A 288,358-nucleotide genomic window follows, 5' to 3' on the forward strand; every position below is an offset into this window, starting at 1 on the left:
TATTGGACTGAAATTATAGCTCTTTCTCAGGAGGTTGCAATACCCGTTCAGAATAACAATGGCAGAAAGTGTCAAGGAAATGTGCACATACCGGGTGAAATAGGGAGAAACCGACCCAGTTTTGGAGTTCGTTTATTTGGGAGATTGACGTTGTGAGGAGGAAGAAGGTCCGAAGTTAGGGAATGAAACTAGCAAGCGGAGAAAGTGACTTTCGTTGCTCAGACAGCCTTTGAAAGCTCAAGAAATGACATGCCAAGCGGCCCCGCAGTGAGAGTGTGAAGTGGAAGCAGCGAGAGGCCGCAAAACAGTGCTGAAAGATGCTGCCCGGAGCGGCCGCCCTCACTCCCCTCAAGCTCCCCAGGACAGGCGGCCCCGGCCCCAACGTCCCCCGAGGGGAGGGAGCGAGGGGAGGGTGCAGGGGGCCTCTCCCCCCGGAAGAGCAAATCATCGGCAGCTGCTGTGAAACAGAAATACGGGGTGCTGAGGAAATAAGGGCTGAGAGGCAGGAGACAATTCAAAGCAGCAAACAGACGCTTCAGCCTTCAGCACTGCGGCTTTGCAGTTCGTGCTTTCTCTGCACTACAAGCGCAAGGCAAAAAGAGGTACTCCGAACACCAAAGAACTCTAGACTTCAGAGAAGCTCTTTTCCGGGCCCTCCTACGTCTTCGACAGGGGCAGGAGGCAGCTTTATCAGGCACAGCTACAAAACGGAGCTGGTCACCCTGCCCCAATGGCACTGTCATCCAAGGGGAAGAACTGGCCGGGCTTGTCAGGCTTTGAGGTTTTTGTTTAACTAGCAGTGGTGAGGGTTGTTCACAGGCATGACTTTTAGTTCAGGGAAAGGATGATGGAATAGAAGTTGGGTATCTGCTTTATCTCAAAAAATTCACAAATGGTCAATGTATAATGAAACAGAAATACTGCGCAGCTTTTGTGGCAGCAGGGTTGTGAAGCCATCCCAACACCTCCACACTGGGCTAGCCCTCACCACATTTGGCATTTGACACATGCAACACTTGGAGCGGAGGCTTCCCCACCATGCACATGTGCTGCCACCAGACCACTGCAGCTTTACTGATGACAGATTTCTAGTAACTGTGGAGTTATTTCCAGGGGATGGATTGCACTGCCAGCCTTCGCAGCCCTGCAGTCTGCCCTGGGGTGAGCTGGGAGCTAGGGGTGGTGAGGGGGCTGAACAGAGATGGGGTTAAAACACCCCAGAGGCACAGGGACAGAGAGGTACAGCTCATCCTGCACCCTAAGATGGCATCTCTACTCACCAGAGCGAGACTTCCAGCCCTCCAGGAGCAGTGTGTAGCCAGAACTCAGTCTATTTAAAGCCTCTGCTCTTGCTGCAGACTCCAAGCAGAATGTGCCAATCCCCTCGGCTTGGCAACATTATTTTCGGCTGCAGCTCCTTCCCAAATTGTAGGACATACAATAAAATTAAAAGAGAGAGAGAGAGAGAGAACAGAAAAAAAGAAATAAGAAACAAAAAAGAGATGCTAACCAAGTGCTCCTGGCAGGGAAGGGAAAGGAGCCCAAGAGTGTCATGTTTTCCCCATCTTGCTGTTCTGTAGTCACCTCCCCTCCAGCTGTGTCACCTTTGCCTGTCCAGGGTGGGGTGGTAGGTGTGGGGTGAGAGGAGGCAGTATAGCAGTGTAGCTGCACACTGGGACCTTTCCTACTGCAGTTGCTCGCCCTGACTCCCCTGGGCTAAAAGAGAGTGGGCACCACTGTGGTCCAGGTCAAAGTGGCAGTAGCCTGCCCTAGGCCCTGGGACAGCTGCCCAGGATGGGGTTGGGATCACCCTGGTCTGAACCGCAACTTAGGTAAGCCAGTGCTCTGTGGGGGCACTGCTGGATTAAGGATGGTGCTGGGTTCTCTTGGTGTGCTCTGGGTTTAATCTTTATTCTGCCACCAAGAAGAGGTGTCAGGACAAGCTGCAGCTTTGCTGTTGCTGGAGAAGCCTGTTTCTAATATTTTCCATTCCACTATCACAGCTCAGTCTTAAAAAGAGAGTAGCAATGAAAAAAGACATTTAAACAAATCCTACTCCTGAACTGAGGCCATGAAAGTTATAGGCACAATGCATTCCACAAAGAAAGAAACCCATCTTTTCTCAGAGAACTTTACCTGTCAAAATTTCACAGAAAACAAGGAGGATGTGGTTCAATGAGGGAAAGTAAAAGGAAAAAAGTAAAAAAGTAAATGGAAAAATGAAACTCCTCTCATTGGTGCAGAAGAAAACACCAAATAGCATTCCAAAGGAGAAGCCCTGCTTTTTTTTTTTTTTTTTTCTCTAATGTATGTCTATACAGGGAGTATGATGCAGTTATGCAAAATACATTATAGACTGAAATATTGATAGTATTTCTACTTATGGGCTGTAAGTTAATTTTGCCTCTTTGGAGAGACTCAGGTATTACTTTCCTTCACATACTGTGAAGTCTAATAGACCTTTCTTCATGCCCTTTACCCACTTTTCTGCTGCTTCAGGTCCTCCTACTTCCAAATATATTTTCCTTTCTTTGGGTCAGCAAGAAGCAGAAGGAAGACAGGAAAGGGTTACGATAAAAATGGTGGTGTTGAGGGCTAGGAGGATAATGAAAGAGGTAAAAGTTGCTTTGATTTGGTTTTGCTTTATCAATAAGTACCATTCTTGTGACAAAACTTGCTTCCTCATCCCAGTCAAATGCATCCACTCTTGGCCTAGACTGACCTCCTTGCTGCTGGCAGTCACACCTTCTTCTGACTTTCGCTACTTCTGCTACTCAAGAGCACCATGATGCTTTGCTTGCAGTAGTACACATTGTACTGCAAAATACATTACTTCATTAACCAGTTAAGCCAATTAACAAAAATATTAATAGTCTTACCTTATTAACTTGAGTGCATACATCTCTGTATTTGGAGTATTCACAGAACTACTGGGTATGATTAAGCTACAGAGAAGTTCCATTATAGCCTTGTTTTCCATAGGTTCAAAATGTTCTGAAAATGTCACCTTTGGAACTCAAATTTCCTGTGTCTAGTAAAAAATATTAACGTGGCAGGAAGTCTTCCTCTGAACACAAAACCAAGTCTTTCAGAAAGTCACTATATGTTTGAAGTATGAAGCAGGATTTATATTTTAGCTTAAATACTTCCAAGAATTTTTTTTTTTCACTCTGAACTTACATGTACATTAGAGACAGAATTGCTTGTCTGGGTGTTGGTTACAGGCAAGATATGGGTTTCATTCTAAAACTGGCTCTGAGAGGCTCACTATAGTGAGTAGTTCCTGGCAAAGTTCAAAACTGTTATGCCACACTTTGGTAGCTCTTCAGGGTTGCACTGCTCTTCCCTGGGCCTGTATTGTTCTACTCCTCTTCCTTATTGTGGCTTACCTCTAAGCAACACAAATTACCTGTGGTCACTTGTGGCTTATGCGCATGTAATCTCCTGTCATGTAACTCATTCTGTATTTACATCCTTGTCTCACCTTGGACATACTGCCAAGGTTAACCACATCTTGACAACACCAAGCTCATCAAGGGTTACTCTCTGATGTGATCATGGTTTACAGTTTCATTTCAGTAGCTACATGGAAAATAAACAGTTATTGGGGCATATTCAGGGTTGAAGATAGAAAGCTTTGTATGATTTCAGGCTGTGCCATTATAAATCCAGTGCTGCAAAATACAGCAACAACACAACTGTGCACCTGCACAGTTGTGACTATGGTGAACCTGAATAGTCCACATGACTGCCTAAAATACCTACTTTTGAACTAAATACTTTATTTTTTAAAGAAAATTATGAGTTTTCATTTAGCCACTCTGGCTTCTTGTTTCTCCAGACAGGGCTCTCTGTCATTCACATCACAACAGTACAGAGTTATCTCCTGAGACATTGTCTCCAAGTCTAGATCGTAGATCATCAGTGATTGCAAGTCGTAAAAATCTCCACCCAAGACTGTGGAATTTGGCTTCCTTGAGCTTGCCCATTCAGAGCCTCACATTCTATGAGAGAAGGAGAGAATAAGTTTGACAGTCTGGGCTAATCTTCACCTTAGTCTTGTGTCAATCAATGCCTGCTTAAATAGCCCCCCTCTCCCATCCAGGATGCCACTACTTGTCTTTAGCATTTAAAGATTAATATGCCACCATTCAGTAGGCTTCTTGGCTGGAACAATCTTCTGGTAGCTCACCAGGCCTATCTCTACCATGGTGTGCTCTTCACTAAGTGATTTGTTGTGTCAGGTGTAGATTTTTACACATGAGAAACCTGTCTTCTGACTAGTAATCTCTCCTTACAAACATTCTGGAATGATCACCTAGCCCATTTTCCCTGACTTCTCTTTCCAGTGAGTTAAGAAATTTACCTGAAATCCACTCCAAAGTGCACTTATGAACTGGGAACCTGGTTGCTAGCAGATGATATCCGGGCCAAAATGCAGGGATAAAGGAGGAGCTCTGTGGTCTTGCCAGGTCACAGAATATAAAGGACATAGTTTTCTTTTCATTTGAATTGAGGACAAGAGATATGTTCATAATTTTTCCTGAAGAAATCTTTCTCTACTTAGAGTGAGTCAATAAGCAGAGCAGAATCAACAGAGTATAATGAAAGAGCTCATGTGGGAACGAAGTACACATCAACTCTGGACATTAGTTGGATGAACATTTAATTTAAAGCCAGTTAAATGGGGGAGCAATGCCTAACAACAACAACAACAACAACAACAACAACAACAACAACCCCGAAACAAACAAACAAACACCCAAAAAAACCCCCAAACCCCAAAAAACAACAAACCAAGCAAAAAACAACAACAAAAAAACCCCCCAAACAAATTAAAGAAAAAAAAAGAAGAAAAGAAAAAAAATCTAAGGGAAAGGAAGAGGGTAAAGTGACCTCTCTGACTAGGACTAGAAGAGCCCACAGCAAGACAGAAGACAAAAAAGGGAAAGTGACTTGTACTATTGTTTCCAAGGCAAGAATTCCCACTCCTGGAACTTAATCAGCCCAAATACTTCACTGGTGCCCTCTCTTGCACACTGTCTTCTCACACAGCTAGAGCTGTCACCAGGGAGTACAAGATTTTCAGTTTTTCCAGGTCTGGAAGTAGGTGCTGCTCACCATTCACTCTGTTCCCACAGGGTGCACACACTGTGTGGTCAAAGGGAAATAGTATCCTTCAGAAATCATTCTCAACCCCCAGTGTGACTACTGCCAGCACTTACTGGCAATGCAAATTGGCATCTTTAAAAATCGTTATTATAAGCAGCTGGAGTGCCTCTGATGATTCTAAAAGTGCTTACATAACAGATTATCTGTGACACTTTTATTTTAATATTTTAAAAGTTATTCGATATATCAATTAGACAATCTTCTCAGGTATTCCCAGGCTTGTGAACGTGCAGGTGGGAAGAAGAAATTAGGACTACTCTAACATAAGCAGTTTCCTGATAGTCAAAAATGTATGGAAAACATGGAAAACGTATCCATGGGTGTTGGAGAAGAGTGCCTTGTCCCATTTTGTTCCCATAGTATAAAATAATCTCTTGCATATTACAAAGCACAGAAGAGAGTGCTTTCATTTAGTTCTTTTGCTGCTTACTGGGCCGTGCCCCACAGATGACAAGCACACTAGTTGGACACCTATCTCAGGTCTACTGTGCCTTGAAAACTGTTGGAGAGCCTTGGAGGTCCTCTTCCTTAGAGCCATTATGCAGGACACTGTAGAAGGCAGGAGTAGAAATTACACTGGCCATGCTTTTATTTAGAAATTATTCGTAAGATGGACTGCCTTTTCTTTAGCCTGCTGAGTTCATACTTTACCACTCTCCACCAGGTGAGAGTCTTCTGCTGGGTACATGAAGGGCAACAGGTATTTCTTAAAATGAAATTAAGAAATTTCTTATAATTTCTTAAAATACGCATCCTATCAAATATCCATATTCTTGTGAGGAAGTAAGATCCCTGCTGTTCAAACTGGTGAATGTCATCTCTGGGAAAGCAGCATTCTGGTCATCATTCTGTTCTATGGGTGACAGAACAACAGAGACGTGTTGTCTTTCAGGCTGAGATGGTTAGGTGTTCTACGGGATTGGTAAAGTGCCATGTATCCACAGTACTAACACTGTCTGCAGAATGGTTTGTGAAGTCCGTTCTTCTAAACCTCAGCTATTATCTTACGCATACCAGCTAGAGGAAAAAAATCATCAATCATGTAAAAATGTTCTTTACCACAGGATCTTCAGCTGCCTTGATGACACTAAAAGGGCACAGGCCTGTGGAAGTAGGAATGAAAAAGCTACCAGGTGTCAAAACCATTCAGCTTGGACAAAAATATATGCCCTGCTGGGGGGTCCTGGAGATGTGGGCAGGAAAAGTTTGTGGTCAATCCTCATGCATATTTCTTTTTCATGCAGAAGAGTTGAATATCCCAAGACTACATGCAAAGAGAACAGATTTCTTTTGCACAAGTTGTCACGCTGCTGTGCCTACAGGATAACTCACAATGACTGGCACGTGCTAAGTGTCAGTGTCTGCCAGACTGTCATATGAGGATCCATCAGCAGAAATAAGCTCTCCTTCTATTATCCTGGAGACCCTAGTGTAAGGTCAGATGTTTGCAGGAAAATAACTTTAACTGCCTTCCCTAATTCTCCTGCTATGATAACAGTAAAGCAACATTTGGGAGTGGTTGATCGACGTTCAGTCTGATGTAACAGAGAATGACAGAAATGAAAGTGAGAAGCTGGGTTACCAGGCTAAAAGAACATTTGCACAGTTGTTCTTTCTGACTCTTTTGAATCATACTCTCAAGCTGACATGTACTAAAAACCTTGGAAGACATGCTCAGAATTCATAGAATCATATAATGGTTTAGGCTGGAAGGAACCTTAAAGATCATCCCCAGATCATTCCGATCCCCCTGTCATGGGCAGGGAGCTTTCCACTTGACCAGGCTTCTCAGAGCCCCATCCAGTCCACTCCAGGTATGGGGAGTCCACAACTTCTCTGAGCAACACATGCCAGTGCCTCACCACCTTTGTACTAAAGAATTTCTCCCTAATATGTAACCTAGATCTACTCTCCTTCAGCTTAAGGCCATTCACCCCGGTCTTATCACTACTTGTCCTTGTGAAAAGTCCCTCTCCAGCCTTCCTGTGGCCTTGTTTAGGTACTAGAAGGTACTATTAGGTCTCCCTGAAGCCTTAGCTTCACCAGGCTGAACAACTCCAACTCTCAGCCTGTCTTCACAGGACAGATACTGCAATCCAGTGAACAACTTAGTGACTCTAGTCTGTACTCATTCCAACAGATCCATGTCCTTGTTATGCTGACCCCAGGGTTGAATGCAGCACTCTGGGTGGGGTCTGACATGAACAGCAGAGAGGCAGAATCACCTCCCTTGACCTGCTGGCCATGCTGGTTTGGATGCAGCTGAGAATGTGGTTGGTTCCCTGGATTGCAAGCTCAGATTGCTGGATCATGTTGACCTTCCTGTCCATGAACACCCCTGAGTCTTTCTCCCCAGGGATGCTCTTAATCCATTCCCTTCTCAGCTTGTATTTGTACTTGGGATTGCTCCAACTCCAGATTCAGGACCTTGTACTTGGCCTTGCTGAGCTTCATGACGTGTGCACATACTGGCCTCTCAAGCTTGTCAAGGTCCCTATGGATAGCATCCCTGCCTTCCAGCTTGTTGACCTTACCACACAGCTCGGTGTTGTCAGCAAACCTGCTGAGGGATCCCAATGCCAAATCTATTTTAGGGTCAAATCTGATCACTTATGCAACAGCAACACAGAGTCTGCTACAGGAATATGTAACAGACAATTTACAAATGTACCTGTATTTGGTCATCTCAGATAAGCATGCTTGTGCCCAGGGCAATAAATACTGTACCAAGTCACTTTTGGTGCTATGAAACACAGCTCAGAAATAGCAGAGCACGTGAAGTTTAGTCAAAAGAAATCCCCTAATTGGGTACGGAAGGAGATTTGGATCTCGTAGATTGGTTTACAAAAAATAGGAAGCTAAAGTAATTGTCCTTTAAGGGTCTGCCCTGGCTCCATGCAACCATACAATGTTTTGCAATTTTTAAACTTAAAAAAAAAAAAAGAAAAGAAAGCAAACCCAAACAAAACAAACCTGCTACAAAAATATAGCTGCTGCAAAGTTAGTTAATATGCTGTTGGTCTGTTCACATAGCTTGGCTGAAAATGCTGCAAGGCAAAAGTAACAACAAAGATGTGCACCCCTTCTCTTCCTGTTCACCTTAATGAGGTGTGAACTCAAAGGGCTCTGTATGCCATTTAAATGTTACCATTAAGCCACAGCTTTTCTTTTCTTTTCTTTTCTTTTCTTTTCTTTTCTTTTCTTTTCTTTTCTTTTCTTTTCTTTTCTTTTCTTTTCTTTTCTTTTCTTTTCTTTTCTTTTCTTTTCTTTTCTTTTCTTTTCTTTTTTTCCTCTATTAAAAACAATGATGTTACAGTTCCTTAGCAATCCTGTGGATTGAGAGAAACAAGGGTGCGGAGGAAGAAATTACACTTTGCTCTATTATTAAGGAGAGTTGATGAGCTGAAAGGGTCTTGTACAGAACATACACAAGATTTTCTACCTTTCAGTGTTCCACTTATCTTCTAATCTTTTAATTTGTTTTGGTGATGACATGATGATATGATTGAGAGGTGATGCTGTGATAGTGTTTCTGCCATATTTTAATAGAAGAAGAGATCTAAACAAATAAAAGTACATAGTATGAGACTATTAACTAGTCAGGAAGAAATGCTGTGCATCAGGATTCTGCAGCTGCCTTCTTGGACAAGGAAAGGGAGACTTGCTGGTGATTAAAACTGTGTATGCCATATTTCATTTTCAAAAGGAAATTATCCAAAATGAAAAATCTGATCTACTGTAACAACTTTGCTACTTCTTACAGAAGTCACAGAATTTTAGAAATAATTTGATTAAATCTGCTTAAATTCTCTCCTAATATGCCTGAGCAGGGCAGGAAACAACTGGCTCTTGACCCTGCCACAGTGGGCAGGAACTCCAGTCTTTGCTTGGCAACACATGGAATTACTGACATCAGCTTCTGCAAGCCTTCTGACCAGTACTCCCCATCTCTTTTCCCAGTGCATTTCATCCTGGACTGCAGAGTGCTTGCCTGGGGGAAGCAGCAGAAGGAATCATTTCGCCAGTGCCAAAATGAGAGTTATAATTCTCCTAGTTGCTAGGAGACTGTGCAGGAGGCTCAGCAGGACTGGGGTCCTGTAAAGAGCAGCATGGCAAAAGTATGTACTTCCAGAAGTAATGAGCAAGTGTTGTGCACATGTGCAAATCATGGAGTTTCCATGGTGCCCTGCTCAGACAAACCTGAAAGAGTTGTTCAAGGAAGAGGAAGCAGCAACTTTTTACTACAGTGGCCTGTCTGTGAAAAGTGGGAAGCTCCTACTTGAAAGCTGGTGGGGCAGGAGCATGTTTTCACATGTGCAAAATTATGTATTCATCCAAAGCTGTGTGGTTTTCTCAGCTGTCCTGTTATGAATAAGAATGGCTTATGACATTTCACACAGTCAAACTCTACTGGGATCCTGCCTCCTGCATTGTTGCTTAACATGATCCTTGTTTGCTTAGTCTATCCCATGAGTGGACTTCTTCACAGACTGGACTGTTGAACCATTGATAGACCAGGTCCCCTTTCACCTATTTAATTTTTCATGTCCTGTCAGGTAGTAAGCAAACCTTGAAAACATAGAGATTTTAATAAAGAAAATTTACATCAGCATCTCCAAAAATAACATGTCTTGAAACATTTGATATTTCTCACAAATTCTGTTATAAAGACGTCAAAGAATTCTTTGTGTTTTCTTTTAGTGAAAATTCTGCAAGAGAGTCTACCTTCCTTTAGATTGTTATCTACTCATACACAGATGGGTAACTGACTTGGTAAAAATTATCCATGGAAGAAAACTATTTACAGTCTTTTCCTGTTTTATCCATTCTGAATGTTAAAAAGAATCAAGTATATACACATTAAAACCTCAGAAAACCAAAAAAATCCAGAATCAACAGCACGTAAGGTTAGTCTATTACAAAATATATGAGCCTTTGATAACATTTATGGAGAAGAAAGCCATAATCAACACATGTTAGTGCTATGGAACTCAGAAATCCAAAGTAATGGAAATGATACATACCACAATTTTTGAACTTAAAAATATGTTCACAGAAGTTGCTTATGACCATCTAGGTTTAAACTAATCTGATAAAGTATGACAACTTCATGCAATGCAATTTTTCTTTCTAAAGGACTGAAATACTTATTTCTTTCTTGATGTAATTATTTCTTTTGTCATTTGATATAAAATATATATTTATTTAAATATAAATCATATATATAAATACACAAAATGTATTTATATATTTATATAAATATAAATCAATTTAGCAATTGTTTGCTACATCCCATGCAGAGTTAGGCTTAGTAAATATACAGACTCAACAGAAACAACATCAACAAAACAGAGAAAGCTGCAGAGAGTAATGGGATTGTCTACTAGAGATCGAATCTTTGTCAGCAATCACAACAGAGGTTGAATCTTTGTCAGCAATAGCAAAATCAAACATAAGGAGCAGGAAAAAGTGCCTCAAAACCTAAAGGAAACATTGATAAAGTACTTGTAAAAACTCTGTTAAGCACTGATGACTACGACAAATTTTTAACTGTGTGCAACTTTCAAAAATAAAACTTTCATTCTACAAAAAATGGAAATCATTTAAAAAGTAAAAATCAACACCTGCAGATTCTTTTTGCAATGGAGAAAGTTATATATAATACCCACTCGACTGACTGGCTGGTGCAAACTTTTCAAAATCTGCCACACATAGCAGGAACAATCATTTCCCCTGCTCATCGAACATTCATAATTCATTTTGTCTAGGTTTGAGTTCTTTGTAAAAGGACCAGAAAAGTAAAGACAAACTCTGAAAAAATAAAGCAAAACTCTACAGTGATTGGTCTTAAGTCTGAAAGCTTATATTTCATTTTCCCCCCTATTTCATGGCAATATCTGCTTACTTTTAAGAGTAGACTGATTTTTAGATGCTTAAACTGTTCTTCTCAAATCAAACAAAAGAAAATTAACTTCCTGAGAGGTCCCCATACTCCCAGCAATGGCCTCCAAGTAATTATGAAGATTCTTTACAGTTTGTACTTGCCAATTTTTAACAGGAAGGAAATGTATTTGTTACCTGACTGATTAAAACTCTTCACCCACTTTTACCTCATGCAGTCTTATTTATTTCATTGTAATTGCTTTAATTGTGTAGGAAGTTTTAGATGTGAAATCCTTCCTCTGTGAGGCTGCCTTAGTGTAGTCGGGTTTGGACTGGAGAATAATTCCTCTGGAGTGGAGTTAGTCCTACAGGGAGCGAGCCTGTGATAGGTTATCAAAGGCGGTGCCTGAAACCACGAAATTATACAACCTGTGTGCAAAAACCTTTCAGAAAAACACAACAAACAAACAAACAAACACCCCCTCCCCCCCCAAAAGAAAACCCAACAAAAAAAGTGCGAAGAACTGTAGGCGTCAAGCGTGGCCTGAGACGGCTAAACTAAAATATTACTCGTCCCTAACTTGCAAAATCCCGCGGCGACCCTGCTGCGTGCGGCAGCCGCCAGGCGGAAGCGGAGAGCCGCGCTCCCCGCGGGCCGGCGGGGGAGCTCGGGGAGAGATGGAGGATGCGAAGGAGGAGGAGCAGCGGCGGGCAGCCCGTGGCCGGAGCTGGAAGGAGGCTGGGGCGGCCGCTCCGCTCCGCGCTGCCATGCGGGGCGGAAGAGGAACGCGGGCGTGGACGCGCAGGGTGTCCCTGCCGTAGAACTACACATCTATACGTGTGTGGATATGTAAGAATTTAAAATTTGGGCTGTGCACGGGAAGGAATTCTTGGGCCTAGTTCAAGTCAGACGCCACTGAAACGTGCTCTCCAGTCTGGCAGCTCAAAAGAGGAAAGGAGACTGGCAAGAGAGAAGGAGGAGCGCTCTGCCCACAGGCTGTGACTTTAACGCCTTTTCCCTCGCTCACTCCAAGAATTTTCATCCCGTTCGGTGTCAGGCAAAAAGCTGGCAATAAAATAAATCCAAACCAAAGCCAATAGCCAACCTGAATGAATAAGAGAATAGGAATAGGGATAAGAATTCCAACCCCCCCCCCCCCCCCCCCCTTCCCCTAGGGAATCCCCCCGAAACATCCCAAAACAGCAATAGCAAACAAAACAAACCCCGGACGCTCCTTCAGGAAATTAAATGTATATATATATATGTATATATATATATATATATATATATATATATATATATATATATATAAATGAAATGCAAAGAACCACAACAACAGCAGAACAACCAACAAATCAGCCAGCCAAAAAACCAAACCAAATCAAAATAACAAACAAACAAAAAAAAGCAAGCCCACCAAAAATAAAAAAATAAAAAAAATAATAATAAAAAAACCCACAAAAAACCCCCATAAAACACCCCAACAAAACCCAAACACACTAGGTCCTTGAAAAAATTGAGATGCATACTGGGAAACATGAGGTCAAAGGCCAGGTGGTGCGTTGCAGAATTCAAGATCTCATTTATTTAATACACCACAATGGTACATGGTGCTTAAGCGATTTGTATTTTTACACGTACATATACTATTTTTAGCTCAATTGACTTTTGTAATTCCTCCAGGCTGAGATTGTGTCTCTGTGGTTTCAAAGTGGATGTTATACCTTGTTCTTAAATGCTGATACCATTTCTGCTTTACAGGATAAGATAGAAGTGGTGGATTGTTTGTATTTGGCTTTTTTTTTTTTTTTTTTTTTTTTTTTTTTTTTTTTGGCAGCTTTTATATGTGGGTCACAGTTTTAAGCCAGAAATCAGTTGATGGGAGTTTGCATCCAAAAGTGCTTGGCATGTTTCCTGCTTCAAGTTTTTCCCCCTCCCCCCTTTTCTCTGGCAGACAATTATCAGTTAAATGCTGGAAAGACTTGATGCAAATGCTACTTTATTGGTACATAATAGACAGATGTTTCCCTCTCTTGCTGTAGAAATCGCTTCCTTACTCACATTTAATATAATATTTTCTCTCTGGCTGTTTTAACGGTTTTTGTAGTTAATGGACTCCAATTTGAATGTATCTTGTGGAGGAAATAGTATTGCTGCTGTGTATCGTCTGCTCGATAAATTGTCTGGAGGCTTGTGCTGGTCTCTTTCATGCTACATAGCAGGATGCAGTGTTAGGGTGTCATTTCTGACTTGTTTTTTAAAGTTACTCTGGAAGGCTTCTTTCTGTTCCTTCCACTGCCCCGGCCCCGCCCCGCCCCCCCCCCCCCCAATTTTATTTTTTTCACTGCCGTTTTGTTGTAGGACCTGTGTCTGTACTTTAATTCATTCCTTTCTCTTGCGTGTCTGTTTGTATGTGTGTGTGCGTGTGTGTCTGTCTGCTTTCCCTCTTGTCCTCTCTTCCCCTGTGCGTCTGGGCCACATTTTAATGCACAATATCCCATCCATTAAGTTGTGGTTGAATGCGGAGTGTGTGAGGACTTGGCAGCTCTCAGGTTGAAGGGGGCGGGGAAGCCAGTTTCGACTCTGACACAAGATGCCGATGTGGCGTGATCTGAATTATTATTGGTTCTGTGAACATAGCCATCTTCTCCTCCCGCTGCGGTAAAGTGCTGCCATTGAACTTGAGACGGGATAGACAAGATTTCCAGTTTTTTTTTTTTTTTTTTTTTTTTTTTTTTTTTTTTTTTTTTTTTTTTTTTTTTTTTCTAAAGTACAGTAGCTGGCAGGGAAAAGGCGCCAAAACACACAGGATTAACTCGTAACATTCTCTGTTCTCTGAAGCGGTTTTGAGCTGCAACACTTACAATTTTAATGTTGAATCACAAGAAAAAGATCAAGCACTTCTATAAGTCTAATTTAGGCAAACATTTAAATCCAGCTTCTAGGTGCTGCCCCCACCCCCATCCCTATCCCGATATTCTCAAAATCTGGCAAGTGATATATACTGCCAGAAAAGAAAAGTGTTGGAATTTTATTTGTCATGTAACCATTGCTGTTTATGTCCAGGACATTTGAAATCACCACGTGTGAATTTTTAAAGAATTTACTGTATTGGAAAAAGAGGGTTTCATTGTAAGGCTGAGGATGTAACCTGCAGTGAGGACAAAAACTGCACAGTTGTGTAACCCAAAATGCTGTGGTTTACAGCTTTACACTTGAGATTTGATGTTTTTATTTGCTGGTCTGGGAGCTGTGGAAAACTCAAGTGTTACAGTCCCCATCAAACCATATGTGGACAGGGGCCAAGCACACACACTCATCATACATATGTGTCTGTTTAGAGTAAGTAGTTTATTTCTTTCCTTTTGAAGCACACTTTCTATCTGATCATACATATATGTAGTTTATATACAGTATGTGATTCTTCTTATCACCCAAAAACAAGTAAAAAATGCTAGTAATTATTATGATACATAATTTTATTGTTGTGATACTGTACTGGCTTAGAAATTGTACTGTTGTTTACATTTTACGTAAAAAATAACTTAAAATTCAGTCTCATGTGAAACATATCAAGGCCCCATAAACCAATATATTATTAGTTTGCTTATTTAAATATTATGTGCTTTCTTTCCTGAATTTCTGTGCACATACATATGTTTATATATATGTATATGTCTCCATGCATGGACAATATTCCTGCACATAAAAAACTGTCCAAGGCTGTGGTTATGCCAAAGATGCCAAGTTTTACCCTCTAGGTTAATATGTTTGTACATGAAGACTTGCAAGGCACCATGATCACCCATACAGATAGAGTCACCATCAGGATATAATAAATATAATATAATATAATATAATATAATATAATATAATATAATATAATATAATATAATATAATATAATATAATATAATATAATATAATATAATATAATATAATATAATATAATATAATATAATATAATATAATATAATATAATATAATATAATATAATATAATATAGTTTTGATTATTTGTTACTCATAAGTGACATAAACTATACTCTATTTGTGCTACTCATTGTTTATGTATATACTCAAGTAATGGATATGTGTGTTAATGACATTTTCTAACAGAGGGTCAAAAAGGAGTTAATACTATTATTAAACTAGATATAAAAGTTGTGTTTGGGATCATAGAGAACTCTTACACAAGAGTTTTGGTGCTAGTTCTCAGAAATCCCATACTTTATATGAAAAGTCATATGCCAGAATCAGTTCTTTCTGATTTCTATAAGGACACAATTGTAATTTTCATGAAAACTTGATTTCTTAAAAGCTCAGTATGTGTATGTTTAGATACTTGACCAAACTGCCCACATTTATTCTGAGATAATCTTAGGCTTCACACTTCAGCACTAGTGATTCCTTTCTTTTTGTTCCATTAATAATAGACTTGTGCTCCAAAACTTGAAAAATTTGAGCAGTTGTCCTGCCAAAGGACAGCAGCTGAAATTTTGGTCTAGGTGGGATATAAGTGGTCTAAATGGCCTTTCCACTTCTAAATGTTATTGTCTCTGAAGTCTGATGTCAGTGCCACTTTGCAGTATCTGGTGAAATTTGTGAGCATGACTTGTTGAGGGAGAGGGAGAAAACACATGATTTTAGTGCAAGTTTGGCATACCAGGGTCTGCAGTCCCGGCAGAAAACTGCCCTGGGGAACTAGGAAGGGTGGAGGAGAGTGAGCCCATCTGCCCATAGCGTCAAAAACCCTTTGTGATTCTTTCCTGTGAGATGAGCATCTCAGATCATGCAGTGTGGGCAGATGTCCTCCTATCCTAGCCACCCTGCCAGAGTTGAATGGGAGGCAGGGAAAGCATGAGAGCAGCTCCCTAGTCTGGAGAGTGCAGGCTCAGGATGAGGGCAACTCACTCGCAGCTTTGGTATCTGCCACTTACTAATGTGAAAGCTGCTTTTTCTTCTTGAACGTACATTTTTGTCACATGAAGGTTTCTAGCAGCCATGTGCTCATGTCCAGCTGTGTGTGGGTCCAAGCGGTGTTATCAGTTCTCATATTGCATCCCACCTGAGAGCAGGATCTCTTAGGCCAGCCTGGCCCTGTGAAGGTGATGGGTTAGGATTAGTGTTAGAGAACAGCTTTCAGTGCCTCTCACTGGGAAGGTCAGATAGTGACTTTTATTTTCTTAATTGTCCACTTTGAAATGCTAGTTGAACTTCCAGATACAGCATGAGGTTAGCATAGCTCTGGCAGTGAAGACAAAAAGTGAATGTCCTCCAGTCTGGAGCTTCAAGGGTAGAGAACTTGTAGCATTAGCAGGGATTTTAGTATGTCGGGTTGCAGAGAAGGGTCTTCAGGGAGGTGGAGGAATTAATGCAAGCCAGAATTTGAAAGCAATTGAACCACTTCCATACAAGGTCTCCCTGCATGCCGAAGGCCAGCCAGTGTAGCTGGTGTCCTTGCTGCATTTATGCCATATTTCTCCAGCCTAACCCAGTTATCACATACCCTTTTTAACATGCCTCTGTAGCAAAGGGATAGAGACTTACACTTTGCTATGATTTTAATGTAGTTCTTTATCCATTTTGAAAAGAATCTTTAGCTTGCTTTTCTGTGAAAGGAGCCGAGGGGCTGGGGTGGGATGGAGGAGAATGAGGAGCCTAGGCATGTGCACACGTGTGTTTCTGAGGAGGGTTCTCCCAGGACAAAGCCTTCATCCATTTTGGGTTCCCACTGGGATTAACCAGGAGCAACAGAGCCAAAACATGTTTTTGGGTGCCCAGTACAGCCTGCTTTCTGTCATGTACTGGGAGCCTTTGGGTCAAACCCCTGGGTAAACCCATGGCAACCTGTACCATGCCTCCCATGCCCTATGGATCATACAAAGTGCTTCTTGCTGGCTGGGCAGTTCCATCTTGCCTCAGATGCTTTCATATGAGAGGCCTGTTCAATCCTGGCCAGCAGACTGTCACTGAGGGTGGGGGTGTCTGGCTTTGCAGCAGTGCTATTCTGGGGGATACTGGCTGCAGGGCTGTCTGTGCTCATCTCCCACCTTGCGCACTCTGGGTGGAGATGCAAACCCACCCTCAGTCAGCTCTTGTGGGGATGAAAACATAATCTCACACTGAGTCCACATCCCTTGCAGCAGCAAAGCCTGTAGAAAGTGACTGGTTTCACTCTGCCCTTACCTCGCTACATTTGTTTTTTCCTGCTTGCCAGACTACTAGGCAGTTCTTGCTTTTACTGCACAGAAGTAGTGCAACCGCAATCCCTTGGCCAGATCATGAAGGGAGTGGGGCCTTCTGCAAGCCCTGCCTGGGAAGGGGGAGACTTCTCACATATATGCGGCTTACAGGAGCAGCCTTGCTGATGTGGTGTTATGGGTTTGGTTTGGTTGCCCTGATCCTTACGGAGGGATGAGGGTGATAAAGGGGACAGAGGAGAGTTATTGTCGTTTTAAATCAGGTCCGCAATAATGGCTTGTTGTGTAAGGGTTCAAGCACTCAAAGAAGTGTGTTCAAGGACATCAGTACATTTGTGCCAGGAGGAATGTCTTTTATGGTAAATTAACTCCAGTTAAATAGAATACTTATTCGAAGGGAAACTCCATAATTTAAAGCTGGCATTATCAGCCTTTTGTAATGTCTGGGTAGAGGGAAAAATGATAGGATTTGAAGGATATTTTACACCAGATATAAAAATAAGTTTTGCTAATTATGGTTAACCCCGAGTTTGTGCCATTTGTCTCTGTCTAAATGTATGTCCTTAACTTGTCACATATCAGTATAGTCTCTAGAAGAGAAGATGCACAACGGTATTTGAACCCTGCAAATCTGAGGGAACTGGGCAAGAGTAGCCAGCCAGAAACTGAGCTGTGGGGATGCAGCATGGAGTCTGCAAGGCTTACTGCGTTGGCTCTTGCTGTTTTCTTTGACATTACCTGTCTTGTACGGCGTCTCTCCTTCCCCCACTCATCCTTCTGCTTCTTTTGGTTTGTAAATTTATGGGAATTGCAGCTGGTAACCTTGGCAAGCTCCCCTCATTAAGAGCCCTCTTTGAAAATGGGCTGTGTTTGAGCATTTCCTTAATGAGGACAGGACGGGGTTAAAAAGTGACCATTTCATGGTTGACTTGAACCTGCTTACTTTCCTTGATGTGTCGTTGTGAAATGCCTGACGTGAATAAACTCTCACTTTGGGCAAGGAGGAAGTCAGCGGTCGCTCCGGTACGCCGCCGGGGGCTGCGCAAGGGCAGCGGGAGGGAGCGCCGGTGGCGCTCGGCCGCCCCTGCCCGCAGCCGCGGGGCTGGGGGTGGGGGGCCGCACACACCGGACGCCCCCTGAGCTGGGCACAGCATGGCAGCCCGCCTCACGGGAGCAGAAATAAGTTTCGCTCACTCTTTTCCCTCCCCTTTCCCAGCTCCCTTGGTTAAAGGTGCCCCCGGAGAATGAAACCAGACCTCGGCACCCTGTTGCCGCCCGGGAACCGGGACCCCCTTCGCTAACCCCGGCCGCAGCCTGCGAGGGCGGGACATCAGCCACAGGCGGTGCGGGACAGGCTCCCCCCGGTTGGGGAGGGCGGCGGAGGGGGGTTGCCCTTCCCCGTGTCCCCCGCGGAGGTTGGGGGGGAAGCGGGGCGCCTGAGACCCGCCGCAGCTGGCAAAGTGGTACCCCGAAAGAAGAAAAAGAAGCCTCTCGCAGATGGCAACCCCCCACCCCCCCTCCCCTTCTCCCCCGCAACTTTCTCCCACCAGAAGAGCGGGAAAATGAGGGAGGGATGTTTGTGAAACGTGCTCGTTCCTTCTGCAGCGTTCGGTGGTAATGAATGCGAGGGAGGGCAGAGGAAGGGGATCTGGTGGAGAAGGAATGTGTTTGCAGGAGGAGGAGTGTAAGCGGTGATTGTGTAATTAAATAATTAAACAAAAATACTTAAGTCTCATTTTTGGAGAGAGCTGGAATAGGGTCCACAGGGTGTAACCGGTGAATTTTTCAACTTCCAAGTTTTGCCGAGTCAGGGGCGGGGTGTGGGGAGGCACTCACGAACACGTTGAGAGCAAATCGGGTGGGAGCGTCAGGGAGAGATTTATCGTTTGAATTTTCAGGAGATCATTTTCGTTACGGTGGCCGTTTGGAAAGCTGTCTCTCACCATTGCCTGCAGAGCGAGGACGGGCTGGCGAGCAGAGGCTGCCGGAGGAGCCCGCAGGCCGCACCACCCGCTCTGCCCGCCCGAGCGCGCCCCCGCCTCGGCGCGCCACCGCGGCACGGCCCCGACTGCCCGGCGAAGTTTCGCCTGCCATCGTGTCCGGGAGCCTCCTGCTCCGCTCTGAGCTGTAACCTTGAACTTTCGAAAGCGTGGTGACAATGTGGTGTTATTACGGCAGCACTCCCAACTTCTGAAAAGAGAAAAAAACGCCCCCCGCCCCCGCGCCCCCCCCCCCCCAAGAAAAAGGAAAAAGAAAAAAAAAAAAGAAAGAAAAAAGAGAAAAAGGATAAAAAAAAAAAGCCAAACAAAAAAATCCTTCCCCCCCCCCCCCCCCCCCCCCGAGTCCTTCCCCCCTCATCTGCAAAACAACCAGCAGCAGCAGCAGCAAAAGCAAGACTCCTGCGCCGCCGACTACAAGAGGGTTAAAAGTGTAGATTGGATTTCACCCCGGGAAATCTAGCACACGGAGTGAACTTGAATCTTTGGCTATTTAAGGAGGACTGGGGTTTGTTGTGGAGTTGTGGTGATCCAGAGCGGAGCCCCGTCCTGATTGATTTCATCTTCCTTGAGTCTCAAATGACTGTAAAATGAATAGATGAAATTATTCCTTTTTGAGGCTTTTCTTAGGGGCTCTCCGGGCAGCGTGTTCTCAAAACGAAGTCATGATGTATTCTCCAATCTGTCTCACTCAGGTATAGACACTTTTATTTAATTTATTTGTTAATTTACTTATTTTCACGTGTTTGTTGGGATTTTTTTTTTGATTTTTATATGTATGTGGGTTGTTAATGAGTCATTGCTAGTAGTCGTAACGGGTTAAAGCACAGTCGTAACTGCTTGTCAGATCCAAACTCCTCTCTCAGGAGGGAATATTAGAGAATAAACTGTACCACGCCATTGTTTTGGAGAGATCCATTCAAAGTGTCACCCGTAGACAAATACTGTTAATTGTTGGTACATAAGAAGTCAAAGGTTAACAAACTGGGAATGAGCATAATTATGCTAAAAAACGTGTTTGAGAAGTATTGATTTGATTGGAATCAAACGATTTGCACTCTTTTCAGCTCGCCTGTTTACACACAGCCTAATGAAAGGGTTTGAAAGGGAAAGTGCTTTTTTGACAAAACACGACCACTGGCCGGGGCGAAGTAATCCTGTCTTATGCTTAATTAATAATATGCAGGCTGCCAACAATAAGAGAGATGTGAGCGGGGATGACTAAACTGTGCAGGGTTTTCTTGTTCGGTTATACAAGGGCACGGCGTTTTCCCCCTTCCCGCTAAACTGTGGTGCTGGCGGAGGAGCGTGCCCTCTCCCCAGCATGGGGAAAAACCGACCCCTTTTTTTACAACCGCGCTTGCGGCCGCTTTTCGGTCCTGAGCGGCGGCTGTCACCGGGACGGCGGGAGGAGAGCGGCGGTCGGCGCGGTGCGGTGCGGGGCCGCGGAGCGGAGGGCGGGGGGCGACGACGGCGCGGCGAGCCAGGGCAGTCGAAGCGGGGGTCTCCGCCCAACAAAACGCATGTTTTGAAACCCGAGGGGTTTCGGGAGCATGTTTGGGAAGTTCCCTAGGTGCCCCTGGAGCCTCCTCGCCCGGCGTACGGTATCGGCGAGCGGGCGCCGGGGCACTGGAGCCTGTTTCGGACGGTAAACCTGGTCTGCACTGCCCGGGGATAGTTTTCAGCTTTCGTGAAAGTCTGTGTTAGGAGCATGTGATGTACACTGATTAAGCGATAACTGCTTGCTTCCACATTGGCGCAACAAATAGCTAAAGAAGCAGAAAATGTGCGAAAGTAACGTCCGCTGAAGGCTGCTACAGAGGCCAGCGCTGCACTTACAGTTGCACCGTGAATAAATAAGTATGATTTAAGTTATTCCGCAGTTCCAAACCATTGTAATTCGAAAGGACTAAAGTATTCATAAATTGTAATTGAAGATGGAAACAATGATAAGGCTTATTCAGTGATAGGACACAATCCTGGAGTCTTTTGGCTGACACATTTTTTTATTGTTTATATTTTGTTTGGCATCTAAGTGTGATTGACATAGATATGGATATTTTCAGAAAGTGAAGGTGAGCTTCAGTGGAAGAAAGCTGGAAAAAAGTGTCACTGAGACATTTCTTCTTCAAAAGAGAAGCATAGGAAGCATTTTGTGTAACAGATATGCACATGCTTGCAGCTACACACATAGAAATAATTACTTAGCATGGTTAAAAAAAAAAAAAAGGATTCTTTGTAGGCTGTCCAGCATCCAAAATTATTGACAGGCAATAAGACGTCTGCATCAGAACATAAACCCAAGAGTATAACTTAAGAAAGCAGTTTTTGCTTTTGAGACACAGATTTTCACAAACACCTCTTTTACAGTGGTAATTCACTATCTCGTTTCCTGCTCTAATGACTTTTTTTTCCCAATATGTTTTCTTTTTGGACTCATTGATGTAATAGATTACCTCATTCTTTACAAATTTATGTTAAAATATTGCACTCCAGTGTATACAAAAATGCTACATTGTACTTCTACTGCCATTAATCCAAGAAAGCAGTTCCTGGTTTTTATGCATTGATACTTTCTCCATAATATTTTACAATCACACTGTACCATGTGCCATGCAGAGACAGTTCCCATTTGGTGATACATACATGGAACATAGTTGCAGCAAACTGATTTTAGTTTGTAATCTTTTTCTACCTGCTTGGAATGATAAAAGCAGTTTATAAATATTTTTTTTCTCTACATAAATTAAAAACTAAAATGACACCAGCAAGAAGAACCTTGTGTTCTTTATTTGTTTAAGGCAAAAAATTGATTCATCTCACTTTGAGTAGCAACTGCATTAAAGTATTACTGCCAAAATTGTTCTTTTCATTGTCTCTAGGACTCTTGCAATGCACATTAACTGTGATAGTATATGTTCAGATGAAAATATTTTGGTAAAAGTAAACACAGAACACCTGTTTGGACGGAGCTACTTGTGGAAGTGGTAGTTCAGTTTGTGGCGAGACAGCGCTGAACACGTTTTAGAAACAAGTCAAAAATCCAAAGTACAGCTTTAAGACAAACCTTGGCAATTTGAGTGCTACCCATCACACTTACAATAGAAGTTTAGTGGGTGAAAATAACTCCAAAGTTGAAGAAAATTTACCAAATGCAATTTAATTTTGGGGGCTCCCTTCCTCTCTTTCCCATATACCTCTTTCTCTATGTTTTGGAATGAGTGGAAACTGCGTTTATCTGTCTTGCTGAGGCATGAATAGCATGCAGTTGCTGCATGCCTTTTAGTGCTTATTCTCTTGTGATATTTTTGCCATGGTTTATTATTTTACAGTAGTCCAAAATCTCAGAATATGTAGTATTTTCTTTTGCTTCAATATGTTGTTTCACTAGGCATGAGAAAATCCATGCAGGGAAATTGAGTAGATGCTTTCTGTATAAATTTTTAATACTTTTACCCAGTGTATTTATTGTACAGTCCTCACTTTGAACACTCATGGGCTGATACAAAGTTTAAAAGTGAAAGATAGGAGAAGAGCACTGCATATCCTCTTTATCTTTTCAATAAAGAAAACCTGGCCTGTCTATTGTTATTTGATGAGTGCTATATTTTACTTTCTTTACAAGCTACATAGATGTTATGTAGTAACTTCCATTTTAATTTAAATTGCCAATGCACAATGGTTCACCTGAGCTATTTGACATGACATTTGAAAATCTTACCTTATAAATCACTTTGTTGCAAAAGTAATTGTGACACATGAGCAAGTGCCACATAAAAACAAAAAATAATTCACTATTGTCTGTATGAATATTAAGGAGGAAAAATTCTGTAGATATCTTTTTAAGAGATTTGGTGGAGAATATGTGTGATTAATTGCAAATGTCCATTTAAGACCATTTTTATGGGCACTTCCCCATGTCAAGTAGTATTTTCAATTGAAAATACTCCAGGTGCACAATGAATAGCTCCAAAAAAATCTGATAAAATTGCTTTCAAACAGGATCTTCTTTGCTGTGTTTCTCCTCTACACTTTTCATTTGCATTTATATATTTAGGACTTAACAATACCATGAAAGAAAAACCTAAATGCAGTTTCTAAAAGGTTGGAGTTTCTCGTGTGTATGCTTTTGGTGTCTTTATCCCCACTTTTTGAAAAGGAAACATTCAGCTACTATAGGCTGGAATTTAAACAGTGAAATTCTCTCTAAAATTTTCATAGATATAAAATGCTATAGGTTATTATTATTAATACTATATGTGTTATCTCAAGACATAGTCAATCTATGATGCTCTTCTTCAAAATTAAAACTTAATGTGCAGTATTATTCTACTAGTGTAGAATATGTCCATTCTTTTTATTACCATTTTAAGTTATAAATGCTAAAGTCTGTTTACATGTAGGGGAAATCATTGTATTGAGGCAAAAATTAATTTCTCCCAAAGTGCTTTAGCCACCTGCCTACACCCCACCTTTAGCCCCAACTGTTAGAATTTTCAAAATCTTTGGTAAATCTGTTTTATTCAACCTAAAAGGAGTTGTGAGGATTTTACACTTTATGCTTCCATTATTAAAAAAAAAAAAAAAAAGTTTTGGAATACTTCAGTTAAGATAACTTCTGTAGTAGAAAAAAGAAACTTTCTGTAGTAGTTATACCTGAAAGGAAAAAAAAAAAACACCAATATGGCATCAGAAAGCATATGAAGATAGGGAAGTCTTATCACGGGCTGTGGTTGCTCAGAGCGGTACTGCCTTCCCACACAAAGAACAGATTGTGGTTTAACTCTTTCCACGGCCTAGTTTTATGTGCCAGTATAGTACCAGAATTGTTCAAATCTGTGCTGGAAACTACTTATCAGTTTAATTGTTGCCTTTCCAGGTCTTTGTCAAGCCTCATACTGTAATGAAATTGTTTATGTCCTGAAGTATCTTCCTATATTGTCTCTCTACTCTTTTTTTTTCCTTTCCCCCCCCACCCCCCACCCCGCTTTGCCTAATTTTTTTTCCTATGAAGACAACACGATCATAGGTAAACTGCTCGTAACTTTTCAGTTTGATTTAAAGATGTTTTGGGAAGAGAGGTAACTAGATCTAGTGTGTTTTGCAACATTCAGGAAATTTTGAAGTTTGTTTGAAATTCAGAGATTTAAATATGGAATTCTTTGCCTGAAGCTCCTGCAATGGCAGTCTGTACTCTGTAATTGAGACCATTATTTATACTTTCTTCATTTTTACCTAATGGAGTTAATCAGCCTATTGATTAAACATAATTCATTCCTTGTCTAGCAGTGTAACTAAAATAGTAGTTTGTTAATTGTATTCTTGAATATAATTGCATAAAAAAGGTTCAGTTTTAGTTTGATTGCTCTGTGCCACTAAGTATGATGAACAATCTGCGTGATATTTAAAACTAAATATCCCTGCACACAGGAAGAAAGATACCTCCCCTAAGGTCTCCCTTTCAACCCAAAATATAGTAACGTTTGATAAGCAGATTTCAGTGTTTTAAACAGCAGACTTCTTAATGGAACATAAGTTTTTAGGGAAGATCTATTTAGATATTAACATGGATGTGTAGGATGGTACTTTAAGCAGACAAATGAAATTAATTTAATTGTTATAGGATGTGCTTGTAGACAACAACTAAGCATTACCTCCTTAATGCAATCCATACTGCTGCTAGGCAGAACATAAGAACTTGCAGGTGAAGCCAGACAACAGAAAGGGATATTTTGAAACTGTAAATAAATTGCATGGATTTCACAAAAGCAGCATTGGACCAGCGGTGGACTTGTAATGTCTCTTTGCCACAGCATGCAGAAACACAAAGAATGTAAAGTTTGTGCCAAGTTGCCATTTTTCATTGCACACCTCAGATTGATTTTTAAGGGGTTTAGAATAATTGCCACACTCATGTGATCAGTTAACAAATTAACTGACTCTGTGGGGCTTCAACAGTGGAACTGCTAGAAGGACATAAATGTAATTTTTGTTCTCACCATCATAAAGTCTTAATTTTACAGTATTTTGGGGTGGTGGGAGGGAAGCGAGAAGAGCTGAAAGTACAGAAGCTTCTGTTCAGGATTTGTATATGACATATTGTGTCTTTTGCCTGCTTTTCCTTACTGTATACTGGTTTCTCTAGTTACCACCACTGGAATGGTGCTGTGTCAGTGCTGGAATGTTGGACGTTTGATAAGAAAATGGATCAAGTTTAATGGCGCATGCTCTTTGTGCCACCAGCAGTCTCTTGCTGAGAGCATGCTCCAAAAGCGGGAACTGTGTGGCATTACACTGAGCATGTATATGCTTTGTGTTTCTGTGCCACAGAGAAGAGAAATGAACTGTGGCATTTGCCTCAGCTTTCTGAACATTTCTGCTCAGATTTTTAAAACCGTGTAGTGTCCTCTTTGCACAATGGTAGTTTTCTTGATATTAGCTGTTCACTCAAATATTTTAATGTTAGGAAAGAAACATCTTGGTAGCATCTCTTAAATTATGTTGTCTCTGCAGTATTGTGGGATGAAGTGAGGGGAGGAGTACAAAATAAAATTTTCACATGGTTCTTTCAAAGAATGAAACATGGGAAAAATGTGAATCTCTATGCAATTTTTGTCTGTTGCCTGATAACAGTAATAATTCCATAAAAGGTGTTATGCAGAAATTTGCGTGTTAAAGTTTTAAGTATTTATTCTCTTGGTCTCATATTTCACATAAAGATTTTCAGAAATGTTTCTTGATACTGCTTTGGTAATGAGAACTTGCTGACTTGAGCTTTCTTGTTGTCTTCTTCTTTTTTTTCCTTCACTTCTTTCCACAGGATGAATTTCACCCATTCATTGAGGCACTTCTTCCACATGTCCGTGCAATTGCCTATACTTGGTTCAATCTTCAGGCTCGAAAACGCAAGTACTTTAAAAAACATGAGAAACGAATGTCAAAGGATGAGGAAAGAGCAGTCAAGGATGAGCTACTTAGTGAAAAGCCTGAAATTAAACAGAAGTGGGCATCCAGGCTCCTGGCCAAGCTGCGCAAAGATATTCGTCAAGAGTTCCGGGAGGATTTTGTGCTCACAGTTACTGGGAAGAAGCACCCATGCTGTGTATTGTCCAATCCTGACCAGAAGGGCAAGATTAGGAGAATCGATTGCCTGCGACAGGCTGACAAAGTCTGGCGTCTGGATCTAGTCATGGTGATCCTGTTCAAAGGCATTCCCTTGGAAAGTACGGATGGAGAACGTCTCATGAAATCCCCACATTGCACAAATCCAGCACTTTGCGTCCAGCCACATCATATAACAGTATCAGTCAAGGAGCTTGATTTGTTTTTGGCATACTACGTGCAGGAGCAAGGTAGGAAGCAGATTGTCATGTTTCTATGTTAGTATGTCAGACTCTGACTCCAAGTAGCCCTGTTTCCCGTGTAGGCTGGCTTCCAGTGAAACATTGTTCTGTGGTCTATAGATGTAGTGTGGCTACATATCCATTGTAAATCAGCATGTGTACATATGTACTTAAACACACACATGTTCCTGCAGAATGGTGTGACATGCATATTTGACATACATACTTCTTTCAAGAGAGAGACACACACACCAAGGCTGTACTTTCAATGCACCGAAGTTGCTTTTTATTTTTTCTGAAAAAGTGGCAGTACATTACTGTGACTTCAGAAAACATTCTTGTTTTCAAGCTGTGTTTTTAAAGAAAAAAAACAAAACAAAACCCCCCTACCCCAATACTATTAAGAACAGATGCAGGTGTGTGCATTATAAATAATCAAGAAGTAATCCTTAAACTGATGATTCTGCTATCTCCCTGAAGAACAATTGTAGACTTTCCTATTCCCATAAAACAAAGCTTGAAAATACTTTATCACAGCCATATTTCTTGTAAATGCCACTTAGAATCAGAATCGCAGCATACAATATGTAATGTTTTATTAATATTTTACATCAATAGCTCATCTTATCTCTCTGAGATTTAAAGCAAAGATCCAGGTTGTAATATTTTGAGAAGTTTTTATGAAGAGTATATTTTCATAATCACAGTCATATACTTTTACTTGGCAGGTAATTGAAATATGGAAAAGTGTAGGAGCTCTATGGAAAAGCTTCTTAAACTTAGTATCACAGAATGCAAATGAAAACAGGGCTTCTGATAATCATGTGGCAGGTGGAAAACCTACTAGCCATATTTCATATGTTGGATATTCAATAGAAATACCCATAGGCAGGTTCCCTAAAATTGTTAATGGCTATGAGTAGATAAAGGTGGTTTTTGTTTGTTTGTTTGTTTGTTTTCTCTGATAGTAAGGCTTCTGAAATACTTTTTCTCTGTTAGGGTAATTTTGGTTCTTTCTGGTAATGATACCATCTTCTAAGTGTCTTTGTAATGCTAGCTGATCAGCTTTAATAATGCATTTCTTTTTTAGCCACAGATCTCAACTAGGGAAAGTTTGACTATCTGCAGATGGTGGGCCATTTCAGAACTTGGCCTGGTAGTAGAGAGAAATGGCCTGCAGAAGGGCAGATGGCAGGCTGTTATCTGATGCTTGGTAAATAACTATGGGATTTAACTGGGAAACGAATTGATTTTGTTCGTAACAAAAAAGTAAAATTGCATGTCTTCATTTGGTGTATACTCATTCTTTAAAAGGAGAGATACACAATGAAATATTTTTGTTTTAAGTGACTTTTCTTTTAGCATTTACTCATTCAATTGAAGAACTATTTTTGTGAACGTATGTACCAGGTTCTTTTTTGTTGATTATTTGTTATGAAAAACAAATTATCTTTCCCCTCCCCCACCCACTACTATTTTTTGGGGGTTTTTTGTCTCTCCATAGCAGTAGACACAATTAGGTATTTTACAGCGACTTTAGGTAGCTGCGGAGTCCAGTAAAGCTGATCCCAAATAATATAGGAAGAAAGATTTCTCTGATAGCATTAAATAAAATAGCTTACTTACAAATAATTTGTACCTTTAAACTCCTTTTTGGAAAAATATCAAATTATATTTTGAACGCTTTAAACAATATATATAGCATATAGTATATATATATGTAGCATATGGCATATAAATATAAGTCATAGCTTACTGATGAATTCTATGGATTTACCTGTCTCTAAAAGTCAAAACTGCAAAGGGGGGCAAAACAGTAAGTATCTCTTGAGCCAAAGCAACTGGGGTCAGAGTACTCTTAACACACTGTTGGCTTATAAGTTGTTGAAAGGCAGTAACTTGAATGGGGAGAAGGAATTGCACGGCATAACTGATTTTGTTGAATTTGTATTGAGAATATAATTTTATTTACAACACTTTTGTCTAGTTGGAAATGAGGAAGTTAAACATGCTGTAATATTATAACTTTCAAAGTTACACAATGCTACTTTGAGAATATGTTGAAGAGGAAGCTGGTTAATTTCTATATACCAAGTCACTCTTGGAAGACCCTTTTATTTATTGCTAACTGCATGTGTTTTGTACCTGTCTTGCTGCTTTACTGTAAATCTTCCATTAACATCAGTTGTCTCTCTTCTTGAAGAACTCATATTAAGTTGTCTGTGTTAATTTTTTTCCATTTTTTCAAACTTTGATTATCGATACTCATTGAAAACAGGTTGATTGCAGCACTTTGTACTGTGCTTGATTAAGGGTGCTAGGTTTTGTGAAAGATACGCATGAAGTCAACCAAAATGCTGCATTATGCATATGGTGTTTTGCTTTTTATTTATCTTCCAGGACATATAAACATGCCTAGTAGCACCATGTGAAAACTAAGTGGAAACATAGAAACAATTAAATCCCTGAACAAAATATGAAGAAGGAATTAGCACATAAAATGAATAAAGAGGCCAAGTAGTTTGCTTTTTTTGTTCCTTTAAAATAGAAGATTAGGGGAAAAAAAGAGGAGGAAGGATAGTTCGAGTGCCAGTCATGGTTGCCAGTGGCACCAGGATTGGCATCAGACCTTCTTTGTTTAGCCTAGGGTGTCTGTGATTTGTTGGTTGGCATCCGCATTGCAGTGCAGAGTAATGTTACAATATATTGACAATTTCCAGATCTAGAAGTGTCAATAATCTTTTCAGTCTTAACAAAAAGAGCTTCTACTTCCATGTCTGCCTTGAAAGAAGAAATAAGGAATGATCTATGAAGTTCTATCATTGATGAACTTCCTCAGATGCTACTTTTCACTCATCTCAGAATTCAGCATCTTTTTTCCCCTTCTATTCACTTTCTGCTATCCTCTTAAAAAAAAAGAAAAAAAGAGGATTGACATAGGTTGCAATGCTGCTCCTTTGACTGAAATGGAGGAAGAAAATGTGAAGTATACACTGTGATCAATGTTTAACATCAAAATAATTCTTAATCATAACACGCTTCTATGGGGCTCAGCTTGTTGTGTGTATCAGGGGCGTGTGTGTGTCCCACACATATCGTTTATAAAACCCAAACTTGAAAATGGTGTGAAACTGTTTCTATTGACAGAATTGTCCTTTTTCTTTTCTTTTTCTGTCAGCATTAGAGATTGTCTATCATTTGGTATGAAATGCATTTCAGTCCATAAAATCATTTGATGGTCTTTGATTCAGCGCAGTGCTTATGCTGTATTCCCGTTGCTACAAGAACCGCCATTTTGTTTGTCGAGTGCCAGGAGAGGGGAAAAAAAAGGCAGACAATGTGCTTGATGCCAATAATGGTTGCCAGTGGCACCGAGGTTGGCATCAGACCCTCTTTGTCTAGTTGCTGAATGCCTTTGATTCGTTGGTTGGCATCCGCATTGCAGTGGGCACATTGGAAAGTTTTTGACAATCAGAGAATGAAAGCTGCAGTACTTGTTTGCTGCAACGGAACCAAGATAATATAAATTTCTCCTTCAGATAGATGTTTTACTTACTCTTACAGTGAGTAATGAAAAAAAAAAAAGCTAAAAAGTGCCTATTTTCTTTTCTAAAACATGAAGTATCTATAGCAATGTGTCTTGTCTGCAGAATTCTGAATTCCCTCATCACCTCTGCTACTTTTTTTTTTTTTTTTTTTTTTTTTTTTTTTTTTTTTTTTTTTTTTTTTTGTGCAGTATAAATAAAACACAAGCTTGATGTTAGGTAATTCAGCATATCCTGAATGAAACATAGTATATCTTGGGAAATGGTTTAAGAGTTTATAGAACTGAGGCAGAGGTACATGTAAATGTTATTATTTTTAAGTGTTTTTAGTGCATGCGTCACTCAGTACATTTCTCTGATCAGTCATGTTACTGTTTACACTCTCCTTTGTCCTTATGTAAGGGCGATATAATTGGGAGAGCCCATGTTCCCAGCTGTTAATAAACTCTGGAGTCAAAGGAGGAGAGAATCTTTTAAACTATCTAAAGAGCAGGAAAGAAAATATATGCAGATGTCTTTAGTCCCATAGTATTTGGGCACTCTTCATTTTCTAACTTCTTACACCATCAAGATGCTACCACAGCTCCAGCTGTGCGACTTTGTTACCAGGAAATTGGCAAAAAGAATAAATCATTTCTGTTGGAAGTTTCCTAGATAGTTAACATTAATATTGCTTTCCGGTTAACTGCTATTATCTCATTAATTAATAAGAAGGATTAGGAGCTCTACCCAAAGGGCTGCACAGAAGGAAGCCTGGCCTATGTGAGTCCCTGAGTTGCTAGACTGTGTCCTATCTCTTGAGAACTGGAGGGGGGTGCTGGGGCAGGAAAAAAAGGAAAAAAGCAAGAGAAAGATGAGAGAAGAGCGAGGGGCACTGGCTGGCCAAGGGGAGAATTTTGTGTGCAGGAGTCTTGTGCTGGGGAGGTTGGCAGTGCCCGGCCCTGCCACAGGTGCCTTGCCCTGCTGGGGGGGTATGGGAGGGCGCACGGGCACACCCGGTGTGGTGCCCTCACTCCTAAAAAGCACACTTGCAGATAACCTCAGCTGGGATGCAGGCTGCTGCTGCCACATCGAGCTGGAACTCTTTTGCTCTAAGCTTAATGCCAGCAAACTGGCAATCCCCAGCTAAATGGGTATGTTACTTTCCCATTTCAGACAGTCCTGGCAACATGTGTACCTCATCTTACTTGAAAAACGTGCCCTCTTCCAGGAGGAATCGTGATTCTATTTTAAACGTGATATGTCTGGGTTGCAGGAGTGGGTGGGTTTATCAATGGCTTGATCTTTTTTAAAGCTTTTTGAGTTTTGTGAATTTATGTCTAGAGGAAACTCAAATTTTGAAAGAGGTTTGCGTAGTAGTTTTCATATTACATTTTAGTTTTCATTCTGTAAGTAGAGAAAATTTATTGTGCAGTCATTCTGTTCATATTTTAAAATGATAATAAAATTATTTTGGTTAGTTTGCTGTGACTACATGAAATTCCACTTGAAATCACACTCAAAATAATGTTTTAAGCAATTCCTGTACAAGTCATATTATGGTCATATGCCTAAATATCACACCACCCAGATAGGTTTTGCATGAGGGTTTGCATTTTTTGTGTGCACTGATGTTCCCACATGCAATTAATAAAAAAGCAATGGGCTTAGATGAATCAACCATTTGCTGATTGTTTCTACTTCTTTTAACCTTAATGATTTGCTCCTTCTGAATACTTTACCTGAACATGCAGTGAAACATTTTACCCGTTTTGCAGAAGGATATGTCAAAGTGCAAGGTGATTTGTTGGGAGTTTACATAGCAAATTATGAGTTACAGCAGGAGCAGCAGGAAATAGAGCTTATTACTGTCTGTACCTACAGGCTTCTGTATGCTCTAGGACCTTGTTTCTTGCGCAATGAAGTGGCATGAGATCCCCTGCTCTAAATCTCAATTTTGAATCAGAAAGCCAGTACAGAACTAGATGTATGAGTTTATATTTTATCTGCTCTAGTATGAGAAGAGCTTTTGGTAGTTTAAAAAATCTCATAGGGAATAATCAACCTTTTTAAAACTAAATTGATCTTGATAATTTCATTCTGTTCAGGTGTGCAGAAAACACAATTTAAAAAAAAACTGTGGTAACTTAAAAAGACACTGTATTATTTTCTAGTTTTCTAATGTAAAATTTTGTATAACTATTTTGTTTACTGTCTCTATTGCATGGAATATTACAGGCAAGAAAGACATTTGCTATTAGGAAATGAAGGTTAATTTAGTGTATATATGGACATAATAATATTTTTCAATTGATTATTGTAGTTACTTTGTTTATGAAGGTGTGGGATACTGAAACATTCTGAAAGGCTGCTTAGAATTTTTCATTTTTTCAGAAAATTCATTTATATGTGAACTGGACTTCCGATAGTTGGTCTGAAGAATTCAAAATATTTAATTTTTTCTTTTTAATTTAAAATAGCTTTCTTCAGAGCAGGAATGAAGGTCATATGACAGGTTCATGAAAAAGAAAAGGGAATTTTCCATATGCAGTATTGCTGTTAACAGGGATTAAATTTATGTGCATTTCAGGAAGGAGAATTTATCTCATTCTTATTTTTCTTACCTGATACACTAAGAGGAGCAATTTTCACAGGGTTAAATAATATCACTTGTGTTTAAGATAAAAGAAACTTAAGTTTAAATAAATTCTGTTCAACTACTTAAAAACGTAGAGGTCAGTGTTTATTTATTAATGACATTTAGTTCAAAACCAAGAAGCGATAAAGTAAAGAATGGAAAATGAACTAGAAAATTATTGCTTCATGGTAGTTTCAGACACAAATAATACTGTGAACAAAAAGGATGCTTCTAAATTATATAAACAACCACTATTTAATAAAGGAAATACTTCAATTTAAAGCATATTTTTATGTTTTAAATTTCTTAAATTTTCATGCATATTGAGTTCACTGTAACTGTGAAAACTTCATTAAACTAATAAAATGGCTAAATGCCACTGCAGGCTGGATTTTAAAGTTAGTTGCATGAGGTTGTTGTCAAGTCTGCTTCTTTATCTAGCTTTCCCTTCTTTTTCCTGCTTTTCTTCCTTCTCCTCTTCCTTGCTGCTACTGTAGTAGCATAGTCATGTGAAGGACAGGTGGCCCTCTGAAATGGTGGTCCACAATGCCAAACACAGTAATTCAAGAGGTTTCCTGAAGTGTTACTTTGCAGTTACTTTCCAAGATGAAATGTTTCTTTGATGTAATTGCTTGGACTAGGATGATCTTAAAATCAAGTTAAATTGCTATCTTAACTGAATAGGGTTGCTCCTTCTGTTGTGGGGTGAAGAAGGCTCTTTATGAGTACCTACTTTCCAGATACTAAAGGAATGTGAAAAATGAAGAAAGTCTCTATTACTATTCAGTTTGTTTGAGATATGTCAAACAAGATGTCATTCATTATTGTGAGGTTTCATGATTTTAATCTGTATCTCTTTTTTATTTTTGTAATTTTAAACTCTGGTGGAATTTCTTAAAAGTTTTTGCTAAAACCCTGTCTCAGGGCATTGAAACCTGGATTAGAAGAGCTTTAAAAGTCTCAGAAGCTAGTAAAAGGGAAGTAAATCTCAGATTATTAGCTTTGTCTTAGAGAAAGCAGAGTTCATTTTGGAGTGACTTGTAGCTGTCTTGTAGCAGTGAGTTGTGTCTAAACCTGGAAGCATTCTTCTGGCACAGTTGTTTATATTTTCCTCCCACCAGGTTTTTATTGACAAAAAGATTACTTGTGCTCTCCCATCCAGTTCTCCTCTGAGGGGGATTATTTTCTTTTCTGAAATATATTGTACTTCTAAAATTTTAAAGAATTATATTTCTTTGGCTGTTTCTTGGGAACATCAACACTGGAATGTGACTTTTGTTTTAGTCCATCTGTGCACCCCTGTCCCATCCACCTCCAAAAAGAGTGGTGGCAGATGGGCATTTCAGACTTGATGTTTGCGGGGGATTTTGAGAAAGGGCTGAGAAGTCTAAAGTGTCTTTGTCAACAATAGTGTTTTGAATGTTTTTAGATAGCTTGAGGACCAGAGCTTTTGCCTTCATGCCCTGTGACTCTTGTGTGTTACATTCCACTTCATAGAAGATCCCTCTTCAAGTCAGAAAGGTCATTTAAAATTATAGGGACCTTGGAGAAATTTTAAGCTTAATTCGCTCCTAACTGCCCGTGGTGTTTGGAATTTTTAAACTACTAGTATGTTTGTTTGTTTTTGCTCCAAGAAATAGAATTGAAAAACAGAGAAGTTACTGTGATGTGGCGTGGTGTGAAAGCTTAGCAGAATCCTGTTCAATCATTGTGTTCTTTTCTCTCAGTGAAATCTTGCACTTTTTTACTTAAGTAACTGCTTATCCCCAGAGTAGAAGGGACATATTAAGTTTTCCGGTGTCCTTCCATAAAGGCACTTCACTAAAGACATCTCTGTGGCTTTAAGTGGGTGTTTTATTTTTTCCCCGCTGAAAAAAATACATATGGAAATTGATCAAAACAGTTCCCATTTTCTTCTTTAGAAAGTGAACAGGAAAGCCAAATGCAAAAATGAACAGGTAGTGAACTCTGAGAAACTTGGTGTGGCTGTTGAGAAATTAGGAAAAAGTTCGGTGATTGTTTGTTGGAGGCAAATGGTGTGCACAGGTAATCATATTCTATATTGTTTATAATTATGTAACAATTGATAATTTTAAGTATCTATATTTTGAACATGTTGTTTCCATATTTGACTTCCTGATCTCCAAGCAATATTAACTGAGTTAATATGTTCATAATACACATCTTTTCATAAAGGATCAATTTAAACAACTGAAAGATGGTAACCTGTCTTAAACCTAGCATTGTACTTTAATTTCCTGTCAATTACCTTACCATATCCTTCATGAGTTGTCTTCTGAGGTGTCATAAGTTTTACATATTTTTCTTTAAAATAAAACAAAACAATGTGCATGCTTTAGAATTCAGTTATTACAAACTTTATGCCTTTAGAAATTAAATAAAGTTAAAATATTCACAGGGTATATATTTTTTGCTTGTGGATTGCATTGGGCTTATATGCCAAACCATTTTCAGCCTTTTTACTAACAGGGAAATGCTTAGACGATTATTACGGATGTGCACTGTGTCTGAGAGATAGCAAATATACTTACTGCAGTATGAGCTTTCCATTGCCTGAGTAATGCCATTGAAAATGATGTCAGACTTTTTGAAGGGATATCTCCACTCCAGTGTCACTGATTTAAAAATGTGAAAATTTTTCCTAATCAAGACAACTTACCCTGACATCTGCAGTTTCTAGATGGAGTACCTTAAATTTGTTATGCCATGTTAAAAGACGTGTTTTACGAGGCTGGCCTCAGCTCCTGGCCTTAGTGTCAAGAACCCTGCTATGTGATTCAATGCATCTTGTTAGATTTAATTGACCAAAGCTGATTTGTTAAAACAATTCATTTGGGCTGTAACTCATGCCCACACTGAGTTGCTACCTGAATCTCTTGACCTTGGTTTGTTTGGGTCATGAAATGGCTGTGAACTACTTGACCTCTCCATTGTTCAGTGGCCATGCCACTTCCTCCACTTCTTTGTGGTAGTTGCTGACAAGAAGACCTCAGCCCCTAATTTACACTCCAGTGGGTTTTCAGTGTCCTTCCAGGGTGGCTGTATCCTCCTTTGGAAGTGCTCCTGATGTCACCACCTATTGTCTGCTGACAGTGAGGGGGACAGATTGACAGCCCTTCATAGAAGAGGCAGTGAAGGAATTTCTGAGAGCTGGAGGACAACTCCAGCCTCTCTCAGGCTGCCGTGCATTTCTGTTATGTTAGGGTGCAGTTAGGTCACAACTTTTTTCAAGGGCAAACACCATCCATCTTAGTCAATCCCATTTTACTGTGAGCTTTGTTTGGGTGGGATGTGCTGGGAAGAAAGTTCTGCTTTGAAAATATTTTGTGATTAAAATCTAATGAGTATGCACACTATTAATTTTTAGGACACAAGAGTGATTAAAACAATTTTTTGGTGTGAAATAGAGGAGTGTTTCCTGTCAATATCATAAGTGGCTATTTATTTCTTTAATATCAAAACATTGATTTCTAGAGACCTAGCTTGTATTCAAGAGCAGTCATGGCTTCTAAAGAAAAGGTCTTCTAAACAACATGCTTGATGCAGTATCTAAACTTAGTAAAAGAGAGAAAGAACAATCTTTATATGAATTAAAAAAAAAAAAAGAAATGCATTGCTTCTTGTGGAAGCTACTTGTCCTTAAGAATTATTCTTGGTGGGGACAATCACTGGCTCCTTACAGGCTGCCTACTGTGAGTATCTCAGATGCTAATGTCAACTTCTTGATGTAGACTTTATGCTTCCCATAACTACCAACAATTTGACTGTTGGGACAGTTTATTTTATTGAAATGGGTATTACATCTAATCATATGCTGCATTGTGACGCTGTTTTAGGAAGTAGTGCCTTACAAAATCAGTGGCTGGATCTGTCAAAAAGCTGTGGCTAGGTTAAGAAAACGTATAGGGTAGTACTGGTACCATTATAAAACAAGTAAATTTGTATTCCTGTGGTCATCAGATAATTGATATGTTCTTATTTTAAATCCTTAGCATTAGACTTTGCTCACATGAGTGGATTTATTCAGTCAAATTGACATAGTTTAAACTCCATATTCTTTCATAGCACTGTGCACTGACTTTCACAGGGGCATGAGCAGGTTTGTATTTCTGCAGTACACCTGATTTCTTTGTAAACTTATTCTTTTTTGCTTCTTGAAAAAGAAATCAGATGATATGTTTACATACAGCATTCCTGTGGACTTGTATATGATGAAACCTCTTATTTCTGTGTGAAACACTGCAAGCTAGGTGTGATTTCTAATTGCAGTTGCATAGTTCCTCTGAAGGAAGAGGGTGGGAATGCTGTTACAAGGAACTTGAATGCTATCTCTGTGATGACAATGTAAAGTATGACTCAATGTTTAGTTGTAAGGACTTCAAAATCCTTGTCCCTGGTCCCCAGCCCTGCCTGGGTGCCTTGTCTCTCTGGGTGACTGCAGGCAAGTTAATTAATACCCTTCTGTCTCTGGACCTGGGGAGAGAGAGCATCACTTGCTTCAGTGTTGGCCCAGTGAGGGTTGTGATAAATACTGAGATACATACTAGCTAAAAAGTTCCTGTATTCCACTGCAGCAAAACCCATGTGCTGGTGCCCAGCCCCCAGGAAGGCTCTGTATCATAAAGAAATGTTGGACCCAGTTTTCTCATGCCCAGGCAGAAGAAACTTGCCCAAGCAGGGAGGGCCAGCACAAAGCATTCCTTGCCTGTAAGCCCTGCGGTAGTACTGCTCCGTGGGAGAGGGTGTCAGAGCAGAACCACACAGTGGGGCTGGCCTGGCACTGGGGACCAGGGCTGTGGGACCAGCACTTCTCACGTCACCCCTGCTTCATTCAGCAGGAGCTCTGGGCAGGGCTGGCCCTTGGGGATGGGGCATGGCACAGACAGCTCTCTGAGTTTCCCTGCCCTGTGACTGTGAAGCAAAAATATACTCCAGACAGAAAGATAAAAGAAACACTCATTATGGGACAATTGTATGGATGTTCATCAACATTCAACAACAAAGGAGGCATCTGCAGTGCCTGCAGGGGTGGCCTATGAGCTCAGTCTGCTTTCCCATCCTTCTCTCTGCTCTCATCACAGGTTTTCAGTCAAGTCGGCCACTCAAACACTTAAGTTCCTGCACTGTGATCCCATGCTCGGGATGGATGGTCAGAAATTTGGTAAGGTGTGAGATGAAACCCAAGCTAATGTACCTGTGTCTGGAATGTGCTGGCCATCCTGTTTCATCTCCCAGATTGGACAAGTCTGATTTGTGAGGCAGCTGTTGGGCACACCATTGGTCTGTAGGGACTTGGTTCAGAATTGCATCTTAGAGGGCCTAGCTTTGCCTGAAGTCCCAAGTGATTGTAGTGAAACGCTCCTAAATAATTAGTAACCTGTGCTTTTTGAACCCAAAAGTCATCTGCTTTTACTCCAGGCACTGCTTTCCTCATTCCTTCCTTTATGATGATGTTTTAGGGCTGGTAATGAGCTAGCCATATCAAAACCTACAAAATTACTGTGTCTGCTTCTCAGAGTGGGAAATGGCAATAATTTACAAAAATGAAGTGTGTCCATGCATTTTTCCAGCTGACACTAAACAGTGCAGTTTACAGCAAACCAAGGGTTAACATCAAAACTTATTCTCTTGTTTAACTTCCAGTTAAAGAATAACCAGCTTGTGCAGAAAAGAGAATTGAAAAATTGATTGGACTTTTGGATTCAGACATAGAATTTAAAGGACGTCAGTTTGTGATTTTGCCATATATGTATTCATAGCTGAGTTTACAGCCTGCAGTTCAGTTATTTTAGAGGCTTATGTTGTAGGAGCCACAAACTTAGTTGGCTTTATTAAACTCAAGGGAATTTGTTTTAAAGCTTTGTGTAATTACTTTAACTAGCTTAATTGCTGCCATTTTTTTTACTTAAAAAAATATCAAATTGTTATTTAGAGCATAAATTTTTTTTTTGTAATTTATAAGTTAGTATTTTAAAATGCATGCTGATCTTGCTTTGTCATACACAAATACAGTGTGCGTATTTAGTCCTTCTTGGCCTTTCATGTATTTTTTCACTATATTGTGGATATAACTTGAATATTCTGGGACAAGAATTACAGTTGTCCTGTAGTGATTTTGTTCTATTTACAACCTCCAAATAAAGGAAAAGCTGCTTATAGTAAAATGAGGATCACTGGTCTTTCAGTAATTAAATAGACTTGTTATACTGCATTAATCCTTTTTGGAGCATTTGGAATGGCTTCTTAGCACTCACAAACACACCATTAGGGGCAGCAATTAATCTGTTATTTGTCCTTCAGTATTTGTGTGATGCAAAGAATATGCATTCAAAGATGTAATTCAGGTTTGGGATGAGGATCAATAAGTCAAATACTTGTACTGATCATTTAGTAGTGTGGACCAAGTCCTAGAATGAAGTTGCAACAATTGTTGGAAGGACTCACACACTACTAATTGCATTCAACTGAAAGAACTAGTAGTGGTTTTCAATGCTGTCTAGTTTTGGTTGCTCTATGTACATGAAGAAAAAAGTGTGAATTATTTGGAGGTAGCCAGAAACTTTCTTATTTTCTGATTAGCCTTCCTTTTAGGCAGGTCAAGTAAAGACACACCATTTCATCAGTTAGTTAAGAATATGCTCAAGAAAAAATTCACTATCTTTCTAATGATGTGAGGTTTTTAATCAAGGGCAGGTTTAGGGAGCATCTACCAAGATGACATACCTAAATCTGATCTAGCAGAGAAGTGGTTCAGATGATAACTTAATATTCTTTCTAATTTCAGAGTTCAGTGCTGCTAAGGTAGTAGTCAAATTTCTTCCATTTCTGAGCTTTGACTTCACAAACAATAAGCAACTAAAATCACATGAAATTTCTCTCAGATTTTTGCAGTTTTTTAATTGATTTTTGAGACAAAGTCTGCTTAGTTTTTGATCAGAAGGCCATACTAATTCACTTTGCGCTGTGTTAGAGTCTGGTGCTGTTCTGCATTGCTCTGCTGTAATTAACCTGAAGCATGGTACAGAGCATAAGGTTCTGAGGCTAGGTTAAATCAGCAGAAGTGTCTTATGTTCCTGTGGTGTATAGTCTTAGAACACATTATCCTATTGCAGTAAGATAAAAGTGTTTTAAATATAGTCCAGACAGTCTGACCTTGTCAGAATTCAAGTAATATTATTGGTAACTTGGGCTTGCTGACGTCTTTCACAGTAGGATGAGTATTAACACAGAACTCCCTATTCCATCTGGTGAGGAGCCTACAGACAGGGCTATACATAGATTTTTTTCTTAAATTCCGTGTTACAGTATAATAAGATTCTGTCTTCTCTGTGCTCATGACATTTCTCTTCCCGTGGATAGGCACCTTTGTCAAAGACCAAAAAGTGCAGTTGAGACATTATAAAATGTCAGTATTAGCTCATGTGGATGTGACTGCTGGATAGTGATAGTTACGGGTTGTATTTTTGGAAAAAGTGATTAATGACAGCTTTAGCAAATGTTTTATGAAGTCTTTGGTTTTCAGGGTAAATGCCCTGGAAACAGGTGTCAAAATGAACAGAACAGAATTTAGTGATTAATCTACACATGCCAGAAAAGCTGCAAAAAGACTTTACAAATTTTAACTTTGATTCTGCCGAAGTTTGTCTATGTTTTATAACAACACAGTGATAACCAGACACATCATGGTGAGGTCTGAGGAAGCTCATGTGGGTCCTGAAAGCAGCAAAATTGCATTAATATGGCACCTTCATGTGCTGTTATGTAAACTGCTCCTTTGGATTCCCTACAGGATGATGTCAATCTACTCTGGAAAAACTTGCCCATTGGAGTAACTATAACTACAGGATTAACTCGAACTTGTCTCTGTTTCATGTGTGTTTTATTTTCCAATAATAATATATGCATATGACTGTGCCTGTCATGAGGTGTTTGATTCGTGGTTTCCAGTCTGAGTGCATGATGTCTGGTACACATCCTAGTTGTTTTGCATCATATTGACAAAGGTGCCTTTGGTTTTTGTTGCTTGTTTCTCTATCACTAGTAACACATGACTTCTTTTAAAGTGCTACATGGAATCCTAGAGTCACTTAAATTGGGGAAGACCTCTAAAATTATCAGATCCAATCAGTAACCTAGCACCACCAAGTTCACCACAAATCTGAGTGCCACATCTACCCTTCTTGTCTATGCTTCCAGGGATAGCAAGTCAACTGCTTCCCTGGACAGCCTGTTGCAATGCCTGACATCTCTTTTGGTAATCAATCTATTTCCTAATAATCAATATAAACCTCCCCTTGTGCAACTTGGGGCCATTTCCTCTTGCCCTGTGTCCTGTTAGTTGGGAGAAGAGGCTGACAACCACCTGACTACAATCTCCTTTCAGATAGTTACAGAGAGAGCACCAAAGTCTCCTCTCAGCCTCCTTATTACCTTCAGGCTAAAGAATGTCAACTCTGTCAACTGCTCCTCATGGACTTTTTTCTCTAGACCTTTTACAATCTCTTCAGCCCTTTCCCTGGACTTGCTTCAGCACCTGAAAGTATTTCCTGTAGTAGCTCAAAACTGAACATTGGATTCAAGGTGAGGCCCCACCAGTGCCATGCTGACATATTTCTTGTTGCCTGAGGGGCAGACAGCTGAGTGGCAGAGTAGCTGATTCTTTGGACATCATCATTGTTGAATAAATATGCCAGCATTTCCTATCTTCACCGAGTGTTTTCACAGACAGTTCACACATCAGGTTTTTTGGATTCTGTCATTATTTGAGTGCTACGTGGCTCTGGGCTGTTTGTGCCTCCTTGCCAATAAAAACTGCAGCAGTAACCCAACTCCTGCCACAACTTGTGTGGATGTGGGGAATGGGTGAGGTGAGGGGAGAGAAGAGGTTATGGGGCTAAGGTGGAGTGGGCAAGGGCTCTGTAAGGGAACCCAATAGTGTGTGTGAGTAGGGGGTGGTGGAGAATGCCATGTCTATTGCCAATAGGATCAGTTTTGCAACCCCTGCACTATTCAGGTCTGTTGATTTCTGAATAGTAATTTCTCTTCTTCTGTCTCTTTAGTAACCCAAAGTTACTGTATACCTAAGGTTTGTAGCTCTGGATTTTGATGCTGGAAGCAGAAAATATACATACAGAATGTTGTGTTCCATTTAGGAACAATGAAAAAAACAAAGAAAGGAAAAAAGAATCTCTCATGTTTCTTCCTCTCCTTCCCCAGGTTTGTAAATATGAGGGACATTCTTCTTGTATTTTGTAGGTTAATATGGATCTCATCTAATCTCTTTGAATCTCATTTGGCTCAGGAGGGGTCATTTTACAGTAATTCAAAGTTCTAATGCTGAATTCATGTTGAAAGGACTCTGTTGAGATTCATACTTCTTCTGTAAAGGATGTTCTTTAAAGGGCTGTTCAGAGGCTATTCTGGTGTATTGAGTTCCCAGGCAACAAAACTAGAACACAGATGACTGAAGTACTGCAGACACCCTAGACTGTAAACCTAATCCTGCAAATTCCTATTTACATAAATCCCACTGATTTCAAAGGGCCTGCACATGAGAAAGCAGGTTTTACAGGATCAGAACATTCTTCCTAGGGACCAACATCTGTTGCACCAACTGTAATAATCTCATGACTGGTAAAGAAAACTCTGAGGAAATGTTTTATCTGGACTAAAAGAAAACAGCAAAATAGCAAGACTGTTATCTGTTGCTATAAAGCAGACTATTACGAAAAGAAACTCTCATTATGTGCTGTGCCTCTCTTCCCTTCCTGCATATTTTTATTTACTCTAGGGAAAATGCTATATGTAGCTATGTATGGTTGCTGCTGTTCCACACCCATGTTGTATGAAGTTTGTAAACCAGACGGCAGATGTTGAGATATGCTTAGATACTGAAGGAGGCTTTTGGCATACATGTTAAAGACTATCACTGTCTTTCAGAGTTTTGGAAACAGAGAAAGAAATTTCTTCAGTAAAATTTTAAGATATTTTGCATCTTGCAGTTGAAGTCTATGCTGCTTTGGCTGAATTAACTAAAATACTACAGTCAAGGAGTCCACCTGGCATTCACTGTAGAAGCGTGGATGGTCGACTGGAAATATTGCAAGCAACTAAAAAAGAACAGCAGAAACAGATGATGGTTATGTTGGGATGAGCAAAGTCCAGTTCCCTTGCTTTTCTTTAAAAACAGAGGATACTTTAGCTGTGGTAGCACTTGCTGCAGCTAGAGTAGCTTTTTAGTAGCTTTTGTGATGAGTACAAAGAGATCTAGAGAGGGACAATAGACTTCTGTGTTACCTTGGTTGACTCCCAGTTTCTGTAGGTGTGGTTTCATAACACACAGGAGTGTGTGGATTCATAGTGGTGGGGTCATTTGGTGTATTTCCTGTGTGCTTGTCGCATTCCTTGGGCTGTGCAGATGAAGATAGGGACAAAGCACCATTCATTGTTCCTAGGAGCACTGAAGTTATAACAAAATAGCTATAGAAAAGCATAGCAAAAGAGCTGGGCATGTCAGTTCGGCCATTTTGCATTGGGGTTAAAGATCTCTCTGAAGTCCAAAAGCACAAGGAGTCTGTATCAATAATGAAGTGGATGCACAATAGTTCTAGCATTTCATCCATGCTTTGGATTCCCTGCACTTAAAATTTACAGTCAGTCTGTGCATGACAAGGACAATGGCCTGGGATTTCCATGAGCCATGTAATGGACAACAAGCTATGGCTACTCATGTCATCAGATCAATGAGAAAAAAGGAATAAGATTTCAAATATGCCTACAGCACTAAGTTGCTGTCAGCAACTGCAGGATTGGTGGACCAGAGGCATGTTATTCCTCTATATGGTTGCAAGTTCTTGTAAAATTTCCTGCTAATTTGGAATGCTTCTAATGCTTATACTTTCACCTCTGTAAAATTGATAAAATAGTATTCAAAGTCTAATAGGCAAGGCTTGAGGGAACTGTATTTAACAGATATGCAAGAGCTAGAGTATAAATAAAGTTTCTGTGCAGTTACTTGAGAAAGTAACATGTTCAAAGGTGGTGCTTTTATTCACAAGCTGTAAATTTACAGCATCTTTTTGTCTCCCTATATTTTCTGATTATTATGAGTCAAGTTTCCTTCAATATGCAAGATTTATAATTAAGCATACTTTTCATTAGGGGAAAAAATATTTACTATGGGGATTTTTACTGTGTTACCTGTATCTCTGCACTGCAGTTATCACAATTTGTACTTCCCTGTCATAGACCCGTATTTTCCCTCATGTTTTTAGGAAACAATAAGGAATTATACTCTTAATGGTTTTCAATGAGAGTCTAAATGGACCAGTTAGAAGTAATTGCTTTTGAGAAGCAAACAATATGCTTTAGGGAGTATTTTCTAGATTTTATATTGAGCTCTGTGGAAGATCAAACCTATGCTAAATATTCAATATAAATCTATTATGCTATGCTTAAAAAGCAGAATGGAGATGAACATCAACTGAAATTACAAACTGTTCACTGCCAGGGAACAGGTCTTGAAACTGAGAGCAAAATATTTTACACATTTGTTTTCATATATGCTAGTATGAAAGATTTTGGAAAAAAAGACATGCAAAATCTCCAGAAAATTTATTTATATTGAGAAAATATCAAGCAAACACTTGTATTAATTTTCCATAGTGAGATATTTTCATCTTCATTTGCTAGTGGTTATTAGTTCAGTCAGCAATTTTTTTTCTCTTCTTTTTTGGAGCTACGCGGAATTAGTATTTTCAAAATAGCAAGTGTAGGACATCAAGCTTGCTGAAATGTAATTGTGTACACTATTTCATTTGCCTCCCCTGTCTCAACTCCCAAGATGCATAAGTTTTTTAGGGTCTGAATTTGTCTTTTGTTTGTGTAGGTCAAATCTAAATAATGTAACAAACATTTTTGGTTTGTTTAAATTTTACTGGACTTTGTTCTGGTTTGAGATTTTTTCTGATATTTTAAATCAATCCTTGCCAAAATTTTGAAATACATTACAGAAGATTGTGACTTCATGGGACGAAATTATAACTGATTCTGAACAAGAAGGACACCAATCAGTTAGTTTTGAAGAATAGTTCATTGTTTGTTTTGCGATTCCTTGTCTCATTCTCGGTAGTTTTTTATATTTTTCTCTCATATTTCAGGAGAAATAACATTCTTCTTCATCAGAACCAACGTACCTTGTTAAGTTATCAAGATAACAGGATCTCCTGTCATTCTGCTGTGTTATGGGCCTCTTGCTGAATGTGAACACCTTTGGAATGCAAAATGAGTTTTGCAGTATTTCTCTTTTGAAATGTTGTCTCCTGACTATCCAAGTGAAATGACAACTGTTCATATAAACACGTTACCTTTTTCTTGCTGTTTCTAGACATGCTTTACACAGACTTGCAGCTAAGTGTCTGAGTGGAGAAGGATTGCAGATATTTGAGATCCACATCCTTCTGTGCCTCAGTTCAGCACAGCAGGATCTTCAGCCCTATTGAGGTTGTGGTGCACAGTGGTATTTGAAATCCTTAGTATGGAATTCTGTGCTAAAGCAGCACTCACCATGGTGTAGATGCACTCCAACCTGCAGGCTGTGGCTCTTAGCACTTTCGTATTGCTAGATAAAACAAATGATTGGGATTGTTAATTTCTGATACTCTTCATTGTGGTACTGCATTCTGAAATTAAATTCTCTGAATAAGATAATATTTTTTCGCAAGCATAAATAGATAAGTATGTTCTACGTCATGTTCTTTACAACAACTATTGTGTTTGCATATCTTATCTTTGACAATAAAATCTTAAGTGAATGGAGAAATAGTGCTCTCTTGCTTATAAATGCTTAAATTTTTAACTTTTTTTTTTTTTTCAATGATAGTTGTTGAAATGCCTGTCAGTAGAGGAAACTCTGGAAAGCAGCTAAAATTTGGTTTTCGAAAAACAGATTTCAGTTATTTATATTAAAAACATATTTCCTAATCTTTATAGCTGTTAAAAAATTTCAATACACCAAACCAAGTAGGACACATTGCAGATAAACACAGTTATGCTTTAAACATTGCTAAGAAAGAAATGAAATAGCTTTTGATGAAATTTCACTATTTCAAAAGAAAATAAAAAACCTAAAACATATCAAAATATAAAAGATGTGTTCATCTTACTGGATTGTTCTGGGATTGTGTGGTACTTTTTGGGAGTTTACTACCTGATGCTGCTTGTGATACTGTCATTATGACTGATGCAAAAAGGATAATTTATAAAAGTTTTTAACCCTATGAAAGTTCAAGACCGTGGCATATGCTGCTATGATTTCTCTTCGGATCAAGCACTCATTTAAATTTTATTGATAAATTCATAGTGTTTTTCAAAATGACACTATCTCTTTCTCCATTTTTGAACTTCACACTCTTTAGACACAGCTGAATTCTTCGGTTTTGACTGTCAGCATGTTCAAATGCATAGGCTTCAGAAGGAGTGTGTTTCACTCTGTAGTGTACAGATGACCAATTTAAGTAATCTGCATCCTGTCCACAGAGTCATGGTGGCCAGTGTGTTAAATAGCCTTTTAAATTAAATTTTTAATGTCAAAATTTCATTGCAGTTTGTAAGAAATGGTGAAGGTCATTAATATAGTCTTCATTGATAAAAAGTGTTTGCATAGCATGGGAGGTTCTTTTGCAGACTCTCTGTGGAATAAGTGAAAAGAGATTACACAATACAATAGCATATTTCTGTCAGAACACTTGAAAGGTTCATCTTGGAAACCACAAAATTGTGACTCTGGCGTAGCACTCATCCAGATAACAATAGCAAAATAATATGTGTCTTATGGACTTAATGAGTTGAAGAAGTTTATTTTCTATATAAATATTTGAAACTGTGTGGCAAGGTAGTGTTCTCACACGTTTGTTGAAAAGTGAAAAATCTGAGTCATCTAAGCAATTCCAGATTTTTGGGAGGCTTCTGCTTTAAAATATGAATGCATTTGTTCATGTGAATGGAATGAACCTTTGGTCTGCAGCAAATTACTATGTGCCATTAAGTGACCTTGACGTGCTTTCCACCACAGTCTTTATTATTGCTGTCATTTGCTTTCCTTTTGGTGTTCTTCACATTCTTTTTATCCTCTACCTATATTATCAAAACATGATTATTTGTAGGGTGTATGTTCAGTAATAGCAGTTTATCTCTCCATGGTTTACAGAGAGAGTTAGAAGCAAACAATTGTAATTACTACCATGTTCATAGCTTAGCAATAAACCAGGAAAGTGAATTAAGGTATGCCATTGATTCAGTGCATCAAGAAAGAATTACAGGGTGAAGTCATTGCTATACATTCTTTTGGTTTAATGATGACTGCTACTTAAATTTGGTTTTGGGGGATTTACCACCGTCTGTTGTGTTTATGTGACCACATAGAGAGAGTTTAAGTTACCTGTTTTGTGAATATCTTCTTGTTGTACTTATTTGCCACATCTTCCTTTTGGCTCAGCAAAATTGCAAATTCCAGATAATGACTTTCTACAGTAACCTGGCATTGTACTGTGTGGAACCTGTGCAGTTTTTACCCTTAGTGGTGGAAATATGTAAGCAAGGTTAGAACACATACATCAGAGTTCAGCTGTGAAGTGTCATAGCCACTACTCTCTACTGGCTTTCTTACATTTGTTAAACATATTTAAATGAGGCACCTGCCACTAAGGTTGAAATGAGTGTAATTGAGAGTAACATGCAACAGGTATTCTGTAATAATGGAAGTCTTAGCATCTAAGGATACAATTAATTTGCACAGAGGTATTTACATATATATTTTTTATATTTTGGCAGTTAAATTTGAATACTCAGTATGTAGAATATAGCTTATTTGTTGTGGTTCATGTTTTTTTTTCTTTCTGCCATAATCATCCATATATTTAAATACTGTTTTCTTACCGAGGCAAACTTGAATTCAGCGCAAGAAATATTTAATTTCCTGAGCATCACTAGTATCACCATGTGAAAAGATGCAAATCTTTCATAATCTGTATGATGAAAAATGTTTAGCCAAATATGGAACACAAGAGATAGATCTAAGTGACCTGAAACTACTGAAGGGTCTAATTGAATATGACAGGTAGCCAGAGGTCTTAAGTTAATAGAAAGTTTCTTCATTTAGTGCATTAAGCAACTTTGCTTAGGCCAAAGAAAAAATATACGCCAAATTGGAAAAGCAGTTCTAATCTCCAGTTCCAGTCCCTGTGCCCATTCAAACGGTCCACATTACCTTGTTCTCAGCTGTTGAATATTAGGGCTGGTTTCCTACCCACATTTATCAGTATGCTTCCACTTGGTTCCCTGAGAGGCCACTAAACTTCCTCTTGCTTTAGTATTATGTAGTACTATTATATTGGCATCCAGTTTTAGAAGGGAGAGCACAATTGTATTTTTAAGGATATCTCTGGGTGCTGCTGCGAAGCATGAGATAGCAGGACATTTTTGTCACAACCTAACTTTTTCACAGAAAAGTGTGAGCTCACCTTCTAGAAAAGTGCTTTGTACTAAAGTGGCCAGTAGTTAAGAAAACTGAAGCAAGGTTAGGACATACTTATACGGCATTTTGTGAGCAGACCTAACTTTCCCTACACCGTTGAGGCTGCCAGGCACATTGCAGCAACTATATGGCATTCACTTCTGGCCAGCTGGCTCATGGCACAGTCTAGGCTTGCATACCATTGCCTACAAATATATTCCCATACTTGTAATAGCAATGTGAGCAGGGGAGTGGTCCCACTGCCCTCACAAACAGCTCCCTCCTAGCTCAAGTGACAGGGATGAAGGAGGCCATGTGTCCGAGGAGGGGGATGACGAGGCCAGTTGCTTTTCAGATGCAGCTACTGTCTTCTAGAGGTTCCCTTTAAAGTGTTCAGCTGCCACTTAGCAATGTAGCCCACCCTTGTAACCTGACCTGGCACAGCAGCGGTGGGAGTGGCTCCATCTAACTATCTTCCCTCCTTGGAAGGCCTGGTTGCCTATTTGCAGTTTGCGTAGAGGGATGGAGGGATAGGCTTGCTGCAGGCTTTGTTCTCTCTGTTTCCCAGTCGAAGAGCTTCCTCGTTTGTTTCAATCTCTAGTCCCCCAATTTTTTTTGGAGACTGTAGAAAAGCAGAATAATTTCACATTAGTTTCAGAACGCTATTTTGAGTTATGAATGCTTTGGATTTAAAAGGTCCTTGTTTCTGCTGGGAATAACTGCAAGATTACTTTTTTGTTTTGTTTCAAAACAGTCCTTGAAGACTTAGATTTGGAGACCCAGAGGAGAAATTATTAAGATTTAACCTTCAGTTTCCTTCTGTTCCCACCTCTGTGCTCTCGACTTAGTTTTCATGTGATGGAAGGTTGCCTAAAAAAAAGCTTATTATTGTAATAAAATAAGAACAGTCTGAAATAGTTGAATTCCCCAGGAAATAATAGTGATTTTTAAAAAATTAATATTTGTCATAGGATTTAATGTTGTCATTCTTTTTTAAGGACTGAAAGGAGATGCAGATTTAACATGTGTACCTTGTTAACAATGTTTTGGCATAAAGCAGCAGCTGTATAAACTAATCTTCCTGTAGCTTTCACACATGAGACTCAATTAACAATGAGCCACTTTCAGTATCTAATCCTTTCTATCATTTAAAAAAAGTTTCCTGGTTTCTGTACATTTTTTGCATGTTGAACTCTTACCTATAAACTGAGGCAAGTGGCAGACTGTGAATGGACTGACGTTGCACGACATTTTATATGTGATTTATAGAAGACAATGGCACTTGTGTTTATATTCCTGGTAAACTCAGATTAAAGTGAAGATTAAAGCCTGTTATTTGCAGAACGTTGTAATGATTGCAGGATCTAGAAGAAAGCTTTGTTTGAAATTCCAGTGTTTCAAGCTCTGAAGTGTAAAGAATCGAGAAGCATTGCCCCGGGTATGTCATTCAACTTCATTGTGGTAAGTGCTCTGGAAGAAGGAGGAAGGAAGAGCTCTGTGGTTATTAAGCCTGTGAACCCCTGGTATGTATTGTAAGAAAGTCTGTAATTACCTATGGCACGGTCAGGTCACAAGACTGGATAATTGGGCCTTTAACTAATTTCCAGGTGAATCTGTGGCTAGAAATTCAAGTATTAGGTAGTTCTACAGTGATACTTCCGGAAATTTTGAAAGGCTTTAGAATAACAGCAAATTAATGCAAACTCCATCTTAATTACACTTGACATTTTCAACTTTTAACTGAAATTCCTACACTAGAATGATCTAAAGAGGACATTCTGGATTTACAGGGGCTTCTTGTCTTTTGCAAGTGAGCAGGAAGATCCTGAAAGGGTATAAAGGTGGAGCCCAAACATTATGTCATTATTTTTTTTTCTTTTTCTTACCTAGTAAAACTTCAGTAAAGTTTGAATTACTAAATTCAGAATAGGCTATATTGTCACTACTTGCCAAACAGTACATGCTGGTGCATCTGTCTAATCCATATATGAAAGCCACAAACAGAAGCATATAATTTGGCACAACACCAGAAGCATGCCTCGGCACACTTCTGGAGATTCTTCCAAATGACTTACTGATTCAAAAATTCTGTAATGTTTGCCTGTGTGCATGCGCTGGGTTTCTGGAGGAGTTAAGCGTGAGCTCTGCCAGAAAGCTCAGTGTTGCATTTGAATTTGGGATATGATTATTATGTATCTCTACTCATTTACCAGGAGTCCTAGATGCATGGGGAGGAGTTGTTTTTGTTACTGTTGTTTGTCTGTGTGTGTGTGAGAAATGGTGGTGTTTTCACTAAGAGAAAATTCACAGTGGCAATGTACATAAAATAGACAGGTATTGAAGAGTATTTCTTAGTCAGAATTGCTTTTTCCCCCCCCTGGTTACTTTTTTTTCTGCTGTTTCTTCCCTCTCTTTCTGTCAAATTTTTAAAAGTAGGGTATGACCACTGCTTAGAGATTTCAGATTATCTAATCAGGAAATCAGTCTTTTTCCTCCTTTAGTAACCATTGTTCCACATGTTAATCTCTTTAGGCTCTTCTTAGACATGTCTTTTATTTCCCAGTGAAGTGTTTCAAATATTCAGATAAATTTAAGGGTACAATTCCATGAAACAGCTGAGATGACTTTATGGATAATGGCTTTAAAAAAGATGCCATTCCCCTCTGGCCGTCTCCATACAGCCTCCCACAGAAGCCTTCTCTTGCCCTGAAACTGCTGGTTTGTCTCATCTTTTTGCTGATTTCTATTTCATGCTGGCAAGAAGTGTTTAGGTAATCAGAGGATGAATTTAGTCTGGGAACTCATTGGTTTAAAATACTGTATTAACAAAAAGCTGATGCAATGATTTGGTGCTTTAAAATATAATGCAATGGAACACAGCAAAAAAGTAAGCAGCCATTTCATTTTTTGAAGGGGTGTGAGTTTTCCCCTAAGCCTTAAAACGGTAATCTCATTTCTCTCATGTTTCTTTGGCACTCTTGATGGAAAAATACTAAACTTTAAGTAGTGTATTCTACTGGAGCTATTTCACTATAAATCACTGTATTACCTGCAAGTGTATAGAAGTGAAAAAAGGTGTTTTAGAAGACGAAAGGATGTTTTAGTTCCAGGGCAAGTTTTTCAAAGCAGTATTTTATTATGCCAGGATAATAATAATCTGTAATAATCTGTAAATAATCTGGTAAATGTGCTGTTTTGGACCAATCTTTTGTGAACAAACTTTTTTTTTTTTTTTTTTTTTTTTTTTTTTTTTTTTTTTTTTTGATTGCACACTGTATGTGCCAAAAAGTGAGGTAGATGCATCTGTACTCTGGTTCATATTTATGTTCTTCTTTCATCATAACAATGGCTGACATTGTATAAAAAATGAGAGAAATCTGAATATCCTTAGGTTTTAAAACTTTCAGTGTGAAAATATTGTCACCTCACAACTGCAAATGTAAAAATACCATAGTATTTTTTTCTTGATGCCTAGAGAGTGGTGAAAGATAACTTATGTCATAAATTGATGTTCTGGCTTTGTTCTGGGCACTACTTCTAGGAGAGACAGGCATACACAGCATATTCTGTTACAACAAGAAAAGGACAAAGCCTGCTTTATCTTTTTTTACTGTGGTAGATTGACCTTGGCTGGCTGCCAGATGCCCACCCAGCTGCTGTCTCACTCTGCCTGCTCAGCAGAACTGGGGACAAAATGAGGACAGAAATCTGGTGGGTTGAGATAAAGACAGGGAGGTCACTTACAGATTACCCTCATTGGTAAACATACTCAATTTGGGGAAAATTGGTCTAATTTATTGTCAACTAAAATAGAGTTAGATGGTGAGAAACAGAAAAAATGAAACCACCTTCCTCCCACCTCCTGGCTTTTTACAGGATCAGTTTTACACCTTCGTTCCTGACTCTTCTACCACCCTGTCCTGGGCCCTAGTGGTGTAGGAAGGAAGGGAACTGGGGTTCTGGTCAGTTGAGAACAGGTCCTCTCTGCATATCCTTCCTGTTCTTCCTGTTTTTCCAGTGTGCATCTTCTCCATGGAGAACAGTCCTTTAGGAAATATTAACCTGCTCCAATGTGGAGTCCTCCACCAGCTGGGGAAACTTTACTGTGTGGGTGAACAGGTTTCCCAAAAAGGTTGTGGAGTCTCCCTCATGCAGAGATACCCAAAAGCTGACTGGACAAAGGCCATGCATACTCTAGGGGACCCTGCTTGAGCAAGGAGGTTGGACCACATTACCTCCAGTGCTCCCTTCCAAACTTAAGCCTTCTGCAATTCTGGCATGGTCCTTTGCACGGGCTGCAGGGAAATACTTGCTCTACCATGGTCCTGGAGCACATCATCCATATTCTTCTCCTGTGAACTCAGTATTTGTAGGGTTGTTTATCACGCTGTTCTTTTCTCTCAGTCCTCATTGTTTTGCCCTTTCTTACATACCTTTTCCTAGAGGCACCTCCATCTTGGTTGAGGGTCTCAGCTCTGCCCTGTGGTGGCTCTGTTGGAGCCTGCTGGGACCAGGGCATACTCTGTCTCTTGCACAAAGGCCAACCCTGTAGCCCACCCTCAATGCTAACACCTGGATACCTACACTCAGTTCACTCAGCTTTGAAGGATGTTTCCTCTTGGAAGAAGACTCCATTCATTGCGCATGCCATGGTGCATTAGGCCTTTCCTTAATAGGTAACGAAGAAGGAAGTGAGACTTCTATTCTTCCTTCATACTTACTTCAAACTTACTGCACTAAGCTATGCACGTATCAGATATGCAAAGGGATGCACTACATTTTTCAAAGACTTGGTATGAAACAGAAAGACTTCAACAATTGTACTCATTGTTTTAAGGCAGTTTTCAAACACATCTCTACTTGCAAGAAGGATGAAACCTGTTGGCAGTTGTTTCAACTGAGGTCTGGAGTGAGCTTAAATCAGGAGGTATGACGAAATTTTGACTTAGTGTAGGTAAACTGTTTGTCCTGTGTGAGGGAAACTGTGGTTTTGTAGTACAGGACCAATTTATTGATTTCAAAACTTTTGACAAAAAACTTTGCATTTGTCTATTTACTTGTTGTTATTGGAGACTCCAACCTAAATGCCACTATTCTTCATTCTTTTCCACCCTTTTGCCTCCTCCAAGCAATAGAGAAATTTTAGGACAGTAATATGAAATATTAAATATTCTTCAAATGGGTTAAGGGTTTTCTCTCTGTATGGAACGCCTTTTTAAAGTAAGTTAAATAAGCAGAGCTACAAACTCTCTTCTACACTCCAGTGAAAGCTTTGTATCGCTCTTGGTGTGAACATTCTTAGCTTGTGTTGAGTGTTTCTGTGCAGGAAAATTTATTGCATTGGCAGAGTTTAGAAATATGATGGCATTGCTAACTCTGGACAATGCTGAAATGATTGCCCAGTGTAGACAGACTGTTAAATGAAATACATCTTGGAAGCTACCATATTTTCCTGTGCAACTGGTGCGGATGGGCTGCTGAAGAGAGAATTCATCATATAAGTTCATATTTAGAGTTCTTTAAAAGAAGGATGAAAACTGATTTACTTGCCCTTAAAGCCCATTGGTAATGCCAAGATTAAAATTTAGCAATTTTTCTTTTCTTGTAACATTTAATGGACAAAAAATTTCCTGTAGTTACTTCTGTGAGACTAACAATTAATCATCAGTAGAATTGAGATTAAAAGTTTGGGGAAAAAAGCACATGAAAACTAACATGAAAATAAGCATTACAATGAATGCAGTTGTATTCTGTTCTGCAGTTGTAGGAACACAAAAATGCATCCAGTATAATGAATACTATTTTTATATATCCCTGTGTATCCCTAACACTGAACCAGGAAATTAATTTCCTGTAATGCTTCTATTAAAATTATATAGAAGATTAGATCTTGGTTTAACGATTGCTTTCTAGCTGACACGCGTTTTTGGACCTGAAATTTGTCAAAAATTTCAAATATCCATTTTCATTTTGTATGCACTCATTCAGATTGTAAACTGTCTTAGACCCTGTCAGTCAATGGCCAGGAACTTGGATTCTCTGGGAATTTAGATCAGTTTTTTCAGTTTCATTACTGAGCTTCTCCTTGATTCCTGCCTGAATTTAGCTAAAGGCAAAAATCCTTTGGACATTGCTAGTTGCCTCAGCTTCTCAGCTCTTGGACTGAAACTCTTAATATATTTTCTTATTTCCCAGTCATGGTAAGGCTTAATTGTATTTGTAAGACACTTTGAGGCACTTGGATAAAAAGCAGTGCAGTGGTCATCAGTATAAAATCAGTAATTCTCCATAGTTATTGCATTGTGCTGTCTTGGAGACTGCTGTGTTACCATGTTTCTAAAATAGGAAATGACTGTGGTATTTCAGAGGTTGTGGGTTTGGAACTGTCGATAAGTCCTGATAAGGAGTATATATAAGAATCCAAAATCTCTGGACCAGATTTTTGAATGTTCTGTTTTGGCTTGATGTCTGGGGAAAAGTTTTTCAAATTTTACTCTTAAAATATTAATTTTATGCTGATGGAATAAACCCCACCTTTTTTCTTGAAGTCTATAAAATTAAAATGAAAAATTGGGCACTCTAATAGATCCACAAAAGAGATGAAATTGGGTTCTCATATAAAATAATAAAATCTTTATTTTTAGGAGCTTTGTTGTCAAAATATAGGTCCAGTTTTAAAACTTTGGTTTTGTGTCCTCAATTATGTCTAAAATCTCATAAGTACATGGTCAGCTGCAGGGAACTGGGAGGGAAAAAGGCTTCTGTTTTGTCCAAAAATGAGTTTGCATTTCTGAGTAAAGCACTGATGGGCCACTCTGGGAGAACAAAGTCCAGCAACTTTATTGCACAGATAGAGAGGAAGAATGATCCCACAATGGGTGGTACAGTCTAACAGTTGGCAGCAGTGCCACATCTGGCACTGATGAGCATTTTGTTTTGGCAAAATCACAGTGAGCTACAGTGCTTTAAAAAATAATTTTGGCAGCCAGCACCAGAAACATACACTCTGTTGGTATAATCTGTAATTGAGGGTGATTTAGAACAGAAACAGAAAGTGTAGTTGAAGGCAGGACAACACATTTGGTCATTACTTATCTAGTGGTGTTGGAATGGGTTTGCAGTGTCTTCTTGTCTTTGTTAGTGAAGGATGCTGCATCAAAGGAAAAATAATATATGAAAATATGAACAAAAAATCCCCACCAAACACAAATTTCAAAACTCAAGACCCCCAAACTTAGTTTCTTTCCTTTTTAAGTCTATGCTTGTGCTGGATATCCCTTGTCTGCTGTCCTGCAGTTCAGAGGAGGTCTGTGGTAGGGTTGTCTGCTGCTCTACTCTTTCCAGGCACTGCCGTGGTTGGTGCACACACTAGTTGATGATGTTGAACATGGACAAATTTCAATCTGAAAATGGTAAAACTGGGCTCAAGAGACTTGGAATTGCTACTGTGATTAACCAGTAAAAGTTGGGAATAAAAGTGTTGTCAGAAGTGCCTGTTGAAGGATGTGGTCTTATTTGGATAAAAGACTAAAGATTTAGTCTTGTTTCTGGTACACTAGTGACTGTTTTATAAAAAAGCATCATTGAAATGATTGGTGATCTCAGCAGAGAAACCCGAGAATAAATAGGCATGGTTTACTGAGCAATCATTGCTCTCTTTGAGGTGGTTGCTCTAGATAATCATTAAGGCACATTAATAGATCTATGAGAGGAAACCACTGTCCCTGTTTATATGTGATTTTCTCTGTAGTTGGGGGATTTGAACCATTAGCAGGCCAGTTTTATGTGCTACTTTTATTTGTGTTTTATACCCATCCTCTGCCTCCAAACCTGAACAAGTGAAGCACATAGTGCATCCCGCCCTTTTTTACAAAATCAAAACTGTTGTAGGAGCCCTAAAATACTGGAATATCTATATACAAATTCCATGATGAATAGCTGCAGAGAAGCAAAAATTTGCAATGCCATCTTTGGTTCTTCACTTTCAAAGTTACTTACAGTACAGGAGTGAAAAATGGATGCATAAACAAAATAAAGTAATTTAGTATTATCCACACAAGTAGTGTTAGTTACAAAAGGCTGGAGAATTAAGCCTTTCAAGGTAAACCATTTTGCATACCCGAAGTGGCACACTCAGAAAAAATATATCCACATGAAGGAGGAGGAGACCATTTATAAAATTAGGGGAAATAATGCTGAACGCCTTTATCAAGAAAAAATTGAAGACAAAGATGTAATCTGAGGAAGCTTTTCTTAGTTTTGAGCAGATTTGTGCTGCTGTGATTATTTTTTGTGTGTGTGTGTTTTCTGTTGTTTTTGTTTCCTGCTTGTTGCACAAATGTCACTCCTTGTCCATATAAGCACTTTCTTGATCAGACATTTTTGTACATTCAGATGTGATGTGGAATTCCTTGTCTTATCTTGTTAATGCCATTGGAGGTGAAAAAAAGGCTGTTTCCCTCTTACTAATTATGGTGAAGTGACATGTTATGTTGTATCATCGTTAACAACTTCAGGGGCGCCAAGAACCTTTAGTTTTGCCCCTGGGGAGTGTGATTTTTCCTCTTTCACTCAGCTCCAGGAAACTCAAACATTTGTTTTTTTGAGACCACGTACCATTGGGAAGGAAGCAGGGGTGGAGATGTGTGCAGAGATTATGTATATATGAGAAGCAGAATTCTTTGTAAAGATCTATGAACTGCAGAATTTAGAGAAATATGCACTCTAACTGGTCTGTCCTTTGGCATTTTTAGGAGTTCAATGACAATGTTGTTAAATCTAGCAACCTGTCAGAAAATCCCGTGTAGAATTGTTTTTCATATGTGATTATCACTGATCACACTTTTTTGCCTAATGTTCCCTTCATGCACTTTAGCATACATAATGTGTATGCAGTGCGTGTTTCTGTGTGTGGGTGCACAGGCTTTTGTGCTCTAGCTGCATTTTTCTGGAATACATATTTATCATTCATCATGGTAAAGGAATTCTGTAACTGTGGGAACTAGATATGAAAAAATAACTTTAAAAATATTCAGACCAGTTTAGCATAAACTCTTTCCACTTGGATATTGCATTTGCAAACAGTAGTCTGGATTTAAATTTAGACTCATGAATTCGATATCTCTACTTACTTTAATTTCTGATGAGACGATATTTTGGGAAAAACACATAGAGCCTTCAGATGAAATTTAGATTTACTAGGCATTTTGTTGATGGTACCACACAAACTTTGCTCATGTGCATTGTTGTAGATTCAGTCAACAGTGTACCAGCTGAGAAAAATAAATTTCCTTTTCTTTCCTGTTAGAACTCCCTAAACATATTAGCTCAAGGCCAGATTCAGTGTGGTTTATAGCTACATTTAAGTGCTTCTGCAGGGCAACATGTCCTGAAGCACTATATAATTTGTGTGTTCTTACAGTAAGAGTAGAAGCAGTACATTCCTGCAAATTGAGTTACCCATGCTTTTATCAGTGAATAAAAACTGTATATCCTTTTTATTAAATAATCTGTTAAACTAAAGTCAGTGAGAATCCTGAATGCACCACGGTTTTCCTTGCTTTATTTCTTCACTGTTTTCCTGGTGTTTTCTGTGATGTGAAGGAGCAGTATGTGCCTATGGATCAGGCAGGGCAGGAACAGTTTGTGGGGAGGGCACTGCAAACTGTTCTGTGGCAGGGAGTATGAGCAGAGCAGGGAGGAGCACGGTAATTTTTTAGGCCTACAGACCTAATCATACTGTGGAGGAAGCCATAGGCTTCAAAATCAATACGTCAAGTCCCCTTTAAAGAGAATTTGTCCAAAAGTGAAGCTTTTGGGAAGACAGAATATGAGACTCATGCTAGCGGGCATAAAAATCTGTGCCGAACAGCCTGTCTGTGTGATTAATATATTTCCTCTTTCTTCTTTATTCTGGTTCTACAACACTGACACATTCAAGTGATAGTAATTCATTTTCTAGGGTACACAGCAGTCTTATTTGGCAAAAGCAAAGCTGGGACTTCCTCTTTTATATTTACTTTCTTTTTATGTCTCTCAACTTTGGGCTAAATGAAAATGTTGAATAAATCAAACAAAATTTTCCTTCAAGTAGCAAAAATAATTGAAGTAAAACCAAATAAAAAATGAATAGTTAAAATGAGGTTTCGACATGGTTTTCCCAGTAATTTGCATACATGTTTCTTGAAAAATACAAAGCAGCCAGACAACCAGTATCATCTTGTCTGAAAGCTAATTCTACTACATTTTTTCACCAGAAATAATGCTGGAGGTCTTTACTTGCAAAGGGTGGTATTTGCTACTAACAGTGAAAAATATGCACTAATGGGAGAAATGGTGTAGATGAAGATCATCTGAAATAAGTAATTTCCTATCTACTTTTCAGGTTGTGTTCTGTGACTGATTTAGAAATTTTTTTTTTTATTTTTATTTTTTTATTTTTTATTTTTTTTTTTTTTTAATTTCTGTAACTGATTAAAAAGCCCTGCCTGTGATAGAAACATTTCTTGAAGGTATGCTCTTTGTAACAGAGAAGTTACTCAGCAGCTCTGTGTCCTGTTCTGGAGTAGGCACCATTGACAGTGAATCAATTAGGACTAATGCTAAACAAAACACTTTTCCAACATTAATGTATTTACTGCCCGGTGTATTTTTATTCTCTGAACTAAAACACATTATATATGAATGTATTAGTAGTTTGTTTTACATATCACCTGATTTTGATAAGAGTCTGAGAATTATTTAAAATTAATTAGCCATCACTTGCAGTTTGCATTTGAGAGCCACTTTTGAGACTAAAGTACAGGGTGAGGTGCAAGGCTTTCACAGTGAAAAATTGTTATGATTTTCAGAAAAGTGTTACAAAGTACAGGAAATGGATACCTTTTCTCTGAATACTGAAGACATTTAGAAGTGTAGCAAGCAAATATATGGTTACCTCTGTTTGAAAGAAAGGAACTGATTATCTGTGTGAATTGTGGCAAAGTGATCCAACAGCTTCAGTAATCAAATTAATAGGCAACATGTGAATATGAAATGTGACAATGTTTTATCCTTTACAGTCTGAACTAAGTGAAATCTGACTTGCAGATATTTTACCTTTTTATTGTTTTATTTCTTTTGCTATTTTCTAAAAAGTTAAATTTTGGCTGATGTATTAGACTTGCCTCCCTCCCCCCCCCCCCCCCCCCCGAATTTTCCTTACTCTAGTCCTCATTAAGCCTACAAATACCTTTACTTAAGATATGTGTGTTACATTTGGAGTAACTGAATTGGGGTGGAAAAGGTGAGATAAGAATTACCAGGTTACTATGAAATCTTATGGAAAGAAAACTTCTCACAAAACATAGATTTACAATCTTCCTGTGAAGATCAATCTGTTAATATGTTTTTCTTCTTTTTTTGATAAAGCCCACACAGAGGGGTAGAAATGTGTTCTGCAGGAAAGTTCTAGCCACTCCTATCCTTTCTGCTTCAGTTTTTGCCTTTGGGTGGTTAGTAAGGCACATTTTTAATAACTGAATTGTGGAAGGTTAGATTTTTTTATTCCTGGACTATTTCACCACACCCCCCTCCCCCCAGTATATTTCCCTCTTCTAATACAGAGTGTTTTTATTTCTACGTGTGATAAGTCTGCAGTCATGTGTTCTTTCTGAGTTATAATGACTCAGATGTCATAATTAATTTGATGAGCAGGTGGGGGTTATTAGCCTTGTGCTTCACTTGCTAATAGCTGCACAGCTTTTCTAAAGTACTCTTTCAACTAAGGAGGCATTTCTTCACATAGAATAAACAGTGCAGCACAAAAGCCTCAGTTAGATAACTATCCATGGGTTTGAAAAGCTGCCAAGCAGATGTTGTTATTGGAGCGGGCCCAGACGAGATTGGGCAAGGCAGATGCGAGATGGGGGAGGAGGTTACACACAACCCAGGCGCTCTCGCTGTGGTGGCCGCAGAATGGGAGGCTGGGAGGTGTCTTCCCATAAACCAAATCCATTCTTCATTGGCCTCATGCTCATTCCTCAAGACCCACCCTTTAACTGTAAATAAATGAGGAGGAAGCCCCCTCCCCCTGCTTTGTCTTAATATGCATGTGGGAATGAAACTGAATGTTCATCCAGCAGTCAGTGACTTCTGGTTTGCATTAAATCGGCTATGTGCAATTTTTGAAGGGCCTTCAGAGACTTTGCTTCATACCTATCAACATATGTAATGAACATGACTGCACTGACATTTTCCAGAACTCTAAGGTTCTGCTTTATTACTATAAATTAGGGTGTGCAAATTTAAGACAAAATGCTGTTTTGTTTCCTTTCACCTCTTGTTGTTTTTTTTTTCCTAGTGGGATTGTTTTCTTCTTAAAAAATAACAAATATAAAAAATTATTCCATTTTTATTCTTTTAAAAGGAAAAAACAAAAAACCAACTTAGAAAATCCAGAGGATTTGTATGTAAGAGACAAGTAGATTGGGTTGAAGATGGACCTGATCTGTCTTTTACTCTCTCTGGATTTTTTTCTCCCTCTGTGATCCGAGGCTTTTAAAAACACATTTCTCTGTCCCTCTCTCTCGATAAAATTCTATAATCCCATTTTTCATTGACTTGATCTCAATCCAGTGGTCTGGGCTTTTATTGCCAAGGGATAATTTTTAATAATGGGCTATTAAAACACTGCGAGCTTCTATCATGTCTTTCAAATCTGTATATGCATAGATTGTATTTCTGTGGAGAAAGAAAATCCCTTTGTTGGCAGATATCAATAGATTTGTGTAGTATAAATGACTTAAAAGAAACAGAAACTTGTTAAACTAAATGCAGCATAAAAAATATCACAAGATCCAGGTGACTGTACTTGGTAAAAGATGATGTTCTGAGTAATTTGCCTCTATGCTTTATTTGTTATCTGCAATGATAGTTAGTGAGTCTTTTGCAGACTGATATGATACGTACAGGAAAGTTGTTCTACAGTCTCTTTGACCATGGAAATTTACTGGTCCATGACAAGATGTACAAGATATTTGATCTTTCATTGCCATTTAAAATGTAGTTAATATTTATTGGTTTTAAAAGGACAGAGAGCTTAAAGCACATCTTTATATTCTATACAAATATGCACAGTTAAGTGTTTGGTATGTTTGACTTGTAAACTTTGTTAATCCTTTTCAGTAAGTATTGTAAGAGACGTAAAAGCTCAAACTAAGATTTTATTTACCACAATGTTATTTTACTAGCTCACATTTGATTTTTCAGTCTGAATACCGTACATTTACTTGCTTCATAAGACAGCAAAATGGTAGTCAAAAATCAAAGATTCATATTTCTCTCATGAGTGTATGAAACTCCTTGATGCATTGGTCTAAGAATTTTTTTTTCCTTCATTTTAATGGTGTTATTTTCGTGGTCATCCTTCAGCAAGTCCATGGACTCTTGCTGACCTGATGACCTTATCCTTTTAGGATCTCTCTAGGTAGGGTCTTGTACAGTACAATTTTAAAAGAAGAGAACATAATGCAGCGACATTTCAAAACACAAGTAATTAAATTGTTTTAGGGAAGAACAGCAAAGCACAGCTTGTATACATCTTCATATGGTGGACACACTGACCTGGAAATATTTGTTTTCCTACCTTTTCATGTAGCACCAGAAAACTGATGTTGTAGGACTCTCCACACGCTGTTCCCTAACTTCAGGCATTAGTTCCATTTCATCCCTAGTTTTTCTCCCTTGATTGAGCAGTAAACATTAAGATGTTGGCCCTTGATTCTTCTCCAAAATGGCACTATTTTAATATCTCATTCAGCTGCATGGATAGGATTAAGATTTGTCTTCTTAAACAAATGCAGAAAGCACAAACAACCCTCAAAATCATATATCTAGCAATAGGAAAAAAAAAAGAACAAAAAAATTGTAGATCTGCTAGGACACAAAGAACAGCAGCCTGCAAAGGATATATGCTAAAAATTTTGCTGCTAAGAGCTTAATACAATTTCCTTCTGACCTTTTAACCATATTGATAATTTTGGTAATTTTTGATAGTTTTTGTCTGAAAAGAAACCAATTAAAAAAAAAAGACATCAGTTGCTTACTTTGGTTTACTCTTTCTAAAACACTGGATGCTTAACTGAGTGTTTGGAGAATGGTTTCTTGTTTTCCTGATGGTCTTTCAATTTCCCAACTGCACCATATATCATATTCATGGAAAAGAAAAATAGTTAGAAGATGTTTAAGAAACATTAAAATAAGTTTAACAGTCCCTAGGGCACCAATCTAATCTCTCAGTACTCTTGTAAGGAAAAAAAAAAACCCAAGAGAAGTTAAAGTGAATGCAAAATAAGAGGTCCCTTCACATGTAAAAGTCCAACTTCATTAAATGTTATTATATTTATACAAGATGTCTGTAATCATCCCAGTACTAAATGTGAACAATGAAAATATTAGCATATGGAGCTGGTAATCAATGGAGACTCTTCTCTGATGTTAATATATTTTTCCTATGGTGTTTCTGACATATCTCACACAAGCCCCAAAAGTTTCTTCAGTGACAAAAATTGCAGATACATGAGGAAATATGAAATGCCATAGCAAAAAAATCACTGACATTGCAGTCACTACTGTTTAGTTCAAGACTGTCCAAAAACAAAACTTAATAGAGCAAAGAATAATAATCACACAAATATGAGAAACAGAGACTTTAAAGGGTAATGGGTAATATATAATAGAAAATAAGATGAATGTGACAGCAAGTGTGAATCACTTATATGTAAACAGGAAAATCCTAAGAAAATGACTGGTGTAATTTTGGCAGAAGCAGTTACTAATGCTAGGTGCTGCTCTAACATATTACCTTCAAGAAGAACAATTTTTAATGAATGTTTTTTATTAATACTGCTTGAGCTACCGTCTAACAGCTAGTTAAAGCCAACCTTGAATCAAATATATTTTCAAGGAGGTAAAATAATAAACTAGATTTTCACTACCTTTTTTTCTGGAATTATTCTCCAGTTTATGTTTCCATCTGGGATCAGAAATGCTGAAATACAGCAAGTCAGTCAATTTTTGCACTATTTCTGCTCCAGCTGAAGAAAGAAAGTATTGGCTTGATATCATAAGATTTTTAGTCCAATATTTTGTGAAATATTTTCTTATAAGTGAAGGGTCAGATATAAAGCAAAGGCTTCTACCTGTTGAATAATGCTGGCTAGAGACTGTGAGATTTTTCAGTAAAACTGTAGCCTGTGCTCAATTCCGCTGCAGAAATATTTGTGTTGTAGTCATCTGATGTTCTGTGGCATTTCCCTAGGCTAGTAAGTTGGAAAGTTCAGAAAATCGAGTACTTTGTTCCATGATTTTTTTTTTAGCAAAGAAAACTTGATATGCAATCAACTGAATTAATTTCTGCAAAAGAATACAGAATATATTGGGACTGGTACTTTCTGATAGCCAAAAAATATTGTACATTCATAAGTATAATGTATCTGTTTTATTTCAAAGGAGTAAACAGTTAACTTTTTTCAATGTCATTATTATCTACAGGGAAAGCTTTGTGGTTTTGACCTATACATTCACTGCAGAAGCTTTAAGTTACTTTATTTCTCTTTATAATATTACATGGGTATTGAGATTTTAACTTTTTTAGATTCCTAGAATTTGTGAGTTGACAAATAGCTAATATCTAGGCATTTCAAAACACCTAGACTCAATCCTTTCCCAAAATGCTATTCTAGTGGGCATTCCATGCTAACTAACATAACTAAAGGTGAAGATGAATCTTGTGTTTTGCTCTACATAGAGTTGGAAGAGGAGCAAAACCTCCATGGTATCCCATGCCAAGATGAATACAAGAGTATAAGATTCCAGAGTACAAGATTCCAGAAATACAAATTTGTGTCAAATCCCAACATACAAAGTACTAAGTGAAGCTAGAATATCTGAGGTCTTCAGTGTTTCTGAAGAGCAGAATCCCCTGAAGGAGGCTACAATTCCCTTGAAGTCAGACAAATCCCCTAACAGAGGAAGTACTTTGACATTTTAGTATGAATCTATATATTTATGATCTAGGGCTTCAGTGCATGAATTCTTTATTTTATATTTGCTGAAGAGAAAGCTGCTCTTGTGTGCATGTATGTATTGCTGGCTTCTGTGATTTAGTAAGATTTTACTGTACATTGTTCACTTTACACCTATTTTATATCATGTTTATACCATGTAGCTGTCTCCTTACCAGAGTTTGGAAAAGCACATTTACTGAGGCAAATCACCTAAGGAAGGGTCAAGTGTGCTCTCAGTTTCTGAAGACTTGATGGGCAATATGAGAACAAGATTTCTGTGTCGTCTTCTTACTTAGCATGGCAATGGGTAGAGTTTATTGGAGAAAGGTGATTTCCTAATCATAGCAGCGGAAGGAGTCACAAAGGAGCCTGCTTTCTAAAGGGGCAAGGGGGCATTATGAATTTCTCTAATGAAGGACTTTTTACAGTATATCCAAGCTGGGAAGCAAAGCCTCCATTCATCATGGAAATCTTAAAAATCTGACCTTGTCCTTTCCGCATTGTGCATATGGTAGGCAATGTGTCAGATGTAACCATTTGTCAGCTTAGCACTGTTCTGAACCCCAAAAGTTCCTTAGAAACAGTGAATATGCAGTGTCCCATGGGCTAAGAATGGTGACTTAGACTTTTGCTTGAAGCAACTGTATCAACAGAGACTGATAAACACCTTTTGGGCCCAGAATTTTGTTATCCAGAATATTTTCAAAGACAAATCCCTGAATATTACTAAAGGCTGTCACTGTACACCATGAAGGTCCATAATCTGTGGAATATGTAAAGCTTGGCTAGTATTCATTGTCTGTTTGGCAGCAATCTGGAAAGATATTTTCAGTTCTGAAATACAGACTTTTCCTACATTCATGTTATTACAATTCTAAAATGTTTGCATTAGAGGTGCAGTTGGTTACTTTTTCTTGTTTCTTAAAAATTTGTTATTTCTTTTTCTTCTAAATGGGACTGGTAACACTGTTGAGAGTTGAGGTAGCCGGGATCTTCCCATTACGTGGGTGCTTACCAGGGTGCTTACAAGGGTGCTTCCCTTTGTTTATAAATCAGTCAAGCTTCACTTTAAACTTTGAGTTTGCCATGCAGCATGGGGCTGAACTTTATAATAAAGTTTCAGCAAAACTGGGCTAAACATGCCTAAAAATGACATTAACAAAAAATATGTTTGATTATAAGAAATGTATCTTACAGCTGTTTTGTTGACAAGCTTTGACTTCTCCATGCTGTTGAGCAAAGTCCTGAAATTTGACGTAGAGGTCATTGTGGTGTCAGGGTACAACAACTCCTGTTGCTGTTTTTCTGAAAAAAAGAACTGGATGTGGCCAAGTTATAAACTCTTGCAAAGATTCAGTTAGCACATTAGCTTACAGTCACATCGGACTTTGGCAGACAAATCCATTTGGGGTGCTGAGTGCTTTGACCATTACCAGTTTAGGACTGGACTTTCTGCAGCTTTTGCAACTAGCTCTTGAGGTCCTCTTTGGAGTTGTAGAGGAATGTGTTCCCTCTTCTTGTCTCAGTTCTTCACCAAATTGGCAAGCGAGGGGAGAACTCTTGGTTTTTAATATAGGGGGAACAAGGAGTTTCTTCTGTGAAGCAGAAGAATGGTAGAAAGTTAAGATAAAGAAGAACACATTACTAATAAACACTGTACTGTTAAAACATATAATGTAATGATATTTCATTTATTAATGGAAATGACACAGCTTTAGAAAATGTGTCTTTTTTGGCATCTTTTCAAGTAAGGAACAATAATTAATTTTTGGCTTGCTGAAACAGCAGTAGTGAATGGAGGGAATGAACAAACCTCAGCTATTTCTCCTTGCCTCTTTGGCATTATTTATTTCTTCTTGGAAATAGAAATGCTCATGAAACCATGAAGCCACAGAGCTGTGAAGCATTTTTCAGATCGGATACTGGTGTGGTCAGCAACCATTAGTTATCAGTCAGAAGCTGCTGGTTCTTTTTTGTGGCAAGGGTCTTTCAATGGCAAAGATATGAAGAAAAATAAGCTACCTAGTAGCACAAAATCAGACCTAATTTCTTCAAAGTGTTTTGAGCACATCATAGAAGTTGAGTTAGTTTAGGTTTCTTTAGAGGCTTGCTGTGAATGGCAGTGTTAATTTATGTACTGAGACTGATATGACTGTGTGCAGGTACTCTTAATGTTAGTCTGGGAAAGGAGAGTTTTCTGTTTGTGTCTGAGGAACACAGTGTAAATTATCTTTATTTTCCAACCTATCAACTTACAGACTTACCCAGAGTTTATTATAGGTGCATGGGGTTTGTTCCTTCTCATGTAAAAAAAATATTCTAAAGGCCAAATTATCTCCTCAATTGCATTTTTGCCTTGAGTCAATCTGTACAGGTGTTCAACTTTAATAAACAAATTTAGCTCTAATAGAAGGCTAGAATTTATTTCTGAAGCCCTTTTAACTATATAAGCTCTTCAAAAAAGTCTTCTTTAGTTTCCAAAATGAGTAGGTTGACCCTGGATAAACATGTTGGTGATGTTTTAATAATGAACTTACCATTTACAGATTTTCATATTAGTCTTTTCAAACTCTTTCTTTAATTTCTTTCTCTTTTAGCCCTTTTGAAGGTGAATCCCCACTCCAGTGCCCATCACTCTTCAATTAATTTAGTGGAATATTTTTTTAAAGACTAAAAAATTGTGTTCGTATTACTAAATATATGTATTTTCAAAAATTTGACCACATTTTTGCAGTTATTCATATTTCTTCAGATTATCACTCAGAACTTTATATTTGGATTGCACAAGAAAACCCGTCTGGTCAATTTTTGTATCTATACAAGAGAGTACTTATTTTAACACTTTGCATGAAGAATAACAGATTTGGGCCTTTGACCTTTTTGCAGTTAATCATTACGTAGTATGCATAAATCTACAATATTTTATCCCCACAGATATAGTATGTTCTCATAAGATCTTAGTGAGCCACATAATTATTGGTTGAACTACAGTCTGTTTGACTAATCAAGTGTTGTTAGTCAGCAATAGAGGGATGCTGTAGACTACTGCTACATATGTTTTGTGGACTGAATATGAGGATGAAGCTGCTGTGGTGTACATAACTACTTAGTAATGAATACCAAACTCAAACTTTTACATGAAAGATAATCACAATTTTAATCACAGTTACTTCTTTTGTTGTTGTTGTGGGTTTTTGTTTTTGTTTTTGTTTTGTGTTTCTAAAAATGCTAAAAGTTTCTTCCCTAAAAAAATTTGAAGCCTGTGGCAGTAATACCTGCTTGCTGTGCTATGGTGCGTGAAATTACCTGGATAAAAATTGTAATTGATCACTAAAATCAATAAGCTAAAGGAGTTATCGAAAACCAACCTTCCTCTCCTCTCCTCTCCTCTCCTCTCCTCTCCTCTCCTCTCCTCTCCTCTCCTCTCCTCTCCTCTCCTCTCCTCTCCTCTCCTCTCCTCTCCTCTCCTCTCCTCTCCTCTCCTCTCCTCTCCTCTCCTCTCCTCTCCTCTCCTCTCCTCTCCTCTCCTCTCCTCTCCTCTCCTCTCCTCTCCTCTCCTCTCCTCTCCTCTCCTCTCCTCTCCTCTCCTCTCCTCTCCTCTCCTCTCCTCTCCTCTCCTCTCCTCTCCTCTCCTCTCCTCTCCTCTCCTCTCCTCTCCTCTCCTCTCCTCTCCTCTCCTCTCCTCTCCTCTCCTCTCCTCTCCTCTCCTCTCCTCTCCTCTCCTCTCCTCTCCTCTCCTCTCCTCTCCTCTCCTCTCCTCTCCTCTCCTCTCCTCTCCTCTCCTCTCCTCTCCTCTCCTCTCCTCTCCTCTCCTCTCCTCTCCTCTCCTCTTTTCCCTGGCATTAAAACACTACTCTATGCATTACATCTTTCAGAGGAAAACAAAATTCCAGAAAAAAAAAAAAGTAAGAACAACTTTCTTGCTCATCTGGCATTTTGAGTTAGACTCCAGTATGAGTAAGTTGGTGGTACTCGTTAAAAGTGAGACCCAATACACCATGCTTTGGTTTGCACATCATACTTAGGAATTGTTGTGAAAACCTATATCAGCTGGGGAGCCTGAATGTTCAAATATCTTTTTAGGCACCCTGCAATGACCATGTAAAGAAGATGCTTAACAAAAATGAATAAGATATTTCTCCTACATTTTCTTTGAGCACTGAAAAAAAAATTCCAAATAAGCTTCACAGATGTTTAAATAATATAGCCAAATTCCTATGTAGAGTACTGCTGAGGGAACTTGTCAAAAAACTTCACCTGAATCCCTACTGTGTAACAGTTTGAAATTCTTTTTATAGAGACACCTTTAATGGATATTTTGTCTGAGATTTCCACATTGACATTGTAATATCTTTAAAATGCAGTTCTTGGAAATGTCAGACAGCAGTTTTAGGAAGTTTTTCTTTTATACTTTCCCAGAAAGTGACCAGTTAAAGGATATGAGGGTGAAATTACAGCTTCAGAGGTGCTTTTTACTATGCTTGAGGAAATTGACTGATGCCTGTGGCACATAATATGTGAGGGGCTTGCCTTTCCTAACTCTCTGTTGTCTTGGTTTTTCTTGCATGGCAGCATGAGCCTGTTTGCACAGGTTGTGCAGCAGAGTACACGAAAAATGTGTGTGCCTGCACCAAACAGGTATTTTCCCTTTGAGTGTTTGAGGTCATTTTACACTGTGTTATTCTGAGCCTTGATCTTCCCCCAGACCTGTCCTGGCCTCTGTCCTCCACTCTCTCCTTACCATCTTTGATTATGGAAACAAAAGTTCATTCCATAGCTCAGGTCAGACAGAAATGATGCATTGCATCATAGCTGCTTTTATGAAAGTGTTTATTTCATATCTGAAATGTTTTTATATACATTTGCTCTGCTATGACTTGCAGGAGGAAAAAGAAAGCAGTTTTACTGGAGGCAAAACAGCCACCTGTGAAAACTAATTGTGTAGGTTGTGTTGTGCTGATATCTCTGGGAATGATCCATCAGGAAGAAAGTAAATATCCTTAATCTGTTAGGAGATCACTTATATGCCAAAATGATCTCCTTTATCAAAGTGGTGATTGAAATATCCCTTCAGATTTGCAGTGGTATGTGTAATGGGGGGAAGGAAAGGAAGGAAGCATAACTCCTGTAGAGGCAGGTGCCTCATCTCAGCAAAGTGTATAGACAAATGAAAAATTATGAACTTGAGAGGCTCTGACTAAATTGTCTCATTAAAGACTGTAATTTAATATGCTTGGAATCCATTTACTTTCAAAGAAGAATTTCAAGAGACCAGACTGCTCTTCAGCTTTTTTCTTTTTTTTTTTCCCTTCCGTAAGATGAGGCTTGCAATGTCAAATTATGCCCCTCTCCTCACTTCTGCCCAAAAGTTCTGCTCTCCGTCATCTTTCCAAAAAACTCAGAGTAGACTTAAAAAGAAAAATGGGTTAAAAAATGCCGAACTCTAAGGCAGTTCAGCTGCCTGCCACCTCTGGGTGTGTTGTTCATGGAGTCATGTAAAAGCCTGCCACAAAAAATTTAAAGATAAGTTGGGGCATGGGCAGGAAAAACTGCTTTGTTTCTACAACATGCTGTTCTCCTCAGAGGCTGCTGAGAACTTCTGGGCCACTGACTGCAGTGGCTTAGGGACTGTGCCCAAGTGCCCCAGGCTTGGTTTTGTGTCCCTATGTTACAGGACAAGGTGGTGACTGGGCTTGTGTCGGCCTTGTGAGGGTGTGAGGACTTGGACCCAGGATGCTGCTCTACTTACTGAAACACCAAAGGCCACGGTGTTCACTGGGCAGGATTATTTCAGTACAGTCTGCCTGTCTCTTAATTTTATGATAAAATGACCATTTTCCTCTTATTTTTAAACTTTTAGTTTCACTCTACCTTATAGACAGACCAGTTGGAGAAATGACCTTTACTGCTCTGTAAAAGAACAAAAACTTCCTGCTAACTCCATTCCTGTGATTTGTGACCATTGAGCAGAGGTTTCAGACAGCTTTTCCATCCTTATTTTTGGATTTTTGGGCTGTGGGGACTCCACGGTGAAAATGATAATTAACTGCCTTTTTTTGCCTGCTTTTATGAATGGGGTAATTGATTGATACTTCACTACAGCTTAATACTTGTCATATGTTCTCATATATGACAGTAAAATACATTATGACAAATTGTAAGTCTAAAACCATTTTTTAACTCTTTGTTTTAAGCAGAATATGAAATCATGTTTCCCTCACCCTTTCCTTAATCTTAAATTCAATTTAACAAATTTAAGCTTGGGATATGGGAGAAAAAAACCCACCAACTGATAAAGAAAAATGTGAAACAAAGGGCTGGTCTTGTCATGTGACATGCCTCTTACACTTAAAAGTTGAGAATAACAGAGTACTTAGTAAGAGTACGCAGTCTCTGAATGAAATGCCAATCTTGAATACAAGTCTGTTAGGAATGAGTAACTGAAGGAACCAAAACTAGAGCTACCTTGAAATGTGAAATTGATTCCTAGTGTTATGCCTCTAATTAAATAAATTTTATCTTTGAGATCGATAACAGTGGATATAAGTAGTAAGAGGGAGATTTCAAATTGACACATTGTATAATATATTGAGATATTTTGTAGCAAAGGAGACCAAATGAAGTCATAGACCTGGTTGTTAGTGGCAGTGAAGAACGGGTTTCATTAAAAATGCACATTTTTCCAGATGAATTTAACTGCCTTATACGTTTACCAGGCTCATAGGAAGTGAGGCTCACATTGCACAACACTTACCTTAAACAGATTTTGAGAGCATGTTGTAATACTAACGCCAGGTCCTTGCTTTGCATCCTGGATATTCAGATTTTCAGAAGATTTACATGAAGTTCTTTGATTTAATTTGTGAGTCGTGAGTCATGGTTTTACTTAGTTTGTAAGTAGTGTAGCTATTGTCCTGTGCATTTCCCAAGAATAAGTGACATTACTCTGGAAAACATGCACTGTAATTTGATCTCGGGTACTGTGTGGCAGGTGTATCTTTATTCTAGGATTTAGAATAATATACACTACAAGCCTAATTGCCACCAGGTGGACAGGTACCAAACCTGAATGACAAAAAAGATGCCTTTCCTCCAAATTGAACAAACCATGTGTTAGTTTTGTTATTCTGTCTTGAAATTTACATGAGTGGCAGTTTTAGCCTCTCTTGGTTGTTATTGGATCACTGCTCTTCTAACTTCTGTAATTTGACAGATTATTTTGCATTTTATGGCCATAGCTGTTTCTTCAAGTTAATAGAAATGGCTGTCATAGGTGCAACCTTATATCCCTTCTGGTTAGACTAGGGATGAGACAGAAGGGCCACTTGTCAAAAGTCTCAAATGCTGGAGGGGAGGAGGATGTTGCTGATGCCAAAGAAATCTGAGAAATACACACCTGCCGTTATTTCAGAGTGCCATGCTTCTGCTGATAATTGACTGAGGTTTGAAGTTATGTGTGATTTAACTCTAATTCATAATGCTACAACAGATAGACACTAGGGTGAACAAGGACAAGTCAAAAGCTGAGATGTTGGTGACTGCTGAATTGACTTTGGATATTGTCAGTAGTCCTCCAAATTAAAAGGAGTCCCTGCATTTTTGCAAGCAGATACTGGCACACATCTCCAGAGACAGACATTTGAGCCAAAGGGGTTTGGGACTGCATTTCAACCCCATCTGCTTTTGTCACCAGGACATCCTGACATGCTTACTTTGTCAGGGTCTTGGTTTAGATAGACAGGTATCTGCCAGGGAAGGTTGGAGTCTCCCTTAAAATGTAGGCCCCTCCCCCCCTTTTTCAAATTATCATAAATTTGCAATTAATAGGCTGTCAGGCAAAGATTTTGGGAATGGGTATAGCAGTTCTTTACTAGGGATATAAAAATACAGATGTTGTAGTACAGAAGAATAAGCAAACAAATAAACAAACAAGAAATCCTAGAAAAACCCTGACAGAGTCAGAAATACAACCTGACACCCTGTTAGTCGGGGTGTTGGAAGCAGTCCAAAGTAAGCCCTCCTGGAGTGGCAGATGTGGTTCCGTTGGAGTAGAGATGGTCCCGTTGAAGAAAAAGGGTCCAGTAATGGTGAGATGGGTCCGGTCTTCCTCCAGGGATCTGGTGGAAAAACTGGATACCTAGTGGGACTGTGGCTTCTTTTTATCTAGGTTAAGATGGTTTGGCTCCTCCTCCCTGTGTGGAGCAGCTTACAGTAGTGCAGTGTAATGTGTAATGTCATTGATGAGCTCTTAATGGTCCATTAGCAGAAGACATTCCCATGGAAGTAGTGAAACAATGAAGAGAGATAAGTAGCACTCCACCATCTGATAAGTGACACTGACCCATTTGGGCAAAGATAAGCAATTCTGCTCCACCCAGATGGAATAGAATGATATGCTCTTTACAAAAAACCCATGACAGTCAGCTAGAGTTTTTTTGTTCTCAAGTCTGTCTGTGTTGTGAGAATTCCTGACTTCCTCAAGTATTCTGGGCAGCTGTCTTGGGCCTGAGGCTCTAGCTCAGTGTTTAAAGCCAATTTTTCTCCAATACTCACATTGGTTTGTATCTTTCATCACTGCTTCTTTTGGTTTAGACACAAAGCTACTACCTAAAATCAATAGAATTTGACTTTGTGAAAATTACTGTTAACTCCATCACTTTTTTTCTGCTGTAAGGATGCCAGAGATACTCTTCAACATCTCCTTTTCTCATAGTTTCCACTCTCCTTAGTGGTTATTCTCCATGAAGTCCAGAGGACTTTCCTAAAAATAGAACCATAGGTTGGTTTGGTTTGGAAGGGGACCTGAAGATCACTTCAAAATCCCCTGCCATGACCAGGGATACCTTCAACTAGAACAGGTTACTCAGAGCCCTGTCCAACCCTTGAACACTGCCAGGGATAGGGAATTCACAGCCTTCTTGGGAAATCAGTGTCTCACCATAGTCACAGCAAAGAATTTGTTTCTAATGCCTAAGTTAAACATAATGTCATTTTGAACACATGTCCCTCATCTAGTCACTAGATTCTCTTGTAAATAGTCTTGTCCCATCTTTCCTGTAAGTTTGCTTCAGGTACTAGGTGACCACCATTAGATCGCCCCAAAGCCTTCTCTTCTCCAGACTGAACAATCAAAATTCTCTCAGCCTTTCCCATACAAGAAGTGCTCCCTGCCTTGGTGGCCTCCTCTAGACTGTCTCCAACATGTCCATGTCCTTCCTGTGCTGGGGCCCCAGAGCTGGATGCAGCACTGCAGGTGGGGTCTCACCAGAGCAGAGCAGAGGGGCAGAATCCCCTCCCTGGCCCTGCTGCCCATGGTGCTCTGGATGCAGCCCAGGACATGTTTGGCTTTCTAGGCTGTGAGTGCACATGGCTGGGCCATGTCCAGCCCCTCCTCCACCAGCATCCCTCAGTCCTTCTCGGCGGGGCTGCTTTCCATCTGTTCATCCCACAGTCTGTGTTGACCTAGGTGCAGCACCACTGAAAACCTTTGGGAAATTTCTCTGGGCTTCATACACTGATACAGGGAACAGAACCTGCAAAAGAAACCCCAAACCCCAAAAATCCCTGCAGGGAAAGGGCTGCCTGTTTTTACTGCACATAGTCAGACTCAGAGTTCAGAACCCTAACTGCACCTCTGCAGCTGCCTTGTGAGCTTGACAAACCTGCAAACTTTTGAAGTAGAAATTTTGTTCTTTTTTATCTACCATCGCTGCATTTCACATTGCAAATAATTTGCACATTTACAGTACAGTATATGCTGTTGAGTATAAGAGATGAAACTCGACAAGTCTTTGTATTGGGTTGTGTAAAATTTGCAGGGAGAGAAATCTTTTATGAAAAGTATACTACTTAGAAATTGGTTAAATATCTTACTTCAATTTTGAATTTCCTTAGATATTAAATAAATACATATTTTCTTCTTAGACATTTAATTTCCATTCCATACATCTAACTGTGGATACCTAACTGGTTTCTGTTCAGCTCTACAAGACCTAATTCTCTGGTGTCATGTCTTTTTAAAAAAAATGTTTAGAAAATTCCAGAGTGGGATTTGGTCAGTGCAATTAATGTACCACTGACCAAATAGATAATATATTTAAATATAGTTACTGCAGGAGGCCTGAATGGACACCACACTGTGCCCCTCTGTATCTCAGAAGCACTCTTGCAGAGGTGAGGGTCTGACCTGTGCCTGTAACCTCTGGAAGTTAATGCAGGTGCAAGCCTTGCTGAGCTTAGGACATTTGTTTGCATACCATTTGCAGCAACCTGAATGGCTGGTTATTCTGGTCTGCAGAAACAGCACTGACATCATGTGATTCTGGCAAAGTGAGCCACACTGGATCCTGGCCTTTGAATACCCAAGGGGCTGGCAGCAGTCTCAGGAGTTGGCTGGCAGCCCCATTGAGTGTGCTAGTAATCAGTTGACTGCTGGGCTGGACAAGCTGCCCTACTTTCTCTGACAAGCTCTGTCTAAGAGAATGATGGGCAGCCTGCCACTAGTGCTCTTTAGTGGAGTTACTGAAGATTAACTGTTTAGCAGCTCAGCCCTGATAGTGTTTCCCTTTGAAGAATGGGTGCCAGAGAGGGCTTTGTTGACTAGGGATACCTCTTCTTTTTCTCACTTGTAATATATTTTAGTCTTAAGGAGAAGGAGTTTCCTTTTCTTGTTTGGTTCTTTTTTTTTCTTCCCCAATGCCTTTCTTGCCAATTTTCAGAGAAATGCCGTTGGATTTGTTTTTCTTTGAAGTTTCTAAGGTTTTATTCATTTTTAGTGAAATGTTGCATTCTACTACTCAGCATTGCTAAGTTCCGACACTGCAGAAATTCCTCGAGGAAAGACAAAAAAGAAGTTAACCCTTTGAAAGGCTCAGAACATTTAATATTTATTGTGACAGAAAAACTCAGATGTATTACTTTCAATAAAAATTTTGATGTGTCCTCTATGAAAAAAAGAGTGGGATATTCAGCATAGAGGGAGAGTTATATTTTTGAATAGTTTTGAAAACTTGATTGTCATAAACAGGGGACTGACTGTTGACTATCAGGCATGCAATAAATAAGTCATAATTATAAACAAGGAAGGGTACATTGACAAGAGACCTGCTTATCAGGTGAGTTGATGGAAATACAATTACAATACTGTTCCACAAAAAAGAAAGGAAGTGCTAAAATTAAGCCTGTATTTTGTGTAGTATTTTGCTTGATTGTGATTGTTTTTCCAAGACATATTTATCTTGAAGTCAATAATAATATAACACAAGCCACTGGTATTTTTAGAAAAATTTCTAAATTTTGAAAAAAGGAGTTTCCTGTCATGATTCAGAGGAATTGATTCAAATTCTTCTGAAGCCACTGGAAGTTTTTATGACATTTCCCTCTCTGATAATTATAAGAAGCATAAAAGATTATTATTTTGTATCTTTACATTTCATCTGTTACATGTGTAGACAGTGTCAAATCTGTAAATGTCATGTAAACTGACCTTTGCATTATGTATTATGTAAGTTAGCTGGTTCTTCAGATTGGCTGCATTTGCAAATTATTTTCCTACCTCTTAAGAAAATGGCAGACAGAGAAATTCAATAATAAAATGACATTCTGAAAATGCTTTTGGAAGGTTTCCATTTTAATATTTTGGAAAATCCCATTTATGTTTACTTTCCTATCCTCTGCTATGAAAATAATACTTGGACTCCACTGATGTATAAGACATTGCCCTGAACAGTCCAGCCAGTGAGTGACAATTTGAGAACTACTTTAGACCACTTAAAATGAATGTATTTTGGTGCCTCTTTCAAAAGTCTTTCTCCTCTTGTTTTCTAAAACTTTAAGTAAGCTTATTCTTAAGCCTCTTTGGTTTAGGTCATAATTAGTTCAAATGTCTGCCTGACAGACAATGGCTGATCAGTGGACTGACCAGTCATGGTAAATAACTTCTATCTGCTATCTGCTAAGAGATAAGATGTTCCAAAACCTAGCGATAAATTGGACCCATTGCTATTAGGAGATTCCTTAGCTCTTTCACAGAGCTTACAGATGACACACAGTTTCCTTGCTCATTAGTGAAAATACACCTAAACAAAACCAGCAATCTCCTCTAAAGATGCCTAAATTTGTTTCTCTGGCTCTTGTGATCTTTAATTGCTTTTCTGTTATAAACACATATTCACTTTGAGGGGTCCAGGCATGGTAAAAATTTAGTGTCAGCATTTTTAATTAAAAGGAAGAGTGCAAAACTGTTTAAATCCCATATAGTAGCTAGTCTTTTTGGTGTCATTCACTATGAATGAAAAAGCACACTGCTCCTACAGAGGTAAGATATACATGTGCACTCAAGCTTTTAATTTACTTCAATCTTAATCATATTACAGGTTGTCAAGATACTTCTGATGCATATTAACAGGCAGATTTGAAAAGAAGATTTCTTAGATAAACTTTCCTCTGTGGTGTATCTTTATGGGGAGCAAAAGCATTTTAGAAACTCATGAAGAGTTATCATCCTCTAATTGATATGGTCCTATAGTGTATTTCTGCATAATTCAAAAAAGAGAAATTGATTCCACATTGCAGTTTAAGTGCTGATTTATGTAGCCTATTTTAGTTATAAATTTCTGATTCTCAAGACGTGAGTGTACTCAGTTAGTATCTACAAGTTAATTTCTTTGCCAGTATAATTCTGAGGAATTATCACTTGAATTCTGTCAGAACGATTTTTTCTGATTATTGTGGAGATGCCTGTATATCATGGCAGAAACATGCTGTTTATGTCTGCATTATCAAAACCTGGTCTTAGACAATTTATAGTAAATCATTGCAGGAACGTTTTTCAGCCATTTAGATTATTGTATCCTTTTCCCTCTTTTCTTTTAGCAAATATAAGCTAGAAAAATACAGTGTTTCACTGCATTACTACTAAGTGAGTGTTCATGGGGGGAGGGGAAAAAAGGTGGAAGAAAAGGAAGAAAATATAACATGCAAATTATATTTAATTTTACTTATGAAAAAAGATTTTTTATCAAAAAATACATGTTCGTACCCATGTTAATGCTAAAACTTATTATCAAAGATTTTAGCTGTGCAGATACTCCACATTTTGCAGTTAGGAAAGAGTCTATTGGAGCAGTCTGAGAGGAAATCATCTGTGTTAGCTAATTTTATTAAAAATTCCCTGATTTCAGATATTTGCAGATATTAGAGTTATTCCTCAGTGATTTTCAAAGCCTCAGTGCATTTCTAAACATGACAGTTTATAGACCTTTCAATTTCTCCATTTAAGCACTTCAGCAGGAAAGAGTATTTCAGATAGAATTTAAACATTTTCTTGAAATGTTTAAATTCCTTTATTTCTCCATTTTTAATTGAACAATTAACTGTATGAAATAAAATCCTGTGGAGAAAAAGTGTGTTGTAAGGTCTTTGACTGATACAGAATAATTGCTTTGTTGATTGTATATCCATGCATGATAAGAGATGCATAAGAAAAAATCCGGTACAGAAGTATAAATAATACTTATCTTTAAGCCAGCATCTGTCATCTGCTTCAGCAGACAGTGTTTTCTTTCATTCCTGCATAAAAAGAGCTGAGAGATTTATGGAGCAGCTTTGTTTGTGCTCTGTGATGCTTAATCAATTTTTATTAAACTTTAAATTAAAACTTCCTTTTTAGTCTTTTTTTTTTCTTTCCCCCCCCCCCCCCCCCCTCTAAGTAGATGTATCTGATTTATAGAACAGGAGAAAGGCTCATGACAGCCACAGAATTTATGTGAAGGTGGCAGGACTTCAGTCCTGAACTCCTGAACACTTTGTTTTCAGAGGAGCCACTCTTAGTCACTTTTTAGAAGCTGCACAGTTATTTCTCTGACTTTCATGAATATGGCAGAACAACCTTTAAGTTATTAATATCTAGGCTCCCTGGTTGGTATAATTATTTTTGATCTTTGCAAGAAATCTGCAAAGGACTTTTATTTTTATTAATTTGCAGATGGTATGAATGGTTCTGTTACTCAAACTATATTTAAAATTGGCTTTCATCTTTATGGCAGTTTAAAACATTAGTTAATTCACTTTATGCACTGAGATATGTAAATAAGTAGTGTTATCTCCATTTTACAGATGAAGAAATTAAGGTAAAAGTGCAAAGGTAGTTAGTCAGGGTCACATCTCTTTAAAGAGGCAGAAAATGGACTACAGAAGTGCTCCAGTCCTAATACCTCTATTTACTTTATTAAAGAATGGGCACTTATCATATACACAATTTTTTTTTTTCAAAATTTAGATACATGAAACAAATTACTCCTCTGAGACAAAAAGAAACATGTCTTAAAATTTGGTAGTTTCTAGTTTGTTCCAATGCTTTGTCATTGTTGCCGATGGTAATTTGAGGTTGTTTAGCTTCACTGTAGAGTTCTTGCTGTGCCGTTCACATAAAATTGATGACCTCTTTATGATCTGTTATTTTTTCCCTGTGATGGTACTTACACATACCAATTAAAACACTTTTTTTTTTCCTTCTTTTTGAAGAAGTCTAGGATTTATCCTGTAACTTCCAAGTAAGGTTTGTGTCTCAAACCCTCTAAAATAAGACAAAATGGTGCTGCTTCTGTTTCCTCTTTTTTATAGAGCTACATCATGTTTTGTCCTGGATTGTGCCTGGAAGCTTGTATTGAAATTTCATAATTGAAGCCTTTCTATAACAGGTTTTGGGAATAAGGCCCTCCATTCTTGTTTTTTTTCTGTCTAAAAAGTCATGGGGAGGAACTGAAGAAGAACCATCTACTCAGTACACTCAAAGGGTTCTTAATAGATAAAAAATTTGCCTGTTTCTTGTCTTCAAGGAAGTCTGAAAAACACAAAGGTAAAAAGAAATTTTTTTCTTTACCCTAACACCTCTGCTTTCAGATAGGTTAGCTTGTGTCTTCTACACAGTCTCTGGTATGCACCAGTCTGTCTTAGAGACTGTTTGTTGTCCTCACTCTTCTGAGTAGTGACACACTGACAAAGTGTGCTGAAAAGCAAATCTCTCAATGCCCAAAGCTGCTTTGAAAGACCTCTTTCAGTTTATGCATGTTAATTTTATGAAATACAGCAGACATAGAGAATTCACAGTAATGTGAATAATGCTGAATGCATTAATTTCCTTTGGTTGGCTTTTTTGGAGAATCTGAGAAAATAATTTTGGTGATAACTCTTACAAAAGCGTCTTCAGAGTTTTTGTAGCTCAGCTCCTAATCAAAGAGATGTAAATTCCTTTTTTGGTGTTCTTTTGCCTTTTTATCCACTCAAAATACTGCTTGTTATCTATTCTGAGCACATGGTTCTATGTCTGTCCAGACCAGCAGCAGCAGCAACATGGAAAAAAAAGTGTGGAGCTGAGAAACTGGAAAAACTTAGAAAGGAAGACAAATAAAGAGAAGTGTCACTGTAAATTTAAAATGAAAACAGGATGTGGACACTATGTAGAAGACAGTTTTCTTGATACAGTGCAACTGTCTTTGTAGCTGCCCAGCTTTATGCTGTATTGCTATTTGCCAATGTTCCTTTTTTTTTTTTTTTTTTTTTTTTTTCTCTCCACATGAACCTAACACAGATCTGATAAGTTTGTGTCTGTTTCATGTGGAGTACATTTAGACTAGATGAGCTGAGTTTTTGGAGCCACTGCCAAATGAGGTGGTGATGATGGCTAGAGAGCTTTGGAGTTTGGGAATGCTTCTGACTGGAACACAGCACATACTGCATCATGCCTTTGACCACAATGCTTTAGACATGCTGCCAAGTGTTTCTAACAAGATAGTGCTGTTACTGTGTTTTAATTTTCCTGTTGCATATAGTACATTTCCTTTTTTGTTTTATAAATTGAGCTCTCCATGGTTTTTGTACCTCTGTAAAGAGTTCTGACTATTTGATACGTTGGCAAAGTATAAGGGAATTTAATGCAGATTACTCTTTGTCATAAGATGTTATGCACTATATACAGTTTAAGTAGTGTGTTCAGCTTGAATCCCTAAAGTATACTAAAGACATGAATAGAATTTTATTGTTAGATGTTAGCAGAAAAAAAAACCCAAACCAACAAAACAAAAAACCCAACGCAAACCAAAACAGAGGGGGCATCACTTACATCTTTTAAATGAGAAAAAAGACAATTGTCAATATGTGAGTCACAAGATATGTAATGTACCTTAACAACAGTTGGATCATGATTTTCTAAAAACCCCAAGGGTTTAGGCTTCTGCTTTGTATAAGGAGAACTGGAGCCCTTTTATTCATAAAATTCAAAACCTTTAAAATTTAGTAAATGTTATGGAAATATCAAAAAATATGCTATTTCAATCTATAAACTACTCATACATTTATAGGTTGACATTTTATCTCTTCAACAGAAGAACAACCACATTATTTTTTCATTTCGATGTGTTCATATAAAACACCATTGAGTGTATGTTATAAGTTCTCAAGTTATAAAATCTACAGTAAGATCTTTCAGTAATGTTAAAAAAGGGATTAATGCATTTTAGCCGAACTATTATTTTTGTCTTTTAGTCTTTTCCTTTTGTTGGATTTTAATGATGTTCTCTAACAGAGAGTGTAACTGGGGTCTCCATTTGAACAATAAATTTCCCCTTGCCTGAATGAGGTCGTTGTCCTGTATCCTATCCATGTAATCATTATGAGGTATATAATGATTGTTCAGGATATTGCAGTCACCATAGGTACCTTTGAGAAGATAAGATTATATTAATTGTGAATGTTTGTAACTGCAGAGGTTTGTTATACTCAGCTTAAGTTATTTTTGAGATACTGAGCTTCTGAAATACTGAGTGTTTTTAATTTCACTGTTAAGACTTTGTCACTGTTCACCTTAGAGGGAGCTGCATATCTGTGCATAGCATGATTTCTAGTTGTATAAAACAATAGCAAAGTTTTCAATACCTTTTTTGGTAGGAATGTTTTAAATGCTGTGCTGTTTGCCCAGTAGCATACCATATCAGCATGCAGTACCACGGCTTTTGTAATGTTAATCTGGTCATCCACATCATAAACAGTTTTGTCGGCTAGTAAGAATGGCAGGGTCAGTGCTGTGTGATGTGGTTTTGGCAACACGTCAATTGTTTCTTCATGCTTATGCTTTCTGCAAAAAGATATCTGTTAACCTTGAAAAAAATATGCTAAACAGTAAGTGAATATTTACTTCTTGTGGCTTGGCTACCTTAGTTACTATTGTGAATAACCTTCCAATGCTTGTGTTTGCAAGAGTGGTTTTCCAATCAGAAGGGTTACTGAGTCACCTTCTCAGCCTGTACACCTTCTTCTTTCTCCCTGACAACATCACTTTGACGGGTCAGTTTGGTGCTGGGCCATCATAGCAGTAGAAAAACTGTTCACCACAAGTGATTTCCTGCTGGTGAGTAAATGTTATTACAGAGCTGGAGATCAGGAATTGAAAAGTAATACTAAGGACCAGGAGCTCTCTTGAGCAAAGTGTTTATCTGAACACCCTTGCTGTTTCTGTTTATCTGCTTTTCTGGTTTTTTTTTTTTTTTTTTTTTTTTTTTTTTTTTTTTTTTTTTTTTTTTTGTGGTAAAAGAGTGAAGAATGGGTATTGAGTTCCAAGGCGCTGACTCATGGGACCACAATGAAGCATTAGGATACAGCCATTTCCTACCTTTGTTTGAAATCAACTGAATGGCTCTGGCGGATGCAACCCTCAGCTGCAGGGCTTGGTGGAAGGAAGTGCTTTTCATCTTTATAGAGTATGGAAAGTAGCTCAGTGATTACTTTGTGCATTGCATGTGGCAAGCATGTAAAAGGCTTTGCTGTGTGTGGCTATATACCTCATAGCCACCTGTGGCTCTGAGGTTATTGACTTCAGGAAAAATATTTGCCAAGTAGTTAGAAAAGTGGCAAGGAAGATGAGGGAGCGAATTCTAAGAGCACTGTCATCCTGCACTCTTTCTGAGGCTGTTTTAGGGGTGTGAGTAAAACACCAGCTCTTTGAAACTGAGAAACATGGTAACAACAAGATGAAACTAAGCACAGAAAAAAGTACTTTCTTGCCTGAAGTGCTGCTAGGGATCCAATGGTTGCTCTGAAAACAGGCTGTATGACTTCATGCTCCTATTTTTCTACTCTGAGCCCTTAACTCCACTTAAAGGGGTGTGTCATAATCTCAAAAAAGACAGCACATTTGCATGTAGTAAGAGTAAATGCCTTAAAACCTCCCCCTTTTCAGGGTAGGTAACTCAACAAAGGACTAAAAAGAACAATGGAAGTACTAAAAGAAAAACAATGACAACTGGAAAGTTAGATGGTGGTTGTGTACTCATCTTTAGCCTTGAAATTCATTTTGATGCTTTCCAGTATCTTTTTCTGGGGTCTTTTATAAATGATTCTTGTGACCTTTCATTTAACAACAGTAAGCATAATTCTTCAAATTGGTTTGTTTGTTTTTAAACTGCGTTTAATTTGTTGGTTTAGTCATTTCAGTTACATCTCAGAGGAAATTTTTTTATTGTTGACCTATCATTCTAATCTTAACTACTGCCTTATTGGCATGTGCAGTCAGTGTTGGTAAACATATTTAAAGGAAAGGCAAAAAAGGATAATCTTGGAAATTCTCCAAAGAGGGTTAGAAAACAATGTATGGACAAATGCTCCTGCTTGGAACAAAATTGAAAAGGGCCCCTGGTTCATGTATTTGTCTGTATGTGTTTCTAGTTTTTGTTAAGCCAATTTTAAACACAGTACAGCTCAGTGTTTGTTAATCACCATGTGTTTACTTTCTCTTCCAAAACTGAAGTTGGCAACCAATACATTTTCTACCCAGTGCTACAAATCTGTCCAAATAAACATGGGAAGTAGTAAAACGATGACACTATATGAAAATACATTCTCATTCACTACACAGAGTCCCAAAGTTTTTGTGAGGTTTAGCAGGAACAGAGAAATATGCATCATATGGCTCTCCAGCACAAGAAAAAATGATAACGTAATATGAACTATGTTCTCAAGAAAAATGTCTTGTAATTTACAGAGATGAACATTGGTTTTTTTATATCATGCTCCCTCTGTAATCCCTCTAGGCTTTTGCATTTTGTGTTTCTTGTGGTTTTATGTTAATGAGGAAAGGGTCTTGCAGAGAGCAAATGATCACTTCTGACTACTGTCCTAATCATTAAAGGTTGCCAACATGTCCTTCGAAGTGAATTTTAAAAGGACTTTAGTCACAGATCACAGAGGCAGCAGCAGAAACCTTGCAAAATCAGAACCATCATGGAATATCCTGAGTTGGCAGGGATCCATAGCAATCTTTGAGTTCTGTCCATACGCAGGATCACCCAAGAGTCACACTATCTGCCTTAAGCACTGTACAAACACTTCTTGAACTCTCTCAGGGGCCATGACCACTTCCCCAGGGAGCCTGTTCCCTTGCCCAATCACTTTTTGGCAGAGAACCTTTTTCTAATGTCCAGCCTAAACCTCTCTTCATACAGCTTTATGCTTTTTCCTTCAGTCCTGTTGCCATTCACAAGAGAGAAGAACTCAGTTCCTGCCCCTCTACTTCCCCTCACAAGGAAGCTATCGACTGCAGTGAGGTCTCCCCTCAGTCTCCTGTTCTCCAGGCATGTTGAGAAAACAGGTGATCTCACATGACTTCCCCTCCAGACCCTTCACTGTCTTTGTGGCCCTTCTTTGGGTGCTCTCTAGTATATTATATTGCAGTGCCCAAACCTGCCCCCAGCACTGGAGGTGAGGCTGCTCCAGCGCAGAGCAGAGCAGGACAATCCCCTCCCTTGCCTGGCTGGTGATGCTGTGCCTGATGCATCCCTGGACAGGGTTGGCCCTCCTGGCTGCCAGGGCACTGCAGGTTCATGTTTAACTTCATGATGACTAGGACAGAATCACAGAATCCCAGAATCAGTTATGTTGGAAAAGATCGTTGAGATCATTGAGTCCAACCTACAACCAAACACTGTATCAGCTAGGCAATGGCACAAAGTGCCACATCCAGTCTTTTCTTAAAGACCTTAGGGTACAGGGACTCCATCACTTCCCTGGGAAGCCCATTCCAATGTCACTCTTCCTGTGAAGTTTTATTTTCTAAGTCCAACCTAAATCTCCCCTGGGGCAGCTTAAGTCTGTGTCCTCTTATCCAGTTGCTGGTTGCCTGTGAGAAGAGACCAACCTCCAACTGGCTGTAGCCTCCTTTCAGGCAGTTGTAGAGAATGATAAGGTCACCCCTGAGCCTCTTCCTCTCCAGCTCCATCAACAAGTGCTCCTCATAGCACTTGTGCTCCAGACCCTTCTCCACCATTGTTGCCCTCTCCAGACATGCTCCAACATCTTAACATCCTTCCTAAATTGAGGGGTCCAGCACTGGACACTGCACTCAAGGTGTGGCCTCACCAGTGCCAAGTTCAGGAGGACAATCCCTGCCTTGGTCCTGCTGGGTACACTATTCTTGATACAGGCCAGGATGCCATTGGCCTTCTTGGCAACCTGGGCACATCTGACTCATGTTTAGCTGCTGTCAATCAGTACCCCCAGGGCCCTTCCCCCAGTGCTGCTTTCCAGCTTCTTTTTCTCCAGTCTATATACACAACCATAGTTGCCCCATCCCAGGTGCAGAATCCAACAATTATCTTCTTTAAATTTCATAGGGTTGGTGATTGCACAGCCCTCTGATTTGTCAAGGTCTCTCTGTAGGACTCTTCTACACTCAAGGAACTCAACAGTTTGTCCAGTTTAGTGTCATTGGCACACTAACCTTTGAGTCCTTAGGTAATGTTTTTTTCTTGTACGAACAGCTGATGTTGAGTGAAACAGTCTTATATGTGTGACAGAAAAGAAGCTGCACCATACAGCTGTCTATCTTTTTCCACCAGCCAAATTCAATTGATTCACAATGTATGTGTTCTGTGGCAAATGATGATGTCAGCAGATAGTTCACAAATTAGTCAAAAGTAGCTTTTAACCACCAATTTTTTCTGTCACTTAGCTGGAGAATGGGAGATGACCTTTTCAATACCTCATGCTGTCTTACATGTATTGGGTGGATGTTGGGGGTTAGGTTTGTTCCTTCTTTCTCTAAAGAATTTTTTCCCCATAAGTTACCAAGGAGACCAAGTGTTGGATACTTGAGAATACTTAACTGAAACAAAGAGGAGGACAAAGGTGGAAGGGGGAGATAATGCAGGTAAAAGACAGAGCTGGAGGCAGCTGCGGGCTTTTTTTTTTTTTTTTCCGGCATTCGGTTCGCGTTCGGGGAGGGAGAGAACGGCTGTTGCTGGCTGGAAGAGTTTCACTGTGGCCAAAGGGATCCAGTCCTGGGAAATCTACTATCACTGGTTCGGCCTGAATCCTGAGTTTTCTCACCACCCGCGGGAGCTGGGCCGGCTCTGCCTCGCCTTCGGCTTCTTCGGTGCTGCTCCTCTTGCTACAGTGTGACCCTGCACCCCCTGCCCTGCCCGGACGTCCTGCCATCCCAGCTACCAGCCTGGAACTTTTCCACTGTTTCAGCTTGGTGCTCTGAGGATCCTGCAGGGACACCGAAACCAAACTGCCCTGGGTTTTGTGAAACAAAGCCCTCAAGGTTCTTGGTACTGTTTCTCATTTGTTATTAATGCTGTAGTTGTTTGGTGGGGGTTTTTTTTGTGTTTGTTTGCTTTGTAATACATACTAGTAAAGAACTGCTATTCCTATTTCCCAAATCTTTGCCAAAGAGCCTCTGATTGTAATTTTACCTGGCAGATACCTGTCTTCCCAAACCAAGACAGATTTTGGTGCCCAACGTAGGGCTTGAGGGCACTGAGAAAAGACAAGGGAAGAGAAATAGCGGTTCTTAACTAACCTACTACTTTCTTTTGTGTGCGTTGGATATAAAAACCTCATTAGGCAGCATCATGTGGTCTAACTTAGCCTGGTTTGGATGGCATGTGGTTGTGGCTGTATTCCTTCCATTTGCAGGCCCCTATCTAAACATGGGCCCTATAACTAAGGCTACTGTGACTGTCATCCAGTTTATTTTATGGCTTAATAAGGTGAAGAACTCATGGATTTTTAATTTCCTCTGGAAGGCAGGCACATGGATTCAGGGCTATCGTACACTAACGGTGTGTTTTTGGAGTTACTTTAACAATGGTACCTACTGTGAGGAAATGACACCGGGGGAGTTTTTTTTTTCCAACCCTTTACCCATCTCTTTGGGTCTGCCCCACCAGTTTTTGAAGGGTTTAAATCCTCTCTGAATGCTAATGATATCATACAATGGCTGGTGGTGCTAATAGGCGTATTCTATTTAGCATTCAGAGATAAGGGAAGATTGACCTGGATAACCACCCTGATACCTACCCCACAGAATAGGAATGATACCCCAGAGCCTGACTCTGCCCCACAGCCTGCCTCAGAAAGGACCCACCCGGATTGGGTTGAGGTTCTGGTAAAAGAGATGGGCCAGATGCTGAGGGAATACATTTCCCCAGCTCATAAAAAACCCTCCCCCTGCCCCGAGAAGGCAGAGACTGATGGTGCAGCAGTGGAACCCACAGACGTTACAACTGTCCAGGTTCCAGCTGAACCACAGGGGCAGCCACAGCCAGCAGCAGTCGCCCCTGTGGAAACAAAGAAGTGTAAAGTGAAATCGTCAGATCCTGGCATTAAGGATAAGAAAGGAGGGTCCTCACAATCCACAGAAGAGCCACAGGTTGAGATCATCACTGAGTCCCTGACATATGAAAGTCTACGTAATCTGCAAAAAGATATTGCACGACGAGGACGTGAGGCTTATACAGCCTGGCTACTTCGAGTCTGGGACCTTATGAGTACAAGCGTACAACTGGATGGTGCTGAAGCAAGGAATTTGGGACCCTTGACCCAGGACTCAGGTATAAATCAGGTATTTGTAAGAGAGCAAAGGCCCCTTCCCCTTTGGGAACGACTTCTAATGAGTGTGAGAGAGAGATTTGTCCACAGAGACAGAATGCAAGAGCACAACAATAGAATGCGATGGAAGACCCTTGAGGAAGGAATCCAACAGTTGAGAGAAGTGGCAGTATTGGAAGTACTTTTTGGGAGGACCAGACAGCATGATACTGACCCCGACAAGGTTAAATGCACAGGGCACATGTTGTGGAATCTGGCAGCTCGTGGACCATCTCAATACGCCACATTCATCACAACAATTAATGCCGAGGATAACCGAGAGACAGTGGGTTCTGTTGCCAACAAGCTCAGAAATTATGAAAGTATGATCAGTGGCCCAATGCAGGCTCATTTCTCTGCGGTGGTGAAGGAACTCAAAGAGGAGATGAGGGAAATGAGAGAGGAGATGAGAAGGAACAGTTCCCATGTAGCACCGGTGCGAGTCACAGGCCCCAGAATCAGAGCCCAACATCCCCCAGTGAGAGAGAGAAGGTACACCCCTCGAGCTGACCTGTGGTTTTATCTGCGGGACCATGGGGAGGACATGAGAGTGTGGCATGAGAAACCCACTTCAGTCCTGGCAGCACGGGTACGTGAGCTCAAGGAGAGAAACACTAACAGAGGGAGTTCCACTAGAATGAAGGTAGCCTCAGCCTCCCATGAGCAAGCTGCCAGGTATTACGGAGGTGGGAATGCTGTGTCAGATTCCCTCGAAGGAACCTCTACCATGTATGTCCAAGAAGGGAATAATAACCAGTGCTAGAGGGGCCCTGCCTCTAGCCAGGAAGAGGCACGGGAAAATCGGGGTTTTTGGACTGTGTGGATTTGATGGCTTGGCACATCAGAGCCACAAAAATATGAAGCTTTGGTAGATACTGGGTCGCAGTGTACTCTAATGCCATCGGGACATGTGGGGGCAGAACTGATTTCCATTGCTGGGGTGACGGGGAGATCACAGGAATTGACTCTGGTTGAAGCCGAGGTGAGCCTGACCGGGAAGGAGTGGCAGAAACTTCCGATTGTGACCGGCCCAAAGGCTCCATGTATTCTGGGCATAGACTTCCTCAGGAATGGATATTATAAAGACCCTAAAGGACTCAGATGGGCTTTTGGAATAGCTGCTGTGGAGACAGAGAACATTAAGCAGTTGAACACCTTGCCGGGACTATCAGAGAACCCATCTGCCGTGGGACTCCTGAAGGTAGAAGAACAACAAGTACCTGTTGCCACCTCGACAGTGCACCGTCGGCAGTATCGGACAAATCGGGACCCCGTGATCCCCATCCACAAGATGATCCGTGAGCTGGAGAGCCAAGGGGTGGTCAGCAAAACCCACTCACCCTTCAACAGCCCCATCTGGCCTGTGCGCAAGTCTGATGGAGAATGGAGACTGACTGTAGACTATCGTGCATTGAATGAAGTGACTCCACTGCTAAGCACTGCTGTGCCGGACATGCTGGAACTTCAGTACGAACTGGAGTCCAAGGCAGCGAGGTGGTATGCCACTATTGACATTGCCAATGCATTTTTCTCCATTCCTCTGGCTGCAGAATGCAGGCCTCAGTTTGCTTTCACCTGGAGGGGCGTGCAGTACACCTGGAACCGGCTGCCCCAGGAGTAGAAACACAGCCCCACCATCTGCCATGGGCTGATCCAGGCTGCACTGGAGAAGGGTGAGGCTCCAGAACATCTACAGTACATCGATGACATCATTGTGTGGGGAAAGACTGCAGCTGAAGTGTTCGAGAAAGGAGAGAGGATCATCCAGATTCTGCTGAAAGCCGGGTTTGCCATCAAGAAGAGCAAAGTCAAGGGACCTGCCAGAGAGATCCAGTTCCTGGGAGTAAAGTGGCAAGATGGACGGCGGCAGATCCCCACTGAGGTCATTGATAAGATCACAGCAATGTCTCCACCAACCAGCAAAAAGGAAACACAAGCTTTCCTTGGAGCCATAGGTTTTTGGAGGATGCACATTCCTGAGTACAGTCAGATCGTGAGCCCTCTCTACCTGGTTACCCACAAGAAGAACAATTTCCACTGGGGCCCTGAACAGCAACAAGCCTTTGCCCAGATCAAGCAGGAGATTGCTCATGCAGTAGCCCTTGGCCCAGTCAGGACAGAACCAGATGTGAAGAATGTGCTTTATTCTGCGGCCGGGAACAACGGTTTGTCCTGGAGCCTTTGGCAGAAGGTGCCAGGGGAGAGCCGAGGCCGACCACTGGGATTCTGGAGTCGAAGTTACAGAGGATCTGAAGCCAACTACACTCCCACAGAGAAGGAGATCTTGGCCGCCTATGAAGGAGTTCAAGCCGCCTCAGAAGTGATTGGCACAGAAGCACAACTCCTCTTGGCACCCCGACTACCAGTGATGGGGTGGATGTTTAAAGGAAAGGCTCCCTCCACCCACCATGTCACCGATGCCACATGGAGCAAATGGACTGCCCTCATCACACAGCGTGCCCGTATTGGAAGCCCAAATCTTCGGTCTCATGGACGAAGAGGAGCAGGAACAAGTGACACGGGCTGAAGAAGCTCCTCCATACAACCAACTGCCAGCAGAAGAAACACACTACACTCTTTTCACTGACGGTTCCTGTCGCATTTTGGGAATGAACCATAAGTGGAAAGCAGCCGTATGGAGCCCCACACGACAGGTTGCAGAAGCCACTGAAGGAGAAGGGGGATCAAGTCAGCTTGCTGAACTCAAAGCTGTTCAATTAGCCCTTGACATTGCTGAAAGAGAGAAGTGGCCAGAGCTCTACCTCTACACTGATTCGTGGATGGTAGCCAATTCTCTGTGGGGCTGGCTGGAAATATGGAAAATAGCCAACTGGCAGCGTAGAGGAAAACCAATCTGGGCTGCTGATGAATGGAAGGACGTTGCCACTTGTGTAGAGAAGCTGCCTGTGAAAGTCCGCCATGTAGATGCCCATGTTCCCAAGAGTCGGGCTAATGAGGAACACCGAAACAACAAGCAGGTAGATCAGGCTGCCAAGATAGAAGTGTCAAAGATAGATTTAGATTGGCGACACAAGGGAGAGTTGTTCCTAGCTCGATGGGCCCATGATGCCTCAGGTCATCAGGCCAGAGATGCCACCTATAAGTGGGCCCGAGACCAAGGGGTGGATTTAACCATGGACAGTATTTCTCAGGTTATCCATGACTGTGAGACATGTGCTGCAATCAAGCAAGCCAAGCGGGTGAAGTGCTTATGATATGGTGGGTGGTGGTCCAAATATAAATATGGGGAAGCCTGGCAGATTGACTACATCACCCTTCCCCAAACCCGCCAGGGCAAGCGTTATGTGCTAACCATAGTGGAAGCCACCACTGGATGGTTGGAGACCTACCCTGTGCCTCATGCTACTGCCCGGAACACCATCCTGGGCCTGGAAAAACAAGTCCTGTGGAGACATGTCACCCCTGAGAGAATCGAGTCGGACAATGAGACTCATTTCAAGAATAGTCTTATAAGCACCTGGGCTAGAGAACATGGCATTGAGTGGGTGTACCATATTCCTTATCATGCACCAGCGGCCGGGAAAGTTGAACGGTGCAATGGCCTGCTTAAAACTACCTTGAAGGCACTGAGTGGGGGAACCTTCAAGAATTGGGATATTAATTTAGCAAAGGCCACCTGGTTGGTGAACACTCGAGGTTCCACCAACCGAGCAGGTCCTGCCCAATCTGAGCCCTTGCAAACGAAGGAGGGAGATAAGGTTCCAGTGGTACACGTGAGAGGTATGCTGGGAAAAACTGTTTGGATTAAACCTGCCTCCAGCAAAGACAATCCCATCCGTGGGGTTGTCTTCGCTCAGGGACCAGGTTGCACCTGGTGGGTGATGCAAAAGGATGGAGAGACCCGATGCATACCTCAAGGGGACCTTGTTTTGGGGTGAACTACCCATGACAATGTGGCTGTATCCATATTTGCATGTATGTATATATATATATATTTTAACAGTAAAAACTCAGTGTAATATGTTGGTATGGGAAAAAAATTCGGGGTGAATAATGTTGGGGGTTATGTTTGTTCCTTCTTTCTTTAAAGAATTTTTTTCCCCACAAGTTACCAAGGAGACCAAGTGTTGGATACTTGAGAGTACTTAACCGAAACAAAGAGGTGGACAAAGGTGGAAGGGGGAGACAATGCAGGTAAAAGACAGAGCTGGAGGCAGCTGCGGGCTTTTTTTTTTTTTCCGGCATTTGTGTTCGGGGAGGGAGAGAACGGCTGTTGCTGGCTGGAAGAGTTTCACTGTGGCCAAAGGGATCCAGTCCTGGGAAATCTACTATCACTGGTTCGGCCTGAATCCTGAGTTTTCTCACCACCCGCGGGAGCTGGGCCGGCTCTGCCTCGCCTTCGGTTCTTCGGCCCTGCTCCTCTTGCTACAGTGTGACCCTGCACCCCCTGCGCTGCCGGGACATCCTGCCCCTGCCTGCCGGGACACCCTGCCATCCCAGCTACCAGCCCGGAACTTTTCCACTGTTTCAGCTTGGTGCTCTGAGGATCCTGCAGGGACACGGAAACCAAACTGCCCTGGGTTTTGTGAAACAAAGCCCTCAAGGTTCTTGGTACTGTTGTCGTTTGTTATTAATGCTGTAGTTGTTTGGTGGGGGTTTTTTTGTGTTTGTTTGCTTTGTATTACATACTAGTAAAGAACTGCTATTCCTATTTCCCAAATCTTTGCCAAAGAGCCTCTGATTGTAATTTTACCTGGCAGATACCTGTCTTCCCAAACCAAGACAGTGGAAAATAAAGAACTATGCAAAATACATCGAAGCAGACCATGATATGATGTTTAACAAACACAATTCCTCAAGAACGTACTGAAATATTTTAGATCTCATCCAAAGGAAGAAACTTTCAGGAATTCATCCCAATGCATGTAAAACTTAATGGGCACCCATACTTTGAAGGCCCTCTGTTCTTGAAATGCAGTCCTTAAAGGCATTCTGCCTTGGGTGTACTCCTTGGTTGTCCTTGGCAGCAAGTCAAACAACTGCATCTTCTCACCAGCAAATCATCTACTTGTTCTCTGCCGATCTGATATTTGAACCCCGTGCAATCTTTGATACATGTAAGAGTTCATACTTAAATCTTATACTTGCCATGCAAGGTGACAACCTGGAACAGTCTAATGTTGCACTATAACAACTACATAATTCCATACTTCATCTGTGCATTTTCTTTTGAAGTGCAGCTTCAATTACTAGTTCTGTTGATATTTGCTTTTTTAAAAAAAATTTTTTGGTGGTGCTTATGAACTTGAATGCAAAGAAAAAATATTTCTGTTGCAATTGGGAACACATCCTTTACTGTGAGGAGCTGCTGTTGTGTTAGTCTGCAGCCATGCAACCTGAAATAAAAACAGCAAGAGATATGAACTTCTTACAGTACTCTGTGACTGGGAGACTCTGGCTTTAAAGTTGAGCAATTATCCCTGGGATGCCTAGGAGTCAGGCAGCTCACTGTTAATCACAAAGGGCATCAGAAATGCTTGCCCAAGCCAAGCATAGGGCCTCTCTTCCTTCATCTAGCTGATACATTCCTCAGAAAGTGGATTCTGGAGGACTGAGATTGAAAAATCAGATATATACACAAAATGAAACTTGCTCAAGGTTATTCTGATTGCTTAGATAATTTAGAAAATAAGGTAAATGTAATACTGTCATCTGGAAAGAACTAAGCTTTCTCACATAGTCAAGGATCTTTCATTGCTTGTAAGAAAGTTTTAAGTTGTTAAAAAAGGTTAGGATTTTTTTGTTGTTTGTTTGCTTTTCCTACATCATGGAATACTTACATTAGTGGAAAAATTAGGAATGTGGTATTTGCACCTCTGCTGAAGAGGCTGTATGGGTAGAAAACATCTGCAAGGGTGTAAGGGCAGTAAAAGCACCAAGAGAGTGCACCTGTGATTCCTCTTGAATATTTAATAAGGATTTATTTTCTTTTTATTCATACTTTGAATCACAGTTTTCTATTACATGAAGTAAAATTCTGGGGCAAGAAAAATGCAAACAAAATCTTGATGACATTTGATATAAACAATGCTCAAAGCTCCTCCTTAACCACCTTACTTCCCCTATATTTGAAAAATCTCTAGAAATGACAATTGGGATCAAAATTTAATCTCATTGGGCACTGAGTAAAAGCAACACAGACATAATATCTGCCCTAAGGAGTTTATGGACTATTTTAGGGCTTGATGCCAGGAGAGGGTGTAGCAAGTAGTGAGAACAAAGAAGAGGTAGTAGTTCTAGGAACTTGTGACTATCCTGTCCTGCTAGATAAACACTCTGCTCAGTGTCAGCATCATGAGGCTAAGATGCAAACAAAAACAGCGGTGCATTTGGTAATCATGGCTAGTCATCAGTCTTGTGACAGGCCTGGTGAATTTATGAGACAGAGCTACTGTCAGTTCTATTTTTCAGATTTTATTATAGTCACTTTTGGGCAGGAGGTTTTGGGCCTTAGCTCACTAATTCTTTATATATGGTCTGGTTTTTGATATATATACTCCTACAAAGAAGCAGTGCTGACATTTGTTTCTAGAACTTTTATTTCCAAAAGAATATTTTCATAAAACATAATGGTTGGGGGTTTTCTTCTTTTCTTGCATTTCTGATAAGATGAGAAATACTTTCCCCATGTGACCATTTCAGTCAGTGGGAGTCAACTAATAAGCAAGCACAGTGTATCTGAAACAGATAAACCAACTTTCAGGGTACTGGATACTGCGTTCTTTAGGTGTTTTCACTTACTCCCATTTTTTTTGGCTCATTTGGGGAAGGAGGCAGAGTGCTGACAGATCATGATCCAGTTCAGGAAGGCATTCTCTCTACAGGGCATCCTAAGGTGTGTTCTTAGAGCTCATAGAAACTGAACACCTGCTTTATTGCCCTGGGCAGGCAGGAGTGGCTTGTTGTAAGAGGACCCCTTAAAGAGAGGCCACAAATTCCATGTGGAAATGCATACGATGCTACAGTAGAGCTGTGCTATGACCACAGGAATGTTACCATATCAGATAGGATTCAGTGGTCCAGGTCTATGTATTCAGCTTCTTGGTGCCTATAGCACTCCATGTTTGATAGCAGCTGGTGGAATGTGCAAGAAACACATTAATTGACAGTTAGAGAATAACCTGCCCATAGGGGAAGTTGCTTTCTCAGCTCAGGCAATTAGTGGATTTCTTTTGCCTTTTAGCAGGAGTTTGCATATTTTGTCTTTAGTGAGCAAGCAGTTAGTTCAGTTTCCTGACTAAGGGCTTTACAGTGGCTGTGGGAAACTTTGTAACCATGTTATGCTCCTGTTTTCAGAGCTACCCTGCGCTGCTCACAGGTACAGTTTACATTGAAAAAAGGCAAACTGAGAAAGGTCAAAGCAGAAAGACAAGATGCATTTTAGTGAGATATAAACAGTAAAATCTGCGTGATTTACCCTTTTTGTTTTCGGACTGCCTTTAGGCAACCATTTAGGCCAAAACATGCTTCCTATTGTTGATGTAGGGATTTTAGAGTAGTCTATGATGTAGACATTCTAGTCCTTGGGATTATGATACTAATCAGTAAATGAGACCAATGATTTCCATACCTAACTCTCTTTTCATCAGATGTCTCACTGAAATATGCACCTCAAACACACCTACTTTCACAGACTTAGTTTGGCAAACGGGATGTTATGTCACTCCTTTGGGAAAACATAAACAGGGGTAAATATCTCATGAAAATGAAGATGTTCCTGAAATTTAGAGTAAGTATTCAATTTTTTTCTTTTGTTTTTTAGATTCATACCTTGTTTACACTCTATTTTATGATGTGCCTTTTACTTTCACTATTTGGATGCTTCAAATCTCCATTGACAATCATAAACTGGCCTTTGAATTCCACAGCTGCAGTCTAGTTACTGGACCTAAATTTTCAGATTGATTGTAATTTTCATTAAAATTTATAGCTGCCTCACTATTACTGCAACATCTTGTAGAAAATTCACAATTCTCTTTGTCCACATAATTAAAGAGGTAATATTTGTTGAGTGGTTTTAGGGCATAGTGGTATATGCAGAGTTAAACAAGTGACCAGTTTATGTTGAACAGAACATTCAGTGTTGATGGATCCTTAATCTCCAAAGAGATGGTTTACCACAGTCCCATTGTAGTTCAGAAGTACCTCTCGCATGAGAAAATGCAGTCATGCAAAAACCCTACAAACGCAATTGACTTGCCCACTACTTGCTGCTGCTCCTTTTCTCTCTCTTCCCCCCTTTTAATTTTTTTTTAAGTGGAATGCAGTGTTGGTTTAACTTTCATGCCCATAATATCTTTTGGCCTTTTTACCTAGGGTTCCTGTTTTGCTTCTAAATTAAATTAATATGATGGGTACAATGGACTCAAAGGCCTTCAGTATGAACTGATTATGAACTTGTTTTCAAATTTGACTGTTTTTTTATTATCAGAGGACACTTCTTTTGCCTCACGTAACTTCTCAAATCATGGCATTTCAAATTCCTGAAGTCCTGTAATACTATACTTTGTGAACAAGAGGGAGCAGAAAATAGAGATATTTTAGTTCCTGCTTTTGTTAACCCATTTTTTTTCTATGCAGAAAAAGAAATGTGTCTCATTACTCAAAGCTGAAGATCTGCCAGCTTGTAAAGTATTCCTTTTCACATAAGTAAGATTAAGTTTGGATTTTATGCAAGTTCCTTAATATGCAGCTTTGTCTCTTGTCATACATCATGTAATTACTGCATTTCACTGCCAGCAATCATTCTTAAGATAAAACCAACTATAAACCTCCCATTAGTAAAAATAAGACAATGAAAGTATGATGTACACCTTCAAAAAGAGAACCTACTGTTAAGGGAGTTAATCTCTTCATTGCACAGTAGATAAAGAATAAATAATTTTCACTTAGGGCTTTTCTTTCATAGGCAATCAAAATAGTTTGTGATAACATATCTGCTGCCAAAGGCTTCATGAACACACAGTGTTTTTCAGATGGGGTTGATCTTACTTCTACGCTGTGTTCATATAAGGTAGTTTTTTTTAAAGTCACAACAGTTGACCAGATTTTGGTGCATGTATTACGAAAGCAGAGAGCTCCTCCATACAGAGGGTGTATTACAGGGGGCTGCACACCACCTATTTACAATCTCAGCCAGGATAAAGAATGCTTTCTGGACAAGGAAAAGCCCCTGGTGAGACCACATTTTCTCTAAAAAGTTTCCTCCTGAACTGTAACTAGAGCATGGAGGCTGATATTGGTTCTGAGAATGGTTGTTGGCAAGTGTGACTCTATTTTGTGCCAGGCAGAGACTTGGTGTCTCTTCCATTATTGCCTCCTATGTAAAACCATATTATCTTCTAGTCCAGTTCCATCAAGCCAAAAGATGAAGAACTAGAAAACTGGATTTTTTTTTCTCGTTGTCAAAGCTTTCCAGAGTTAGGAGGAAAGCCTGAAAAAAATTTGGTGTTCCATGTTCCAGTGGGAATTTCATTCAGAATGAAATTACAGCTAAGACATCCTCCATGCCATGTCAACATTTTAAATGGCATTTATCTGTAGAAGGCCTACTGCAGGATCACAGGCACCTGTGTTTGGTACCAGCATGTAGAGGGCTGCTATATCCATTGATGAATTTTCACTTTTAAAAGGGACAGCAGAGAAGAAGGCATATAAGGGGATGGAGGAATGGAGGGAGGCTGGGAGGGAGGAAGAAAGAGGCTGCAGATCAAATACACTAACGAACGATACGAGGATTGAATTGTGTTCAAAAGTAGTGTGCCATCACATATCATTAAGTTTTCAGCATCCATATTCTGCTTATGGGATCACCACACAAGCTAAATTTCCAGGAAGTATTTTTTCTTGCCTTTGGAATTCAATCAAAATTTGTGTTTAGTGTATGCAAAGTGAAGGAAGCTCAGCTAAGTGTCCTAGTGTCCTGGCATGATAGTGTCACAGGAAAAAAAAAAGTGATAAATACAATAGAAATATGTTCAGGTAAGATTCTCAAAACTGATTATTGATTTCAAAAGTAAAACTGTGGGAGTGAAGCCAGGTCAATGGGCTTTTCAGAGCCCTGCTCTTGTACCAGGAGATGGGTAGGCTGTAAATTCAGGAAATAGGTTTTCTGAGTATGAAACCCCAATGTTGTGCAGGTGCTTTGCAGGATTTTCATACATGATTTACAATGGAAGAAAATAGCCAAACAATTTTCAGCTAATTTTTAAAAAACTTTTAGCACCAGAGATACCTTGCTATGTAAAAGTTTTACATTTCAAAATCAAAATTAGAAGACAAATAACATCCTACTGTCGAAACAGCATAGGGAAAGTTAGCCATGCCAAATTCCTCCCCTACCTTCACCAAAAAGAGTTGAAAAAACTATTGAACAAGATTTTTTTTCCCCACATAGTATCAAATAGAATAGAACGACAGAAAAAAAAAAAGAATTCTAAGAAACCTGAAATTGTATAATATTAATTATAGTAATGATGAAAGATTCTAAATAAATTAGTTCTTCCAGAAGCCATCCATGAGAAATTACAGTGGAAGCCAAACCACAAGCACTTTTTTGCCTCTTTGAAACATTTAGATGGAATGCTTTCCAAAACAGGGTTGTGCTTGAGGGGAAAAGAAGAAAAGTAATCTTGTTAACCAAAATAAGTAGAATTCAAAATTACTTTTGGAGTGTTCCCTTTCTTATTGAGAGAAAACAATAGGAGGGGAAATTTTCCTAAACTAAAATTAGGTTCATATGCAAAATACACTTGCCATTGCAGTATCCTTTTGCAGTTGCAGAGAAGGAATATTCTCTGACGTTCCCTAATTTTATTCTTCCAAATCACGTGACTTTTTAATTCCACAAGAACTCTTAGTGAATAAGATTGCACATGAAGTTGCTTCTTTCAAGTGTGTGCGGTATATATCCTAGAGATACAAAGTACTTTACAGAGAGAAATATAAAACTGACTCCATTGCACTAATGACTTTTCTCCAGACTCTTTGAGCCTAATTACTGTAACCAGTAGCAAATGCAAAAATCATTTCAGTGTAATAGGTCACCTCAGGTCCAATTAGCCTACAACTTGCACAGAAATCACATAGTCAAATTTCTTGGTCACAAGTTAAGTAAGAGACTCACTGCTTTTCCAGGAGGTTTAAAACCTCAACTGTTACATAAGCCAGCATCAACTTGCCTGCTAAATGTCGGCACTTATATTTGGGATTCAAAGAAATCTGGGAAGCAGCTATTACTTACACCATATTTATGAATAATGACAAGACGCTGCCAGCTGGTATGTGTAAAGTTGTCTAGACCAATCTAAAAGCAGTATGTTTTTGCATCTTTTCTTATGGCAGCTTTGAGGGCCAAGGAGGCAGACTGGATAATTTTACAGTGACTTCTAAATGACCTCAAACTCTAGTAGAAGTAATGCCTGCAAACACTATGGCTTTGGTGGCTGTGACAGAAATACAAAAAAAATAATTGGAAGGGCATCAGCACTTATGCTTAAGGACCAATGTTGTCTTAAAGAAAAAGGAAGTTTTCTACCAAGGTCTTAAATTTCAAAATTTTGCAATGGGGAAACTTTGAATTATCATCACAATTACATAGTGCTGATCAGTCTTTGAAATATGATCATGAGTTAAGATTTGGAGGTGTGACCTAGTGGGGTTGGCAGTTGTCTCTGCAGTGCATTCTGCAGTGCTCCCTAGTGAAAGACTGCATGAAAGAATTTATTAAGTTTGTTTTATTTTAAAACCACATTTACTGACACCTTTTCACATACATTTCTATCTTGTGTACATGTTGAATTCTAGATAGCTGTACAGTTGTGTGGAATAACAGGGTTTTTTTTTCTCCCTGTACTTTTTTTGACTAGAAGGGAAAAGTCCCGCAAACAACATTCAGCATTCAAACTGTCTTTACTTAGGGTGAACACCCTAACCAAAATACGTGGATTCTGAAAGGGATGATGTGTGGCGATTTAGAAAAGAAAGGAAAAAGTATGAGGTGAGGGAGATGTGGGATGAAGAAGACTTATGAAAGAGAAAAATTTTGTAAAAGAAAGGAACAAGAGAAAGGCAGAGGAAGTGTAAAGGAAAGTTAGTCTTATTGTGAGAGACCTAATTTTTTCCATGAGGGATAAATGTTTTGACATAGACATTAACTCAATCTCTAGATGGGAAGAAACCAGCTGATACCATGATTATCACAAACTGAATACTCAAATTCTTCTTAATAAAAATTGCCTATAGCATTATTTGAAATATCCTTGTTTTTATGCATAATGAATATTCAATTCATGCTGAAAAAATAATTTATAGCTTAACTTCGTAGGCAGAAATGTTTGATAATGATTATAAATACCACTCATGAATCTGTAAATAATGTACAGCCAGTTTCCCTGACTGAGTGAACCCTTGAATAGTCATATATACTATTATTTTTAAGAAGATTACCGTATGTGGGTAAAAGTGCAAAAAGTAGCACAGACACAGTTCATACTAATATTTTGTCACTTTGAGGACTTACCTTTCTCTCTTTTAATTTTTTATTATACTGTGTGTTCGTGTCTAACAAGTGCTCTTTTAAAGAATATTGAGTTAACCTGTGTAGCAAAAAGATATAATTCTACCAATCTGCTAAAAAAGACAGGTAAAGATATAATTCTACAGATCTCTCAAAAGAGTTTGAAAATGTCTGTTAAAGTTTTCATCTCTCACCCCATTGTGCCACCATATTGTAGAAAAGTGAGTGAGTTTATTTATAATTTTGTTTTATACCTGGATACAATGGGTTGCCGTGGGGAAGATCATAACTCTCAGAGCATCTAGGCAAACTGTGAGTCATTAGACATTCCTGAAGTGTGGTGAAATGGAAAAGTCAATGGAGTGCTGTAATATCTGGGTATCAGTTACGCAAGGACAGTTAAGAATATAGTGTTGAGGGATTAACATTTTGTAGTATGTTTTCCATTTAATTAACTAAGTGATGCCACTCCAACTATAGTGGTGCCTGTAGAGAAATGAATCCCATATCAATATGCATGTTTAGGGCTCTCAAGCCAAAGCTTACTCAGCAAAGAGAAATTACTAAAATTCTAAATGCAGAATACTAAAATTCTGCATTTGTTGTTGAACCATAAGTAGGTGTTGGGAAAATTCTGTCACTGAATAGATGGAGGGAGCAGATTCTCATCTGTGCTGTGTACCGCTTGCTCTGTATCCCTACTATGCCTCCTCAGTCTTGCTTAACCTCTGGTTTTTTTCACTGGGAACCTCAGTTTCATGACATTTTTCCCTTTGTGGAGACTCCAGCTTTCTTGTCTGATTACTAGGGTGGATGGGTCTCATTGCATCTTCCTGTGCTAATCAACAAAATATCATTTACATTTTTTTAAGTTCTCTTCTCCCAGAAACAAGAGAGAGAACACCAAGTAGGTCCAGAATGAGAGAGATATAGCAGGAAAATAGCTTCCATCAGTTTCTGCTCTCCTTTTCCTTCACCACCAACTGGAGCTGATAAGAGGCATAAAACAATAGGAGAGTCAGAGAAAAGTTTAGGTAATTCAGCTGGTCAGAGGACTGGTTTGCACAGGTGTTCACATATATATTTCAGTTGTGGTTTTTACTTGAGAGAGTGGAAAGTTGAGTTTGCAGGGCTGGTAGTCTACGAAGAGTACAACCTTGATCCATTTTGCTTCTCTGATGAGCTGTAGTCTAACAGTCTGATGGCAGTCATGTAACAGCTCTGCACATTGCTCTATCTTGTGATTGTAGAGAACATTTTTGGACAAGCTATTCATGTGGAAAGCCTCTTCCATTTTTGGTAAATGGTACATGAGGCTGTTAGTCAGCATTGAAGACTCTGGTTGCCCTCCTGACTGACATCAGATATGTTCTGGGCATGCAGTGTTATCATGTACATGCCAGGAATGGCTAACAAAACTGCCAGGGACTAAGTAGATTAAATTTTAGCAAAGTATTAATTACTATGGTTTGTGCTCAAGATGCACCTCAAGAAGTCTCATCTGTAAAAGACATTATATTTAACTAGTAGACGATTGTTGTCAAGTCATCTGAGAATTTTTTTCCATGGAGCTCATCTGAGAGAGTTAAAACAAGAGTTGACATCATCTTTCTATAAAAAAAACACAGCATTATTAAAGCAAAATATGCATTTTTTTCCTTTGTTAGGGAAACAAGTCTATACTATTTAATACAGGATTTTTTCCTGCTACTATTTTTCATAGACTGGTTGTTGTTATCCATGTTAAAACAAGAGCACTTGACCCGCTAATCATTATCTTTTGCAACTATTCCAACATTCCAGACTTCTGACTGCAGTCACTAAATATACAGTAATGACTAAAACAAAAAAACAAATAACTGCCCCTCCCCCCAACCAAAACCAAGTAGAAAAAATAAAATAATTGAGAAAGGTCTCCTCCTTTATTTTCAGCACAGATCAATCACCTTCAGTCTTTTTTGCTTAGCACTGGAAAAGGAATACAGGCAAATAAAAACCAAATAGCAAAAGCCCAGCTGGACTGATCTACATCTTTAGAGTGGTGTGAAGGGTCACTTGGAACTATGTCATGCTGGGAGTCATGACTGTTCATATGTATCCTTTATATTATTGAGAAAGAGAGAGTAGTCAGGATGTAAAACCTCTATGCTCCATTTTGGAAAACAAATTGCTTATTTGGAGTATGAAAAACCACCTAGTGTAATTATTTTTTTGACATCTCTATCCTCTCTTACATATTTCTATGCCTGCACATTGTGAAACTGGGTATTATAATGGAATATGGTATTTTGGGAAGATGAGCATGTCCTTTGGTATCACACAAACTTTTCCAGAAGCTAACTGGGGGAAATTTCATAGACGATCTTCTGCTGTCCCTCAAGGTGGATGCTGTTAGGAAAAATAAAGCAATTTGACTGTTTTTTTCCCTAAGAGCTCAAAGACTAGAAGTACTTCACCCTAGATAAGTGCATCATGACCAGCTAAAATTCTGATTCAGTTTCTCTAATATATTATATATTTTTTCAGTGGCAAGGTTGACAGATATGTTGTTACAATTTGAAGATTTTTTCTGTATGAAAGTTAATTTTTTGGAAGGCTCAGGTGGAATATCTTACTTCCTGTTTAAATTATTCCATTGGGTTCCAGTTTGACTACTCACAAGTTAGATGTGTATTCAACAATACATATTTATTAGTTAGGTTTATAAACTGTATAGGTATCTCTGTGTGAGTTGTGTGTGGCTTAAAAAGCATATCTCAGAAATGGCTGACATTCACTTGTGTGTGAAATGCAACTTTTGGGCCAAACTTTTCATTTGTCTACATAAATCTGCTTAAATTCAAAGGATATCTGTAGAACTATTCCTGGTTTTCCCTGGAGCCACTGAGAAATGCCATTCACTTCATAGACAAAGTACATTAACCAATATTAAGTTCTAAAAATTTTTTGGAGCCACAGAATTATTTATTAGCCATTTTAATGTCACTGTGTCTTCTCTTATTTTCCATCCCCAGGCAGTGGAAAATCTTTAGATAACCAGGTTGCTGGATGTACTTTGAGTCTAAAAGGTGTGATTCTGAGAGAACATATTTCATACAGTTAAAATGGATTAGGTTTATTTCCAGGTGATCAAATGAGTTTTTGAAAATTATCTTATATGTTGAAATAGGAGTGTTTGGCTGTGTGATGCAGAAATATGTCACCACTGCTTATGGATGAAATGCTTGGTGCCCAGTGGCAACTAAATCAAAAAGAATTTGACACTGTTGTGTCAAAGTTATTTTGTAAGATTTTGTAAGCTTTTATAGTGAGGTCTCCCGGGTTTCCCCCTTGGCCTCAAGAACCCATCTATTTCACTACTTGGCATCCTCTGAAGATACTGCTAACTTTCACATATTTTGCGGTTTTGTAGTGTGGCAAAGTCCCACTAGGTGCTAGACAAACAGTTTCTGTATTTTTGATTTAAGCCACATTTGCACTGGGCTGTCAGAGGTAAAGTATTAATATATCATTTCAGTTCATTAGTTAGTTGTCCCTCCCAAATACTTCAGGGAGGTTTGCACATTGGAAATTTCATGTAACTTTCAAGTTTTAAATTTGAAATTATCATCAAAATATCCAAAACTATTATTAAAACACCAATGAACAGTCTGTGGCACTTTGGTTGTTTTGCTAAGGAGTGCACAGTCTTTAGTTCCACAAGTTGTTTTCCATTTTCTGTTCCTTACAAAAACCTCTTCAATATGCTGTTTTTTCAGAATATGTTTTTAATCAAAAGTACATGTTGATGTTTTATGTTAAGGCAAGAGGAAAGACTGGCCAAACCTTAAGGAAAATGCTCTAATCCTCCAGCTTACTTGTTCCCTTGCTTAGAAAATCTTTTTGGCTCTCAAAATATTCAACACCATTCAAATTTGCCTTTTGCTCTGAAAAGGATGCAAAACACTAAATCCCTTCTCCAAAACCAAATGCTTGTAATGTTATGAAAAGGGAGAACAGATGGTAGCATAAAGCTTAAGGGGAAAGTATAGCACTTTAATTCAAATTGTTTGACAGAGCTAAAGACAGCCACTTAGTTACCAATTGCTTAAGTTATTTATGCTCCTTTGTGTAAAAGAAGAAAACAGGGAAATTAAAATGTTTTGTACATTCAGAGAGAAAAGGGTAAGATAAGGCAAAATGGTGGTTTATTTGATTATGTTGTTTGCAGAAAGTAATGCCCAAAATGTGATTGATCTTACTAAGCAGCCTTAGAATCATTAGAATAATTGAAAACTGATTGTATAATAAGTTATCATATAATTTTGGTTTCACAGTGTGCAAGTTTACCCTCTTACGATGTGATAGGCTACTAGGAAAATACTCAGAGCTTCATAACTTGGAACCTTTTGGTATTTTCCTTCCACTTTTAACTAAATTAGTTTTGCACTTCCTCAAGATTTAGATTGTGATTCCGTGCATTAACTTATCCCCATGCTGCTTTGATTGAACAGCAAACCATCCATTACCTATGCCATATCCAAAGTGACGTTTCCATACAGACTGCCTGCTGTTTCATTCATAACCACAAGGCAGCCCAAAATGACTCTACTTCTTTTTACAACTTGCAAGAAGTTAATGGACTGTTCTGGCGCCCTGCCAAAACCTTTAAGAAACTTTATTAATGTGTTATGAGGCTGGGACACCATAGTGCGAGATTTTATTGGTTGCTCATTTTAATGAATAAAAATATGTATGCACAATTAAAACCAGGTTTTCAAGCAATTGCCTTCTAGTAAATGTTATGTCTTTGACAATGATATTCCTAATGTTTGCTAATGACAGTTTTGTGTATTTCTTCTCATAATTCAAAACTTTGCCCTGCAAGGATATTAAATTTGTGTTGCGTATGTTCCTTTCCGTGCTAGCACCATCTTTGGCCCTGAGACTACCCTTTTCTCATGAAGAAATAGAAGTATGGAAAATTCTGGTTGGACTTTACCATAAAAGACTGTGAAAACTACATGGCTGGGGAGAAGTAGTCAATCTGCACACATTATATTAAGAGCTAACATAATGTAAATAGCTTCAAAATTAATGCCAGAAGTCAGTTACTGGTAGGCTGGTTGTCTGATGTGATTTAAGTGTTATTCTGCAAATATCTCAACAGGCAATGGTTCCACTTACACATCTTTAAAATTTAGAATTCACTCAAACAGTGATGTAGGTAAAACTTGTAATACTCTTAACAGATTCTAATGCCTGGGAACAAGAATAGAGATGGTTCATTGTATGAAGATATGTGAACATTTCTTTGAAAGAAGGCTGTTTCATTACTTTTCCTTCCATCATTAAAAAATAAAAGTGATCACTTAGAGTCCTTGTTCACTAAAAAACATCCCAATTTCCAGTCCCTGGATGCTTTTTTTCTAAAATCTCTGAATACTATCAGGGAAAAAATTGTCATAGATTTAATGAAGATAACCACAGGAAATACAGAAACAAATATGGAAGTGAAATTCAGTAGGGGATGGAATGAAGAGTTAGTAGCAAAGCAGAAACTTTAACTAGAAATGCCTCAGTCCGTTTAGTTTGTTGTATTAGCACACGTTGACAACTGCTGAGTTCTCATAAAAATTTCCATTTTGCTGTAGGGCCTCTCCTTTGGACTTGAAAATTTCAAGGCTTGGTCCCCTAGAATACAAACATGCTTTGCATGTAAATGAAGCAATGAAGATGGCAGTGGTTTGCAGGTATAAGGGGACTCAGAAAGAACAGTCCTTGGTATCAAAACAGAATAATTTTGTGACTTTTGTTTACACTATTTTCATGTGAAAAATACCTTGAGATAGAAAAACTATATGCTGGGGACTCTTACTGAAGAGTGCTGTAGTGATTATTTTAGGTTTGTGGATGATGGGCACAGTACTTTCATAGGAAGAGTGCTTCAGAATCCCAGGGGTAGTTCAGCCTATATTCCTCCTCCTGGTCTGGTATCAGGATGGTCAGATAAAGTGAGACCCTGGAATATGAGCTGGAGAAAGCTGTTGTATATCTGGGTTTTGTCTCTCATAAATGAACAGAATTTTATTCTTGAGCACTTTCAATATTTCTTTCTGTCCAGGGGAAGTTTTGGGATTCTCAGTAAATTAAGTACTCAATGCCTCCATAGAGGAAAATGGCCAGTGTTTTTTCAGTGTTTTAACTCAAAGTGCAATTTTAGCTCAGTGAGGATGAGAAATGGGGAACGGGTAGATATTCATTTTAAAAATGCATATGTGTGTTTGAAAGGAAGAAGAGTGGCATGATATTTACAGAATGAAGCTTCATCTGTAGAGGCTGTAAGCAGCAGATAAGATAGAGAAAATGGTGTGATTTTTTGAAAATGTCCCTTTGCATAACTGACTGGCAAACAGAATCCCTTGCTAGTTTTTTTTGGTTGTGTTTTTTTTTTTTCTTTTTTTTTTTTTTTTTTTCTTTTTTTTTTTTTTTTTTTTTTTTTGGTGGAGGGCCGTTTAGAGATACACTTATTAAATATTAATAGAAGAGATGCTCTTTGGAACCTTTACCCCAGACCACTGGAACCTTACAAGGACATCAGTATTACACAGCAGTGTGGCTTCGACCCTGATTACTAATTAAACAGAGGTGAAATCACTTAATTCAGAAGCATGTTGAGTGGACAAAACTATCAAAGTGAATTTCCTCTCTATCTACTGGTACAAAAATTTTTCAATAGAGTAGAAAGGATTAGAAATGAAATGTAGTTATATGAATAATTGACTGGAGCTGATACAAAGTCTTCTGATGCAATGCGGCCATGGGCAATAAGCATTTCATGGATCAGTTGACTAGCATTTTCACAAAAAGCTCCTATTCCTATGTTATTGTGTAATGATAGCTGATAGGGAGGCTTAGGACCGCAAATAGACAGGGGCAGCACCCAGAAGACAAGCTTTGTATTCACTTCACTGTCTGTAAGGTTGTGATTCTTCTACTAATGGAATATTTTCTTCTGGTGTGGACACTTCCTATTTTATTTTTTTATTCCAAGTGATGCTAAAATGCCTGTAGAGTTTTATTTTAGAAAGCAAATTCAGTGAAAATTTGTCATGATGCACTCAAGTGTCAGCTGTCATTATTCAAACCTCCAGAATTTTGTGAAACTGCCCAGCAAGCAATAGGAAAGCAGTGAAATGCCTTTGCTTTGGTTGTGTACAGTTATGTTCAAAGCAGAGTACAGGGCCTAAGGAATCTCTGAATTTACATTCATCTTGACATTGGACACAAAGAACACTCTTCTTTCTATTACACAGGCTTGGGACAGAATAGGTAAGTTTTTGTAATTCTGCCCAGGGGTGGCCTGTGATGGTGAGGAGGTCCAGCTCAAATAAAATAGAGACTGTCACAGAAAAGGCTTGAGATGTTTGGAAGGGTTTTTTACAGTTTGCCGATTGCTTGGAAAAGACAGGGATTTTCTTTAAAAGTTGGCAAATGCAATCAGTGTGAAGGAAGGATAAAGCATCTGGGGCTTTGCTGGTGCCTTGTGCCTGAGCACAGAGTAGCTGTGCTTTGCAAACGTCCCAACATTGCTCCTGGCACCAGGGAAGCATATGATGATTTGTGCATAATTGAAAACAATAAAGTAAGTTTCCTTTCAGGAAATCCTTCCTCCTCCCTTTTCCCCCAGTGATGGGATGTGTGGAGCAGTGTGTCTTCTAGCCCACTGCAGTGCATAGTGTACTGGCAAACCTGCTGTGATTGACTGGCGGTGCCAGGTAGCGCTCTTGTCTGGAAAACCAGCTCCTTGCCTCAGTTTAAACAATCTGATGGTTTTAGAACCAGTTTTGGCTTTTGCCCTTCATGCAGGACGACACTAAATCGACGACATTTCGGGATAACTGTTTGGCAGCCATTTTAGATACTGCCTATGCTGAGAGTTCTCTGGCTGCCAAAAATTGCAGACACTGTGCCAAAACACTCTTGGCAGTAGAGATAAACTTTTCAGAGATACACAGTCCAGAAATATCTTACAATTACAAAGCACAGGGGGCAGAATGTTTTTACAATACAGCTGTGCTAATGTAAACATTTAATTTGGCAGCCCTCTCCACCCACTTTTCAATTAACTGGGTTTATGCAGATACTTTAGGTGCGCAATAAACTTTATTGCTACTTCTCTTAGAGTACAGTTTATGAAACACAGATTTGAAGTATACTGGGGGCTTTCTATCCATTTAGCAAGGCACATTGAAAATGTTAGGCTGTTGTAAAGGGAAGTGTCAATTCCTGTTTTAAAATGCCTTCGTTCTGGCTTCACTAAAAGCCTTGCTTTAAAAGTATATATTAATTGGGGCCTGTCTCCTTAGATTTTTCCCAAAGAAAGTAACAGCATATTAATAGAAAGAAATTAAATCACTTAAAGAGCTACAAAAGGGCATTTGTGCTGGTGGTGATAATTTGTAAAGACAAATGTTCCTGGTGTTGCAAAATGGTGCTACAGAGAATAGCTCTGAACAGCAGTCTTAACAACTATAATTGCAATAATTGTGTGATAGCTGCAGTAATTGTACTCATAGAGTGAAAGAAAAATAATTTCCAATCACAAGCATTATTCAGCCTCAGATGGCAAAATCAGCCAAAGAGCTTTTCCTGAAAACTCTAGAATGCTGGAGGTTATAGTATTTTATAATGAGTTAGTTTGCTTTGTGAAATTGGCAAATGTTTTGTAATATAAAAAGGCACAATTAGATAAAATCTTTCCACTGACTATCAAATAAATTAAAGTAACTCTCTCTAATAACTTCTGCATTTTTCAGAAATGAAAAGTGTGACTTTGAAAGGTGAAAAGGCAGAATCCTTCCTCAGTCCCTCCCCAGTTCTGTGAGGGATCAGACCATATCAGAGGGGGTGTCTCTGGTCTGGAGGGCTCTGTATTCAGGAGCTAGGCTACACAGAGTAAGCACAGTCACGGAGTCAGATTAGCATGTCCTCTGTGGCTGCCAGCCTTCAGGATTCAATGTATTCCTTCAGTTTGGACAAACCAAAGAGTAGGACTGATTGTTTGTTGGTTGGTGTTTTTTTATGAAACTTGGATGGGAAACCAAGAGGCAGCTTGTCTACTTTAAATTTGATATTCATATTTCCAGGCCAAGCCACTTATTGCTGATAATTATGCAGTAGCAGCAGCAGAATGAAGGCTTCTGATACTCCCACAGCAGTCTTGATGATGGTCTCTGCCCCACAGTACATTCAGCTTTGGTTTCCCTGTGTGTGGGGCCAGGATGTGCTGGTCTGAGGCAGTGGGATAACTGGTTAAGGACAGTTTCAAATGTGCTAACATGCAGAAAGTTGTTGGGGGCTGCTTGAAGTATTTTTGCTTTAAACTTCAAATGAGGGAGGGGAAGATATGTAAGTAGATACAAAAGTGATGAGACTGAGGGCATAGTTTACCAGAAAGTTTTTAAGTGGGTATGTTATGGCCCGAAAACAACTCAGTGAAATTACCTACATAATTTTTTAATGGATTCCAGAAAGTTTGGTTGTAAATGTGAGTGAAAGGTCATCAAAAAAACAAGAGCTTCTTCCAACTGCTTTGCCTTTTCTCAAGTTTCATTGAAGTGAGCATATCTTAAATGTTTTTTTTTAAAAAAGTGAATTTACTTGTTTATAGTAGACATCATATAAATGTGATTAAGTTAGTAAGTACTAAGGCATAGCAGCATAGATATATTAAAAAAAATAATTGAAGAAGGTCAGCAAAAGCAAACGCTAAACACTAACGGTATAAGGTAGGACCTAGTTGTAAGGATAATTCTATCTCTGCAATCTGTAGAGCTATAAAGATTAGCTGTGAGGAAGGAAATATAGTTTATGTATGGGATCCCATAAAACTGATAACTGCAGGAATCCAGAATAACTTCTTGTCCTGCATGATCACAAGACATTTTCTTACACTCCTGTTGTAGGAAGTGATCATTGCTTTAATTTATAGTCATCTTACTTTCAATCAGTCAATCAATCAATCAATCAATTTTGCTGATCAATTGGAATTATTTGTTTTTCTCAAGTGCTCTCCCATTTATTACAGAGTTGTTCAGCATTTTTGCTGTGATTAGAATGTAATTACAGTACAGAACAGAGTGCTTTTGGGGGTAGTATGAAAATTTTTAATAGGTATTGGCCTTTTCGTGAACAATAATAATTCAGTTTGGTGGCAAAGGACTATGATAAGTTGTATGTCTATTTTCTCCTTTATTTGGCCATGGGAGTCTGTGAGAATGCTCGTCATGGCCCAAAGGCAGAATCAACATTTTAAAAAATTATGCTTTGTAATTAATTGGTGTTAAAAGAATTTGTAATCAAGATAGTAAAAGCCTGGCCACAGGAATGAAAGATGTGAAAGACAGTGAGAAATACATTCTGCACCTACAAAGAGACTGTTTATCAGTCATATTTAACTGATAATTGGATAATTGGTAGATAAAGATCTGTATAAATGCAATCTCCCCCCCCCAATTGCCTTCCTTCCCCAGGCTTCACCAAACCATGGGTGATATTTGGGGACAAAATAGCCCTTTTATTTTTTCTCTATGAAACAGCTGGGGTTGGCATGAGGTGTTTTTGTACCACTCTAGGAGAGCAGAGTCCCTGTACAGCTGCTGAAGGTCTCCTTTGTGGAAGACAATCTCCATATCTAGCAGGGAGCCAGACCTTCCTGATAGCAGAGCAACATATGCCACACTCTGTCATATCCCCTTTGTAATTTGTGGTCCACTGTAAGTGCAAGAAACCTTGACTAACCAATGGAGGAAGTATTTTTAATATTCCTCCCTCTGCACATGTTGGTAATATTCCCGCTTTTTCCTTTGAGGCAGTGAGCACCACTGCTCTCCTACCCCAGGTTGCAACAGCCTGCAGCAATCTGCAGAGCACAGGGCTGGAAGTGACCTATACAATTCTCTGTCTAGGGTGGAACTGTACCCACAGAAAGGCCCAAAACAACCTCCCTTTGTTCAGGTGTTTGGGGGTATGCAAAACCAAAGCCATTTTCTCAGCCTAGGTTTGAAGCTGAATTGTTTGCATAACATTTGGGGAGATGTTGGATGTGAAATAATACTGCTCAGCCAATATGGCAAGAATTAAAAAAACTATTTTCAAAGTGGTAAATGCAATTTGCCACAACTGGGAATCTGCTGCCAATGCATCATGAGGGTACTTGATAGCTTGGATCCTCTGGAGTGGGGGTTGGGAGCAAAACAGGGACATGTGTGGAGGGGATTCCATGCTCCAGCAGTGTATGAGTGGATTCTTTAGAAAGATGCTGAAAGCTTATGCTCATACAGTGGCAGCAAGATTTTACCCTGCCAGCTCATAGATGATAGTAACAATGCTACATCAGTCCCTTAGAAAACACATAAACAAGGGCAAATGAAGTATTCCCCTGTAGAGCAGAAGAGAGATTATGTAGATTAGGCTTCGGTATAGCACTTCAGTTTATCAAGCATTTAGTGTTTAGGATGTACAATACCGGCGTATATGACTTGCCAACTATCTGGGCTTCCCCCACTGTTTCTGGTTTGGCAACAACCTGGTTTTTCACCCTGTTGCAATGCTGACTGCCAAGGAGACATGGCCAGCTTTCTGCTTCCTGTCTTCCTCTTTGTTCTGGCTTGGCCTGAATTCTGCCTGCCAAGTCACAGATGCCAAAAGCTTATACAAAAAGGTCAGACAACTAAGGCTTGAAATCACCTATGCCAACATTTGTGTTTCCCTTCTATTCTTCTGTATTCAGCTAAATAGAAAGTACACACCACATAGCTTAGACAAGCACACAGAGAAATTTTTGCAAAAGAGTATATAGATTATAGTTCTGCAAAGTACTCATAGAGGCAGGGAGCACTAAGCCTTTCTTAAAATTCCTCTTATGGAATTCCAAGTGCTAAAGATACGTAATAACCTTTTGTTTTTGTGAATTTATGTCTCTCTGCTTCCTCACACAACTTGGTTTTGCTTACTCTTGCTGTTTTACTGTATTTAGGACTCAAGTTCTTTTGGAATTTACTACTACCAATCTCTGCAGTTGGATCTGCAGCTACATTAATATATGTGACCCTACTGTAACCACTAGAAAATTAGGCTTTCTGTAATATTTATAATTGGAAAAGTCAAATAATAAGTAAGTAGCTGTACAGAAACTTCATCAACATAAATCTTAAAACTTCTGAACTGTATGGTTTTATATATTTACTCCAAAATAAATTAGTTTTCCTGATTCAGCATCTCCTAACCTTGTGAGACAGAAGCAGAAAAACATATCTACACCTTCTATTCAATGTTTCTTGCCATGATAATGATAATTATCTATTGCTTTAACCTCCAAGTTTTAAACTAAACACTAAGTAGTCTTAAATGCAGAATGACTGTTGACCATGAGTTTTAAAACTGCATAGTTGTAGGGTAAGCCTTTTGTTCAGATGATTCATCAAAACCCAGGTTGCAAAGCACAGCTTATTTCAGTCAGTCTTCAAAGGAAACTGCTCACTTAACTCATCATTCTCTCAGCCTCTTCCCTACCCTACACACCATTAAAGAGAGGGTGTTTCTTTAACGTTGTGGTGAGAAGCAAAATAAAACAAAACACAAGGATCCCTTCAGTAATAGGCCTTTTCTAATAAGCAGTATTGGATTGTCTCTCATTCAGATGAGCAAGAAACCTGTACAACTCTTAGTGGCTTTACTTTGTTAACTAAAAATGTTTTCGTGGACACTGCAAAAATTGCAGGGTTGAAGAATATTCCAAGGCATATGGTGGTGGCACAAGAAAGGTAGAGAGATAGTGCGAAGAGAAGATAGTGAAAAGAATGTGTTCATACAGATGGTTGCAACTTATCTTAGGAGTAAATCCTTAACCATGTAACAATACAGTAAATCTTTAAGAATACAGTATGCCTAAAGTTAATTATAGACCTAGATCTTGGGTAAATGAAATTGCTAGTGTCTTTAGTGGGGTGACCGTGCCTTTTCTAGGGTCAAATATTGCTTGCTGACAGCCACACATGTGCAAAAAATATGTAAAAATATGGCAGTATTCTGTCACTCTCTCCTATTAATCTCATGGAAAGATACAGTCCAGGGAGTTTAGCTTGTTCTGCCCTAAAATCAGTGCACTTTTTTTTTCATGCCTTATAACTTAATAACTGCTATTTTTTGACCTGGGAGTTTTTTATGTGTATTTAGTCTATTTTTTTTTTTTTTAAATAACACTGCAACATACTGATTAAATTTTTTTCCATCTGCTGCTTATTAAAATAGGCTTATGCTAATACATTTGGGAAGGCGGCTATCCTTTTGGGGTTGACATATGCCTTTGCTCAGAGATCCTCGTGTGATTGCCTGAATTCTGCACAAACTTAATGTTAGGCTGCACTGTGTCATTTGAAATGGTGTAGGTGATATCCGTGTCCACTTGCTGTAACCGAGCAAAGTGCTAGATGAAAAACACTGTAGATTTGCAAGCTTAACAATCTTCCTAGTATGATGTTTTCTAGGCTGTGTCCTATATACAGTCACATACTGTCTAACAAAATGTGTAATCTCTAGTCTAAACTTGATATAAAACTTTAGTTTTATTCTTATTGTCATGGATATCTGTGTTCATGTGCTGTTACCATCTCCTGAACACTTACATCATGCTGTTATCAATAACCATGTGTATGGAAGTGATTTCATTGTTCATTTGATTAAAAAAAAAAAAAAGGGTCCATACAATATTGCTGGTGTTTCCTGGGAGGACACAGGGCTTTAGATTTAGAGAAGACAAACTGAATTGATATGGAATGTGCTTTAATGTTGTTACACAGATTTAGTTTTATCGATTGTGTATGAAGGAAGACTAATGCCAGAATCACTTTAGAAAAATTGCCCAAAGAGTGTGCTGGTCTATGCTTAGTTTCTGGATATCGCTTTGCTGCTGGCGGAGTGCTTCTGTTACCAACGCTGGTGTTGCATTTCTCTACTACAGGCATGTCACACACCATAGTTCTCCTTCCACACGTGGAAGTGGATGTGGGCCAGAATGTTGAACAGAAGAGCATCATATGAAAAGTGTTTATTGCTATGTGGCAACTTCACACTTTTTTGGAGGTGTGGGTGGGGGGGAAGCAATCTGGGAGGACTGCTTGATTACCAGACTTAACTGTGTCGTGTCCTGGGATCTGTGCCTTTCCCTTTCCCTTTCCCTTTCCCCCTTTCCCCCTCCCTTTCCCCCTCCCTTTTCCCCTCCCTTTCCCCCTCCCTTCCCTTCCCTTCCCTTCCCTTCCCTTCCCTTCCCTTCCCTTCCCTTCCCTTCCCTTCCCTTCCCTTCCCTTCCCTTCCCTTCCCTTCCCTTCCCTTCCCTTCCCTTCCCTTCCCTTCCCTTCCCTTCCCTTCCCTTCCCTTCCCTTCCCTTCCCTTCCCTTCCCTTCCCTTCCCTTCCCTTCCCTTCCCTTCCCTTCCCTTCCCTTCCCTTCCCTTCCCTTCCCTTCCCTTCCCTTCCCTTCCCTTCCCTTCCCTTCCCTTCCCTTCCCTTCCCTTCCCTTCCCTTCCCTTCCCTTCCCTTCCCTTCCCTTCCCATCTTTGTTTCTGTTGTTTGTTTGTTTGTTTTGTTTTTCTTGGTTTGTTTTTTACAAGCTTGATATGTGACTTACTAGAGGGCCTTCTTAAGTGCTTGCCTGTCAGTCACACCCACTGGGTGGAGAAACACAGCCCTAGACCAAGGCGAATTACATGTGAGAATTGTATTTTCTCATGTTCTTGCCATTACTGATAGCATACTGCTGTCCTGAAAAGGCTCTTTTGTTGCTCATGCTTCACTTTTAAGTTGACATTACAGGGCTCAGAGGTACAAGGCCTCCTGGAAAACTACTTAAAAGGATAAAAGCATATTGGGGCTTTGGAGATTTGCTTAAGACAACTGTTCATAAGTGTAAAATTTAATGTCAAACTAGCCAGTTTGTCTCATCTCATAGCCAATTGGTCTCATCTACGTATCAATAGAAATTCTAGTGACTACATGGACACCTGAACTGCTCAAAATTAGGCTGATGTGAATGAAGTCTAGACTTGCCATTGCACACTTTTCTGAAATCACTTTAAGTTGCTTAAGCAGCACAGACAGATTGACATTACACTGCTCTGGAGTGCTGGTAACAACCGCACCAAAAGAAGGCTGGGCTAAACAGGGAGCTGTAATAATGTTTTAATTTTAGAATCACACAAGGTGTGTTGTGTATTTGTGTGGAGCAGGGAGAGACAGGCAGAAGGGAGGAAGGTAAAGCAAATCTGAGTTTGCAGGTTTCCATTAGAGTATTGTCACATGCTTGAAATCAGTCATAAAAAGGTCTGCCTTAATTTCAGTGCATACAACTGAACTATTGTGCAGTACATTGTGTCTCATCTAACTCCTTCAGGTCACATGTTTTTAACCCATTTGTTCAGGAAAACAAAGCTGCCAAGGGGCTTGAATACACATAAGGTATTAAAATGAATCTTGAACCTGCTACATGGATCCACAGCAGGGAAAATTACTAGTGTTGTTCACAGAAGAAGGGCAGTGCAAGTATAAAGTTGCTATTTTTTGCCCCAAAGTTTTTTAAAAAATCTCAAATATTTCTGTAAGAAATGCTATTGTGAAAGTGCTGTTGTTCATGTTTATTTCTGTTCTTTCAGTAGTGCACAAGAGAGTCAACATATTTAACCCATTAGACTTTCTCCCTTCTCAAAGGCGAAAACATTGGCTATAAGTAAGATAAGCCTAAATCTATGTGAATTTATAATTTCTGCACATGCACACATATATGCACAAATACATGAATATAAAGGGTTATTAAAATGGAAAGTTCTATTTGGACTGAATTTTACTTTATATATTTAACTAGCAGAAAGTTATTTTTTAACTATTAAAGGGCCTTTAATAGGAATCTAAATCTGCAGTTTTAGTAGACATGTTGAATATCTAAGATTACTTATTGTGGCTTCATGTCTTGGAGTTGTTGGGTGGTACAACTCCTTTTGCTTTATACACAGACTGAAACTTGAGTTGCTGATATATTTTCAGTAAATATGTACAAGGTTTTCTAACTCCAAACACTTTTTTTTATAACTGCAGACCAAACCAGTCTTGATAACTTTCTCAAGGTCCTGCTGTGACAGAGTAAGAAAATAAGCCTTAGAAACAGTGGATGGTTAAATAGTATTCAATACACTGGCAAATTACCAGGTGCAGCAAGAATTTAAGTCAGGGTTTTTGTTTTCCCTCATTCTCTCCCCTGACTTCCCCCTTAATTAGCACTCAATTTTACTCATGCAAAAAAAACCCAGCAACTAGTAAGCAATAAAAAAGAAAGCCTTGGAATTTGAATCCATGCATTTGTTTTTTTAGATAAAAAGTAGTGTCCTTTTTTCAAAAATATATTACCCTTAGGTACTGCAAGAACATGTGCCAACCTTTGTAAATAAAACAAAATTGAAAGAGCAAAATTAGCCTCTGCTGTATACTGAATGGGCAGGCATATTTTAAAATCAATATTGCAGCTGGTATTGTACCTATCAGGTACAATAGTCCCTGTCAGGGAACTTCACCTACGTAGATGATTCGAAAGTTAGGAAAAGTAGAAATCAGGGAACTTAAAAGTAAGTGATGTGTAATATCCAGTGAAAATTATAGAATTTCCAAACAGATGCTGCCATGTGATATTACCCATAAAACTACAGAATTACGTTGGGCAGGCACAAATGAATATGATCAAATAAGATTTAATACTTTTTTAATAGTTTTTGACCAATATGACTGCAACAGCAGTACTGTTACTAGTAGGGAGATGAGGAACCTGTGGGAAAAATGTTCTTGAAAATTGCTTTGTTTTAAACTTGAAAGTCATGGTTTACATTTTTTTTTCTTTTTTTTTTTTCTTTTTAAGTTACATGCTTTAAAAATATTCCTTGCATTTATTTGCTAGAACATCACTGCCTAAACTCAAAATTGTGTTGGTCATACATTTGTATGCTTTAGTTAGTTCTACATTTTAAATTCTCCTGGGGCACATCATATGACTAGGTGCTTCTAATTTTTATCTACTGTAGAAGGTAGAGAGGAAAACTAATTCATTGGTCATAATTTTTTAATCACTATTGCTTCAGTACTTTTTCATCATTTATTACGAACTTGTGTATAAATGTGGTGCCTGTGAGCACACATGCAATTACAATTGAGCTTTGAACCACTAGCACGAAAAGCTAGGGTGATTTTTCTCAGCCAGTTCTTGTGTATTACCTACTTAGTGCCCATTAATAGATTAATCTTTCTTTTGTCATGGTTAGTTTGTTTAAAGTGTGTGTGTGTGAATACAGATAGGCAAAGTGGTGCATATTTCGTCTATGGACTTTTACATTACAGCAGATGAAATTAAACCTACTTTATAAAGAACATGTGTATATGCTTCCATTTGAGATGGTGTTTTCACAAAGATTTCTGATTAAAAAAATGTGTTACTTGAGAATCCACAGAACTATGTAGTTCCTTATGCTGCATGTCTCTTAGAAGTAAGTTAAGTAGCATCCAATTGTAAATTTCTGAACTGCTGAGGAATCTGTCTTTTATTACTGTATGACTTAGTGGAGAATGTAATGCACTTTGAAGAAAAAGTGCAGATCTGTCCTACAGTATTTGTTGAACTATGCTTTTTTTTCTTTTAAAATGTGATTTACCATAGAGTGCCTCATCCAAAACTTGCTAGAGCAACTTTTCATTGATTTTAGCAACCTTTGTCTGTGACTCATGTTAACAACACTTGATTTTTTTCTTAGTTCTGTCATCATTATTCCTGGCCTAAGAATGCTGTCTTATGTAGTGGAGATGTGAATTTTATCTCCCTGAATTCTTTTTGCTTTACTGCTCTACAGTTCAACAGAAAATGAAAATGTAATTGCATGGGACTCAGTGGTAAAATCTACAGTGGCTTCCCTGAAACCAGAATCCATGCAGCAGGTTTAGGTTGGATGTTAGGAAGAATTTCTTCACAGAAAGGGTGATTAGAAGCTGGAATGGGCTGTCCAGGGAGGTGATGGAGTCACCATCCCTGGAGGTGTTTAAGAAAAAACCAAATCTGTCTCTTAGTGCCATGGTCTAGCTAACAAGGTAGAATTCAATCTTAGGTTGGACTCAATAATCTCAGAGGTCTATTCTAGCCTAATTTATTCTGTGATTTTGTAAAGATCTCAGCAATATATATTGCATATACATCAGGGTCAACTCTGTCTTATAGAACAGAATAAAGTGGAGGGTCATTATTTAGCTGAAGGTATACACAAGGAAATTACTATTATTAGTTTGCAAATATGAACTTCTAAATTAACATAGACTATCATATAATTTCTTCCTTCACTAAACATCACAATAAATTTTCCACTGTGTTCTATATTTCGCTTTTGATTTTCTGAAGAATCAGTAAAAAAGTCCTTTATGAAACATAGCATAAAAGGTCTTCTTGGTTTCCAAAACCAACTTCTGAATATTTGCTGACTATAGAAGAATCCACGGTATCCTCCAGATGGAGAAAATTAAGCATTCATATCTCATCTTTTCTTACTCAATCCAACAACTTTTGGAAAGAAATGTCATTCTTTCACATTCATCCACATGTTTCTTGATACCTGTGTAAATCTCTTCTTAATGTACATGTCAAAAAAGAGCTCAACTAATATTATGAGGTATGGGAAATATTTGTTTCAGGCCATGAAAAAATGTAATCTTTTTCTTAACTTAAAAGTGTGTGTCTGCGTGTGTGTGTGCATACATAGATATGTATATATTCCATGCACACTTATAACACAGCTGGGGAAATTTGTTCAGTTTTCAATATGAGCAACATATGGTCTTTATAAATTGTGTAAGAAATATTTTGAATAAATAAGTGTTGTGACTTGTGTCACAAAAACAAATAAAGGAATTTAAATTTAAAAGATAAAACTGTGCATGGGATATAAAGCTGAAAATCTTACTATGCACATTGCTATTTTCATTCTTGTAAGTGCTTCTTGGTCCTTGAATTTCTTTCAACTATACAAAAACTAAATTTACTCCCACAGCTCCACTTCTTAACTAGGGCAGTTTAAAAACTAAACAAGGATTGAATCAGTTAATTAATTTTAATGAGATTACAAATCAGAAACACATTACATAATGTTGATTTAATTACCATTTTTTATTCACCTAATTAAAATACTCCGAAGTAAAGTTAACAATCTTGACAATGGCTGGTTGGGTGACTTGGCAGAGGCAGATCTGCTGATAAAAGGGGAGGTGAAGCAGGGAGCCTGCCATGTCCCGTTGGGCTCCTACGCCCCAGTCCATCACACTCTGTCTCACTATCAGCCCACATGGCACCGACATCGCCCCGACCAGCCCAGGCGTGGTGATGCTCCTCTGGTGTTAGAGACAGGGCATTTTACCCAGCCATGTCAGCCATAGGTGAGATTTTCTGGAGTGGGAGGGCATGGGGGGGTGAAATGGGTCTGCTGATGGCTTAATAACCCTTGCTGTGTCCCCAGTCCAAAGCAAACAATTTTAAACTCAAATGAAAACTGATCTCAGCTTCTGCTGACTATCCTCATCAGAAGCATGTCCATGGCCTGAGCCCTGAAGGCTTCTGAATTAAAATGACTGCTTGGGCTAAAGCCTAGGTACCAACACCAACAGACGCCTTACCTTTCTGGGGAGAGAAGTCAGCTCTGCTCTTTGCTGTCTTTTCCAGGTAGGTGAATGTTAGACAGCAGCACTCCTTTGACATAAAGAGCCAAAATCACTGTTACAGCTCCTGGTGCTACACATGAGTGCTGATGAAGCCTGGCTGCAAAGGATCACCACATCCAGGCTTCAGGGTAGCTCCTGCTGTTGCACTGGTCTCCTGAGAGGTTCCATGCCTGCTGGGTCACTTGTCTATGCTGCTCATTTGCAACCAGTTGTATGAAAATGAAGCACATTAAAAACTTACAGGACTAGCTCTTGATGTAGTTACCCAGTGCAATAGCAGAGCCTTCTTGTAAATACAGAGGAAGTTCTTGCAGAATAAGGGTAGCAGAACAACGTTTTTAAAAGAAGTCACTGATTCAGTGTTGTGGATGTTTCCAGTCTGGGTGTCATGAAGACATATTGCTAACAAGTAAATACTGTTGGGAAAAGAAACAAGGGCAAACATGTCTTTCTCACAGTGAAGCCCTAGTTTGTGTTTTTTTTTTTTTTTTTTTTTTTTTTTTTGTTTTTTTTTTTTTTTGTTTTTTTTTTTTTTTTTGTTTGTTTGTTTGTTTGTTATTGTCTTTTTTTTTTTTTTTTTTTTTTTAAGGTGCTGCCTCCTTCTTATGGTATGTGCTTCATACCATCTCTCTTCAGGGACATAAAATCATGGAATCTTTTAGGTTGAAAAAGACCTTTCAAATCTTGAAGTCCAACTGTAAGCCTAATATTGCCAAGCCCACCACTAAACTATGTCCCTAACTGTCACATCTATAGGTCTGTGAAGTACCTCTATGGAAGGTGACTTCCTGACTTCCCTGGGCAGCTGATTCTAATGGCTGGCCATCTTCTGGTGAAGAATTTTTTCTTAGTGTCATATCTAAACCTCCCTTGATGCAACTTGAGGCTGTTTCCTCTTGTTTTTTCACTTGGTACAGGGGAGAAGAGACTGACCCCACCTGGTTACAACCTCCTGTCAACCTCCTGTAGAGGGCACTATATTCAGCCTCCTTTTCTCCAGGCTAAACAATGCCAGCTCCCTCAGAATTCCTCACAGGACTTGTGCTCTACCAAACAAATTGGTGGCGGTGAACATTTTATCAGAGGAAATCAGGGAGCTAAAATTTTCTGGAGAAGTATTTGAATAAGGTACAGTGATCTATGAAAATGTGAAAAATACATCTTCCCCCCCCCATGTTAATATACTTATAAAAACAAGGGTGACACTAGCATTTCTATGTTTATAGCAGCCTTTCAGTGGATACTATCCACTTTCCAGTGGATAATGCATTAAACCACTTTTAGCTTGTTTATACCATAAATTAGCTGTCCTATCACAGTTGTTAGTGTGAAAAATGCTATTAAAATGGTACAATAATTATTGTTAGATAGAGAAAGACTACACAAAGAAAGACACTGCTTTTGCAAAATGAAATTGTTACAAGTGTTTGGCAAGTCTGTCAAACCAATCAGTTGCTTTGTCAAGGTAAAATAGTACAGGCAGTAAAAAGTATTTATGTATAAAATTAGGGTAATAATAAATGTAATGATTTAAAGTAAAGGGATAAAATTATTTATCTGTTTTATGGATTCTTGCTGCTCCTGTAATTTCCTTTGGACAAGAGGAAATTTACTCTTAAATTTCCTTACTTTTCTTTGCTATGGATGTTCTGAGAGTCTTTGAGAGATCAAGAACTCATTAGGCAGGGGCTGAGTGGGAGACATCCCCAGGTCTCTACCACACTATGGTAACCTGCGATCCTGGGATTTTCAGGGGTATAACTATACAACCAGTGATGTCAGATGGCAAAGAAATCCTGACAGTCTGGAAGGTAGTTGTGATCCTTGTTCATGATATTGACTCTATCAGCTGTCAAGGGCTGTATATGAATGTGAGAGTTTGAACAACATCATACATGGTTTGATGATGGCCACATCTCTATGGTTCCTTACCCCTTATACAAAAATCAGAGACTGTCAAAGAGCAAGGATGTATTTACCTGTTGGTGAATGTTTAAGTTAGTGTCTGTCAGCTGAGATCAACTGAGGCTAATCAAAGGCTGTCCTCATAGCCTGTGGCAAATAGAAATTTTCGTTCCCTGAAACCACTGAGAAAGTTTATTTCATTAGTGTGATGCCTGTGGACAATCTACTTATTTCCCTAAGACATGACTCTAGAAAGCATTTTTAGATTTTAACAAATTCTGCTGCTACTTGTTTTCAATGCCTTTGATATTATGCTCCAACAGAGAGCCTTAAAAACTTTCTTGTACAGGATGGGGCATAAGAAAGGTATAGCAGCTTGCTTTTTAAAGAGAGTATCTTATGAACTGAAAAGCAGATGGTTAGGTTACTGAGGTGAGCAATACTAAATATCCTTCAGAAAATTGGTGAAAACAATGTGACTTGCTTGTCTTTGCTGGCATGGGTGTCTTTCCTGCTTTTCAAAGACAAGTTGGTTCAAGGGACAGAGTATCTCATCCTTTGCTATATGGCAAACCATCAGCTTTTTTTTTTTTTTTTTTTTTTTTTTTTTTTTTTTTTTTTTTTTTTTTTTTTTTTTTTTTAATTTTCCTCTGCCTTACAAAACCAAGACTTTTCCTAGTGTACCACAGGGAAAATAGAAGCTTATTTTCTCACTTGAAGTAGGCCTCAGCAGTCAATTTGTCTTACCTCTGGCTGCACTTAGAGTTACCTGCGCTCACAGATGGTTGTTGTGATCAACCCCTGGAAATGAAAACATTTAAAAAAAAAAAAAAAGTATAAAATTTATGTCAGCTTCTTGACTCATCCTTTCATACAATCTCCTAGAAACAAGAGTAACTTGATATAGAGTTTGAATGTCTGGGAGATAGCCATATTAAATCATGATAAATTATGCATAAAGTGCATCAGGGTTATGTGACCTGTTAAAAGTAAAGTCTGGCTGGAACTTATTTCATAGAAACTGTTCATCATGGTGCAATAGCTTATCAAAGATAAGTTGTATCAGTCAGCACCAAGAAAAACAGAGTAGATATGCTACTGTAGCTGTGAGGTGCACATGAAAGCCATTTTGTGGATATGGTATGTGTAGGTGACCTTTTGCTCCCTATCAACAACTACAGCAACAACAAAACTAAGGTAACTTACAGTTGGAAGCTACCTAAATAAAAATTACGAAAATTTCAGTTTCATTGCATAAACATGATGGGATTTTATTTGCTTCTTGTTGTGTATCTTTTCATCTAGATTCTAGCTTATGAAGTTGCTTGGGTTTTGGGGGTTTTTTTGGTTTTTTTTTTGGTTTTTTTTTGGGGGAGGGTGTGTTTCTTTTCTTTTTTTTTTTTTTTCCTTTTTAAATTTTTTTTTAAACTTCATGTGTAAGAGTATTTGCTGGGACAATTGAATGCAAATCCAGCTAGACAGACAATGAGTTTGGTTTATGTCTCCATCACTCTAGAAGAAAGGGCTAATATTGTTAATTAGTGATCTTGTACAGATGAGGACAAAGAAAGACAAAGAAAGACGAGAACAAAGTATTTTGATATGTCTTTTTCTTCTTCAGCTTCTGTTGCTTCCCAAAAATGCCTCTTACTCCCTCTTTTAGAACATCATTGCTCCAGTGTATCTGTTCATTCAGTGTTCTGCTTATATGAAGTTATTTTAATATAATTTAATCTTGTAATGACCATGATTCTTTTGTACCTTGCAAAGCTATTTGCATCCAATCAAAACAGAAGAGTGCTTTATAATTACTGACATTGGTAAGGGAATTGGATCATCACAGGCCATCTCAAGTCTGTGTCCTTTATCTTGAGGATCAGATACTTCTCTGTGTTTTAAGTGCATAGTTCCACACCTTGATGCTCTCATACAGAATAAAATTCTTTGATTTTTCAACTGCATTTAGTGAAGGCTGAGATAAGTTTCTTCTCATATTCTACTTCAGTAATCCTTTGCTTTACAAAAACTCATTGAGATCTCTGAAAACACAGACTGAGAACCAACATGTAAAAGCCATGATTATTGAGTAGTTATCAAAACCCAAAGCCAAGTCTGACAGGAAAATTATAATAAATAGCCAATTGCTTATCCCTATAATTAAACAATTCTTTGCTATATTTCATATTATAATAACAATTATTTAAGCTGCCATTAATCTTTAAATCCTGAATCCAGAAACTAGAAGTAAAGGCAAATTGCTGTGCGAGATCTAAAAAAAATTACTTCACTTTGCACTTCTTTTTAGTGAATTTTAACAGGAGAAAACTTCAAAGATTATTTTCTGGTAGGCCTCATTAATTCAGTTTCAAATCTCTGTGATCGTGAAACTATGTTGTTCAAGCTTTATTTGGTTCATCTACTACCAAATTGACACTTCATTTAGCTACACATCTGCAGTAGTTTTGCACTTGGACCATTGCTGCGTAAAATTAATCCTCTCTAATAATCTGAATTTAAATAGTAATTTATATGGTTTGCAGATTCAAAAAATGTCCATTAGAAGAACATCTAATTCACACAGGAAAAAGGACTATTCTCCACAAATTGGTCCATATGTGGAGAAACCTTAGATTTTTCAGCATTTCTTGTAGATGATTAAGTTTTTAAATTAACTTGACTAATTCTTTTAAGGGAAGTATCATATCATGTGAAGAACCAGACATACTGAATGGCTGAATACTGCATACTTGTGCTGCACAATGGGACTCCTAAGAGTACCTGGGTGCCAAATCATGGTAAGGGCAGAATCCAAATCATAATCTTGCCCTTAGTCATATTTCCTGCCCAAGGCTGAAGAAGATAGATAAAATGTCATGGGAAATTCCCTATTCAATATGTGTTTTATTGTGTACAAGTGTGACTAAATTTAGTATTGAAGAAGTTAGGTTGGTTTTTTTTTTTCTTTAATGACATTGGGACTGTTTCACATGTGCCTTGGAATTCCAGTACTCAGGTAACTACCCAGATTTATATATTTTGGGATAGCTACCATTCAGATCAACTTAGTAGAGCCTGAGCTGTGAAAAGGATTTCCATCACAGTTAGCATATTCTGTAGAATCAAGCTTGTATTATCTCAAAGTGTTTGAGAGACATGAGTCAAGCCATGAAGCTGCATAACAGGTGGCAACAGATTTTAATGAACTTCTTGTAGCAGGTTAAGGGAATCTCTCATTCTAAGCTGAGAACTACATCAGCTATAAGAAGAAGTAATGGTAATTGAAGGAAAAAATATTTGCTGATATAAACTTTTCTTCTTTTCTAAATTTTTTAGTCTTTATTTTGGGCACTGTAAGCAGCAATGCGTTCAACAACTCTGCATCCATCTGGAGTTCATTTGGTCATGGCAGTTTCTATGGTGCTATGATGCAAGCTTTTGGGGGTCTTATGCTATTGATAACACCACTACATTTAAGAAAATCAGTACTTTTTATTCAGACTCTGAATCAGCTCCATTTTAGATGCCTGTATGTGGAAAAATGGTGGTGCTTCATTTATTTTCTTCCTCTCTGCATTTTTAAATTTTCTATATCTTTGTTAATTTCTTGCAGTGGAGCAGGGTTTTGTTATAATATTTATGCAGGAATACAGTGAAAAGTAGATGTTTTGAAAAGAAATATTTTGAATAAGGACATTTGAATAAGGATATTTTTTGAATAAGGATAATTTTTTGAATAAGTTTTTATGAATAAGGATATAATTTGTTATTTAGTGTATTAATATAAAGCTACATTCCCCTCTTGATTCAGTGGGTACATGCATAATGAAAAGAACACTATTTGAAGTCTACAGTGTTGAAGTTTCGTTAGTTTTTACGTTACATAATCTTAATTTCACAACAGCAGTTCTCAGAGGCCAGGAACACAAAGACCATATTGTATTTAAACAGACTGTCATATCCTCATTGCAATCATGAGTCTGTGGAAGCAATGTAGGCCTTTGTGCTTTAAGGAAAGGCTAAAGCAATAGGCCTTATTACCGCAAGCACCACTAGTTGCCTGATCCAGTGTGTCTTTCTGGTCATTGCCTGAGGAGAAGTTACCTCTGCTTTGCTCATTATGTATTATATTTGGGGGACGGAGGAAAAGAGAATGAAAAGGTACCCTTATAAATGTGCTTACAACTTAGGTATTTATCTGAATGACTCTCTTGTCTGTATTCAGTGATCTATTAGCTCTTCTCATTAGGATCATTGCATCTTTCACAATGTTTATACATCTGCATAAAATAGGTTACAGACAGTGTGTTTTTTTCAATAATGCTTCACATAGAAAGTCAGGGAAATGACATTTAAAGAATAAAGTAAAGTATTAGTTTAATAGTTAATAGAGGGTATTAAAAGATTGTGAGATGCTTGCAAAAAAATTATTAAAACATTTTTTTCATTTCTTTATAGATTCTGGGCAACCAGGAAGTCCAAGCCACAATGATCCTGCCAAGAATCCACCAGGTAAATATAAGTTCCAGAACATGTGCATCTAACATTTTTTGAGAACAATGATACTACTGATAATGGCTAAAGAGAGTGCTATTGGTCAGCAACCTATCTTGCACTGGTAAATAAATATAATCAGGGCAAGTTTTGATACTCTAGTTACTTTAAACTGGCAGTGCCTTAATTACAGTTTTATCAGAATTCATTTAATCTAGGAGTTTTTCTTTCATTTCACAGTTTTTAGAATTTTCCAAGTGGGGATGGGTAGCAGAGTAAGGAAATAAGATCCCAAATAACTTTATTTTTATAAAAGTCTTCCAATGCTACCAGTCTCTTTCAACTCAGACAAAAGAGAATTGACCTATGTCTAAACTCTGTGACTGAGCTACCAGCTTTTTACTTTTCCTATGTGCTTTATAAAATACAAATGTGTTCATTTAAAATTATTTTTTTGCTATCCACTCAGAGCAGTCTTTGAACATGTGATTGTGTCATGGCTAGTGACACTTGACATTCCTTTGAGAGAGTTTTTTTGTGTAAATGGTTCTTTCAAGGATTTTTTAAAATAAAAATGCAAGAGAAAATCAAACCCAGGCTTTGCCATTCCAGTCTGTTTAGACCATGGGTTCCTTGCCTTTTCATGAGGTTATCATTCTAATCAATTAGGCTGTTCTAGCAAATCTTGTAAACCTTTGCCATGTTATGAATTCTATCAGAGTAAGATAAACAATTGTTACAGCCACACTATCATTTCTTAATGATCAAGGAGTGACTCCACCCACCATGATCATATTGTATCTTCTCATTTTAGCTCTCAGAAGATGTGTGTATCTGCAACTAACTCGGTTTGATCTTCTAAATCCAAAATGAACCATATTCTGACCAGGACGTAATTTTGTGTTGCTGAGCTGTTAACATATATATGGATATTTTCTGGATCTGTTACAATGCTAGGATAAACAGTCTGCTTTGTGGTTGTAGAGTTCTGTAGTATGTATATGATCAAAGTATTCTCTGTTTGTGAAATATGTCATGTGTATTGCCTGTGAATATCCAAAAATGGGAGAACCATCAAAGATCGCTATACAAAGGGCCATATTCATGTAATATAAACCCCAGATACATATACTTGAAGATAGCAGATGTAGTTTAGAGATAAGAGCATAGAACAAGTCAAATAACATCATTCTAAGCTCTAATGCAAGTGATTTTTTTTTTCAAGGGATGATGCAGACTTGTTATCAGTTTTGACTGGGGACTTTGATGCTGTTTCTTTCCAAACTGTGTGGGATATTGAGAGTGAAATTCCATTTTTTCTATTAAATACATGCCATACATTATGTAGAATAGTGGTTTAAAAAGCCAAAGGAGCAAATTTACTCAAAAAATAAATATGAAAAGTTTCACTATGTATAATTAGTTTTTGAAACTCAGACCATTTAGCTGTAGAGAATTTATTGTGCTTTTAAAATATCTCTTTGAGTGCAAGAAAATCCAAATGCATTACCTTACCCTTTGTAATTTTGAAGGATTCTTTGTAGCTTCTGTGTTTGGGAACCTGAAGGCAGGGTCAACGTTCCTTTAACAGGTTTTAAAACTCTGGTTTTGAAGTACAGTTTAGCATTTGGAGTAGGAGGGTAGAAGTACATATTTTACTAGTGAGAATCACACCCTATAATGAGTCCAGTTTGTCCAGCCCAACAGCCTTAACTCCAGTAACAGGGCTCTGGGGAGGCAGCAGACAACATGTATAGGCTTTCTTGTGGGCTGACTTGTGGGTCAAGATGTGACATTTGACAAACTCCACTGCCTCAGAAGCTGGAGGGACATAGAAAGCAGATAAATCTATTGCTGATTTCATCATGAAACTTTCTGCTTAAAATATGAGCATAACACTTTCTCATGATTTGGATTCACTGCAGCCAGTATTATCGCTTTGTCTGCAGCAAAGTGGGGACAGAAAATACAAACTGTGCCTCACTTCCCTTGAAACCCTTCATTTAAACAGAGACAGCAGGATAATTGAATGTCATCTGTTGGAAGATGATTTTCTAGCTTCAGCTTCCCTGTGTAATACTGTTTTGGAGTTAAACTAGCAAGGTGAAAGTGCTGTGGTTTATGGGACAGCAGAATACAGGACTTCTGGGGTTGTGCAGGAGAATGACAAGGAATTGCATGACTTTCAGCTTCTCTGGGAAAAGCACTACTGTCCTATTCTTACTTATTAAACTTCACACAATACTTATTGTTAAAGCCAGACAGTCACTTCTGTCAGAACCCTGGAGGATATCCACTATGAGGTTTGTTTTCAGTCTCAGGCCAAAAATATGTGCACTGGTAGTGCTAGGAAGGTTGTTCTATCATGTTTTGTTCATACAGTGCCTGTATGTCAAGGAACCAGTATTCTGGCAAAGGATGTGTGCTATTAGCCCTTGGATGCCACTACCTTCACAAAGATACTGCCAAGGAAGTGGATGCTGGAAACGGAGTGGTAGCTGGCAAAGCCATTGGTGTTAAGAGTGAGTTTTTTATGGGTTTGGCGAGATTGTTGCATTCTTTAGGGTGTCTCGTAATTTTCTGTCCTTACAACAAGTTGGAGAGAGGGTTGTGTCACTTGTCAAACAAAAGAACATTAAGAGCATTTGTTGGAATTCTTGACAATAGATTCCTAAAAATGTATTAAATATTTTGGTATTCCAATGCAGTATTAAGATCTGTGGTGTAGCTTGTGATGAAAGTGGTACGTAGCTTTTGTAGCTAAATCCAGGGGTATCCTCCTCTACATTTTATTTTTAAATAACTTTGAATTATATATTTTATAAAACATAATTTAAAATATATATTTATATTAACATATTTTTATAAAGGTTGAATCTTGCTTTTCTGAGAGCTGGGCTGTAAATTTTACTTCTCTGCAGGTGCTATTAAGTAAGTTCCAGACAGATGGATAAGCAGAATTGAACTGAGAGATGAGAAAAATCTGAACACTACTATTATCTGCATCAGCCTTCAAGTTCCTGGTATCTAAAGATTTGTACTGTGATAACACAGACCTAACTATTAAAAGTTTACATTACTTAAAAGAGAGAATGGATATGACAAAGGCCCTAGTGAGGGTGTCTGAACAGATAGAGGCAAACCTGATTAGAAGTTTGAAAATATTCAAATTTTTGCACACAAAAAACAAACAGCAGCAAGCCACCAAAACCCAAATGCAACCAAAGTACTTTAGGCCTGCCTTGTTTCTTACTTTGTGCTCAGAATGCTCTGACCTATGACCGGAGCAGTCTATTAAAGAACACCTACTGTGGCAGTTTCAGTGTAACGTTGCATTATTAGTTGCTCCCTGCAAGTCCCATAGGTCTTGTATACAGTTTAGGAAAATAATCTGGAAATACCTGCAGTGGTGTGTCAGGATATGTAATGAAGACAGAAGATGTCATCTTTCAGTAAAGTAATCTGTTATGCATAAGACAATTGCGAAGGTGAATAAAAAGACAAAAGTACCTAGAGCTGTAATTAAGCTAATGATATTGACCCTGACCATAACAATATGATCTTCAGAGATACATATTATAGCCAGTTCTTCTAGGTGAGGATTTTCTGAGTTTTGTTTTGCTTTATTTCTCTTTTCCTTTCTGCCTGCTGGCCGCAACTACTTGATATTAATAAGAATTCTTGCTATTTGCCATTGGTTTGAGTTTGCTGCTCGGCAGATTTATGTGCCAACATTAATACAAATGTGTCCAGTTGTTGCTGTGTTGCTCAAATCTTTGAAGACAGCCTTTTAAAACAACTAAATAGGGATAAGAAACTGCAATACTTGTAGAGTTAAACACATTCTGGTTTGGACAGTAAGGAAACTCAATTTTCCATACAGTTTGCAACAGGTCTGTTTTTGTATGTATGCCTTCTAGATTTTGGAGTAATTTTTTTCCAGCATTGGGGAATACAAAAGATGGCTTTCCAGAAAGGGTGAAGAAAATCTAGCTGTCCTGACACAGACAGGCATGAGCCTTTGTGGTTGAGGAAGATGAGTGTGCTCAGATTTTTTCTTTATCCTAGCAGATGAGTTCAGAGGTTACTAGAGCTATGGTTCCTACCAAGTGGCAAACACTGGATTTTTTATTTGTTTGGATTTTTTTAAGTATAATTTATTCCATTTTAGCTGGTTTAAAAAATATTTTCATGTAAATTTTTGTGACTCTATCAGATCAGCCAGGACACAGAAAAATCAGGTTTGAGCATGTGTGCTGATGAATATTAAATTTTTTATATGGGTTAACACTTTTAGATGCCGAGATGAACAAACTGCCTCTGCCTCTTTGCCTTTCATTACTCCCCATTGGTTCCCTTCTTTTGTCCACAATAACCCATGATATGCTGTCAGGGAATTTGCCTAGAGATAAAATTCTTAATCTGAATGAGGCATAGATAGTTGAACCCCCTGCCCAGCCTGTCTTGGCATTGTTTTCCCTCTTCTATTTTCCCCAGAATTTTTATTTTAGCTACCACTTCCATAGAAGACCTGAGTAAAATCACCAATTTTGAAGTGTGTTTTGATTTGTTTAATTTTTTGTTTTGTTTTGGTTGCTTTAATTAAAGAGGGTGATGACAAAAACAAACCTCACCTGTCTCTCAATATGCAAATCTGTCTTGCAGCTGTAGAGTCCCAAAGGCTTTCTTTGAACTTTCATATGGCCTAGCAGCCATAGGGAGAACATTGTTTTTGGATCAAGCCAAGTATGTAAGAGTTGTATTACAAGTATGTGATAAATTTGCCCATATACTTCTGTTTTGGATAGAAGGATTTAAGTTTTAGAATGTGTAGTTTCCGAAATAACCTGGGAAGAGGAATGTGGTTTCAACCTTTGGACCCTTTTGGAAATGCAATAAACAAAAGTCTTTGAGTCTCAGACCACAGATGCTTTCATTATTTTCCTATACAGCAAGCTACCCTCTTGTGGGTGGAGAATTAGCCCCATAATTAATCGGTATAGAAGAGATATTCCCTGGCCTCATCATTGTAAGCAGCTTTTCTTGTGGAAGCAATGATGCCAAAGTAGCAGTATAGGGAATTCAAACACAATTGTATCTAAATAAACATATATCCACCTCTTTTTCAGAATGGGAGTGGATACCCTGATATGTTTCTGTTTCCCATGTGCTTGCATCTGTGCTATCTCAGATAGTGATCTTCAAGTAAAATAGGGTTGGGTTGGGTGAGATCTTGATTTTCTGTGAAGTTCTCCCTTTCCCAAATGCTCTGTGAATTAGTAATGACAGTGACTGGGAGATGACACTTTTCTTTATCAGCTTCCCCACACTGAGCTGGGAGGGCATTCTGGGGTCAGTGCCCAGCGGTATTATCTCAGCACTCAAAGACCTGCACAGGTTGTACACTCCTGTTTTCCAAAAGAAAGAGTTTTTGGCCTTTCAGGATGGTTTGGAATTTGGTGTGGGTAATTACTACTGTCCACTGGTTTTGGGTTACTTTTACATTCCTGTTTGGATTGGCTTTCCTTCTTTATGAACCTGCTGTGTGAATAAAAGTTGCAGTGATCAATTCTCATGCTGATTCAGATGCTGCTGTGTTCAGGGGTGGATGTGATGGTTTTTATTTCAAAACATGCACAGAGAAAGAATTTACCAAAAACTCTTATGTTACCAGTTAGAATTCCAGAAATCTGCTTTGGCATCAAAAAATTCCCTTTTGGTACCTGCTAGTCCTGTATCTGTTAGAAGCAGTTCCCCCAACTTTTTCTTAAATCTTGGCTGTGGTTTCAATATAACCTGAGACCCTCTGGAATAGAAAGCAACACGCATATGTGTTACTTACCCTTTCTGTTTCTTGCTAGGTTTTGGGGCAACTTGCTTGGATTCTAGGTAATGGATTTCAGAGTCTATTAAACCTGGTTTTTACTTCTTCAAATTACTGCAACACAGCTGACTATTGTTCTGGCTATTATTTTGAGGATGTAAAAAAATCTCATTTGTTTCTGAAAATGGCATATTTGGCTTTTTAGTTCCTCATCATGCTAAAAGTTCAATGGAGTCAGGGGGTCTTTTTGCAAGTTTTTTCCTGTCCCAGTTACAACATTATTGTAACTTTCAGGAAGAAAGAACCCAAACCAGCCTGTGGGTGTGACACATGACTGGAGAATGTTGTGTGAAAACAAATAGTCTCATGCTCTAGGTAGACCTTAGTTCAACTGTTTCAATGATATCATCACTGAAGTCTTTGTCACTACTTGGCAAATATTATCCACCCATATCTATCTTTAAGAGATTATGTTGTGGGAGCAATCTGTTTCTGGTACTATTTTTCAGATACTGCTTTCAAAATGCATACAGTAAGAAAACAAACTGCATGTCTGCTGACTGTATTTTGACTTAGGAACAGTGTGAGACTAATTTTTCACTACTACTTCTGACTGTAAATAGTATCTGTACAGAGTTGTAGCAAGCAGCATCCAGAACATTACCCTACATAACTTACAGTTTAGGTACAGCTGCCTGCCATAAACCAGGTTAAAGTTTTCAGCCTTTCTTCTCACAGTAGCTCCTGATGATGTATGTATGTTTTACTGCTAATAACTCTATCTACTATTGTATAATTCCTCTTCCTAAAGATCCAGAAATAAAATTATATTAATACAAATTGTTTCTAGCACTGGTTGGGTCCTTACCCTTCTTTTATAAATTGCTCAAAACCAAGGCAGTATCAATGAGAAAACTATTTATAATAGCACCAGGAAACAGTTTTATGGTTAGGCCATAGCCACTGTGCAGCAGAACATAAATAGGCATTCTATTCATAAAAGTGCAATTAAATCAGCAGACATAAAAAGACTGGTTAAAAATTTGCAAAGCTGAACGTCACTAGTAAACTTTTCAGTAATGTGAGAACAAACTTGTTAGAATAATTGTTGGGGCAAACTGAAATTATTTTTCCGTCATTTGGAATGACTTTTTTTCCTCCCTCATCCCCCCCGTCCGCCCCCCTCCCCCCCGGCCCCCCACTCCCCTTTAATTTTTGCATGGTTAGAACATTAAAAGCTGCATTTGTAACTCATCTCTTCAAGGCATAGTACAAGGTGTCGTGCAGAAATAGAGTGGGAGAGGTGCAAGGGCTAGGGCAGTGATTTCTACAGCAGTTGGAGGCATTACTGAAGGTTTCTGTCTTTACTGACTGTATATGGGAGTTTGATCAGAACTCTGCTGGCTTAACCTGTTCTTTCATCCTTGATGTCACTGGCTTTGCCATGGCAGAATTGTATGGAAACTGTATTTTTTGTGAGTGAGTTTTCTTAAAAAAGGTAAAGAGAGAAAGATTTTATAGTCAGCGTGTACAAAAACTAGGAGAAAATTTAACAAGTCCACTCTTGTATATCGGTTTTGGAAGTTACTGACTCTTTATACAGCATCACACTACAGCAGTTTTGTCAGACATTCTCCTTTTGTAGAGATCAGATTTTTAAGAATAATGACAATTAGTCAATTTTTAAGAAAAATGACAATATGGATTTCAGAGAGTACCATCTCTCAGGCAGGATGAGTTTTATTAAATAGCAATACTCAATGCTTTTCTTAGGTTTGAATGATAACGACAGCAAAGTGCTATCATGACCATCGAAAGATAAAGTGAATTTTCGGTGAGGAGTACAATAGACTTTTCAAGTGCATTAATGTCTGTACTGAACAGATCAACAGAACACACCAAGAGTGCAAATTTTAGGCTCTTTAACATATTAATGTAACAGTCTAAGTCAGTAAGGCCTATACTGTATGAAGTATATTAATATACACTGCATATTTTTGTCTTGCATGAAGTGTAATAATGTGAATATAAATGTTAACTTTTACTCAGTCGTGTGGTCAGCTTCACCAGATAAAAGGCCATAAACACAAAATGTCTTATACTGCTTACCTTCTGCATAGTTCTCACTGTTTATCTTACATAGAATGCAGGTTTCCACAACAAATTACAGCAATTTAATGGAACAGAATATTTTCTTGTTGCGTAGCTGGGAACCAAGTAACAGCTGTGTAATGTACCCACCACAGATTATCTTCATAACTAGGTGGAACTTCTGAAGTTCACTGGTGTTGGACCTTAACATTCACCCAGCGTCAGCATTGGAGTCCACCTTCCCTGTTGGAACATAAAGCTCAGAATGAAGTTACTCAGTGCTATGACACAGATTGTTTATTTTTGCATTAAATATTTGATAATAATTTGTCATATTACATAGAGAAAAAAGTCAAGTTGTTTATCATGTTGACTGAGACTGATAATAGCTGCAGTTTCCTTTTCTTTCCTTACACCAGATGGAACATTTGCATATATCTGTGGGTGTCATTATTTTTGGCCCATTTCAAGGTAGGATGGAACCTGGGTGAAAGATATGTCCCATCAGTCAACAATGAATCCTTTTGTGAGGAGATGAGAGATGGTGGTACCACTTGGTGGCAAAATACTTTCCCTGCTCCCATTTCATTATCACAAGGAGAGTAACACTGCATTGCCCTTTATATTATGTATGTATTCTCAATAATTCCAGTGAGAAAAATGTAAGAATCCATGAGAGAAGACTGAAGACTAAACATATGTGTCTGGGTGTGCATGCATGCACAAATGTACACATCTGTGTTCTTACATATAAAATCAAACATAGGCTTTTTCTTTTTTTAATATGAGCCTTGGGTCTTGTTCTCACTATAATGATAACTTGATTAATCTATGCTTGGCTAAAGCTCCTCTGAAGTTGGTCTGGCTTGAATGAGAGATGTTGTGCTTGAAAGTAGTTGTGCTTGGATAAACAGCAGAGAAGTTCGATCATGTCTCATTACCAGCTTGAGAACTGGCTGCGTGGTTGTATACTGGCTTTATGCCACACTTCACTTACGAGCCAACTAAAATCAAGAAACCATTTTCTCTTTGGAAATCTCCATGTAGTATTTTAGATTGCTCCTGCTGGAGGAAATAAACAGAGAAGGGAAGATTGCCATTTCTTGAGGAATTATTAGTGTTCATCCAGCTTGTTCGATCTTAGATTAAAAAACAATAACTGAGGAGGAAAGGAAAAGTAAAAATTTACTGTTGCATTTTTTTTATTATATGGATATACTATATTCTGTCAAATAAAGAGGTAAATATTTCAGAAGCTATGTCATGTTTTCATCCACACAAAAAACCCCACGGAGAAACAGTTCAAGAGAATGCAGAAAATCAAAGATAAAATTTCTTATTTCTTATATTCTACAGAGGGGCCGGCAATATCCAGGTGAAGGATAGTAAGGGAGGAGAAAGTAATTGGTATGGAGAAAATCTGTCGAAAAGGAGAGAGAGAGAAAAACATAAAAGGAAGTGAATTAAAAAGGGAGGGAGACCTGCAGAGCTACTAGTGGGAATAAAGACATGCAGGGATAGTGTATGAAATGACATTGACTGGGAGATGAGAAGATGACTGCATTAGCAGAACACAGTTCAGGATGATCCCACAGACAGGCCTACAGTGCTCGGTACACTCGTGGTGCTTGGTCATGGGATGGTTCTCAGCTGGGAAAAACTCTCCTAGAGGTCTGACAGTGTAACAGAGACGCTGGGAAATATGCTTGATCAGATGGGTTCCTATTCTTCCAGCTTAAGCTCTCTGGTGCACTGTTTATACCTGGACTGGTAAATAATACCAGAGGTGCTGGATGAGGCAGGTCTGTGGGACTGATAAGCAGGGAAAAACACTCATTTTGCTTCTGCCCTCTTTTTGACCCTGGAAAGTAAGTAGAGGTTTCTCTAGATATACCAAGGACAGACCTCTCAGGTAAAGTGTACTGCTTTTACAGTCATTGTTCTGATTATAGTGGCCATGTTTTTGCTAAATCAATTGAAGTTAAAAGCAGCAATTTCCAAAAGAAATCCAAAGAGAAGAGTACCAAACCACTGTTTTCTAAATCAGTAGATGTTCCAGTAGGTGTACTTTTTAAAAATTTGTTTTGTTAGTTAAGATATCTAGAATACTTTTACTCCTTCAAACACTGGGAGCAGAAAATTGACAGTTTATTTCCAAAAGAAAAAACCCTGTATTAATTTAGAAAAGAGACTAGTGAAACCACAGTAAGAAATTCTTAGTGCACTGTCTCACATGAAAACAAATTGAAAAGTAGCACTGTTGGAGCAGCAAAGTGCACCAAGTATAGATCTAAATGTTTTTGTTTGTAAATGGTTGTAATTACTACTATAAAAGGCCATGATGCCATGTAATCTCAAATTCACTAATACAGCTTTTGATGTGATTATTGATGTGAGGCTTCCACAGAAACATGGGTTTTCTACCACTCTGTGCACAAGGTTACTCGTTATGCCACTGAGATAAGTGATCTTGATTATCAGTTGCTGTTTCACAGCAGTACTCCACTTCATGCCTGAATTTCACAGCAGAGAAAGTATATCAATACATTAATCTTATTCTAAGTAAATACACGGCAAAACAATAATATGTGTTTTCTTAAACATAGGTTTCTAGATATACAATTCAGCATCTATATAAAACACACCCCACTGAATAGCTCAGCTGCTTTGTTCAGTTCCTGATTTTCCTGGAAATAATAGCAAGCCCCTCATCTGCCTTAGAGATGATGATATGGTAATGAAGGTTGTACTGTAAAGTCACAAACAGCAAGGTGAGAGTTAAGTAAAAATCTCTTTTGCAGAAACATATGTAAGGAGAGGATTGCTCTATGAGGAAATTGATTATCCAGCTGATACTGGTCATAGTTCAATACTGACTTAAAATTTAAAGATATTAGTAAGAGAAACTAGTTTTCAGACAGTTTTTTGATGGATATCTAGGGACTAAGTATATTGCTTGTTACTTTTAATTTCCTTTTTAAAATTGTTCTGTCACAGATCCTTATGCCTTTTTTTTTTGCACCTTTGTCTGTATTTCAGCTCACATTAAATCCTGTGATCAGCTGTGAATGTACTTTGATTTGTGTATTATCATTCTGGGACTCTGTTAATACCATTGTTAGCTGGTGTATAAAACTATCTATAGTTATTTATTAATCTTTTCATTATACTGACTATGGTTCTGTGGTCTTTTTCAGTGTACCTTGAGGACAGTTTTGTGAAATCTGGAGTATTCAACGTGTCAGAACTTGTGAGGGTGTCAAGAAGTAAGTTAGTATTTGTGTTTAGTTATTTCCAAAGCCTGTTTCCAAAATGTCTGTCCATATTTTGCAGAGGTGTTAACTCATGCAGGGTCAGGCTGCTTGAGGAATTTGATTACCTTACTGAGGCTTCAGATGCATGGGTTATTTAATTTTCTGTGGTCAGAATTCAATATTCAACAACTAAAATTATGTTAAATCCTTCAGCAAAACAATAAGCATTGCAATTCTGCAGTGCTAAGGCATATCCATTTCTATCCTTGCTGAAGATATGGTTTTGCTGTTTTAGAAGTCTGAGGATGTGTGAATTATAGCTTTCTTTTTGTTGTCAGGTGGTTAAGTAGATTTTAAAGTATAAGGCCATCCGGGTTAAGAAAGAAACAATATTGTAATTATGCTATGAAACTGTGTGTTATGCAGCTGTTATACATGATATACTTCTAATAATAAATATTAAGGCATGTGGTTTCTGTGGGATTTCTTACCATGCATTTGTTTAACCTCAAGCTGCAAAAGAATTGTACTTAAACTGTCACGAAAAACACAAACCTTCAAATACATTACATAGCGTGCAATTATTCTTTTAAGTGCCAAAGATAGTTAAAATGCACAATGAACACACAATGAACAAAGATAAATGCACCACAATATGTAACACATAATTTATTTTTGAATTGCCAGAGTCTGTATGGTACACAGACCCTATAAGGAGGTGAAGGTAGCACTGACTGTATGTATTTGCATGTAGATGTGCCTACACAGAGCGGAACCTGTGACACTGGGTGAAAGAAAAAGAAGGCAGAAAACCAGGCTGTCAACACTGAGAAAGTGTTTCTCTATTAATAATAGAAATTTACTTTTAAAAATAGAAAGCTCTTATTAATACAAAAGAGTTAACATTAGGGAAAAGGAATTAGTGTCTCTGAGTTTCTTATTTCCATTTTATTCAGTTCTTTAATAAATAATATTAGGTGACCTCATAAACTTGGCTTCATTCATTATAGTGTTTGAGGTTTCTATTGTCTTTTTCATATTGGTGATTCTCTTTTATCTCTTATAAAACAAATGTATCTGCATAACTGCTAAGTAAGTACTAGAGAAGATAATTCACTTTTTAGATACATAATCATTGATACAACTTGTCTGTGCTTGGTTTCCACAAGAGGCAGAAAATTGGGTACATGTAGTAACATCTTGATATTTTTCCAAGCGTTGGAAAAAAAAAGAGCTAAAAAGATAGAATATTATCTGACTTTCTCTGATGATGTTTTTTTCAGCACCCATAACCCAAGGAAGTGGAGTGAACTTCCCAATTGGAGAGCTTCCGAGCCAGCCATATTATCATGATATGAATTCAGGTGTAAATCTACAGAGGTCCTTGTCCTCTCCACCAAGCAGGTAAAAACTTGAAACAAGTGCTAATGTGAACCATGCTCAATAGTGTAGGACAAACAATTCACAAATCCTGTCAACAACCAACTACTTTGTTAATTTCCTCTGATTTTGTGTGGCTAACTACTTGTGTATGTTATCATAATCTCTGTATAGATTTGTAAATTATACATTTTTTCATTTGAAATGGTGTCATTATTGCCTGTCATCTTGCATGGTATTGAAGATGGTGGTAACTTTTTTCAGGGTTTGAAGTGCCCACTAAATCATCTGCCAAGAGGACAGCTACACATCCCAAAACTGTTTCTGAGCTGCAGGAAAGTCTAGCACTTGGGAACATGCTGGCAGGGCTGACAGTGGTTGTGGGCAGAAAGACTGTCTTTCATGGCTCCCTCCTGGACATCCATCTTGCAAAATATGTTTGGACAGATACTGTTTCCTCCATAAAAGGTGTTAGGACAGGTATACGAAGACAAGGTGGTTTCATCCAACAACCCAACTTATGCAAATGTGTTTCCTGCCTCTCTCTCCCAGGGGGGGTTTCCCAACAGAGTGGAAAGAAGGAGGAGAATGTGAGATAGTTACAGGTTAATTTTTCTAAAGGGTCTCCCTTTGCCTGCTACAGTCAATTTAATCTGAGGGACTGACTTGCTCCTTGTTCAAGATGGTCCCTTCTCCCCTCTTGACTTTTTCTGCCTCAGGAGCAGCTGGTAGGCCCACGCATGTAGAGAACCTGCTGTGCCCTCCTTCTGACTCCCAAATAATTTATTATCTGTCAGACCCCTAGGGCCCCTTGGTTTTCTGAAATTGTCTGCTATACCATGAAATCACAAGCACTTTAAGAACTGTCATTTCTCCATGTTTCTGTACCCCAGTGAGTCAGGAAATGTCTGAACAATGGGACGGGGTTTAACAGGACCTATCAGGGGCTGAGGTATTCTTCAACCAGCACTTGGATCTTATGAGTTATTTTGCTCATGTTCCCATATTTCATTCCATTTTCAGCTTGGCAGTATAACAAATACATTTTAGAAATTGTTGGATATATTAGAATAGATGGCTTAATTATCACAGTGTAGCAGTAGCAGTTCTAGTAGTAGCAGCAGTAAAAGTAGTAGCAGTAGTAGTAGCAGTAATAATAATAATAATAATAATAATAATAATAATATCACACCATTAAAAACTTTATTCTGGTTTTCTTTGGAAGTCAGTATAACAGCTTCAGTATATATTGCTATGAAGAAACTTCACTTTCCTCCATTGTATTGAAGTTCTGTCTTATTTTATATGGTGTGACTTGAAATAAGGGGCTTTTGTTGTTTTTAATTAAACTAGTTAAAAATGAAAGTGTTTCAGGCTAACCCTCTTTGAAAAGCTTGGGAGACTGACCTGATGAAATAAAGTATATTTTTTTCCTCAACTCATTCACCAAAGTTCCTGTTCTACCTTGGCCTCATTGGTAACAATTTTCAGTGACTTTCTATGCTTCAGGTTTTCTGTATAGAGTTTAGTATTTTCATGACACAATCTTTCTTTGGTAGGTCACAGGGACTGGTTTCTTGGTTGTTCAGTGAAATGCTGTGGACTTTTATATTACTCATTCATGCCATCTTTGAAATATTAAATCATGTGAATAACTCAAGTGCGTACCTGTGTCATATATTATTAACATTGCCTGTGCAAGTTAATGTAGGTGGGAATATCCAGATCTTTTGGGGTTTTTTTTGTTGTTAGCCTGAATTAATCTCTATTAAAATGTTTGTAGAGATTCAGAGAGTTTATATATCACTACTAGATGAATATTATATTCACTGACAAATCTCACAATTCTTCAACAGCAAAAGACCCAAAACGATCTCCGTAGATGAAAATATGGAGCCAAGCCCAACAGGAGACTTCTATCCTTCTCCAAATTCACCAGCTGCAGGAAGCAGGACATGGCATGAAAGAGATCAAGGTGAGCAATATGGGATTATTTCACCTCGAATTATGCTCAAATATACAATAAATTTCTGCCATTCTATTGCAATAGAATTGTTAGATGTTTGATACCATCTTCATGGCACTGATTTCATCTCTCCGTTGACCAATGGTATGACCAAAAGGAGTGGCCTGAAGCTCTGTAAGGACAGATTTACTTTAGATATTAGAATATCTATATTTAGATATTAGAATAGGGTTCTTCACCCACAGGGTGGTTAGAATAGGCTCCTCAGGGAAGTGGACACAGCTCCAGTCTGACAGAGCTCAAGAAGCATTTTGACAGCACTTATACACACATGGTTCTTGGGGCTGCCCTGTGCAGGGTCAGGAGTAGGACTTTGGTCATCCTTCTGGGTCCTTTCTAGCTCTGGAAAATTGGAAATATAAGTAATAGAATCATCATTATATGATGATTTTATTATTTATATATATCTGTGTAAAAGCTCCATTCAGACACAGATGTTTGATCATGATACTGTATTTATGAAAACCTATTTTCTGCTTTCAAATGCCTACAAACACAAAGATAATATAAATAAATTTTGGAGGTGGTTACATGCCAGAGATCTCATTGTGTCACTTCCCTCTCATTTATGTAAATCTGTGTGCTATATGAGGTTAGGGATAAATGAAAAAAAAATAAGACTTTTGGGGTCAATTTGTGTTTATACAGGGTCAACAAGGAATGCTCATGTAGTCACAACCAGCACTGCTTTTTAAGGCAGTATCCACAGGTCATCAGCATCAAAAGTGAAAACAATTTAAAAGTGCCCACAAATAAATATGTCTCTGGATATCATGTTTATGGGTAAATAGCTTATTTACCACTGTAGTGTAATTTTAACTTTTCTAAGAGAGACAACATCAGGAATAGTGTTGATACTAAAATATACCATTGTTCATTTCAGCTTCATTGTCTCAGTTTTGAACTGACAAAGAGAGGTCTCTAACTTCTGAGCTGAAATAGATTTAGTTTCTTCATCAACACATCTAAATGTGAAGGATTTTCATAGAAATTTAAATTACATAATTTTGAAAGACTCCTTTATCATTAAGGCTTTTCATATCTTTATTTAACGATTCCTAAAGTAACAGAAATGTCATGAGTGTGGTAGTTTGGAACTGGATAGTTGTAATAAAACAATGACATCTGAAACTCATTTGAATAAAATATTCAGGAGTTTCCTAGGTGTCTGAGGGGTATTCTAAAAGTTTTGATAGAGAGAATGAGACAGAAATTAATGGGCAACATAGAAATGTACTGAGATTAAAAATTGAACAGAGGAAAAGTTTGCAGTAGGGTGTAACAGGTTAGATCAACCTTCCATTGCTTTAAAAAACAAATATCACTGTTTAGTAGGTAAGAAGACTTTAGGAGAGGAGTGATTTTGTTGTATTCCCAATAGGTTTTATAGTTCTTCTGTGCAGGCATGCATCATGAGGGTCAGGGACGGGATTACAGGAGTACTTGTGGTGTGGCCGGTATGTAGCATTTGTGAAACTAAGGAAAGGAAATCTAGCCCAGTTACAGTAAAATATTGCTCATACCAGAGTCTGCTTTCAGTTGTAAAATTCCAGACTGCCCTTTTGCTATTAACTGCCTTCCTGTTATAGTACTTCCAAAAATGTTTTGATAAGATTTCCAGATGTTGTTCGTTATAGTCTGTTTTGGGGGAGCTGTCTCTTTGAAGATGTGACTCTGGGCAGAAATAAGCAAGCACATCTTAAAAATAGTAACATAGATGGCATACGCTTGGTAAGAAATAAATACACAGCACTATGTTACCAATCTGATATAAAAATATAATCCCCCTCTCGTTAACCAAAATGAACATTAAAAAGAACTTTTAATTTTTTTTCATTTATTGAAGTTGAATTATTTGAATTTATTGAATCCTTGTAGAAGAAAAGAAAATCTTACCATGGTGCTGTCCTGGAGGTTTACTTCACTGTCTTTCAAGAAAATTTGTGACTACTTAAAAAATATATGTAACCACAAGGGTATGTGAAACTGTTTCTAAAACAGATTAAAAAATACTGTGGAATGAAAGTGTTGTTTTTTATTTACGAGACATCCAGTCCATGTGGGAAGATTCTGTAGTTTGTGCCATTATTTTTGCTATGTTGAAATGCTTAAAATATGCTTCTATTTGTGTGATTTTTTTGAAACAGGTTTGAGGTTTTCTGACGGAGCAAATAGGCAGGTTTATAACTGCAGAGATTTCTCCCAAGAATTTTGCCATTAACCTTTCAAGTAACTGGCAGTCGTCCAAAAATCCTACAGTCCCAGAAAGGGAAAGGCCATCTCTGAAAATGCTGCAATACTTAGAAGTAGAGCCCTAACATGACAAATAGGATTTTAATTGCAGTCTTCCGTCAGATATTGTACAAGTTATTTTTTCTCTCTTGTGCCTTGTTTCTTCCAGCTGGATGCCTTAATAGCTTCAATAATATCTGGATCATGTCTTACACCTCCATCATTTAAAAATATATCTATGTCTAATAAGTAATTCGTGGTAGATCTCTTCCAGTCTTCCTTTTTCCAGGTTGCTGTTACTGAATTCTTTACTATGTTTCCACATTAAACAAAATTTTGAGTTCCTGTACTAGTAAGATTTTGTGAGATAGGTGTAAGTTTCTGCCTGAGTAAAACTGATGAGTGTTTTAGAAATTTAGGAATTTTATACAGTAAAAAAAATTTCCCCTCACAATTTGGATGAGGAAGTTACTAAAACTCTAAAAAGTCTCTAGTGACTAGTGCAGTGGCTAAAGAGTATTTAGAATTTAATAGGCTAATAACTGTTGGTGAACATTTTGATTTACTAACTGGTACGTAAATCAGATGCTTTTTTTTAACTTGTAAGAAAACAGGAATAACAGAAAAGAGAAGGATAGTGTGTGTGTCTATGGCCTCCTTTCTGAAACCTGGCTTAACAAACTTCATTAGCATATTTGCAGACAATTTCTGTATTTTACTGTTATAGTGTTACAACACCGTGTACATTGGAAATAAAACAGTTTTCATCAGTGCACACTCTTCATGACAAAAGTGGAGAGATTCATGGGGATTTCCATAGTAGTCAGATGTCTGGAAATAGTGAATATCAATATACAAAGAAGGGAATTTTAATTTTACAGTTTCTTCATCATGTTCATTCTCTTACGCCTCACTCACCTCTAACAACAGTCAAGAACCAAGATGCCATCATTCCATTAAAACTGAAACAGCTGGACCGCCTTCACGTGTTGTTTGGCCAGCAAATATTGGACCCTCCACTTCTCAGGTCCTGACACCCTTTGTTGGATACTCCTCTTCTGGACACTTGTCCCCTTTTTCTTTCTTCTCATCCTCTGGAAACTCCTTCCACGTTGGGATCCTTCCTGATGGCTGTTTCTTAGTTGGGTCATCTTCTCATCAACTGTCAAGGGTGGATCTTCTCATTTCTGAAGTGAGGGAACTAAAAGAGGAAGTAATTAATGTGGTCAAGGAGTTGAGAACAGTAATAAAACATCTTGGCTTTTTGGTGTCCTTTGTTGGACAGGGTTCAGGATTTTTTCCAGTTCCTGGTACTGCTTCCAAGGGTTAATACTTTAGAAACACGCTTGCCATCTAACAGATCAATTCAGCTTGCAAAGGTTTACCTTGAATACCTGTTAAATGCCATGTGTTTTTGACTTAGTCTGAATTCTCAAAATCTTTCTATGTCAAAGTGTGTTTGAAGGCAATTTGTATCTTTTAAGTATCTTGTTGCTTCTACCTTTGTATATTTTATTATTTCAAAATAGTCTTTAGACAAGTATACACATGCACACACATACATTTCATATCTGTGTATCTCTATATAATACACATAATTTTCAGTGTTTTTGACTAGTATGGTGGGATTATTTTCAGCACTGTAGTCAAATGTTGCCACTTGTTAAATTTTCATAACTTCACATTTGTAAAATGAGAGATATTTTTCACCAAGACTAACTTCTTAAAATGTACTTCCAGAGTAAATTCATAGCCATGGCTTCTGTAAGCCTGTTGGCTGATGTGATGCTGGTAATGACATCATGGTAACAAACAATAGCCTTAACAAGGAAGAGTAACCTGAAGGCCCAATTTGAGTTTTCCTTGTTCTTTGTCATTTCAGAAAAAGATGTTGGCAGAGTTCAGTGAATGAACTTTGCCACTTTTCTACTTGTTAAAAGCAACGTTAAATCTTGGAATAGTTTAAACAAATCCAAGATCAATAAAAAATTGGTTTATTTTTTGTTTTCTGTAGTGGCGATTTTGCAAGAAAAGCTGCTGGTACCTGAAATAAGTTAAACATTATTTTTATAAAGATGAAAAACACTTAAGCTTGAAAGGCACTAAGTATAGAAAAAGAGGTGAAGGATCTCCCAAATGCTTATTTAATGAAAATACAGAGAAAGAAAAACATACTGCAAACAGGATGGCAAAAATATTACCTGAATAAGTTGCTTGTACATCCAGAAAATTGACATCCTGCATTATTGAGAGTGATGTTAAGTTTATTCTGTCTTCAAAAAATAAAACAACAAAGATTGTATCTGTTTTTCTGTATTTAAAATAGATTTAGACAAATTAACAACTCATTCCTAAGTATCTTCAAGTATTCAGAACAGCAGATGAGGAGCTTTTTATTCTGGGCAGAGCAGGGACCTGACTTTTCCTTCAGCCCATGAACACTTAAGTCTCTGACTAAATGAAGAGTAGAGAAAAGTTTAGATGTATAAACAGAAAGACAAAGACATTTGGAGATGCAATAGGAAGCACACAAAAAAGTTTGCTTTTTTAGCCTTCCTGGAAATGACTGTTATTTTCTCAATAAAGTCACTGTAAAAAATCTCATCACAGATTCTTTGTCTTTTGTTTTAAAAATATATTGTGGAAAGACCTACTACTTAATCTTCTTTATGTGTAATTAGTGAGTTGGATACACTCAAGGTCTCCATTTTGATCAATGAAAGATGCTAATGCAAAATAATATTTTTCTTGCATTCATGGCCATTGTCCTGTGATGAATTTTATGTCATGGCAACATCCTATTATCTGGATGGTAGATATCCTTTGATTGAAATTAGTGATAACATTAACGTCTTAATGCAAGGTTTTTCTCAGGGTCTATTATGTGTAATTTTCTTATTCCAATTTTGCTGAATAAGAGATTTAGTATTTTGAAACTGATCACCTCTTTTTAAAATTTGTAGGGTATGTGTAAGTCTGCATAACTTAACGTAGGTGGTGCAGAATATCTTCATTTATGGAAAGAAGAGGTATTGTAACTTTTTGGGCACTCTCTTCATTCACACGTTTTTTGTTTCAGTTTTTGTACATAGATATATTTGAAAAGGTGCTTTTTTACTCTTTGAAAAAATCTGTATCAAACTTGATCAAAGTAGTATATTTCTGTCTGACTTAATGATTTTGTTTCCATTCAAAACCATTCCCTACATGGATCCACAATTAATGTGGCACACCTTAAAACATCCTTAACTGTTGCGAGTATAGACTATGATAGGGATAAAAAAGAGATTTCATAATCTGAATGCTTCTAAATCAAAAAAATTTCTCACATTATTCAATCTCAAATAGCCCTTTAATCTTATTGCATTAGAAACTGGAAATACTTTTGTGACTTTGGCAGTTATGGTTACAGTATTGATTTTATTTTCTGGCCAAGGTCCTTGGAGCCTCAGCTTTAATGAAATGTTACAGCTGTACATTTTTCCTTGAAGTCTGGATGACTTTCTGTAGGATAACTTAGTAAATGACTAAAATGTACTCCAAAGTCTTAACTTGTTTGGTTTTTAGGAGCATTTTTTTCATTCTTGCAATGATCTTCTCTCACAGCTATATACAGGTGTACATATATATATATCTCTTAACAATGATTCATAGATGATGAAATATCTCAGTCTATTTCTGAAGTGTAAAGATAAACAAAAAAGTGCTCATGTACCTGAAATACACTGGAGGAGCTGAAGAGCTTTTTTTATGGCAGTGGCTTTCTTAATGACGGCATGTATATCTATGTGTGTATATATATATATATATATATATATATATATATATATATATATATATATATATATATGTATATATATATTTGTTATAGTAACACAGTATTTTTGGTCTGATGCTTTTTATGTCTATTTCCAAAGTCAGCCTTATTCTTGCAGTGCCTGCTCCATGTTTAATAGGTAGACACCCCAATGAGCTCTGTGTTAGGTCCCAAGTACTTCTCATACGACATCTGATGGGCTGTGCTGGTACAGAAGTGTTTGGATAAACTGAGTCTGCAGTGGTAAGAAGATGTGAGACAGGAGAGGCTGCAGAGGTGCAGCTGGTCCCTGTGGAACACTGTGAAGGGGGTGGAGACATTCTCACCTCCTTCCAACAGCACTTCAGATCCCAGTGATCTCCGTGATGTCACCTACAGCTTGGGGCTCTCACAGCACGACAGTGTTTCTGGTATGAGATGAGGGTGAGGAATGGTGAGGAAGGCTGGCCAGCTTCATGCTAGAAGATCAATGCATGGGAAAAAAAAAAGGGTATGTTTTTCCTCACAGGAAACAGTGCAGATATGGTAACATAGTCATGCTGATTTTTATAAACCTCTCCTGTGAGTTTTACTGTTACTTCCCAGTGAGAAGAGGTGAGGTGTGTTTAAAGGATGAGAATGAAAAAGTGCTGCCCACAGCTTTTGCGGAAAAGAGTGCCATAGTTTCAGCCTAATCTTGGTGGGAATAGCTGTAAATTTACATGGACACAATCTCTTCAGTATGACAGTTAATTACCTAGATGTCATGTGACATGTCAGTCAACAGTTATGGGATTAGGTCTGTATGTCCTGTCCTACAGCTGGACATTTTTTGAAATAGGGTGTTGATAGTTTTGGTGCCCACATATTCAATATTAATGGTTTCATCCGACGATCACTGCTTTTGTCATCCCCCTTTTTTAAATAGCCTGTTGTTAAAATTGAAAATAAAATTAAAAATTATTTTCAGAAGTGTGTATGCAGGTTTCCCAATTTCTTTAGCTTAAATGTCCATGCACTAGATTATACTTTCCAAGTGCTAGTGCATATAATTTTTACAGGAGCTGTACTGAGTTGTTTTGCTTTCTGCCCAAAAAAGGTAGGATAATCAGTAATGAAATGGAGAATTTCAGTTGTCCAACTTTATACAGCTAGTCTCAAACACCAACAAAGAGTGTCCTACATTCATTTATACAAGGACTTGTCTCGGTTTTTCCACCCCGTCTCCCTATATCCCACCTCCCCCAGTATGCTGGGAGGTGTAAGGGCAGGTAGGTAAAAACTTGCTCCTTGTTCAAACCCCTTTCTGCTGAGGTAAAGAAAATCTTCAAGGTAAACACAGCCCACAGAATGTTACTGTTGGCAATAGAGTACAGTGTTCTGCAAGTGCTTGTGGGTAAGGTCGAGAAGAATGACATGTCTGCTCCATCTAAAGGGTTTTGACTTTTGTGTTTCACTTGTATCATTTTCTTCGCTTATCTGTATTAATACTTATAGAACAAAGGAAAATAAAATAGTGTCATTGATTGTAAGACTAATGAAAAAATAATCCAGTTGCTTTTGCAAGTAACTGACTTATTTTGCTATAGATTTTCTGAATTGTTGTATTGTTTTAGTGTTTTTCTTGACAGCTTACAATACTGTAAATGACATCAGTAGAAATTCTAGTCTCATTTCTCTTCCTAGGTTTTTCAATACAAATCTCAAAAGATGATACATTGAAATGCTTTATCCATTGTGAAATGGCATAAAAGCACAACAGAGCTGTGTTTGATTAGCCTTGGGCATGGTTGCTGATGGGACTCCAATTGTCACAGACTGATAGACTGGATTGTGTAATATTGGAGGTGTGCCTGTGAAAATAACATTGGTGCTAAGTACCCTGATTTGAAAATGGGATGTTACCAAATCTTCATACACTGAAATATTCTAATCTAGCATAAAATTTTCATGTGTAAAACTATTTTCCACACTTGACATAGAAGTAAAAGTAAAACTGAGAAAGTTTTTATAATGTGAAGTTAAACAGATCAGTCTTTTAAACATGAAGTGAGCAACTCTTTCCAAACTTTGACACTAGTCCTAAAGTTTAGAACACTCTCAGCTGCTAAGCAGAAAGCATGCAACAGCATCAACCTGTTGTTTCTCTCAGAAGTGAGTACAAAGGCCTTCACCTTGAGAATTGCTAAACATGACTCAGAAATCCATAGCACAGGATTGACTATGATTTTTTTGTTCTGCTTTACTTTGTTGATTTTTCATTCTAGAGAACCTCAATTACAATAATTTTTTGTGGAAGTAAATACATTTTTAGGAGGCTTTATCTCTGGTCCAGGATAACACTTACAGTGAAGTGAAATGAGGCATCAACAAGTCAAGGATTAGGGCATGGATTTGCTAGTTGCAAAGATTGGTCTCTGATACAGAACAGGATCTCTAAACCGGTCTTTCTCTGTTACAGACATCAAGGATCTCAAGACACCCAGCTGTTCAGGCACATCTCTCTTTCTTTCCTATTTTTTTCATATATCTGTATAAAAATGTGTCCCCACTCCTTTCATCTTTTGTGGAGAAGATAAATGAATTAAAATATTTTGAATTTTGTGATTCTTAATTTCCATCCAGCCCCAGTGCCAAGTTTTTAGGGCAGATATAACAAAGCCTTTTTTCAATAAGTGAGAGGTGGTTGTGGTTTAAAGTCACTCAGCTGTCAGTATTCAGTGTTAGGTGCCTTATTAAAATGCACAGTTGAGAAATACATAATGCTTATAATGTTAAAGCAAATCATATTGAGCTCATTAGAAAATTGGTGAAGCTGGCTCTGCCTGTGCGAAGTGCCTCTGCTCCTTGTTCATTTGTGCAGTTGCAAAGCAAAGGAAATTCTCCTGAGCACAGTGGGATTTCTTGTCATTATACAGACATTCAAAGTGAATTTGGAATTTTGCCTGTTTTCACATGCTTCATGCAAGTATACCTATCAGATGAGGTGAAGACTGAGGCCAAGCTGGATGTGATGTATGTAGTGTATCCTGCCACCAGAATTCATCCCAAGTACTGCCTCTGGGAAAGAGCAGTTCATATAAAACTGTAGAATGAAAGGATGCCTCACAACTTGACAGTGGTGCTATGGACTCCGTAGTTTATTGTTCTTCATAATGGTGATATACACTGTAAGCTGGATTTGGGTTTATCTTACTTTCTCTGGAGGTGATGCTACACTAGTGAGCTGTAAATAAATCTTTACAGATTGTTGTTTGCAAGAGTATACCTTGTAAAGAAAGGCTTGTGAAACCAAGCAGTGGAAAATATATTAATGAGAGCTCTAGAATTAAAAGATTAAAAGATATTATTTGTTTTTGGATTCTTCTAGCTCTTCTCATAAGCATCTCTCATAAGCAAGAAAGAGAAACTGCTATGCTGTGGTGGTGATCAAGAAAGCGGGTCAGGTGTCCAGAAATAGGCAGGTGGATATTTAAACTTGCCCTGAGTCACTGTTTGATTCCAGCTGAGTTCTCCTTACAGGTGGCTTGCCAAGTGGTCTACCAAGATGACATTCATCCAGGAACTGCCAGGATGGCAAGCTGCTTTAGATTGAGGAGGAAGGTCTTTGCTTTGATGAGGAAATTGCCAAAACTCATGTCTCATTAGTGTTTCCTAAGGTTCTTTGGAAGTGAACAACAGTTTAATTAAAGGCTGATGTAAACATGTTTCTGCACTTTCCCTGCAGCATTTTATCACATTAGAATTGATCAAAATTTTTGCCTTGGGCTGTCTTGAGCAGCTATACATCTGGAGCACCATTTGTGCAAGCTGCTGATGAACAGGCTACATATGCTATGTTTCACAGCAGCTCTTCTGCCTTCCTATGTAGGCAGATTTACCTTGGAAGATGAGATATTCTAACTATTTTTATTTGCATAAGCCTTTTTTACTTTGATGTGATGCTTTAAAATGTATCACATGCTACTTGTTTGGGTGTCTGTGAGCTGTATCTCCAAAATAATATGAGAATACAAACAGGAGTGGTTTGGAACAACACTGAGAATTTCACATTTGAAGAACATTCTCAGCAGGACAGGACACTGTGTCTGATTAATTTTGACCTTACAATGACTTTGTCTGAGTGCTTTTGGTATCTTTCTGCTTTTCATCGGTATTTCAGGGTTTTTTTTTCCGAAAGTCTGTTTTATTTTCATTCTCAAAGTAATAAGGATTGGAATCCCTTCCTGAAACTTTGAAACAAATAAATCATTTTTTCAGCAGCATTGTTGAAGATATTAACTTTTCAGGGTATTCAGGCATTCATCAGGTGTAGTAGTCAGGATCAAAATGGAGGGTGGGAATTGCAGGGGAGGGTGGAGGGTCACAGGCAAATTCTGCTCTGGGTCTGGTGCCAGTGCCTGTGCAGGGCTTGACAGCAGGATGGGGCAGAATAAAGAAGCGGACTCTCAGTTTCATGTTTCCTGCTCTAAGTTCAGTTCAGAAAGCATTGATCCAATTTGATCTCAATAAGACACTCACATTTTGCAGGTCTGTCTTAGCACAATAGAGTGTGCCAATATTAAATGGGTCAAAAATCCTTTTAAAAATAGCATGGTCCATGAAAGTAAGTCAACTGCAATGTGGCCCCTGTCCAGTAAAGTGCCTAAGAAATTATCTCTGCTTTGAACACGAGTTAGTCTGTTGATTTGAAATGGAACCAATTACAATATTGATGTCTATTTTTTAAAATATTGTAATTAAATTTGAAATAATTTGGTGCAAAATCCAACAAATATTGATCAATTAATTTAAAGTTTCAGAAAAAATCCAGTATTTTTGCTCTATGGGACATCATTTAACTCAGTGAAAATCATACATTTGTCCCTACTAGTGTGTTATCTTCACATAATGAACTCTAAAGATATGTTTTTATTTCATTTATTTCTCAAAAATAGAAGTGACATGACCACCTTGAGACATGGAAAATATGAGACAAGTTAAAGTATCTCTTGTTCTTAGGGAGGGTACATTGTTTCACTATGGTTTTGGGAAGAGTAATGCTTAGGTTTTGAAGTAATGCAATAATAAATATTAAAATAATAAACTGGCATGTGTACAGCAATTGCCCTACACACCTGAATATAGGTGTTCCATTCAAAAATGAAATAAAAATTAAATGGCTGTTGAAGGAGCAGATGATGATGGTGATGTTCTGGGGGGCTGAGAACTGTCTAGGGAAATTCTGAAGACATAAATTTCTTCACTGTTTGACTTATCTGGTATGAAAGGAATGCAGTTTCTGTTTTGTAGGACAAGGACCCGTTAAGACATTATTTTTAATTCTCAAATTTGAAAGCAGTAATTTAAAATTAGTTTATTCACCATAGGGGAGTTGGATCATCATATGATATTTGTGTTAGAACAGCAGAAAGAAATATCTTCAGTCTACAAAATTATATATCCTGAGACAGGCTTCTAAGCTAATGTCACTGTTACATTGTTTTTCTATTGTAGTCATGTCTTCTCCTACAATGAAGAAACCTGAAAAGCCTTTGTTTAGTCCTACTTCTCCCCAGGATTCTTCATCAAGACTGAGCACTTTTCCCCAACATCATCACCCAGGAATCCCAGGAGTTGCACACAGTGGTGAGGGTTATGGAGGAGGAAATAAAAACCTCCCTATTCATTTCTTCTGTTCTCCTTTCCTATAATCAGATTGTGATGCATTTTTGCAGACTTTCTTAGAGACCTAATCCAATTTATAATACTGATGAAAATAAAAATGGAAAAGGTTGGGATATCCTTGCAGGATTGGTCATTTAGCTGTTTAGGTAATCTGACTGTTGGAAGTCACTAAAAAGGATTTAGGATTAACCAGTGAATAAAATAAACTGTACAATGCATGAAGAAATGAACAGAGGAAAAATCCTTTCTGTGTTTCATCCTCTCACCTAAATCCCATTTTTATTATTGTTGCTATGACTATATTGTATTTAAATACCAAAATAGATAGGATTTAATACACAAGAGAAGTCACAACCATGTTCATTATATGACACAATGAAATAAGTACCAGTGCTTTTTTTGAATGCTCAGTCTAAAGAGCCCTAATTAAGAAGTTTCCAACACCTGTTTTCTGAAATCGTTAGTAAGTCCATAGTAAAAATTCACTTCAAGTAAGGATTTGTGGAATGGGTCAGAATATATATCATTTGAAGGTTTATCAGTAATGACAGGGAAATTCTAGCATCATGATCTGTTTAATTCTATAGGTGAGATTGACCCTGGTTTTCAGATGAGAACACAATCCTCAGAAGGGTCCCCTCAGCATTTCATCATGACTCCTTATAAACTGCATATAAAAGCTTTAATTTCTTGAGCCGAGCTGAGTGACTAGAGGAGTAAAACAGATTTTAAAACTTAGTTCTTTTCTTTCACATGCAGTTTTGCTTTGAGAAGTTTCTGTTTTATTTTTCCTCCATGTCTTCAAGTGACTCCCTTTAAATTCATGTGAAAGGACTATTTTCTCCTTAATATCCACTTATTTTGATTTACAGAATAGTTCTGGAGTCATTCTGGTCACTGTGAGGTTTCCACTACCAGCATATACACAAGCACTATAAGAGCATATAAGAAATGGGTGAAATGGAAGGGATAGACTTCTCTTCATTTGTGTTTGTTTGAAGAGCTCTGCCATGCCAGAGCAGTAACTAGTATTTTATTTAAACTGAACTTGGTGGGGCTATGATTAAAATGAACCTGCTACCAAAAAAACCCCAACCAAACAAAAAAACCCAGCCAAGCAACAAACAAACAAAACAAACCACCCCACAAACAAAAAATCACAAACAAACAAACAAACAAAACAACCCCACAAAAACACCCCCCCCAAATAAACCCCAAACAAAACCTATACTTATCTCTTTATATTTAATTTAGAGTATAGTTTTAAAATATACTAAAATATACATACTTGAGTGACAATCATAACCTTAATTGTGGGTGAAATATTTACATTCTGGGAAACCCCATCTTTGTCTTTGTGGCCTCTTCTATTATGCCAATGAGCAGTGCCCGTAAAACCAGCAAGTCCTTTAAAAATGAATCTGAATAAACCCAGAGATGTGAAAGGTTGTCCAGAAGGGCAGTGTTGGTGTGCTTGTGCTGATACAGTAGAGTAACACTGAAGAGTTTATAAAGGACATTGCTTTATAGACCTGATTTAATATTTTTCCACTAATGAAAATGGAAACTCCTTGTCTCTTCTCCATTTCCATTGAAATGAGTACCTCCTTTTTAATACACCAAATATGTGCTCTCTAGGTATGCAGTAAGGGTGGAAAGTGTGTTCTTGCGCTGTGTGATAAAAGAAAGCTGTACACTTCCAGACTGACAACTGGGCACCAGAAGGACAAACTGTATCTTTTATGCACTGTGAAAATGTTGTCAGTTTGGACACTGCATGCAGTCTCTACATAGAAAATTGTGTTTTTGTAGGGGCTGGAAATAAAGAGAAAGAAAAGCATAAAAATGGGTAGGGTAGATAATTTTTTATTAGTCAGAGATAATTTATTGGATGGATTGGTTTCTCAGGCCCTGAAGTTGAATGTTCACTAAAATTTTCATAAGGGTCAGCAAATATTTGTGGCAGTATTGATGAGTAGATATTGCCCTGTCCCCAGATGAGGCAGGTAGAGTGCAATGCAGTGAGGAATCCCCATTTCTTGGGGCTTAGTGATTTTCTGCAGTGTTGGAGTGCTGTTTTGGGTTTTTGATTTGGGTTTTTTGGGCTTCAGATGGGAAAATTGTGTAATTGGAATATCTTTTATGCTGGAGAATAACTCGTGTTTAAAAAAAAAAGAATGAAAAAACTATGATGGCATAACCCACAAAACCAAACCAACATGCACTATTTATGAATTTGAAACAGTTGCACATTACATTTCCTGGGATAATGTGAGGGCAGGACTTTTAAGGTTTTTCTGTAAAAATGCCATAAAGCAGGAGTACAATACATTGATTTATAACTGACTTTTTATCTTTCTTGCTGTAACACAGAGGTGAAGAATTTTAGAAGAAACAAGATGCAAAGTAATTTTAATTTTATTTTATCTTCTCCAGTCATCTCAACTAGAACTCCTCCTCCACCTTCACCATTGCCATTTCCAGCACAAGCTATTCTCCCTCCTGCCCCATCTAGCTACTTCTCTCATCCAACGATCAGATATCCTCCCCACCTGAATCCTCAGGATACTCTGAAGAATTATGTACCTTCTTATGACCCGTCCAGCCCGCAGACTAGCCAGGTACTGTAAAATTATGTGAACCCTCCAAAACAGGTCCTGTGAGGAATATGTGTCTACTAGGGTATCTAGACTGGTGGCTTGCTGGTTCTGGTCTTAGAGAGATCTGGAGCTGCTGTATGAGTGATGCAACTTATCCTGTTCATCGGTTGAATAAAAGGTGCAGGTTAATCATATTTACATACTTTTCCTCTGTCAAGCATAAGAAAAATACTTTATTGAAAGCCCTGGCAGCAGCAACAGGGCAGGTCCTCGTCCTGCAGCCCTCTTGCAAGTTGAGCCACCAGGGGCAAGCTGCCACTGCAAGGAGTGTGCCGATACATACACACGTCCAAGCACATGCATGGACAGGTATGGACTGGAAATGAAAATAAAAATAAACTCTTGCAGGTTAGTACTTGCCCTGTTCCATAGGCACTAATATTTCTGGGCATAGTGGGCCCAGCACAGATGTACAAATTTTATTTTTATTTCTTTTTGTAGAGAACATGCTGTAGCAGATGTGTTCCTGGCAACTGCACAGGTTCAAAGTTGTGTCTGATATTGCAAATTAATGTGTTTTTCATTAGTGAAGTAATTTGTGAAGGACTGTGTGCAAAACTGCTCTCCATGATAACATCAGCACACCGCATTACCATGTGATATGCACTACAGGATAAACTGCAGTTGAGACTTGGTCTGTCAATGCCTGGAATATGTCCAATGTCAGTGTAATGTAATGTTTGCTTTTCAGGCTGTTAATTTTTGATGCCTTTTCTGAAACGCTTTTGTGGAGCCCTCTTGCTTGTGCTTTGGCATGCTTTTTGGAAGAGCCTTGGATGTGTAAACTGAAGAGGCAGTGGCCAGGTTTTCCTTCTCCTAAGAGTTAGGTTCCTTTGGAAGGACTTTCTTAACAGGGATGAAGGGGTTGCTATGACAGTATTTAGTTTTGGGCTTAGATTGTTTTGTTTTTCACCAATAATAACAGGCCTTGCAGCATTCGTTTTGGTTACAGCAGCAGTGGAACTTAAGACTAAATCAAACTTTCTCTGTTGAATAACAGATATGTACCCTTTGGATTGCGCAGAAGGTTGTGGTGGCTATTGTCCCCATGGGCTAATTTCCTGGTCCAGCTGCATGACTTTCTATATATTTAATTAATTTTTAAAAAAAGAGGAAAAAAAAGGTGGGTCCATAATATCAAAATCTACTTTGAAGAAAGAAATCCTAACCATGTGGGTACAATATTACTGCAAATTAAACCAAAAAACTGAATGTGAAGTATGTTGACTTCAGAATTTAAATTGCTATCTGCGCATGGATTAAAATTGTTTCAATCCAAAATTGTAGCATTTTCTCTGAGACTCAGCTGGGAATATTGCATGCAGGACCTGATTTTAATTTGTGCAAAATTTCCATGAATAACAAAGTCTAATTAAGACACCCATTAAAAGTCCTTAGTGTTAATTCAGTGTGGAAAATCTCAGAGTTCTGTTGGATTTTTTTTTAAACTGATGTCTTAATTAGGCACTATTAAGCAAAAAATTATGCAAATTAAATCAGGCCCTTACTGTTATGCATTTCTTTAATTATTCAGTGCTTGTTTTACTTACATTTTGATTTTTTATATATGTTAAAAGAGCAGATTAGGTGATAATCTCTCTGGATTGTTCCATGTTCTGCTTTGGATCATTACTGAAAACAACTACATCAAAATGAAGCATCTGACATTCAGTTGAAAACTGTGCTGTCTTATGATTTCAACATTTGAGAGTATATTGATTGAGCAGAAGTTATGCTTTCAACTTTTTGCCCAACTTTTTTTCCTTATCTGCGGTTGAAAATAAAAATCTTTTGACCTTAAGATAAAATTTTAGTTTGTTGATTTTTTACAGAGTAGTCGCAAACTTAGAAGACTTCATATTTTTGTCTATTCCATGGGGAATAACTGACTTAACTATCCCAAATTTACTACAACCTTTTTATTAGGGTAATTTTTTTCATTTCATTTGAAGTTTGATTTAGTTCCTGACAAGAGGCGATGGGGTAAATTATACCAAATATACAATTTCAGGCATCTGCGTCATCTATTCACCATAATGGATTATCATTATCGCTATTATTAGTAGAATATTAAAAAAAATAATGCTTTGAAATTAATCTATGAGATTTGCTGTAAGTTGCTGCATGCCTAGTCAAAATATTTCTAAATAAAATAGTTAAAGTTTGGCTGTAAATAGTAAAACAGCAGGATTAACTTTTTGCTTAGGAAAAGAAGAAGCAACTGTCTGTGAAGTTTCAGTGACAAAAAGGAATTGTTCTGATACAATGGCATGCCTTGAGCCAAACCAGTTTTTCTTTTCTAAATAAAACATGAAATTTTATTCAAATAAATTAAATTATTATAAAATGCAAAACTGCATCTGTAGGACTACCACATCAAATTTAATTATCCTTTCCCACCTCAAAATATATGCATTTGGATTTCAAAAGGAGAACTATGATGTTAGTTTTAATTTAGCTGTAGAAATAGAAAGGATGGATACCCTGACAGCATTTAACTAAAATGAATTGTTCCTCCTGAACATCTTTCAGTAATACGCTAACTTAGAATGTTACAGCAAGCAACTGAGATGCCTTGTACTCCCCACAGCAATTTTGAGATTATTACATTACTGCGGAACTGATTATAGTGAGACAGTCATGCTATTCAATGGAATACTTTAAGTAAAATTAGTTCAAGGATATAGAGATCTCATAGGTTCCCATGATGGGAAGCACTGAGCAATTTTCTTGACATAATGTTAAATAGTCCAAATTATGTGTGATGAACAGTCTGGAAGTTCAAACAGGCCCTTTGGCTGCAGTGAAAAATGGTTCAACAATGGATGATCCTAAACAAAGCAAGCTGTTGCTGTCGGTTTCATGAAAATCTGCTCTTTATCCCCTGCTCAATATGCTGAATAAACAAACAAATGTACTGAACAGAAAGAGACCTTGTTAGATATAGAGCTGGACTTCTCTCAAGCTAGTAGCCTGGTAAGTTCCCAGGGTTTTGAGAACTGCTGTACTTTCCACTGATTTAAATTTTCTGCTAAACTCTTTTTAGTATACTTATTTCAATGCTTTTTCTCTTGGCTATGTTCTCATGTTTCTGGTTGAGATTGTAGGTTTGAGGATGTATCTCGATTATGATGGGGTACAGGTGTCTCTGATTGATACTGGTTGTTCAATGCAAGTTTCATCAAAAACTAATTGATTGATTTATGTCTGATTGAACTATGGTATTTATCCACACAGTCTGCTGAGGTTTTCAAAGCTACCACAGATTTCCAGCATGTATTTCTTTTTTGAATGACTCCAAATGAGTGAATCTTTTAATCTTAGAAAATATTACCTCCTTTGTGTCTGTGTACTCACACACACACAAATCTGCACACACATGAAATTCATTATTACTCAGGAATGTATGGATCATGTACAGCATCAGAATAGGACTTCCAATGAGCCTGAACAAATTGTCAAGCACAACATCACTTTTGTGGCTGAAATCAAAACCAAAACCTCCAGTCATAATTCACAGTTGAGTTAAATGGAGTAACTTATGATCAAGGTGTGGTGAATCACAGAAAAAGGATCAGCTAGTGTGATAAAGGAAATGTAGTAAAGCAAACAGTTGAAGTGGATCCTGCTGATGAACATCCTGGTATCCATAAGAGCAAACAGAAGTAGACAATCTTCCAAGCTCTTTGAGTATGTCTTTATCAAGGGAACAGTGTACCTATAACCTTAGCTCAAAAGTTGTGATATTTATGATGAAATATACAGTTTTCAAGAGATGGTAAAACTAAATAAACTTGATGGGAGTTAAGTATTGGACTGTTTTCTTCCACAAGAAATGGCTTACATGTGTTATGCACTACAGGATGACTGCGCTGCTCCATATTTGCAGCATATTTGACTGCATATTTGGCTAAAATTCCTGGGTCCGATAAAATATACTTCATTGCAGGATGTGCTAGTTTGCAGCTTTATCTTTTCATTGGTTTTACCTTTGAAAACAGAAATATCTGAAGTGCTTGAGAATAGTTGTTTCTGAAAGCTGATGAGGCCACTTATTTTACTCTTGTAATTGTTTAGGGTATTGAACGTTTCGTTTAATAATAGGCACACTCTTCAGAGATGCCAGGCAGATCCTTTGTCTTACATTATTCAATGCATTAACTTTAGTCCTTTAGTGTTGATGAGTGAATCTTGTGAGGCTCTCTTTGGGCTGGTCAAAGCATTTCCTGTTGGTTCTTGGGAGAGTACTAGCAGAATAAGCAAAAAAAAAAAAAAAAGAAAAAAAAAAAAAGGAGCAAAATTGTGTGCATGTGGTTTCTTTGGTATAACTAGCACCTCTTTTATTTATTGATGTTTAATAATTTTCAGCTTCTTGGGCATGTCTTTCCTTGTAATTTTTAAGAAATTACTGAAGAATAAATAAGGCAATGTGCTGTTTTTAGTTATGATTGGGAGGCAAAGATTGAAAGAGTCCTAGCTTAACACTATCTACTGAAAAGGTGTTTTAAGATTTAATTGGAATTGTAAATTATTATTTTGTGTTTAGTCTCCTCTAAACACAAAAGTCTCTGGAGTCCACAAAATACTATGTAACATAAAGATATCTTTTGAACATTTATCTACAAAGAGAGTTCCTTTCTCATGCTTCTGTCATGCAAACTTACCCTATAGTTAAGGCAAATATACAAGAAAAGCTGCGTTTTTCTTTGTGTTCTACCTGTTGACAAATAACTGATACTGTAGGCTCACAGGTAAAATTGTGATTCAGGATATAGGACTCTACACTGTCTTATGAGATCCATGTCTGAACACGGATTGCTGAAACTCTGCAGTTGCTCTCAGTTTCAGCAGCATTACATCAAGTGGAAAATCCATACATCAATTCATCAAATGAATGAGACTTAGGCCTTTCTAGATCAAAGCTGACACCTTGATTTCTTATAGAAAGTACAGAAGGGATCTTGTCAGCAAGGAACTGACAGCAACATGTATTTTTCTAAGGCTAATTTTTCAACTGGAGAGGTAGCTGCGTGTCATACCACATGAAGCTTTGGTGTGGCATTTCAGAATGAGGTCTGTGGAAGAAGTGCTGTCACAATGAGTTACTCAGATTCTTAATACAGAAGCTAGTGAGATTCATTCCTGTGAACAGTGGTAAGGGGAACTGAAAGAAGGCAAAGTGCATTTCTGTTGCTACCACAGTGCTCAATAGCAGAAAGGAAACCTGTGCAACTTTGATTTGTGTGAAGCAAATGCTTTATGGAACCCACCAGGTTCAAACTGCCATACAGTATTTTCTACAGTCTCAGTGGTTGTACTATAGTAATGTCATTCCCTTATGTTTAACAGAGTCTCAAAAGCATCATTATTTGTCAGATGGGTGATAAATTGAGGATATATGTTTCACACATTTCATGAAACCACGTGCTGTACCATTGAGCTGTGTCTGGTGGGACAATAAGTTGACCTTTCAATTTTAAGAAGTGATGGAGCATTAGGGTGCCCTAGACAAAAAGGAGAGGGAGAAGTTACAAAAATGGAATATATTTCTGGTTTCTTTCAGTTGTAGATTTTCTAAAACACTCATCACACTCTGTGGGCACCACACAGCAAAATAATGGGGGCTTAACAAGGGAACTTATCAGCTAAGGTTCACAGATACGTCTAGTAAACAATTTTTAATGTAAGATATTTGGTATGGGAGCAAGAGACCAAAATATCCAGAACTCTATCTCCTATATCTTCATTAGGAAAATTAGTTCAATCACCCTTCACAAAACTACACTGCCATAGGGCTTTACAGTAATATTATTCACCATCTTATTGGAACTTTGCCTTTACAAGCATTGGAATTCTTAAGAGGCAATGGGTGACAGTATTTCCAAATGTACGATATCCAATTTGACTAAGCTGCATTCACTGGTTCATCACCTGGCTATAACATGATAATATTGTGAAACACAGAATTTCTATTAAAAACCTGTGTTTTGAGAAACAAATATATTATTCTCCAAGTGCAGTGGTTAGCTGGAGTAATATAATTTTTTGTTAAGCCATGAAACTTCTTTCTGAAACACCTAAGAAAGTGTTACAGTTATATATGTAGCGATATCTAGGACATGCACTGATTAATATAATTTCTGGCCTTAGTTAATTATTTGTTTGAAGATGATTTGTACTTAAGATTTCAAGGAAAACTGGATTTATTTTATTTGGAATTGAGAAGTATAACTAAAATTGTTTTTTAAAAAAGTGCATGCGTGAGCAAAAATATATTTGATAATTTAAGCAATAAATTGTTCATGTGAATTTTTTAATAGACGTGTCAAACTTCTGTTATGTTTGGATAGCTCATCTGTAGATATTATTAGTTTCTATTTCACTATAACATCTGAAATATTTTTGTAACACTGAAAGTAGTGAACTATATGAGAAAACACTGTTCACAATTGTAACACAATAACTAAGGTTAAATAGGCTGATATTTGGGCATGTTTGTGAACAAAAGTCTGAAAGGAGGTTGATGAATTGCTGATTATAAATATGCTAGAAAATCCTATCAGGGAAAAGAGCTACAGTGAATCCTGACTTTAAGAAAGTCTGTATTCATATCTGTTACAGGTTTCTGTTCAGACTTCAGACCTGAGGATTAAAAAAAAAATGTGCTCAGTACACACCATCAGATAAAAACAGCCTGACATTCTGAGTTACATTACAGCTGTGATAGCAAATACAACTTGCGTTTGGCTTTGGGCACATAAATGAATTAAAATGTGGCAATTCAAGATGGTGTGGAATTAAAAAAAGCTGAAAATTGTAACACATCTGGAAATCAAATTAGCATCCAATCCAACAGTAGAAAAATGTATGCCTGTATAAATAAGGGCTGAATTTCCCAGACCTTCATTGTGTTTACTTCTTTTCCTCACAAATTTTGCAATGCACGGCTTGTTTATCTAGCACAGCTACCTCTATGGAATTTGCTTGAGGTTTATGCCTCAGGCATTGCTTCTGTGAATCTATCACACAGACATATTGATGCACTATTTGATGGTAATAGCTGATTCTTCACTTGCAAGGCATTTTTTTCTGTTAGAATCTCTTCAGGAAAACTAGAATTAGAATATAGAACTTGTTTTGTATAAGGACAAATTAATTTGTGTTAAATGATGTACTGTAAGTATTTGCACTTGTAATTCAAGTGGATAGTGTCCAAATAGATATGCAGTTTCCATGCTAAAATTTTGTTTGATATAAGTGTAAAGGACAAAAGGAGAACAGGTCACAGAAATTCTTTCTAGCTGTCAGTTTTCAATAAGATTATGAAGGGGCTGTTTCTGATCAAAAGGTTTCTCTTTTTGGACTGAAAACTTAAAGCAGCTCAGAGGACTTGAGACACTTGAGAGAGCTGATGTTCATGAGCTTGTACTGCTATCAATGGCACCACCCAGAATCTAGACTTTTATTTCAAAAGCTTTCAGTTTTGTGTTTCCAAAGATAGCCACAGGAGTGTGAATTGAATATAAACTGTTGCAGCACTATCCACGTCAATCTGAAGACAGACCATAGCAATAATTCTGAGACAAGTATGTGGTCTATTTTCAGAACTACTTTTATGTTCTTAAGCTGCAAACTAGTTCTGATAACTTAAATATAAGTTTGGTTAACTGCTCCTCTGTTGTTCACTGCATGCAAGAAAAACAAATATGGATGTTTTGTGAAGGCTTCTTATGAGAGGCATTCTTCTAATAGAATTTGGGAGAGTATGAGAGTGCTATTCATAAACTCTGTTTTCAAAACTACTGAAGTTTAAAGCAATTTTCAAGTGTACCATTTCCTATGACAACCTTTGTCAAAAGGAGTACCTTGTTTACATCTCAAAGACAGCTCGATTATTGAATAATTGTATTTGTAAACTTTACACCAGATATATGCTTACCTACAACTGGATTGCAATTGCATTTAAAATCTAATGTGCAGAGTGTGAAACCTTGGAACTATAAGAATTAAACTTACTGAAGTAACAAGTTTTCATTGGTTTTTACTTCAGAGGTTTCTTTGTCTAGCAGACCTCAGTGTCATTGTATTGCGTCTGCGTTCACTTTTACATATGAGACAGATACAGAATTTCCATTTAGGAGAAAATTGGGGGAATAGTAAAAATAGAGAAATGAAGGCACTTGGTGTGGGGGATCACAAACTAGATCTACTAAAATCACTGGTAAATTCTCTATGGGTGTCCACAAGGACGGGATTTCACCCTGTGTTTGGATGGAGTGGGGTGATGTACTGCACTGCCATTATGCATCACACAGGGAAGAATTTGGTTTAGAAGAGAATGGAGTATGAGTATAATTTTTATCTTAATCTTTGTCTGAGCAAGGAGTGGGTTTGCTCATATAGGCCATATGGATAAGGGCAAAGCTGGAGTCCATGTGAGCCACTGGACTCCTGTTCACTGGGATCACTATAGTACAATATAAGATGATACATTTCTGTAAATCATCATGGTCTCCTGTGACTTTCTACTTTATTTTAATTTATTTTAATTTATTCTAGTCTGTCTTTGGAGACAGCTGCTTTTGTAAGCTGATTATACTGTCTGTTTAAATCCATACACTCTATGGAATCTTCTTTCTTAGTTTTAATAAAAGTTGATCATTTTGGTAAGAGATACTCAGTAACTTTTGTGATATATGTGAGCACCACATCTGCTAAGGCTCCTAAGGTAGCCTTGTGGTTTCTGGTCAGTGACTCCACCTACAAGGTACCAGATGCAACTGAGAGGTGGTATTCCCTCCAGCAGGCTGTGTGGACAGCTGGGCTTCCTGGACAGGAGAGGAGGCTTGCCTCTGCAGCAGACTCCCTAGAAGCATAGTGAAAATCCAGTCCAACTTAGCAAGCACGTCTTACTGACAAGAGCTGTGTCTAGAGAGTGACTTTTTCACTTTTTCACTGTTTAAGAGGGGTAGGTTTTTTGCTGCTCATAATTAGTGTGCATTTTTACTGTTATGTTTCATTGTAAGACTTGTGATTTTAGAGAGGGGAGATAGTCAGCTAACTGCTCAATGTTCTATGGACACCATATTAGTTTCCATTTGCCCTTATATTTTCTAGTGTTTTCTGCTAATTTAATTTTAGATGTCCTAAACAAGACTCTCCCTTGGGTGCGTTTGCAAAGTCTAGTAAATCATACTGCCAGGAAGTTCCTTGTGCTATTAATTTTAAATTTCCTCCTCCTCAATTTCATTCCATTGGCCCAAGTATGTATTTCCTGTATTTTCCAAATAATTCCTTCCTCTTCTGTGTGTTTATACTTCTCACATACTTGCGGTAATTGTCTCAGTCCAGCTATAATTTCATTGCCATAGTCATGCTTACCTCTTTTAACCTTTTGTTGAATCAGTTGGATTGTGTCCTTTATCAGTCCACGTCTTTAGGTTATCTTAATTTGACAAGATGCATCTGATTAAAAGATTCCCAGTATTTCATGTTTGCATGACTCTTCTAAAATACTTGTGACTCAGAGCACACACAATAAGTTTAAGACAAGTTATCAGCTGCTGTTGTAAAAACTATTTACTAGGTGCTAGTTTTCATTGTAAATGAAAGTAAATGGTAAAAGTTATTTACCATTGGAGAATTTGCAGTTATGCAGAACATCTAAGGTATGTTTAAACACTGGATAAACGTATATTTACCAGTCAACTTTGCCATATTCAGTATGCCTACCTGTAGAAAGTATCATATTACCTTGATGACCTGTACCTAGCATAAGGTCATATGCAACCAGCCTCTTGTATCTATGAAAAAAGTGTTGTTATGTATTATGCTCTTGGATTGCAAAGTTCCCATTGTTAAACACTTCTGTGTTTTTAATAGGTGGCTTTTTACCAGATCTTAAGATGTGTACATTATAGTGCACTGTATCCAAACCCTTTATCCTATTCCCAAATTGTGAATCATTAGTTAGCCTTCCAGTGTGAGTAACCTCTGTGGAAAACTGGTCAAGTCTTGGTTATCCTCCAAGCCAGCATGTTATGGCATGTGAAAACAGAGGTTTTACATCATTTTTTTGCTCTTAATACTTCATACATTAGGGCCTGTGCCTGTTCAGTTTACTCCTGCTGTCACGGGATTTTGGTTCACAAACATTGCACGAGCAGCAAAAATATTTTGATGCATTCTGATGCATGTGCACCCAGGAAGGAAGAATGCAGAAGAATGTTTTCAAAAACGTACTGCTACCTAGCATATACTACCTATCTGAGAAGGGACCTGCCTGGTGAAAATATTACATGGAATTCATAGCCTATTTAGAACAGCACATTCTAATACACATGTGCTACGATGAAGGTCAGTTCTGGAAAACCCTAAGATAGGTAGGTTCCTTAAACACAGTATGTCTGTTTCACAAGGCATTCTTTTGGTTTTGTTTTGTAGCCTAACAGCAGTGGTCAAGTAGTAGGGAAAGTGCCTGGCCATTTTACTCCAGTTTTGGCACCCTCTCCCCATCACAGTGCGGTGCGACCTGTGACCCTGACCATGACAGATACTAAACCCATCACTACATCCACTGAAGGTGAGGCATCTTCACCTACAGCAACCAGTAAGTATTTCTTTAGGAAATAAAAAATGTCCATTGAAGATTTGATATGATTTCAAATTGAGGCCAGAAAAAGGTGCCTTTTCCTACTATTTGACCAAGTGGGTGCTCATCATTTTACATGGAGAGCAAACATAATCTGATTGCAAAGCTTTTCCTCCCAAAATTTCAACTGAAGGATCATGTTACATGAACCAAAGTTTGTGACATGACAACCAAAATGAAATGGAAAAGCCTTCATATTCAACAACTATTCAAGGAAAAGAAAATGTGTTTTTTCATCTGAGGTGGACATTGTTAAGACATTGAGAAGCACACCCAGACAGTAAGGTTTTACAATGCCCGCATATGGAATTCCAAACAGGGACTGGATAATTTGTTCCTCAATGAACTTTCCTACAGAAATCAAACCTTGTTACAACGCATACTGAATCCGAGCTATGATAATTGCATGTTAATATAGGTTGTGTCATTTTTAGCAAAAACAACTGTTGTGGCAAAAGAAAATTTTAATTCCTTGTCATTTCTACAAGGGATGGTAGATCCACTGTTTGTGCTTGTTTGGTTTCTTAAAATAGAAAATAACAAACTCTAACTTCAATGTTTTGTGCTCTTTACCACATATGTTATTTATCCTATTATCTTCAATGGAATTGCAGTTCTAGAAATAAGGGCAAATATCTGGACTAATTGCTTCCCTTCAGACTACTCATGATCAGTGGAGCAGAATGTTGCTTTTCAATTGTGCTTTGAATTTCTGTCGTCCTCGAACTTGTATTTGGACTTTTGAGATGGCCCGTGTTACCAGCATTTGTCAGAGTGGGGAAGATTTTTAGGAGATGCTTCTGGATTCTTGGAAAAAAATCTTAACAGTCTTTATAAGTATAAGTCTCTTTAGGGTTTGTAGCATTAAAATTACTCGTTCCAGACCTATTTAATATTTGAACTTCAAATACGCTCCCTAACTGTTGGTCTGTCATTAATAGAGACCATAAACTGTGTCCTTTTCAGGTGTCATACTAGTTTAAAACTTCTCATTAGAAGCTGAGGCAAAGATGAGACTCAAAGCCATAAGATGTAAAGGAGGAATACTGTTTAAGCATTTATTAACAAAGGGTAGTAGGAATTTTTGGAGAAACTACTACTCAAGTATAAAAAAATACATATGGATAGATTTATGGAAGCATTTTTTCTGCCCTCTCAGTATATTAGTTTCATTGAGTGGTAGTAGAGTCTAGCTGTAGCCCCACTGGTGATTTGTGGTACAGCTTTTGGACCTTTTAAGAAGAAATTGTTTTAGCATCAAAGTAGAAACTGTTGCTCTAAACATTTGCACCAGAAGAAAAAACTGAGAAAACTAAGTTCTTGTACAGTTTCAAGTATTTGTGGTTTCATTCTACTTTGACATGATTTTGCTTGGCCTACCTATCTCTCTTAGATGAGGACAGAGTTTCTGATAAAAATGGCAAAAAGAACACAGTAAATGCCAGAACTGTTTTGGGATGTTTTCTGATAATACGGCCTTAATCATCACTATAGGAAAGCATACGAAATCTGTATATTGTCTTACTACCAAGGGAACAGTTTGGACTATATTTTCCAATTAAATCATCACCCAGTTTCTTGAGCAATTCATGGGAACCTGAGTAGCTGATTCCTTTTGAACCTTTAGAACATCTTGGCTCAGATACATAAATAAGGCATTCTCATGCTTCCATAGTAGTTTCCAAGTAAATTCTTGCCACTACAGCACATAACCAAAACCAGGAAAAATCCCTGTGTGCAAATTTTATTTGAATGTGGCTGTACTGACTACAAGATAGTGTAAAACACCTCACCTCCTCAGGGTGTTATGATTCTCAAAAAACTGCCTTAGTCTATCTCCTGCGTAAAGGCTTTTGACACTGGATTGGTAACTGTAAGAGCATAAAAAAGGAGGAAATATAGCTTGTTGATGAAGAAAGTAACAATAAATTGAGGGATCATGTCCTTCTGACATATAAATTATGTAAGAATACATATAAACTATATTATCAGTCAAACTGCATTATCAATCATAATAGGTCCACCACACAGATTACTAATGTTAACTTAATGAGAAAATCAACACTAAATATATTTTATGGCATAGTTTTATTTTTATTTGCAGTGACTGATTGATTTGTTTAAAATATATAGTTATATATGTATATAACTTGGACAAAAAAATAACATTATTATTCAGTGTCATGAGAATAAATTGGCAAATGATTAGCACTGCTTTTCATTAGGAAGTGCTATAGCATAATTTTTAATAATGGGAAAAAAAATCAGGCTTTAATAATATTTGGGGAACCCTGTGGCCTCCATCATAATTTCCTTCTAATAATTGGTTAATTCTTATGACATTTTTTAGTAAAGCCTGTTTCTTTTATATAGAATTTTTAATTTTTTAAATGAATGCATTTTCTTGTTTTTTTCCATGTTAAATTAACATTACCAGGCCAGTTTAGTTAGTACTCTCATCTAGCTTCTCACTGGCATGCTTGTATGTGTCTGTCCAGTTTTAGTGGTTTTGCTTCTAAGCCTTTGCCATTTTCCCAGAAAATTTCCAAGTTGTGATGCTACAGATTGCAGTGTGGACATTGCCACACTGGGAAGTTGAGTAAGACCTAAATAATTTGATAAGTGCCACTGAAAGACATGAGAAGGTAATGACTTTTAGGAATTACTGGGAGAGACCAGACAGGAATTTGTCCTGCAGGTGAAGGATCCATTCTCTGTAGTTAATCCCAGCATTGCTTGCAATTCTCTTTTTCCTCAGAAATGGGTTTCTTCAATCTTCTGTAGCATTCCTTCCCTTCTCAGGAAAATATTTATCAGATTATATCCCATTACTGTAAAGATTAATTTCATGCCACAAAAGTAAACCAAACTTTTTATTTTGATTTATATTGGTCTTTCACAGTTTGGTGTTTTCTTGGTAAAAACAGGCCCTTTACAGAAATCAGAATAATGTGGTCATGAATATTTTTTCTCAGCATTGTAATTTCAGTGATTTCACCATTGCTTTAGCTTGTATAATGAAAATTAAAATTGTGATCAGTTAAAAAAATAAATGTCAAAATTATTTCAAAAAAATTAATCAAAGGAACTTTTATGGTAAAAATACAATTATGATTTACACACGCAGCTTCCATTGAAGTTTATAGGAATTTATACATGCCTTTCCAAATTTGGTCCAATATTTCTTTTGCTTTCTCTTAAAGAAAAGCCGAAGACACATCCTATATATTGCAAAATCATAACTCTGGATCTCTCATATTTTTACTGTACCTGCAAAAGGTAAAAGATATGATAGGTTGATATTTTTATCAATATGTTTTGTTCTTCCTTAATCAGCCTACACAGCCTCAGGCACATCCCAAGGCAATCGATATGTGGGACTAAGCCCAAGAGACCCATCCTTCCTACACCAGCAACAGGTGGGCAAGTTTCACATAGGTGTAATGATATAGAGAAGCTTCTGCAGTATTACCTTCCTACATGCTACCACTGGTAATAGATTCAGTCTAATACCACTGGTATTAGACTGAAATCTTGAGGGGTTTCAGTATTTGTCATGTGAAGATGAAGCTTGTTCAAAACAAAATGAACACTTTAAGAAATATCAATTTAGCATATTCTTTGTTTTTTGGATTTTGTCCCATCTTAAGGAACTCCTTATATGTTTCTTTCAATATTTTAATTTTCAAGAGTTCATACGTTGAATCTTTAATAGGACTTTAGGAAACAGACTGAGGTATTTGGGAAACAAATACTAATTTCAAAATCAGTTTAAAAAATAAGCAAAACTTTGAAAGCAAAAAATGCAGTTTATTATTTTCAAGTTATTTTGTTTCCTCTTCCTCTGGATGTTTAACACTTCCCTTAATTTTAGTTTTAGAAGATCGGTTATAAAATTGAATTCTCAAGGCAATACATAATTTCTAGTGTGATAGGTTCAAATTGGTCTGATGATTTTTGTTCTAGTTTCTTACATCATTTATATTTCAAGTAGCATTTTAAATTTCATATCTCATTAATGCTGCAAATTTAGTGCAAATGAAGTGTTTACCCAAACTGTGAAAATATAGAGCTGAGATTAATGATAGCATACAAATAAATTAGCTGCAGTCAGTAGCAAGGCTATGAACATACAGAAATGGTACATTACAAAAATAAATTCAGACCCTTTGGAATTTTAATGTACTTTATGATGTGTATTTGTGTTCCTCTTAGATCTTAAGAGAAGAGGACTTTGAAATTCACAGCATGTAAAAAGTTACAAGGAGAAAAGCTGAATGTGACAATTAGAAAGAGGGTGGTAAATAGGTCTTGGTATTTGTTGTACTGTATTGATTTCTCCAAGTGTTCCTGTCAGCAGTTTATATGCATTTTCGTTTCGTTTTTCAGTAAAACCTAACTGTTCTATGTTGCTGAGATATAGCTGACCTGTGCATTAGCTGTAACTCCCTACCCATAGCCATTCCCAGGGCAAGGAGACAGTATGTCCATTTTAAAGGTCACCACATAGAGACTTCAGAGAAAATCATAAATATGATAATTTATTCAAAATAGCTGATGCATTACCAACTATTTTTTTAACTAGTAAGACCTAAATTCAAACATCTGTACGCTTTTATGAAACTATGTAATGACTATTAGCGAGTTTTCCAGCCATTAATTTCTCAATAACTTTTTTGGCATATTGTTTTGCTGGATTTTTTTAACCTCTCAAAGATTTTTTTTTATTATGAAATGTGTTATAATTACTATGAAATGTTTCTTTTTAAAGATACACAGCATATGAATATTGTTTTTTAAAGCACACATAACACTTCTCTTTTTTACCCACTGTGAATGTAATGTGTGGAGTTCTTGTGAAATTTAATATAGTGTTCTTTGAAATGTCTCTGACATCCTGCTAATTTAGGGATGTGCAATGACTTTTTTTCCCTCTGTATTTTTTGGAAACAATTTTTTTCTGCAGACTGCTCCTGCTTAGGCCTACTTCACCTTCCAAGCTCATTGAAAAAGTTCTAAACTTCTTGTGACATGCCAGAAAGTAGTAGAAGCATATTTAATTTTCTCCTGGCTGAATTTTGACATATATATTGCTAATGTTTTGCACCTTCTATTTATTTCTGTCTCTCTGTGGATCAAAATAGATTTCAAAATTTCAGGAGTGTCTTTGGACTGTCAAAGTGAAAGAGATCTGAAAGGTCTGTGGTGTTCACATGTGTTATGTCTGATATTCCCTTTCATGGTAAAATGTGGCCAAATGGCTTAAAGGAAAGGGGAAAATAAGTTTGATCTCACATACACTTCAGAAGCAGAAAAAATATTTAATGCCACTGTGTTAAACCACTATTCTCCTTTCTAAGGTGAATTGCTTCATAGTTTTATTATATTAACCCGAATTGATGAGCCACGTAGTATATTTAAAAATATCAGTGTTGAATTGTTTTTGCTCTAAACTCACCAATCTCTTCTAACATATGCAATGGACACAGCTGTGTTTGCCTGAGTGTGTTTGTGTGTGTATTGTGTGTATGAATGCCTACATATATGTAGAAAACCAAGGAGTAGTATGTACCGATGAAACCATCTGAAAGAACAGAATTCTTTAAGTAGAAAGTTTTTCAGATGGATAAATATGAATGTATAAGTATCTACAGGTATGTTTCTAATGGATTTAGTTACCTTCACTCAGTTTTAAAGGTGACATGCAGAGATGACAGACTATGTGTGTTTGTGTACACACACACACACATATATATATAAATGTATATCTATGTACACACACACGCATACATACATACATATTACTCAGAAAGTAAGGTAGAACATTGAGATTGTCTAAACAATTTTAATAGAACAAAGGTTATCCTTTGGTAGAGGCAGATGTGGGATTGATTTACTATGTCCTTTTATTACTTTACAACAATTTAAAAGAGACCACTCTTCTTGTGGCAGATTTTAAATGCATTTGCTTTAAAACAACCCATGATGAATGAGAAGAAAAATCAAGGGGTACATGAAATAAGGCAATTAATCATTTTATATTAGTGGAGAGAAATTTTTAATTAGAAAGCCAGTGGTTTTAGTTCCAAAGAGGTCTTTTAAACATTCTCCATACCCTATAATGCACAGTGACCCCTCAAGAATAAACATTGTCACTGTTACCTTTTTTACTGAATTGGAGGAGTCTTTATGAAGATTTAGTCTCTCTGATTATGAGAAACATTGACATGTACCCTTGAGTACTTTTTGTTGCTGTTAAAAAGAACCATTATGTAGCTCATTTAAGTTGCAGTAACCATAATAAATTTAAGTTACACATATATTTTGCAGCACATACTCACATGGAGTCCTGACAAAGTAATAGCTTGCTAGAAATTTCAGTAAACAATGTATAGCACAGCACACCCGAAATACTCACATTTAGATGGGAAGCGCTGAGTAAAACTTTGAAAAACAACGCATAATAGGGCCAATGGGAGAATTTGTTGGCTTTTACTGATCTGGATTCTGTGAAATTGTGACGTTGTATGGATTACTTAGCCTGTAACTGATAGTTAGAAAGACCAGATTCTAACGGGGAATTGTAACTGTGCAGTCCACTTTCTAATGCACTAGCTGGTGGATTTTCCCATCACTTGTCTTGAAATGTCAAGCTTTTCTATGTTTTGACGTAAATAGTTCCAAAAAATACATCTTGCTTCAGTGGCATTTGGAGAGTCATATGTATCTTGATATTTTCTTGTAAAAAATTCATATCAGACCTCCCCTGTCTGGAAATTACTAGTGACCACTCGGGTTGTGGTTTTTTTTTTTTTTTTTTTTCTTTTTTTTTTCTTTTTTTTTTTTTTTTTTTTTTTTTCTTTTTTTCTTTTTTTTCTTTTTTTTTTTTTTTTTTTTTTCTTTTTTTCTTTTTTTTCTTTTTTTTTTTTTTTTCCCAACACCAGTTTCTGAGAGTTGTTAGGTGTTGATAATATAACTGGAGGAAGAACACCATGGGAGAGGGCAAGGGATGTGATAAAACCTAGTAGCTGAATGAGTTTTTCTTAATTTTTTTTTATTAGCCATTGGTGGAAGTATTTTCTGAAGCCAAATCTACTGCTCATTACTGTTCTTTTTTTGTGCTGAGAAACATCCTAACTAAATTAAACAATAGAAGGTTTGCATAATCTTTGCAATTGCATGGGTGCACCTTCATCCCCCTCTCCCCACCCCTTAATTTGCATTCATTGAAGATTTGTGGTTTCTAACCCTAGGCTAGAGGAAAAAAGCAACAAACTGAGGAAAGTCAGTCAAATTCAACCTTCTGTTAGTGGACACAATTCCTTGCCAGATTCTAGCTGTGTCTGGATTCTTTTGACTAAGTAACTTTAATGGCAACATCATTAGCTCAGTAACAAAATCTTAATAATCAGTATTCTCATAGTTAAATGATAACATTTCTTTAGCTTCCTTGTATCATGGTTCTCCAACTTTGTGGATTTATTATGGCATTGAAATGACAAACACTTAAAATCAGGTTATGTTGTTTCTGGCAATAATGGTAGAAAGTTGGCAGAAATAGTAGTGAAATACTTTGCTTGTGTAAACATTTAAAAAGACGGATGGATGGATGGATGGATGGATGGATGGGTGGATGGATGGATGAATACATAGACACTTGTATTTATTGTAAGTGTAGATGAATGGTGTCATAAAAAATTGACGTTTCTGTTGGAATGAATGAAATAACTGCAAGGTTTTTGTTCTTGACCATTTAATTTTAATGCACCTCTGGCCCTGTATGGATGATTCTATTTTTAATTAGAAAATATAAATAAATGGAATAGCTATTAAGGTTGATAACAACAGTCTCTAGAACTTTCCTGCCACTGTGCTAATGCTGGCCCAGTAGCTGAGGAGTTAATGAACTCTTGCAAGCATTGCACTGATAAACTCGCTGGCATGGTTTTCACTAAAGCTTTCACTTTCTGTGTATGGTGTGTTGCATTCATGATTTTCACACAGATTTAACAATTATGAGTGAGACTTTTTCAATGTACATAATAATAAAGTCTCCAAAATTATCAGAAAACTGTAGATACCTTTTTATTTCCTACAAATGCTTTCCCTGTCTCTCCAGTAGAAAGTTGTTCTTACCAGATGCATCCTTTAGTTACTAAGCTGCACAGGTCAAAATGTAGTTCTCTTCATACTATTAATCATGGAAATAGTGAACTTAAATGTCCACTGAACACAGGGTATTTGTTTACAAAATGTTTTGGCTGGATATTACTTTTGGATTCAGCAGCAGGCTGAAAGAGAAACGCAGGCTGACTCCTAAAGAGAACTTGTCCATAAAGTCAGGAAACTGGTTATCAACACTTAGCCTGTTCTTATTGTGTCCCTTATCATAATTGACAGTTTGACGTAATACTGGGTCACATGATTGCCAGGGAGGTATGTAAATGGCTAAGAGGTCACCTTTCACATATGCTTACTGGAAAGGAAACACATTTAAAGGAAGTTTCAGTCAGAACAATGACATTATGCAAATAGTAAGTTTTATGGACTTTTCTCAGCTAACGGAAGCTATAGCAGTCTCCTATTGTACTTTCCAAAATACAATTCTTCTTTCACTAGCTATCACAGAAACTTGAAATGAATGTTAGTCTTAGCCATTCTTTAGATACAAGACTACAAAATCTGCTTAAATACTAACGCCTAAAAAATATTCATACTATGATTAAATACTGAGCTGTTGGCTGTGAATTTTTAATGTATGTGTGATTTGCATACTTAAAATGCTGCAGGATGGTTGTGCTTTCAAGGTGCTGTTTAAACTGTGAAGACAGCTATAGTAAAATCTAACACTTGGGTAGTACGTCACGTCAGTATGTCTCACAGCTCTGGAAAGTGCAAAACAAAATCCATTTCCTGACATTTTACAGAACAGAAGCACTTGATCTACTACTTTGCTTGTCTCCAGGCCTGTGTCCACTTCCAGACTTGTGTCTCCTTCCTGTAAAATGTCTGAGGTGAACGCATTGCCTCCCAGGAGAAATGCATGCAGTGGGCTTCGTGCTCTCTGCTGCTTCATGAGCGCAGCAGTGGGAATGTACCACAGGTATAAGGACAGAGCCTAAAATCCAGGACTAGGGAAATGGCTGGGCTACTTGTGAGGATTCCTCATCTCCTGCAAGGCTCGGCATCCTTTTCCACTTCATAATATAGACTTATCCTCTTTTTTTTGTGGTTAAATGAAAGATAAATAAGAAAATAATTGATAGTGTTTTGAGGATGGAAGATGTTATGGAGTGAGGTGGCTCGCCTTGCTGAAAAACCACTGAACTGAGAACTGTAGGTCAAGTGTTCAACAGCCTTCTAGGAAAGACTTTTCATATGTCAGATCAGGTAATTTATTTTTCATGATAACATACATTTGAGAAAATTAGTAATGTTTTCCGCAGTTATTAGATATATCCTAAGCACCATTTCTTATGTCCCTCTACTGAGGAGTGTAAGTTTTCTCAAGTAGTTTCCTTCACTTTCTCTTCACATATCCCGCAGAGCTACCTTTTAGGTAACTTATAGTGGGTAAGAGTGGCTGTGCCTTCTCATCTCCAGCTGACACTGTGGCATGATTTTAGAGATACCTAGGTTACTCTGAGGAGGATTAGTAGACAGAAAGTTTTCAGTGTGACTCCAGACAACATATATCACTTGAAATACTGTAATGAAGTGTCTTATGTCCTTCCAAATCTTGTTACTCATGTAAGGTCTGTGCACCCAAGATTTCCCTGCTGGGCTGTCTGGACATCCTCCAGGGGCAGCCTCCCACTGCTGCTGTGAACAGACATCTTCCATCAAATAGAGCCCAGGCTTACAGAGTTCTATTAAAATCTACAGTTTTACCCAGAAACCACTCAACGCATGCACAGGATGCAGATGCACACTTTGGAAGTGATATTTCTAAATCTTAGGCATGCAGAGATCTTTCAATAGGAGTGACTTGGGAGAGGAAGTTTTATGTGAGGGAGATTTAAAAAAAATAAAAAGTCCAGGCAGGGTAATTTTTAAAGACATTGGGACAGCCATGTGAGCCTCCTGAGGAGGGTGGAGCAGCAGTTTTTGATGTTGGGAAGGTGTATTTCAGTTCAACTAATGTAGCCCTGAGCTTGTAACAGAACCTGCTCTCATGCAAACCTGCACCTCCCCACAGTGTTGGCACTGTTGGTGCAGTGAATAGCACTACAGTACTAGCTGTGAGTCTCATGGAGAATGAACCTTCATATAAATGTGCATGTACATGCTTGCATGTACAGCTTAGGAATCAAATGTGCATGTTGCATTATTGCCTTTGCAGTATTTGGACGTATGTGAATTGACGTACTTATGACTATATATAATAATAAGCATGCAATTTATAAAATTTATGAAATATGTTTCAAAAGCTTTGTGGTGCTTTCTTAATGATAAATGTAACACATTAACTGTATGTGTGGAAGGTTTGCATACAGACTGTGGGAAGAATACAGTGATTTAGTGCAGAACCTAATTTACTAAAATGCAGTATATCAGTCTCTTACTGTTTTCCCCAAATGACAAATGCAATTAGATTCTATATAGCAAGCTAAGAGCTTGCCAGATTTCTGAGTTAGACCTAAGTGAATATAATAATTTGGTAACACTATGTTAGTGATTTTAGTACATTTTTAATGATTCAAATCAGCCAAAGGGCTTTTATTCCTAGATTTTATATTTTGTGAAGAAGTAAAATGGGGGGATGGGTGGAAGGCTTTAACCTTTCAGTCTTTTGTTTCAGCTGCAAGAGAGTTTTTATAGCTAAGTTATGAATCTTTAAAATATGCATTTGTAGTGAAGATGATTACATCCTTAAGGATAATAGCAGAAATATGTCTACTGTACATTGAGTAACTGGGCTGACATATTTTATTATGTTTTCATTATTAAAATCAGGCTTAGGATCCTGTTTCGTATTGTGACTAAATAAAATGTTTACTTACCCATTTCTTTAAACAAGTTTAATGTATTTTTCACATTTCACAGTTACCTCTAGGAAACTTTTTAACTGCATGTTTCCTTTTCTGGTTAATTTCATGTGGTTTAGTCATGCTTTTAATGGCCTTTAGAAGGTCCCTTGGAGTTCTTTAGATAACAAACAAGAAACAATCCCTATGAAAACATCAAAGACTAACATTTCCATTTCTCAGACTTTAACAGCAGGAAGCTTATTAGTGTAACAGCCAGACAGGGTCAGGTTTGCAATATTTTCGTGTCCTCAGCATTTGTATTTTTCAGGAAAAGACTGCAATAAATTGTGCTTCTGTGAAAACAGTTCATTGTAGTTTGTTTGCTGTAGCCTGTACTATCTCAAGAATGTGAACTGGGATAGAGAAAACTAAAATGCATTGAATGCAATTAAACTCAGCAACATTATCTTCAGTCAGGAGTGTTTAATCATATATAACAGTACAGCACTTTATATAAACATGACTATACAGAGGATAAAACATATATTTTCTTCAGAAGTCAGATAAGCTCACTTTCTTAAGCTTAAAAATAAGCAGCATATATTTTCAATAAATCTGCTAACACTGTTGGGCAGCTGTTAAATAAACAGAGCTGCCAAGGGTTGCTTGAACAATCTGTGAAGACAGAACTGATGATTTGAGGATCTGGGAAGAATTTGTTTCAGCTAATATTTAGTACATTCCTCATTATATTAAAATTCAGTAAAGTAGTTTAAATTCTACTTTTTTGAGTTTAGATAAGATTATTTTATCACCTCTTGCTAAATAATACCACCTTCAGTAACACTAGATTAATAAAATTTAGTTACAAAATACCTTTACTCTTTTTAAATAGCAGGGTAGAAACACAGTTTGTTTAATTTTGGCAAATTTTCTATAAATTGCATGTCTTCTATGTTTCACAAAAAGCATGCTAGAAGATACTGATTATATCTTACCTTACTAAATACACATTATATAGAGAATTGCCTAAAAAGCCAGCATAAATATTTCCTTTCTTAAAGTATTGCACTATTGATTATTACTTTTTCCTTTTATTCCAGCTCAGTTTTTAGTCTAATAATGGCTAATTGTTATGTGCTACACACTAGTTACTCTTTTATACTTTATTAATAGAGGATCATATTAAAGTATCATTATATTAAACAAGTCTATAGACATCTATTTCTCAAAATAAGTTCTTTTTCTTTGTTTTATTTTTACAGTTGCTTCTTGGGAAAGTAAGACTTTTGCCATGTACAGTAGTAGTTTGCATGTATTCATTTAAATACTGAAAACTGTAGTATGCTCGATCCATATCTGACTGCTAGGTTTCAATTGACAGCTGAGAATTTGTGACTGGACCATGAATCAAAACGGCAGGCATTTATACCCCAGTGCCAGTGAGGATACATTGGGAATTACTTGGCAAAGGTAACATTTTAATTATTTCCATCCCTACATTGCCTCTAAAAAAGTTGCATAGAGTGACAATGTCTGTTTTAGTGGGCCTCCAGAGGTATATATGACAGCATTATGATCAAAATATGTGTTTAACATTTCTCCTAAATGCATTAAGGTTCTCTTTCATTTAAGCTGACTTTAGATGGTCCCTTAAGCTAACACCTGAAATAATGTTATGCTGTCCTATGCCAACGGTTTGCGAGTTGAAGGAAATACTGACCTTAGGCTTTAAAAATGTCATTTGCACTCATATTTTTGGGACCTTAATGGTTAATAGAAAGAAAACGGTGCTGTTAGAGGTATAGATGAGTATAATAATAGACGGCTGAGGTGGTGATGGTGGTTGTTTTTGGGTAAAGAGTAACTATATTATTTATAGAGGCATTTCTTGCCAATTGACTGGTGTAGTTTCAGGTCACTAACATATACCTGGAAGGTAAGATATAAACCATCTTATTTTTCAGCTAAATAACAGAATACTTAGGAATGATTTACAAAAAGAGTTTCTTTTGCTGTGAGTACCACCTATTACCCCCCACCAAATAAACCAAACATTAAACTCCATTAACCTTTGATATATTATGTCTTTGGGTGTATAGTGGATTATGGTAACAGCAGAAGGTGTATGTTTATTTAAATAGGCATATAAACAAATCAACATAATTTTGATACACCCGTGTTCACTTTTTTCATGTACAGGATTATCTGCAGCACTCAACACTAAATGAGGGTTGTACATGTAAAGCTTGTAGGCTGGAAGCCTATCAGATAAAGTATTAGCCATCCCCCCAAGAGATAATTAAAAATATATTTTTTAAAATTTATGCACATGTGAAAATATATGTACCTGAGAATAGTTAGTGTAAATATGTGTGTGAGTGTAATTTATATGTATTATGCACAAAATGCTTTTTGATGCATTGTACTGATGGTATTATTGATTGCTAGAAATTTTGGGACTTTTGAGAATCAACTTGGAAGGGAAATTACTGAATTTCAAAATTGGTGCCTTTTACAAATCTGAAGTTCATTTTTTTTTCAATTTTTCTGAAGAAATGTTTTAAATCTAGGAAAATTTTGGTGGTAAAATAAGGCCTTGTCATTTTTTTCTTTATATATTTAATAGTACAATGAAAATTAGCTAATGGATTCACCTCATCTCTTCAAGGGCTGTGATTCACATTACAAATCCCCATCACGCATTAAATGCCAGAGTTTTTAATGTACTGCCAGTAGTGAGTCCAAACTGAGCTTTTATAGCACAGAGGGGTTGATTTATTCTCTCACTACAAAGTCGCATTATTCAGGACATTTATAGGCATTAGAAAATTTCATCACAACAATTTATCTAGGAACATCCACACACAGTTATAATCAGTCATCCCTTGAGCCCCCCTTAAAGCAATGCCAGTTTTACTGATTGAAGCACTGTCCTAGTGTTTGCTGAATTCTGTTTTTCAGTAGCATCATACGACACCTTGAGCATAAACTGAGAAAAAAAAGGAAAAGTGGGGGAAAACATATTTATGTGATGATCAAGGAAACTTTGGTCATGAATAAAAGCCTGCTCCATGATCCATTTGCTGTTATAGACCACACTGTTTTGCAGATAACACCCAGAATGCTGCTTGCCACTGTGGCCCCACCAACCTATGCAAGCACTGCCAGAAGAGCTTGGGCACAAATTCTGCCATGAGTATTTCATTAGAGGCCTAGGCTATGCCACTTGCTCTTGGATTATGCACAGCCTTGAAGGACAAAGAAACAAACTGTTCTGCCTAAGCAGATGGCTTTTAGATGTTGGGTTTTGAAATATGACATTCTTCAAATCCCACAGAAATGAGGACCTAAGAAGAGAAATTATACCTGCACAGGCTAAGGAGCAGTGAGCCTTTCTAACACTAAAACTTAATGTTAAAAAATGAGAATATATTGCAAAAGTAATTTTAACATGTTGGCAAAGATATATATCCCAGTCCAGACAAGTTTCTGCATCTCCAAATGGTTTGATGAATGCTTGATTATGCGATTTCCTTAGATCTGCAGAGCTCATTTTGATTGTGCTTAACCTCACCTTTTACATGAGGCTTTTGTTGTTAAGTATACTGATTTTTCAGAAGTATTATTGACCTCAGGCAGGCGAAAAAGTTGGCAGTCCCTCAGTGTTAGTTGCCTTGTCTCTTCAGATATCTCTACAGGTAGCAGAGATGGTCAGGTTGAAAGCTTTGTCATCAAGCATTGTTGGTGAACCACATCTTGGAAGTCTGAGAAAAGTAAATGACGAAAACCTTCTGTTATTTCTGTGTTCTTTGTCTTATTAATAGTTGTCTGTCATACATCATGGTAGGTACAATACATAGATTTAAAATTTTATATGTTTTGTCTTGTTTCCTTAGAAAATTATGTATCTGTTGGCATTTAGAGATTCAGGTATAGGATGGTAGTGGGCTGCATGCAAAGGCTGAACTTTTGAAGATAATAATACTAAACAAAAAAGGACCAACAAGCCACAAAAACTTAGATCACTGATAGACCATTTTCTCCACAACCAGAAGACTTACAGGGAATAGTGATTAAAAAATAGATTAATACTCTGCATAGCTGAATTAAACATTCTAGTAGCTTTAAAGGAAATATTTACATTAAACTTTCAGAAAGCATCCTAAAAAAACCCCCCAAAAATTGAAAAAACCCACTCTAGTTATCTGGTGAGGTATTTAGAAGTTGTAATTTTTACTTTACCCCTCATACCCAAACAATCTACAGTTTTTGTTTGGGATGGTTTGATTTTTTTCATTCCTTGCTTAGAACACTTATGGTACATATTCTGTCTTTATATGACTTTTTATATTTATTTTCAAATGTAATATTATTTTGTCTGCTGAACTTTCAATACCATTTAAACACACCAATAAAAATAAGTTCTCCAGTTCTTTTATGATCATTTTGGTAATTTTTTGATGTAAATATGAAGAAGATACTGAAAAACATTAGAAACCCCAAATTCTTGTGTTTTTGAAAGCGAAAGTTCTGTTTTCCTAGAGACAGAAGGCAAGGGAAAGCTGTGAAAATCTGTAAGGCTTATTTAGAAAAATATAATCTCAGTCACTATGTGAGGGCAAGAGTGTATGCAAAAAGTACACTTTAGAAATGAGTGAGAGTGACAAAAAGTGGAGGCATGTGTGTGAGGCTGATAGCATGAGTTTGATCCTAAATCTAAGCCACTCATTACACCATTGATGGTATTTCTAGTATAAATACTCATGAAAGCTGGCATGATGGGTCTCTTCTAGATTGTGTGGTGAATTTGCAAGTTTTCCACAGACTGTTAGCAATTTTTCATTTCCAAAGTGTACATTTCAACTCAGCTATTGACAAATTTATTTTTATTTATATTAATTCTTTTAATAATCATTCTGCATTAACAGTTTAACATTACCTTTACTGTATCCAGGAAAATGGACTAAGCTAGAATTTCATGCTTTCATTCTATTATCTTGACACATCAGCATAGTACAACAGCTGGCTCATTCCTGGAGATGCTGAGGCAAGCTCTGTTCTCAGAGTGCTGAATTTCTTTCTCAGCTGTATTTGTGGGGTATTCAGCATTCCAAGCATCATTACTCACCCCACCCCCCCACCCCTCACTACCACGTGTTTATGATAACAGTGCTGATAAGGGAATCAAATGGGATAATCTGATTTGTGAAAGAAGTTGGATGGAAATTGAGAATGGGTGCTTATTGCTTTTGTAGCACAATATCTTGTACATGTTTGGTAATGAGAAAACATATAGCTAAAATTACACAGTCAGCAGCGTGTCTGTGGAAGCACATTTAGGCAAACACAGACACCTGTTAGAGCAGTAGTTCAGACAGCCTGACCTGTGTCCCTCCTTCATTCCTCTCCCCAGAAATGGTTTAGAATAATAGAGCAGTTTAATTAAAAATTAAGAACAAGAAAGCTGAAGTTTCCTGATTGTAAAAATATTCACAGAGAGAAAATCTAATGTTTTCTTATCTTTATCAATTTAAATTACTAATTCTAATAGTTTTGCCCAAGTCTGTAATGCAGAAAGATGTGCAGAACATTTTTTCCTCCCCATCCAGGCAAACATCTTCTGAACACTTCCTAAGAAATTAGTTGTATTCAAGCCAGACTTGCATGCTGCCATCCCACAGGAAATGGGTCAGCAATCCATTAAGATGCCATTAGACAATCTAATTTGGAACTTAATCTCTAAATTAACCATGCTCCATACTTGAAGCATACTTGAGAGAAAGAAAAAGAGTTTATGTTTGAATCGATAGGGGAGCCGAAGCGTGAAGAAGGCTGTTTGTTTTTTTCTGTAGCTGTGGTCACGTCTCAAGCCGTCTGGTAACCAGGAGAAACCAGACATGATGTAATTCCAGATTGAACATGAACTTCAGGGACTTAGAATGGGGAACAATGGACCATAGGAATCAATAATGTCCATTTTCCACATGATGATGTTTGGAGCTTTAAGTTAAACTTTATGGGAGAAGCAACAAGAACTGCAGTGTGACCGAAATGAGTGAGTTGATGTAGAAGCAAGATGTTAAAATAAAGAAAACAATTTAAGTAATAATTTCTGAGCAGCACTGCAGATTCCAGCAAGATTAGAAAAGTTCTTGCTCTGCAGTGAACTGGTTGCCTGTTCTGAGATCTCTTTGTTCACTTAGGTGGGACAAACTTAATCTTATGTTTCCTGTCAGATGATTTTTGGCAGCTGCTAGGGAAGGAGGAGCATATTATAGAGAATTCCCTAGTGCAAACTGTATCTTTAACCCCTTGGTTACCCCAGCTTTCTACTTCTCTATCATCTCACCTCCAATTGTTTCTTGAATCAGTAGAACTGATTTGTTTGGGTTATTTTGTTTGTTTGTTTGTTGTTACACCTAGGATCATCTGCATTATTATTTTATCATGCTAATTTGATAAACTTATAATTTTTAAAAGTGCTGAGGTAAACATTCTAATGATTTTAAATGGAAATAGTAATGTTTGGGAAAAGAAAAAGGTAGTGCAGGTGTGTGAAGTTAAGAGTCAGTTTTTCAGAGGCAACCTGTGGACTCTGGTAACCAAGCACATGTTCTCCATGGTTTGGCTTGACTTGGTCACAGCCTCCTCTGTGCGAGCGCATGTTTGAAACCTTCTGTTAGCCCTGTTCCTGCACCAGGTTTTCATACATGAATGGTCCAAAGCACAGCATGGACATACGCCATTTCTCTGAGCCCTCCTTCCGTTGTGGGTATTCTTTGTTAGTAACGGGCTATGCAGCCTCTTCTGATCTTTGTGTACCTTTTCATGTTACACTGCCACAAAAAGTCTGCAGGGAATAGAGTAAATAGTATTCTTATAGGAGATTTCCCTTTTCCTTCCCATGGGCATAAATCAGTAGGTCTTTAACTCCTCCATCTGCTGGGTGTGTGGTATGTGCCTGCAAAACTGTAAAAGTCATCCTAAACTAACCTGAGATATGTTTAATATATGTCTTGAAACAAGTGCTCTACTTGGAGGTAAAATTTGGCAGCTGTTTACTTATGGATGCCACTTTAGAATAGTAAGAGAAGTATCCCATTAAGTAGATATTGTTGTAGGTGATTATTCTTTCGGCAGAAATGCAGAAGTGGGAACTTCTGCCAGGACACTGAGGGTAGAAAAATTGCATTTCCAAAGTTCTTATGATTCAAATAATTTTAAATGGCAAAAGTCTCTGTATTTGTGTGAGCAAGGACTTACTACAGAGATAGATGTGCCTTGCTTGGTGGGTCACTACTGTTACTTCACTCAACATTGAAGGTATTTCTCTCTTTTCCATCCAAAGACTGACTTTGCAGGATCTGCTCTACCTTCTGTAAGCTAATGAGTTCATGGACATGATAGTAAAGCTGCAAGAAGGAAATAGTACTTTAGATGTGCTTTCCAAATTGTAAAATACTCTTACAGATTTCTGAAACTGTAAAAGAAAGAATGTAGTAACTGGTGGAAAATAAGAATCTGGAAGACCTCCACATTTACTCAGGTCAGATTAGATTTATTTTTTATTGCATTTAGTTAATTGCTTAACATTATTATACTCTTTATGTTATTATAACCTCCAAAGTGGACTATATATACATATAATGCAAGCTCTACTTGTGGTCCATTCCAGTAATATTTTAATCAGAGGCCCTTGAAACAGCAATTATTATCTTTAAGAGGAAATCATGGCAGAAATCTTGATTCAATTAACATCTGGAAACTGTAATGGAAAGTGTAATGGAGAATGTTAACCCTGTAGGATTTTCTTTTGCTGTTTTATTGCATTTGGACAGATAAATACATTATGTTTCCTTTGGATAGAGAGGGAACTGATGACTGTATAATATATCTGATAGTCTAGCTACGCTGAAAACTGCTACCAGTAGTGAAATTACTTAAAAATGTAATGCTCCAGGATGGTGGTCCTGCAACAAAGATGGATCTGAATCTCACAACACTCTCATAATGCTTCTCATGTAATTTTCTTCAAAACTTAGCCTTGAGCAGTTTTTTTAGGTCTTACTTCATGTTTCAATGAAAGGCATTTCTATTATAACTTCTGTCAGCAAATGGATAACAGTTTTCCTCAGGAGCAGTAAGTTGGAATGTGAGGTAGACCTGCTTTATTACACTCATAGAACACAAAGACTTCTTATCTGAAGGAGAAGCCATATGGGCATCCTATTAACTCCTGCAAGGGCAAACACCTTGTCTCTGTCCCAGGCAATGGAAAGAATTTTAGTGTCCGTGGTTGAAGTACTTAGTGGACAGAGGCTGAGTATTGTCTCTGGTTTTGTGAAACCAAGTGCTGAATTTTAACTGGGACTCATACCAGCTGCTGGATGGTATGGTGAAGGGAAAGGAGGTCCCCCATTTCCTGCTTATATGGGCACCCAGGTGCAGTTTGCTTTGCAGCCAGAAGTAACTGTCATTCCTGCTGGGATGTTCTGCAGAAAAACCGTGGGTGATTTCCATGACAGAAGCTAAGCTCTGCAATACTCAGAGAGGTCCTGTCGAAGTAGGCTGGAGAAGGCTAACAGGGGGACCTTGCTATTCTGGGCAGTTGCCTTGGCTTCATACTGGAATACTGAGGTACTGGGGTATTACAAAGCAACGTGGCTCATACGGTACCTGAAAGTCCAACTAAATTTGGCATAAATGTAAAGGGAAGTCCTGGAAATATTGGCTAGACAGCCACACGCAGGTAGCTTAGCAAAGCCTGTGTTGTGTGTTTGGTTACTCACAGTTGTGTCACAGTTGTTCTCAGAGCTCTGTACTGTAACTAGGGCTGTTTTCCTCAATAGCTTTCATTCTGTTTTCTTCCTTTGTCTGCAGTAAGCCTCTGGTGGTGGTAGCTGGACTGGGGTGGCCCAAGATAGAGTTGCATCCACCTATAGTATGATAACATTATTCTCTAAACTACAACCGGAACTCATTAAGCCTTGGAAATAATGGCTTAGGAAATGCCAGAAAACAGAGGGAATGGGCCATTCTTCCCAGCTGCCAGTGCACCCAGACTCTGCCCAGTGTGTGTGTTTAGACCAGGACTTCAGCCTCCTCCACAGGTGTGGAAGTGGTGGCTGTCCTGGTCCCACAGGTGCTCTGCTGCCTTCACCACCATCTCTGGCAGAAGGCTTGGTGTGAGCAGTACAAGGGGCTTTGAAACTCCTGGAGGATATACACAGCAATAACATGGGCGATTTATTTTCTCGCTCAAGATTCATAATAGTACTGACAAATTTCTTTCAGTCTGCATTTTTGTCATAATTATGATACAAGGTGGGAGGCTTGAAAAGTTTAAACAAACACCTATATTAAACTGATAGGTAATATGGTAACATCAGTCATATTAGGAACTTGCTACAGCTTATTTTTATTGAGGAGTTTCCATAGAAAGTAAGATCTCTTTCTGGTTTTGAAGCAGCAGATAAAAATTTCCCTGCAAATAGTAATTTGCTTTAAGTCAGCACTGACTTTTTTCCTTCACCCGCTGTAGTCACTAGATGGCTGGCAACTTTAAAACAAAGCAAAATGTCAAAACTATATTTAAACAATCATTGAAGTGCACTATAAATCGTCAGAAAGATAACCTGGAGCCTGTGTGTTTAGCCTTTGCCACAGAAATTTTTTTAAATAGAGTGTTGATCTCAAACAAAATTTATATTATTTGAGTTAGTGCTGTATTTCGTTGAAGTCACTAAACACTGTAAATCCTATGTAACAGGACAGTAAAGAACTGTGCATTGTAAAACATATATTCAGACAGATCCAAAGCAAACAAATCTTCTTAGCTTTTTCTTTTTTTTTATTACTAGTTCTTATTTTTACAAATCCATGCGCTTGGAACCAATTTACTTTGTGTCTGTTATTTCAGAATTTACTTCTTAACATCACTGAAATCCAAAGAGGGAGGAACAAAAACTGCATTTTAAAACAAATTGTGAAGGAAGATGAAGAATAAGTTGAAACAATTAAGCCTCTTAAATGGAATTCTGATATTGATTTTTTTTTTCTTTTTGGAACATATTCTTTTCATTATATTGTCTTGGAAAAATCTTTCAGGCATAACAAGGTTCAAGTTTTTGTGAGTGCTTCAAGATTTGTGATGAGCTGTGATTTTAAAATTTTAAATGGGTTTTTATTTTCCTCCAATAGCAGATTTTTTAAATAGTCAATAGAATTAAAATAACAATAAAAAATTGAACACATTAGCTGATCTTACATTTTGCCAACAGTAATTTTTTTCTGTTTTAAATTTCTGAAAATATTAAAACCCTGCAGATTTTTAGGTGTCTTTCAAGAATATACCAAATTGAAGAAAAAAACCCTAACAGACTCAGTGAATAATATTTGAACTTCAGGCATTGAAAACATTAATATATTAATATTTACTGTATTTTCTTCATGAAATAAGATTAGTACTTCTCCTTTGGGAATATGGCCATTGAGATAAGCAGGTCAGGAACTATTTTCACCTTTCTGTGTGTAAAACATTGCACCTGAAATTAATTTCTAGGAGTTAAAGTAATAAATTAGCAGGTTTAGAGAGGTAAGTATTTTTAAACAGAACTAAATGACAGAATATCTTTGTATTTTTTTAATATGAAATACCTGAGAAACACATCCCCTGGATTTCACAAAATAAATTGACTATTTTTCAGCAACTGAAAAGATCACTATAGGCTGCCAAATGAAACATCATTATGTCATGAACATTTGAAATAGATAAAAAGGTCAATTTTCTTCTTTATACCTGATGCCACAAAAGCACATCTGCTTGTCCAGGGGGAGAGCAGTGAAGAAACGGAACAAAAAATATCGAGCGAGGAAAAGTTTTTGCCTTTACAATACACATGTTGAAGGGCTTCAGCTGTGTTATCAGGAAGCTCATTAGCCTAATCCCAAAATGTAATCCCAAGTAAGCACTTACCTTGTGACAAACACTAGAAAAGCCCACATATGATGAAAAGCAGAGGAAAGGTGTGTTTGCATGCTGTATGTCCAGTGTTGGTATTAGCTCTTTGGCAATGATGATGACTTAATGGTGCTGTTTTTCTTCTGAAAAAATGTGACAAAGCCTTCTTTGAAGTCATAGAGTCATATAGCTTAGGATAGTTTGGTTTAGACTTCTGGGTTGCCAGAAACACATCTGAGGAAAGGGCTGCTCAGGATGCTGGATACTGAATACCAGCAGCTAAGACGCGTCTTGAGTATCCATCTTGCAAGTACTACTGATTGGTGCCTGGTGAACCGGTGAATGCCATTGGGACTTCACCTCCTTAGTGACAGAGTTCTTTTGAAATGATGACTTAAATTCCCAAGTCATTGGATCGTCCTTGAAAATATTTTCTTTTTCAGAGGCTTGTTGAAAAAAATATGGTATTTTCTGTTACACTCGACTCATGGCTACCCTTGGCTGCAAGTGTTTAGATGACTGGATCCTGTGTTAGCCAGTGTTTCTGAGACTGACATTCTTAGGGATTTTTTTTTTTAAGCAAGTTTTTTGAACATAAAAAGTCCTCTGTTCTTATGGGCATCAGTGCATCTCAGAGGCCCATCTTGGGATGGTGACAAGATAAATTGCTGTGTTGTAAGAGGGGAGCAAATCTCACAGGATACTGAACTACTGTATTTATACTGTATTCTTGAAAAAAGAACATCTGTACCCTGTGGTATATTCCACTAGCTCTTAAATGACATCCATCACACTATATAGTGTCACTTGTATGGTTTAGCTGTATCTGCTCTACATATTTGCATCTGACATTTTGGGGAGTTTTCATAAACAGACCACTTAGTGCAACTCAGGAGTCATACCACTTGCTACTGAATTCCACACAATTATTTTTCTTTCAAACAACTCATACTTTCACAAAGAAAACTAGGAAGTAGAATCTCAAGTTATGTTCACAAATTTTGTTTCCAGTTTTATCTTAAGTAGTGCTATTATTAATGAATATTAGCTGGACCTTGGTTCAAACTCATTTTATACATGTTTAATTTATGTTTTTTTCTCTCTCTCTTTGTCTCCCTCCTTGTCTCTTTCCTCTTTTCAACAGTCCTGGTACCTGGGCTAGCTTGGTTCCTTTCCAAGTATCAAATAGGACACCGATCCTGCCGACAAATGTCCCAAATTATGGTTTGAACATAATTGGAGAGCCTTTCCTTCAAGCAGAAACAAGCAACTGAGGGAAACAAAATTAAAAGCAAAATTTAAAAAAAAAAAAAAAAAAAAAAAAAAAAAAAAAAGAAAAAAGAAAAAAGAAAAGAAGACAGTTATGAGAAAAGAACCTGAAGAAAGAAGAACAGAAATAGACCAGCAATTGCAGCTCTTACAATCACTAATTCTCTTTTGGTTGAAACTGAAATGATATGCAAAGGGTCGATGATATTTCACTGATGGGTAGAATGCAGCTCCTCCTAAGTAGCCTTTGTTATATGAAGTCCACTGGGAAATAGGTGTTCTGTCTCTCACAATATACTTTAACTGACCTTCTAGATGCCTTAATATTTGCATGATAAGCTAGTTATATTGGTTTAGAATTCTTGTTGTTTACGCATGAGATCACTATTCCTGGTTATCTCACAAAACACAGGCTAGGCAGCAACAGCAGAGCTGCAGGAGGACAAGGGCCGTGAGCCAGCCATTTTCTCAACAGTCTGATTTCTAAATGTTTTAAAAATAAGCTCTGTAGCCTTTAGTTATCAGTATGGATTTATTAAACTTTGGCCCTTAATTCAGCCTTTTTCTGGTGTGTTATGCAGTTTGAAATTTTCAATCAGTATGAACACACAGGCTCTATGGAAGAAATGCCTCTATGCAGGTGAAAGTGTTATCTTCTCATGCAACAGTAGAAAAAGAAAAAGAAAAAAGTGACAGTTTCCCCACTAAAGAAACACTTACAGAGGCAAGTGCAATCTAAAAATCATATCTAAGAGGTCATCACTATAAGTCCTTCCGCCCTTGGACTCTAAATTGAGGGGATTAAAAATAAAAATAAAAAATTCGTTTGAACAAACTTATTTTTCCCCTCAGTTTATGAGGGCATTAAAAGGTATTAAGTCAAGACAAATCACATCCTTGAGAATAAGAAATCAATGGAAACACAGCACTTATGTTGGTTTAGCTACTGCCTCCACAGAGGGGTAGGATTTATTTATTTAAAGTTATTTGTTGCATCAAGGACCCATAGGGTTTACACGTTTCTGTAAAATCTACATCATAGAGACAAAGACATAGGCAAATCCATGTCACAAGGGCAAAGCTTTCCGTTTACAAACTGGTAATACCAGGATGGGGATATGTTGTATTTAAATAATGCACTCTTAATGTAAGTCTAATTACAGGGTGCTGTAAACTTGCATGGTGCTTTCAGAAGTTAGCCTTGTTCAACAATTTTCACATATTGACAGAAATATAATGTGCATGGGCAGACATTTTGCCTCTATGTCTCTTTAAAAATTTAAAATACTCTTTCCAGTAATCCTAATTTGCACGAAGATATAATGTCCACATTACGTGCCTTGCCTTGAAATCTAAAAAATGGAAAAAAACAAAAAAAAAAAAGAAAAAAACTACAAAAAAATTGACATCACTACACTTGTTTTGCTGCATTTATTATAATTTTAAATCTTTACCATTTTTATGACAAAATATTTTGTACTCCAGATGCGAAAAATGTGTGACATTGTGGATTTTTTAGACAGTTATACCTGTATCTCACATTTATAAAGCATATCATGGCTGTGTATAGTTGCCGCTTAAGAATTGTAATCGACCAGCAATATTTTCAGTATTTTGGTGTTTTTTCTATTAACCTTTCATGTTTTTCATCTTCCAATTAATATTGGGGGGAGGGGATACAAATTTATATGAATTATGCAATACCAAGTTTTGCCTATGTAGGTAGTGCTTTTAGCTGTATTGGTTATTATAGGTAAGTACACAGATTTAAAAAAAAAAAAAAATAATGTATGCTTTCTTTTTTTGTTTGTTTTAATTGACCAAAGTGGGTACTGCTATTTTTGCAGTGTGATGAGGTCCTTTTCTGTACTGAGAGGTGGACAGGGGATTTTTTTTTTATATACATACATATATATATATTCTGGGGTTAGGGGGAGGATTTTTAACACTTTACAGTGTAGCTGTGAAGCAGTGCACCCTTAGCCAGGCAAGGGCTGCAAAGCAACTGTTCTGCCTACTGTGACAAACTTTCAAATCGGTTCCCTCTTTTTAACTTCCCACCTGGGGTGCAAGCTGAAATCATTTCTGGATTTAAAAAATAAATAATGAATTCTGTTGGAGGCAGACTTGACTTGAGGAAATTGTTTTCCTTCAAGGTTTTTTTTCATTAAAAGAGAGACAGACAGAGAAAGAGGTCAAGACCCACAGTGAGATTAAGCCTTTTCAATTCTGGCAAACATAGTGCATCCTGAAGTGTTCATGTCAGAAGATGTTTTTCGCTCAGAATGACAAAGACATTCACTTTGTCTAGGAAATGCAAGTACAGGGCCAAAATCTTTGCTGGCATAATTCCACTTACTCCAGTTCCAGTGGACTCTGGAGCTGCTCAAGCAGAGAATTTTCCCCCCTTATCCTGCTTGATTTTTTTTCCTGTACATTTTTTTTTTTTTTTTTTATATTCTATTCCCCTCTTGCCTGACCAAGTTTCTTAATTCAGCATTTGAATTACAATTTTCAACCTGGTTGGGCTATGTCAGAAGTTGCAGTCTTCTCGTAGAGCAGATCAGATAGAGACCTCTGGGGTGTAGCAGAGAAGGAATTTCTTTATGCAAGGAATTAGACCATGGTGGAAATAAAAGTATGTTTCCAGTACAATCCCATTTTGCAGACCAGTGGTGGGCCTATTGCTGGTGACCTCTTACACAAAAGGGATCTTGGCAATGTATGGCTCAACACAGGGTGAAATTTTCTTTAAAGCCCAGTCTTCTATTACGGTGAAAACAGAGGAGAGCACATAGTCCTGTGGATGGGAAAATTCATCCCTTTGCAGTGTCTCTGCATTTTTGAGATTTTCCTACTCTGGAGCAGTCCCAGAGGTGCAGCTCCAGCAGCAGCCACCCCAACTAACACTGGTCAGGGGTGCACCACTGTCAGACCATTCTGGCTCCAGATGTGGTTAAAAGCAGCAGTGGTGGCACACCCCCATGTTGCCAGGAGGAGAGAAGGTGTAGGCAAGGCTTGAATGGCTACAGAGATGGGAATTATGGGAAAATAAACCTTTGAGATTTAGCTAAACTGGAAAAAAAAAAAAAAAAGAAAAGAAAAGGATAAGATGCAAAAAGGAATGTGGGGTTCTTTAGCTCTTTTTCAGATCCTTGCAGTAAGTCAATTCATTTGCTAAGCACATGGCAAAGTCTGCTTGACCCAAGCATAGTGCGCCTCAGGCTCTGGCCTGGTAAAACAAAGTATGTCTTGTCCTTTACACATGTCATGATACACAGCAGTTTGGGAGCAGAGCTGTGCTGGGGGCATGTCCTTGATTAGTTCCATTAACAAGGTGTTCTCTGAAAGCTTATGATTGCACATTGAGACAGAACTGGAACAAGTTCCAGCTTCAACATGAAATATCCAGAATGGTGATTGCCCTTTGTAGGAAGCTAGATGCCCTTAACAGAGTTGTTCTGGTGGGTTTATTTTGTTTTTGTTTTTGTTTTTGTTTTTGTTTTTGTTTTTGTTTTTGTTTTTGTTTTTGTTTTTGTTATTTTTTCATTTGTTTGTTTTGCAGGGTTTATTTGCTTTTTTGGGTTTTGTTTTTTTTGGGGGGGGGCTTTTTGTTTTGGTTTGGGTTTTTTTGCCTTTTTTTTTTTTTTTTTTTGGGTTTTTGCTTGTTTGTTTGTTTTTTATTTGTTGTCTTTTGGCTTTTTTTAAATCTCTGGTCTCCCATATGAAAAAAATGTGAGCTTAAAGATGCTATTTTTTAAGCACGTAAACTCCTTCTTTAAACTGGGTTATTCAGCAGCTGTGGTTTCTGTCACCCGCCTCTCTAATAGAAATGCCTGCTTGGAAGATAATGAACTTTTCATTTACTGTATACTTGGGTTTAGGTTGGCTTTGTTGGTTTTATTTTTAAGCTCAGCAGTCAAAAAATTTAGATAGGATTGAGAACTCAAATCCAGTCTCTGGCCTCCTCCTTCACCAGGAAGTGTATTCTGACTAAATTGAGCCACCCCGTTCTATGTGCACTGTTCTGCCTTTAAGTTGCTTTGCAGCCCTGGCCTCATGGCTGTGCCACTGAAGTGTGTTTCCCCTGGAGTGACATGAACGCTTGAGGCTTGACTAAGGAAAAAAAAAAAAAGGCAGTGAAGGAGACTGTACATAAAGACATGGCAAAACTATTAATTATAGCAATATAGCTGTGGGGTGATATTCAGGTGGGCAGCTCCATTGAAAATATGTGAATGAGTTTGTGAAGCTGCAAGTAGCAAGAAGAAAGGATGATCTTCTGAATAAACCGCCTACCTTGTAGACAGTAATTTGTACACTGTATAGTTTTGTTATGATTTTTTTTAAATTAAAATACCCTTGTTTATAAAGCTAACTTTTTAACAATTATAATGGAAATGCATTTCCATTTTTAAACAAGAATACTCTTTGTTTAGAAACTGGACTTGAGTTAAAACTCTCCAGTTTCTTAATTTATGTATTAAAAAAAATCTGTCCATGTTGGGAGCTATTTCGCAGATTTCTGTGCTTGAAAAGCATAGGTTACTAATCCTTTAAAAATGTAAATGGAGAAAAGTTATATTTTATGAAGGTTATTTTGTTGTATTTAGTATTCGAAAAGTTGGTTTTCAGAGCATTTCAAAATGTTGGAAATACCACTGTCTTTTTTATTAGTATATATGGCCTTTAGCAAAAGTTTTTGTAATTGTTACATGATGGTATTTAAGATTAGGTTCACAGAGCTATTCAGGATAGGCAGAGAGCTAAAACAGTACTTAAGTCTCACACAGCTGTGTCCTCAGGGAGCAGAATTTTGGATTTGCAACTTGTAGCTTCATAAGGACTTAATGGAAGACATTGCACAAAGACATCTGTGACACTGGAGTGTGTTCTGTACCTAAACCTAAATTATATGTACTGTGTGAGATTATGAAGGCTGCAGAAAGTTATCCCATATTCAGTGTACAGTTTTCACTTTTATTGAAAAAACTCTCTAATGTTGCTGGCAGTAAGGCCCCAAGCATGACATCCTTTATGGTTTACGTGATCCTGTCAAGGTCTTTTGTAAATGTTAACCAGCTGTATACTCCTGGATTTTTTTTTTTTTTAAATTGCGTTTCTATAGAAAACTTTAGGAAAAAACCAGAGTAAAATCCCATGCCAGCTAATCAAGTAAAACAGGAAAGGCTCAAAGCTGAATGTTTTCCATGCTGAAGGAGTCAAAAACTGCCTCCTTCTTATTTGCACTTTCTGCTAGTTCCCCAGTTTTATTAATTCCTCAAAATTGTGTGGGTGTGGTGGAGCACTGCAGTTGGAGGATAACATGGACCACTGATTTTGCCCTTTAACCCTGCACAATGACCTTTGCATCAGCCAAACTTATTGCCATGACAACTCTTTGTACTGTTTCCATGCCACAGCTCTGTTGGTCATGTTGTCAATAGTAAAGGGGACAAGTTGGAGACGGTCAATTTTTACTTTTTTTTTTGTTGCAATTTTTTCTTCAATGGTTGTAAGTAGTTGTTTGGGTTTTTTTATGATAAAAGGGTTCACTAGTTAGTACTCTTTAGAAAAATCTGTGTGTTGCAATTCAGATGTATGTTGAATTTGTGAAAACAGCTTCAGTGCCACTAGCAGAATGATATCCTAGAATAAGCCTTTGATACTTTCATTGCATGATACCAGAACAGTAAAACAAGAGGTGGCCTAAATAAATGGAGAGCAGTGTGAGCTAGTGACACTAAAGCCAGTCTTTGTATTACTGTATTTTTGACAGAATGATTTTGAAAACTGTGCTACAGGGACTGATGTGGCAAATGTATCTCTATATGCAGAAGGAAGTTTTTTAAGAGGTATGGCTTATTATGCATTTTTCATTGAGGGCATTGAAGTTGCATGGACTGATAGAAGTTGATGCAAAATGAGAAAGAAACAAAAACCAGCAAAATGTTTACCAAAAAACTCAAACAAATGAGCAGTGCCTGTTCAATTTCACAGTCTCTGTTGAGTTCAGTTGTAAATATGTTTCAGATAACATTTTCTTCAAAAATAATCTCCACAACATTGTAGAATGTGAGAGGTTCCTCAATCCCAGGCATAGGCTTCTCAAGAGCTGCATTAGATTATGTCTTCATCAAGCTGTTAATTTGTGCTTATATCATGTAGAACTTTTAGTAATCTGGGAAGAGGCACCCCATCTCGATGATATTTCTCTGAGAAAAAGATTTTGTAGGGCTGTGTGTTTCTTTAGATACATTTAGTACAATTGTAGGTGACAAGTAGACAGTTATTGCTTGCTAGCTACATACCAGGGTTGATCCATTTTAAAACTTTTGGCGTTTTTTTCCCATACTGTAGGCTATAAATCCTGAAGGTTACATTTTAATTAAAAAGAAGGTGCGGGCAGAGTCTTTGTGTAATGAACCTTCACTAGTAGGATGCATTACAGTACAGCTTTTGGAATTAGGGCCCTCTGGCATTAGACCTGATTTTGGCCTCAGTGTTAACAAAGGTTTTTATTGTGCCTGGTTGGAGGATAAAATGTTCTTTCTGGTACTTTTTTTTTAGGTTACAAATGAACTCAACTGCCACAAGTTTTAAATTGGTGTAAATCAAGCTTGACTTAATGTGATTGTTACTGTTATATCCAGCCTAAACTGCTAGCAGCTGCTCATACTGCAGTCAATTACTGGAAGCGGATATATTTCCTATGCAAAAACTGTTTAAACAATAAAAATGAGCTATGCTACAGACCTGGCCTGACGTTTTCTTTTCTTTCTCTAAGAGTCATAATTGGTAATATGTTAGAAACAAACCTTAAACCTTGTAGCCTAAGGTAGCATGGCACAACCTATAGAGGTCTGTGTGTCCCTAGTTTAGATTTTACATATTTTTTTTGCACTCATTTGGGCCTAGCTTACACTGAAAAAGGAGGAGAACAAGAACAAAAGGAGATACAATCAGCTAATCAGCTCAATTTAAAATTTACACTTTGTTTTCATCCTCATGTTCAACCAATCCTAGTAATTATACAGGTGATCTTGACGCCAAACTGATTTTTGCTTTTATATATTCTTCACATATATTTGTAGCTCTCTAAGTGATTATGGTACAACTGTATAGATTCATACTAGTAGTTTCCTATACAGTTTGATAGAAAGAAACGACATTCCTAGGCCCCTAGCCTATCTTGCTTTTTCTGAGAACCAAGGTAGAGACACTCTCCCATAAACAGCTATCAAAGAAGGGGTGCATCAGAAAAGGATAGGACCAAAAGGGGGAATTACCTCAGCAGCTGTGTTTCTGACTGGGATTCTTGTCAATTATGCTAATTTGCTAAACTTAAAAAAATATACTTGCTTTATGTTACATGTGCATTTCAGCATATTTTTGGCATGTATTTCAGTGGGTTTGTGCACCTGAGAGGACTCTTCATAAAAGGTAGCTGCCTTTTTATCGCCTAATATATGCAATATATTATATAGATATATCATATGTAGATACATAGTATATATTATAGATGCGTATTATAGATATATAATATGTATCTGGCTCATGATTTTAGGGACCAGAAAAAGGCATCCATCTGAACTGCATCTCCTGTGGTAAGAGATTAGGCATGATAGCAAAAGGTTAGGAGACCTCCATTTTGTTTTAATGTTATTAATTTGTGACAGATAGTCAATTTCTTAACTATCTTCATGATTACATTTTTGTTAAATAAAGACAGTAAGATCCAATATTCCCAAAATTCCTCCTGAAACCCGAAATCTTTATCTTTGGCCAAGATCCTTCAACTCTGCAAAGGACTTCTTTATCACAGGTGTGAATTAGATGTATATATGGGATGTTTCAGTCAGTTGATGTTCTGTGAAATATAAAGTTTTCTTCTCAGACCACTAAAATTCCATAAAGCAGTACCAACAGTCGAAAAGTAACATGAATATGGTCAAAAGACTGGTAGGATAATAGTGTAAAGATTTAAACTGGATTACATATAAATCATCAAATTTTGTCCCACAGTGAAGTGAAACAGCTGTCCATATATTTGGATAAAAGTATTCTTTTGTTTCTAGACCATAAGTTTTATCCAGCTGCAACTAGTAGTATGAAAAATATAATTTTTTTTTTCTATTTTTTCTCTACTGGTTTGTTAACAGAAAGACCATTTGTTTATTAAATCCACTAAATTTTCTGTGAGAGGCCCTTTTTAATGTGTTTGTGTCTTTCCAAAACAAATTGTCAGTAATGAAAATGTAGGAAATTCGAATGATTTTTCCTGCTGGCATTTCATTGGATAGTGACATTTGACCATGAATTGAAGACTATATTAAAGCCCTCAGGTTTCATGTTTAAAGCTCCAAACCAGAAAACTTTCCTGAATAATCCAGAGACAATTAAGTTCAGTCCTGCCTCCCTTTTCTGGTAAAAAAATGCCCTACTTCTTCAGCCACTCTTCAAACCACTGCAAAGCATGCCACTGATGAAGCCTCCAACAATCCTGCCTGACTTTGATCCCCCACTCTGTGCATGCCAGCTGTATAGTGGCACTGATGCAAATAGCTGGAAAGAGAATGGCAGCTGCCTGAAACTGTCAGTGCCACAGCAAGGGCTGAAATGCCATGCTCAAGATACACAAGAACACCAATATGAAAGTAGCAGGGAGGAGAGAATGCAAAGACCACGGCTTGCAACTTTGTGGTGATTCAAAAAAGGGTATGCTCTTGGTGTTCTTCATTTCTGCTTTCCCATTTACAAGAGATTTGAGAAGAAATGAACAAACAATATTTTTTTTCTCAAACCCAGTGTTATTTTTGTGTATTTTCCCTTGAGTTTAAAAATTATAATTGAAAAATAACATAAATCTTGACACCAGGTCCAAACACAGGTACGAGCAACAAAGTACATGTGTGCAGAGCCACCTCAAAGATTTTTTTGCTGCTTAAGTCATTACATGAAGTTCTGAAACCTTTGCTGTGTGGGGATTTCTTTTTGAGTTTTATCTTAATTTTTATGCTGGTTACAGATCTAAAGTTGCACAGTAAAACTGTTGGTCAATCAGCTTCTGGTGTCTTGTGTAATGGTTAAACCAAACGTAGTCTTAGCATCTTGCTTGTGAGCCTCGGCCCATGTAGCATCCCTTTCTTTGGGGATGTTACCCTGATGTTTCTGTTTCTTTGGATCTGTTCCCCTGAGTACTAGGGGATCCTTAGGAGTGTTTTACTGCCAGTATCTGAGCCACATCCAGGAGTGCCTATGAACACAAGGAGGTTACTGAAAGCTCAGCACTGAACCATATTTTGTCTGGAATTTGCTGGAGGGAAGAACATTGCTGCTATCCAGGTGATTCTCATGCACTTTTTCCACATCTCCACTCAAGAGAGCCACAGCCTGAAGTCTTTCTGGTCAGGTAACTATGGGATTGTTTCACAGATTTGTATAGACAGGTTATACAAGTCACTCTAAGAAATGGTAGAACTAGGTCTGTTGCCTGGCAGGCTGACCTGAAACAGAGACTGGACAGAGCTAGAGAATAAAGTAGGTATTTATTGAAAGGCCTCCAGGATCCACCTTGGGCAGGGCAGGAGCCTGACCAAGGCTGCACCCTGAGTCCACTACAAAATGCCACACACCAATGGCCGGCCGGTCACAAGGTCTTACTTTTTTATCAGTTTTGGTCCATTTGCATTGGGGTTTAATTGTCCAACAGCTTCAGGTTGTGAGGTCTCATCTTTCTTGTTCCTCCCTTCAGTCCACCATTGTTTATGTTTTTGGGCCTGAGAGTTGCCCTTGGTTGTCAGCAGAAAAGGGATTTGTTTTGTCTACCTACCCTGTGAAGAAAGCTTACTGACACTTAATATGAGGCTCAAAACTAGGTAACGTAGAATCAGCAAATATGAAAGCTAAAGCTTAAGGTGTCATTTCCCCCCTATAGAGGCTCAACAAGGCCTTTCCCTTGCTGAGTCTCTATTCTTCTCTACAAATAAGTATCTAACAATAGTGAACAGCTACTCTGTAATGAACATTAAACAACAGTAATGAACATCCAACAGTAGTATTGTCTTGCATGGTTAGGTATTATACAATATAGAATCTGCAAATATAAAAGCTAAAGCTTAAGGCATCAGGTCCACTAAGATTTAACGACAGAGAGCAGTCTAAAGCAAGCTGTTGGCATTATCAGACTGGCAGACTTAAGCAAGATCTAACCAAGATCTTCATTAGAAGAGGTATCCTACTTCTGCCTGGCAAGTACATCTTTAGAGTGTCCACTAATCATTTATTTAAGGTCCTTGACATGACACCAGCCACTATTACTAAGGCCATTACCCACAAATATTGAGGGACTGAGCTGCTGAGAGCTGTAAAGAGCTGAGCAAGGACTCAAGTGTGTATTGAACTCAATTTACTTTTTATGGCATTCACCATTTTGTTGTACTCTGATCCACTTTTCTTACTCTGTCATATCAGTATATTCCCCAGACAAAGAAAGGAATGAACAAAGTTACAGGACATTGTAAAATCTGAAATTTAAGAAAACAACAACACATGGGAACTATAAGGACACCACCAGTCTTTCATATCCACATTTTCTTCAAGTGGGTCCCTGCACATGCTGTTACATGGTATCTAAACAGAACCTTCTGCTTTTAAAAAAATGGATTGAGGAGTAGGTGAGACCTCTTCTCTGAAAAAGTTGATGGATGCTGTTGGGAGTCAATAGAATCCCTCAATTGATTTTCAACAAGTCTTATTTAAAAACACTGATATTGCTGCCAAGGCACCTTGATTAAATTGAACAGGTATTTTTTTCCAGGTATTAATATTTATACTTAATTTTTTTTTTTTCCTGAGGTGAGTGCCTTAGGCTAAAAGTAGATGTTCAAAGCAGAAAACAGTTTATGCAGCTAAGATGATGCTCACTGCTAAAAGAATTGTCTCCATTGGCTACATTGAGATGCACTGCAGCTGCAAAACCAACAGATATTGCTGTGGGCAGACAGGCAAGAAAGTCTGACACACCACAGGAGTGGGGCAGGGGTAAGAGATATCTCTCTACATAACTGAAAAATCAAGCTCTGCAGCACTGTGAAGCTGGAACCATGTTAATTGTAACTAGCTGTCTATTCGATTTTTCAGAAACTCTCTGATCAGATAATCGCTGACATTTCAAGAAACAAATGTTTCCTCCAGTTAGAGCACTGAAATGCCACACAATGCAATGAGGTCATTCAAAGGTAGGTGGGGACTTTAGTACTTAAACATTTTTCAGGTTTATTCTGGTTGTAAAACACCTCTCTAACAAATTATTTGAGATTGAAATATTTCCCTCAATGTATTTTTTTGATGAGGTACACTGAAAAAATGTCACAGTTATTTATAGTGGATTTGTTTCACAGACCAGAAAACTTGGATCTGTCATAACCATTAGAAGTTGTGCGTATTTTCTGTTTCTTGGAGACGAATACAAAGACAAGGTTGGGGGGGGGGGGGTTTGGTGGTGTTTTGTTTTTTTCCTTTTGTTGTCTTTTTTTTTCTTCTTCTTTTTGGGTGTCTTGATCTCCTCCCACTCTCTGTCCCTCCTTTTGGAAGAATGTGGTATAGGAAGACACTTTGTATCCAATAACTGAAATATCTAATGTATGCTAGTTTGTTTTGACTTTGAACAGGAGAGGAGGACACACATACTCATAAAATACACTCAGTAATAAGAAAATTAACTAAATATAACGTGATGCTTCTAAGACTCAGAGCTTGCACAAGTTGGAAATATTAATATGTGGACGGTAGATGAGTTGAGGCACTTTGGAGGACGTGAAAGTGAGGTGAGCAGATGATGCAAAAATTCACTGCAATCAGATCTTCACCTGTTAAGATTCTTTACTTAGCGCCTCCTGGTAAGCTAGCATCACACTAGGATGACTGTGCCTTTACAAGTGCCAGGATCACTCTGCTCAGGAGGAGACAGCCGCAAGAGCTATGGGGTCCTGGCAAGCCTGGACTGGTGTATCAATAGGAAGCTCCAACAGTATGTGCTGTGGACAGTGTATTCCTTTAGCATAATGGTTTGCAATCTTTGGTCCTAAGAAATCTTGAGGGTCTTTGGAACATTTCTGTAAAGGAGTGGAATAGGGAAGTCTATCACATCGCTGTGTTTCTAAGGAGATATGCAAGACCCCTGCACAGCAGTTTTTAGATTGATAACCATTCTGTTCAGACTTGTGATGTTTCTTGCAAAGAACAATGTGCGGAACAGAACCCCCTGCCATCTTATACACTTACAAGTTAATTCACTTTGAATTTTGATAATTGTTCAGAGGGTCCTAGGAGGATGATATTAGGGTAAGACAGGAAAATCAAGAGTCCTGTCCTGTGCTCAAGGATGAAATTTTTCTGGGCACAGCATGTCACTGTGAAACATCAAAACTCTTTGTTCCCAGTGTTCTAGGGACAGAAAAGTCAGACAGCTGACACATCCAGACAGACAGCTGCCTTCATAAGCAATTCCTGCTGCCAGTCCTGTCCTCATCTTTCCATGGGCTCACAAGGCTCTTCTCCAGTACGCTCAGTGAACCCCCTTCCCTTTCCTGCCTTTACCCTAATTCTTCAATTGCTTAGGCTCCTTACTTACCATTCTCCACTATCTCAGCCTGATGTCAATCAGAGGTCCTTCATGCCATGTGTTCCTCCTTGTCCGTCCTGAGGATGAAAGGTGGTGGAGTTGGATCACTCCGCCCCAAGGAGGGAGGTGACAAACAATGGGTGAGCAGGAGCACAAGTAGAATCCCTTCTCATCCCAGGGAGTAGAGGGACAACTGAGCATCAAGAGCTCCTTCAAGGATGGCAGATATCCTACCCTCTTCTTCACCTCCAGTGGCAAAAATTCTGCAAGGAGTAGCTATGCCACAGCACCAGTATGTCAGAAGACCCTCTCCAGCCTGACTTGGCAGACCTGATGTCTCAAGAAGAGGTGGGACCTGCTGGGTTCAGTCATCTCAGAATTTAATCTTCAGATAAAGTTGTATTCTGTCTTGGCTGCACTTAAATCCAGTTTTTAATGGTGACTATTATAATAACAAAAAGTGAGAGTCTGTGGTAGCCATGTGTTTTATTGCTGGGGCTGGATTATTTTGTCCTATACAGACAGTAAAGTGATTATCGTATTGTAAGGAAAAAAAATTTCCCTTTGATATATTTGCTCCAGGGTTGTGGTGAAAGCAAGAAAGACTTAATAAAGACGGTTGAGTCATGCTAGTAGACAACGCCTTTCTGAAGGGCTTTATTAGGCATGAGTGGAGCAGTGGGTGGGGATGTCCTGTCCAGGAGTATCCAACAAAGGGAAAATTCCTGCAGTTTGATCATAGCATAAGACAAAATTATTATTTTGAATGATGTTTTCTAGCAGTTAGCAGCAAGAGAGTAGATTGAGAACAATCTATAAAAATGAAGGAAGGATTTGTATAGAAAGGGAATGTTTCAAATTAATGGCACCTAGAGGCAACTTCAAGGATGTATTCACTTCCTGTTCCCTAAGACAGTAAATAATACTGCAGGGGGTCCGTGCTTCAGTCGCGTCCCTAGGCTGAGGAAGCAGGGAGGTGTGAGCTGGGGTCAGGAGCCTGGCCTAGGACCAGACTGTGCTCAGTGCTCAGCACAGTGGCTGCTGATATAGGTAGCACTCTGGTAGGTGCCAGGTGCTGTACCACAGAATCTATAGGAGATTAAAAGCAGGAATATTAAAAGCAGTCTATAAGCAGGAGCTTAATCTCTAAAGCCTCCATCCAGCCCAGTCTAAATGACACCAAATTTTAATGCTCTGCTCTTGGTCTTGTGCACCATTATTTGGGCACATTGATGACACCTGTACAGTGTAAAGATACTTGCACTGAATTAAAAATCTACTTTAAAAAAAATAAACACAGGCACTTCCTGAGGGGCATGGGTCAAATCACAATCATTATCTTTAGCTCTTAGTAAAGCACAGAGCAGATGCTGGAGATAATAAAGTTTTCTCAGACTCAACAATTTTTAATGTTATTTCATGAGAAAAAGTAGCCCTTGATGCCAGTATAATTTCAAGTTTGTGTTATGAGGGCTACGCATTGAACTTTCCAGTTGATTTGCAGGTAAAATATATACGTATGTCACCAAAGGCTTAAATTTGAGTACTCTTAATAGAAGCACAGTCTACTGAATGATGATTTTCAGTAATCATTTTCAAAATGAAAGCCCATGAAGCCAGAAAGCTGGAAAAATCAGACTTTAATCTTCCTGTATCTTTGATTCTATGTGGTCAAATAGGATAACAACACATAGCTTATAGGAATTTATGCCCCCAGATTTCACTGAGGATTCAAGATGTTCCCATTAATATAAGTAAGAAACTACTATTACAAGCTCAGTCCACATTTTTGGAAGAACCAGATTTTGCAGCCTTCTAACACAGCTTGTTTTCACAAAGTTTGAATGATCAAAAGTGCTTTCCCTCTGTGGAAGTCACTTGACTACATTAAGAGTTTTAAGGGATTTCAAATTCTTCAAGCTGAAGTTTTCTAATTTGAATGAAGGAATCAAAATTACTTCTTCTACAGTCAAAGTTCTCTTGCAAGTCAGAAACCTTACAAAGAATGAAAACATTCATCTGTTCACCTTGCCTTCTAGTACTACTCTGCTTTGTAGTTACTGAAATGTGTAGAATCATGCAATTTCCTCAACTGGTCTTTGATTAAGCAGAAGGTCTGGCCTGGTCATGAAATAAATAGAGGGATATGATTTCCATCCATTTCCAGATGTCATCACCTTAGCAGTTATAGGAAAAAAGGAAATATTAATGACTGCTGCTCAAAGCCAGAGCCTTTGCATTGCAAAAAAATGTAGCATTAGATTGCATTTTAGTGCTGAGGCTTCCTCTCTGAAGAGGAATTTGGAAAAATGCAAACTTTCTCCAGTCCAGACAACCTTAACCCACTTAGTTAAGAAATCTGATGCTTAGGGAAAAGATAAAAAAATTCTGAAAACTACATAACTCCATATATGGGCTCTGTGCCTGGTGGCTCACGGCTGAGATGCCTGATCCAATATAAACAGTACATTACCTCCTCAGCAGGCCACTGGAAATGTTGAACCACATGCAGGAATAATTGGAGAATAAAGTTCCCCAAGTTGAGTGTTACAATTTTTTGACATTTTCCCTGTTTAATATTTTCACGTTCTGTATTAAGCTATTTCTATTCAGCTTGTTTCAGTGACGTTGATTATACCGATACAGAAAAACTAATTCTTCAGCAGGAGGAAATGTTATCAAATTAACTGATTGCTTGCATTCCATTGCAAAATTTGCATGACCAGTACAGTTCTGTTTCCATTTTGATTGTACATTCAGAACCTGAGTGAAAGTCTTTATTCCCTTACCAAATACCTGTTATATGAAAAAGTTTTCTAAAGTATGTCTTCATTGACCATGATCAAAATTTTAAAAAGCTGAAGAGATGTATATCTGGATGGCAGCTCACTAATGGATGTGAATCAACTTTAAACTAAACCAAGTGTCCCATACAGAGGTGTTGCAGGTAGCAGCTGAACAGCTGCTCTGAGAGCACAGCACTGTTGGCCTGATGAACAAAACTGCAGGGCAAACACTGTAAGGTGACGATAGGAACTGCTGTCAATAAAAGGGCAGGAATGTACTGCTAAATTATGGCCTGTTTCACCATTTAGAGGGATCACTTTAGAGGGATCAAGAGTGGCAGGAGGAGCACTTATGCTGGTCTTGCCTGATGTTTTTCATTATGTTGCTGGGAAAAACTGCGAATGAAGAACTCACCTGCTTAGATGGGATTTTGTGTCTAGATCAAAAGGCTGGGACAGAAAACCCAAGCATTGTCTAAAAATAATTAAGACGTGCCTTTAGACAATGTTGAACAAGTTGTTGCCATTTTTGTCTGCCTAGTATCTGTGTAATTTGTTGTGAAGGAATTTGTATACTACACAGAGTGCAAAAAATTTTAAATTTTTTTTTTTTTTTTTTACAATAATGGCTCAGAGGCAACCTCATTTATTGCTGTTGACATGCATAGTGTGAGTTGCAACTTCTGTTTTCCTCATTTACTGTGTGCTTTGTTACGTTAAACACTTAGAAGATATTTCTCTTCTGGTTAGGTTTATGCTGGCTGGATATGCCTTTTTCTCCTAGACAGCAACTAGCACAAAAGAAGTAAGAAATTTGATGGTGATGGTGATCTAACAACTACTTTCACAATCACCTTGCAAGACTTTTTCTCCAATCTGAATATTTAACAACTAATTTAGGATTTCAGTCCTCTCAAGTGGAAAGAAAATAATCTATCTTCTCTGATGAATCTGAATGCTATGTTTCAAAAAGTCCCAAAAACCAACAAGAACAGCCACAAAACCAAAACAAACCAAAACTGGAAGCCACCGAAAGAAAACAAAAACAAGAAAGGAAGGAAAAAAGGGAAGCTGTCTGCTAAAGAGATGTACCTAAAAAGAGAGATGTAATATGACACAAATGATAGTGGGAACCAAAAGATATTTAAAAAGTAATGTGGTTTAGAGGGCTCAGAATAAAGAGGAGCCAGAATACATTAGGAATGAAGAAACTCTTGCAGTGAAACAGGGCATTGCCAAATGGAGACGGTGAAAATTTCATAATGATACTGGAAAGACTGATCCCAGAGAAGTTCTCCCTTAAAGATGTTCCTATTTGCAAAGAACCAGAAAATAGTCCCTGTATGTCATCAGGATGTTGATATGCTTCTCAGTTCTTTGCTAAGGATGAAGAGAAATATTTGCAAAGCATAGGGCCAGAGTGGGGTCCTTAAAGAGAGTCTGAAAGTATACAAATAAAGAATTGAGAGTAGATGATATGTAGGGTCCCTTCTAACTCAAACTATCTTATGATTCTATGCAATATATTAACTTAAAAAATATTAAGCATTATAGAAGATCCAAAAGCCTGAAAAAATGTTAAAGTTTGAATGGGTAGTTTGAAAAATAACCAAACCATAAAGAGTAATGAGAACCAAAAAAATCCAGACAAGTTAGTCATAGAAGCACAGAACCTTTGAGGTTAGAAGAGATCTCTAAGATCATCAAGTCCAGCCTTCAGTTGGATAGTACCATGCCCACTAAACTTTATCAAAAAGTGCCAAGTCTACTTGTTCTTTGATCATTTCCGGGGACAGTGATTCTGCCACTTTCCCAGCCAGCTGTTCCAGTTCTTAACCACTCTTTCAGTAAAGAAATTTTTCCTACTATCCAACCTGAATCTCCCTTGGTGCAACTTGAGGCCATTTTCCCTTGTTCTAACACTATTGCCTGGAAAAAGAGACTGACTGCCACTTGCTACAACTTCCTTGCTGGCAGTTCAAGAACACAATAAGGTCTTCCCTGAGCATCCTTATTTCCAAACTAAACAACCTGAGTTCCCTCAGCTACTCCTAATGAAACCTGTGCTCCAGACCCTTCACCAGCTTCATTCCCCTTCTCTGGACTCACTCCAGCATCTCAATGTCCTTCTTGTCATTAGGGCCCCAAAACTGAACACAGGATTTGAGGTGCAGGCTCACCACTTCAAAGGACAGGGGAATGATCTCTTCCCTGGTTCTGCTGGCCACACTGTGGCTGATACAGGCCAGGATGCCACTGGCCTTCTTGCCCTCCTAGGCACATGCTAGGCCTTTTTCAGCCTCTGTTGACCAGCATCCCCAGGTCTTTTTCCACTAAGCAGCTTTCCAGCTGCTCTTCCCTCAGCCTGTTTAATTTTTGAATGGGGTTGTTATGACTCAAGGTCAAGACCTTCTGGCTGGCCTTATTGAAGCTCTTACCACTGGCCTCGGCCCATTGATCCAGATTGTTCTGATTCCCCTTCAGAGCCTTCCTACCTTCCAGTAGATCAATACTCCCATCCAACAGGGGCAGTGCTGTGACTTTTACATGTGTCTACAATGATATGTGAAAGTACTATGGTTGTCCTGCAATAGTTAAACCTGGACATCCACAACTAAAACAGATCATCTTGGAGGAAGAAATATTTCATATACTTGGAATTCAGACAAAAGGACTGTGGGAAATTTAGAGTGCTTGACCTAGTTTCTTTATCAAATATATATGAAAAAAAGTGATAGGAAAATGCCTTTAAGCTGAGGCTGGCCAATTAAAAAAAAAGATTTTTGTTTTTAAAATTTGATGTTACTAATAAACAACCAAAAGAAATGGTAAAATCTTCAGCTCTTGGATTCAAAAAAACACCTTTCTTTTATATCTTTTCTTAAGCTGTTTTTACAACCAAAGCAAAAATTATATTCATATCAAAATAAGAATATCTGGATAAAATTAACTAAACTGTCATGATTTGACTTCAAACCAGACTGGTGCCATACTGTGTTACTTAGCACCTTTTGCGGATGTCTGTTCATGAACATGTAATGCTTTATTTCCTTCTGTTGCCTTTCAATTACTCTGAGGAATGACTTACTGGTAAGAAAGTACAAAGGAGTAGGTTAAAAGGGTTGTTATAGAAGTGGTGGAAGCAGGAGTTATTCAGAGGTTTTCTTTTTGACCATTTCATTCTTTGCACAAATAGAAAATTCTTGGTTCTGAAACCAAACGGATCGATGGATATTGAACTGTATCTTATACTTTCAACATAAACACTGTACATTATCCAAGTTTGGTTTTAAATTTTAATTTCTATTTGAGAGGCTCTATCAGTTTTTATTTAAAATTTTGTGTTGTTATCTACAGTTTAATTATTTTTCTGTAATCTATTGAAATATTTCCTGAATTCTATCTAGGTTTAATTTTCTCAAAAATAAAAGTGGTCTTACTTTTTCTTTTCTTTCCATATCAGGCAATTCAAACTTTAGGTGAACTTTGGCAGGAAAACTCTGTACATGTATGCTGGAGATTCAACTTTCTTGAATTCAGAATTTCTCCTTTTGTGTCTGTGGTTGATTGACCTTTTCTGGCTGCAAGACCCCTGCCCATCTGCTTTCTCACTCATTCTCAAAAGGATTGAGGAGAGAAAATAAGATGAAAAAGCTGTTGGATTGAGATAAAGACAGATATGTCATTTAAAAATTACCCTCACTAGCAAAACACACTTGGCATATGGAGAATTAATTTGATTTATAGCCATTTAAAAATAAAGTGGTGAGATTTTTTTCTCGCCACTCTATTTTTAAACGGCTATAAATGACAAAAAATTACAAAAAATAACAAAATGACAAAAAATGACAAAAAATAAAACCTCTTTCCCTCCACCTCCCCCTTTTTCCAAGGTACAACTTCACTCTTTCATTCTAAATTGTCTACCTTACCCCTTCCCCAAGAAGCACAGGAGGATAGGGAATAGGGGATTACAGTCTGTCCATAACAGCTTCTCTCTGCTGCTTTTTCCTGTTCACACTCTTCCCCTGATCCAAAGTGAGGTATCTCACACAAGCAGGTCTTCAGGAAAAAAGGCACCTGATCCAACATGGGACCCTCCAATGGCCATCAGTGTGGATATAAGTTCTGGTGTATTCCTCCCATGGGCTAAAAGGGATTAAGTGCTTCAGTGTGGTCTGCTCCATCGCTTCCTGCATCTCGTTTTCTGACCTTGGTGCTCACAGGTCCATTCCTCAGACCTTTTTCCTCATTCTTCACTGTGCAGTATTTTTTGCTCATTCTTAGATATGTTTTTCACAAGGTGTCACAGCTTGGCTGGTGGGTTCAGCTGTGTCCTGTGACTGGTCTGTTGGAGCCATCTGTGTGTAGCACAGTGCACATTAAATGCTTCCACAGAGGCAAAATCATACCAACACCTTGACACCTACATCCAGTACAGTATGCTTGTCATCTTCCTTTGTCTGATCTACCCTTAGGATTAGAGGTTTGGTAACTGTACTTTGCGCTGCAAGAAAAAAGTTTTTGTAGCCACAGTTGATTTTTTTTTTTTTTTTTGTGGAACTACTCATGCAAAATTCCTTCTATTACTGGCAATTTTGTTTTTGATGAGAAATGATTCTTTGAGTGAAGTCATGGAGAAAATGATGAGCTTCTCAATGACTGTACTTGGACAGGGGGTAAATAAATTTTGGGAGCTGAAGCAGAGGGCAGAGACCTAGCCCATGGCTGTGGGGTTGCTTATCTAAGCACTTTGAAATAATTCTTCTCTTGTTAACTTCCCAAACAAGATGCAAGACAGTTTCCATTGAAAAGACTCTAGCTCAGTAGCAGGAAGAGAAAATGTCCCAGTCATTTCTTGAAGTGGAAGAGTGGAGACAGGCACTACCGTTGCTGTGAAAGCTACTGTGAGGGCAGCAGCAAGCCTTCTGACTGACCAAGGCAATGAAATGGAATGACTGACAAGGAAATAAGGACTATGCAGTGGTAAAACTTACGCACCAGTTGAAATGATTAGTTGCCTCACACATTCTGGACATTAAAAAAAAAAAAAAAAAAAGGAAAAAAAACGGGCTCTTTTTATTTCCAGGGACAAAGGAATAAATTGAACATTTTTCCTCTTTTAAGCTCTGTCCAACAGCACCAATTCCAGTGGCTGCACATGTTCTAACATCAGAGGGAATATGAGTAACTACAGTTATCTCTGTGTGCAGTGAGTTAAGGGCTGATCTAATCTTCCAGAGGCTGTCACTACATATGAACACTCTTCCCAGGGATGACGAAAAAATAATGTGACCCTTTGTTCAATGGAAGCTGTGTAGAGACTAGCTAAGGTTAATGATTTCTTCAAAATTATTTTAATCTATTCAACCCATAGGAGCAAGTTTCGACATGATTGCAAAGAGGTGGAGATGACATGCAAAACAAACTCATGAGATAGACTAACAGTACAATACTGGAATAGGATCATGCCAGAAGCCAGGTGTTTTTCCTATTCCACACAATAATTTTAGAGTGAAGGGAAGTACACAGAAGCAGGCTGCAGCCCTATTACAGGAGTTCCTGGTGAAGGCACAGCCAGTAGAAAAGTTATGCATCAAACACAGCTTGCTGTTTCTTACGTGGTTTTTTGGTACGCTTAAATGTTTGACATCACCTGAAGTACTGGCAGGTATTTCAGGATCTGGGACTCCAAAATCAGGTTGCAGATCATTCAGACCTTTCCACAGATAGCATTCCCACACATGCCAGCTAATTGTGATAATTCTCATGTCACAAGACACTCAGGTCTTGTGATATTGCCTGCTTGAAGACACCATCAACAACAATAACAACAGAATGATTTTCTTGATTAATATTTTTTTTAAAAAAATACAAAACCATTTCTTCCTATCAAGAAAGAAAAAAATTGTCTCTCGGGTGGGATTTAGGATTTTCTGCCTAATGACTTAGATAGAGTCTCAAGATTTTTTATTAGCACAACTAAAATATTTTTCTTCTTGCTGGGCCTTATAGGATTGCACTATCTTATGTTCCAGTCCAGTGACACACAGGTTCAAATAGAATATTTTGAGAACTCTTCTTTAGAGAGGAAGTAAGTTCAGATTCAGAGTGGGAGCACAGTAAAGAAACCCAACATCAGAGTAAGAATAACAGTATTGTTGGTCTACCTGTAGGAACTGACAGGTCCTATTAGTTCACCATTAGAGAAATGACAGTTACTATGGGATTAACATACTTCCAAAAAGCCAGTTGAGCAAAACACTACCATGTACTGTGCAAATACAACCTGTATGATAACAATGATTATACTTTTCTGTATTATTTTACTGCATATATTCTTGAAGAGTCCTGAAGACTTCTAAAATATTGCAACTTGTGGAAAAAGAGTGATTTTGAACACTCAGGAAGGACTTGTTTTATTTATTAGATTAAACCAAAACATTATACTCAGTCAAACTTGAGTTTCAATGGCTGTTCTTCAATCACACTTCATATTGTTGTATTAATAATTCAGGAATCAAAATGCTTTCTGTGATAGACAAAACTTGCCACAGATGCATCAAAACACAGGAACACAGAACAGTCAACAAATAAGAGCACACTTACAGAAACATTTATGTTTTTATAAAGCACAAATACTGTGCCTTTCTGAACAATGGCATGGGAAAAATTACGAATGAATCCGTAAGATTAAATTACTGCTTTACAGTGGTCATTACTATTGTAATATTTATCAAATCTGAGCAGCCAGGAAAACATCTGGCTTTAACAAACATGTAGGAGTTTGTCTTCCTTTGTCCTATATACATTTAATCTTTTTTGTCAAGGTCCATTGTCAGAGATTTCATGAAGCACTTTCTTCTATCTGTGCACAAGGAAAATAAGGAATGTGTTGTTTCGCTTAGTGCATTTTGTTTGTTTATTATTTTCTTTCCTGCACATTCAGTTTGGTTTTAAGCAGAAATAACTTGGGTCTACTAGAAATGCTACTGTCTACAGAACACATAATGAGAAAAATGAAAATTCTTGAGGTCCTCTTTGTTTTTAAGTAGGCTTTTATAAGCTTCCCTCAACCATACACCTTCCTCATGCTGTAAAAAGAAAAGCAGGTTCTCTGCCTGTCTCATACAAATGATCTCATCTGATAGCAAAATGAGTTCTACACTTGAGATAAGTTTTCAGGGCCTCCTGGGATAACCTGTAAACTGACAGACTCATCACTAGTCCAACTGATGTAGCTTGGGACAGCTGGTAATGTAAGCTCAGTAAATGACAGAAACGGGGTGAAGATGGAGGTTGAATTTACACAACTTATATCAAATAAAGGGCATTTTCTCAAGGGGAATGTTTAAGTGAACAAGTGGAAGAATATTTGGCAATGGGCCAATTGCTCACCAGTTTAAGCACCCTGCGTTCAGCTTCTGCCCTGGGATCATGGAGGGGTGAGGAAACATTTATCTTCCCAGAGATACAGGAATGAATTAAGGTAATAAGCACTTTCCTCTTCCTTTCTCCAAAACACACTACTTCTCAAAGTCAGGCTGACTTTGTTCATATGCAACAAGGAGCACATTCAAACAGAGATGACAAAAAAGAAACTGAGAAAAGGAATAAAACTTCTTACCAAGGTTACTGATAAAAAAATTGTCTAGCCAGCAAAAATGTGCAGTTTGAGGTGCAAAGGAAAAAATTTCTGTAAAAACCAGCTAAACTTTGCAATTGCAATTGCATTTGTAAGTTATGTCCTTCTAAACCTAATGTCCTAACCCAAGAAATTGCTGTGTCACATTACAGAAAACCCAAACAAAACCGAGCTCTTCTTGATCTTTCTTTTGTGTTGTTTTAGACCATGGAATTTACAGGCAATGACGATCACCTGTTTCTTTGTGACACATCTTTCTCTTCAGGGGATGACTACTAAATAATTTCTGTTCACACGAAATGATTCATAAAGTAACTCACTGTCTGGCCCATGACCACTATGCCTTTCTTCCACTGCAACAAGGGGATGGATAAAGTATAAGCTACATGGTTTGCCTGAAGTATGAAGGGAACAGGACTTCTTCAAAAGAAGCAGGTAATTTCCTATAGCTGAAAGACTAACTTTTGCTTCTACAAGGAAATATCTCTGGGCTTGTAAAATGTGATAAGGCAATAGATCACATTTTGTCATGTCACAGTGAAAAAATGTGATGTCACTGTGATGTCACAATAAAAATGGATATTTCTCTGGTTAAAGGAAAATTGGAAAATTACCTTTTTCTCTTAACTTTAGAAAGGCTGTATTTGGGTTTTAGAGAGGAATCCTATGGAGCAACAGGAAATTTTTCACAATGTTTTTTCACTAGGATTTAGCTAAGATGAGGCTTAATAATGATAAACTGTGGTTTGTTTGGGATTTGGGAGAGGTTTATTAAAATGCCCTTTAGACCTCTAATAAAAAATTTATTAGGAGAACTCCAAGTTCTCACTACCCTGAACATAAATTCTGGCTAATGTCAACATTCACTGATTATTTTGGATTTTATTTTGGTAGTTCATGAAATGGGAAATACCACTGATCATACACACCATATTTGCAACTCATGTTAAAAGTGAATAGAAAAAATTAGGAAGCATTACCACCACTAAAAGAGATTGGCAGTTTATTATAGGACTAAGTTGTGGTGGTAGCAGATATAAAGCATTCTAGCTTCTCCTTCTCCTAAATACCAGATTTAAATTACACTGTTTTCCTTGTGCATGTATTAAATTCTAAGGTAACCAAGATAAGATTTTATACTGAAATGTAACCTGTAATCTGGACCCCTCCACCACAGATCCTAATTAGGGCCAGCCAGAAAGGCAGTGGTTTTTAAACACATAGGCCATGTATTTAAAGACATGGCCCCCTCCTTTCAGTGAATTGCTTTATTCCTGTCTGCGTTTTTCACAGAATGTTCTAATCGATGTTCTGTCTACTGTGTTATTAAAATTTCCTTTGACTTTTGCCAGTTGTTCCTGTGCCTTGCTGCACTAATTCAGGATTTTCCTGACAGTGATTGCTTGCTGGCACTGATTTTGTGCAAGTTAGCTTTATTAGAGGTGAACTACAAGTGCTGGAAGGATAGTACTATCAGAAAGATGGTCCTCATTATCTCCTCTTCCATTCTGAACTATTCTCCTTCTTTCCACCACAAACCAACTGGCAAATTTATAGTGAGATTTCTACCCAGTCTGGCCATCAGTTTAGTTACTGCAGCCCCCTCCCTGGTGAAAATGGCTAAACCATGCTGCACCACTGTTATGGCTGCAGATTGACCTGGAGATCTGAAGCAAAAAACAGATGTCTTAATAAATTTTTGTCAAAATGTAATTATCTTGGGAGCAGGGAAACAAATGGAGAGAGAGGCAGAACCAGATGCATGACTTTAAAATATGCAATCATAATTACTAGGAAATTTTGAATAACTATGTGGAAGAGCCAATGACTGCAGAGAAAAATTCTTCTACACTTCTCATGATTATGATTTCAGTTGAATCCTGAAACTCAGTTTCTGATAATGGTGCTCAAAGCAGAAACAAGGAGGGCTGAGCAAAACAAAACAAAACAAAATATCCTGAGTGCTTTTTCACAAATAAATCTTTTCAAATATGACAGGATATCTTTCCCGAAGGAACCCAGCCAAGCTGCTTCTTCCTTTTAAGCAAATAAAACACTGTAGATTTTGTCCGGTAAGTAATGATGGGAGTTCATTTCTCTAAGACATTAGGTTAAATAACAGAAGTAGAGAAAACTAATTTACTCAATCAGTGTGGACCTAAAAGGTCCAAAAATAATTTTTTTTTTTTTTGTGCTGGCGAAACATTAGACAATTCAATTAATTTCAATGAGAATTTATTTTTTTTTTAATAAGAAAAGGCCATTCTACAGCTGCATTTAAACAAAATGTGAGAAGTCAGAGCAGTTTGTTAAGCTGCCTTTTAGGTGAATATAAAATGGCATACTCAGCTGTTATGAGTAATGTTGCAGAAATTCTAGGGAGTACTTCCTAGGAGCACTCAGCTTCTCCTCACCCTGTGCAAAACTCAGTGCCATTCCCTGAAGATCTGCATACTCTAATTTTGTACATCCGCTGATCACCTTACCAGAAATGCTTGCATATACCCAAGTGCAGCCAGACTGCCCTCCACGTATTCTTCTCTCCAGGGGACTTGATGGAATTTTTTCAATTAGAAAATGTTTAATAAATTGCACCTCTACTGAGGCAAGTTTTAGCTCACTCATTGGAGAGGCTACTCCCTCATTACCCCTACTTCTTCCCATATGCTCATCTGTCCTGTAAGTGTAAAGGATTCTACTGCTGTTTTTCTTCACATGAAAGTAGCAGTTTATGGGAAGTGTTCTTACAGCTTAGAACGTAGCTGGCTGGGATCCATTCTGTGAAGAAGAGTCAAGATTATTCAGGAAACAGTAAAACTTTACTCCTGCATCTGACACCGTGTTTAAACACTTTACAGTTTGGACATATCCATGGACAATTTATGAACATCAAAAAGAGAAAATATGCAAGCCAGTTTTCTTGAAAAAGGAGGTTGGTTCCTCCAAGATACTTTGTTTTAGTTGTGCTACCAGACACAAAGCCAAAAGTTTTGTTCTGTCCATAACTTAAGAAGTGTCTGAAACCCCTTATTCAACCTCACCAGTAAAAGTACTGTTTCTGGTTTTGTTTAATAAATATGATAACTAAATTATAGAAGATAACAGCTTAGAAACTTCATCGGCATGACAGATTTTCACCTTTATATGGCCTATTTTTTTATAACTGATACTGAATAATATTCTCCCACTTCGCAAATATCAAGTCTCATTTAGTCTTCAAGGCTGCTCTTTCAAAGGCAAAGAAGACTAACACTGACTCACTGGAATAATGAGCATCCATATTCCTTCTCCCCCACTGATATATTTTCAGTTCTTTCCAAACAGTCATTGGACAGAAAAGAAGTGGAGAGGAATTAAAACTATGTAGGAATCAAATTCTGGAATTCATTGTTACAAGTCTACTGAATTTTATTTCCCTCTGAATAGTAACAACCCTAAAATTATGGCATGAGTAGATGCTGTTCAAAAATAACTTAGAAATAGAGGATCTGCTATTCTCTGTTTCAGACTGAAGATGAAGACTGAAACTAAAAGTTTAATTACAAGTTAATATTTTTTTCAGTAGAACAAGCCTAGCACATCCAAAGGTACCTTATAGATTTGTTATCCAGCTTACTGATTTTCAGTGGCAGCGGACAGATGATTTTAGCTTTACAGGTAGACTTTTAAAAGTCTTTTGAAGATTTAAACATGAACAAAAAATATGCTTAGATGTAAGAAGTCACCTGAGATCTAAGACAAAGGTGAAAAGAACAAAGATCCAAGTGTGCTCTTTAGAGTACCTGGTTAGAGCTGTCTCAATATGGAGGTGGCCAGGTTTTTCCATGGTAATCCTTTTATTCTTCCTGTAAATGCTTAATATAGCCAAAATATATCTAAAAGGCAAAATTAAGTTCTGGCAATAAAAAGTTCTGGATTAATTTATTTATTGAAAGTGTGTTCAGACCCTGGAACAGACTGTCAAGGAAGTGATGGAATCACTTGCCCTGAAGTGTTAAAAAAAGAGTAGTTATGGCACTTGGGGATGTGGGTTATCTCTGAATATGGCAGTGCTCAGTTAAGAGTTGAATTCAATTATACAAGAGATGTTTTGCAGCCTTAAGAATTCTGTGATTCCATGAAAGCAAACACATAGATGAAGCATTTAGAACATTATTTCCTTACTTGTTGAAAAGGTAGTAGAGTTTTTTGTTACGTACTCAAATTGTTCTGCAAACTACAGGATTAATTATGTTTATTTTCACAGTGATTTGGGCCAGACTATCAGAATTTAGTACTGCATACAATATGTCTATCTATTGGATTATAGTTTTTTATTTTACTTTGTCTTTGGTATTAATTAATAATTCATGCTAAATTGCTATTTTAATAAAATATATATATTCACAAATTCCAAAAATTAATTGTGGGAACTTGGTTGTAAAGCTTAGACATATCTGTGGACTGTACCTTTTTTTCACCCTTATCAAAGTTGTCAGAGAGTACAATATAGTTTATAAACATGGACATATGTATTTATGCAACAATAAATGCTGGATAGGAAATCCTGAGATCTGCAGGGGCTAAGCATGACCTTCTTGACCTGCAAAATAATAAATAAATAGTCTCCTCGAGGTATAAACTAAGAATGCAAAGTTTTGCAGTCTTTTTCAAGACTGAAAAGTGATAAATTAAAATTCAGAGCTACAGGAAAAGAGGGTTAGAATAGAAAGCACTATATGACCTTTGTAACATGTTATTGTAGGATGTCTGAATAGGCATATGCATCTATATAAACAGGATGTTAATCATTTAGACTATGAATTGAAAGAGCAGCAAGGACAGAAAATCAGAAGTACTTTTCATTTCTTGATATTTTAAATAGCCTGCTACCTACTCAGAGAACTGTCTTTTTATAGAGCAGAAAAGTGTATTTCCACTAATGCACTGTATCAGCTAGATAGTCAGGTGAAGAGTGAAACTATCAGACATGTAAATAATAAGGATGATCACCTGTGCTCCACTTCATTGTACTGACCATTTTGGAAATGCGTAACTTTTATTGCTGGTTAAATTTTCTTTATCTAACTTTAGAAAACTTTAGAGAGAGAAGTTAATATGCCAAATAGCTAAATTTCAGTGCTTATGATTGGAAGGGCCTGGATTTCCTGTCCTTGATTTAAGTTAGATAACCAAATAGTGGTTGGATTTAAACATAAATCCTGTGGTTTCACAGAATCTGTCTAAGGTTGTCACAGTCACAGGCAAAGCAGTGACTGAGTTGTAGTTTTTTATATTTTCATTTAATATAAAATAAAAAATTGAAAAACATTGCATAAATTTAACAAAAGTGGCAAAATCCAGTGTAAACAAAATTATTTTTAAGTGCAATTTTTTGCTGCCCCACATGTTAATAAGAATAGAGGCTATATTAAAAAAAAAAAACATATTTAGAATGTAATGCTTTGTTCTTCAAAAAAACTCACTAAATATCTAATTTTAATTTAATTTGCTCTGGACTTTTTGCAGCAACTTTCTTTTTTCCTCATGTGTCTCTGTTTCTTCCAGTCCAACCCCCATACCACATGCTCTGCAATTTCTCCTGTTTCCATTTCACCCTTCTAAGAACTGCTCAGTCTAAGTACATCGAGAACACCATGACATGTTCCAAAAACATAAAGTTAACCCATAAGTGTCCCACGACACACTGCACAAACCCAGGGAAACAGTTCTTCCATAACCTTTTCAATCAATATGCATGTCCTAGTAGCTGCCACAGCCCTGAAATTATGATAAAGCATGCCTTCCTGAACTGAACCGTGATGCGCTTTGATGAAGGGGTTAATTACCATCAATTATGTAGTCAACACCATTTTTTCATCAGTACTCTCTCCACCTTATGCACACATGGCATCTCACAAATGAGAAGGTGAAAACCTTTGTATGAAATCTTCTTATCAAAACCACCAGAATCTGGACTACATGTGCTTGGATATCTTAAAACCTCTTGCTTTTCAAGGCAATGAAATAGTTAAGACTTTTAACGGATGAAAAATAGATTCCAGTACTCCTTTTGTATTTCATAGCTGTAAGGGTTACCTGTAATCATGCTCCTTAATTTATTTTTCATTTTCTTTCATTTGAATAAACCCTTCAGGTTTACAGTTCCATGACTCATTGTACATACGTGCCTATTTATCTAGGTATGTATGTATGTATATGTGCATTCATTATTCAGAACCTAAAACCATACTAAGAATTCTGCTTTCTTAGGTATTCTTTTGTTTTGTACCAGAAAGCAGTAAAACATTTTGAGATGTTGTTAAGTCTTTAAGTTACAAAATCTAGATACCACCTTAAAAATGTTCCATACTGTATGTTGCATAGCCTAGGGTTCTGACTAGCTGCCAAATATCTATCAGAGAGTGATTTATGATATATGATATGTTCCTCAGCCCAAGTGGAGACTGTTCAGTTGAAACATGAGAAAGGAGAGGCCTTGTGCTCTCCAAACCACAATGACAAGTTTCTCTTTGGCTTTCGCAGTGAACGCACAGTACAAAATGTGCCATATTTTACAACACCAAGACTTATGTAAGGAACAAAACTAAAGTCACTTAACCCCTGGTTTCATTAGTTTTTCTCTTCTTTCCTTTCTATTTTTTTGTGAAATCTGCTTCTTATTGTAAGAAGCCCATTTTTCTTTTATTGTTTGCAGGGTCTGTAAAATAGAATTGCTAAAGCTTAGTTTTGATTATTAAAATATTTTCAATAGCTGTGTGACCATATTTTTTTAAATGAGATTTCAGTCATACCATTTAAATTTTGCTTGTACTTTTCTTTCAGCTGTAACTAAAGTCTGTGTTATGATTTCTGGTGCATTTTGTTCTGAAAATTTTTCCCTGAAGCTGTAAAGAAGTACCTCTACCATGCTGTTTTTTCGGTCCCCACTTAAAATGCCTGAGTAGAACAATATGGTCAGTGACCTCTATGGTCCTGAACAAGAAAATTCCTCAAAGCCTTTTTACTATATTCACAGATACGTACAGCTATGGGAAAGAAGAAAAAGATTTAGAAAAAAAGAAAAAAGAAAAAAAAGAAAAAGAGAATGTTGCCTGTTTAATCTAACTGATGTATCTGCTTTAGTTAGATATTCATTCGCACAAGTACCAAAATTCTAAAGTTCAAAGAAAAAAAAATAACAAACCAAACTAAACTCTTGTTACTTAAAGGGGGCTGGATTTGTTTCTTCGTATCATTATATTATCTTTGCATGTTCTCTCTCTGCTTTTGTTGTCCATGTTTTACTGTGGAAGAACAACTGATGTGGAAGGCTGGTTTTAAACAGGGAAATGAAATGGTCAGCCTAGAGCATGCTCTGATCTCAAGCAAAGCTTTTCACAGCTGCACAGAAAATGGATGTCATCTTCAGCATTTTGTATGTATGACACTGAAAACCTCTGCCTGCTTAGAAGATACAGTAATTGCATATTATGAAAGTATGTGCACACACCCCCACACCCCCCTACTCCCCATTTACAAAACCTTGCATCTCAGTACCTGAAACAAACCCTTAAATCTGAGGAGTCAAAATACAGAAGGAAACATAGTTTTTCTGTCTACAAAGAACTGTTATGACAAAGGCCATATCTAGTCCCAGGATTGCTTCCCAGATCTACTATGATATTGTTCCAGTGCTCTGTTTAAGGGAAGATGAAGAAGCAGGATGGCACTATTCAGTGTCTGGATTTTTTCCAAAGGATATGGGCCCAGTAAACCTAGGGAGCACTTTTACCACACACCAGTCCTGACAACATGGCATGTGTAATGACATCTATCCTCCACTCAGCCCAGATGACACAACAAGAAACTGCTATCAGCAAAACAAACTTACTTTTCCTGTTTTGAGTCCTTCTAAGGTCCTTAAACATAAGACCTTATTACTATAAGATTCATTGAAGACGTAGATAATTTTCACATATGTGATTTGCAGTTGTTTGGAGAAGTTGCAAATCATGTAGACTTGAGAGGTCACTTTGACCTCAGTCCATTGAGGTTGTCAGGATGAAAGATCAGGCTTTTGTGTTGGACATGTGGAAAGGGGAGTCAGTAGATAATTAGCATGCACTGGTCTCAGACCATTAAGACAGAGGAGAGACTGCTGAAGAGGCAGGATAAATGAACTATGACAGAAGTATGTCTCTGTTTACGCAGAATGTTATTCTTGCTCAGTTAGAATTACATCTCTGCAAAGGCAATTTGACTAGGCAGTCAATAGCAGAAAAAAACCCAATCAACACTGTCTATTGCGGCTGACTATTCTTTCTATTTCTGGGTCAGTATGCTACTAATAGATGTCTTCAGGCTCAGTTATTGGCCCCTTCTGGATATGTGCAAATCAACACTCAGGAAAGCTCCACTCTGAGAGCTTCTCTAGTACTGCTTTTTCTTTTGTCACCCACAAGTCCAGGCATCGAAAGATTTTGTGGGGTAATGCAGCTGATTGCTTTAAGAAAACATGCAAGCTGGAAACCTAAGAACTATATGTATGCCTAGAAGGTAAGTTTTTATTAGTTTGGGAATAGACACACTCCATCATTCAGAGCTGTGCAGTGATTTCACTGCATTCATCTCACAAACATACATTGGGTAATTAGTGCATCACATTCTTACCTTAAATTAAAACTTGGTGTATTCTGAAACACGTCTTTAGAAACTTAGCTGTAGTCACATACTGTTTTTTTTGAGAAAAAAGTAGGGCTCTGAGTCTAAACACACTTGCTACACTTGAGATAGGTATGAAGGTATACAATATTGAGAGAAAAAATAAACAGAATCTTTCCAGCTCTTAAGAATGGATTGGCAGAGAGGAACAGAAGCCTGTGAATAGAGTAGTCCTCTAACCTGTGACAAGTGCAAACATTTGCATTCTGAATTAATCCTTCTTGCTGTATGGCTTTTAGTTAATATAGAGTAATACTAATACTACTACTAATAATAATAGTACAATTATTACCGTTTAACTAGTTGTAGGGATCTCATTTATCTTGAAGTACTTACCTTTTTCTGTCCAAACAGGCACACTTTTCACCATTTTGTGTAAGGTGACCCAGCCTCTTCTGTCACAGGGGTGCCAACATGACCCAGTTGTGTTTTATCTGGAAGATCTACAAGCATGCTAGCAGTAGAGAACGGAGCAGCACGTACAAAACACATAGTGAGCCCATAAGATCTCTGGAACTCTCTTTTGATTGTCTTTCCACTATATCTCCCACTATTACACCAATATTTGATGTTCTGAAATAATTATTTTTTGTAATCAGAGTAGAATCCTGCCTATGGAATGCTAAATAGTGACTATTTAAAATTAATTTGGAGGAAAAAAAATAGTCTTTAGGTCTCTCTGACTGTGGAATGCTGGTATTATTTGTTACTTTACCGACAATACTTAACAGGTCTGGTTGTGTTACAAGGTTTAAAATTTTATATTGTCTGGTATCTGTTCTGCAGAACTATTAGAATATAAAAACTTCAAGATTATGGGTTCACCAGCAAGTTTTCCTCACTTGTGAGTAATCTATTGCTTATTTAGAGTATAAACAACCCTATTAAAGTTAAAATAACTGTTTGAGACATTTTCTTGTGCTTGGATTTTCAGTACAAGTGCTGAGACTTGCAACTTGGCTAACGTCAGCAGCAAACAAACATCCTGTCAATGTGCCTGGCACTCTGTGTTTCTGTATGATTGGCAGGAAACAGAGTGTTTGGGGAAGGGGAAGATGGACATTACAAAAGCTATAAACTTGTTTTCCTAAGACAATGGCATGATATAAACCCAAAGGAGCCTTTTATTAAAATATTTGATGTTAGATAAATGACTTGAGGGAGTAAGTGAGGGGAGGAATGGGTAGAGGGTGTGACTGCTCAATGTATAACTGAGGTTTGATACAACTGGCATACTATACACATATTTGTTTTCTTGTAGGCTGATTTGTTTTCTCACCCTTTAACATGCATGAAGCTGAAACCACCCATCTATATGTGTCCATCCCACTGAAGTTCACTTCTAGTACCCTGTATTGGCAGTACTTGCTACCCTAACTTGGTTTATCTTCATGATCCATAACCAGGACAGATATCCTTTTACTTTTTGGGTCCATCACAGTTCAAACTGTAAAGCAGACCAAGTTCTTTTTTGTCGTAGTAGTGCAATCCTGGCATTGTGCAGAAGGTTATCATTTATCTCTGTAGAGCACTGCATGCAAGTCCAGCAGACCAAAGCTGCAGTGTATGTGCTGAGCAAGTGTTTCCCAGCCGCCTGGGCAGCGTGTCCTGCTCAGTATCTCTCCAAAACTCTTACAGCCCTGCTGCAACCTGGAAGCTCCTACAATGATGGAAATTGAGAAAGTTCTTCATTAGACTGCAGTCCTTCAATCTCAAAATCTTCTGGCTTTCTCTGATGCTTCTGTCCTGAAAAACAGTCTGGAGCAATTTATGAGTTTTATACATCCCTACGGGCAACCAGATAACTAGTTTAGCCATCTATACAGCACAAAGCAGGCAAAGCCGATCAGGAGGAGATTATTGAATAAGGCTGTATTTGAAGGACAGTCATGACCGGGAAATGGGATTTATTTTTTTTTCCTTCCCTTCCCAATAGGCATATCTAGAAATATACCACCTTGGCAGAGAGACTCAATAGCATCTTCTGAAACCACCAAAGTAAATTGAAGTAAGTTCTTAAAAAAAGGGGGTTCAAAACATGCAAATCATACCCAAGAGTGTGATGGTGAAGGTGGGAATCAGTTCCCTTGTCTCTGAAGGAGCTGTGCACAGGACATGGGAAAATCTGTGGTTCTTGGTTTTCTTTCTGTTTCATCCTGAGTTCGTTGACTGTCTGTGGATATAAAAGAATAAATAAAAGAAAAATAAAAGAAATAAAAATAATAATAAAATAAATTATAATGTCTTGACCTCCATATCTGTTTTTTATAAATATATATGTCAAGATGTTAAATAACCTTGGGATGGAAGAGAAGATATTAGTAAATTATTTGCAATTTGTTCAACTGTGAAAGATTTTTTGCTGTTGTGAAAGGCTTTGAACTAAAAGATGTCAGCTTTGCGTTGGTGTGTGATACCATCTGGCACATTTGCAGCAGCAATTGCTTAGTATCAATGGTGGTTCAAGCAAGGAGCATAATTAATTTTGGCAGCAAGTTTGAATAACAATGAGAAAGTTGAATTTCTGTTCATTGCTCATAAACATGGACATTTGTGTTGCCCTACAGTGCTAGACCCAATGAAAAGCAAAACTTCTGGTGAATATTTGTACTGGTCTTAGCCAATTAAGTAAACTTTCTTCATAGTAGCTGGTGTGTGGCTGTGTTTTGGATTTGTGCCGGAAATAGTGTTGATAAGGGCAGATGTCCTTGTTACTAAGCAGCACTGACGCATCATCAAGGTCTTTTCCACTCCTCGCACCGCCCCACCAGTGAGTGAACTGGGGGTGCACAGCTTGTTGGGAGGCAACAAGCCAGGACAGCTGACCCCAGCTGACCAAAGGGATATAACTTACCGCAGTGTGTCATGCTCACCACATTGAGCTGGGGAGAGAAGGTAGAAGGGGGCATTTGGAGCTGTGGGATTTTTCTTCCCAAGACTTATGATGGACCTCTGATTTCCTGGGGATGGCTGAACACCTACCTGTCCATGGGAATGAGTGAATTAATTCCTTGTTTTGCTTTGCTTGTACCTGTGGCTTCTGCTGTACCTATATAATCTGTTTTTATTTCAATTTTTTCTGTTTTCCTGCTTCAATTCCCTTCCCCATCCCACTGTGTGGGCCTGAATGAGGTGGTAGTGGTTATTTGCTGGCTCAATTAAAGCATAACAAAATTGGGTTCTTCTCTGGAGTCACATACTTTCCACCTACTCAAGATCTGCCATCCATAGAAGGGGTATTATGCTGCAAAAATGTCAAGGTAAGTTGAAATGTGGAGCAGATAATATCGTGGAGAGACAACAGTCACAACTTCATGGAAATCAGTGGAACACATCACTCCATTGGACATTAGTATATTGCCACCACACTTTTAAACTTTAAAAGAATTGTCTGATATGCTGTGTCTAGAGTTCCTTTTTTTTCCTGTGGAGATGATGAATCTCTATGTCCATGAATCACTGTAGAGACATTTATTTCCTTAGTTATAGGCAGATGCATTAGGTGTCCCAGGTGTTTTGGAGCAGATAAGAAGAATCCTGTCTAAGTCCAGAAGGCTATTCCTCCTCCAAATGTGTCTTAATCTACAAACAATGCATGTACAGCACAAAACAAAGAAACAAACCAAACTGAGCCCTACAGCTTCTTTAGTTCCAGATCTTAGTCATGAAAACAACAATAAATATTCCACAGGAGGAAAGGATGGTATAATTTTTATCGTGGAAATTTAACATGTTCTTTCTTCCCCTAGCATTGTCACTCCTTCTTACTGCAAGTGGCTAGTGGATGTTCGATCAAGGGTGCCATGCTGTAGACACTGCAGTAAGTCTGCCTCTATTTGTCTACATGACCTCAAGCCTGAAGCAAAGGTGTGGGCAGGCATGGCAACATGCTATTCTCTCAGTCCACACAGGTAAGTTTACAATAGCTTGGGAGATGCTTGTCAAGCTTTCTGTCTAAAGGACTAACTTGCACTGGTGGAGCTGTAGGACTCAGTTTGGTTAGGGCTGGCTGAAGCTTCTTTTTACATCAGATTCAAGCTTATGAATATTTGCAATTAGATTGTCGTAAAGACTTGGTCTTTGATTTTACAGCCATTTTGTTTAATTTTGAACCAACGTGGGTTTCCTACAGTGCTCTCCAGATTTAATTAAAAATCTTGTCTTGAGTAAAAGTATTCTTCTTACAGTGAACTGGTTAGCTGGAATATAAGCTAAGTGAACACAGACTAGTGAAAGGAAAATTTCAAATTCTTTTAAATTGGAACAAATATCACTGGGGGAATTGCATGTAGTCATCATCAGTCATAGTGAGAGATTTCAATGTGAGTGGCATCTAATTTAACGATTTCACAAATGGGTGGGGGTGACTCCATCAATTTTTTGTGAGTTGACATGCTCATTACATTTGTAAGAGCCAGCACTTGATCTTGCAAATCTTACTCATCAAAATGAAAAACAGTTTAAGGCATTGCCACTGTTATGTACAAAATAAAGGAGAAATAAAGATCAAAATAAACATTTTTTTTCCTCCCTTTTTACTATCAACAGAATATTTCTGATGCTGATAAAGTGTTGCTCTTTCTTGTCTGCTCTGAGATTTAGATCAGTCTTCCATTTTTATTTTGATGTGTACTTGGGGTAAAAAGCATTATAGCAATAACCATTATAAAATCAATAATGCACCACTCAAAGGATAAGCAAATTATTAGTTATGCAGTATGCTATGACAAAGGAGTAATGTAAAGGGAATCAAAGCAAATATTTATTTCTTACAACAGCAGAACCAAGGCACTCCAATATCTTGCAATAGTGTCTTTTTGCTAGACTTCACTCCTTCATTTAGTGGTTTAACAAAATGAGAAAGTAAAATTCAAAATATATCAGGCTGCCTGTGCATCAAGTGTCTTGCTAAATGCTCTTCTCTAGTGCATTGCTATCACTATAGCTGGCAGCTGGGCAGCACATGATGATCCCAAGATTTAAGTCAGTGATCTTGAGGAAACAATCCTTCACTGCTCTATTTCTGTCCTGTACTGAGAAGTAAGGTTTGCTGATGTATGTAAAATACAGACCAACGTTTATTATACTTTATTTTGAGCATAAAAGTATTTTTAAAGCATTTTTATCTCAAAGGACTAAAATTGTTTGTCATCAACTGGGAAGAGCCCTCTCCAACGAGAGTTGGTCTCTGCCAGGTATGACATGCAATTTTCAGAAAAAAGATAATGAGAAGGAAATAGGGAAAAAGAAGGCAAGAAAAGGAGAATGATCATGAGACATAGGTGCAGAAGAGTACAGCTGAATTTGTGGGGACACCCAGATTAGTAATCTTAGTAAAAAGTCCCTGAAAGTCATAAATAGGAAACAGATAATTTTTGCATTTCATGCTCTAGAGGGAAAAAATAATTATCTTATTCTGAGAATCAACATATGATGTCATGAGGCATACTGTGGGGTTTGCACTACCCTATAAAGCACTTCTGTAGGATCAGTACAGTAAAGATGCATGTTAACTGAGGCGGCATTTTGTTAGCTTTACTTTATGGCAAATACGTCCTTTATAAATTGATAAAAAGGCTGATTTACTTGCAAAGTTTAATTCTATCCTGATTAGTGATCACTTCATCACTTGAAATACTAGAGCAGGGGGGAATTAGAAGGGAGGGAACCAGTTTCCTATTTATACTTAAAATAATAGCCATTGGACACCTGGCACCCTATAAATACTGTGACACTGTACAATGGCAAACATGGGCAAAATGCACTGCTTATTCTCAGTTGGAATCCATCTGTACACTACAGTGGTAAGACAAAAGAGGATTGTTAGCACTTAAAGGCACCTTGACGCAGTCATACCACTTGACTGTTTTATTAATTGCCCCATCTGTTAAGTGAGAACTTTCTGACATACGTTGGTACATGCTCTTAAACCCCTTGGTCTGCTTCCTATTGGTTCCACATGTGTTTGTATTTGTTCTCAGTAGGCAGAGATTCCAGAGAGAAAATGAACCACTACAGATCAATTGCAGTATCAGTCATGCAGAAGTCATGGTAATACATGTCACTTCAGTCTGATTTGCTGTTAACCCTTTGAACACAGAGAAGAAGTGGGTGTGGGGCAGACAGAAAGGGAGAAACCAGTAAGCTGGCAAACAGTCTACTGGGAGAAATAGGATTGGTATCATGACTTCTAAATTACTCATCTCATTAGAGGCTCTCTGCCTTCCAATAAGTCTTTGCAAATTACATTTCCACTGCTCCATGTCTTAGAGCTATGTACTTTAATACAGCCAAGCCAGACAGTATTATGATAATGTGAAAGATTACACTGCTGTGCTGAGTATTCCTGCCATTCTGCACTGCCTGGATAATTCTCGGACAAAAATTATAGTGACAAGAGCAGTGACTGAGGCCTAGAGTGGCAAAAGCCAGAGCATTTAAAGGTAAGGCCATGATTCACACAAGAAATTAAACAAAGACATAGTGTTGCTAAGCATTTGCAGAAGGTGTAGGCCTGCTTCCCAGAATTTTTGGTTGGCATTTATGGTATGGCTTAAAATTATACACTAAAACATGATTTTCAAAGGCATTGAGGGAAAATTTGTAGTTTGAAGACCTATACTATGGACACATGGACAATAATTCAAAACATTTCAATTTATTGAGCAGGTGGGATTAAAATCAAAAGACCATCTTTATGTGAACTCACAGGTAGAAAAGCAGTATTCTCATTAATTAAAAAGGATTTGCATTGTGGTACTTGGTAGAGCTCTAAAAATCAGTGAAAAAATTCTCTAAATGTGAACTCTGCGAATTTTACACAAGTATTCCTACGATGATGTTTGACGGAGGCAAGTAGGAGCTGTTTTCTCAAAAGTTCAAGGCCGCATAAAAATCTTTTGTCATAGTGCTACAGTTTTGTTAACTGCAAAACCTGCTAAATATAAACTAAACACATAATCCAGTGTTTGTTCATAGAACGATTTAGGTTGGAAAAGGCTTGTGAGGTCAGCAAGTCCAACCATAAACCTGTCAATGGCAAGTCCACCACTAGTGCCACTTCTACCTCTCTTTGAAGTACCTCCAGAGAGAATGAAACAACCACTTTCCTGGATTGCCCTTTACAGTACCAGTCTAGTTTCTGTGAAGAAATGTTTCCTAATATCCAATCTAAATTTTTCCTGGTGCAGCTTGAGGTCATTCAGTCTCATTCTGTCTCCTGTTACTCGGGAGAAGAGGCTGATCACCAGCTTGCCATAACTTCAAGTAGTTGCAGAGAGGGATTAGGTCTCTCCTGACCCTCTTTTTCTCCAGGCTATACAACCACAGCTCCCTCATCTGCTTCTCATGGAACTCCAGACCTAACACCAACTGTGCTGACCTTCTCTGGACAACAATCCTCAACGTTTTTTATTGTAGTGAGGGGCCCAGAACAGGGCACAGTCCTTGATGTGTGGACAATCATAGCTATCTTTTCTTAAAACACTCTAATTAGATATAAAGTAAATGTGTGGTGGTTACATTAGAGAGCTGGAGAATGCATTAGAGATGACTCAGACAAATTTTAATGCAGTTTTTACATAATATTTTAGCTTTACCAATCATAGAATCATAGAATGGTTTGGGTTGGAAGGGACTTTAAGGAGCATTGAGTTCCAAACCCACTGCCATGGGCAGGACACCTTTCACTAGAACATGTTGCTCACAGCCCCATCCCACCTGGTTTTGAACATTTCCAGGAATGGGGGACCCAGAACTTCTCTGGGCATCTTGTTCTTCACCACTCCCACAGTAAAGAATTTTTTTCTAGCATTTGATCTAAACCCACTCTCTTTCAGTTTGGAGTCATTTCCCATTGTCCTGTCACGACATGCTCATGTAAGTGTCTCTCCAACTCTCTTGTAGATTCCCTGCAGGTGCTGGAAGGCTGCAATTAGGTCACCCTGAAGCCTTCTCCTTTTTTGGGGTTAAAAATCCCAATTTCCCCAGCCTTTTCTCATAGGTGAGATGCTCCATCTTTCTAATCAACTTGACAGTACTTCTCTGGACTTATCCAAGATGTCCTTGCTGTGCTAAGAGTAATCCTAAAAAACACATAGAAGATTTAATCTCAGATTTTATGTGAGATGGACAGTTTATGGGAGAGTAACAGACAATCTACATGAACAGAAATAAAAGGTGACTGATGGTGTTTCAGTCATTTACTTCTCTTTAAAGATCTAAATTTTCTAAAAAATCTCAGAGTTAGTCAATCATAGAAGTTTCCAGGTGTACATGAAGAATATGTAAATTGACCCACTCTTTCAGGGTCCCCTGGCAGAATACAATGTGTACATCTTTCTCACAGAAGACTGTAGTAAGAAAACGTGGAGACTTCCTAGTTTTGGAGCTTTGAGTTAGATTTTCTATTCTAACTTTTTTTTTTTTTTTTCACGTGCTGAATTTGTTTGGCTTGTTAGCACATCTTGATGACTCAAGGGAGTTTCCACTCCAATTAGTTCTTTCTCAATACTCCTTTTTATAGATGTTCAATTGTAGCTGCCAATTATCTTAGTGTATGGTGCTTGTTGAGGGGTATCCAGAGGCTGTGCTTTTTAAGTTTTGCCTTTTTTTAAACTGGGAGGTCACATGGAAAAAAAAAATGTGAGCATTGGATTATATCAGATTAAAGTGCTATTAACATTATAATTTTATTTTTTATTGCAGTTTTTATTTTTAGGCCAGAGACGATCTTGACCAATAAAATGTAAATATTTCCTTTACTTGTGTTAGCTAGTTATTCTTCTTTTCCAAGCTAGTACTTTAAAATTGACGTTGTTATTATCGAAAATGTACGTAGAAGTATTTTTTGTGTTCTGTTTCTGAAAGAGTGAAATAAAAATGGGAAACTGTTATCACCACAAGTCTACAAAACAATCTTGAGTCCAACTCAGTTAAAGACGGCACACTATCCTCAAGAAGTGGTCCTTTGTACAAACAGAGTTAGTAAAGAGATTTACATATATAGTAGTTTCTGAGGTGATAAGACTTAATATTATGATAAATTCTGGGAAGTCACAATAAGTAGTTGTTGGAGAGACAAGTGATTTCTTCCACGTCCTGGTGTCCCTAACTCATGTGGTTTTGCCTCTGTAGCCTCATTATATGAAAAGAGAATATTAAAGACATGCTGTAGGGATGCGCTGATAATAAAATTCCTCAATAAGCCCTTTATTTCTAGGAAAATATTTTTATGTAAACATTCATTTCACTGAACATTTTAAGATTACTTTTAATTAAGAGCCAATGCCCATGGACTAGAATAGGTCAATGACCTCATGCTGGTTCATGAATGCAGAAGCATTTATCTTCAAAACAGCTGATCCTCTGACACTGTTGTATTAGAGCAATGATTTTTTTTATCATATGGAATGAGTAGGGCGGGTTTATCTGACAGATATGGGTGTGCAGGTGTAACAGACACTGTACTGTTTGCCGCAATGCACTTTTACAGAGTTGAAAGTGGCTCTCTCTAGGTCCTAGAAAAATTATTGATTTTGCACAGACTTTGTTATTTATTTATTTATTTATTTATTGTATTGGGCTACTATGACTTCTTGTTTTGATGTTTCCATTCTCTTCCATTCCATTTCTCAGAAAAAGCAACATTTAAACTTCCATCAAGTTATAATTATTTCCACAAAACAGCTCCACAAAACAACCTCTTATTAGGAAAGTGTTGGGAAACAGGAAATATAATTAAGAAGTATATCCTCTATAAAGTAAAAAAGGATTCATAAAATTGTATGTTACTGGGATTGCTCAAGGGAAAACATGGTTCCCACAGTCTGTGTGCAGCTTGAGTTTTACTTCAAAACTTGCCTTTGTTATGATTCCCAGAAGTGACCAGTGCCATGTTAACAGGAGTAAAGAGAGAGAATTTCCCTTCCAGAAGAAGTCTGTCTGCATTACTTTTTTTTTTTTCTTTTTCTCAGATGTACACACCTGGGACTCAAACATCATGAAAATGGTGAAGGAGAAATGTGGGTTTACATAACAGTCATTCTCACAGTCAGCTGAACATATATTTTAATACAAGATTTGTCACTGGGTCCTTCCATTACCCTGAGCAGCTAACTGCTCTGTACCCCTCCTGAGACTGTGGCATTAGATTATCAGCATTTTTACAAAACATTGAGAGTCAAGAAAAAATAGCATCAGCAATAGTTTTTTGGGATGTAGTAGGAAAATGAACTGGGTAGCAGTTACAGAAGAAGGAAGTCCTCCTAGAGATTGAGTGCTGAACATGAAAACAGATCATCTCAGAAGGCACCTTTGAAGAAAAAATGACATGAATTTTTTTAAATCTCACAGAACAGGAAATATAAAGAAATGGTAATGCTGTGAAATATTAACCTGACAAGGCAAGTGCTGATTATGAAATTTCAGAGTTGATGGCCTTTCCTTATAACTTTTTGATATGAATACTCTTGAAGATGTTGCAAAACACCTTCCAGTGATAAAGAGTTAAACGTCACAATGGCTAGGTATCCTGTTGGTTATGAAATATATTTCTTCTTTGTCACACTACCTCCTCACTCTTTTGAAGGACTTTATGAGTTAGGTCACCTTCTAGCAGTTTTCTTTGAAAGGTATTTTTGAGTAAACTATAAATTCTATATAAAAATGTAGGTAATACATTATTTCTGATGTTGAACACTGTTGGCCTGCACTAGATTAATTAAAGAAAGATTCATTTTCTTTACTAAGAGAGGGATAAAGTGCATAAGAAAGCAGGAAATGTTCTTTACACATCAGCCTCTCTTAGGGAATAATTAAATGCCAGGACTGCTGACCAGGCTGCAGCAATAATGAGCTTTTATTAACTTTTCTATTAATGCTCCAATTCTTTGTCTACTAAGATCCCCTCCTTTCATATGGCAGCAATCTCAGGTGGATGACCATGCAGTAACGCCTTGATTTTGCTCAGCTAATAAATGTGGAAATAAGAAAATGCTTTCCCTGAAGCTAAGCAGCATTGTCTGGAAATATATCCTTTGCCCACCACGTGTCCAAATGCCTGGGAACAATATAAATCTGGGTTCCCATCACTCAAAGTTTAAGTGTCAAAGAGCAGGACAGAGCTGGGCCATTACTGTGGGATCATGGTTCACTGTTAGAGATGACATGCTGTTGTTGTTCGGTAACAACATATTTTTGAAAAGGTTATGAGCCTAATGGCTTAGTAAGATCTTATGCCAATATTACCCGGATGCATTAGTACTGCTAAAGAGCTGCTCCAGATTGAGACACGTAAAAACATGACTGAACCAAGGTTTCTGGCTGGATAAAAATTTTGTCTTCCTTCTTTTCCAAGGAAAGTAACTTTATGGCTTTTTATGTCCAGCGAGTTCAAAGGGCGGAGATAAATTCTGTGGAGGGTTGAGGAAAGAGCTGATTCATTCCTGAAAACACTATGAAGCTTATGAAATAGTCATTCCAGTTAAAAAAAAGGTCTTATATTTTGTGTTTTATGGATTGTAGAGAAAAAAACCTGTTTACCTAAAAACCCTTGGTACTAGCCAGAAAGTTCCCCCAAGAATACCTCTTCAATAGGGATGAATGAGAAAATAAGATGAGGCACAGGGAGTGTGCAAAGTACACAGGAAGAAGGATAAGGAGCAAAAAGAGATGCCAGTATAATTGACTAAAGAAAACTTGAAGTTGAACCTCACAGCTGAGTACAAGTCTGCTAAGTCTTTCAGTGAAGATCTCACCCACATTTCTGGCACTTCCACAGCAGATAACCTAAGCTAACATTCACCTTGGCTGCAATACAGAAGTAATATTTTCAGCTGGACAAATTGTTGTCGAATAGCAGCTCCATTGAATTACTCATGCTTTCCTTTATGAGCATACATGTTTTCTTTTCCATAGCATGGGCTTTTGCTTTGGGATTTTTTTTTTTTTTTTTTGGGTGCATATTAAGATACTCTCAGCTCCCTTTCCACATTTCAGTCTTGCCAGGTTTACTTCCACAGTGTGGTCATGTATCATTCACTTACAGTATTTTGATGGAAAACAAACCATGGTTTTGATCAATTTTGTAAAGCAGTTTTGTTATTGTGTGAGATGTTATGGTGGGGAAAAGTTATTATACTTGCCATTTTGCCTTCCAGTTTTTAAACTGTATAGTAAAAATGAGCCCTTCACAGTTACTGATACAACTCTGACAGGACCAGCTTTTTTTCATCCTAATCTACAACAGACACAATCCTAGATATGAACAAGAGGAATTGCAAAATATTTGCACAATGGGAATATTACTTAGAATAGCATAAAAATTATTATATTGGATAAGGAATCATTCAGCTAGTTGCCCAGTCGCCTCTGAAAATAATATTTGGCAAAAAGGGTGGGATGATTTGCACCAATATTTATCCTCCCAAAAAACTGTCAGTCAACAATGTTTTTCTCTTTTCTGAGAAACAGGATTTGTCAGACTTCCTGAGCCAGTGGTATTTAAAATATAAACAAACTAAGAAAAAAACCCCCAAAACAATAGGTGTTTTTCCACAAAGGGGATATTCATTTGTGCTTGGCTTTTCATTAAAAAAAAAAAAAAAAAAAAAAAAAAAAAAAAAAAAAAAAAGCAATATTGCAAAATGTTTAACTATAGACCAGTGTAAAAACAATTATGTGTAAGGCAATATCTAATTTTTTTTCCCATCAACTTTCAGCTTTTGTTTGGTCTACTTCTCAATCAACTTGGTGAGTAAAAAATCACAAATCTGGTTACTTTATTCTCCTCTGATTTTTGTGATACTTCCTTCTTTTGATCATTGTCAAACTATAGTCAATGTCAAATTAGTAGACCTATGTGTGTAGTAAGGTGATAAATGTGCTAGGCAGATTGAAGGATTTGTCCTTTTGTCTGTGCTGTCAGCTGTAGACAGACACTGGTGAAAGAGTGCAGAATTACAGCTCTGAAATATGTTCCCCAGATGTACCTATTTTATAATCAGCACAGTAAAACAAATATAATGCCCTAGACTGAAAGCAGCTAAAAGAAGTCCCTACTCCCATGGTTTACTTACATGCTCGCTTTCATCCAAATACCCTCAGTCACAAAAAAACTGATGAAAACTGGAATATGTTTTTATTGTCATGTGTTAAGAACAGCATGACATGACTTTCCTGGGGTTTCATTAGTCTATTTCTTGTTTACAAAGTCATGCCTCTGTCACTGTGTGAAAATTGCCCATCACTGTCAGTTCATCCACCAGATCATAAAAGTAAACAGAGGGACAAAACCAAAGTAGATCTACCCATATTTACAAGAAAAACTAATGATACGTTTTTCAATTTTCCTTTATCTAGCAAGGAATTTGAACCATTTGACCTTGCTGTAAAGTCTCATTTCATGACACAAGAGGTGATTAGACACCCCTTTGGTGGCAGGAAGACAAATCCATCTCGGTGGATAGCCCTGGGAAATGCAGAAACCTTGCTCTAGATAGTGTGGCTTCTGTCTCCCATGTTTTTCCTGTAGGTCCAGTATTTTACTGCAAGGGGATGTGTATGAGCAGGGGGTGTTCAGCACTGTCTGTCCTACTCACCAATCACCATTTCTGTTTCCTGGCTGAGTATCTGCAAGTACTCTTGTGTGGTGGCTCAGTGCCAGTTATGGGTCAAAGGGGCGTGCACAAGGTGCCAGCAACTGGAGACACTAGTGGTATATAGGGTAAGAGGTTTGGGAGCCACAATCTGGGGTGGCCTGTGCTGGGTACAGTTGAGAATGGAAGGTCTGAGGGTTGTCTACTGGACTGATAACAGGTTCAAGTCAGCTACTTCAGAGAGCCAGGGTCTCAGCTGGGTAAGTTCCTCCAGTCTGAATCAGCTAACAGAGAGAGTTGTTGATGAGGTCCAATGCAGCTGACAATGTATGTCTAAGGCAAGTTGCTGGAGTGATACATATTAACTTAAACCTATGGGCCTTGAAGTAAGCTCCTTGCCATTTTACACTTGGGAAAGCTGAGGCAGAAAAAGGAGACGAGAAACCAATTTAGCTAACAAGCCAAAGGCGGTCATTTAATCATCACCCAAATGCAGTGAATAACACAGAACATCTCTAAGCTCAGGGTGCTGTAGGTGAAGAGGAACAGAGAGGAACAAAAGCCTTTCAGCTCAACTAGCAATTGTGTCTGTGAGAGGCCGGAGATTGTAAATGTCTGCCTCACCTCAGTAGGCAGGGGTTAATATTTTGAAAAATATTCAGTGAAGGCATCATACATTTTATGCTACATGTCTTAAATCAAATCAAAGAAACATACATACACTTCTAAGAAGTCATATTTTAGGCTTGTAACCTGCAACACATAAGGTGTAATACCTACTATAATTATGCATGATTTATCATATATTATTATCTAATTGTATTTCACACTGTAGAGCTTCTCATTCTATCCTCTGCCTTGCTCCAAACCACAGACTGAAGACAATATTTCTACCACTTAAAATTAAGGTGTTTAAGACAGACCACAGTGAAATTAGGCTATTGTCTTGCTGGAGGCGCATTAAAGCTTGGCATGTGTTTTTTTTTTCTTGTACTTTGCACTTGGCTTGTTTCAAGAACAAATGCCAAATGGCAGCATATGAAGTCTGTAGATGGTGGCTAAATACATCTTACTCTGACTAGTCTGTAGATCCTGTTTCCTTGCTTCAAGCACCTCTAAGCAAGCCAGAAGCTATGCAAAAAGGCAGGCTGCTTGGCTTGACTTCCTCTGTGGCTGGCAAATTCTAGAGACGTTTTCATCCTGAATTCCTTAGTTGAAAGTTGTCAGGACACTGGGAATTTGATAAACTTGACATGAACTGTTGTAGTGTTAGAGAAAAATACTGCCCTGGCTAAGGTTCTCTGAATAGTTTCATTTTGTCTGAAAGCTACCAGGAGAATCTTCCTGCCTCAGCTAGAGTATGAAAACACTTGCCAAAACATCAGCCCAAACTCATCTAATCTCAGTGCTTGTTATTAAGTTGCTATTGGAACTGTGAAGGAGTGAAGTGAATGTGTAAAACTTGGGGGGGAAGGGTAGATGTTGTCTTCACTTCCTTTTGCTACAAGCAACAGTAGCTTAACTCTTAGCTTCAGAGCTCCATGTCTATGCATTTATGTCTTTGTATGTGGGATGAGATTTAAAAAAATATATATATCCAACTGCACATGAAATGAAAATACATATGCTTGAAAATATATATTCATGTATGTGTTCCTCGCGTGTCTGCATAAGAGCAAGATCTAGCGAACAGCTTGAATGCTTGCATTTTGATAGGAATCATTATGACATTATAATTCAAGCACAACAAAATCAAGTTTGATGTTATTACTGTCATCCAAGTCTGCCTTCATGTGGTAGGGGCTATTGGAAACAGGCATTCTTTTTGAAGGGAAACATTGTCTCTGCTATCTTCTGTATCAAAACTCCGTGACTTGAAGAAGGGACACCAAGATGACAGTAGCACACCAATTTACTACTTGATATTTTTGAGATTTAAATGGCACTGAGGTTTTATTGCCCTAGGTGTCATTCTGTTTCTTAATGTTGACAAAAGTGAGTTACAACTGCATGGAGAAAGTAAGAGAAAGGATGAACAAGGTAGCTGGTTGGGAGAACTTTGCATATAGTCTGAGTCTTTTATTTGACATTGGTTAGCTGGATACTTGACAAACATTCAGATTCATTCCCATGCCTGTTTTTGAGCAGATGAATTCCTCTCTCAGTATAAGTGGGTTGTTGCAGTTGCTGGGATACATGAACTTACACTGTTCCTATATGGTGCATTCAAATAAAAGGCTGGGAAATAATGCCACTCAATTAGGAGCAAACAGAAACTGAATGAAGATGATTAAATTTCTGTTACTTACTAGAAAGGCAGAAGTTACTGTGCTTCGAATGAATGGTTAAAGGGACTGAGTACACTTCAATGGTTCTCCAAAGCCATCATGATCTTTCAAACTAATAGTTATCTTAGGAAAAACAAGTTAGAAACTTTAATTAATAAGGAACTGGTATAATTTCAGAATAAATGGGAACAGAACGCTGTGTAGAAATAAATGATAGCAGTGCTGAAAATGATAGCAGACTGGCAAAAAGCTCAAATTGTTTTAAGGGTAGAATCTGGGGAATAAAAAAAACCAAACAAAACAAAACACCTCAACAACAACAACAACAACAAAAAACAAACAAACAAAAAAAAAACAAAAAACAAACAAACAAAAAAAAACAAAACAAAAAAAAACCCAAAAAACCCCTGTATTATGAGTTCATGAGTGCCTGTTCCGTGTCATACCACAATATTTGACCAATTAGTGTTCAGAATAGGTCACAAGGCACTCTGTTTCAGGATAACTTTTCAGAACGAAAATTTTAAGATCTGTTTAAGCAATACATTAATTTCCACACTTTATAAATCAATAAAACCTCTAACAACTTCACACTTACTTTATAAAAAAGATAATTTTATTATTTAAAATTGTCACATAGAAGTGTATTTCAGTGTCCAGGATTTATTCAGGCATAAACATCGTGGGGATTTTTTTCTTTCCCCTAAAAATATCCCCAAAGCCTTTTACTACCTTCTTATTGGCCTGTTTTTATCACTTTTTTTTTTTTTTTTTATTTTAATGACATAAAATACATACTTAATAGTGAATTCATTCAGAAATGTACCGTAGCTGAAATTAACTCTTCTGATATCACTTAAATACATTTTTGTTCAAGTTTACTATAAACTGCAACATCATGTCATTTTTAAAGAATTTGGGAGAAGGTTGATCACAATTACATTAGCATCATTAAAGAATGCTGATAAGAATGGAGTGTGAATTACAAAGAACAGTAATTAAGGTATGTAAGTAAAAAATATTAATGATGCCTAGTTTTCAGCGAATTTAGAGCAGACAGCTACCAGCCCATCCCCTGAATCAGGCACTAAACTTGGGCTCTCTTCCAGTCAGATTTTACATGTATTTGTAGTCAACGGATATTTGTTCTCTAGTTTCATTTTTGCATGAAAAAGATATCTGGTGCTTTAAAAGGCATATTACTTATCAGCCATTTAAAATATTTTGAAATAATTAAAATAAAATATAAGGAGAAAACTAAAATTATTTCATTATTATTTCAGTAAAGGAAAATAAATTTGAGTGTGAATATCAGTGTTAGAGGCAGCTGGAATGACCAGAAAGGATGTTGCGGATGTATAGGTTTACTGGGGAGACAAAGCCATATATAAAGCCAGATATATTAAAAAAAGGGAATTGTTCCATTGCTTCAACACAAACTTGTTAAAGATTGCTGTACAGTTCTTGGTCATTCTTCAAGGACTTTCTCCAGAGGGATGTGTTTGAGGTATGTGCAGATGGACTGAAATGTGCTGCCAGGAAGTAAGTCAGAGTACACAGTATTTTGGGCTTTTGGTTTGGTAGCCTGGACTAGTAGGAAACTGTTCTTAGGATTTGGCTCTAGAACAGAAAATTTCCTGAGAAGGAAGCAAGTGGAGATGTAGAACAGCATGTCTATCCACAGCTGCAGGTCAGTGGGAAAAGGTGTTAATGTGGGTCTTGGGATACAAGAATCCAGACTGAAATTTTCCATGAAAGGAGCAAAAATTGCTATATGATAGCTGTGCCCAGAACAGTAGTGATGTAATGAACCCTTAACAACACTCTTGTCCCACTGAGCCTTTCCTCTATACACAATACTGTCTCTAATAACAACCCTGAATGAGAGGTTTCTCAGCTGAAAGGTTCAATATGTTGTAGGAAAGGGGTCACTGAGCCTGAACTACATCCAACAAAGTCTAACTGGTTAACAAAGCCCTTTTGATGAAAGATGTTTTGTATTTGCAACTGAATCCCTTTTCACTGCCTCTCTTCTACCACCTGCTCAAAGAAACCGGACTCATGTACACTCTGAAAGTAAAGACTATCCATATGCTGCAGATCAGCACACTGTAAGCTTTCCATCTGTGTTGCTGCATAATGAAGAAATTCTTATTATTTCTGTAAGGAAGCTGAAAATTTAATTTAAAAAGGTGAGGGAAATCTTTTCTTAATTACATGCATATATAAAGTTTGTCATTCAAATGTACTGAGATGTACAAAATATTATTTGCTTTAAAGCTGGACAGTCATTGCACAATGAGGTTACACTTTAAAAATACATCTGAATTGGTAACAAACTGTTGAATACATTTAGGGAGCAGGTAGATTGAGATTATAGTAGTTTAGGTGTCTGTGTGTTTGAGTTTGGCTGTTCACATGTTCTTTTTACACAGAAGAGAATATGATCCTGCATGGGAAGCATTAAATAGAAAAGGAACATTTTCATTAAGGAAATTCAAAACTGATTTATGGCCCACTGATTGCATCTCATACTGGAAAAAGGAAACTCAATAAAATTACTTAGAGGGAGTTCGGTACACTTTCGAAAGGGCAGTCTAGGAAGCTTTCTTTTAAACTTTAAATTAAACTTTAAAATTTTAAAATAAATTTTGAATATTGACATCAATTTCAGTTCTAGCTGCTTTTCCATGGTTTAACTGCTTTGTGACTGTGTCCCTTGAAGCTTCTAATAGAACTTTCTGAAGAGAAAAATTCCTGATGAAAAGATTGATCCAAAACTGATATACTAGATGGGTAAGGAATTGCCTGGTTGTATCAGAACTCACTATCTCAGTAATATCTGAAGGTCTACTCATTGAGATCCAGTTTTAACACAAGCTCTATTTCCCATAACCTACTTAAAAAAAAAAAAAGGAAAACAAAAAAACCCCCAAAACAAAAAAACAAAAAAGCCCTCAAAACTGAAAAAAACCCAAAAACAAAAACCCAACCAAAAAAAACCACAAAACAAAACCAAAACCAAAAAACCCACAAAAAAACCCCCAAAAAACCCCCAACCCCCCCCCCCCCCAAACCTCTAAACCAAAACCAAAAACCAAATAAACAAACAAACAAACAAAAAATCAAAAAAAACCAAACCAGGCTAGAAAGAAAGGAAGTGAAAAAAGTGTTATCGCGTACATCAGGTTTCTCTTCACCACAGAACAAATATGGCTAAAGGAAGAATGCTGCATCTGTGTTTCAATTCCTTAAAGGTCAGCTTCACCATTGCTGGTCTTCAGATGGCAGCTACTAGGGACTTACGTTTATATTAATTTGTGATATTACAAGAAAATGAGTTTAAAATTGTCTTCTAAATGACAGAGAGATAAGAAGAGAGTGGAGTGGAAAAAAAAAAAAAGGGGGCATTATTATATCCTTATTTCAGAAAGAAATCTGTCTTGCCCAAGACAACCTGTGACACGGAAATCAATTTTGTGTATTTGAAAAAATTTGTTTCTCATGAATAAGTTTTTTCAGTGCAGCTATATAGTGAAATAGTTGGTATTCCCTTTTCTATATTATAGTCTGCTTCCAAACAGTTTGTCTTCCTGTGAATAAATGGACACCTTGTCTGAATTCAATAATACAAATAATAATAAAATGAAATTTTGTATATGTTTCCAAACCTGCATCTTAACCAGCAAGGATTTAGTCAAGCAAGATCTTCAAGCATTTCTTGCCTTCCTGAGGTGTTAAATCAAGACAAAACTCAAGGTCTTGCTCCAAACACTCACCATATTTGGAGAAATTCAAACAGAACCAACCTCCTCTGCTGTTTTTGTTCTGTATAAGAGACTAAATGGATATCTCATATCCAAACACTGATGCCTTGACTGGGAGCGAAAATTAGTTATGACAAAGAATGAACAAAATAATTTTTGATGCAGCAATCCAAAAAGCATAATTGATGGAACAAGTCCAGTTCCAAATTTATTAAGCAGATAACTAGCTGCAGCTGTTTATGCACTGGTTGTGCCAGTTTGATAGTAGGGAATCATATTTGTAAAGAGATAAAAGGGAAGGTGATAGATAACAGAGTTTAGCCATGCTTTCATCATCAATTAAGGTAATTTGAGAGAAATTACATACAATTTGCTAAAGAATTCTTCCCATTTAATGATAACTCTGATTTCACAATTACAGGACACTGCTTTCTAAGGCTTTCAAGGCCGGATAGAACATACTTGAGGCAGTAGTGTCCCTCACTAGACAGATCTAATATTGCTATGAAAGGTATTATATCAGATTTTATCTATAAACTTTTAAACCTGCAATTCCTTAACTAGTGCAGTGATCCTAATGAAGACCAGGTGCTTTTTCCACCCTTCAGACAAGGAATTGGCATAGGTGCTACTGTGTGATGTCTGGGACCCTCTCATTTGTCTCTCCAGATGGGCTTTGATGCCTGCCAGAAGGTGCCTTTTCAAATTTCTAGAGTGGAAAGAAGTTCAAGTCTGCAAGAAAGCCCAATGGAAAAATCAGGTGAGGTCAGACAGGGAAAACAAACAAATATGGTGGCTATGTGTGGAGCAAGCAAACATCTTGTACTAGAAAAGGTACTTCATTAAGGGTATGCTGCCATTACCTATTCTTACTGAGATCTGGTCCAGAGACCTGAATATGCAGGAAATAACAAATAGCTATAAAAACTGCAAGATAGATAACAAAGAGGCCATGGTACTGGCAGTTGCCAGATAGTCCAACTGAAGGTTTGCTATTTAGTCTGGAAATGAATAATGGATGTCTTAATCAAGATTTATTTTTAACAAAACACAAGGTTTTAATTGGAATTGTACTTACATAGTTATAACATCCATTATGGAGCATGAAAACTCTTTTTAAAGGAACTCCTTACAGAGGACTTTTCTCACTTTTCTCTGCATTTCCATGTATTAATTTTGACATTGTCCACTCCCCACAATTTATAACACTTAAGGAGAAGTTAATGGCTCTGAGAAGAGGAATAAAAGAGACCAGTTTAAGGAGAAAAGAAAGGAGAAAGGTCTACATTTTCAGCAGGAGCTTAGTTAATTATCTGACTCCTCCCCAGTCACCTCTGGCACAAGACACTACCTCAATGGAAAAGTTAGCATTTCTACATTGAGGGGAAGAAACAGGAACGGGCAAATACCAATATGTGTGACACAGTGCTTGATGTGAAGTCCAAGTTTTGTTAGAGGGGACTTGAAGCACTGCAGATGTAGTGTTATATTAATTTTTTCTCTTTCCTTTTTACTATAATCTTGAACTGAAAGTAAAGAGTGGGGAGAGACAGAAAAGTTTTGTGTAAGGTAAAGTTTTGAAAGGTTAAGCTGTGGTGCAGAGAATGTAATGAATCCTCCTGTGTTCCATTTATGAATCCTCCTATAGTGACCCCTGATGCAGCAAAAAAGTGAAATGACCCAAAGTGCTTTCTTTCCCTGCTCATTTTTTAATGACTTTATTCTGTGTTTGGGATGCTTTTGGAGTTTTTGGCCAAAAATTGCTTGAGCCACAATATATTTAAACCATTTGAAACCAACAAATCAAACTGCATATGTAATCTGAACATTGTGGATCTACTGTTTTTTCTGCTAAGTAAGTCAGCCTCACCCTGATCCTTGGTCCTTCTGAAGGTGGTGGAGCACCTAGTCCTGTAAACCATTTCCAAGCAAATAAAGGATGAGAAAAGGATGAGACAATTATCAGGAGCATGGCTTCACCACGGGGAAGAAATGACTGACCAACTTTATAAGCTTCTGCAATAAATGACTGGCTTAATAGATGACATGACAGCAGAGAATATTGCCTACATTCCCTCAGTAAGGCCTTTCACACTGTCACCCATAAGATCCCTGTAGCCAAGCTGTTAATATAGGATGAATAGTCAGTGATATGGGTTCAAAACTTCCTGGATGTCCAGGCCCAGAGAGTGAAACCAAGTCTAGTTAGAGGCCAATAATGGCAGTAAAATATTGGGTAATTACTGGGTCAAGTTCTGTTAAACATCTTCATTAATAATCTGGCTGATTAGTGAGGCACAATTTACCCTCAGCAAATTTGCTGCTGACACAAAACTGGAAGGAGTGGCTGATACACTAGATGATCCTGTTGCCAGCCAGAGGGATATTAACAGACCAGAGAAATGGGCCAAAAAGAACGTGGTGAGGCTGAGAAAGGAGAAGTGCAAGGTCTTGCCCCTGGGGATAAACAAGCTGATGCTCTATTGTTTGCTGAGGGCTACTCAGCTGGAGAGCAGCTAGGCAGATGGCCTAGAATCCTGATAGATCCCAAATTGAACACGAGCCAACGAGGTGTCTTTGCAGCAAAGACAGCCAATGGAGAAGATGGGATCCTGTGTTGCATTGAAGTACTGCCAGCAGGTCAGGGGAGGTGATCCTACACTGTACAGCCCTCCCCCTGTCCTAGGCACTGCTGAAGCCTCACCTTAAATCCTGTGTTCAGTTTTGGGCCTCGTACTACAGGAAAAACTTTTGGGTGCTGAAGCATGTCCAGAGAAGGGCAAAGGAGCTGGTGAAGGGCTTGGAGCAGAAGGATTGTGAGGAGCAGCCAAGGCAACTGGGGTAGTATAGACTGGAGAAAAGGAGTCTCAGGGGAGACCTTATCTCTCTCAACAACTATTTGAAAGGTGATTATCTAAGGCAGGGGTTTTGTTAATGCTCGTAAGTAACAAGTGACAGGACAAGAGGAAATGGCCTCAAGTTGTGCCAGAGAAGGTTTAGAATGGAAATTAGGATTTTTTCTTCTCTGGAAGAACAATCAGGCATTGGAACAGACCACCCAGGGAAGCTGTAGAATCAGCATGCCCGGAAGTGTTCAAAATGTGTGTGGATGTGGCATTTGGGATTACGGTTTAGTGGTGAACGTGGTGGTGCCAGGTTGATGACTGGACTTCTGGGTCTTTTTCAACAGTAGCAATTCTATTAATAATCTCTCCTCAGCACTGGTAAGGCCACCCCTGGAGTTCTGATTGAGTTTTGAGCTCCTCAGTCCAAGAGGGACATAGAAGACATGAAATACTGAAGATTGTCCAGCAAAGAGCCACTAAGATCAAGAAGGAATTGCAGCATCTGTCGTTTGAGTAAAGGCTAGGAGGACTGGAGACAGTTCAGGCTGGAAAGAGAAGGCTCCTCAGGAAAATTATTAATGTATATAAATACTTGAAGAAAAAATGCAAAGAGGACAGAAACAAGTTCTCTAAAGTAATAGGAGATCAGAGGAAAGGGGCACAAACTGAAATATATGAAGTTTCCTGTGAACTTCAGCGAGTACTTTACTGTGAGGGTGTGTGCTGCTTTTGCATTGATTGACATTTGGTGAGAAGAGGAGCTACCCACAGACGTGATTTTTCTAAGAAAAGCTGTGGTAAAGCAATCAGTGGCTAGTTTTGAAATTGACATCTTGTTAAACTGCTAGAACGTTGAACACACCTCTGTTAATACACATATTAAAAATCGTGAAACCCCGAACTCACTTTTCCTCTGTCCTGGGAAGAGCTAAGCCGGCTTGGCTCCCTCCATGCCGCGGGGCCCAGGCCGGGCAGGCCCGGCTGATAGGGCTGGGCTCCTTCCCAGGAAGCAGCTGGGCCCCATCCCGGATGAATCAGCCCTGGCGGCTGCCAGGCAGGAGCAGGAGCAGGAGAGAAGGCCCTTCTACAGGCCCTGGGTGAGATATTAACTCTTTCCTTGCACAGATGAAACTTGCAAAACATTGAATCCTCTCTGAGTGAGAGAAAAGCACAGATGAAAACACACAAAGAGACAATATGAAGACATTAAGGTCAGTGAAGAAGAAGTCACAACCTAGATGGGAAGAGAATGAGAAGATGCCTTGGTTTTAGGCTGAAACTCTTTTGTAAAATCATGGTGATGGACAGTGATATATTAGAATATTCCTTTAAGTCGTGGAAGACATCAAAGGGGAGATGGAGAGCAGAGTGTTCAAATTGCAGATATGAGCTAAGGTATTTGTGTTAAAGCAAATAAATGTTGAAGTAGCTGTGATCTCATGAGAAGTTTGAACAGAGAGAGAGAGATGAGATAAAGATGAAGATCTTCCCCCCAGGAAGAGAAGACTTCTCAGAGATAGAAATTATCTCAGAGAGAGATGAAGAGAACTTTTGCTTTTGAACCGTTAATCTTTAAACTGGTACCCCATGAGTTTAAATGGCCCATTATGCAGCTGTGGGAAGACTGTGTGACATGGGAGGGACTACACAAATTCAGATCCCCAGGCAGCTACTATTTGAATTGAAGCCATAAGAGGACTGTTTTTCTTGTGGAGAAGTTTCCACGGCATGGAAAAAGAGACTTCTCTCTCTAAAAGAACTGATGAAAGACTATATTAGACGTGATAAACTGACTTGGGTTCTAAATTTTTCTCTGTACATTGTCAGTGAGAAAGAAAAGAAGCTTGTGGGGGAGGAGAAGTGTTTTGAAAGTCTTATTCTGATTATTAATTTTTTTTCTCTCTTATAGTTTTGTTAATAAAGCTTTCTTCATACCCTTTAAAGTTTAACCCTGCTTTGCTTTTTCTCCTAATCCTATCTCACAGCAGGAAAAAGAGTGAATAATTCTAGTGGGTACTCAACCCACTACAGTGACCAAGCACTGGTGCAGATCGCCCAGAGAATCCCTATCCTTGGAAATGGTCCTGGATCAGCTGTTCCAGGTGGTCCTGCTTGATCAGGGCAGTTGGATCTCCTTGAACAAGGCAGATTATATCCACAGGTCACTTCTAACATAAATAATTTGTTGCGGTGTCCTTCACGGAGCAGTGTCTCCGTCGACCCAGGCTAGCCCGACACCACAGACATGTGGGGAGCACTCCTCTGGATCTTCAGAACCAGAGAGGCAGCTAAGGGGACCTTCCCCTTGTCACAGGAGAGGCTTGTGACAGTGGTGGAGGAAGGATTCTGATTCAGTTGGAGGGCAAAGTCCAAGACTTTTATTCACTCCCAGATGTGCCCGTGAGTCTCAGGGGAGCTGCTCCAGCTGAGCAGTGTGACAAGGGGGACAGCAACTTATAAACAGGGGAGGTACAACAGGAGGGATCAAACCATTAACCAATAGGGAACAGGGTGGGAGGGGATTTGGGTTGATGGAATTGTCAGAGGGTCCAATAAGAAGAGCAAGGGAGGAACTTCTTCTGTTCTATCACTCAACGCCCTTCCCCGAACTTTCCAGAAGCAAGGGGGAGCAATTGAGTGACAGACAGGGCTCAGGGGAGGAGGCTGGGAAGGATACTGAAGGATTGACAGCGAGGAGAGGCTGCAATAAACTTGGGACATAACAAACGTGTTTTGAGAAGCAAAGGGGAGAAAGGAGCAAACCATTATGGCAAACCAAAAACATAACACAACAATCATTCATGTTCTTTCCTTCAATGATCTCTGGATAAAATACTTTTGCATAGCTATTTTTTCATAGCTAAAATATCTCCTTAAACTCCAGCCAGCATACCTCCAAGGAAAAGAAAATACTCTTATTGAAATTATTAGAACTCATCCTACTGTTGCTTCTGCTAAGGCAACAATACGTTTGTATATATTAATATAAAAAAGTTCTGCTCTGCTACATATTCTGTTCCTCTCTTTACTTGAAGTTATAGTGTAACTGTTGTCTTTTATAAGAAATCTTTATCATCCCCACTCTCTGAGGAAGATCTGTGTTTTAGAAGGGATTCAAGAATACATATTTAACATAGTTTTGAATTTTAGTCAATATTTAGAATATTTTCAACAAATTTGAGTTTAAGTGAATGTGTCTTTCTGGGTCCACTGACAGAAACAGAAGAAAAAATCTGAAAATCAGAAGTTTATATGCTCTAATGAATAACTCATACCAGGATTAAAATATTTATCTGCACAGTTAGACAAATAATGGCACATTTTAAAAACGTCTCTTGTTTTCCTAATGTCTTTTTGGCAGTTGAGAATTAACGTATAGTTCCTGCCCAAAAGACTCTGTGACAAAGCAACCCCTGAACAGAGATGATTCCTGGCTGCCTGAAGTTCTAATTCTTCATGCCCAACCTCTTTGAACACCTCATACAATAAAGTTATTTCAGAAGTCTTTACAGAATCTTTATAACTATCATATACTAATTACAGAAGAGGAACAAACAAACCTATGAATAGCCTAGGCCAATCTATTGTCTGTAAGAATTTCCAAGGGTCTCCATGGACAGCAGAAATTACTTGCAAGGCACAAAGTCATGGAACAGTTTAACCCTGGGAGAAGTTTTTTTCTAATGCTGGCTGAGAATCAGTTTTGTACCGAGGCATGAGTCCTTTTGTCTCAGATATATATGTAAACTGAAAGAGAGTGCCCTGTCTCCCCTCCACTGTTCAGGGATTACAGTTTGTGGTTCCTGTCAAACAACGGCTTCAGTCTCCAAAACAGTGACTGACTAACTGTGAATGACAGTGACACTTCTATCCCTAGGTTTTCTGCCATGGAGAAACACCGTCTGTGTTATCATATGTTATACCTCAGACCAAAATTAACTCCCCAGTTCTTCAATTAGCAGCAAAACCACAATTACATATATTCATAGTGCACCTTATAGCTGACTTTCATAAGAATGCCTGTTTAAACCCTGAGGTATCTTGCACCTGGACATCCACACGTTCTCTTCTAAAACAAACACTGCAGCTGTTAAAAATAAATGCCATTTGTTCTGGTTCTTGTTTCCTGAATCTCTCCTTCTTCAATATATCCTGTTCTTTTTTCTTTTTTTTAACTGCCTGTAATCTGTTTGAACAAAAAGACATATGTGAAGCAGCTTATTATCTTCTTTCAGGGTCTTTGGATAGGTAAAATTGATGAAATTACATTGTATGCCCATGTGTCTGAGTTTTTTGCCTATCCTGACAGTGAGAATATTGCAGTTTGCAATTGTTCCCAGTCATAAAAGAGATAAACAGATCTTTCTCATGGTGGAATGCTAGATTCAAAATCATTCTTTTCTTCTGGCTTATTTTTCTTTGTATACTACTGCATTCTTCTCTATGTGCTCGGCAGGCTCTGTCCCATGTGTCTAACTGCAAGTTTGGTAACTGACATCAGCCTCTAACAATGTAGTTAGCTTTCCTTGTTCACACATTCTGCTCTCTAATGCACGTAGCTTTTCTTGTTTTATAATAAAACTTTTTTGTACTATTCATTAAATACCCATGTCCAGTTGAAAATTAATGCACAGAATTCTCATATAGAATGATATTTCAAATTATGACCTCTTCTAAAACATCCATCTTTCCATCAAAATTTTTAGCTAGTGATGTTTTCATTATCTTTGTTAACTTTGCTGATGCTTGCAAAATATTATAGGTTTGCATTTCTTTTTATGTGCTGGCTATGGTGTGGATTTTTGCTGTTTGCAATAGTATGTGACCCTGTATCTGGTTAGTATTTTTCCTGTAATGTGGAACTCCTAAAGCCTTTCTTTTTAGGAGTATGTTGCAGTTATTTAGAGTATTGTGTGCCAAAACTCTGTTTGCCTTCCGTAAGCTTTGGCTTCAGACAGACGGCTGTCTTATATTAGTTAACTCTAGTTATTCCAGTAGTTACTTCAGACCTGGTCCCTCTGCACTGCACTTTTTAACCTTTCCCCTACATCTGCTCCTCCAATATATTTTCTTCTAATTATATCCTCCGTTCAACAGAATCTCACTCATATATGTCATATAGCTTCATATAAACCCATTTGTTAATGTTGTCTTCTTAGTCCTCTCTTCAGGAGTTCAATGAAAAATCAGGCAGAACTTGAAATTAAAAACATCAAATGCATCAGTCAAGGCTAGCTCGGAATGGATAGTCATCTTTCTACTATTCTTTTTTTTTACTGGAACTCATTTTTTGCAAATATAAATGGGACTGCAGGCCCTCTCTTGGTGTGTCTGGTCCTTTGAAGTGTGAAGTGATCACTCACTCCTTAAGATACTTGCAGGATTTATGCTTTATTCTGTGAAGGACTTCAATTCTCCCCAGATAATGGAATTGCTTTGCCATGGCTTGACTGTGTTTACTCTAGAATTTTAACTGTTAAGGTACAGCTCCAACAAGAGGAAATGCTGGCCCATGGCTGTTAAAAATTCTTGCAAGAGTTAGTGAGTAAGATCGCAATCGTCAATATGGTACAGGAACTAAACTGAAGGGAAGTTTGATAAGAATAGGCTGAGATAATCTCCCAGTGTGAGAAAATTATTATTAGTAATAATAGTAATAATATCATCATCATCTTCTTCATCATCTAGGCTTTATTAAAAGAGCCAATGAGTCATTCAACTTTTGAAAGAGAAACATTAAATGTCAGGGGGGTAAAATTGGCTTCTTTTTAAAAGTATTGTTTATACAAAACTTCCCATTGTGGTCTAAAAGGTAGATTTCAAGCTTGTTTTGAATTTCTTTTTGTAACTTCAGAGTTTTGGTGACACTGCAGTCTCCTCTGGTCACCAACACATTCTTTCTACCATATTTGGCTTGAATGGCTGCTCATTCAGCTCTTTCCCTGAAGCCCCAGAATCCCCCTCAGCCATTTTTCTGGGAGAGCTCACCTGAATTCTTCTCCTTAAAGGAACACAGTTCAAACTGAGACATAAACAAAACTAGCCTAGGGTCCACCAGAGACCTTGTGTCTATAATTGAGAATAGAGAGGTCTAAAGTCCACAGACACAGTCAATTGCAGCAGTGTTTCATCATGCGATTTGGGGTCTGCTTTTCTCCCCAGACTGTTTATTTTTGTTTGGTTTGGGGTTGTTTAGTGTTTTGTTTTGTTGTCAGAGGGTGGGAGGGGAAGAGTTGGCCTTTTTTATTTGCTTGTTTGGGTTTGTTTTTCTTTTTGGGGTTTGGGTTTTTTGTTTGTTTGTTTGTTTTCTTTTTTCAAGTGAAAGATTTATGAAATGTGTATTGTCCAGTGTAAATTCAGTCAGGTATTCAATCCATCTGCTGGATTAAAAGTATTGTCTTTCCAAGTACACAGTTGTTTTTAATTACCCCTTCAATTAAGCTGAACAAACTGCAGTCGGGTCACAGCATCCAGCATGGTTCAAAAGTTTTATAAGCTATGTTGCATACACAACAAAGGTGCAACTAGCTTTCACAAAACAGCACACTATCTCTCAGTAAGATTCTTTTACTCTGGATGGTCCCAACGGCATTGTTGCACATCTGCTGTATAAATTCAGCATTTATACCATCAGGAATGTACACAGTCTCCCATTACCAGGATTTTTGTCCTAAATTTCAAACAGTGGTAAGCACATTTTACCTGTAGTGTATGTGCACTGTTTCATGGGAAACTTAACACTGTCCATGAAAATGGTAATCTAGCTATTGAGGGGCTATAGTAGGAATAGCCTCCTATGCCTTCCACATGGGTTTATCATGAAGGTAGCACAGGCACAGGTTGTCATATGTTCCCAGCTCTGTGACATGCCTTCCATTAAAATATCACAGAGATTCTTGAATTTCTCTTTTCCATTCAAAATAATTTCTCTATTTTTGTATTTTTATTTCTTCAGTAAAATTCTTGGTTATTTGTTCAGCACCAACAGCATAGGGGCATAATTAGTGCTTGAACTGTTCATATAAGAGTGTTTAAGAACAACAGGTGGGCAGTGTTGCCAGCAGTTATCTTCTAATCCAGACTTCCAATGGAAAAGTGGTTTTAAAAATTTCTCTTTGATTTTCATGTAAGAACTGCTAATAGTGAATCTACTGCTCAACAGTAAATGTCATGCCAATTAAAGGTAAGGGAAAGAAATCTTTAGGTTTTCTGTCATGGAAAAGAAAGGGGAGAGGAAAAGGGAAGGGAGAGGTGAGAGAAAACAAGAAAAATGGAGATTTATTTTCCTACTAGCTCTCACTTCATGGCTCAACATTTCTTAGCAGCATGGCAATCAAGCCACTGCAGTGAGGATCAGGCCATAGTGCTAGGCAATGCGTGTGTAGGAAGAATATTGCCTGTGTTGAAGCAGTGCACAGAAAATCTCTAAGGTCTTCTCCAGGGCTTGATAATATTGTTCAGAAATCAGACTTTTGCTTGCTTCTAATATAGATGTCCTGGTTTCTATCTGAAAATATTGGGACCTGGCTTAGATGTGCACACAGAGTCAAGGAGGTGAATGATGCCCTGTCAGCCCTGATCCCAGAGCTGTGATAAAAGTGAAAATGGCATGTGAAGGTGACAAGGGAGAGGGATGGGAAACAGAAAGGGAGAAGAAGTAGGCTGAATTAATTTGCCTTTGGGAGTTTAGCCCATGGTTTAGAGAGACATTACGGCAGGTAAAGGAAAGAATGCTGCAAACCCAAGGGAGGGTGAGTACTTGGAATCAGGAAAGGCAGTCTGAAACAATCTTCCTAATGAGTAAACGCAGAGGGCAGCAGAGTTCTGAGCTGTTACTGTGCCCAGTGTCATCTGAAAATTGTACCTAAGTTTTTGTAACTTCACGTTACTAGTTGCAATAGAGAATACTTCTGGAGTGCTGCTGCTGTTTCTTCTGTTGGCGTAAAATTTCCTCTTTTCTTTTTCCTCTTTCTCCATGCCAGCCCCCACCTCATGAAACAGGATCAAGTTTCAACTGAAGTCTGAGATGAAAAGAAAAAAAAGGAATAATAAGGATGGGCCCTGGAAAGGAAAAAGTAGCTTGTGGTTTTAAGGGCCTCCTAAGGAATTCCTAGTGTGAGCCACCTCCAACTGAAAATACTTTATCTATGAATGCAAACTTTATAGTACAGCTCTAATGTTGTATCTTTGCGGAAAGGATTTAATCACTATTCCATGGACAAATTGCCAGACAGTTCCTGCTTGAGTAATACGTACCTCAGACAAGAAATGAGCCAAATCATTTGGAGAGAATTAGTAGGAACCTATAGTTTTAACACTTTGAATAAAACCAAAGTTCAGTTTGAGGTTTGGGTTAGAGATGTACCCAAACCACCACCCTTCCCATAAATAACTTCACATTTTAGAGATGTTTGATGTAGGTTTGGATCTGATTTTGGGGTTTGGGCTTATTCCAAGTTTGTTTTTCTGTTATTTGATTTTCAGGAAAAGTAGGGAATATTACTTCTGTAAACAGGCAAATTGAATGATGCTTGTAAGCACACAATTTAACAGCAGGTATATTTCTTATTCTCTGATTCAATCTCAAAGTTAGTAACACTGATGTGAATCTGAGTAGAGGACTAAAAAAAGTCTAATTTTATCAATGGAGCACTTTAAAATAAGTAACATTTCCACAGCAAGGGAACTGCTAATTTTTTGATATTAAAATTAAACTTTTAAATGCACTTGTTGCTTTGCAAGACCAGGATGTATTTCAGGCTGTTCTAAATCTAATTGAGAGGTAAAAAAAAATCTGATTTCATAGATATGGGACTATCTATCTGTTAAGAAACTTTTGCAAGAAATATAAGAATGAAAATTTGCAATAATTTAGACCTAAATAATGGAGAACATATACCTCACCTGTTAATACTCAGGTATGATGAGATCCAAGGATAGGTAGATTTTTGTCATGTCATATTTTTGTCTTGAAACCTGTTAGGTTTGACAGCTGCCTCTTGCTGTTTCTGGTATTCACCCTGACTTAAAACCTCATGGTTTCTTGTTGTTTAGCACATTAGATGCAAAAAACAAAGGTCAGTTTGACCACTTTGAGACACTGGAGGTCAGCATCTTTTCAAGTGTCCAGAGCACTGTTCTTTAGTTGGTCTTGCAGATATTAAACACATTTAAAAAATATTCTTTGACTGTTCCAAGCTGGATGTTGTCAGAACATGTCATTCTCACTAATACCTTTAACTAGAAGAAATGCACTTTTTTGAGGCACTTCAGTAACATTATATTGGTGTACTTTTTATAAGGTAAAGAAATTTTGCCTCAGAGAGTTTGCTTTTTACTGCTGGATAAGAATATCTTGTGCCTAAAATCAATCATGCAGGTTTTTCTTCTAGCCCCAGTGGCTCAGAACTAGTCAGGTAAGATGTATATATTCCTCATTTTCAGTTGCTTTCCTGCTTGGCTGACTTCATAGGGAGGTTTTGTGGAGGGATGTTTTTAATGGCAGGATTTCACATGGTAAGGATGTAATTCAGGAAACAAAATTTGACATGTTGGCATCTGCTAGAGCCATTCAGCCCTTCTAGGTGAAAGAAAGCCTGACATGACCACGATGATGCTGTCTCTTGCAATTTTATCTTAAAAATTAAACTAGTCTGATGTTGTGAATGTTTCTAGGGATACAAATCTCTTTTCCATGGTCTAAATGAAAGCTGAAAGTGACAACAGACAATGATGTAAGTGTGAATTTTAGGTAGATCAGAGTCCATCCTGACCACTTCAAATAGTTTTTGTACTGAGCATTTAGAAAATCAAAAAAGTCCCAAACCGAACTCTGTAACTTTCTTCATATGTTTAAAATACTGTCTACTGAAAACACTTGCTTGCAAAACATCACACCAGTTGTATGGATTTCATAACCCAGTTTGTATTCTACTCTGTAGATTTCATCAACATATTGGTTCATTCTGAATAGTGTCCTAGGGAAGTGTTTTCCCCCTTGACTATGACTTGGTATGCTAATCAAAAGCTGGTTTTATCCTTTTTCTGCAATGTTACATTGCAATCTTCAGATACCAAAGTGGGTCTTTTGACATATGTCAAGATAATAACAAGTAATGAGCTTTAAATACTCTATTGTTCTCATGTTGCCATGCTCTTTCTAGAAAGGAGGCTGTTGTCAGCTTGTATTTCACAACAGCCCTTCAGAAAGATATTTTATTTTGCTTCATTTCTTAGGAATGGAATTGGGAAGGCTGAAGATGTTTGAACTGCTTTTGGTGCTTATCTGTGTGCTACTGCCTTGGAGGCTTTTGTAAACACCTGTTTGATTACAGTTCTGTTAACATGTGGAAAACAACAGTCTCTGGACAGGTTTATGAGTACACTAGCATATCACATTTTGTCAACAAGCTGTTCTAGAGAGAGAGATTATTACATAGTTTATATAGTTCCTCTGTTACCCTCAGATATGAAGCAAGACAACACAGATGTATAGGTGTTAAAAAAGGAACTAGATTACCTTAAAATCGGGAAACTTAAAAGAAGAAAGGAGGGATTATTTAGGATCAAATGTGTATGTCAAAAGATCATATTTTCATTTTTCTATGCCACATTTTGTAAGTTATGAACCTATTTTGCTTAAAAGGCTTTTTCTAGATTATGAGCAATTTCCCTTTTAAATCAGCATATGCATATATTTTTACAGAAGGTTGTTAGCTAAATATGTAGTTAAGCCTCAGTTTGTTGCCGGAAGAGTGTTACTTAATTCTCATCGCCCTTAATTAAGTTGGATAAATCAATCAGCATTCAGACAGGTGAAGCCAGATTTGATCAATTGCTAAAGAAATGCCTTGAATCCTGCATGAGGCAAAACCCTGAATTCTGTTTATGTTTAAAAACTCTAATGCAATTTCAGTTGCTTAGATTTATTTTTGGCAACAATTCTACACTTGAAAATGAAATAAACCACCAAGCTCCTGTTTTCTTAACATCAGAACATTTACTTGTGACAGAAATTGTTGAAATAAGTTGTTTATATTCTCATCTAGATCTGTCTTTTATAAATTATACCACCACCATATCAGGGTTATTTATAATGGAAGATAAACGCCGGAATTTTTTTACCTCCTATTGCATTTAAAGTGATCTATTAACTTTGTTCTGTTTTGGAAGATGAACAAATTTGGAGGTATTGGAATTCTCAGTAGAATGAACCCCCTTTTGTTAGTTCCACTTATAACACAGATCCTAAACCTGGCCGGCTGGCATGCTCTCATCTTGAAAGATGTCAGCACAACTTTTGGAATGCTTGAATGATGTACATGTACACATAAACACTTGGATCTATCACACACTTGTATCAGCTCTGCCTCATCTTGTGGTCTGGCAGCTGTTATATTCTTCCCATCCTGTCTCCCCACCCATGTTTGTTGAAATGCCTTAAGGATATCAAACTGCAGTAAGCCAGGTGCATCCATTGACTTTTACTTGGTGGATAGTAATGTGTGTTTTTCGTCGCTGCTGGTTTTTGTGATATGCTGGAGGTTAACTAGATGGAAATGACAAATTATTTAATGACAGTTCATGCCAGGGGTCTACAGACATCCCAGCAGTACTGTCACACTTTGAAATGACTCTGCTTCCTAGTTAAAAAATGGCTTTTTCAGTGTACTTCAACAGTTCTCTCTTCCTCAAAAGGTAACAATGCTATGACAAGCTCAATCTATGCTTGCATTGTAAGGTGTCTGGGAACTTCAAAGGCTCTGCTGTAACCCTTTCCACGGGTCTCAGTGCTATCCAATCAAACAATTGTCAATGTGCCATTAATGTGGTGTCATTAGTGGATCAGTAAGAAAGCCACTAAACCAAACATCTTAGGAATCAATTGAGAGTGTAAACATTTACTACACGGTTAATCTGGCTTTTTGGCATGCACATCTAAACTGAATTAACACCCATGACTGCAAATGTTGCCACAGAAAAGCTCCACCTCTGATAGCACACACCATTGGTTTTCCTATTGATCTGTTAAAGTTCAAGGATAGATCCACCCTAAGACATCCCATGTTTCTCCATGATCTTCACAGCAATTCATTCTGGAGGAACTGTGAAAAGTGAACCTGCTGCGTCTCAGTAACTGTTTAATCTTTCCTAACAAAGAAGTGCTTGAACTCTAACTGCCATACTGACAGCAGTAGCTGATACTGTCAAACCTCCAGATGTGATTCTGAGGGTTTTCAAGATGCATGACACAGAGGGAGGTAGATGTCAAATACAGACTTTCCTGTCTCTCACAACAGAAACCAGTTTCCACAAAGATAAGTGAAGTATTACAATTCCTTCTATTTTCAGGAACTATGGGGATTATTTTCACCATGCTTTTTAACCACTTAAATATATTTCAGTGACTGCTGGAGCATCTGAAGCAGTCAGAGGTGTAAGATATTATCTCTAAAAAAAGAATTTGGTCTTATGGTAGTTCCTGTGGAAAGATACACTTTCAGTTTAGATTTGAGGTTTAATCCCACAGCTAAAGTCTTAGTTTGTAAGAAAGTTTCTCACTACAAACACCAGAAGTTGGAGAAGAGCTGTGGGAGATGGTGAAGTGTAGAATACTGTTCTGAGAGGAAATACCACATCAGAAACAGGAAGCCGGAGCTGAGAATGCAATAGAGAGATTGGTGCTCTTGAAGAACACTGATGAGTTACCTGTATGCAGCACTAGGAAAGGCAAGGAAGATTTACCAACGCACTGCGGAAAGCCATGTTTGCATGGTGTTACTCTGAGTCAATGCAATTTCTATGTTTCCAAGGTGATTAAATCAATCAATGTTGCAGTGAATATAAGGAAGCCTGTGAGAAGATTTTGCAGGAGAAACAAGTCACTTCTTTCAAGAGTTTTCTACTTCTTGGATGAATATTAGTCAACTTCAGTAACTGTCATATTGGGGATTATCAAACAGCTGATTTCAGATATGAAGTTGTACAAACTCACCTGATGAAATATCTGGGTTTTTTTTCTCAATTGTTAGAATTTTCTAAGTCCTACAGTAATTGCTTTTTTAAGGAAAGAATAAAATTAAAATATTCATCTGTGGGATTTCATGCTGATTGTTTAGTATAAAGTGGAAAAATGAGTTTGAAATATTTTTAATGCTTGACTAATTAATTGCCTAGAAAATTATTCATTAAGCTTTCACTTATTTCACTAATTTTGAGCTGCTGGTTCAAGCTTTGACTCTTGGGATTCTCAACTAGACTCACCAACTAGATCTGCAGAATATGAATATGTATAGGGTATTTCTTGCTGGCCGTGGATTCTCTTTCTCTTCTCTAGCAGTTATCAGTGCATCATAAACCTCACTCCCCTTCTAGGTATGCTACCATTTATGATGCTACAATCTATGAATGGATAATAGAACTTCTTTCTCTTTATTCTCTTAATTTATTCTTTTTGTTACAATCTTGTTTATTGCATCTGTTTCTTCTTAACTGAGTGATCCTGTACCTTTGGGGATAATTGTCATTTGAATGGTTTGTGTCATTAGTTGTTGTCAATTAAATGATACCGAGATATGCTAGCTCATATTTTATTTTCTTTCCCTGTAGAATTCAGTTCATACTGAAATTCAGTACAAAAGTAAAATAAGCACAACCTTCCTTACATATTTCCAGTTTTCACAGGTAGGTCCTGAGCAGCAGTCTTGTTTTGTAGGGTCATCATAACAAATGACCTTAACATATGTCTCTCTTCTTGTCTAAAAATACCAATTCTACCTCTCTGCTGTTTCTTCTTCTTCATGGAAGAAATTCTTCAGCAATTACAAAGCTTTTCAGAAAACAGTCTTGGTTTTCTCTGTCCTTGGCATAGGATTATGTTCCATGTGACATTCTGCAGACCCCCTAGATTCAATTTACCTTTTATTTAAGTGATCATGCTTTCTAATATTTTCCAGCACAAAAGCTGGAAATAGCAGACACACTTTCCACACAGTGCCTCGCTATCTTATCTTCATTTGTATGTTGACTCTTTTTCAGAAGTAATCAAACAGGCTTTTCAAATCCCAGTCCAGCTTTAGGAGATAAACTCGTTCCCTACAGTCATCACTAAAATGCAATCACCGTCAGGGTGGAATTTCATTGTGAGAAGGGTATTGCAGTGAGCATTGAGGAAAAGATTATTTTGAATTCACAGTTGAGCCATTATGCTTCCATAAAGTGATGCAAGATTTTAAATTGATTTAGAAGAAAACATATCCCTTAATTTTTATAGTTGACCATGGTAGAATAGTTAGAAGCTGTCAAGAATTCATGCTATTCACCATGAATTGAAGAAGTAACAAGACACCACACCAATATACTAGTAGTAGTAAATGCTGAAGAAGTAAGAATTGATTGAAGGAATTGAAGATGAAGGACCTTCCTGAAGTTCAATAAGCAGAAGGGCAGGATCCTGCATTTGAGGAAGAATGATCTCATGCACCGCTATATGCTGAGGAAAGTTCAGCTAGAGAGCAATGTTGCAGAAAAGAAGGTGGGGGTCCTGGGGGAGCCAGTAGTGTTCCCTTGCAGCAAAGGCAGCAAATGGAATCTCATGCTCTACTTCCAGAGAGGTGGAGGAGGTGATTCTCCTCTCCTCTGCACTGGTGTGGGCACATCTGGAATGCTGGGTTGAGTTCTGGGCTCCTCATGGCAAGAGAGATGTTGATATAATGAAGATTGTCCAGGAAAGGGACACAAAGATGATGGGAAAAAAGGCATGTTTTTTCCTGTGAGGAAAGGCCAATATTAGATCCTAATGTTTAGGAAAGTTTTTCTATTTAATTCTGCTCAGGGTTGAAGGGCTGAACGGCCTTGGTACTGCAGTCTGGCTGAAGAAAAGCACTTACATTTTTTCTTTCAACAGTTGCACTCTAAATTAATTCCCATATTCTTTATGTGTCTTGATGCCTATTGTACATGCAACAGTTCTCTAATTCATACAGAACCAAAGTTTCTTTGAGTAAAGGAGCATCTTAGGTCAAGATTTCTTTACTAGATTTCAGGGTATGTTGGTACTGGATGATATTTGGCCAGCAAAAAAATGAGGGCCAGTTTAACTCTCCGTTTTTCCTTGCAGACCACTGTACAATTCTTGTCTCAACCTCTCAGTCATATCCTATGCCAATGACACACAATTAGATGATCTTCCCTTTCTGCACCTTAAGAAATTTGACATGATCACAATTTGTGCTGAGTCAATTTGTAAGCTAGGCTGGATGCACTCTCAGCAAGGCATTCTTATTAGGAGCCACCTCAGACTTCTTGAACAAGAGACCTGATGTACAAATATATTTCAATGATTTGCACTTATCATATATTTAGCAAAGGAGACATAACCTATGTGGCTTTGGGTTTCTTATTTCTGTTGCCTCATGAGGTGTTAAATTACAACTGCTAATGCTCAACTATATTACCTCATCTATCTGAAATCCTCATAATTTGTGTGAATGTGGTTAAATAAATCCCTTACCCCTGAGGCTCTTGAATGAGTTTGTTTCATTTTGCTGACTGATAAGGGTTATCATATTTAATCTAACATCAAAAGTGAGGAGAGGAAAAACAGAAGAAAAACATTTTTTTTTGTGAGATTGATTAGAAAATTTGTAACTTACATGAGTACAAATAATTATGCTTCTTCACACTTCTTGAGATAGAGAGGTGTGTTTTTTCTTTGAGATAGAGGGGGATTTTGAACAAACAGATGCCACACTAGGATGGATTGCTACAATGGGTGGCCTGGTTCCATGGGAAGTACCTAGCCTATAGGTAAAACTGAAGGGAACAAAAACATTAATTGATTCATTTCAATTACAGGATACATCTCTTTCACCATCTTGGCTGTGTTTAACAGTTATTTCTAAGCACTTTAAATCATGCAGCTAGGCATATCTTTAGAAGTCTGCACACAGAAATTATGAATTTTCCCCTATATATTAAAAAAAATTTTGTTCACGTTATTTCTTGAAGTCATCACTTTTAGGTGTGGTTAGTGATGGATGATAGGAGGATAACTATTTAAAATATACGGGTTAGATTATCACATGATGTCACTTTGAATTATTTTGTCATGACATAGGATTTGAGTTTCATGCTGCTAAATCAACTGAAGGTAGTGGAATTATCTAACCTCATCGGCTATGCCAAGTCAGAGTATTTACAGTAATGTTTCTGAAAACAAAACAAAATGCACAATCACAGGTAGCCAAGAGGTTTTTAGTCCAGAAGGATTGAGGTAGATGGTCCAGCTACCTGTTTATACTGCAGCAGCAAAACAGCATAATTTCAATAGAAGATGGGGAACAGAGATTTCTTATCTTGATTGCTGGCTCCTTGCTTTAATGTAATTTATTATTATTATTATGCTAGGACCTAGAGGCTTAAAAAAAAAGGTATCTCAAAATTTCTCTGAATTACTTGTTGAATATACTAGAGAAAAACAAGACAGACAATAAGCTCAAGTGCATTAAATATGAACAGTGCAACAACAGAAGATGCCAGTGTTGTGTTCATTGGGGGGAACACGTAATGAGGTGACGAAGGACTTAGATGAAGGGAAGGGGAAAAAAGTGAAAGAAAAGATAAAATAAGAAGAGGATAGAGCAGGACAGATGTAACTAAGAAGTGAAAAAGAGGGCCATGCCAAACTCTTCATTTTCTTATTACTTCTGATGGGTCTTATTTGCACTTTTGCAGTCATTACCCATAGATCTTCCCCTGAGCTGAGTTCCCCAAATCCAATAGTATGTCCCCAAAATGTTGAGGGTTCTGAGGGAGGAAGCTGAACTTTGTCTTGACTACTTCTTATTAATTCTTTTTATCACCCTATTTTTTCTGCTGCATCTTTTAACTTTTGAGCTTATCTAATAGTGAGTCTCGGTTTCTCCAGGTGTTGAAACAGCCTTAACATCTAAAGATGAAAAGGCTGTAAAAATGCTCAATCATTCTTGTTCATGTCGGGCTTAGCTATGAACCTGTTTTCTCACTGGTTGCCTGTCTCTGCCTGTTCTTCATAATCTTTTTAATGGATCTGTTACTATCAAACTAAGCTCTGAGATGAGCTCAGGAACATACGTTATTGTTTTTAAAGAACTGAAGATGAGGACTGTATCAATGGAATGTTTTTAAGATTTCTTTTTTTTGGTGACAGGCTTCTATGGCTACCAGTGTTATAACCTTTAGGCTAAAATAATCTGCAGCTGCTTTTTTTCCGTCTAAGCTTATCTGATAGTGCAACACAATTCAAATCAAAAAAGAGACTTCGTAATTTTACAAAGAATGAACAATCTCTTAGATTCTTCAAGTTTTTCAAACCAGTACTAATAGTTAAAACCTTCTTTAGTCTTCTGGCACAAAAGTAAAGTGGTAAAAGTTTTTGAGGTAAAAACTTGTGGCAAAAACTTTCTATCTACAGGAAGTAAGCATGCAATCTTCATACTAAGCATGCCTATGATAAGCTTCTTAACCACCCCTTCAAAATTCATGGAATATATCACTAAAGAAACCCACATTGAAAGGCTTTTACCTGGAAATACTTCACAAAGACTCTTCCCACTCTAGATAGGCTCACTTTTTTTTTGAGCATGATTTTTGGGTAAAACAAGTTCCCCAATACTAAGCCTAGATTATAAAAAAAAAAAGGGGAAAGGACAAGGATAGCAATAAAGGAGTTATTTTTATTGCTGTGATTGTGGAATTTTTCAGCCACATATTTCTTGAGTTGAGTATTTTTCCTTTGCTGACCTCTGAATAACCTCAGACCATGTCTAAATCTTTCTTCACTTTTCAACCCAAAACATAGAAGTTATGAGAGGAAAATTTTATATATGATAAACTGCAAGTCCTGTTAAGTTTTATAAAGTATGTTTCTTTACTCATCGTAAACCACACCCTTAGCCAACTAATCTTGGCATAAAACAAACTCTGCATGTTTTATTATATAGGTTCTGAATTTAGAACTTAGTGATGCTTTAACAAAAAAAGTTTGGCAACTTAAAAGAGAGGTACACTCAAGCTATATTAATTCAATAGTTTATTTGAAATGGTGCCATAATCTTTAATTTTCTGGGATCATGATGACTCATGATCTAACCATAAAATCAATAATTCAGAAATCCATCAGGCTTTAGAATAAAAAAACTAGAAAATGATGTCATGCTGTATTTATGGTTTTCACCTCAAGTCACCTGATCTGGGTGGGCAGCAATAGTTTTCTGACACTGCAGCTAGTATGACCAATATTAACTGCATTGTTTCAAGGCTGAGGAGCTGTTTGGAAAAGAAGAGCTGATAATCAATAATTCCCTCTTTCCATTTTCTTTGTACCCATCTTACTTGGGTGGAAAATTTATGATTTTTAACAAGACATTTTTTCTTTCATGGTACACTGTTTATTGCTGTGCTCAGATGATGAGTGCATTGCTTCAGTCATATTTTGTTATTATTTGCATGATGACCATGTATTAGAGATGATTCTCTGCACAAAAAAAAAAGCAAAGAAAAGAAGAATAAGTATAGTTCTCTGCTAGAATATGATGGTCATCACCATGTCTTTCATGCTCTTTGCTTTCATTGAATACAGAAACATGATGGACCATGAGCCAATGACAGCTCTGTGAAACATTGGAAGTGGAGGCAAGACCAGCCTAGTTCTGAACATTGTCCCAGCATCCAGACATGAATTAAAATTAATAAAATCCTCCTGTGATTTATTACTGATAAATGAAGGGCACTATATTTAATTTCCTCTCTAAATATTGTTCTTCCATCTTCTGTAATGTTTGGAATGTTTTAATGTTTTATGCTATCATTACCATACTTGTCATATAAAAAACAGGTTCACTGCTTAATATACAAGCATATATGAGGATATAGTTCTTGATGTATTTCTGTTTCAGAAGAAACATTCTTTTCATGTTGTTAGTTTTTTGCAGAGTCCTGAAAGTGCCAGAAATTAAAATTATGCAGATAGTGAAAGCTGATGTTTGTGTGCTGCTTACACCTCTTCTAATACCCCAAAAGGTTTACCTTGCCTTTGACTCTGAATAGTTATCTTCACGTCTTTTGTTGAAAAGAGCATGCTCTTTCATAGTACAAATGGAGAGTCAGTCTTGACCTGAAGACTGTTTTTCTTCGTGTATGTGTTTTAAAATGCTCATTATGATCAGTACTTAATAAGTCTTAATAGGTTTTCTTCATTTAAAGCTGATTTAACTTGTATTGTTTTTGAGTAATGGGTCACTGTGAAATGCTTCAAAACCTAACTAACCAGCAAAATTATTTTAGTCTAGAGAACTAGAAAGACACGGTCTGAGGGTTTTGGTTTTTTAAAATAACATTGTACCCCTTTCTGTTCATAAAACCAACAGCACCTCCAAGACTGTAACTAAACTGCCCCCATGCATCTAGAAACATAAAGGCATCAGGCAGGGATGTCAAAACACTAAACCAATAGACTGCCGTTCCTGGGGCTCTCTGAGGATATGTGCATATGTAGATTGTGTGGAAGAGGCTGTGAAACTGGGGTCTTGGTCATCATATCTTCCTGACCACATTACTCCAGAACACCCATGCAATAACAGAGTTTTAAAAAGTTATCCTATCTTGTACTCAAGATCCTCACCTGTCAAAGAAAAAGGTATAGAACTAAAATGTAGTAAATGTGATATTTTGCATTTTCCTGACTAATATACTCAGAATAACCTTACTGAAAGCTTGAAGAAATAAATTGAATCTATAATGCATGTTTAGCCTCAGAATTGAAACAAAAAACAAGCAGACAAACAAAAAGAATGCTACTTTGTCCATTTAAAATATCTTCCAAGAAGAACATTGATGCATGTCCTCAACTCTGAAGCATTGTTCTCTCCTATTCCTTATCTTCCCTTTTTAACAATGCTTGCCAATTAGACTAAATTTTCACCTAGCTGACAGTCTTTTGCAATTTATCAGCAAAGATGCTGACTGTGTGCAAAAATCTGGAATAAATGTGCCTTATTGATACAGATGAGTTTCTTATCAATATGTGATATGCTTACTGTATTGTTCAATCAGTAGTTCTGAGCTGTCATGTGTCAAAATATCTTTTATTTAAACACAGATGAAATATCTCCCTAAAACAGAATTTGAGCACAGCTTTTGGAAGCTAAGTGTTTCCACATATATAAAAACTTAACAGCTATGATTCAATCCACTGAAGGTTATTTATATCTCAGAATTACTGCCCTAAAAGTGCCTGTCCCATTGGAAGTATGATTCAGATGCCCTGAACTGGAGAAATATTTTCCTTTTTCCTGTGTCAAACATGAAACAAAAAACAACTGAAAACAATCTCATTAAAACAATTCCTTTATCCTTCTTTGACGATGTAAATTTTAAAGGCACATGGCAGTTTCCCTACATAGGTGGTCTACTTAATGTGTTAACCTCTCAACCACCTCTGAGGTACACTGTGAGCTATTGATGAGTTCTGGGGATTTTTAAACTGTTGAAAATCAGCACATTGTGCAAAGAGAGATATCAGGTTTTCTGTTTATTAGAGAACAAATTTCCAAGTACAAGTAATTTCTTTCAAAAGTATTTCTTGTCCTTTGCCACTTCTACCTATGCTCAGGCTAGATGAATGTGCTAACCAGGATGACCCTTCCCTGCTAGGCTGTGTTCCCTTAACTGTTTGGGAAGACACAAATTGGTTTTCATGAACAGTTGTAGGGAGTTTACGTCATTATTGTGACCATGTGTGATGTTTAGGTATGCTCTAGGGATGACTTTTGGAAGCCTCTCTTTTCATATTTAGTAGTTCTACTGCTTTTTATCATCCTTTGATTATAGGCTGAATATTTTTGCACATTTGAAGGCAGGCAAAAGAGGCTTTTTTTAGTGAGAAAAAATGGATACTGTGGGTCAGACCCTCAGCTGGCATAAACCTTGCCTGCTCTGTTGAAGCCACTAGAGACATACCAGCTACTTCACAGAGGAAGCAACCATGTCTTCTTTGTGACTTTCTTCTTTGGAAGCATCTTTATAGGGTTACAAATGTGTTTCATATCCTTGGTCCTGGGAGAAGAACAAGCCATCGCTTCACTATATTCCAGCTTTCTAAATGCAGAAATTTAATGATGCCCATTAATCAGTCAGCTAACTTGCATGGAAAGTCTTTAAAAATGAGAAAATAGAACTTTTAGTTGTTACTGTTAGACAATTTTTTTTTTTTAATATAATTGGTGTCATTTTTTTCAGCGCCAAGTAAAAGCAGAGGCATTTTTCACCCTCTGAATCTTCCAAACTGTCACTACCCATAGTCTGAGACAGTTGTGAGAGTGGAGTTGAACTGCTTCAGGGTTTAATGTGGTCTCTGTGAGGGCTGGGTCTGTCATTGCCCAGTGATGTAATTTCATTAGTTTGTACAAAATGGTTAGGCTGGTACAAGTTTCTTGCAGACACTTACATTCCTACTACCTACATGGGAAAACAATTTTTAATAGCAGATAGCAGAAACAGGGCAGAAATGTTCTTGCTTGAACTGGTGCCACATGGCTGCATCAGCCCATTTAGGGGTGAGCCAGGGGCAGTCTTTCATCAGTCTGACATACCTACAGTTGACTGGAACACAGAAATACTGCCAGTTTAGCAATAAAAAGGAGGAAAAATATCCCTGAAGGTATGCTTCTGAAATTTGTTTTCCTGAGACTTATTAAATAGGCCAGGGAGGACCATTATAACACACCATCTCATATTTTGTACATCAGAGGACATTAAAAATTAGCTATCCCTATACATTGTCACAAGGCTGTCAGAGGGTTTAAACATTTCTGGGGTCTGAAAGCAGCAAGGACATCCAGAAAAGGAACTGGATGGTACTGCTAACATGGTACTGCTGACACCTGAAGCTCACTTTGCAGTCTTCTGCGGAGGTGGAAGGTTAGTCCAGACCTAGTCTCAGGAGATGAACCAAATTCCACATTGCAAAATAAGGTTTAAAAACACATGAAAAAATGGACCGGGTAATCCTTGTTAATCTAATATCACAAGAAATTCTCTCTTGATCTCTATGGACATGAAGATGGTCTAAGTGGCTGCCTGGGGAAAGTGCTGTGCTATAGCAGACCTATATGGTATCTACTAGGAACAATTGGACTTCCACCATATGGTGAAGCGTGCCTGGACCATCAAGCTGTTTTTGCCAAGGATTAAAAGCATCTCTGTAGTATGAGGGCCATAGGTCTGGAATAGCCCTTTTGCACTCAAGGTATGCATGTACCATGTGAAGGACAGAAACATGATTAGGACCTGAAAGCCCCATGAAAGAAGTTTCCTATGCTCTGATTTAAACTCAGGAATAGGGACTTTATGAGCCTCAGTGCTGTCTGGGACAGTGACGTGCAAGCTGTCAGGCAAGATGAAAATACTGATTGTGTATGGGACAGCATTGTTACATAGATGTAGATGTAAAAAACAGAGAGGAAACAGGGGGAAAAAAAAAAAAAGGAACTTCAAACAACATGACCTGTAATAGCACATTGCAGAGATTTAAAATGCTTGTGACCAACACAGATCTAGACAAATTCTCTATGGGAGCAATAGTGTAGTGAAACAATGACCACTGCATGTTGAGAAATTACTGCCAAGCTTTAGGCCACTAAAAGAAAATAGAGAAAAATGGATATAGCACAGCTATGTAGCAAGCTGGTCTGGGTGAAGTGGAGCTCGTGGGAGATGATCAGCTGGTGAAGTAAATTTAGTGACCCTTGTTTGAGCACTGCTTCTTTTTTTCAGACAGCAGCACTCAGTGACTACACCACAGACTTTCATGTATGTGGGATCAGATTGTCTTGTTTCCTGCCCTACCCATCACATTCTATACTGCACTTACACTAATAGTTATAGTACCTAACCCATGTGTACTTCATAATCAAGTACATAACCCTAAATTTTGAAACACCAGATATTGTGTTCAATATTGCCTGTTTCAGTGTTTAACACTGCTAAATGTGACCTTCTGTTTGTAAAACATTTTCCCACATGGGGGAAAAAAATACTGGCCCAATATGCCTCTAGTTGTTTGACTTCACACTGTGATATGCCCATTAGGCATATTATTTGAATTTTGAATGTTAGCTCTCAAAATTATGTAAAATGGTAATTAGTTAAGGTGGCTATTTCTCATAATATAGATAACAAAAGGCTATTAAAGTATCTGTAATAGGATAAAACAGTTCCATAACATTCAAAGCTATGAGAGCTCTCTATAACACTAATGAGTAAATGCCAATCGATTACATAAGACACAATTATAGAGGATTAACAGCTATGAAATTAATAATGCTTGTTAATCTCTAGGTAAGGTTTCATAATCTCTTGATAGTTATTTAATTCACAGTAACTCTCCACATTAAATCTAAATGGTTATGTTCCCAATTTGATATTTGTATCTTTAACCGTGCCACTGTGAGTTGGGCAGATAGTCTTGTTCTTAGCATTGAGACCATAAAATCTGAATAGGAACCTTAATTAAATATTACCGAATGTACTTTAGTTGGCAGTAGAAGAGGAAAAACAAAGTCTTGGATCTGAACAGAAGCCTCAGATCTACTGGCAGTGCTCAGGGGGAGGAAGGGCTGTGATTCATGCTTGGTTTGTTTTGTTGGAATGTGGCACAGCAGCTAAGTTTAGATACCTGCAACTTGGGCCAAACTTTAAAAAAAGTTAGGGAATGGAGTAGAGTAAGACAGAGGGAGAGAGAAATCAGACAGCAGCTTACTTCAGTGTCCTTCTGTTCTATGAGATCTACTACTTAACCATTCGTTGTGGCTGTGAGTAGTTTCTGGTTGCAGATTGAATTTCCTTTTCCCATTCATTGACATGGTTAATGGTCAGCAGTAATATTAACTGGGTGAGCATTATTTCTTTTTAAGAGTAGATAGAATTTAAAATGGAATATAAAGCCTAGCATCTTCATCTAAACATATTTGTGTTTGAAAATCTTTCCCCTTCTTTGATTAGCAATTCAAACTTCAATTTTAGTAGAAACAGTAAAGCAATGGGATCATGATTGAACAAAATATTTATGCCAATACTGGTGTACCTCTTGGCTATGCCAAAATATTTTAGTACTGCTGTTTTCAGTCCAGCACTTCAAGTCCTACTGCAATCAAGAAACACAGTGTGGAAATGGGAAATGGATTCTGCACTGCTTCTTGCATTATCAGTTTACCAGTTCAGCTTGATCTGATAATATCTATTAAAGGTAGGAGAGGTATTGCAAAGTGCAGAATGTAAAGTCTGACTTTCTGACCTCATGAAGTCGGCAGTGATGGAAATTAAATGTGTCATTTCATTGAGTTGCTAATAACACAACTAAAAATAAGGAATCCGAAAAACCCTAACACTAAATATTTTTAAGTCTTCTCTCATTTTATAGGAGTTGAAAAAATCTAGCATGGATTAATTTCAATTATTGTATTACTCTTTTATTGTAGTACACCAAAAATGTGTGAATGAAAAATAAACAAGTATGTCACTGAATGTGAATACTAGTAGCAAATCAAATTACCCCTCTGTAGTTTTTAATCTGGTAAGAGATCTCTTCATATGTTTTCTTATGTCTTATTGATCTTTTATAACAGGAACAACAACAAAAAGCTGAATTATTTAAATGACATAGTGATTAATTTCTGAAGCATGTTGTTTCCCCACCTGGAAATTAGGCTTCTCAGTCAACCCCCTTCTCTCCTTACTTCAGCTGGGTGGAATGGGGAAAAAAACCAAAGTCAAACTTGTAGATTGCTTTAAGAACAGTTTTATAATTGAAAATAAGGTAAAAGTACAGTAATAATGGTAAACTATAATAATAGTGATGATAATAAGGGAAAAAATATAATGCACAATGCAATTATTCACCACCCACTGACTGATGCCAGACTCCCCTTCCCAAAACCAGGTTTACCCCTTGTGGGTACCCCTCCCAGTTATATACTGGGCATGACAGTTTATGGTGTGGCATATCCTTTTGGACTTTTCAGGTAACCTGTCCTCGCTGTGCTCCCTCCCAGTTTCTTTTACTCACCTTCTCAATGGCAGAGCATGAGACAAGGAGAAGTCCTTTATTTAGGATAAACACAACTTAGCTAGAAATCAAAACATCAGTGCAATACCAATCTCATTCTCATTATGAACGCAAAACACAGCACTGTAACAGCAACTGAGAAGAAATTAACTGTCTCCTAGCTGAAGCCAGAATATTTTGCCTCAGTGGATTTTGTAAGAACACATGAAAATACAGCAAAAGAGTTGTTATTGTTATGCAAGGTAAACCAGTCATCATGCTGAGAAATTACAGAACAGAATAATGAATTAGTGTGTTGGAACTTCTTTGCCAACATGAGAAAAAGCATTTTGGTAGAATAAAAAAACCTGTATTATCCAGGCACACACAATACTCATCTCTCTTTTCCACTGCCAAAATTCCACTCAAAACAATTTCCAACTACTTCGTTTTGGCTTTCTGCTAAATGATGAAAACCAAAACTCAATAAAACTGCTCTTTTATATAATAAAAGCAAAAATGTGAAAAGTAGGTGAAATTAGCAAGTAGTCTTAGTAATTAAAAAAGAGGAATAAAAATACCCTGGAGAAAATGCTTAAATTATTCCAGGTTAATAAGAAAGGCACACCCTTTTAATTTTATTTCTTAAACTTCAGAATGAATGCTGCTAGAACTCTTTCACAAATAAATATGAACTTCAGTAAACTAATGGCAGAGAATTTGAGAAATGCAGGTGAAAATTTCTTCTAAATGGCTTTCAAAAATAGTAGATAATTTTTTTTGTGAACAGCTAAGTGTCAAAGTATTGTGTGATATTATGATTTTTTAATTAGCATTTACAGAAATAGTTTGTGCGTAATGTTCCTTCAAAATTTTTGTCTGAAAATTGTAAAATATTTTGCCCAGTAAATTGAACTCATTTTCATAGTACTGTACCAGATAACATAATTTTATAGCTGTAGAAAGTAATTTAGCTAGGATGGTTATCCAGCAATCTTGTGCTCAAACTAGGTCTAATTCTTTATTCATAATATTGTTAATTCTAGACTGATGACTTGACCAGTTCATTAACATTCCATTTCTATATTGTTATTGGTTGATTATGAAGTAAGGAAATATAAGTAGCATTTGACAATTTTCGATGTGATCTTTGTAGTAAGAAATATGCAAGAAGGAAAAGAAAAGGTGTATTAAGAAACATTATTCAATAAAATTGAAAGCAAGAGAGAAGAAAACCCAATACACAAAATTCTCTAAAATTATGTTACTCCCCTGCAAATATTCTAGTGTTTCCAGTGCCAGTCATCATCCCCTCTTACTGAATTTGACAGTGTCCCAGGAGCTATATTTTTCACAGAGAAGAACTTTTAAAAATTTCAGCAATAAAGAAGATTTAAGAGTCTTGTCTGCCATAATTTTACCTTCTTGGGGTTTTGGTTTGGTTTGGTTTTTTAACCTAATAAAATTTGATTATATTGGTTAAGGGAACTACAGAAAAATAATCTGGCCTTTAGTTGCATTTGACTTATTCTTACAATTTGAAACTATCCCAAAGCAATAAGGCAAAATCTGAAAAAAACCCCAAACAGTTTAGGAATATTTTAGCAGTATCTTTCTTTCCTTTGCTTATTGAAAGAGAATTTAAGTGCAGATTATCTATTTTAATGAATCTTCTATATCTAGAGGTCAATTTAGTAACAGTAGCTCGGAAACACACAAATACAGGTTTTGAGGACATATTTTTTTATACTAGAATTTTAATAAGATACCATTTGGCTCTTTTTATCACCAATGTACCATGCAAAACATTTATTTAGTGAGGCATCAGACACAATAGATATGTAAGAGGCCTAATTTTTGCCCTGGTTGGTTAAGAGTGTTCTTTTTCACTCCTACAGATTTTTGTTGATTTCTGACATTTAATTGTTGTAATATTTCTTATATGGAAATTATGGTGAGTTTTTTTGTATCTGCCTTAATTATTTCTTGTTTTAAGTGTATGTGCCTGGACTATATGCTTACTTAGGTAAATGTTAAATAATGGAAGCTGCTGGCTTTGAAATCAGAACTTTCCTCAGAGCTTGGGATGCTTAGATTTTACTTGCTATGAGGAACAGGTGTGGCTGGATTTAGTAGAGCATTTGAAATTTCTCAATATTTGGGATGTTTCTGATAGGTAACTTAGTATTCCTGCCTGCCTAGTAATAAAAATAGACAAATGTAAATAATTTATTCATGTTTGTGCCATGGTCTCAGTCAAAAGGCAAGCTGAACTGCCTTTCATGTCTTTTATGAGAATTTGCTGTTCCAGTGGGGCCCCTTATTCTGAAGAAACTTGAAGGCAATTTTAGGATGCTGATATTAACACTTTCAGTTTCCTGTTATTGAGGATCATGCAATTGTATAATGATTTGGGTTGTAAGGGACCTTCAAAAATCTTCAAGTTCAAACCCCACTGCCCTGGGGAGGGGCACCTTCCACTAGACAAGGTTTCTCCAAGCTCCATCCAGCCTCGCCTGGAACATTTCCAGAACTGGCCATCCAGAGCTTCTCTGGGCAACCTGTGACAGTGCCTCACCACCCTCACAGTAAAGAATTCCTTCATATTCTAATTTAAAATTCTTTTCTAGTTTAAAAGTGTTCCTCTTTTTCCTATCACTATCTACATATATAAAAGGTAGCCCTCTCTCTTTTTTTATGGGGCCCATTTTAAAGTACCAGATGACCTAAGTGACACCCCTTCTCCAGGCTGAACACCCCAAGCTTTCTCAGCCATTTGTGACAGAAGTGTTCCAGCCTTCTGATAAATTTTTTGGCCCTCCTCTGGACAGATCCAGATGTTTTGGGGCCCCAGAGCTGGATTCAGTTTTCCAGGTATGGTATTGCAAACGCAGACTAAAGGCACAGAATCACTTCCTTCGACCTGCTGGCTTCTTTAGATGCAGCCCAGGTTGTTTTCCAGGAATGCAAGCATATACTGCCAGGTGATGTCTAAATTTTCACCTGCCAGTATTGCCAAGTCCCTCTTCACAGGGCTGTTCCTAATTCACTTCCCAATATCTGCTGATACTGTGTTTGCCCTGACCCAGGTGAAGGACCTTGCACTCATCCTTGAATTTCATGAGGTTTACCTGTGAAGTAGTTTCACATGTGATGTAGGTTCACAGTGATGGTTCCAGATGATAATCAGGGTCAGGGCTAGGAATACATTGGAAAATGTAGTGGCAATATTATTCAGGTTTAGCCTATTGGAATTGACGTGCTTAAGAAGATTTGGTTTTCAGATGTTTTTTCTTTGACCAAACCAGAAAACTGAAACACAAATCATGAGAAAGAAAACCTGCGTTACTATTCCCAGGTCTGGTTACAATCATCTTCCTCCATAACTAAACATTGATATAAATGTCATAAAAACTGATAGAAGCTAGTCACTCCTAATAGTGTAGATTTATGAGCCAATACTTCTGGTCACACTGCAGGGGAAACAATTTACCATAGTTTTCAGCAATATACTTTCTCTTATTTGTCTTGTGTTTGTTGGGTGTAAGATTTTGTCAGGTACCTTCTGTTAGTTCGAAACAAACTACAGTTTAAGTCTAGCCAGTAAATAAAACTCAACCACTAGGGATTCTTCTGGGTGTTTTATCTTGTTTTGGTTTGGTTTGGTTTGGTTTTGGTTTTGGTTTTGGTTTTCTTATTTTTTTTGTTTGGTTGGGTGTGTTTGTTTGTTTGTTTTTCTTTTTCTTTTTTTTTTTTTTTTCTTTCTCTCTGTGATGGTTTTTTCTCTCCTATTTGGTATTAAGTAATGTCCATTTTCATTTCAGCTTTTTGGGGCTCATTTTTGGAAAAGAGTCCCTACTACTCCTTTCCTAGCCCTAGCTTCTTTTTGCTTTTTTAAAGGTAGCTTGTCTGCAATTTGCAGATGCACTCTGAATAAGAGTCTAAAGCAACCTCAGGAGAAGATCTGAAGGTGTTACATCAGATATATCCCACCTGGGACAGAGGAAAGACTGGGAAGAAATCCTTCCTACAGAGTTAGGGTGTGCTTCATGAAGAAACACTGCTTGCCTTCAGAAGAAGGCTTGCCTTCATGAAGAAGCACTGCTTGTCCCACAAGTGCAAGAGTAGAGAACACCTATGTCAGACCAGGGCCATACCCTTACACCAGGGCTCTGGTTCCATGCAGCAGCATAAGCTCAATAACACTGATTTCTGAAATGCAACTTGAAAATGAGGTGGTTGTCCTGATAAACATCTAGTCTTCCTGCTTTAGTCTTTCACTGCCTTCCTTCAGCAAGCAGGCCTCAGAAGACGTTCTTGTTCTCTTGGTCATGTGATAACTCTGGGAGCTTGTGTGTTAGAGATGGCTTTCCTGTCCTGGCATGCTACTGGGGTGGTATTAAAAATAATACAAGGAATTTAAGGATGATATTATTATGATGGTTAAATTAATCTAATTTGAAAAGGAAAGTTTGTCAGCTTTCACATGACAAAGAACACAGGAAGTAAAAGTACACAGAACAATTTGAGGGCATGTCAGAACCCTCCTAGGCTACACTGTCATCCCACTCATTGAGTGGGAAGAAAAAAAAAATAAAGTATGCTCTTTGTTTCCGAATTTCAGATTGGCAACTTTGCTTTTAGACATGTTTCAATCTCCAGTTGTGTCTGGAAGGTGTTTGTTTTCCATTTTAATGTATAATTTTCCATAATCATGTAAGTAAAAGTTTTCTACCTTCAGGGTATATTTCAAATTTTCACTCCAGTAAGGTATTAAAAAAGTCAGACATTCCTGGCTGCAGGAATAGAAAAGATTCAAAGTTCATTTCATAATCATAAGCAGACATCTCCCTCCCTCTCCTTCCTCCTTCATTCTCTCCCCCTCCTTCTCTCCACTTTTGTTTCTTTTTGGTTTCTTTCCCCTAAAGCAGTCAAAATTACATTTTCACTTTTTCTCTCTTCCTCAGGATGAGCTGTAATTTCATAATATGATCGTTTTATCAAGAACAACTTTGTTTTGGTGTAGAACTATATGATTTTCTTAAATATAAAGTAATAATTTCAAAGTTTGGGCTAAGGAAGGGAGGAATACTGCAGTTTAGTGAAAGCATATGTTGCTTATGGGGACCTCACAAACACATTTAAATTCAGCTCTTGCCAAATCACGTTACATTGCTAAAACTCCTACTTTAAATTTCCGTGGTGAGGCTCATATGGGAGGGCCTATGTTCCTGCTGCACAGTACTAAGGAGGTTCATGGGTTTCTTCTTACCTTTTTTATTCCTTTTATAAAATGCTTATGCAGTTTATACATTCACAAATCAAGAACTCATTTTACCTTTTGTGGTTTTTTATAGCATGGTTTCCAAAATCAGAGTAACATGGAAAAAACTTAATCACACACGGAGACAATTTTATGTTGGGCTCTCTGCTGGAAGCTGATTGCTTTGTTTAATAGTGAAGCACATGCTGTGTGTATAAAATATCTCTGACCGCACCAGAGCTTGAGGTCTGAGTACTGAACAGTGATGACAGATCCAGAGCTGTGCAAAACTATCTAGCTTTAGTTCAAAAACTTCTATAATTTTTGCAGAAGATCTACGTAAAAATTTTTACAGGGAGAATTTTTCCACCCTTTGTGTAGGTAAAGGCTATTTAAAAAACTAATTAAAGGATGAAAAATGTATGAATACTATTATTACTATTATCTTAGGCAAAACCTGTGAAAATATTAGAAATAGTTTATTTTGCTTGAGGAATCCGCAAAATAATCTGAAGGTTTTTTTTTTCTAGAATTAATTTTTATGCATTCTTTTCCTCTGCCTTTATAGTAGGGGACATTTAAGAGTCAAATCTAACTGAAAGCTCAGATACCACATTCTTAATAGTGTAATATCAAAGTGGGGACCCATTTGACTCATGTATGTTATGTGTATGCATGTACTGGCATTACAGAAGTAAAATAAACAGTGCAATAAGGATGTCACTCTGCTGAAATGGGTGAAGTTTTAGATGGCAAGTCTTTAAAGCTTTGAATGCACCATGAACTCTTCAAAGCCAATCTTTTGTTCAAGGACTCAAAATAGAAAAAGTTACATGCACCAAAACTTTATTCTAGATTTTTGAGAACTCTCACAAGGCTTCTATTAAAGTCTTTTATATATCTTGGAAAGATATTGACAAAATATTTACCTTAATCCATAATTTTTGCATTCTCATTTCATAAAATGCTATTTAATGTGCTATTGGGTTGCAGATCTGTGTTGAACTTTTTTTCTCTATCACTGACAGAGAGAATAGAAATATTAAATATGGCAACACTAAATGTTTTTTGGAAAACACATAGTGAAAATTCTTCTGTTTCTTTAATGAAAAAGAAAGATGAAGTAAAGGAATAAAAGGACAAAATCCTTTTTGCAGACCTTCTGGACTCATTCTGTCCTTAAGAAAGTGATTGTGTTGTTCAAGCTATTAAAAGACAAAAGTCTTTCAGTTGCATACAGGTGACAATTTTCAAGTCTCATGGCTTTGCTAAGACAAAAGCTATTTTGCTATGAAAACTTCTAGTTAGTCCTATCTTTGGTTTACTCTTATTTGGAAGGGCAGATGAGGAAGGTATCCCAGTCCATGAAAGGGGGATTAGAACGGTATGACGTTCATGGCAGATCCTTGCAGCCCAAACTAATTTATGGTTATATGATTATATGAGTACGCAAATTTGTCGTTATTTATATGTCAAATTAAAACCTTTCCTCGTGGTGAGATGTACCCATAGTTATGATATTTTATGACCCATTTTCTTGGTAAAACTCAGTCTTTCTCAGTTTCTTAGGAAACAATGAAAAAAATGCCGTGGTCTAGACAGAAGATGTTTCGCTAGGTCTTGTGGACCAATGCTGATACAGAAAATTCTTCAAAATTCACTTGGCTCTAGCTGATAATATGTGTGGATATTACTGTGGGACTTTGAAATCAGGTGAGCACTAGGGAGAGCTCTCATTTACCATAATAAAGTCAATGTCACCACACACAAAATGGTTTTGACATTTTTCCATATGGCAGTTGTGTATTTCTGACATATCTAAAGGCGAATTTGTTCTGTTAAGATGAAACACAACTTGCTATTAGAATTAAAATCACAGCCTATGTAAGTTTAGGTTAGTAAGAGTGTACATTTTTTATAATTTAATTTCTCATTTTATAGATGTTATATAAAAATCCATCCAGCTCCATTCAGAAAATCAGTATATATATTTGCTGCACTCAAAGCTGGTTATTCTTCTGGAGTTTTTCATGCTTCTTGCAGTGTTCACCATCTTACACTAAGTTTTAATGTCCCTACATTTTTGACATGGAATGAAGTTTAAAGTAGTCTTTTATGTGCAGTTTTCTTATTCATGAGCAAAAGTTTCATGGTGTCTTTTACACACTGGGATGCAGAAATATGTATAGGGTCAAGAATTACAAGGATGGCTAATTATTTTAGTAATTTACAGCATATCTGAAGGCTTTATCCACGACATCTCAGGTTTTCACCAAAGGTGACTCAATAGAAGAGCAATTATCTAACCTATATCAGTTCTGACTTGCTGAAACTTGCGTGTAATGTTCTGTATCTTCAGCTGGAGGACGAGGCATCAGGAATGCTGAAAAAAAAATATATATAACGTGTATTTATGCACTATATACTGTACAGTAGTTACTTGGTGCATTTCTAATCAAAGAAAATTTTCTAGCAAGTCTCAGATTAAATACACCAATCAGAAAAAAAGGTATGAAAGCAGAAATATTAAATCCTGTATCCCCCAATATTCATGCTCTGGAAAGCCAGTCAGTTCTCTAAAAAAGAGCCTTCATCTTTTCTTGTGTAGTTCTATAGCCCAGATTCTAAGCAGTCTTCAGCTAGAGCTAAAGTGTGAACATTTTATCAATTATGTCTTAGCTAGAATATATTTTACTCTATCAAAATAAGATTAGTGTCATGGAGCTAACAGAAGTACAATAAACAAAAGGCAGTATCAGTTCATAGTGGTAAGAAAATAAGTCAGTTTTGGGTCAGAATGCTTTCTATGCCTAGACCTGTTAGTTTTAAGATGGTATTTTGTATAGTTATTATTCTGATCATGGCTACTTTTTCAACACATAATATAGGTGGTTCAAAGAAAAGATGTGTCCCTTTAGAGAATGTAATTAACATCACAAGAGGGAGCTGAATCTTGCATTGCTGCTCATTCAGTGTTGGTGGTGTGGGTTACTGAGTCCACAGACGCTTTTACTTCTGCATTGACAGAAAATATGCATACTCCATGCAAGTGGTCATTACTTTGAACTGACAAAAACCAAATGGTTAGGAAAAACTCCAGATCACTTTGGATTAATATTACTGTGTAAGCACAGTAGTAACCAAAAAAACCTCTGCTAATAGTGCCTTTAGCTGGAGCTTTTTAATAAAGAGTGAAATACAGTGTAGAAAGATTTGTGTTTTGGAAGTTTTCAAGTGACTTCCAAGTGATAGCAGAAATATTTCAAGTAAAAATTGATATGAGATGAGGTACATTCTTGAGCTGCTCGCAGCTACAGGGGCAGCCTTTTCTGCTTATGAACATGTACACTTCTCACAAACATTAAGACAGACAGACTGTTTAAAACTGTGGCAGACTTATTGTTTGCTAACAGAATTTTGTGTAATGTGTATCTTCTGCTAAAATTATAAAATTTAGACTCTGAGAAAGAGGAAAAAATGAGATTTTTAAGCTGATTCAAATTCCACTCCCAGTTCCCACCATGACTACCCTTGTCTGTGGCATAGCAGGAATGAAGACTTTGTTGGCCTTAGAAACCTTTGAGAGGCTGCAGGATGCAGTTTTCAATAAATTATATCTCATAAGAACCCCAGGAACACCAGCACAATCTGGGGAAGGTTACCTCCTAAAGAATATTCAGACTGGTTCCACACAGTAAAAACAGTCTAAATGAGACGTATAATGGCTATCATATTAAGTGACTTTCTTCTCTGGATAGCAAAGCTGATAGGATAGTATGATTCACAGAAAATGTCTAAATAACATCCTTTCTGCTTTTACTTTCTTAATGGATCTACTTCCATGAAAAATCAATTGTTCTCCAGTGAACTTGAAAGTTACTGACCATACTGGACTCGGCCTAGGAAAAGTTTACAAGCACCTGCTCAACTTTGAAAATGGTTCCAATCACTGTTGCATCAATTTACATCCTCTTTAAAGGAATTGTTTGCAGATCATCTGCAATCTTTGTAACAGCAAAGAGTCTGAGGAAATAAAAACTGGAACAAAGGGACTTCGAATGTTACCACAGATAAGTATCCATCCAACTGGCAATCTGATTTAGGGCAGATCAGCTACTCTATACGTATTAACAGTCAGTTGCTGCTTGTTGAACTCTGCACTTTGATGTAGAAAAATGTAAATTATTGTGTGGATACTTTAGCATATAGATTTGGGAGCAATTTGCAAAAGCAGAGGAATGTGGACTGTAAGTTCTAAAGTGATAGGAAAGCTTGCTGTGCCTTCATGTATTTTAGATAGACAAAAGCTCAAGAACATTGTGACCTTTTTCTTTTTGATGGGCTGTCTGGTTATTCTCCCCTGAGATCCATTCGACATACTGCCTCAGATTTCTACACAAAAGTAGTATAAGATTAGCAAAACTTGTAAAAACACATGCAAACAAGCCATGTGTTTGGGGTTTTTTTCTAGCTGTTTCTACCACAAAATGACTCATTTGTAGCTTTGTCTATAATCATCAGAGTAAGATTTTTATTCTTTAATCCTATGAATTGAAGTAAATGGGAAAATATCATGAAACTTCCTTTAGTGATACTATGGTGTATCATTAAGGGCAGTTTTACCTGCCTTTAAGGAATTCAGTGTAGTCCAGGGACTCAAATGATTAGTATTTCAATTTATAAGCAATTTCATTATCCTTTCTGAAACTGATACTATTTCCTAGACAGCACAACACCTGATAAATACAGCTTCATCACCCTTCCAGCGTTTTTGTGTTGTCTGTCTAGGAACAGAAAAAAATGGTTTAGTCTTCAATATTGGTAAAATATGTTGCATTCAATATTGTTTATATGCTTTACATTAACATTTTACAGTTAGTAAAATTTTTAAAAAGCTGGATATTCACAATATTTTGTTTAATAAAAAAACTGAATTCTTATTTTTCAGGAATTGTCAGATAGTTCTAGCTCAGCTATAAATGTGAGAGTATGTTTATAAACAAAGATAATGAAGGCACTTCAGAGAAAAAGTTCATACTTTGGAAACTGGGCAAGAATGGAAGACAAAGATTTCAACCATACTCAGCAATGGCTATGCATTTAGTGACAATAATTTAGTGACTGAAGAGCACAAATTTTTTGATGGGATTTATCCATGAAGGCCAATGGAGTGCTTTTGGAAGAATGCAGTTAATATTCATGCCCACAACCAGGAATGTATTAAAATGTCTTCATAGGCAAAGGTGGTTTGTAGCTCTTCCAGAAAATGTCTCAGTGAAATTAGCTGTGTTAGGGTGAGAATCTCAGAACTTGCCCGCTTGTAGTCTGTATGATACTTAAGTGAATTGGAAGTTAATTTGCTTTTATGTACATACAAAAATATTTCTGGGTGTAGAAGCAAGAGTTGGTTCTTCTGCTATGATACTTAAATGAATTGGAAGTTAATTTGCCTTTATGTACATACAAAAATATTTCTGGGTGTAGAAGCAAGAGTTTGTTCTTCTGCTATGACATTGTATAACTTTTAGACAAGATAATACTGAATCTGTGCTTTTGTGGTGTTGGTTTTTTTTTGTTTTGTTTTGTTTTTGTTTTTTTTTTTTTTAATTGTCTATGGTAACATTAAGTAATGAAATTCTATTGGTTAAATACCAAAGAGAACTTTTTATCATAGAGAATGCATTGAACAGAAAATGACGACCATACTGTAGATTGCATGTAAGTCTTCATAGGGGACGTCTATATGCAGAGGGGACTTCTAGCCTGTGTTCACTATGTTTGCTGTAGATTGCAGAAGGTAAGAACATGCAGGTGGAAAAATTTACTGGTCTCTGAGCCGCATATTCTTAGTTTGTGAAGCCTTACATAGAGGAGCAAGGGTTGTTGCTTGCCAGCAGCTGATAGAATCTGCCAACTCTTCATAGTTTTCCCCTCTATTTTGTGCTATGAATCACAGATGTCTATGCTCTATGAGTCACACCTGCAGTACTGGAAACAGATCTTTGAAGAAAAGTAGATTTGTTCAAACTTGAGCAAGTAAAGGAGAAGGAATATTGGGTACTCTTTTATTTTCTTTTAGATTTTAGAAAGTTTTTCTTTGACTTGTTACATGACAAAAATATATCCAGTAGTCTTTTGCAAGATATTATTTTGTTCAGGATTTTCAGCTCTGTTCCTACACATATCTGTATAATGCCCTTGCATGACCCTACACTGTAGATATTACACTTGTGTAAGTATTTTTTTCTATGACCATAACACACTCTGACTATATCTTGCCTGTGATTTCAGTAGCTCCTTACTGCCTAAAGGGGGACAGTTTTAAGAGCAAAATGGGAAAACTATATTCTTCACAACACTTTGTATAAAATTTAATGCTGCCAAACAGCATCACTTACCATCTATTTGTCTTCAAGGGCGTATAAATATCTGATGCATTTGTGAACTTAGATATTTTTTCTGCTCTTATCTGACTTAAACAAGCCTCCTAATATTACTAAACATAATGTCATCCTTTCAGTTAAACGTTTTTGGCTAAACGGTAGCCATGGCTGCAATAAGGTAGCCAGGATTTTGAGGGCCAGATGTACTTGCTATCAATAAGGTGTATCTGACATCAGGAAGTGGCTTAAGGATGTCACAGGTTTAGTATTTCACAGAGTTGTTCAGGCAACACACAAAGGAATTTTTTAATGTCTCCCATACTGTATATGGCACAGTGGGATGGTACCCAACACTTGCCTTGTGCATTTGACTGTTATATACTTTCTGCACATCTTGGATACAAGAAGTTGACAATAAAATAGGAACCTACAAAAGGAAAATATTTTGCTGAATAGTTCTATTCTTTGCCATATTCATCATGAAGGTATCATGAAGTGGTATCTGTGCATCAGGACTTTAAGCCCAAAGCCCAAGACAGGGGAAATAATTTTGAAATTTTGTCATGTCAGAATTTATTTGAGTAGAGATGCTCTGCATGTCTATTAGGAAAAGAAAATTGGTTAACAAATTCCTTTACTTTTTTAATAAAGCATGATTTGCTCTCACTTTGGCTTTGCTTAATTCAAAGGATTTTTCTTTTAATACAATAGATAGAAAAATAAATTTTTCATGTAAAGAGAAGCAGCTTAGTCACAAAGCAAATTGAAGAAGTAAATCTGAAGTGAATGTGAAGGCATCAATGTCTGTAAACTGCAAAATTAATATCTCTGGATTTACAGTCTGTCTTTGAAAAAAATCTCAGACAGTTAAGCTGAGCATGTGCCAGTAGTTGAGAATAGGAAGCACTCATTACCCCAGTGATAAAGTTATGAGCTTTGCTTAACTACTTGAAAATTAAATTGTGAAAATTTGAGTTGCTGTACCACTAGTATAGCCAAGTCATATATATCTATTTTTATTTTCTTCCCCTAGGAGACTGTGATAAATAAAAATAACATTATTTTTCCATCTTACTCCACCTGTAATGGGAATGACTCTGATGCATTTTATGCTATGGAGGTAATATCTGCTGACAAAAGAAAGTATTACCAAAACCTGCATGTTAATTCAGCAACACAACATAAATTATGAAGCAATAATTCCTGGAGTTTTGCTCAAGATCAAGCTCAAAACAAAACATGATCATAGTATCTGTTCAAAAAATTTACTGCACAATAATTCTAGCCTCTAATCATTTTGTTACTGTAGTATTTGTGAAATGTTTAAAATATAATGTGCATCATTTTGTTATGAACATATCACAATAAAATTGGATCAGCAGCAACAAATAATGCATTTTTTAAAAAAATTATTAAAATCATTCACCTTTTATCAGTTTAATGAAAGCTGACAGTCAAGACCAGAAGCCCACTTCACTGAAAACCATTTTGGGTGCTTGCTACTATGTAACAAGAGGCAGAAAATATGCAGCACGTTTATTTGTTCAAAGTACTGATTTTATTTTTTCCTTGGATTTTTAGGGTTCCAGGGAAGAAAATGAACCTCACCAGATATATGAAAGGAAATCAACTCCTACCCTTCCATAAGAAACAGAAAGGCCTATAGGATTTCTGAGCTAACAATGGCCTTCCTTGATTTCAACAATTTAGTAACTTGTTAACTACACCTGCTTTTTGAAATTAGATTTGCTAATATATTTAAAAGGCATTTTAAAGATAAATAACATCTGGATGAATATATTTCATAGTAATGTTGTAATATAGTAATGAATATGTAACATAGTAATGAATATGTTTCATAGTAATATATTATTAGGCATGTAAAATGGAGTAAGAGACTAGTAAAACTGGACAGAGTAATTACTTGCTCATTAAAACATTTGGCCAAAATTTTTTGAGCTTTGCAGAAAAATGGTGGTTGTTTTTCAGATTACACCTAGTAACTTCTTTATCAAGCCAACTATTTTAGGCCCTGTAATAAGCTGTTTAACAACAGGATTTATAATGGAATATGATAGTGAGCCTGTGAGGGAGAACCTTTACTTCCGTTATTGATTTTTCACTCTTTTTTTAACCTGCACTCAATCTAAAAGCATGTAAGTAATACAGCAAATCTGAGAGACATCAAACCTCAAAATAAAGTTTATTCAAGTTTATTCATACCTCTGTCAGTATGGCTAACATATGTTCTTAACAAATGTCAGCAAGTCTACATAAAGAGATGAGCTCTAGAAAATGTTTCTGATACCCTTTCAGTTACTTCATTGGCTCAAATTGTGGCAGTGACTGTTTCTAGGATTCGGTTCTTTCTGAATATCTAGTATAATGATAGCAACTATTATTTCTACCAAAGGAAATACTTTTACATGCACCTTTTACTGGTAGATTTGCAGTGCTGTCTTTCCTGAACACCTTCCTAGTGATTATAGGAAGTAAAATTTTCTTTATATGACAGGGAGGTACAATGCATTATTGGCTTTATACGTCTTAAAAAATATTTTCCAGTCATAAAATTCCATATCAACCTTCCCTGAAGTGCACTACAACTCTGTTTAATACTGAACTCTGTACAATACCAAAAAGCTTTAATATACTGTGGCTAATCCACTTCTGTTTAGAGTTACAGTGCTTATGGAAAATGTTGTTATATAATTGCTAGATTATATTGTTAAATACAGTAGGATCTATTCGCTTGCATTGTCTCAAATAAACAGAATTATATCTGACTATACATACCAGTCGCTCATGGAACCACTTTTGTTCATTAAATTCCAGCAGAGACTCTGGTTTAAAAAGCAGAGTCAGATAAGACTGGCAGTTGACAAGAAATGTGAAATCTAATCCCTTTCCTAAGGCCAGTGGATCACAGCCAAACGGAGGCTGAAGCCTAAAGAAATGCCACCATCTCAGTTGGAATCTTTTCCTGTAAGGAGTCGCTGAATCTGAGATTAATAAGGCACTGACATTTGTGGGTGAGGTGGGGTGTATGGGGACAGAAGGGAGAGATGGGAAATCATGTTCTCCATGCAACATTTATCCTCTGCTTCTGTTCGGGGGGACATAATTTAAAGGCAGTTGAAAAGATTGCCATTTACTAGAGTACTGGATAAAGAGTAATTGTACCCTCAGGTGGAGTGCAAAGTTTGGAAGCAGCACATGGGAATTCAGCTATCCAGTTGCCACAGGTACATTTTAGTTAGAAAATGAATACAGTTACACATTCTTCAGTAAAACATTATTATGATATGTGTTTTGATATGAAAATTAATTTATATTCTAATTATTCTCATAGAATCATAGATATTTTTATGTGGGAAGGGTCTTTTAAATACTATCTAGTTCCAACACTCCTACAGTCAGTGAGGATAGCATCCACTAGTGATATTGCTTGGAACCCCATCCAACCTTGTCTTGAATATATTGAGTGTGGGGGCATCGATCAGCTTGCCTGAACAACTTGTGCCTATGTTTTTTACTCACCTCATCATAATTTTTTTTTTCTTCTATCTAGTCTGAATCTACTCTCTTATGATTTAAAAGCATCACTGCTTTTTCTGTCTCAAAAAGTCCTGTTAAAATTTCTCCCTGTTTTCTTGTTACACCTGGTGATCGAGAGCTCTTCTGTTCTTTGGAAAGTATCCTAAACAATGTACTAGGTTTGTTCTGCTGCCCTGTTCCTGAGGACAGGTCCCAGAGGGTCTTGCCAATTAACTCCTTGAAAAGCTGAAAGTTTTTTTTCCAAACGTTCAGGGTCCTGATTTTGTTCTTTGCCTCACCCACATTTCTTAGGACTGTGAGCTCCACCAGTGTGTGATCGCTGCAGCACAAACTGCTCCAGCCTTGATGTATCTGATTTCACTGGTGACCACCAAATCCAGTGTGGCATTCCTTCTGGTAGGGCAATTCTATCCCGTGGCTTAAAAAGCTATCCTTCATGTATTCCAACTGTCTCCTGGATTGCCTGCAATTCACTGTGCTACTTTCCAGAAGATGTTGGGGAGGTTGAAGTCCCTCAGCAGTACAGGAGCCTGCAAGTGTGATCCTTGTCGTAGCTGGAGTGAGAAGGCTTCACAAACAGGTTCCCCTTGATGAGGACCTGTAATAGACAGCGCCCACAAGGAACATTTTGCTGTGTTGGTCTTGAGTTCTTACCCACAAAATTTTTGACCTGCTCATGGCTGTTCTTCAGAGACAACTCTACACACTCAATCCACTTCTTGATGTAGAGGGCAACCCCCTTCCTTTCTTGTAACTTCTGAATGGCCTATTGCCATTAATAACTACACTCCAGCCATGGGGTTCACCCCACCAAGTTGCAGTAGTGGCAACTATTTAGTAGCTTTCTAGCAGCACGGTGCCTTCCAGCTCCTCCTGGTTGCTGCCCATGCTGCATGTGTTGGTGGAGAAGCACTTGTGCTGGCTGTTGGTTGTGTTGCCTTCTTAGAGGAGCATCCCTTAATTTCTTTGAGATATTTCCCAGGGGTTTCCTTGTTGACTCCTCTTACTTCTGGAGCCCCTTTAAGACTTCAAGTGAGCTCCTGTGTATTCAGCACATCTCAGAGCAACAGGCTAAGGGGCCTCACTAGTATCCTTCCCTCTAACCTAGGTGAATACCAAGGGTAGCTCTTGGCGGCCAGCCAGGGGTCTGTGCTCCGACCCGGAATGCCACAATCTTCCCAGAGAGAGGTTTCGCAAGAGACAACCTTCAAGGGGCCTACGGCAGTCCTTCAGCCACCGGGCAGCCTCAGCAAGGTGGGCACAGCCTGTGGCTGCAGGTGATCAGCTCTTAGCAGTGATTTCAGCTCTGCCTTATGAGGTGATCCCAGGGCAACTCAGAGACAGAGAGGAATGCTGTGTGGTGCTTCCACAGGGCAAGCCTTTATTGTCCAGCACCCTGCAAAGAGGGCCAGGGAAGACAGCTCCCACCTGAATTGGGCAGAAGCTGGGGTATTTATGGGGGAAAGTAAGGGTGGTACCCAAGGGGAAAAACCAATGGGGTAGAAAGAATCTACATGGATATATCAGAACATTATGGGTACTGGCCATGACCAGGAAGAGCAGCCCTGGTCATCTAAGGGCTACCTTTCCTGGGGAGGGTTGAGATGAGCTTATCACAGCCCATTCAAGGGACATCCCTCCAGGGTAGAGGCTTGGCAAGTTCATCCACCTCGACAGGTAACCATGGCTAGTCATGGCCAAGCCTGATGTTATGCTTCTTCCCCCTCGGAGCTTTAAAGCTTTGTCAATCACGTTGTAAGCAAAGTCCTCTTACCCCTTTGGGAAGGATAAATTGTGTCTGATGATGGCAGACCTGGTGCAATATAAGCCAATCTATTATTAAAAATCCACAAAATTCTGACAGTTACACAAGCCACAGAGTTGTAATCAACTGGGTATATTGTCACATGATGGTAGTTGGTGTGTCAGAAGTGAGGGACTTGTGAAACTTTTTATTCACCTGTCCAAGAAAGCCATGAGAGCAGGGAATAAGTCAGCAATTACTTAAATATAACTCTGGAACAAATGTGAACAACAAAAATTGCTTTTGGGAGAGCGTTGGTCAAACTGCTTGCAGAATATAATATGTCAACATCTTTTCAATAAGTTCTATGAACAGCTGTAACAAAATAACAATATTTAAAGAAATTAAAGTGTCAACAAAAGATGAAAACAATTGTTACAGCAGCCACCAATTACAAGATTCCAAATAAAAACACTTTACTATATCATTTGAACTCCAAAACCCACTAAGTGTATAGGTATTATTTTTCTGAATTCTGCATGTGCATCTCAGATATTAACACAATTTTTTGGAAGCCAGTGATTCAGTATTAGGGGAAAATGCCTGTGTGAAAACTATTGACAAACTAAACTTTTATCCTGTTTTGACTTTGGCTTTGAGTAAGTGGTGGTTCTTCAGACATTCACAAAAATCTCAGTCAAGCCATAAGCAGTTCTTTTTTTTTTTTTCTAGTTTTCAGTCTTTAATATTACCTTGTCCCAGAATCATGAGAAGGAGGTAGGAGATTTCTTGCTAATGTCCTGCTCTCTGTGGGCATGGTGCTTAGATCAGATCCTCTGCTGTATCTCCTTTTACATCAGCCACATCTGTCACAGTTCCAAAGTCTCCTTCTACAGTGTCTTTCCCTCATTTCTCTCTTCTCCTGTAATTTTTAATTAAGTATCAAAAGTTTTGGGAGCTTTGTGCTGTGAGTTTTTAACTCTGAGCTCTGTTACATCCAGTCCCATTTCCAATCACATAGCCAAGGTAGTACATCTGTGGTGGCAGTACACAGCCGAGGTAGTACATCTGTAGTGCAGGAATACAGGCTCTAGGCTTTGTTTCTTACAGAAGACTCAGCTAACCAGACCCAACATTTAAATTCCACATGCAGCAACCATTTCTCCTCCAAACAGTTCCATGACACACTGTAGATGCAAATGCAGGAGTGCTCCTCACATCAATTTCTTTGATCACTTGAGTAATTAGTTACTACTTTCACTTATTCTTTCCCAGAAAATTCAATTTCAAGGACAACATAAATGTCTGGGTACTAAGAGCAGAAATGAGTCTTTTTTTTAGGACTTCAGACATCATCACATCCAATACAACTTTATCTAAATTTATGTTCTTGAAACTTGCATCTCTGCATTCGTGGAATCCAAATTTTAATGATTAGAGGAAGACTGGAACTAAATTCTTTGCTTAGCAATTTGTTTTCTGTGTAAACTTAGATGATAGGATGAATCACACTGTTTTCCTGTGCTTCCATTCCTTGAAATATGATGAGGATAACCGTGCACAAAAATCACAGGACAGGACAGTAGATTCTGGAAGAAGGGGAGGTCTCCAGACTCAGGCCCTACCCAGAGCAGGTTCAGCTGTGGGCTCAGACTGGCCTGCTTAGCTGTTTTTCAGCCAGGGCGTGAAATGTTCCCAGTTACGGAGACAGTTCTACCACTCTGGGCAGTCCCACCTCTGGGCTGTACTCAGGGGGAAAGAATCTTTTATCTGCAGCCTGACTTCTGGGTGTTTCAGCTTGTGCTGCTGCCTCTCATCTTCCCACCAAATAACACGAGCCTGGTTGAATCTTCTCCATCCCCTCCTGCTAATGTCAGGAATGCTGTTGGGTGCCCCTGAATCTGTGCCTTCTCCCAGCCAAACCAGCTCTGGTTCTACAGATTCTCTTTGCAGAACAAGGACTCCAGTTGTACCACCTTGGTGGCATCCCCTCACCTCCCATCACTTCTGCCTACATTGAGAGAGTAGCATGGCAGTTGTAATGAAAGCAGTGGATGGTTACATATTAGGTGATAAGAAATATGATGGATAAGGTGGGGGCAATTTGCCATTGCATTAAAGCAGCAATAATGACACACTCATCACAGCCATTATAGTTTTATGCTCCACAAAAGTGACCTGAATACCACCAGCTTGCTTAATTTTATTATCTAGTAATAGAAAAAAGAGGATAGGTTTCTCCTAAAAGCTATTCAAAAAGATTTTATATGTGGTTTTCAGTAAGGATTTCTTCCTTACTCTATTAAAGTTTCTCTCCAAGGTGACACAAGTATAGATGAAATATTTAATAAAAAAAAAAGAGACCAGAATTGTAAAGCTGCAGATGAGAATTTTTCCCCCATAACCCATGCTGTCTTAGCAAGTGGCCTTGCTCAACAGCTAGTTTCTTATGGTTAGCTGCGTGTTTTATTTCTCACTGATGCATCGGGACTCAAAAATCGGAGGAAGGCCAGAGTATTTGTGCAGCACTCAACTACAATACAAACATTATTTCTAGATCTTAACTGGAATTAAATGAGCTTGCACACATGGTGCTCAACCTCTGCATTTGGTTATTCTAGAACCTGGTGTGTAGACAGTTCCAGAGACATTTTTGAGTGGATTCCTCAGTTTCCTCTTTCAAACTGAATCTTCAAGCTATAAGAAAACAGACAAGAGACACAACAGAAAGCGCAATGAAACTTAGAGACCTTGATATCTTGGCCTTAGTGGGATACAGGCATAAGAACTGGGAAAGTACAGCATATGCAGATATTAAGGTCTTTGAAACTGTAATTTTGTGAAGGCTGCCAAATAATGCTAACAATACGCTATATCTGTAGTTTATGGGAAAATTCATGACTGTTTAGGGCTGTAGCCTATTTTGAGCTGTGACAAGTATATAACATCATACTGTGAGAATAATATGTGACTTCAACCCCTTTTTGCTTGGACTTCAATGGCTTAAATGGCTTCAACTCCTTTTTACCCTCAGCTTAGACTTCAATAACCTGTAACAACAACTCTGACCTATTTTGGTCTAGCTTTGACTTAGGTCTCCCTGCTTGGATTATTTTTGCTCCTCCTCTTTTGCAGTCCTGTCTCTCAGTTGTGCAGCATCAAGCACCCTTCGAAGGATAAGAAACTATCCCTTTCTCCCTGCTTCAAAAAAATTCCCTGAGAAAACAAAGAGTCCCCAGACCTTTCCTTCTCTCTTACCCTCAGATAGCAAAAACGTTATACAGAGGTTTGAGGACATACTTGTTTTCAGTCATTGAGTGCTGCTTGCTAGG

The 288,358-nt window shown here is 37.8% G+C and overlaps 1 protein-coding gene across 7 annotated transcripts; it reads left to right on the forward strand.

Moving 5' to 3' along the window:
* Positions 1–19,582: 19,582 nt before the first annotated feature.
* On the forward strand, positions 19,583–195,497 carry NFIB (nuclear factor I B). 7 transcript variants are annotated; one of them, XM_066180828.1, is made up of 12 exons: positions 19,593–19,949; positions 26,075–26,606; positions 125,924–125,977; positions 137,072–137,140; positions 138,412–138,532; positions 140,365–140,483; positions 152,059–152,190; positions 154,666–154,850; positions 165,333–165,498; positions 168,877–168,959; positions 177,895–177,983; positions 188,618–195,497. In XM_066180828.1, the coding sequence occupies exons 1-12, from the start codon at positions 19,920–19,922 to the stop codon at positions 188,745–188,747; spliced, it is 1,710 nt and encodes a 569-aa protein (XP_066036925.1). In that variant the 5' UTR covers positions 19,593–19,919; the 3' UTR covers positions 188,748–195,497. The 7 variants fall into 7 exon arrangements, with proteins under 7 accessions (XP_066036931.1, XP_066036925.1, XP_066036926.1 ...); XM_066180829.1 differs by having other exon boundaries at positions 165,333–165,471; XM_066180830.1 differs by lacking the exon at positions 177,895–177,983 and having other exon boundaries at positions 188,618–188,829.
* The last annotated feature ends 92,861 nt before the right edge of the window (positions 195,498–288,358 follow it).

Source organism: Chamaea fasciata, unplaced genomic scaffold (assembly GCF_029207755.1).
Source record: "Chamaea fasciata isolate MVZ Bird 193981 ecotype frontalis unplaced genomic scaffold, bChaFas1.0.hap1 SCAF_4, whole genome shotgun sequence".
NCBI classification, from domain to species: domain Eukaryota; kingdom Metazoa; phylum Chordata; class Aves; order Passeriformes; family Sylviidae; genus Chamaea; species Chamaea fasciata.

Excerpts from the sequence above, each read along its gene's own strand:
- NFIB (XM_066180828.1), top strand. The coding sequence starts at position 19,920 with ATGATGTATTCTCCAATCTGTCTCACTCAG. Across the intron at positions 152,191-154,665 it reads CCCAGGAGTTGCACACAGTG|TCATCTCAACTAGAACTCCT; the intron begins GTGAGGGTTATG and ends TATCTTCTCCAG. Across the intron at positions 168,960-177,894 it reads CCTTCCTACACCAGCAACAG|CTGAGAATTTGTGACTGGAC; the intron begins GTGGGCAAGTTT and ends TTCAATTGACAG.